We start from the raw sequence: 288,358 nt of genomic DNA on the forward strand, positions 1-288,358 counted from the left end.
TGGGGTGTAATATGCAAAATGACAATGCAATATGTAAAATGGCAATGCATTTCTGTATTTACATTTACATTTTCCAATACATTTGTGCAACGTTTGGTGCAAAATGAAAATGAAAATTAAATTACATAATTTTCATTTGCCATTTCCTACACCAGTTTTAATATGTAAAATGAATATTAATTTTAACGCTTTATAAGTTGCAAAATGAAAATGAAAATGTATTACAGAAACGATTAGATATGTCTAACATGTTCAAACAAAAACTGTGGCAAAATGATCATTTAAATGCTATTTTTCTTAAATGCATTAACACTCACAGTCAAGACACTTGCGATTGCATTTTCATTCAATGACCCGCAATGAATGTAGCAAAATTCAATGTGCACATTGAAAATGCATTCCGAGACGATCACATCTCCGCCCCCTCCCGCCCTGTCAATCACTGCGTGAACAAGGCGGGGCTTACAGAAGGTCAAGAGACTCAAGTGAGAGAACATGGACAAGACAGTGGCCCGTGTACGTTTTGATCATTTCGGTTTATGGCTTCAATATTTCATTCACACTTGTGGGCGGAGCTGAAATGCAGCTTTCATCTGATTGGTCGAATCGCTCCGCTTTCAGCTAGGTCTTTTTATTCTTTCAGGCAGAATAAGAGTCAGTGCGAGTGAAGCACTGTAATGTCTGAAACCACCGCTCACTGTTAATTAGCATAATATTTGAATCAGATATAGTAGCTGGGCACATAATTTAACTGCTTGGGGCATATATCTACCTGGCTACAGTTCCCAAGCCTCCACCTACTCAGCAACGAGCCAAAGTAGCTCTTCTGATTGGCTGAAATTCTCTAATCTCTAAACAGTCCCGCCCACTACCTCTACAGATGCACAAAACACTTTTGAACCAAATATCTCGGTGCAAAAGGGAGAGCGCGAAACTTGTCACTTGAAAGCGAAGAACAGTGTTTGAGATTCATCGCAGCAGATTCAAGCAGCTGTAGTTATGTAATTTGTGTTAGAAAAATATACAAGACATTTCTGAGAAAACATTCTACAAGTGTGCAACTCTCATTTGATGAATTCACGTACTGATTTGCGGATGTTCAACATTTCTCCACGACTTCACATTTCTTGATGCGGGTGTGTAAATGCGTTTTGCACCACATTCACTGCAGCAATTGTTTCATAAATGTGAGCGTACGAGTTTATAAATGTGTGATTTGTAGAATAGGATTTGTGCACCTGCAATGAAGAATTTGAGAAGGTGTAACTGTTGTGTTGTGTTTGTGGGAGAGAAAAAAAGTCTACAGGTTTGCAACTCTTAAAACATTTATCTCTGTGACTTCAAATTTACTGATACACATGTGTGGCTTTTCTGTACAACTACAAATCGCACTGCCACAGGTGTTCAGTTGTTTTGAATCAAAAATTACTTCATACTCATCTCTCACGTGTCTGGTCTCGTGAGTCTCTACCTGGCGACTAGACTGGTGACATTTGAGTTTCACTTGAAGCTATGGGTTTCTTGTGTCTACCTGGCCCTTCCTCTGGAGCTGCTTACTCTGTGCTTGGGCCCGTGGTCATCTTGGACCATCTCAGTGGTCATCCCTCCTGACCGTATTGTTGTCCGCCCTGCCCATCTCTTTGAACTGTTTCACTGCAAATTCCCCCAGCTGTTCCAGTCTACATTTTGTTAATAAAATACCCTTGTCTGCTCATTCTGCATTTAGGCCCCATTTCTTGCAGATCCCTGACAATACTGCTGATGCACTAAAGCAATTTGCCCTTTCCATGTAATTGTGTACCTCCTCCCCAAACTTACAGACTCCCAGAACAGGCATTAGGAGAGGAGTGTGGAAAAGAAACCGGAGTCATTCACGACTAAAAGTTACTTTATGGTTTTTAATCTGACAGCGTATTTCAAAGTTAAACAGAAACAAATGTATACAGCTAACTTATACTTAACTCCTATGGTTAATTCAATATTGATTTTTAATTAATTAGACAAAACAATCATTCTGTTTCAAACTACTCAAAATCTGCAATAAAAGAATGTAAATGCTTAATTTATTATCATGTTATTTTTTCATTGACAGGGGACCTGCATGGCTTTCAAAGCACAGCGCTGACCTGTAACTCCAGCTCCACTGATCCTCTGTTACTGTTCTTAACAGATTGAGCATTGACCACTATGTTATTCTAACTGGGCTGAAAACTAGGCTAACTCCAAGACGACTTCCTCAACCCCCCTGGAGGCTCACAGCAAGTCCATTTCTGAAATTTTTTTTTTTTCAGTCTGAGAGTTGACGACTGCTTGCAAAGGGATTCACGTTACTACTACAAGCGTTTACTCTAATTTTAACACCTGCAAATGAGATCTGTCCTTTATTGGAGGGCCAAAAGGCGCTGTACTAAAATGATCTGCGGGGACAAACCTGAGTCCTTTTTTCTCTTACTAAACATTTATCTCTTTTACATCCCCTCGCTAAAACCTTCCCAGCGACCAGACTTCAACATGTGCGCTGAATTATTCAAAGCTCACACTCAATTATTTATCAGTCTGGTATATTTGGATCGTTTGTTAAGAGTCTGCCGGATGGAATAGTGGGACATCCATGAACACTATGCAGAAGATACATGTCCATAGCTCTTCAGACCAGCATTGTCCATGAAACTGTCCATGAAAGCAGGCACAATCTACATATAATCTGCTGACACAGGACTTCCTTGAAAGCTCTGCTATCGTTAACAAAGTAATAGCTTTAGCCCCCAATAAGAGTGTAGTATGCTCCGTTCAATCTATTCTGCAGATTTTTCCCAGATTGCATCTGCTGGCAAACAGAGTGTGCAATACTGTCGATTTTAGCTGCAAGTCAGACAGAACTGTGACCGTGCATATCCATGAGCAATAATGCAAGCTTTTACCTCTTCGTCTTCGATGCAACTGTAATGAATCCATTAATGGAGTCCTCATTAATAAGTAAAGCTTGTTTATTAGACAATGTAAAAGCAGTAAATGCTGGGGTTTCTCTCGTACTGTCCACATATTTACAGAGTTCTCTCTGGCCTCCCAGAAGGACTGAGTATGTCCACAAAAGCGAAGGATTCTTTAGGTCAACAAGGTCTCTCTGCTCTCCACAGCCAATTACCTCCTGTAAATGTCAGTGCAAAGTAGAAGACCACTGAATACTCATAAGGCCACAAGCATTGTTATTAAACTCCATAACACACATATTATTCTTACTCCTTACTTATACTTCTTACAGTATACTGTAAGAAAATTTTCTGTATAAAACTGATAATAACTGGAATCTTTTCTGGGAGCGTCCTAGGCTGTTTCGCGCACGTCCTGATTTTGCCAAGTCCGATGTGTTCCTAGGTCAACATATTTTGTTGACCCTGGAACAACATTTTACTCCAAAAATATATTCTTAACCATATCCCTACACCTAAACCTAACCTTAACCATGAGTAATCCCTAAAATCAGAGGAAATGATAGATGAATGACACTGATGTGCAAGCACCAAACACTGATTTTAAGCATAAACTTCACAAAATCTATAAACTGGTTCTTCAAATCTGATTGGTTAATCACAATGTTGTTCCAGGGTCAACAACGATGTTGTCCCAGGAACATGTCTCACTTGGTAAAATCAGGTTAGGCGCTGTTTCGCGCTGCTGGATTACACCCCAGCAAAATCGGAGCGGAGCTGCTTTCTGACAATATCTCCAGGACACTTCGCTCCATGTGACTAGTAAGACAATTCTCAGATAACTATTATGATGAGTCTTGTTCCACCCGCTTAAATGATAAAAGTACTTGCGCTGTAAAAACTAGACTGTGTCTGTTCCCCGAATAGTGAGGTCAAAATATAAATATAAAAAATCTTATCGTAATTAAACCAGAAACATGTAAAGTAAATGAACAAAAACAACTTTTAAAGTTTGGGCTCATAAATATTAGATCACTCACACCAAAAGCAGTTATTGTAAATGAAATGATCACAGATAATAGTTTTGATGTACTCTGCTTGACTGAAACCTGTCTAAAACCAAATGATTATTTTGGTCTAAATGAGTCTACTCCACCAAACTACTGTTATAAGCATGAGCCCCGTCAGACTGGTCGTGGCGGAGGTGTTGCAACAATATATAGTGATATTCTCAATGTTACCCAGAAAACAGGATACAGGTTCAACTCTTTTGAAATACTTCTGCTAAATGTTACACTGTCAGACATGCAAAAGAAATCTAATGTATCTCTTGCTCTGGCTACTGTGTATAGACCACCAGGGCCGTATACAGAATTCCTAAAAGAATTTGCAGATTTCCTCTCAGACCTTCTAGTTACAGTTGATAAGGCGCTAATCATGGGAGATTTTAATATTCACGTTGATAATGCAAATGATGCATTAGGACTTGCGTTTACTGACCTAATAAACTCCTTTGGAGTCAAGCAAAATGTCACCGGGCCCACTCATCGTTTTAATCATACACTAGATTTAATAATATCGCATGGAATCGATCTTACTGCTATATATATTGTACCTCAAAGTGATGATGTTACAGACCATTTCCTTGTATCGTGCATGCTGCGTATCACTGATATTAACTATATGTCGCAGCGATACCGTCTGGGCAGAACTATTGTTCCAGCCACCAAAGAAAGATTCGCAAATAACCTGCCTGATCTATCTCAACTGCTAATTGTACCCAAAAATACACATGAATTAGACAAAATTACTGACAACATGGGCACTTTTTTCTCTTATACATTAGAAGCTGTTGCCCCGATCAAATTGAAAAAGGTTAGAGAAAAAGGTACTGTGCCATTGTATAACAGTAATACTCACTCTCTCAAGAAAGTAACTCGTAGTCTTGAACGCAAATGGAGAAAAACTAACTTGGAAGTTTTTAGAATTGCATGGAAAAACAGTATGTCCAGCTATAGACAGGTTCTAAAAACTACTAGGGCATAGCATATACACAAACTCATTGAAAATAACCAAAACAATCCAAGGTTTTTATTTAGCACAGTGGCTAAGTTAACAAATTACCAGACGACACCTGATTCAAATATTCCACCAACGTTAAATAGTAATGACTTTATGAATTTCTTCACTGATAAAATAGATAACATTAGAAATACAATAGTGAATGTACAGTATTGTTCAAAATAATAGCAGTACAATGTGACTAACCAGAATAATCAAGGTTTTTAATATATTTTTTATTGCTACGTGGCAAACAAGTTACCAGTAGGTTCAGTAGATTGTCAGAAAACAAACAAGACCCAGCATTCATGATATGCACGCTCTTAAGGCTGTGCAATTGGGCAATTAGTTGAAAGGGGTGTGTTCAAAAAAATAGCAGTGTCTACCTTTGACTGTACAAACTCAAAACTATTTTGTACAAACATTTTTTTTTTCTGGGATTTAGCAATCCTGTGAATCACTAAACTAATATTTAGTTGTATGACCACAGTTTTTTAAAACTGCTTGACATCTGTGTGGCATGGAGTCAACCAACTTGTGGCACCTCTCAGCTGTTATTCCACTCCATGATTCTTTAACAACATTCCACAATTCATTCACATTTCTTGGTTTTGCTCCAGAAACAGCATTTTTGATATCACCCCACAAGTTCTCAATTGGATTAAGGTCTGGAGATTGGGCTGGCCACTCCATAACATTAATTTTGTTGGTTTGGAACCAAGACTTTGCCCGTTTACTAGTGTGTTTTGGGTCATTGTCTTGTTGAAACAACCATTTCAAGGGCATGTCCTCTTCAGCATAGGGCAACATGACCTCTTCAAGTATTTTAATATATGCAAACTGATCCATGATCCCTGGTATGCGATAAATAGGCCCAACACCATAGTATAGGAGAAACATGCCCATATCATGATGCTTGCACCTCCATGCTTCACTGTCTTCACTGTGTACTGTGGCTTGAATTCAGAGTTTGGGGGTCGTCTCACAAACTGCATGTGGCCCTTGGACCCAAAAAGAACAATTTTACTCTCATCAGTCCACAAAATGTTCCTCCATTTCTCTTTAGGCCAGTTGATGTGTTCTTTGGCAAATTGTAACCTCTTCTGCACATGCCTTTTTTTTAACAGAGGGACTTTGCGGGGGATTCTTGAAAATAGATTAGCTTCACACAGACGTCTTCTAACTGTCACAGTACTTACAGGTAACTCCAGACTGTCTTTGATCATCCTGGAGGTGATCATTGGCTGAGCCTTTGCCATTCTGGTTATTCTTCTATCCATTTTGATGGTTGTCTTCCGTTTTCTTCCACGTCTCTCTGGTTTTGCTCTCCATTTTAAGGCATTGGAGATCATTTTGGCTGAACAGCCTATCATTTTTTGCACCTCTTTATAGGTTTTCCCCTCTCTAATCAACTTTTTAATCAAAGTACGCTGTTCTTCTGAACAATGTCTTGAACGACCCATTTTCCTCAGCTTTCAAATGCATGTTCAACAAGTGTTGGCTTCATCCTTAAATAGGGGCCACCTGATTCACACCTGTTTCTTCACAAAATTGATGACCTCAGTGATTGAATGCCACACTGCTATTTTTTTGAACACACCCCTTTCAACTAATTCAACTAATTGCCCAATTGCACAGCCTTAAGAGCGTGCATATCATGAATGCTGGGTCTCATTCGTTTTCTGAGAATCTACTGAACCTACTGGTAACTTGTTTGCCACGTAGCAATAAAAAAATATACGAAAAACCTTGATTATTCTGGTTAGTCACATTGTACTGCTATTATTTTGAACAATACTGTAGATTCTACAGCGTCTAACACTTCAGTTTCATCCATCGCACCCAAAGATAAACTGCAGTGCTTTACAACCATAGGACAGGAAGAGCTAAATAAACTTATCACTGTAACTAAACCAACAACATGTTTATTAGATCCTGTACCCACTAAATTACTGAAAGAGTTGTTACCTGTAGCCGAAGAACCGCTTCTCAATATCATTAACTCGTCTTTATCTTTAGGTCATATCCCAAAACCATTCAAGCTGGCGGTTATCAAGCCTCTTATTAAGAAATCAAAACTAGATCGCAAACTAAAAACGCATATCTTTCGCCAAGCATTTGAATAATGGATCTCTTAAATTGTGAGTGTAGTTGCATCTGATCAAATGTGCATTTTTATTCATTAGCTTGGGTTAAACTAATTTTACTTTGTTGGATCAGCAGCTATGCTAATGATGTCTCTATTTTGTTTCTATGTTTTGCCACGGGATGGATTTACACAAGCTCCAGTCTGGATCCAGAACACCTGAGAAGAGATGATGCTGACCCTCAGAGGACCCCAGATGACGCTAACCTTGAATCAACAAACAGAACTAACAATTATTGATACATGTGTGACTGCATCATATAATAACTATTAATTAATAATATTGATAGTTCATCGTCTAGCTGACTACGTCTAGTATTATTATTATTATTTATTTTTTCTAAAATCCTGTCAAACGTGCACAAACTACTAGCTACTACTAAATATTGTAGAAACATAATTTTCTGTAAAGTTGCTTTGTAACTATTTGTTTTGTAAAAAGCGCTATACAAATATACTTGAATTAAATTGAAAACTTTATAATGTCCTGACCTTTTCTGCTAAGTTTATGGACCTTTCCTTTAACCCAAAAACACAACGCAATGAAAAGCGTAATTAAATTACATGTAAAACCTATGTGAAAAATCATTACAGAAACATTCCTTCACATTAAAACAGCACATTGTGCTTTATTTTTATAGACATTTCTCAGAGAGTAAAACTTAATTAAGTCAAAAATATTTGGTAAATAAAGCAGAAAAAATTTTTGAGAAAAAAATAGAAAGATTAGTTAAAAAACAATAATAATAATAATGATAATAATAAAACATATTAACTGAAGGTTTGGCCACTAACAGAAATATATATAAATTGAAGGATTAAAATTACTAAAACTGAAAAGAAGAAAATTAATTTTAATAAATTAATTTAAATTAAGCTAATAAAAATGGGGGAAAAATTACATGACAAAATAATTCATTAGAATTTTAATTAAAACTGAAAAGATAAAAATAAAACCTCCCTCAAAAAAATATAATAGTATATAAATAATACATTCTTAGATTATCTTGTCTGTGAAGGACACGTGATGATGCATTAGTTTCAGTCAAAATCCAGTATGTTAAACTTTTAGAAAACCCGTCGCTTCTGGAACTTTGCCCTAAAAATAATGTCTAGACAGCTCAGTAGCTTTTGAAACAGAGCTTATGTACTGTGTTGTAAGCAGTAAGTTAGTATTCCAGTCGATCACTACGACTGTTTTCATGGACTCAACAGGGGTATGATTCATGTCCCTACATTGAAAGGCCGGACAAAAGGCCTGACGATTTAGCTTATTGCATCAAACACAACACCCCAACCCCATGGCCCTTTTGCGAGCATTTCTACTCACTCACCGTAATTATTTCACTTATTTCAAAAGACTGCTTCTGGCCTCCATCGCCATTCATACCACAACAGGGAAAGTGCCAACTGCCATTAACTGCTGTGATTCAGCCTCAGATTCATTTAAAACTCCATTTAAAAAGCAGTGAGTGGAATTCTGAAGAACAGATAGGGACCAGAAAAAAAGAGAAAGCTTTTCAATGCACAAAACTCTCTCACTAAAACCATTGTGCTGCCCAACCAGCTTGCATTTCTCCAAACATCCTTTGAAGACCACCATTTTAAAGACTATTTTTGCGTATTAAAAGCCTTTTAAATGCCTTGCATTGGTAAATAAATGTGAAATGATAAAGAAAAAACATAAGGGTTCAGTGGCTTGTGCAGCTCTGTGAGTAACCTTAGATTTTAATAAACTGCTCTGAGAACCGAAACATTATAAACTGAGAAATTCTGTTTTGTTTTGAAGTTACAGCACCTTGGACTTTGATTTAGGCAAGAAGTCAAAGTCAAGAGACGATCATTAGTATAGACAGTGCCAAAGAGTGCTAAACCAAATTCTCAATAGTCCCAAAATCTCCTTGAGGAAAATACACTAGTGACCTCTGGTGGCTATACTTAGTCAAGCAAAGACCAACACCAGATACTAAAACCCAGATCAAGAGCAAGGCAGTAGCCCAAAGCTCAGGCTTAGTGCTCTCAAAGTCTAAAGACAATTCAAGACCCCAAAATTAAGATCCAAGGACCAGACTGTCATTTTTTTTATAAAATCCTTTTAAATATATTAAATAAACACCAGATTAAAAACACAAGGAAATGAGCCCTACAGTATATCTAGACCATACTTGAATCATACTTAAACAGTCTTAACCGGTTTTAAGACCCATACTGCCGCATCAGCAAGTGGATCTGCATGAATCTGTCTATAATCTATAATCTGTCTGAATCTATAGTTTAATAGACTATTTTCTTTCTGCATGATGTGTAATTATAAGAAGGTTCATTAAATGGCTTCACAATAAGTAGTCATTTATTTCAGTGTTTTAAACGGATTGTTCACATCAAAATTATGTCATTAATAACTCACCCTCATGTCGTTCCAAACCCGTAAGGCCTCCTTTTATCTTCAGAACACAGTTTAAGATATTTTAGATTTAGTCCGAGAGCTCTCAGTCCCTCCATTGAAGCTGTGTGTATAGGGTCTACTGTCCATGTCCAGAAAGGTAAGAAAAATATCATCAAAGTAGTCCATGTGACATCAGAGGGTCAGTTAGAATATTTTGAAGCATCGAAAATACATATTTTCGATGCTTTAAAAAATCTTAACAACCTGCACACTTTGCCTATATCTGCTAATACATTACTGTATGTATGTACCCCTGGAAGAGGTGGAGGTACTGGTCTGCTCATCTCTAATGATTGGACATTTAATCCTTTACCATCTTTACCATCTCAACAGCTCCTTTGAATCTCATTCAGTTACTACTACCTATCCTCTTGAAATCCATTTTGTAGTTGTTTATTGACCCCCAGGAATCTTTTCTGAGGATGGTACTTCGCTAGTTATGCTTGGAGACTTCAACATCCACCAGATAAACCCCTATCTGCAGACTTCTACACTCTGCTTGCCTCTGTTGATCTCAACCGAGAGTCAACTACTGCTACTCACAAATCAGGCAACTAACTGGACCTAATGTAACCACGACACTGCTTCACTGATCATGTACGGGTTACTCCACTGCACACCCCGGCTCTGGCTTCTTCTAGTTAATATGGCCAATGTTTTTCTTTCTCCCTGCATTACTAGAACCTCAAGTTCAGTAAAACACTACACATCGACATAAACCGGCACTTATCTCGGTCCATCACAGAATTGTGTTTGCATCCTTCATCTGATGATCTGTTTCCACTGTAGTCCACAGTAAATCTCATTCAGAGTCCTTAGCTCATGGCTCTTCAGTGCAGACAGTAACAAGACCTGTCTGTCTCTCCCGTATCTCGCTCATGCATTAAATAAGCATGTGAACTGATAAGAATTTGAAACTAAGGCAAAACTAATGTGTGATTACGTTTTCTTCTCCTCAGAGAAAATAAAAACATTTAATAAAAAAAAAACTTGTGTACTTGGGCAACATTTTATTTATCCGTCATAGGTTTCAGCTGCAAGGGTCTGAAAGGAGACAAATGCTTTGAATCAATTAGCCTTTCATCAATGCTCAGTTATAAAGTATACAAAACTTTAGCCGTTTATTTCCTCTGGACATCTTAATCATTATTATACTGGTCAAAGTGCAGTTGTCCAATTCAATTTCTTCTGCTTTCAACTGCACACACACACACACACACACTATTCAGCAATACCAGCTACATCCATTTAATAGATGCCGTGCATATATCAAGACAGACATCCATGCAACATGTGTGCCGATCTTCTATTAAAAGTGAATATACAGCGCAACCAGTCAAAATGTAATAATGTCAGTCTTTCATTATTTCCTTCAGTCCATCAGGCTCCATTCAGTTTGAGCGTATATTTCAAGCACACAGGGGGAACAGTATGCCCAGATGAGGGGCATGTTAGCTGGGACAGGGCCTGAGGTGACAAAGTAACTTGGAAATTCAGATTCATTTGGCAGTTTTTTGAGCTTTCTGGGCAGATTTAGTCACTTTCCCGCTTCCGCCAATCTTCTTCTCCACACTTTTGATGACACCGACTGCAACAGTCTGTCTCATATCTCTGACAGCAAACCGTCCTGGGAAAACACATAAAAACACATATTTATTTAAATATGAAAATTGCTCGATGAAAGGACTAGTACCATTTTCTGTTGTGTTTGTGGGAGCTGACTGAAGACTTGAACCCAACCACAGTGATCTATCAGGATTGTGTCTGACAAAAACAAGATTGTCTTGGTAATGTAGTGTTTGGACCAATCAGACACACCATTTTTCATTTGATTTAACTAATCAATTATTCATTAGACCTACAAATGATCACAGACCCCTCAGCCAATAAACATAGGTGTCAGGATGTCTGCGAATGACTCCAGACCCCTGGTTATCAGGGCAACCATGACGCCTCAGCAAGACAAGATCCCCACAACCGGCGCAGCGTCATAGAACGTCTATGAACAGAGTCACGCCCACTTTTAGGGGAAAACAAACCGCCATACAGTATTGGATCGAGGAAGTGGACTAACCTTACTACATGCCAAAGAGTTCTTGTGTGGTTGGGTGCACCATTAATGTTTGTAAAACCCCAAATTTGAAATTCATGGCTATCAATATCTTGCTGTTATGGAAATATCATGAATTAGGTATGATGCTAATCGAAAACTAAGACAGGCTAGTTGTACGGCTGGACAGAAAAGTGCACTCAGTACTCTAAATATAAAGATATAATATATACATTTAAAGATGTTTACTTTCAAATACGAAGTAAAATCATTCACTGGCTTACTTGCTGACTCGATGAGGTACGAGTAAATGTCCCGGTAAGACACTTCTTGTTACACCAGTTTGACACTGGGAGAATGAATGGACTGGACATATGTGTTTTTAAATGTACTTTTCACGCTCTGTGGCAGGCAGGGTGGACGTAATTACTTGACATGTTTAGTCAGGGATTTCTTAAGTTATTCACGCCTGCCAGCTGTGTACGGACGTTGCTTTTTGCCGCTATTTTGTATAGAAGTCTATGGGAAATCTAGTTTCTTTTCCCCTAAAAAGGGGAGGTGACAAAATTGACCGTTACGTTCCCCGATGTGCTGGTTGTGCGTATAACTTTTGCGACATAAAAGTATGAGGAGAGGATCTCTCTGAAACATACCGCTATAATGTGTATGTTGTTACTGTTCTTCTATATTGTCTTTTTGTCTTGTATACTGTTTTATGCATGCTTGTGACAGAACTACTCACTCGTGTAATTTTACCTTTATGTAATCTTACCATGTTTAGTATCTATGAATTCATCTTCAGATGATCTAAACAAGAGTGTATATTATATGTTGATACCTATTCAACATATTAGTGTTCTAAGAATCCTTACTAGTTTGTATATCAACTTCTGATCCAGTCACATATGCAAATTACCAGGCTTTCACACAAAGGGTTGTATAACTCCCCAGTATTTCCAAACTCCCACTTGGAATTTCGGCCTTTCTCATTGGACAAGCCTATCCTAAGAGGCGTGAACCATTTTAGACTTTAAAAAGGCCCACACACAGTTCTGCCTCCTCTCTTCGAGCTCTTTCCTTTCTTGTGCTAAGAGTTTGTGAGCTAGAACTCTCTTGGACCCCTATGTTTGTGCCAGGCCTCGTGCCTTGACATACCTTCACCAAATATCTTAGAAAAGATATTTTAGCTCTTGGCACTTTCCACTTGGAAGAAACTCTCAAGTCACCATTGAGTCAGGGAACCTTTGGAATTCATCACTCTTTAAAACCTGAAGAATGTGATCGTGACTCCTACACCTCCGAACCTCCGAACCATCAAGACTTTGCATCCAGACGCTCATTCCAGGCCAAGGAAATGCAAGTATTGTACATTTAACTAAACAAAACAGAGGTTTAGTATAAGCTGTAGACCCCGTTATAAACGGCACTGATGGTTTTACTCAGGTGGTTAACTGAATCTTTTCATAGCTTCATTCTTTAGTTTTCCTGATGGTATCATGCATCAAATCTCAATTGCCCTTTCCCCTGTATGAGTGACTGTATGTTTGTTTATTCGTTTGTTAGACTAGTTTGCGTTAGTGTTTAGTTAATAAAACTCTTGTGCACAAACTACATGAGTTACTGATTCTGCCTTACAAATCAATGTCCCTTTACCGTTCCGATTTTGCTACATGCTCTAATGCATTAATACTGTATGAAAGTATTTTCTGTGGCCACGACAATATCCTTTCTTAGAGTTTATATGAAATTATGCTAAATGTTCGCTGGAATTTATTTCTGCTACAGTTACTACTGGCAGCTCATATAAATCATTTTAATTAATCATAATTAATTAATCATAATTAATTTATATACATTTCCCCTCGTGAGCTTAATTTATTACAGTGAACACTACTTTTAATGGAGAGTTTAGGGGAAAAAAATAATAAGCACAAGATGCAATAAAAATGACACGTCGCACTGAAAACAGCAGGTCAAAAGTAATGAGAGACTGTTTAAAGAAACAGGCCTAATAATCAGTTTTACTGGAGAAAAACATGAAATCATGAGCTCATGTTTCAAAAGGATGGTGTGGAGGCTCACATTACTGATGAATCAGACCTTTAACCTGACAATGACTGCAGTGAGTCTCATTAATCATGAGACCGAGTGACCAACAGTGAGCCTGAGACGTCAATTCAAATAAGTATGACAAACCTAACCACAGGATGCTGGGTTGCTTGGTTCTTGTAATTTGAGAAGAACATACATGAATAATCATCTTTTTATAAAGCCTCTAAAACCTTTTTCTAAATAGGGATTATTTCACAGGACATGAAGAAGCTATTTAGAAGAGCCTTGCACAAGGTTTTATTATATTTCATCTTGATTATGCATGGATTTGAAATCAACTATGTTCTGTGATTTAAAAAATTTTTTTTAATTATTTATCTTAATCCCTTTTTAATGGCCTTTTTTTTTTTGGAGCTTTCTTTTATTAGTTTCATTTCTATGAATATTTTCCACCCCATGTATGTTACCATAAATAAACTGCAAAAGGAAAATAAATATTCATATTGATAGAAATGATAAAAGAAAACAATATAATGAACAAATAAATAGATACAGCAGAAAATAAAATTTAAAAAAGCAATGCCAAAAAACCAAAAGGAAAACAAATTAAAAGAAAACATTAAATAAAGCACAGGCAAACAAAATAAAAGAAAGCAAAACTTAAAAGAAAAGAAAAACAAAACACAATGCAAAAGAATGCAAAAATAAAAACTAAAATGAAAATGTGTTCCTGTAGCTCAATTGGTAGAGCACTGTGTCATCAAGCGCAAGGTTGGGGGTTTGATTCCCTGGGAACACATGATAGGTAAAAATTGATAGCCTGAATGCACTGTAAGTTGCTTTGGATAAAAAGTGTCTGCTAAACGCATAAATTAAATTTGTAATTGAATTTTTAATTTAAAATAAATTGATTCAGAAGCATTTACTGTAAGTGGACACATACAGTACCTAGTGGAGGGTACTGAGAGAAGCTCTCCACACACATTGGTTTTCCTGGGATCATTTCCACAATAGCAGCGTCTCCAGACTTCAGGCTTTTGGGGTTGTCTTCCAGCTTCTTGCCTGAACGGCGATCAATCTTCTCCTTAAGCTCGGCAAACTTACAGGCAATGTGAGCTGTGTGGCAGTCTATGACAGGAGAGTAACCTGCACAGATCTGTCCTGGGTGATTCAAAATGATGACCTAATAAAAAGAGAGAGAAAGAATAGAAATCCAGAAAAATATCAAGACAAGATATTAAGAAGATTATCCCACCTGTGCTGTAAACCCTGATGCTTCCTGAGGCGGGTCTGACTTACTGTCCCCACAAACGTTACCTCTTCTAATGTCTTTTACAGACACATTCTTCACATTGAAGCCTACGTTATCTCCTGGCAGAGCTTCAGTCAGAGACTCGTGATGCATCTCCACCGACTTCACCTCTGTAGTGATGTTGGCTGGGGCAAAGGTCACCACCATACTGGGCCGCAGGATACCGGTCTCCACCCTGCCCACCGGCACAGTCCCTATACCTGAGAAGAAAGACATGGCATCTCTGAATAACCATGTTCTGTATACATACTGATGTAGTAGCTTTCTGAACTCAAAATATAACTGCAAGCTGATCCTAAAAATACCATCACCCCATAAAATGTTCATGATTTGAGTGGGTTAATCCCACCTCCGATCTTGTAGACGTCTTGTAGGGGCAGACGTAAGGGTTTGTCAGTGGGGCGTTTTGGAGGCATAATGGTATCGAGAGCTTCCAGTAGAGTCACCCCACTGGCATGCTGCTCCTTCCTGTCCAGCTTCCAGCCTTTAAACCAGGGCATCTGCACAGCACAAATGAGATGATTTTATTAATCAAACCACTAGCATTCTGCCAACAGTTTAAGCAATGTTATGAGATCATGGCTAAACTGTACACAAACGCACACGCCAAGGAAACTCACATTAGAAGAAGGTTCTAGCATGTTGTCACCATGCCAACCTGAAATTGGGACGAAGGGCACCGAGGCGGGGCTATAACCGATCTTTTTGATGTAGGTGCTCACTTCTTTAACGATCTCATCATAGCGTTTCTCGCTGTAGGACGGCTCCGTGGAGTCCATCTTGTTGACAGCTACAATCAGCTGCTTGACGCCCAGCGTGTAGGCCAGCAGGGCGTGTTCCCTTGTTTGCCCATTTTTAGAGATGCCCGCCTCAAATTCACCCACTCCAGCTGCCACAATTAGAACAGCACAATCCGCCTGGGAGAGAAAGAATGAGAGGCGCATTGTTTAAAGATAAAAGTACTAAAATTCATCTATAGGTAGGTACTAGGGATCTTCTCACTTATCAAAATCAACTGCGGGCGGCAGATCCTTTTCCTATTTGGCGCCTAAACTCTGGAATAACCTACCTATCATTATTCGGGAGGCAGAAAACCTGGCTTACACATAACATACTAATATGCTTATCCAAATCCGTTAAAGGATTTTTAGGTTGCATTAATTAGGTAAACCGGAACCGGGAACACTTCACATACCACCCGATGTACTTGCTACATCATTAGAAGAATGGCATCTACGCTAATATTAGTCTGTTTCTCTCTTATCGAGGTCACCGTAGCCACCAGATCCAGTCTGTATCCAGATCAGAGGGTCACTGCAGTCTCCCGGATCCAGTACGTATCCAGACCAGATGGTGGTTCAGCACCTAGAAAGGTCCTCTACAGCCCTGAAAGACAGCGGAGACCAGGACAACTAGAGCCCCAGATACAGATCCCCTGTAAAGACCTTGTCTCAGAGGAGCACCAGGACAAGACCACAGGAAACAGATGATTCTTCTGCACAATCTGACTTTGCTGCAGCCTGGAATTGAACTACTGGTTTCGTCTGGTCAGAGGAGAACTGGCCCCCCAACTGAGCCTGGTTTCTCCCAAGGTTTTTTTCTCCATTCTGTCACCGATGGAGTTTCGGTTCCTTGCCGCTGTCGCCTCTGGCTTGCTTAGTTGGGGTCACTTCATCTACAGCGATATCGTTGACATGATTGCAAATAAATGCACAGACACTATTTAACTGAACAGAGATGACATCACTGAAGTCAATGATGAACTGCCTTTAACTGTCAATCTGCATTATTGACACATTGTTTTGCTAATGAATGTTGTTCAGTTGCTTTGACGCAATGTATTTCGTTTAAAGCGCTATATAAATAAAGGTGACTTGACTCAACTTGACCAAGCATTGATATGCCACCAGTTCTCGTAAATAGTTGTAGCTGAGCTGGTACTGTCTTACCTGAGACGTTCCAGTGATCATGTTCTTGATGAAGTCTCTGTGTCCTGGAGCATCTATTATAGTTATGTAGTACTTGGTGGTCTCAAACTTCCAGAGTGAAATGTCTATGGTAATCCCTCTCTCCCTCTCGGCCTTCAGCTTGTCCAGAACCCAGGCGTACTTAAAGGAACCTTTTCCCATCTGCCAAAACAAAAGTATTTGAGCATACAGGAAAAACATGCCTTCACAGAGGAAAAAAATTAAGTTGTGTGGACACACAAAAGCAATCATCTTAAAAGATTATGACAGTACATGTGCTATTTTAGCAGAAACTAACACCTATATTGTAATGACTTCTCAAACATTGATTTTTTGCCTGAATTGTATAGTGATGTTCCAGAGGTAGATTTCTCTAATCATTGTAAAGCCAGGGTTTAGTAGGGTTAACTCTGCATTGCAGTGCCTAATTTGTATAGCGCAAATGCAGTGTTAAAAAACACTTGTCAACCCTGATCTCAGAATTTGGACTGTTTTAGGTTCAAATCATCCAAAAGTTCATACTTAAGTTCATACAAGTTATGGCTCAACATTTTGCCCTTGAGCTTGGCACTTGCTCCAGAGAACTTTTCACAAATGGAAGGTTTAAATCCTGTAAGGAATACATTATGCCTCAATATTGTGCCATTGAGATTAATAATTTGCCCCAGCGGACTCTCTTTGTTACAGATATTTAGATATTTATGTATTTAGCAGACACTTTTATCCAAAGTGACCTGGTGCATTCAGGCTAACATTTTTACCTAACGTGTTCCCTGGGAATCAAACCCACAACCTTTTGAGCTGCTAAGGCTGCCTAACGCAATGCTATACCACTGAGCCACAGGAACATCATAATAAAGCTCTTAACAATTTTCACAGATGGAAGGTTGTGAGTTCATATCCGACAAGGTCCATACATTATCCTTCAACATTTTGACATTTTGAGAAATTCCCTTACCCCCACCGATTGAACATAAGAATTTTATAACAATCTTCACAATTGGTATGTTGTAGGTACAAGTCCAATACCGTTTTTTTTGTCCTTAACCAAACACACCTGCCATTTTCTAGCAATCCTGAAGACAAAGGTTAGATTTTCTGGTTTGTTTAATAAGGATTGGAGCCAAAATCTGCAGGACAGTGGTTGTCCAGGACCAGAGTTGTCCATCCCTGTTGTAGGTAAAAACCCCTAATGTACCTAATCTTTAGTAAACCTGTAACACAAATCCAACAGGCTTATTTGTGCACACACAATGTTTTACTACCTACATCTTGCTGCTTGAATAACAAGTTACCCTCAAAGACAGAGGTGAGGTGTCAGACCCACTGGGATTGCACCCATTTACTCAAGTCTCATTCTCTCAGTCTAATGTGCATCAAGACTACAGAAGCACAGGGCCTGTATCTTATCTTTTCCTTTGATCTCCAATGGCATCTTCCAAAGAGTAAATGTCTCAATGTAATTACACACCAGTTCTCCCTCTGCTCTGCAGTGCACAAGAGGAGAGGAAGGCATGGTGTGATGCATGATGAGATTCTTATATAATTACCCTACAGAGTAAGTGGGTTGGAGTTACCCATCATTCAGCACAGAGACCACAGTTCTCACAGTGCATAAGGGATTTGGCTATTTAAATGGAAGGTGCAACTGTAGTCCTTTATTACAAGTCTGACTTCAAACTCAGCAATCTGATTCCACTTGAACACCAAAGCTAAATTCCTATGATTTTTTTAAAGATCCTGTTCACCTACCTCAGCAGCCTCTTTTTCAAACTTCTCAATGGTTCTTTTATCAATTCCTCCACATTTATAGATGAGATGGCCAGTGGTGGTGGATTTCCCAGAATCAACATGGCCGATGACCACAATGTTGATGTGGATCTTCTCTTTCCCCATGACGGCACAGGACAGGAAGACAGGATGGGAATGGATGGAGCTTTCTTCTGTCTACGGCCATCGCAGACAAAGAACATTTGAACACATAGACACGCCGTTCATCCTAAATGTTTAATTATGATATTTACTGATCATAGTTCAGTAAACAGTATTCAGAGCACAGCAGAACTAAGCTATTCAAGATCATTTCTGAACAACATAAAATAGGAGATAAATATTTCAGATAAGTTATACTACATAAATAAATAATACAATGATTATATTATATATTATATACAAAATATATTAAATATTATTTGAAATGTCTGAACATTTGTCACGAACAGTACATAAAAAAGATAACCGTTTGAAATCATTAATCATTCATTCAGTTTGGTAAACATTAGCAGCATAACAAAAGGCTTGCACAATTACAATCTCAAAACATTATTATTAATAATATTATTATTATAAATGTAAATATTTTTTTCAAAACTAGGTTTTTACAAGTTTACATATCGCTTGCAGTATCTGTGAGATAACTATGATTTTCTTTTTTTTTAGTACTACCTGACAAAGTTGCATAACATATTTGAATATATCAGAAAAGACAAAATTATAATTTACACAAGCAATTCTGTAAAAAAAAAAAAGCTGGATGTTAAAATCATACCTCAACTGTGGGAAAACTCAAATGTGTAGAATATGCAAAGAATATGCAAAGAACTTACAAGACCTGGAGGCTTTTTGTCAAATACATTGGGTAGCTTTACTGTACGGGACAAACCAGGAACTCATGCACAACTATCACAAGAGCTTACGAACAGTATTTGACGCAGGAGAAAACAAGACATGCTTTTGAACAGGATGTGTAAATTCTGCTATAAATTGATATATCAAATAACAAGTAATATAGAATAGTTTCATCAGGACAGTACTAAATAAAAACACAATAGGAAAAGAAGCTGTTGACTGTTATGAGTATAGTTAAAGTCTATCAGCATTAGGATGATTGTGGCCTCTTACCTGCAGCGGACAGGCGGACCCCGTTCTCCCCTCAGCAAACACACACTGTGCTCCTGCACGGTGCAAGTCTGTGTGTGTAATATACTCACCCCACTTTGATACAGCAATGCGGCACTCGGAGCGGGGGGAGGCTGGCGGTGAGGGACTGCAGTGAGACAGCTGCAACAGAAACGAGCCGAGAGGAAGAGTACGAGAGATGGAGGAGGAACACACTGCAATAGAGCAGCATCCAGTGACTCAGCATCTTACCCTCCATTAACTCCTGCTGGCTAAGAATCAACCTGGTTCCCTGTCTGGGTCTGAAATATAACACCAGACTCATAATAATAAAAAGAAAAATTATTTAATTTTTTTTTTTTACAAAGTTATTCCAGAGGTAACTATTTCTATGTATTTGGTACATCTAAAATTACATACATATATTATAGTGGTCTGATCAGTTTTCTGGCCTGATCTTTGAAAAAATAATCAATCAATTATATTTTGACCATCATTCTTCTGCTTATTTCATACAGATATTTTTATTTAATGTTTATTTTGCAGAACATACTGCATTTGCTACTTACACAGGCCAAAATACTTATTTTAGTAGTTGTAATATCTACAAAAAAGTGCTAGTAATGCCTTTGTATGAGCAAGAAAAACTTATTACCCAACTAAAGAATCTTAAAATTATCTGATTCTGTATTAACAATACATTACATAAGGACCTCAAATTGACTCTAGACTTCCTTGGGAAAAAACTCTTAATTTGAAGATCTACAGTACACTGTGAGTGTGTGTACAACGTTAGAATTAGCAGAGGGCCTGAAGACAAAAAAAAAAAAATTATGCTCACCAAAGCTATTTTCATTATTTAGATTTTTATATTCCTTTTATTAGTCATTTATTTCTGTTACGGAAAAAATGAATTTTCAGCAGCCATTACTCCAGTCTTCAGTGTCACATGATTTTTCAGAAAAACATTATCAATGTTGAAAACATTTGTGCTGTGTAAACACCTTAATCACCAAATTAAAAATTTTAAATCTCTCTCTGGATCATTTATGTTTAGACCAGGGAAAGATCAAAGGGAGGCTAACATATTAAATATTGTTCAATGGCAGATTAGGAATTAAGAAGTCAAATCAGACCAATATAGTTCATTATCATTTTTTTAATCAGGGACATCCTCCTGATGTGTTTAACATGTTCGGTCAGAAATGTAAAACAAGCATGACTCAAAAACCAAATACCATCACTACTCACGATGCATTTGATCAATGACCATCTCATCGGCTAATACAATCAGGTTATTTCAAACAGTTACGTAATAACATGTCTAGCTCAGCTTATTTGCAGTGTAAGCCCTAATAAATCACACAACAAACTAGTTGATACTCTGGTCCGTCTCGAGAACCGACAAAAATAAAATAAAGCTACCACTTAAAATTCCCACAAATCTTAAAAAAAAGAAAAAGGTTTTTCCAAACTCAGCAGAGGAAAGCTTATTAGTTGATCATACTTTCCCCATCAGTCTAGTCATATCCTACACAGCCACCAGACTTTCCTTTCTCTGTATGTCCACCGTCTGTCTGTGAACAGCACAGGAACGCCTCTCGCAGTGAACCTCTGGACTGCAGATCACACACACGAACATCACATCCCCTGCTCTCCATCTAATTTCACTTCCACATTGGCTCTAGCACGACCAATATTAGCTACACCTTTCTCCGTCAGTTCTTTTCAAATGTCTGATGTCCCAAGTCGTCCTGCTGCATGCTGCGTCTACGTCCTGCGGCGCTTGGCTCCTCCGGGGCTGGAGGGGTTGCTGGAGTTCATCACCTTCTCCACGGCTCGACTCCTCTTCCTCTTTTCCCCGGATGATTCTTTCGACCCGCTGCCCGTCTCACCTGAGCCCCCCCTCTCGGCCCGCTCTTTCTCTTTCTCGCGCCCGCTGCCCGACCTCTCCGACATCTTCACCGAGGAATTGCTGCCTGACGAAGGGAAAAGGGAAATGGGAAATGGGAAATAAGGGTCGGATATGGGAACACAAAGAACAAAACAGATGAAAAACCAATACAAAAGAAATGAAAAAAACATATGCACCAAAATTATTTATTTCTATCATAATTAAAAAGTGGCAGGTAATTTCTGTGCTAAATGAAGCCCGATATTAGCTTGCAAAATGTGCTGCGATTATGACAAAGCTGCTTGTTTTTACACCTTTTTATCAACAGAAATTGGGAGTATATTACATGAATAATATAATAAGCTCCCAAGATACAAATAAATTAAACTATTAATTTTGTGAATGCATAATCCCCACATTTTAGCCAAATATTAAGACAGCATTGTGGAAAAGAAATCCCAGAGTACACTGCAATGAGCAGTGCAAAGTCCTAGATAGGCAAAGCAAGAGAAATGGTTTTAACTTTCCATTCAGTATTTTAACCTATATTTGTGTACTGTTTATTTTTGTGTTCACGTCATGTTGTAATTAACGTTAATTACTAGATGGCAACCCAATACCTTATTTCTAGTTGCACGTTTTCATTTGATGTTAAGCAGGTTGTACAAATTTGAGCTTTCAGAAAATTACAAATTTACAAATTGTTGAAGACATGAATGCTTTTTAAGCATAATCTCATAATTACGAAAAATTCCAACATGATGCGAACACACCTTATGCTTATTATCTTATTGTGTTGTTAGCAAAATGCTAATACAACATTCTACATGAAATAAGTGGAGTGTATTTGTGCTAATTGTATGCAGCTGCCTAGGCAGAGGGTTACAAATCAGTCACTTACAAATAGGGCTAATAAAGGGGAAAAAAAAATTCCGTAAAATTCCAGAAACTTTCCGGAACTTTTCTGAAATCTAATTACTTGAAAATATTTTAATTTTCCACTAGTTCCCAAAATTACTGCCCAATTTCCTGAAATTTACCTGCAACTCTACTTACAAAATTGTGTGTTTTAACCAAAGAAATGCAATATTGTTGCTGTTCCTCAAGTGCCACCTGCTGTCAGAGAGTGAATTTGCGTCTCATTGAGCCCGTCTGCTGCTGCTCTTTCCTGCTGATGTTTTAAGCGGTATAGTTTCACAAATCTAAAGTCCGACCGTTCTGTTTTTGCTTCAAATTTCAAAATCATACAATCTAATTTAGATTAAAAACAGCTCAAGCTTCATCAATGAAACATATTTGTTTGTAATCAGATTAAAATGTAGTGGTTTCCTCTCATTTAAAAAGGAAAGAGCACCTGCAAGATCAAAGTTTATTTATATTAAGAAATTTATTATGTTATTTATTTGATCAGGGGTTTGTTTTAAAAATTTGTACATTTGACATTTACATTTCAAAAAGAAATGCACATCATTTTGTCCAATCAATATAAAAGGACACCTTTGTCAAAAAATGTATAAAGTTGATACGCTATCTATGTAGGCAACAAGCATGGGGCAAAACACCAGGGATCTCTGATGGTTTTAAAGCCTATAATTATATTTTTGAGATTTTAATTACCAAATTTTCCTGTCTGCTTTAACGACTAACAATTTTCAAATTAAAGGATAAATCAGTGTGTATTATTTCTTCAACCTAGTTACTGTTAATTTGTGAAAAACTGGTGAATGTGCAAGGGATCTTAAAAGCATACAAAGCTGCAGCTGTTCAACAAGCAAACCCCCTTAACATGCCATGCTTCATACACACAGAGAATAATAACATAAGCTAGGGTGCACAGAACACACAAAAAAAGACAAAAGAGAAAGAAGGACAGCGAGAGAAAGACGGAGAGAAAGACGCACATGGTCAGAGGTCTCTGAAGGTTGTCTACAGAGGCCTCTGGTAATGAGCTGGTCTGTACTGAGCTCAAGCTGGAGCTTTGGAACAGAGCGAAACGTTTTCTTCTGTCCATACCTCGCAAAATCCTGGCCAGCCATACTGGGACCCAGACCTTTGAAAATGAGACACAAATGACCAGTGTGAGCCACGCTGAGCTTCACGCCAACGGGAGAACGATCCAGAACAAAAAAAAAGTGATGCAATGACGCAGGATTTAATAGACGGTGTTCGTCAAAAGGAAAGAGAAAGAGAGAGAGAGAGGGAGGGAAAGGAAAAAGAAGGGGTGAGTAGATGAGATAAATAAAGAGTGGAGAAGAGAACCTTCTTCGTGGGTTGCAGGTGGGTCACTCTCTTCTTTGAACTCTTCTTTTACTTCGTCTTCAGATCCTACTTTACCTGTACGAAGACAATAAGAGCTTTTAAGTAAATCAGTCAAATCAAACGGATCAGCAGTAAATCACAAGACTACAAGGTGCTCACCTTCCTTGACTTCCTGTATGATCTCTTCAGGCAGCACAAAGCTCTTCTCCGAGTTTGGAAACGGGAGTATTTCTGATTCATGCTGCCGGAATAAAAAGAAATGTACTGATTAGATTTGAGAGCTATTGTAGAATCAACTTTATTTATCCCTGCTGGAAACTGCAGCAATAAAAGAAAAAAAAATATTCAATGGTGTGATATCTAGGGCTCATGATGGTGTCCTGATCACCCTAACAGTGTTTAATTTGGGATAATAAAAGTGTTAATATAAATTTGTAAATATTGTAAATATATATATATTATATTTATATATTATTTTAGTATAACTGAAATACTATTATGGATTTTTATTCATACGTTTAATTTGTTTATTTTTTATTTGTTTATGTTTTTAGTTTTCATTCAATTTTAGTTCAAGTTTGAATTATTTTCTTGTGTTTTAGTCATACATATATATATATATATATATATATATATATATATATATATATATATGTGTGTGTGTGTGTGTGTGTGTGTGTGTGTGTGTGTGTGTGTGTGGTTTTTAAGTTAAACTAAATTAAAATGAGAAATGTTACCTTGTAAACTAGCTGGAAATTAAGTACTTATTTTAGTTGATGTTTATTTTATTTCAAGCAAAAAAAATTTTTTATGGTTTTCATTTTAGTTAACTATAATGACCCTGGTTCCATCACAATATTTGGGTCAGAAAGTCTAAGAACATGAGTGAAAATGCTTTTATTTAGCATTTACCTGATTTTAAAAACTTAAATTTGTATTTTAATTATCTGAATAACAATGAGAGGCTGGACTGAAAAGTAACATACTGTAAATACAGTCTTAGTATTGAACATATTACTGTCATTTGAACATTATCACAAATTAGCTTACTTATTACTGAGTGGAGAATCTTAAATGTATTAATTATACATCATAACGTTCAAATTGTTTGGAAAACACTAAAACTTAAATAATATCCAGGGTTTAAAATGATGCAATATTTTAATTTTAAATACCACATTTTCAATCTGAACCTTTGGATCCCACATATACTAGATAGCATTAAATTGTTGTGATGTCTAATGCATGCGGTGAATGAATCTCAGAAAATAAACCTCCCAATCGCAAGAAAGCACGAGTTGAGTTGTCTCACCAGCGCCTGCATGTCGTACATGGTGCTCAGGTGATCCCAGATGACTTTAGAGGACACCTGCCTGCCGATGTTCTGACTGAACTTATCACGAATACAGATCATGTGGAAATGACGATTCACTCCTGAAAATATGAGACATATACACAGAGACACGCTCCTTACAGCACAGAAAAAAACAGTGTTGCTGTAACTTAGCCTAGCCGTGATGCTATCATGCTAGTTAGCAGCCGCGCTAATGTTTGCTAAAGTCAACACACATTAACTGCTTTAAGTTACTACATCCTTAAACACAATATGAGTTATTAAAATAGACATATTCAACAATAGTCTACAATAGAAAATCACATTTGTATCACTATATTCAAATGTATTTTAACAAATAGCAACTGGACTCGATAACGCTCGCTAAAGTATCACTAAAAACGCTTAAATTAACTTAAAAATCTTTATCAGTATTTAAAAATCTGATTGGTATGATTAAATAACTGTATTATTACTTGATTTCAGATACTTAAAGGGTAAAAAATGAGCTCATTGTCTTATTCATGATGTTACATCGTTGCGCATGTAGAGATCAGGGCCTGTTAATCACGATCAAATCCAAATGAATTCATCTTACCGACGGGTTTATGCCCCAGCATTGCGTGAAAAAGACACACTTCTACTTCTTGACTCCATACGATGGACTCCTCGGCGGTGCAGATGCCGGTTTCTGCTTGCTTGTCGTCGGATGGCAGAGTCTCCGCTTCCCCCATGTTTCTCCAGAGACACACTGCTGCAGTCAGAGTCGGATCACCGCAGGACTCAACAACACGACCAGACACTTATTAGATCATTAGAGATTTACCATCTGGTTTCGTCTGTTTTTAGACAGTCTATGGGTTTCATAAAAAACAACAACAAATATATAAACTTAATATTTATCATATTTTCAAAGTTTACTTTTTTATTTATTTATTAGAATGGCACTCTTTTGCTCACAGGGGGGTTTGTTATTAATGTAGTTTTCTGTGCAAATTCGTTTAATAGATGGACCATAAGAAATAGATAATAAACCGGACAATTTGCCCATTTTGTTTAGCCAAATTTAGGCTACCAAAACTCTTGTCAATGTATAATGCTTAATTTAACTTTAAAAAAAAAACAAAAAACAGTATTAATTATTTTTATATGCACAGAGACTTGTAGAACGTTTTATAATTAAATAATATGTAGTTTTAAATGCAATAAATTTGTAGCTTTAATATTAAATTAATAAATGAATATTTAGAAATTGTTAGTGAAATGTTACGTTATATGTATGGTGGATAAAACTGTTTATTGAGTACTACTTGAGACAATTCACAGTTAGAAGTTAAACAAAACACACACACACACACAAAAACACAAAATTATATATAAATTGAATAATTAAGATTGCCTCAATTAATTACACTCCATTGCTCTATCTCTTTATTTGCACATGGAAATGATTTAGAAGAGCTGATCATATGTAGTTTAAGGGTCTGTTACTCAGGCCACCGAAAAGCTGAGTTCGTATAAAATATGAAAGCTTTATTGAAAATTCACACGTTTTTGGATGAATTCAGAAGTGGGAAGTTGTTCTGCAATATTTATTATTTAAAAAATACAATTGACATGACCTCAAAAAATAAAAGGTAGAGAAAAAAGCAGTTTGTGAATGGTTTCAGACACAGGCATGAATCACGCTGTCAGCAGGACCGTTCCACTGCTCGTCACCCAGCGGCTCATGCATACGTCTGCACTGCACATCTCCAGACGCAGCGTCAGTGAAGGAGCTCTTAGAGAAGTTCACCCAGTCTCCGGTCACGTTTACTCCATGCACCTGACACAGCTCTGCAGCCAGCGTGTCCTTCAGAAAGAGCAGGCGTGCCAGTCTCTGGAGCGGGTAGCGGCAGTTTCGGCTGCTGTGTCCGTGGCTGTAGAGCAGGAGCAGGTCTCTCCTGCAGCGCAGCAGGTGTCTGTGGACGGCACAGACCTGGATGAAGTCCAGTCTCTGGGCTAGACGGAGCAGCCGGACTGGATTGCGCTCCATATGTGCTCTGCTTACGGCCAGAGCCAGCTGAACAGCCGAAGAGCTGCGGATTCTCTCGGGCAGCTCAAGAACATGTTGAATGGCCTCAGCTGAACCTGAAAGCATGAAGAAAATATATCGGTTTATCTCTGATGGTACTTCATTTGTGTTTTTTACACTGAAAACTGTGGAATGTGTGGGGAAGCATTAATGAAACTGAGAAAAAAAAACTGAAAACACAGTGTTATTTTTATGTTATTTAAGCAATATGCCAATAAGTCATGGTTTAGTATTTTTACATCATGCTGTTACAACTAGAAGCTGTTCTAAATTCAATGTTAACCATGCTGCCAATCGTTACAATGCTTAACAAGGAAAATTTCTTTGGTAAATACTGATAGCAGAATGTTTGCCAAGTAACAAACAGTCACAGTAGGGGAACAGGTCACAATTTACAGTATTTATTAGATACCATATAAACATTTTATAGAAACAAATGTGCGCCTAAGTATACATGCCACCCCCCACTCTCATACAGGTTCAAATCTGCTAATAAACTGAAAAAATCATGTAAAAAAACGTATTAGCTTTTACTGGAAAATGAAACAACATTTTATTAAACTTTACAACTGCCTTAATCTTTTAAACAACTGAAAAGATAAGATAAAGATAAAAATCCACTGTCAGTTTCAGCGAGTGAAGAACAAATGTGTTCTCATGTATGTTCTTCATTAGGTAGTCTCTGACAAACAGCATGTTAATGATATTTAGGAAATGCGTGTAGACCTCTGCAGTCCTCCCAATAATACGGCCCTGTATTGTGCAGGTGTTTTAGACAAAGTGTGAAATTTTTTGTTGTTTCTATGAAAGAAGTGGTTGTTTTTATTGTCTCATAAAACAAAATCTTTTATTTGAATCCAGTAAAAATCACTTAAATAAAACCTGTTATTCCATTATAGCAGATTTGGACTTAGCTAATGTATAAGATTTTAGTCATAAGTTGAAAAATGGAGCAAAAAGTCTAAGTTGAAAGAATCAAGGGGGGAAAGAACTGTAAAGAATGACAACAGTTGATCAATATCCTGACAGTGAGAGCTCTAGCAGGTGTGGCTCACTCACCCAAGTTATAGAGAAGACTCAGAGCCTGATACTCCTCCTGATGCTGGTGCTTCCCATCTCTGTAGCTCTCCAGCAACCAGCTCAAGCATTCCTGCAGGTGAGTGTCATTTATGCGTGGGTCGAAATACTGAAGCTGCTGCCCGCAGAGTCTGTAGGAGGAGTAGAGAAGGAAACGCACGCTTTTCTCCAGCACGGCCACACAGTCCGGCCCTGACACACGCTGGATAATCATGTCCTGACGGACGCTACGCAGACGGTCAAACACAAAACTATACACCTGAGGATCATTAATAAGACAGGATTGAAATGGCCATCATATTACAGATAAAGGAATAACAAGATGCCATTTCCATACCTCCGTCCATGGCTGAAATGTAGAGGAAGCTGCAATCTCATCGACTAGATAACACACAGTGTTTAAAAGCACAGATGGAGGTCGAAGGTCGCTGGCTCTTGTGGAGTCTTTCCCTGCTGCAGGTCTCGAATACTCTTTGACGGCACGTGAGGCATCAGCACGCGGCAAACGATCCCGCTCTGTGCCGGTCACCATCTCAAACCTGTGCAGTCGATTCTGTGCTTCCCGCTGGCGTAACTCACAGACAGGACACATAGTCATACAGGTGCCACAAGGCACAGAGTCCTCAGCTTTCTGCTCCTCCAGCTGATCTCTGTTCGCTCGACCCGGTTCCTTCTGCCTGTGTCCTCGGCCCCTCCTAGACTGATGCCTCCTGGACATCAAACAAGACCGAAAGCATACTGAGAGCTTAAACTGATCAAAAGTTTGAAATAATTCAATTTTAATGTTTTTGAAATAAGTCACTGATTCTCACAGAGACTCCTGAAGAAACAAAAACGTGGTTTTTACAAAAATATTAAGTAGCATAACAGTAGTTTTCAACATTGATAATAAAAAGAACCATATAGGCCTCAATAATTGATCAAATCTGCAGCAAATTATTAAAGTTTTAACTGCTGAAAATTCAGTTATGCTACACAGGAATAAATTAGTTTACAATGTACTACGCCTATTTAAAATTGCAATATAGCCTCGGTAAACACAAAAGACTTAAAAAAAAAGGTTTTGACAGGTGGTGTGTGTTTAAGTGTGTGTGAAAGAGAGTTAAGTTTTTATTGTTGCAGAGGTCTGTAAGATGCTCACTGCATTCTTCTTCATTGCTGACACTGACTGAAAAAGAATTATTTCCAAACTACATTGCCAAAACACATTTTATTCATCAACAATCGGACTTGTGCATGCAGTAACCTGTATGTGCTGCTTTATACTGTAATGACATGCGCTTTGTCACAACGAACGCAATCTGTTTCTGTCTGCGGAGTGCGCTGACTCCTTGTATCAAATGGCAACAGTTAAGCTTTTTGATCGGTATCTATATATATGTGTTCATCGAAATAAAAACAAGCTTTAGGGAGGAAGACTCACGCGTTGCTCATGGCTGTTTTGTTCATTGGTCGGGTCGAGAGCGACTGCACAGACGTCACGTGCCATGAAGACAGCTCTGATTGGTCGCCAGTTGTCATACAGTTGTACGTCATATCCGATAAGTGCTACGTAATATTTATTATTCTTTTACTGTCTATGCTTGAAACACACACAAAAAGCACAAAATAAAAGTATTTAAAATTCGAGTTAAAAACGCGTTTTATTTATTTTTATGAGCATGAAATTATGCAATATTACAGATTTTTATTATTATTATTTAAACAAGTTACAAATAGATTTGATTACGGTTTTTGTAGGAAAATTGGACTGTATATCTGACCATTGAAAGCAACCAGAGTACTTTTCTATATAATTACTAAGTCAAATCAGTTATTATTGTAATCTGTAAAGGACTTTAGGTTATTAATAAAATATAAGTATGGCATCACATATTTCTCTATCTACATACATGAACTGCACTGTTACATACATAAACCTACAGTTTAGGTTGTTGATCTCAGTTTTAAAACCGTTTAAACCATAAAAAGAATTTAAACAGAAAAGTATTACTTAACATTTCTTAAATAAAAAGTGTAATTAAGTTATAATACACATATGCTTAAAAAAATCACTCCATCACCAGTCTGATTAAACACATGACAAATTCCCTTAATCATTCTGTAGCAATGTATGAAATGAGCACCTCCAATTAATTATTTTTACATACTTTATTAATTTAATTGTAAACAGATGTGATATTCACACAAGGTATAATGATAACGTGGAGGGACAGAAGAGAGTCTGGGCTGTGCTTGGTCCGATCCGGTCTTCCTCCAGTGATTGCTGGATCACAACTGGCAGAACCTGATTTTACCAAGTGAGACATGTTCCTGGAACAACATCGTTGTTGACCCTGGAACAACATTGTGATTAACCAATCAGATTGGAAGAACCAGTTTATAGATTTTGTGAAGTTTACGCTTAAAATCAGTGTTTGGTGCTTGTACATCAGTGTCATTCATCTATCATATCCTCTGATTTTAGGGATTACTCATGGTTAAGGTTAGGTTTAGGTGTAGGGATATGGTTAAGAATATATTTTTGGAGTAAAATGTTGTTCCAGGGTCAACAAAATATGTCGACCTAGGAACACATCGAACTTGGCAAAATCAGGACGTGCTCACAACTGTCTTTCGGCTTACTAACGAAGACACCTCCAGAAGATCCCAAACAGTCCTAAAATGAAGATAAAACCAAACAAAGACAGAATCAGTAAAAGATTAGATAAAGAATGGCACAGGTGGGAGTCCTTCATATATGGAGACTCACGTGCCTTGTCAACTGCTGGCTGACTTTATCAGCAGTATTTTTCATCTCTCGAAGACACTCCGTTGAAGCCTCAGAGTCAGTGGGAATGTCCTTAGTATAGTGGAGCAGGACTTGTGCACTCTGATTCAGACATTCAACAGCTTTGTCTGTGTAAGAGAAACATTATTCAATAAATCAGGTTGGAATCATTAGAAAATCTAAAATCCTTATTTTAATTGCAGATAGAAAGTACATCATATTATATAATAGTATCACCACACAATAAAGTTTTTTTTTTTCTTCTCCAGGTTAAGCAAATCAGAACGAGTCAATGTATTGTTTGTTATCTGGCTCGGCTCTGTGTTCATCTTCAGTTCTCTCTTCACAGCAGTTCAGTCAGTGTACTGTTTGAGTAAATGAATTTCTCCAGGATATTGGTTTGTTTGAACTCAGAGGGAGTGTCAGCCACATTAAAAAAGTTAACAGCTTAAGTCATTTTTGGATTAATGCGTATTGGAGATGCGAACCGTTTAAAACGATTCAGTTCGATTTGGTGAACTGGTTCAAAAAGATCCGGTTACATCGAATGATTTGTTTGTGAACCGGATATCACAAACTGCTTTGTTTTAAACTATCACACAACAGACAAAGAAGAGAAGACAATGCTGAATAAAGTCATAGTTTTTGCTATTTTTGGACCAAAATGTATTTTCGATGCTTCAACAAATTCTAACGGACCCTCTGATTTCACATGGACTACTTTGATGATGTTTTTCTCACCTTTCTGGACATGGACAGTATACCGTACACACAGCTTCAATGGAGGGACTGAGAGCTCTCGGACTAAATCTGAAATATCTTAAACTGTTTTCCCAAGATAAACTGACGTCTCACGGGTTTGGAACGACATGAGGGTGAGTCATTAATTACATAATTTTAATATTTGTGAGAACTAACCCTTTAAAGGGTGTGTACATTTTCAGCAAATAGTCATTTTTGGCTGAACTATTCCTTTAAATGGAGAGGTCACCTCAAAATAAACACTGCACTTTCTCTAACTCTTTACTGCCATTTTTGGATCTTGACAACCCTGGTCATTTTTTTTTATCGTACAGGCATTTGGCAAAATGTTGTGTTCTGTAGATGAAAGAGTCATATGTGTTTGGAACGACATGCGGGTGAGTAAATGTAACAAAATGTATTTTCGATGCTTCAAAAATATTCTAACTGATCCTCTGATGTCACATGGACTACTTTGATAATGTTTTTCTTACTTTTCTGGACAGTATACTGTACACACATCTTCAATGGAGGGACTGAGAGCTCTCAGACTAAATCTAAAATATCTTAAACTGTGTTTTGAAGATGAACGGAGGTCTTACGGGTTTGAAACAACATGAGGGTGAGTTATTAATGACATCATTTTGATTTTTGGGGTGAACTTTCCCTTTAAGTAACAGATGCAGATATTTCATTACTTTTAGCTGTTAGTAGTCCAAACAATTATTCAGGCGTAATAACGTCAATGTCAAATTCATAAATTACTTTACTTTCCACAGTGTTTCATTTTTAAAGCAAGTTGTGTTGGTTTACTCCGATGTCAATTCCGAACTATGTGTCATGGTGAGGAAATATTTAAACATTTAAATATATTTTTTAATTTAAAGGGGGGGTGAAATGCTATTTCATGCATACTGAGTTTTTTACACTGTTAAAGAGTTGGATTCTCATGCTAAACATGGACAAAGTTTCAAAAATTAAGTTGTACGTTTGAAGGAGTATTTTTGTTCCAAAAAAACCTCTTCCGGTTTGTCACAAGTTTCGGAAAGTTTTTTTTGAGTATGGCTCTGTGTGACGTTAGATGGAGCGGAATTTCCTTATATGGGTCATAAGTGCGCGCTCTTCTGCCGGAAGAGCGCGCGCTCCCGTATAGCAGAGCAGAGAGAGGCTGTGCACAGCCTGATCAGAGCGAGAGCGTCGCGAAAAGTCACAAAAGAAGTGTGTTTTTGGTTGCCAGGGCAAGACAACCCTGCACAGATTACCAAAAGAGAAACAGCATTAAGGGACCAGTGGATGGAGTTTATTTTTACAGAGCATCAACGGAGTTGTGCAAGTGTTTTTGTTTGTCCCTGCATTTCGGATTGCACATCGTTTATTTCTTAAGGATAATGCAGTCCCAACGGAAAAGGGTCACGATTGTGTGTTGGAACCACATGCGGTGAGTAAAACTGCTTCAAATATCTCTGTGTTGTTAACTTAGCTATCAGCGCATAAGCACATCAAGTAAACAACATGTGATGTTGTCATCAAACTGCACTTTCCACATGTAAGTTACAGCTTAAAAAAAAAAAAAAAAGACAACATAAAGTGGAACTTAGTCATTTTCCAAAACCGCTAAGCAAATATATACAGTTTCAGTACATACCACATAGCATACCGCCTTTGCTGATGCTTCTCTTGTTAAATTTCAGCCTCTGGATCTGTGTCACAGCTTCCAGACGCGCTCAACCATAGACATCATATAAGTAGACGCCCTATTGGCCGCTGGGCGACGAGATTTGCGGCCGCCATCTTGAACCGGTCGTACTCCTAGTTTCGTTGCGTAGCAGCAGTTAAGATGCCAGAGCACTGTGCAGCATTTTCCTGTTCTTATCGGCGGAGCATCGCAAGTACGGCTCGGGATTATTTTTCACAAGTAAGATTTAACATTACTATTGTACTATTGGTTGTAGTTTGTCCTGAAATCCAGAGAATTGAGAAGGAGCAAGGATCTTTGATAGTACTGTACTGAAAGCGTAGCTAGCTAACATTAGTTAGACTATGTATCTCAACTCAAGTGTTTCTCACATAACTTACTATTACTATTCAGATCGGAAAGAAGTTCGAAAAAACACTTGTTAGATGCACGAAACTTACTTTTAGCGTTAGGTAACGTTAAGTGCCTAATACCAACACAATCCAATCTGAGTACATACATTGTTCGACAGAACATAATAACTGTTATTTGGGTTTGCGCACGGGATATCAGCAAGTAATGTATATTAAGGTTTCTTTGTTCATATTTTCTCTGTTCTGTATAGTGTATTTGAGTACTGTGTAAAGCGCTAATAAATATGCATGATTTGTATTCTTATTATAAGGTGCTGAGAGCTGCAGAGAGGGTGATCCGCCAAGCTTCAGCAATACAAGCTCCCCAGGTGTCAACAGTCACAGAAGAGAGAGAGAGAGTGTGTGTGTGTGTGTGTGTGTGTGTGTGTGTGTGATGGAGAGGGAGGGAGAAGAGTGTGTGTGTGTGTGTGTGTGTGTGTGTGAGAGAGAGAGAGAGAGAGAGAGAGAGAACCAGAGTGTATATGTCACAAATTATAATAAATTGTTTCTTCAACTTATTAAATATCTTATTTTACTGCAACTATCTGTTTCTGCTTCTTTATTATATATTTATAGTGTGTGATTTATAAATATTTTACCTCACATATTTATATTTTGGGCGTCTGGTCATTTATATCTTCTATCAGAATAGAATATGTAACTGAAAAGCCTATTATGAATATTAAAATACGCCGAATCGTGTGTCCTATATCATAACTGCATGAATGACCTTTGCAGCAAAAAAATCCGCGTCAAAATCAGTTAGGAATTCAGTGAGATATGATTAATTTAATGCGCTGACAGCTCATTGCACCTGGCAAACAAGTTAAACTGAGTGGAGCTGGCGACCGGTCCAAGATGGCGGCTCCACGGCTCGTTCGTGCCAATAGGCAGTAGCGTTCGATGGGGCGTCTACCTATATGATGTCTATGCGCTCAACTCAAAAGCCTACTCGCGCTCGTGATTCTTTAGCTCCGCCCACACGTCACGCCTCTAGGCGCTCGTGTTTTTCCGGGAAAAATCGGTACAGACTATCTTTCTCTTATAAATATAATAAAAATAAAGACTTTTTGGAGTTATGAAGGATGCAGTACTACTCTATAGGTACTCAAGATTAACAGGATATTGAGTGAAAACGAGCATTTCACCCCCCCTTTAAATATTCAGCTTTACAATACCAGCATTAGCACAAGTGCTTTCACAAGAGGTAATGAATACTTTATAGAAAATTATGTAAAAACAAGTGTATGGAGTGAGATTCATGCCAAAACCTCACACACACACAAAATGTGTTTTACTCACACCCAACGATTCACAAACAAACTCAGTGTGGTTTGCAAATACAAAACATCACTCAAAAACTAATGCATTTTGTTCTGCAAATAAAAAACGTAGCTATCAAACAAATACAGTATGTTTTAGATGAACAAAGAAACGTATGTCTTCAATGACAAAAATATCTTCCAAGTACAAACTAAAATCTTTCAAGTACAAAACAAAATCTTTCAAATATAAAACAAAATCCTTCAAGTACAAAACAAAATCCTTCAAGTACAAAACAAAATCCTTCAAGTACAAAACAAAATTCTACAAGTACGAAAAACTGTCACGTGACTTTTGGCACAAAGTTTTCGCCTTGCTGATCCACACGCAAATGCCTTCAGATCCGAGACACCCGTCGCTGCAGACTGTAGCGCGGTGACGTACGTCACGTATGTGTTTACTGCGCATGCGCAATGTGACATAAGGTATATGTTTAACACGCATGCGCGTCGTACATATTGGCGTTACCAAGGAGTATAGAAGCGCTATATACCTAGGGTTACTGCGCATGTACAGGTTCATTCACTTCCGGATGTATGGTGGATTCGAGATTCGTTGGCAGTAAGTCAAAAAAATATTAACTTACTTATGTTTTCTTAAAAACAATGTGTGTTTGTGTTAACGGCTTTTAATTGCAACGATGCTTTGGTCATAATCGTATATTGCAATTGCGATTTCAGACATTTATGACATGTGTTATGATATATGTTAGGATTCAAAGTGACAGGGATTCTGCTGCTGGTCTGTTAAAGGGTCTTTAAAAGTATTTTTTCGCCGACAAATTAGCCTTTAGAGATGTATTTAAATAGAGCAGAAAGACTTGCATTAATAAAGTAGGCTAATGTCACTGATTGTTGCATGTGTTGTTTTTGTATTTGTCATCCTTTTCATTAACTAACATTATCAAAGATTAATAGATACTGTAACATTTATTGTTCATTGTTAACTAATATTAACCATTGACAGCTTATTGTAAAGTGTTACCTCTTCAATTTACCTTTGTGTGACTGACAGAGTTCATTTAAATCTGACATATAGAAACCTTAACTTGACTGTAAATGTTCTTTTGTTTAGATGCATACTACAGTCCTCAGAAAAGGAGAAAAGATAACAATAGAACAGTGCATCTCATGCTGTGATAAATATCACTGCCCATTTTGTGAGACCTGGGTCTACAAACCAGTGGACTTGTACAGTGTCACGAAGCATGTGCAGGATTATGGGGTCAGAATTGTTGCATTATTCCAAATAAATAGATTATGATCCACAAATAAATGTAACGAGATTCACAAAAATATATCAAATTCACAAATAAATGTAAAGAGTTTCACAAAAAAATATAAAACTCACAAATAAATAAAATGAGATTTGCAAATAAAAAAAAATATATTTACAAATGTGTTTAATGTCACAAACACAACTCTACCTGGCATTTATTTGTGAACCGCTGTCTGTGCATTTGTAAATCACTGCACGCATTTGTGGATCGGTTCCTGTGCATTTGCGGATTTGAAACACTTCTAGCGTCGACGTGCAGATAAATCCACAAATAAGTGGACTCCACCCACCGTTTACTCAAGCCAATCAAATAACGGCCACATTGCGCTGACCAATCGTAGCACGTTATCGCTTCAACCAATCACGTTTTGGCTTACAGCCACGGAGAACGGCGGGAACAGACACCGAACTTGAGACCAACAGACTTCAACATGGCCGATCAGGAGGCAAGATAGGTGAGTGATGCTAATCACAGCATCATTGTAATAATACCCGAAAGAAAAATTACAACGTTATGTGTGTGCGCGCGCTTGTGTGTGTGTGTGTGAGAGAGAGACATTTACGTTCTCTCTCGCTCTCATGTTATGATGTAGCATGCTACGTTTTAAAATATTTTTGGTATATAATTAGCCATCAACTGTTCACTTAGTTTTTTCAAAATATAAGAATATAAATTCTATACTGTGCAGTATGTACCAATCATTAGACTAATATTTCATTATGAACAAGGTTTATTGCATTGACCAAATGTTTTGTTTATGTGGTAATGCATTATAGAACACAGTGAGGCAACAAGTCCTTCATAGACTACTTTCCAGGGTGACTTATGCTCTGGAACACCCTCCTCTGGACATTGAATACTTGCAATTTATTTGCCGTCAAGAAATGACTTTGATTAATGCCATGTCAGCAAACATTGGAATTTCACAGGACTTGGTCAGAGGTTTAATGGACTTGGATTCACTTATTCAGCAGCACAAGGAAGGTCAGCAGGTGGCAACTTTAGTGGAGATGGAAAGATCACAAGGATGTGGACGTCCTACAATCCATTTATCAAGAGAAAGACTAATCCACTTTCTGAAGCTTGGTTTACCCCAGGAAACCATTAGTAAAATTTTAGGTGTCTCTCGTACAACCATCTATCGTCGGATGAGAGAATGTGATTTGTCAGTCACTTCCCTCTACAGCAGCTGCACAGATGAAGAACTTGATTCATTGGTGTCTGAAATCAAAAGCACAATGCCAAACATAGGGTACAGGGTTGTCAGAGGAGCGCTCCTTGCCAAAGGACATAGAGTACAGTGGGACAGAATTTGTGCATCTATGCATCGTGTTGATGGTCTCGGTGTTCTCTCACGGATGTCCCAGCTTGGTTGTGTTGCTCGGCGAACCTATTCTGTACCATACCCCAAGTATCTTGTACATATAGATACAAACCATAAGCTCATAAGGTAATGTAAATATTTTTTTTTAAGAATGTATATTTTTATGTTAAATCAAATGTGATGTGTATGCAAATATTATTAACATTCAGTTACCAAAATATGTTACATGCAGTTTTTAGACACAAGTCTGTATAAGAGATATACAGCTGTCTATTTTAGGGCTAAAGGGAAAGCTAATATGATGACACATACTTCAGTAATATTATTATTCTTTTGTCATGCAACATGTTTTTGCTCTGATGTTTTCTCCATTAAATTACCGTAGATACAGCATGGTTATCTTTGGGGGTGTGGATGGATATTCAAGAAAGGTAAGACATTTAAACCTACTTTGTGTAGAATCCGTTTGTAAGAAGAACTGTAATATAAATTAACTGTATTTTAAAAATATACATTTTATATTCTTTCAAAAAATAATGTTTGCCCCAATGGGTGATTTTTGTTTTTCAGATCATGTATTTACGCATTGCAGACAACAACCGCTCTGAAACAACTCTTAGATTTTTCGAAGAGGCAGTAGAGGAGTTTGGTTTTCCCTTAAGGTAATGTTTTATAACCCACAAATTTAACAAAGAATAAATTGTAAGTCTTATCAGTAACACTGTACAGTTTTGCCCCTTAGAAATGCTCTTATTTGTTATACCAATCATGTAAAAAGCCTGTGCAATTTCATTGATGTTTGGGGTTTCTTGAATGGAATGTTACAAAATAGACAATTTTACTTCTTTATGATTTACTAATTAATTTACTTTGGTTGATTGTGTCATCATTTAATTTGAACCTGTTTGCAATTTCTAAGAGTCCATTTTTAAAATGTATTTACAGAGTACGAGGAGATCATGGAGGAGAAAATGTAGGAGTGGCGCGACTGATGTTTCTAATGCGAGGAACAGAGAATGCAAGCTTCATTGCTGGCAAGAGTGTGCACAATCAAAGGTAAATGTTACACATTCCTACTCGGTATCATTTATTGGGATGATGGTTAGAGGATTAGTTCACTTTCAAAAAATTTTTTGCTGATAATTTACTCACCCCGATGTCATCCAAGAGATCCATGTCTTTCTTTCTTCAGTCGAAAAGAAATTAAGGTTTTTGAGGAAATTATTCCAGGCTTTTTCTACAATGTTCAAAGAAGGTTCAAATGTCCGTCTCAATGCAGCTTCAAAGTCTCTACACGATCCCAGTCGAGAAATAAGGGTCTTATCCAACAAAACTGTCATTTTCTTTAAAAAAAAAAAAAAAAAAGTAAATTGAGACACTTTTAGCCCAGCACAAAACGAACAATTGTGGTTAAAAAGTATATAAAAAAAAAAATGAAGATAGTTTTGCTGGATAAGACCCTTATTTCTCGACTGGGATCATGTAGAGACTTTGAAGCTGCATTGAGACGGACATTTGAACCTTGGGATATTTGGTTGCCATTTAAAGTCCATTCTGTGTAGAAAAAGCCTGGAATAATTTCCTCAAAAACCTTAATTTCTTTTCGACTGAAGAAGAAAGTGAACTAATCCTTTAAACTCAACATCAATTTCAGTGTGCGTGTGAATTTTTCACCATGTAGCTAATAATGTAATCAGTACACATTATGTAATAAGTATTGTTATTGTAATAAACTGTTCATAATTTTCTCAAAACATAAAATCTTGACATTACATTATGAGTTAGTACACACCATGTCAGTCATTTTTATACATGCTGTTTTATCAGGATTGAACGCCTCTGGCGGGATGTTCGAATGTGTGTCACCACTGTGTACTACAACATTTTACATCATCTTGAGGATTGTGGCCTTCTTGATCTAAGCAGCTTCACCCACCTCTTCTGCTGTCATTATGGTTTTTTACCTCGCATACAAGCCAGCCTTGATGCTTTCAGGGATGCATGGGATAACCATTCCATGAGGACAGAGAGCAACCTAACCCCAAATCAGCTATGGGAGACTGGCCAGTATCAGAATCCAATAAGTAACCCTGAGGTAATTATTTCCTCTTACAGTACATTGTTGGTTTTGATTTCTTAATCTTTTGAAACCCTACAATTGTGTCTGTTACTGATTTCTTGTGGTAGAAATGTTTTAGTTTAAAGGATCATTTTAACTTAATAAAACTGTCTAGAAATCATTTGGATGGTTAAACAACCTGTTCTGGTGACATTGGTGACTTTCCCCGCTCCCCCCAGCGTTCCCAGGCAGAAAACCAACCTTGCAACTTGAGCACTACCATCCCGGCAAGATAGAAATTGGAAGTCTCGTGAGAAGCGAGAACTAGAACGAGAGCGAAACACGAAATGCTTTAAGGCAATTTGACAAACACACACACATGTATGATGTATTACCAGATTACCCACCTCGCTAGACATAGCTCCACACGATACAGTTGGCTTGCTCCGATCAAAACAAACACACACGAGCAGCGGTAGTGAGGGGGAGGAGTTTTTTTACGACCATGTTGTGATATATACGCCCCCCCGCCCCCCACAGCTGTAGGGGGAGCTTGTGGGGAAAACATGCGACAACAAAAAGGAAAATAGCAAAGAAGTGACTAGAGTTCGCTAGAGTAGCAGAGTTCTTCTTTAAAACAAAGGTGCCCAATCCTGTTCTTGGAGATTTACCTTCCTGCAAAGTTCCATCCCTAATCAAACACACCTGAACCAGCTAAAAAATATCTTCAGGAACATTCAGTTACAGACAAGTGTGTTACTGCAAGATTGTGCCCCCCTGGTTTAAAATGACCAGAACCACAGTGATGATTTTTCTGTTTACCTTTAGATGCAGTATTCTGATTCTGCTGCAGTTGAACAAGAGAGTGGAGGAGACACTGAAGAAATTCACTTTGGGGTCAATGTGCCTGCAATTCAGAGGCCTCAACTTACAAATGAGCAACTTGAGCAGCTTGTGTCACAAATTGATCCACTGCAGGAGTCCGAGTCATTTGGAGTTGACATTTACCTCCAGACTCTCACATATGTGCAGACATTGATTGGAGAAAGGGTCATTTGAAGGGTCTTTTTCTGCAGTTGTAATTTTTGTTGTCATCATGAATGTAAAAGCTGTGTCTTTGAGTCCTTTGGCCAGAGGACAGATTTACCAGATGACAGCAAGGTTGTAAACGCTCTAGACACCCCATTGTATTTTAATACATTTGTAAATGTATATGTAGTTGGATATAAAATACAATCTATCCAGAGACTTACTGATGTAAAGAATTTCTATATGTAAAATAAAGACAAAGACTTTGGAATAACGGGATTTATTGTAAAATTTTATTTCTTGAGGTAGTTTATTTAAAATAACTAATGGTAGACAATGAAAATCTCAAATGTAAATGAGTCAAATTAACTACTTCTCTATGTGCAAGGCAACATTTCTAACAGGTGCCTACAAAAAGAACTAGATATGTAATAAATGAAGTGCGTAAGAATGTGTCAAGACTTAACTGAGTCCAAATCCAGTATATGCTGTATTTGCACAGGATTTTAAATTTCAAACTGTGTAAAAAGCAAAAACCTAAATTAAACAAGTTGGTTGATAAATCCCATATCTACAAGGAAGCAACAGTTGTATACAAGAACTAGATATGTGAATTAATGAATACAAACCACATATTCTGAAAGTGCCTGTGTATATGCTGTGTTTGCACAGGATTTTAAATTGCTTGTGTAGAAAGCAAAAACCTAAATTAAACAAGTTGGTTGATAAATCCCATATCTGCAAGGAAGCAACAGTTGTATACAAGAACTGTAGATATGTGAATTAATGAATACAAACCACATATTCTGAAAGTGTCTGGATTTAAACAAGTCCAAATCCAGTCGATGCTGTGTTTACACAAGCATGTAAAGTAGAAGTGAAATCACCCATTGTAAGTATGTCAGCAGGAAGCATTAGGGTCCTGCTGCAGGTGGAAGCCTTGAAAAACCTCCCTCTCCAAACTTTAACCTGCAGGCTCTTGGATGGCACCTCCCATCCAGTCCAAAATGTCAAGAGCTTTTGCAGCTGGTCTGTGGTAGCTGTGTGGACAAAATCACAAGATACATACAAACAACTCAACACTTTTTGTAAGGTTGTACACACTAACATTTAACTTTTTCAAACAGCAAACAACATTAAAGGGATTGTTGACCCAAAAATCTAATTCTGTCATTAATTACTAACCCTCACGTCGTTCCAAACCCAGTAAGATCTTCATTCTTTGGAACAAAAATTTTTGTGATTTTGTTTAATAAAATCTGAGAACTTTCTAAACCCTCCATAGACAGCAACATGATTATCACTGTCAAGGTCCAAAAAGATAGAATTATCCATGTGACTACAGTGGTACAACCTTAATATTATGAAGCGACGAGAATACTTTTTGTGCGCAAAAAACAAACAAAGAAACAACATTCAACTGTCCGTGTAGTAAACAGTGCAGCGTTTCCGCATTGTACGTCAGAACACCAGCTCACCATCCTGGTGCTCATGTGAACAGCCACGGACAATAAAGAATCTCCGTTCCGGAAGTGCTGTCTTTACAATGTAAACTTTGTATGAGACTGACGCAGACTAGAAGAAATTGTTGAAAAAAAGTTGTTATTTTTGAGAACTTCATAACATTAAGGATGAACCACTGTAGTCACATGGACTGTTTGAAACGATGTCTTTACTACCTTTCTGGGCCTTGAAATTGGTTGTTGTGTTGCCGTCTATGGAGGGATCGGCAAGCTCTCAGATTTCATCAAAAATATCTTAATATGTGTTCCGAAGATGAAGGAAGGTCTTACTGGTTTTGAACGGCATGAGGGTAAGTAAATGACAGAAATTAAATTTTTTGGGTGAACTAACCCTTTAAAAGAAGTCTTACAATGAACAGTTTGAACAATACTTTTACAGAATTAATGTAATTAAACAATCAATTTATGATAAAGCTAAAAAAAAAAAAAATGAATAATGATTGTTGCCAATTTGACTTTCAAAGTATTCAGTAACAGGAGCTCAAATATTTTTTGACAAATATGTGAAAAAGGACATATTACCTTTCTGAATGTATTCACGTAGAAACTGTATTTGGCGTGTGACAACTTCAGGGCGCAATCTGTCGTCGTCGTCGTCATCTGATTCAGCAACAGGCCAAACAATGTGCTGAAGAATTACCTACAATTAAAATGTAACAAATCACCAAATCAAACTGCACAAGGACGAATTTGCATCTATTCATCTGAAGGATATACCTCTGGGCCATACTCAGCATCACTTGCCCTTGGGAAGAGCACTTTGACAGCATCTTCTCTTTCAGCGATAAATGGCCAAATCTTTGTCTCTTTGATTCCACACCTCAGCTGCTTTACTTGACATTTAGTCCTATACAAAACCTAGGGAAATCATGTACAGTAATACAACTATTTCAAGGAAGTGTTTTCTTTACACATCTCTGGGAATTAATGGATCTGAGGGACTCTTATTAGTCACTAAACACCTGCAGTGCAACAATCAGTGTGTCCAACATCAGTAAAGTCAAAATGAACAAGGTAATAAATAAGATTAGATATTAAAAGATTAACACTCACAGCATGTTGCAGCATCCTGTTAAAGAGCCATTTCCGGTGGTCTTCAGAAAACCCAGGAAGATCCCACATAACAGAAAGTCTCGTTATTTCCTCCCTTTCCTCCTCAGAAATGGGACGATTACCTTCCAGCTGATAATTTTTTTTATTACAAGCTTGCAATTACAATACTTCATTTTTATTACAATCAAATCTTAGTATCAGATAATGATATATTCAGTATATGAGTTTACCACAGACTGGTATAAAGTATGCAGGGAAATAATTTATCCTATTTTCATTTCAGTATGATGATAGAAATGTTTTGTACCTACCAATTGGATAGTATGCCTCTGATCCAAATCAGGACATTCCTTCAGATGAATCTCTGCAGTCTCAATGGCACCACCCACCAACACATGGATTATGGCAGGGCTAATCCCAGGAAGCAGAGGGCCACCTTGAAGAAATGAGTGGCCAATCATGCGACCAGCAACAACAAATAAGTCGCTATCGAGCAGAGTTTGACTGCAGCATGGAACAAGGTGATCCTGTTCACCCTCAAACAGGAGTGTTATATCTGCTACACCTGAAAAATAATTTAATGGTATGGTACACTATTAATAATCATGAATTTTTTTATATAAATTAGGATGATAGACACAAAATTGCAATTATATAATGAATACCAAAATTGAGAGAAAAACCAGTCCTCAACTTCTCAATAGTCAAACTCAGGAGGTGTCTATTGACCCCATCACCAATTGCAGCATCTCCTATAGAACATAAGTTATGTAAGAGAAATGCTATGAAGTAGGGCTGTGCAAAAAATCGAATGCGATTTTCATGCACATCTCATCAGTAAAGACGCTCCTGTAATTAGAAGTATATCTCCAGCACGTGTATTCAGATCTTGGTTGCCAGGTTTTCACAACAAATCCTGCCCAGTTGCTTCTCAAAACTAGTCCAAAATTAGCCCAATCGCGTTTCCAGGAGGTTCCCCGATAAAAAATTGCTTTCCGGGGTTAAAATGTAAGTTTTATGGCATGGTTGCCTTGGTAAAATTCGCATTTTAGGGGCTAAATATCATGTTATTGGTATTGTCGCTTCGACCCACGGACATTAAAAACAACCACAGACTTGGCAACACTGGTTGGCATTTACTACACAGAGCCGTAATTCACTGACAATCTACACAAAATCGATTTAAAAATCGGTGGCGATTCTTTGTCGATTTTGAAAGCTATTTTGTGTTAGTTGTCGGTAGACTACGGCTCTGTGTAGTAACTGCCGCTCCACCTGAACCAGTGTTGCCAAGTCTGAGATTGTTTTTCATGTCCACGGTTTGAAGCAACCCCAATACCAATAACGTGATATTTAGCCCCTAAAATGCGAATTTTACCAAGACAACCATGCCAAAAAAAACGTATATTTTAACCCCGGGTAGCAATTTTTTTATCCGGGAACCTCCTGGAATCGCGATTAGTTTTGGACTAGTTTTAAGAAGCAACTAGCAGGATTTGTTGTGAAAACCTGGCAACCCTGAGCTGAACAAACGTGCTGGAGATAATACTTCTAATTACAGGAGCGTCTTTACTGATGAGATGTGCATGAAAATCGCATTCGTTTTTTTGTACAGCCCTACTATGAAGACTTTGTTAATACATATTAAAGAATATATTAAAAAAAAAATTTCAACACATTAAAAAAAGGAAAGACCTGAGAAAGGCTTCGACTAAAATATTCATAAATCTGCTAACAGTTACCTTCTAATATGCACTTTAGTGGAGCAGCCCAGTTCACTCCCTTTGCCTTGTAAAAAGACAAAATGGATCTTTCTTGGTCCTCAGGACTGTCTTTTAAATCCAGGTGGAAACGCAGTGGCATTGACTGGCTCTGTTCCCTCAGCAGAGTCCTGCAGAACAATACAGACGCCATGCCTGGATCTAAAATCTTCATCCATTCTGTGATCATAATAAAAAACAATCAACCATTCTCTCATGAACATGAATAAATAAATAAGCTCCCTACCTTGTTCCATTATACTTGGTATACTATAATAAATTATACTTCATAAAAGGTTACCGTTTGAATTAGCTCCTGCTTGTACAGATGAGTCCACAGCTGAAGAAGGTCCAGGAAGTTCCTCTATCTGATGGGGACTGTTACTGGTGGCATCCCTGGGACTATTTCTTCTTTCAAAAACGAAGTGAATTTCAGGTTTTGAAGATGTCAAATTTAACATTTTTAGAAAGTTTTGCAAAAATACAAGTGATACAACCTGTCAATGCAGAAATTTGCATGGGTTGGGAGTAAATCAGTTGGTATCACTGTCTGGCAAATGGGGCAAGTCTGTAAGTAAAACAAACATTTAAGAGATTAAAACAATTGAAGCGACAATTTTAAATATTTAGCTATATAAAAATATAGTTTACCCCAAATGAATCCTCAGTGTCTGTAACCTGAAATTCTTCAGTATCATCCTCCAGATCTTGCTCAGATTCAGCTTTCTCTTTCACAATTCGCATTCATTATTTTAATGCTCTCGACTAGATGAAATTAGTGAATAAACATTAACAAAATCAGCGAAAGAATATATAAAATAACTTACTGAACATTCCTCTACATGTAAAGCCAGCATCTGAAGGGGCATTTTCTGGCCACATGACACACAGTTTGCTTTGGGCATTTTACAAAATTCAGGAGCATCGTAGGGTAGGGGTTCTGTTGAAAGTTTCTCTTGAATTGGAACCACATAAAGAACATTTTTGCCATTGTTGGATGCAGATTTTAGTGCACGCAAAGAGTAGCCCTCAGCATCGGTTAAAATCATGGAGAGTTTTCGGCGCCCACTTCCACCTTATTGAATAGAAATGTAAATATTTGAGTATTGTCAGTTCCAACACTCTTCTTTTACATGTACAGCACATCACAAGAACCCAGCAATCAAGTTGAATTATTTACATGAATTTATCACCCTGACAAGTCATTTGAATTATGTAGGCTATAGCATTTTTTACAATAATCGTTTCAAAATAGATTTACATAAAGTCATACTGGTATGTCTATAATGTCTCAATGCTTTATCATATGGCAAGATACAGTAAATTGTCGCAAGTGGAAAAAACCCGCCTGTCAAAAAATTCTGATGCTCAGGCACATGCCTTAGAACATAACCTATCAATATTTCAATTTCTTGCTTTCAAACGCTTAGTGAAAGTAAGCAAGTCTCAAAGTAAGATGCAATCGAAAGATATTAACATTTTTCGAATTTAATTAGCAGACTTTTAAGCAAGATGTTGAGTGAAAATTGGGTACGGCTTTAATTTCAATTACTAACATCTCCAACTTCAGACATAAATATGTTCATATAGCCCCTCTGTAAGAAATTTAAACAGGGAGCTAATAGAAAGTATGTAATGCTTTGGGAACATACCCATGTTCCCAGGGTCCTATGTTCCCCAGATTTATATAGCACATAAGAAATCCATGAAAATGTGGGACCTATGTTACCCAGTAAAATGGTAGCCGATGTTAACACACAAAGTAAACTTTTTAAACCCTAACAATAACCCCACAATAAAATAAGTCAAATTTAACACTAGCTCGACTGAACAACACTGAGAGAGATCCCTCTATTAATTCACTTGCTTGACTTGAGATTGATTGGTGGAGAAGGTATAGAGTATGAGTATGAGTATAGGTATGAGTGGAGTACTGTCTGTGATTATATCCAAATGAAATTTGGAAAGTTGTTAGAAGTACAGAAAAAGTTCAGTTCAGCATATGAGAATTGAATCTGTGATTAGAACATACTTTATAGCATGGGGAACATAGTTATGTGCTCTTTGTGTGCCATATAAATATGGGGAACATAGGACACTGGGAACATAGGAATGAGAGGCAAAACTGTGGCAAAAGAATGAAAAAATTCCATATTGATGGTAGCAGGGTAAGATAAAACTTCATACTACATACAGAATTTAAACTGCATAGGGGGAGACAATTATCTACTGGCATCTTGTAATAATATGTACTAATAATATATCAAATGCAGGATAAAATGTACAAATAAAATCATTACCAGTGGCTTTGTAAAACATCCAGCTTCTATTAAGGCATCTTAATTTTGGAAACTCATTCTCCAGTTGCTCAAAAATCTAATGAAGATATAATCAATTGTCATTTGTCATACGGTTAGTCATATCAATATATGTGACACGTGCTGGCAAAATGAGTGGGAATGCGCACAGGCTTATTACAAGCTACAACGAGGTAAAGTTGTAGCTAGAAAAAAAAATTCCAGTGCTCCAAATAGCAAAAAAAAACATCTAAAAGTATCTTTGTTTGTGTCTTTTCTGAGAGGAGCACCTAGTTTTCTCTACTCGCTTCTGGACGACTGGCACTTCCTGTCAGAACTCAATACAAGTTTGGTATTTTTTAAAGCGCAGTGTTACAACTTTGTGAATATTCATAGTGAATTCTTGATGGCATGAGTCTGAACCAATGAAATGTGATTTTCAAACTCATGCTGATGTAAACAAACAAAACGATCTTATTCGCGCTGACTGACGCATTCGAAAAAGTGTGTGCACAAAGATTCTATAGATATATACATAGAATTACAGTATTTCAAAATATGTATTCTGGCCAGTATTCATACAAACATTAGGCCTATCTGTTATGTCTAAAGTGAATGTTTGGTTAACTGTTAGGGAAAATCATCTGATGTGTAACATTAGGCCTATAATAAATCTGTGCGGTACAGTAGTTCTTATATCGGTGCTGGTATTGCTAGATCTCAGTGCTGCGTTTGACACTGCCGATCATAACATACTACTAGAGAGACTGGAAAACTGGGTCGGGCTTTCTGGGATGGTACTCAAATGGTTCAGGTCATACTTAGAAGGGAGAGGCTATTATGTGAGTCTAGGAGAGCATAAGTCTAAGTGGACGTCCATGACATGCGGAGTCCCACAAGGGTCAATTCTTGCACCTCTCTTGTTTAGCCTGTATATGCTTCCACTGAGTCAAATAATGAGAAATAACCAAATTGCCTATCACAGCTATGCTGATGATACCCAGATTTACCTAGCCTTATCTCCAAATGACTACAGCCCCATTGACTCCCTCTGCCAATGCATTGAAGAAATTAATAGTTGGATGTGCCAGAACTTTCTTCAGTTAAACAAGGAAAAAACTGAAGTCATTGCATTTGGAAACAAAGATGAAGTTTTCAAGGTGAATGCATACCTTGACTCTAGGGGTCAAACAACTAAAAATCAAGTCAGGAATCTTGGTGTGATCTCTGGAGACAGACCTTAGTTTCAGTAGTCATGTCAAAGCAATAACTAAATCAGCATACTATCATCTAAAAAACATTGCAAGAATTAGATGTTTTGTTTCCAATCAAAACTTGAAGAAACTAGTTCATGCCTTTATCACCAGCAGGGTGGACTATTGTAATGGGCTCCTCACCGGCCTTCACAAAAAGACCATTAGACAGCTGCAGCTCATCCAGAACGCTGCTGCCAGGATTCTGACTAGAACCAGAAGATCTGAGCATATCACACCAGTCCTCAGGTCCTTACACTGGCTTCCAGTTACATTTAGGATTGATTTTAAAGTACTTTTACTCGTATATAAGTCACTAAATGACCTAGGACCGAAATATATTGCAGATATGCTCACTGAATATAAGCCTAACAGAGCACTCAGATCATTACAGGGTATCTTCACATTTTTTAACAGCAAATTTAATGACTTTTAAGACCTTTTTAAGTCCTCTAAAAGGAAAATTTAAGACTTTATCTAAACAAAAAAAAAAGGGAAGTGTTCAGTCCGACAACACAGATTGATGTGGCGAAGCATTAGTGTGGCACAACTCATCACAACCACGCTCAAGACAGGTCAAAGGGGCGCGAAAACTTTTATACCAAGTGCTGATTGACCTTACAACCCTGACATGGTTGACTATGTATAAACTATCAGCCTTTAAGGTACTTCAGGTAATTTCTAAATTAAAGACAGCCCCAGGACATTACAAAAGCCCATTTCATCATACTTGATCTAAATTATGGTTAAATGTTGCTGCCTAATAGCCTTGAGCTGGGTTTGGGGGTTCTCCCCCAAGAAAATGTTGTTCAGGGTCTGATTAGTGTTTTCTATGTCATTTCAGACACAGATAAATGCAAGCACATTCAATAATCTATGCATAGACCTAATGAATGACAGACAATTGTAGGAAAGATCAGGATCAGAAATTTATTGCATGTTCCAGTTGTAGGAGATCCATGACTTTCCAATTTACTGTGGATACATCCATTGACAAAGAAAGCATGTTCCTTAAATTAAGTTCCTTGGTGCCCTCCTGAAATTATAAAAAAATAAAATCAAAACAAAGTCCACCTCAAGAATGATAACATTTTCATTCATGTTCACTCAGATTAAATTTATGCATTTAGCAGACACTTTTATCCAAAGCGACTTACAGTGCATTCAGGCTATCAATTTTTACATATCATGTGTTCCCGGGGAATTGAACCCCCAAACTTGCTTGCTTGCTAGATCAGTGCTCTACCAGTTGAGCTACAGGAACACTAGATTAGATGGTTTGTCTAAAGTAGTGATTCTCAAACTGTGGTCTGGGGACCACTGGACGTATGCCAGATTACCAAGGAGGGTCTGTGAGCAAAAGTCATCAACCAAAATGACTGACATGGACTGTGACACCGTTGAACATTTCCAATTCACTTCTCATGACTTGTTTTCTAATCATGCACATTATTAGCAGGTGAAGTTAGCCATGGTTTCAGAAGACTAAAATGGCCTACATTTTTACATGCATTAGGGATGATCATTAAGCCAAATATGTCAAGTTTTTTTTTATTTTTTTTTATTGGCTAAGTGGTCCTTGATTTGAAAGAAAAAATGTTTGAGAAACAAGTTAAGCCATAATAGTGAATGCTCACAAATTGGGCCTATGTGATAGGGTTCAGTGTCAACGTTGTTAACCTAAAGCACAAAACAGATATTTGGAGTCTAACTATGAACTGGGCTACATTATTTAATTCAATTCAATTTTACTTTTCACATAAAAAAAATGCAAGAAGCATAATGCATATTGAATGTTTTATATAATAAAGTTATTTACAGCACTGCCTTCCATCCATAATGCAGTAGTCCTATGCCTAGATGTCACCCACCCACAACATTTTTTTAACTGATTGGCTGGAACAATATATCGATGCATTTTGAATCGAGAAATTATTCTGGATCGATTCCAATTTTTCTGAATGCATCGCGATTCTCTCTCGAATCAATTCTTAGTTTAGTTTTTAACAGCAGATGCCACTGCATGATTTATATGCCTTACACACACCACTTGAACCTACTATAAAATAATAATTAATAAAGTTCGAAAAGGTTGAAGCGAAGTACAAGGGTGTTTGCAGTGGGGCATTTACATTAATCTCGCGTCATAAAAGCAATATATCAATTACATAATCAGACTCAGCAGAACGCACGAGCGCTCTTCGTTGTGAGCATTTGAGTGTTCGGTTAAAAACTAGCCTAGAGCGCAATGTGCAAAAACTAAGCTCAGAATCAATTCACAATGCATTCGGAAAAATTTAAATCAATCCAAGAATTGTGACGCATCGATATATTGTCCCAAATATTCATTAGGAAATACAAAAACACATGAAGCATTTTAACATATTCAAATAATTTTAAATGTTACTTTTAGAGTCTTACCTTAAAGTGCTACAGCAAGTCTTCTGCCGTTGAGGGGCTCAAAAACTGAGAACCAAGATAGCGAGACCTGACAATCGTGGTCTTGTCCACAGCTTTATCGTCTTTGCCCATGCTTGCGATTTCGCAAACTGCCGTGGTGGCGAACCATCAACGCAACGCGTTCATCAATCACTTACTCGTATGTCACCTATGGAATGATGCAGGTTGCACCCACGAAGTGCTGCCCCCAAATGTTACGCTGGTCAAATTGCGGTTGAAAAAATAAATAAAAATGACGAGTCGGACATGAAATTTAAGATCCCACATGAAATTTAAGACATTCATATGGAAAATTCCAGGATTCAAGACATTTTCAGACCTTAAAAATCGAAAATTGTATTTAAGACATTTCAAGACTTTTTAAGGACCCGCGGGGACCCTGTCATTAGGATCAAGTCAGTTAGAAATACCAAGGGTTCACACAAAACAAGGGGAGTCCGCCTTTAGTTACTATGCTGCCCGCAGTTGGAATCAGCTTCCAGAAGAGATCAGATGTGCTAAAACACTAGTCACATTTAAATCTAGACTTAAAACTCATCTGTTTAGCTGTGCATTTATTGAATGAGCACTGTGCAATGTCCGAACTGATTGCACTATATTTTCACTGTTTTTTTTATTTTATTTTATGTAAAATCATTTTCTGTTTTAAATTCATTTTAAATAAGTAAATTTTTTATAATTGTAAAAGTTTTAAAATTGCTTGTTTAATTCTTGTTATTATTTTTCTTCAATATTATTTTACTTTCTTTTATGTAAAGCACTTTGAATAACCATTGTGTACGAAACGTGCTAAAAAATAAATAAACTTGCCTTGCCTTATATAGGCTGTCTGTTTCATTAATGTAACTCAAACAATTGTGGTGTCATGGGGAAAAAAGTTGAATATATACTTTTCCAATAGATATTTGGTTTTATTACAAAAGGACTTTAAGGTATGGTTGCTCTGTGATTTTGGAACTTTCAGAAAACTGTAGCTCAATCATTTTTTTTGTCTGATTCCAACAAATCATACATCATTTTGAAGGTTTTCTTGAGTACAGAATGTGAACAAGAACTCATTTTTGAAAATTTGCTAATTGCAACTCATTTTTCCAGCACGGGTCACAAATACAATAGGGTGTAAATAAGATTGGGCACAATACACAAGGGCTAATTCTAAAATATTTAAGCTAATTTTGTATTCTTATACATTCAAAATAAAAAATGTGCGCATCTTATGTTTTTTTCTAAAAGACACAATCATCTTACCTCATCATGTTTGGCAATCTCATTGAAAGTGATAAGTCTTTTGCCAAGTCCCGCATGAGCTAAAATAAGCTCTTCTGAACTGCTCGGAGTGAGCTTTGGTGTGTTCGGAGCAGCAGGTTCAGATAAAACATATATTTGGAGCTCAGTTGTTTTAATTGATGAAATTGTTTGCCTTGGATGTGCCACAAAGCGCTTTTTTCCTCTGGCTTGGTCAGCTTGGGAACTAAACATTGCAGGAAATTGCCTAAAATGCATAAGCCAAAACAGGAATTAGTAAGTTATGAAATGATTTGTCAAATGAAATCATCAATGAAAGCTGGGTTTAGGTGGAATTAAGTGCATTTCAAGATCAAACAGAACAAAAATGCTTGCATATAAGCCAAACCTTTTCAGAGCCTGGGACACTCTAGCATCAGAAGGGAGAGAGGGTGAGGGCAAAGATACAGAGGGAAAGGGCATGCGTGTCTGTGGGGGGTTTGATGTGGAGTGGCCAGGCCCTGGTGTCAGATCCCTGGTGATTATCTGCACTAATGCCCGAGCAGCACTCTCAACTTGTGCAGAAAGGCCCTGCACAAACAGTCATTTTTAACACAAACTACACCTATAGCCTAATATTTAACTGGACAAACTGTAGGTAAATGTTGAATCGAGTAAACATTTTATTTGAATACAAGGAATAATAATAATTAGGGCTGCCAACCTTTCACTAGTAATGGGAATACAGATTCTTTTCCGAGAACTGTTTTTTTCTGACAGTTCATTTATTTCAAGGCTCATCCATGCATTAAAAATTCCAATGTCCATACAATCCATCCAAAAATAATATGCAAGAATAGAATAAGTGTGCCCCAAAGCATAGTATGTTGAAAGAACTATGTCAAAAGTCCCCGGATGGTCTACTATTCCCGGTAGATTTACGTGTGGATCCGTGCACACTTAAGGCAAATATTGCCCACACAACCTACTCTTTTGCTACACACTCAAAATTATATTTTTTTCTTCATAAAAATTGTAACAGTTACATACTTTTAAGGCGTAACGTTAGTAGAAGTAACTTTTAGGCGAATTGGGCTGCAGCACGTCATTTAATAACTCACATTGCATTACAAATAACGACTTGCATTTTTCCTGATTCATTGCGGGAAAAAAACGCGTCTCACATGCAGTGTAAAACGTTATGACCTGACCCTCTAACCAACGTTACACACGGGATGACTGTATAATATGTGGAAGTTGGCAGCCTCACACATTTCTTCAGAATTGGCTGGCAAAACCATCTACAATCAATCTTGTTAACGTAAAAGTTTATTTATAAGCTAATTCTAAATGTAAAATAAATATCGATTATTTATGACCAATATTGACATAACAGGAACCTTGCTTAACTTCAGTTAATTTATTGTGGTAATTTAGCATCACTCACCTGTCTTGCCTCCTGATCGGCCATGTTGAAGTCTGTTGGTCTCAAGTTCGGTGTCTGTTCCCGCCGTTCTCCGTGGCTGTAAGCCAAAACGTGATTGGTTGAAGCGATAACGTGCTACGATTGGTCAGCGCAATGTGGCCGTTATTTGATTGGCTTGAGTAAACGGTGGGTGGAGTCCACTTATTTGTGGATTTATCTGCACGTCGACGCTAGAAGTGTTTCAAATCCGCAAATGCACAGGAACCGATCCACAAATGCGTGCAGTGATTTACAAATGCACAGACAGCGGTTCACAAATAAATGCCAGGTAGAGTTGTGTTTGTGACATTAAACACATTTGTAAATATATATTTTTTTATTTGCAAATCTCATTTTATTTATTTGTGAGTTTTATATTTTTTTGTGAAACTCTTTACATTTATTTGTGAATATGATATATTTTTGTGAATCTCGTTACATTTATTTTTGGATCATAATCTATTTATTTGGAATAATGCAACAATTCTGACCCCATAGTTTACTAGCATGTGTGTGGATCTGAAGGCATTTGCGTGCGGATCAGCAAGGCGAAAACTTTGTGCCAAAAGTCACGTGACAGTTTTTCGTACTTGTAGAATTTTGTTTTGTACTTGAAGGATTTTGTTTTGTACTTGAAGGATTTTGTTTTGTACTTGAAGGATTTTAATTTGTACTTGGAAGATATTTTTGTCATTGAAGACATACGTTTCTTTGTATATGTAAAACGTACTGTATTTGTTTGATAACTACGTTTTTTATTTGCAGAACAAAATGCATTAGTTTGTGAGTGATGTTTTGTATTTGCAAACCACACTGAGTTTGTTTGTGAATCGTTGGGCGTGAGTAAAACACATTTTGTGTGTGTGTGAGGTTTTGGCATGAATCTCACTCGATACAAGTGAGTCATACTGCTGTTTACATTATACAAGCAACAACTTATTTTTATTACGTTATATACAGTGGGGCTCGAAAGTTTGGGCACCCCTTGCAGAATCTGTGAAAATATGAGCAATTTTCAAAAAATAAGAGAGATCATACTAAATGCATGTTATTTTTTATTTAGTACTGTCCCGAGAAAGATATTGTACATAAAAGATATTAACATTTAGTCCACAAGACAAAAAAAAAATGCTCCATAAGAATCAGAATCAGAATCAGAATGAGCTTTATTGCCAGGTATGTTTACACATACGAGGAATTTGTTTTCGTGACAGAAGCTCCGCAGTACAACAGAATGACAGCGACAGAACATAAAACACATAATAAAAGAATAAAAAATACAAATATGTAGACAGTGAATGACAATATACAAATGACAATTGTAGGCAGGTATATTACAAAATGAAGTTATGTATGTACATATATATTGTGTGCAAAATTTAAGTGTATACTAAGTATGTGTGTTAGATAAATAAAGTGTGTGTGTATATAAATATAAAGTGTAGTGTGTTCGCCATTATTGTCAGCTGTTCATAAGATGGATTGCCTGAGGGAAGAAACTGGTCCTGTGTCTGGTCGTTCTAGTGCTCAGTGCTCTGTAGCGTCGACCAGATGGCAACAGTTCAAAGAGGGAGTGTGCTGGATGTGCTGGATAAGGAAACAAGATGCATTATGAGCTATTGGAATTTGAAGATCAAGGTAAATTGTACTTAATTTGTGTACCAGGAAACATACAAGTATCTTATGATGCTTACGATGGGAAGAACTAAATGGAAAAAAAATTATATTTCAACAAAATAAGACAAATTTGGCCATCTTCATCGTGTTCAAAAGTTCTTAATGCATCTTGTTTCCTTCTGGAGCATTAGTGAATGTTTGAATCTTTTTAAATAGTTGTGTTTGAGTCCCTCCATTGTCCTCAGTGTGATAAGATGTATCTCAAAATCATAAAGTCACTGCTGGAAAGGGTTCAAATATGCAAAGATGCTGGAAAACTGAAGAATCTGCAGGACCTTAAAGATTTTTCTGAAGAACGCTGCTCAGTTTAACTGTTCAGAACAAACAAGGGACTCATGCACAACCTTCACAAAACAGAAAGACAGTCGAGGATCATCAGGTAACAGAACACAGTACCAAGAACCAAGGGTTCCCAAACTTTTGAGTGGGGTTATTTTAATATTTTTTTTTTGTCTTGTGGACTAAATGTCAATATCTTTTATGTACAATATCTTACTCAGGACAGTACTAAATAAAATAAAATATAACATGCATTTAGTATGATCTCTCTCTTTTTTTTTAATTACTCGCATTTTCACAGATTCTGCAAAGGGTGCCCAAACTTTCGAGCCCCACTGTATATATGAGTGTTTATAAACAAATCAACTTAAATTAAGAATTAAACTTTAATTTAAGATGTGAAATCTTACTTTGAGTCACTTGAAAGGGATTTTCTCTACTTTCCGTGTGTTTAACGGCTTTTTGAATGCCATTACATTGCACAGACCCAAATATGAGGACTGTTACAGTTTTTCTCAATTGCTAAGACACATTTCTTGAAAGCTGCTCTCCTTTTCTCTAAACTGTGAACACAAAACCCAATTTTCAAGCTACATTAACAAAACCTCAGACTCTTCTTGCAAAACCAAACTTTCACCTCAAAACAGTTCAATCTGTGCTCAAAACAACTATGTTGTCAAATCGTGCCCAGAGTCAATCAAAAAAACACTACTGAACAGTCACTAAACACTAAGTAGAAAAATAAAAACAATGCTCAGGACATGAAGCTGGAGAAATAAATGTTTATTGTTAACTGTAGGCTAAATACATGTTGCAATGCAAAAAAAAAAAAAAAAAAACCTGTGCATTTAGCACTTGTACAAAAAGACAAAACAGAAATATTATGTGTTTGCCACTTGTGTACAATAAGCCCAAATAAAGTACAAAAATATACAAATAAGAGCATTACTCAGCCACAGCATCATGTCTCCATACTGGGTCAGGCCACAGGACTTCATCCACATCACAGGCCACATTTTGTCTGGCCAGGCAACGGGGGGAAAAACCCCTGGCATGCGTATCCAGGCTTGGCATGCCTCCACACCTATGTCACCACAGGCAAATGCCATGGCTTGCAGGAGATTTACCCTGGCGTAAGGTTGGCGTACATATACCTTCCACCGCCATGAGGAGAAGAAATCCTCAATGGGGTTTAGGAAAGGAGTACGGTGGAAGGCAAAGATTGATAAAAACTTGGTTCATATTGAACCACTCTCTAACCTGGAGGGCTTTGTGAAAACTCACATTTTCCCAAACAACAACAGATGTGATGCTCATCCTGCTGCCCTAACAGAGCATCTCGCATGTGACGGAGGAAAATGAGGAGCTGGTGAGTGTTGTAGAGCCCCAGGTTGCCATGATGGTGGACAACCCCATGATTAATGATGGCAGCACATAATGTGACATTGACACCATGCTCCCCAGGAACACCAACAATGGCCCAATGGCCAATCACAATACGGCCTCTCCTTCTCCTTTTGGTGAGATTAAACCCAGCTTCATCCATGTAGATGTATTCATGGGGTCTTTCCATTGCATCTAGTTGAAAATAAAAACTCTGTAGAAATAGATATAGTTTTGGAAGTGATACGGAAAAAGTGACTTAGGCCACTACAGTAAATCACTACTTAGAGTAATCAACATTGAATGTGTCTGGATATATGCCAACCTGTACATACTGGAATCTTTGCTCTTTGAGGGCACTCTGTATAGCTGTTTCATGCACAGTCTGTTGCGCTTGAGGACACGATCAACAGTAGAGATGCTGACACTGTTGATACCCTCAAAATTTACATGGTCCTCAATGATCTTCTAAAGAATTTCACTCAGTTTAATGGCATTGTTCTCACGGACCATATCAACAATTAGGGCCTCTTGGTGTGGGGAGAACATACATGTCCTCCCAGCCCCACGTGACAGTCTTTCAATTCTACAAAAAGAGAACATGGAGTTACAAAAAATATTCATGGAATACTAGGCCTTCAAACAGTTAGACCGATCCTCCATTACAATACTACAGTATATTGGTACAGTGATGTACTGAAACATATATTTACTTACAGTATACTGTGGTACAGTATATAGTATGTCATACAGTAATTGCTGTCAACTAGGGCCGGGACTCGATTAAAAAAATTAATCTAATTAATTAGAGGCTTTGTAATTAATTAATTGAAATTAATCGCATTTTAATCGCATATAAATATTTGATCTGAGAACAGTGAGAAGTAATTTTTTTTCACATGGATTTATAGTATACCATTGAATAATGACTGAATACATAAGCTTAAGCAACAAAATATTGTTTATTTTTGTTCAACAGAGTCTAGCCAGACCAGTGCAATTTTTGCCATGAAGTATAGCAATAGCATATTTAGAAACAATTTAGAAATAGTACATTTCAGAAATTCAAGAAGCTTATAGGTGCTGGAACCTTCTGTAAAGTGTTTTTTAAGTAAAACACAATACTGTCAATTCCATTCAGAATATTAGAAACACTGACTATTAGAAAACATCTCTCTGTTGCTTCAGAGGCCATAACATACTAAGTCCAACTCTCAATAACCTTGGCCAAAACATTAAAGAGTTCAACATAAACTGTTGCACCAACAAAATAATACATAGTTCAACATAAAATGTAAAGTCCACGCTAGCTGCTATATGTTTTGCGTTGAGGTGATACTTGAGGCTCGATGTGCTGCAGTGATATGCGAAGCGAACGCTAGTTGGTGCTTCAGTATAATCGGTCCCGCCGAAACTCATCCAGTGAGAAACGTTCCGCGGTGCAAAAATAAGTTATTAAAAATTCGGGATTTTTTTTCTGTAATTAATTAATCTTAGTTAACGCGTTATTTTTTGTGTAATTAATTAATCTCAATGAACGCGTTAAAGTCCCGGCTCTACTGTCAACATTTACATACTGTACTATAATGTCAAAAAAAGGTAATTACCGAGACTTAAGTCTCTGCAGAGCAACTTGTAATTACCTGTTCTCTTCTCTAAATCTTCGGATTATGGTGGACACAGTGAATCTACTGATGTTTGGTTGTGCCCTTTGTCCAGCCTCCCTCATGCTCATACCATGGACAATAACATGGTCAATCACAGTAGCTCTGATTTCATCAGATATTACTGTTTTTTGTCTTCGCTGACCACCTAGACCAACCTCAACCTCCTCTCACACAAACTTTTCCTCTCAGATTTCTATCCATTGTAGGGCCTCAAAACTAGTGATCTCTGAACTGGCTTACTGTAGATGTTCCCGCACATCTTTAGCCACAAGTGTGATCAATTTTGAGTTGTTGTGTTCAAGTGGTGACGTCTGTGCTTTAATTGTGTTTGACTTTTGTCTCCTGTGCTTACCATTATGCAGCATGGGTGCATCACATTGAAAATGTGTTGGCAAATTGTGTCATAGACTGAAAAAAACAGGTCTAAACAGGTGAAAAGTGATTGATTCAATCAGTGGGTTCAGGCAACTGAGCATTTGGTTCAGACAATAGGGTTTAATGTTTTAGCAAATGAGAAAAACTGTAAGATCGCTTCTTTAAATGCTTTCTGCTGGTGTTCTTCCTCTGTGCTCGTCGCGCTGATACGAGCAGCGTTCTGCGCCATAGATCGCCACCTGTCGGACCGGCGTCTAACTGAACGAAATAAAGTAATCCAACGTGCGAACAGTTTCACAATTTTCCTCTACATTGCAAAATGTATTTTTTATTTTTTCATTGTAATGAATCACTTAGGAGTAATTGGCTTCCTGTTTTATAGGCATTTTAATAAAAAAATACGTAGTTTTGACCTGCAATGTAGATTATGCACAGAATATGCACATTCTCTTAGTGAAATGTTACGTCATATGTATGACAGATAAATTATTTAAAAGAAAAACAAATACTGGAACAATTTCCTTTTTAAAAGATTTCTGTGATAAACTAAATCATTCTTAGTTAAAAGTTAAGAGCGCATTTGAAATGTTTGTCCTGTCGATCAGTTGTCAGGAGTGTCCGCCCACTGGTGGTCAGGATTAATCCCTGCGTGTTTACAGCGCGCTGTGTCTTCATTGCTCATGAGGAAGACTCCAGCAGCATGAAGAGCTGATCAAATCTGGTTTAGAGGTCTGTAATTCGGTAAGTGCATCAGATGTCCCGGGGTTCATGTTTCTTCATCCCTTTGGAGTCGAAATGTAAGGATTAGCCATAGTTAGCCAGAAAAGTTGGCCGAGTTAAGATCGAACTCTGCGTTTGCGTCTTTTTAGCGCTTCTTATCAGAGATCTGATGGATTTAAGTGATGGATTTGTTTAATTAATGTCTAATTTCTTCTAATCGTAATCTTTGAAAGCGCTGCTGCTTCAGCTCGACGTTATTATTATTAGCAAGCACATAGCAAAGCTAAAACTCCCAGACGCTCCCATTCTCTCTCAGGGATGTTTTCAAAAGTTTCTAACTTACATGTGGAAATAATGAAAAATGATCAGCATAAATTGGTTATGGGGATTATTAGGAGAACCTAAAATCTGGGCTTGAAATCTGCTGTATGTTAAGTGTCAATGAAACTTTGCTTGACGTGCTCACTTGGTGATAAATATTAGTTACGGCATCTGCTCTTACTCAGACTTCTTCCATGGAAATTGCAGAAATCCTATCCTGTTGCTGGGCTCTTTTCATCACACCCCATCGATAAATAATAAATATGTCCTTGTCGGATCAGTTTCACAGCTCAGTGAAAGTTCACGAGAGGTCTGAAGCTTCAGTGTTTCCATACTGACTCACTCTGTAAGCTCAGGAAGACACAGTTGATAGTCAGTAGTTTTTGCGGATCTGCTATAAGTGATATATCATGATTTGAACACATATTGTTGCATTCAGGAATGTTTCTCAGGGTGGTGTGTTGGGATCATGTGTTGTTTGTGCTCTTCAGGGTTGGAGGAGAGCTGGGATGGCCTCTAAACTGTTCGACAGACTTCGCCGTACGCTGTTTAAAGAAGGGGAGCTTCCTCCGGAGACGGACGGACACGGAGCAGATGACTTCCCAGAGAGCTCTGAGCTGGAGGACGATACAGACTGTGTGTCAGCACGACTCGGAGGAACCCTGTGCTTCGAGGGTGAAGGGGTCCTGGACTCTGAGGATGCAGGAGACGCGTCGGGGCCAGACAGTGACTCTGACTTCTTTGGGGAGTCCATAGATAATGCATGTAGCAGCACAGGTAGTCATCAATAACATGCGTGTTTTATGAAGCTGGAAGACTATATTATATATAGATGAGTAGAAGAAATGAATTCGTATAGGTGAATTGAAGACCAGGATTCACGTTCAGAAACTGTTACAGGGATAGTTCACCCAAAAATGAAAATTAATTTACTTGCTCCAAAAGTTATATTATTCTTCAAACGTTTAGGGTTTAGTTTAGATTTTGTAATGTTTTTTAAAGAAGATTTCTATGCTTACCAAGACTGCATTTATTTGATTCAAATACAGTAAAAACATAAATATTGTGCAATATTGGTGCAGTTTAAAAGAGCATTTTTGTGTGCGTTAATATATTTTAAAAAGTAGTTTAAATCCTGTGAATCAAAGCTGAATTTTCAGCATCATTATACTCCAGTCTTCAGTGTCACATGATCCTTCAGATATCATTCTACAATAACATTTACAATAATGTTTTATGCAGCTGGGAAGCACTAAACCAATGTTTATACAGTCTTACTGGCTCCAAACTTTCAACTTTACAGTATGCAATTATTATTGAGCAGAGCTCAGCCCTTATAGTTCTTGAATCACATTCTCCATTCTGTGTATTCAAATTGATGTGTGGCCAAACAGACTGAAAAGCAGTGGTTTTTGGTTATTGGGAACTTTCCATATTAACTCTTTTCCAAACAAATGGCAAAGACTTCTTTTAAAAGCAGCATGTAGTTTGGAGCAAGCTCTTCCTTTAAGCACACTCCGAACATATTTGATATGGTTCTTGTGAATTTACAATAATGTATTTTTAGGCAGATTTCACTTCTTCTTTTTCGTTCTCTTGATTCTTCAGAGTTGCAGTTAATCTTGTCTTTGGTTTATAGAGACCAGCCCAATAGGGCCTTCCCCAAAAACCTCAAACATGATCACCAGACAACTACAAGAAAACTGGAGGAGCTCAAGAACTCGTTGCATTCCTGAAAAACTCATTTTTGAGGTGACTGATGCCAGTGTTGTGCATGAAACTAATTCCAAGTATGTGGTAAGTACACTAACCCCAACTGTGAACCATTTCGGTCAAGTTTCAGTTTTTATACCAACAGTCAAACAAGCATTTCATATTTGGGAAAAGGACAAATTCAAGTGTTCACACTAAAGAATAGGAAAAGTCTTGTAAAAATCTAAGTTGTAAGATGTAAGAAAATTAAGAATTTGTACTCTTTGTATAAATACTCTAAAACTTTCCATATATATATATATATATTTTGTTTTTTTTTCTTTTTTTTTTTAAATTTCTTAAATTTATATTATTATTATTAATATTATTATAAATTGTATTTATCATCGCCTTTCACGACACTCAAGGACACCATGCATCAGTAAACAAAATCATCAAACAATCGGGCATCACAGCCTACCTGCAACTAAACATTACACAGAAGCCTGCCGCAATAAATAAGTTTTAAGTTTAGATTTAAAAACAACAAGACTTGGACTATTACGAATATCCACCGGTAGTGAATTCCTTGGATACGGAGCAGCATCACCAAAAGCTCATGACCCCATAGAAGTAGTCCGAGTGCGTGGAAGTACACAGTGGTGTATAAAGTAAACTGAAAGTGATACTCAAGTAAAAGTACAGTTATCTTACCAGAAAATGACTTTGGTAGAAGTTGAAGTCTCCGTTTGGAATATTAGTATGTGATATTTATTGTACTTAAGTACAATTTTTTTTTTTATCTTAAACATACTTAAGTATTGAAAGTAAAAGTACAAGTAAATGGAAAAGAAACAAAAATAAAGCTCCGAGGGGATATTGATGCATTTAAACTGCAGATACAGTTGTATAAATAGGCCTAATGTTTTGTTTTTAACATAAAACGTTGAATACTGATATTTGAAATAATTTAAAACATGAAAAACAAAAAAATAGTCGAAATGTGAAATTAAAACCGCCTGTAGGTGACAGCAAGTGAATGTTACTGAGTGAATCACTGAATCATTTATTCAACCGATTCGTTCAAAAAGCTGATTCGTTCAGTAAATAAACACCGTCCATTGCTCAGAGATGCAAAACAGTGCTGTGATTTTTGTTTGTAACTATTTCCATTGGCAAAATTGAGCAAAAATAAGCAATATTATGTCTAAAATAGAAGTCACTTATTGCTTAAATGGATTGCACATCATTACAACAACATTTACCATATCATTGCAGAGGGTGCTGCATATCGGCCTTGACTTGAGTGGAAAAGTTAAATCATCCGCGGCTTGTTGTCACCTGATCAAAGGTGTTTTAGGAGTCTAACTTGCAAACGCCAGACCACTGATTCAAACCTGCTTTACTGCAGTCTGTGTTCTTCTGACTATTTTGTAGTAAGTAACGAATATGCTTAGGGGAAATATATCTGAGTAAAAGTATACATTTTAATTAGGAAATGTAGTAGAGTAAAAGTTAGCTGAAATATAAGAACTCAAGTAAAGAGCCACAGATATTACCCAAAAATACTTGAGGACTGTATCGGAAGTATTTTTACTTTGTTACGTTACAATACTGGAAGTACAAGAGTGAGTGATGGTACGTCTCAGATCAGGCTTACACTCCGGTAAACAAACGTCAAATGTGAATGTGAGGCATTTTTTTTATTATTATTATTACGATATCAGGACATTTGTATCACCCTGACAATCTAGGCTTCATGCCCCCCAAAAATATAAAAATTCATTTTAATTCAGAAAATTAAAAACCTGCTCATCGTTTAAAAAAAAAAAATGTATATTTAGGTCAATGCATGTGTGAAATGTATGTATTTTTGAATAAACTATTACATCTGGACAAAAAAATCAAATATAAATGTCAGCGTCATGTCAAGCACCCATCTAACAGTTGCAGGTTATTTGTTTTTCTGATTTCACTCTTGTGGTCTTTCTCATCAGCTCTACACGATTCACGTCATCCATTCTGGGACGTTTGACAGAACTCCTGCTGTCATCACGCGGCGCTACACTGACTTCGAACGGCTGCACAGGCGCTTGCGTCGCCGTCACGGAGATGAAATGGATGGCGTGTTCTTCCCTCGCAAGAAGGTGCGCAAAAACTTCGCCGCCGAGACCATTGCTAAGCGCAGCCGGGCGTTCGAGCAGTACCTGACCCACCTCCGCTCCCTTCCTGAACTACGGAGCACACCTACGTTCCTAGAGTTCTTCTACCTGGGGGATCTGCGCGCGGGCCAGATGCTGATGCGAGTGGGCCGCTACCAGGACGCCCTGGGCTCTCTCCTCAATGCTCTGCGACTCCAGGAGAAGTTAGGATGCCATCAGCTCCTGCAGCTCAACCAGCTCCAGCGGGTTCATTGGTTCTTCACGCTCTCCGCCTTGGTCACCTGCTTTCAAGAGCTAGACCAGCTCAGTGAGGCTCAGGAACACTGCGACCGAGCCCTGCAGGACCTAGCGCCTTCCCAGGAGGCTTTGCAGCAGCACCAGTTGCACCCTCTGCTCATCCCGCTCCTCCAATCCAACGTCAGGCTGTCCTGGAAGATCTCGAAGGACAAGAGGCGCTGGGAGGCTCTTCTGCGGGAGATCCAGGAGCAGGGGATTGATGTCGGGAATCAGCTAAACCTGAAGGAGTGTCTGATCAAAGAGAGCATCGAGGACAGCGAGGGGCTGGTCAGGGCTAAGAGCAAAAGTGAAGATGTCCCGTAAGCATTCAGGAGTAATTTTTTTTGCAGTTTTGAGGGATGTTTCTGAAATATGTGTGATATTACTAAGGAAACCTGTGGAATTAATTCAAACTATTATAATGCACAACACACCTATCACTTTGAAACATGCATGCATTTCATTGGCACATTTCAGTAGCGTATATTATAGCCTTATTTTTATTTTTTTGGTAACACTTTACTATATAATTCAATTTGTTTACATTACTTAAAGGAATAAATACTCAAAAATACTCTACTCGCCCTCAGGCCATCAGAGATGTAGATGAGTTTGTTTCTTCATCAGAACTGATCTGTAGCATCACTTGTTCACCGGTGGATGCTCTGTAGTGAATGGGTGCCGTCAGAATGAGAGTCTAAACAGCTGATACATACATCACAATAATCCACACAATTCCAGTATATCGATTAATGTCTTGTGAAGGTATTTTAACATTACAAACATGCAGCTTTTTGCTTCATAAGACGTTTATTGAAGTCATGTGGATTTGGACTCTCATAGTGACGGACGCATTCACTGCTAAATAATGTTACATTTCTCTCATCTTGAATGGCCCAACAGTAATTCAGTTTTGATATTTGGGTGAACTATTCCTTTAATGCATTACAAATTAATACTTTCAGCCAGCAATAATAGTGTAATATATGAAAATAACATTCAACTAGATTAGAAAATGCTATAAAAAGAATTATGGTTTATTATAAGTTCATGATAGCTCTAGTGAATTAATTAATGTTTAAAGATTGAACTTTATTTTTGTATTCTATAAAATAGTGAACTGGGTTTTGGTGTGACACAGAACTATTTGAACCACTTCATTCCTCATTGTCAGCTGTCCTGAGTTCCAGCCCATGTTTAGATTGAGTAACCTTGAGCTACAGACACCTCTCCACCTTCATTCCCTCTAGTGGACATTGGTAAGAATTAAGCGAGGCAGTATAAACTCTTAACTGTGCTGTTTACACTCTGCTTTCTTGGACTGATTTGCCATTTCAGTGAAGAATGCAATTTGAATTTTTAAAGTAAAGGGAATTTCATCTTTTGGCGTAAATTATGAATGAAATTGTCAAAGCCTTCAGATATTAATCTGTTTTTGTGATGGTGTAAACCACAGTTTTAATTTTTATTTTGTTACAGTGCTTTTTTGGAGTACTTTTAAAACTTATGGTCACAGCAGTTTATTTAGCCAGTAAAAAAAAAAAAAAAACTCTAACCGGCTTTTTAGGCCTTTTTTTTTTTTTTTTTTGTCTAGCATTTTTATTGAATGATTTTGAATACAGAGATACAGAAAACACTATCATTCCACCAATACTCTATAGTTGTTCATTTTAAAAATTTAAATGTTAAAATCTGAGCCTATATTTTTATACAATCTTCATATATATATATATATAATATATTTATATTTACATACACACAGAGAGAGAGAGATGGATATAGATTTTTTTTTTTAACAAATTGTTGTCCCTTGCATGCAAATTCAGATAATTTTGTATACTGGTTAAACGGATAACTGTTTTCCCCTCTGTTACCTACTAAAGTTGAACTTCAATATATTTATTTATGTTTATTTATTATGGCTGGGCATAGTTGAATCATCAAAGTAATATACACTTCACAAAGCCAATTTCACAAATATTGTCATTTTATACTGTAGGTGCATTTTGGCAAACTAAAAGGCCTTTTACATTAAACGGTTTTAATTCAGGTTTTGTATTTCAAATGATGTTATGCACTGAAAGTGTTTTCAGTAGGTCAATAAACTATTTTACATAACTCTAAGATGTACTGAATTTGTACTGCACTTTGCTAATGCAAAAGGTATTGTGTAATGTTCTCTCTTTTCCTGTTCCTCAGTAAGTTTGGGTCAAAGACAAGAGCCACCTGGCTATGAATTGTATTATTTATTTATTTTAGTAATTTATTATTTAGTCGTTTAGTTTAATGTATATATTTAAAGAACCAGTCTCCGCTTCCAGGGGCTGATTGCATACACTGCTTAGACTAGTCTTATTAGTTACTTATTACTTTTTGTCTGGTCCTAACTTGTATTAGTCAGTTATATAAAAACAGATTGATCTAATTTGAATCCCTAAAGTAAGACACATTAATATCTCTTGCCATCTAGTGGTCACATGAAACTACAGGATTTCCTCGAGAAGCACATCAGCACATTTGTATATTCTATACAGAGGGTCTAGTTCTCTTTAAATCTTACTGCGCTGCAAACATGCATGACTTCTGACAAATATTTCTATGTGCCTCATCCACAGAGGAAATGCCACTTCTTTTTTTCCTGTGCAACTGCTTCCATGGAGAAACGGAGGGGTTTCCATTTGAGGTTTCTTCGGGTAAAATGAGTCAGATCAGCCCACACTCTGCCATAAAAGACTTGAAAGTTTAAACCATGTCTGGCATGATCGTACTGTAACTGTACATAATTAAAATCAAACTATCATGTGGCAAATAAAGTATCTTAGTTCATCCAAACTTAAGCAGCATACATTTCAAATGTATTTGCATGGCTCTACCGCAGTCACGTGGCTTTTACAGATCAAGAGATTTAAAAATGCACACACTTCTGGAACTGAGTGGCCATTAAGTAAAAATAGCATGCTCCTGAATGGGGTAACGCATGTGCCAGCTGAGCAACTACCTTTATGATGCTAACATGTACAGAGCTCTCTGCGGGATTACATTCACCTCCTTGGATAAAAACTGTTCATTACCCGATGGGACACACAGGCATCGTCAGATTGACAGTACTCTAGCCCAGTTTTGCAGGGAAATCTAGTGGGGACAGACAGTCGTATTTCAGGGTGGCCGTGCCACTCTTTATAACAACTCTGCTAAAACTAGCTCCAGATGTGCTCTTATCGGCGCTCCTCCTGCTGGTGTCGACCGCTTTGCCTGTGTATATAAGGCCGATGACACACTGGATGCGTGGCGCAAGCGTCTCAGCCGCGTGGCGTGTCGGTTTTTAATTCGGCTCCCATGTCAACAGGTTAGAGCATACAGACCGCCTGCGTGAGACGCTTGCTTGCTAGAAATAGAACCGACGCCTATTTTTACCGCGACACGCGCGCGTGTTGGAAGCTTTTCCAGGCAAAATATAATAGGAAAATATGTTCAAATGTCATTTTGTACACAAATACATATGAATTCCTGATATTTTGATATTTGAAAGTCTATAGGTTGACATAAATTCAGATATAAATGTAATAAAATAATAATAATAATAATTATCGATTTTCAAATATTGCACCTGTCAAACATAATCTATTTCGCCGTCAATACTTTTGAAGGTGTCCTTTATCAGTAGGCGTAGGTGTAGCTGTGTAGAAAAAAGTATATATTGTTGTAATGAAGACATGAGCCTGGTCTGTCAACGGTCTTCCTCTACAGCAGCAGCGCGCCAGCGCCGCGTCAGGCACGCTTCTGGTGTGTAAAGACACAGAATCCGCCACGCTTCTGGGACGCTTCTGGGACGCTTCAGACACGCGGCGCTCACGCCACGCAGCCAGTGTGTCACCGGCCTAACGGTCTGTGATGATGATGATGATGATGATGATGATGATGATGATGAAGTATTCTAAAGGATTAAGCAGAACTGAATAGACTATTTTCTGTTGGGGAGTTCAGCAGATGTTTTGATCCAGCAACACTTTTTTTTGTTTCGTTTGAAGTTTTGTGCCTCGCGCCTCTCTCCGCCCCTCCGGACCGGACTCGGCTCGCTCGTTCACGCGCCTCCAGCAGCAGACTCGAGTCTCGAGCTCATCATCGTGTGGTCGCAGGTCGAGAGGATGTCGGCTCGGTGCTGCTCGGTCAGTGTGCTGTTTCTGTGTCTGTCTGGATGTTTGACCACCACAGACGCGGCTCCAGGTGAGAAGATCCGTGTTTCTGTAGCTTCATTACGCCGCCCGAGGACAGGCATAAACTTACCTGACAAAACATCTCGGCATATTACAGTTTACAAACCTACAGTATAAAAGACGTCCAGTGTAAGGTGAACCGTGTACATTAGTTCAGATTAAATAGATACATTCTCAGAAAAAAATATATTTATGACTATTGTGTGTGTGTATATATATATATATATATATATATATATATATATATATAATACTGTAGAACAATAATATTAATATTAACATGGTAACGATTTTTTTTTTTACTAGGCATGTATGTCATAATTCCTGGAAACAAATTCTTCGAAATGTTTTGTATTTTAACTCCCTTATAATTAACTATAAGGGAGTTAATTGTAACTTGTAACTTTTTCAATAACTACTACAGACCATTTGTTCTTTAATAAAAGTCTGAAGCTTTTATTGTATTCAGTCCATTAACTCAAAATAAGTGTAAATGTAGAAATATATATATATATATATATATATTAGTTTGTTGATTTGAATCAAAATGCTTAAATAGTTTATAAATCTACTATTTATACCTAAACTGTGTCAGCTAGCTTCAAATACAAGGTGCTTTTACAACATACCTGTTTAAAAAAAAAACTGAAGCAGATAAATATGTGAAAATGTTAGTAAAGTTTGAGACACGTAATGGAGAACCACTGACTTACAGATGCTGAGTCAAACTCTTGCATCACTCCCTGATCTCTCCTGTAATGCTGCTCTTCTGTAGAGGAGGGTCACTGTCCAGCGAAGCTGACGGTCGTGCCGTCCAGTCGGGGATGTGTTTCTGATAAAGACTGCTCTGAAGAACACAAATGCTGTGTCTTTGACTGCGGGGCTGTGTGTGTGCCGCCTGCTTTCAGTAAGAAACAGCAAATAACACATTGGTTTAAACTTACATTTCACTGAAAGGCTGAAATAGTTTATATTCAAGGCACTCAGCATGCAGTGCTATGGTCCCTCTGTCATGTGTCTGTATTACAGCAAAGCCGGGAGTGTGTCCACGCAGGAAATTTGGAGCAGGAATGTGTGCAGAGTTCTGTGTCAATGACAGTGACTGTCCAAACAGTGAGAAATGCTGCAGCAATGGATGTGGACATCTATGTATGGCTCCATATACAGGTGTGAATATTATATTATATTATATTATATTATATTATATTATATTATATTATATTATATTATATTATATTATATTATTGAGCTTTCTCATGGCATTTTATAACAATAATTTTATATATATATATATATATATATATATATATATATATATATATATATATATATATATATATGTGTGTGTGTGTGTGTGTGTGTGTGTGTGTGTATGTGTGTGCCCCTGTCTTAAGTCGCTGGGGAATATTTTAATCAATAGCCTAAAAAACAAATTATAGATTTTTCTTTTATGCCAAAAATCATTAGGATATTGAGAAAAGATCATGTTGCATGAATATATTTTGTAAATTTCCTAGCGTAAATATATCAAAACTTAATTTTTGATTAGTAATATGCATTGCTAAGAATTCATTTGGGCAACTTTAAAGGTGATTTTCTCAGTATTTTGATTTTTTTTGCACCCTTAGATTCCAGATTGGAAAATATTGTCTGATCCTAATAAACCATACATCAATGAAAATATTATTTATTCAGCTTTCAGATGATACATAAATCTCAATTTAAAAAAAAAAGTACACTTAAGACTGGTTTTGTGGTTCAGGGTAGCACACATATATATTCTTTCTGCCTCTTTTTGTTTTATATTATAATAATACATATTATTTAATGTTATTACGTTGTTATACAGGTAGGACATTTTATTATTATTATTTTTGTTTTTTTGAGGGTAGCTTTTGCATTGCCTTTCAGTTTGTGTTTTATTTTATTTAATAATTTTTACATATTATATATAATCCAGTACTATTCCAGACAAAGAGTGGCTTTACAAAACAAATAAACACTTAATAAAACTTATAGTACAATTCCCTCTGTAAGTAAAATGCTGTTGCTTTGAGTGTTTGGTGCAGTGTATCTGAGACTGAGCACTGTTTGTGTCCATGCAGTGAAGCCGGGTCGATGTGCTCTCCCGAAGGGGACTCCAATGTGTGCAGAATACTGTTACCATGATGGCCAGTGTCCTGCTGAACAGAAGTGTTGCCCAACCACCTGCGGTCATGCATGCAGTGAACCGTGCTGATTTAACCTAATGAAGGAGTCTTTGGTGGATTGATTTTGCATAATCATGCATACTTGATTTATTTAGCCATTTAGTGCTTTATTCATAGAGGTTGTTTTCCTCATTTCTAACCATCAACTAAACCTCATAGTTTCAGTAAACCTTCCAGTGGTTGTGTTTTCTTGGCCACAAAATAACAAAGAAAATTGCTTCATTGAAGAGTTGGTATTTTTGGTATGCCAGTGTTCGTTTGGCTGTTCTCTTCTCACATAACAGCTCATTGGCATCAGTGCTTAGGAATGTACAAGTTCCCCTCCCCGAGACCCAAACACAGGCACGTCTTGTAATGAAAGAGACCTCCGTTTCCATCCTCTCCAGGAGCCTGGCAGTAAAAAGGTCAAAGTATTTGTCAGCAAAAACATGACAGTGATGGAAAAGCTTTGAACTTAAGTACTAACCTACCAGAAATTAAACAGTCAGAGGATGCTGGGTAATGCTGCACTTTTAGCAATTTAGTCATGTAAATAGAGAAGAAGAAAGTGCAAATATGAAGAGAATTAGTGCTAAACCGAGGTTCATTGTGCATCAGCTTCCAAGAATGTTAAAACTCAAAAGACATTTATAATAAATGTTGTTCATTTGAACTTTCAGAAATATTTAAGAAATGTTTCTTGAGCATCACATATTAGAAGTATTTTAAAATCTCTTTAAAAAAAGATTTAAGGCTCCAAACTTTTGAATGATAAATAAATATATTTTGTCAGTTGCTTGGCTTCCTTTCCTATGGCATGATGTTGTGTAGCACCATCAGCTACAAATCCCATCTACTGCAAAATCCTTTGAGGCACGAACCCAAAAAATGTTGCACTAAAGAGTCAAACTGTTCTTAAAACGTTTCCAGTCGGTTTATTATAGGAAAGTTAACCAGTGTTAAAGGTAACACCCAATCTGGAGGCCATTATGAGGTGAGGCAAATGCAAAAAACAATTAAAGCAGTCCAATCTTTCAAAACAACACATTTAAATATCAGTGCATTACAGAATATGGAAAATATTTGCCACATTCTTAAGACATCCATTTTGAGTATTTGGATTGTAGTGTCTGTGTTTCTGAGGCTTGGTCACGCTCTCAAAAGGGTGGAGTAGACTGAAACGACTTAACATCATGCATGTATATTTCTCCCAGATGCCGGAACCATGTAGATCCTTTGAAAAATGTTCATGTGACAGCGAGCTATCGTTTTTTTAAAACAATACTGCAAAAATGTATTTGCTTATGTGACAAAAAATAAAACAAAAAAACAAGATAAAAAACAAAACAGTGACTCAGAAAGCACTCAAAACAAAAATAAAATGGAGGCTAATCTTTTGCTTAAGTGACTAACAAAAAAACAACAACAAGATAAAACAAAACAGTGACTCAGAAAGCACTCAAAACAAAAACAAAAATAAAAACAAAAGAGGTGGTTAATCTTTTGCTTCTGTGACTCAGAAAACAAAACAAAAAACAAGATAAAACATAAAACAAAACAAATCAGTGACTCAGAAAGCAAAAAAATAAAAACAAAACGGTGGTTAATCTTTCGCATATGTTACTCACAAAACAAAAAACAAAGTAAAACAACAACAAAAAAAGTGGCTAATCTTTGCATGTGTGACAAAAACAACACCAATGTGACAAATCTTTGCTTGTGTGACTCACAAAAGAAAACCTTAAAAGGAGGATAATCCATTTTGGCAGGTCATTTGTTCAACAGAAGTTCAGAGCATTTACTTGGCATCGAGTCGATCCAGGGCTGACAAGCATCTTAAAACTTCAGCAGCTGCCGTTTAAGCATCACGTCCTAATATGGACATTTATGCTCTCAGTAGTTTAGGCCAGCAGTGGCACTCCCCTCATGCGACGGATGAGGTTGGCCAATCGTTTCGACAGCGGTGGACTCGGTTCATCCACCTGGAAGGTGCGGGTCAGCAAGTTGTAGAAGGAGCCGTAGCCCACCGCGACCACCGTGCAGGTGAGGCAGATGACATTGTAGGGCATGCTGAAGTCAGGCGTGGGTAGATTTACCAGCAGTGGTTCGGTGTACACTCGCACAAAGTAGCTTGATTCTTCTTTGACTGGGACACTGGAAGTCAGAGGTGAAAGGTTATATACAAAGAAAACAAATAAGGTACACTTATTTACTATTTAAGAAATAGTTCACCCAAAAATGCCAAGATGTAGATGAGTTTGTTTCCTCATGTGAACATATTTGGAGAAATGTATGACTACATCACTTGCTCACCAATTGATCCTCTGCAGTGAATGGGTGCCGTCAGAATGAGAGTCCAAACAAATATTAAAAACATCACAATAATCCACACGTAATCCACACTGGGTGAAAGAAACAAATCCATCAAGATGTTTTTAAACTTCATAATCCATAATAAAGCTTCCTCCAGTGATAAAGTCCATCCTGTTCTCCTCTCATATCAAAATCCACACACATATTTGCTTAGAAATGTTTTGGACTGTTTTTACTTATAAACAGAGCTTGAACGGTGTATATTTCGCTACTTATTCAGACTAAATGATTTTTTTTAACTGGAGAAATACTATGGATTAAAGATTCATATTTTAGCTGGAAGAAATGGTTCAAAGTTAAAACACCTGAAAAATGGATTTGTTTCTTACAAAAGCGCAGCTTTCCACTTCACAAGATGTTAACTGGTGGACTGGAGTGATTTGGATTACGTGTGGATTATTGTGATGTTTTTATCAACTGTTTGGACTCTCATTCTGACGGCACCCATTCACTGCAGAGCATCCATTGGTGAGCAAATAACAGTCATATATCTCCAAATCTGTTCTGATGAAGAAACAAACTCATCTACATCTTGGTTTGCCTGAAGGTGAGTACATTTCCAGAAAAAGTTAATTTTTGGATGAACTACTCTTTTAACACCAAGGCCGCTTCATACTTACAAACTGCTGAACAATGGTTGATCTTGTGTGAAGTTGGTGCTCATTGCAACCATACTTGGCACAAGGGCACTGACGACAGAGGACCTGCAAGAACATATTGATGGTACATCAGTCAGACATAGGGAGTGGCACACGGGATGTGCAACAAATCCTTCAACAACAATTATTTTTCAGTCAAGAATTGCAAGAGAACACAAAATCCTAACATGCAAAAGAACCTGGAGGTGAGCGCTTTCAAAACCCTCAAGTGTCTTACCCAACGTAGAAGCCGTGGTTGGGATCAGGTGTGTACTCAGTCCATTTGAGCAGGGCCCTTTCAAACTGTACAGTGACCTCGGTCATGGAGTGAGGGGGTAACTGGATCAGCATCTCCAGCAGATGAGGACGGTGGCGGTCTTTAGCAGGCTGGTACTGAATGTAACCTACAGGAGAAAGCACAAACTTTATGAAGTATGTATTCTCTCTGCTCCTAAGCACAGGACTGGTTCTGCCCACTAAGGATGATTTATAAAAAAAAAAAATTATTGTGCGCATTTTAAAGAGTGTTGAAACATAACTTTTGCCAGCAATTTTCTGTTTTGGGCTTGTTCCTTCCCCAGATGTTTTAACTTCCCCTCTACAACTGATTAATAAAACTGTAAAATCAAGAAAGTCCTGATCGGAATTTCACATTTTGGATTTGTTTAATACATCTGGCATTTCAGTGCATAAAAATGTGTAATTATGTATACATCTAATCCTGAGAGTAACTATATATTATAGCAAATATAGTACATTTAAAGATGATTCAAGTACTGGTAGTCAAAAATGACTTAAATTGAAGAATTGCCCTAAAACAAGTGATAAATGTATAGAAAGCATACATAAAGGTTGAAGTACACAATATATTTTGCACCAGTGCTAGTGTGAGTCTGTGTCTACTCACTAGGTTTGTTATCACGAGATTTGCTGGTGACTGTCAGGGTGTGAATGTACAGCTGCAGGTACCAGGGCACTGAATCCATCAGCAGCACAGGAAAAGCTCGATATGGGTGATTATTATAGATGACAGTGTGGATTTCCCCTGTCTGCAGCCCAAAACCAGCCACGTAGCGCTCTGCATGCAGCAGAGGACGCAGCATATCGCCTAAAGCACAAAGTGAAAGAACCATAGAAGAAGTTGGTGTGACTGGTCTATTAACACAGACGGAAGCTCATTAAGATTGTCACCTTGTAACAATAACATATATAGTTGATCAGAATAATGACCATGCATAAAACATAGCAAGCATCAGATAGTCTCCAGCTATTAAATGCATTCATACCACTGTCTCCTTTCCAGCGCAGAAGGAGATTGAGTGAACGTAACTGGCCAAACGTCTCCGCTCGGCTCAGGTCAAACACGGAGTATGTCCTGCGATCCCCCAGCACCACAGCTTGGCTGAGCAGAGGAGTCGCAGGACTCAACTCGAACAGCTCCCCCTGGTGGACAAACAGCACAACACTCACACTGACTGAAGACAGCAGCTCACTCATGTGGAAAATTATTCATGGATTTTAGGATTTAAAAAGCTTCTTTTTCCCCAGCAGAAAGTATTTTATTGTTTCTGTTTCTGTTTCACCTCAGGGTTGTCTGTGATGTCCACATAGACTTTACTAGACGAAGCAAGAGGACAAGCCTCTGTCAGAGTTCGAGAAAACATCTTAAACAGGGACCATTCTGTGAAAAGAGGAATATAATGATTAATATACAGATGGACTGAGCATAGCATCAACTTTCTATATTATTAGAAACACCACACTGCACCAAATCTTTTGCAAAGTCAATGCCATTTTTATGCTTTTTTTTTTTTTTGATTTCACTTTTTCATCTTTCAAATGGTTTCATTGTCTTTTTCAAAACAGGTGAGCAGTGTTTCGAACGCCGCACAGTTTTTCCACACTTGAGGTAAATCAAGCTACAAATGCCTAGTTGGCACGCTGAACAAAAGGAGGAAGTCTTCTAACATCAAACGTTCATTATTACTCACCCTTTTTGCCTTGGCCTGAAGTGTAGAGATCAAACACAACATTGAGAGTTTGTCTCAGCTCCCACGCTTTACTTGTGCATCGCTCATCCTAAGAGAGAAAATCTGAGGAGTCATCAGGAATGCAAAGACATTTCCAGACAGAGTACAACCTGTGCCAGAATCTCTCTCTGTTATTTTGTTAAAGAAACGTTTGAAGAGAAGCTCACCTGACAGACGGGTCTGATGTGAACAGCCTGGGAGTGGAAACTGCTGTGAAACAGCTTCTCTGACTTCAGGAGAACCGCCAGACCTGCCTGGAGGAAAAAAAAATGTAAAAAGCAAAACCATAAATTTAATTAGTTACTGCCTTTTTTTAAATTTCCTGTTATTAAATTGCAGCTAATGACGTGAACCTTAGAACCACAAGGGAGAAGCTTCTTCCAGGGTGTGAGATTCTCAGTGCAGACGATTTCACGTGGCAATGTGGCGTAGCGTAAAAAACGGTGATCTGTAGCTGTGTGGAGAGAAAGATATCAGTCACATGTCAAAAAGAGATTACATTTTACTTTGTTGCTTTAAAAGTATAGCGTGAACTAATTGGGTGAATTTAAATAAAGAACAGCACTACAACCAATCATCTGCTGATGTGACATTAACTGAACCCTAAAGGTAAGTTCACACTGCCAACGATTAAAGCTGCGATTCAGTTCCTCAGCGTGAATGCATGATATGATTAATGGTTGGGGGTAACACATTACAAGTAACGGGAATTATGTTATCAGATTCCTTTTTTAAGTAACTTGGAAAGTAACACATTACTTTTTAATTAACAAGAGAATATCAGAGTTTCTTTTGTAACACCAGTTACTTTGTTTTCCCATTTATTGACTGACAGGTCTCCGGTTCCCATATTGGGAAAAATCAGAGTACAGATGAGTCGTGTGTGCTGTGTGAACATGACGTAGTGCTAGACTAAATGTGAATGTGCATTAATTCATCCCACTCACAAAAAAGCAACAGATTTTTAATTCATCAAAATGAATTAAAACAGTGAAATGTAAACTCAGAATATGACACAAACCTGCAATAATTAAATATATTAAATAACACGAAATGCATCTAATCCCATTTTATCAACCAATGTCTTTACTGCTGACCTTTGATGATACGTTGAAATAATAAGCAAATAAGCAAAATGCTAATAAGCAAAAATGACTTTAGATAAACTAACAATTGAGCTTCATTGTTTTTTTGTTTGTTTTTTTATTGCTGAAGAGTGTTGAACCTTCGTCTCCTGCGTTCTACTCTACAGACATGGATTTACTTTTCCTTCAGGTTTATTCATTCTACTTTTTGGTGTGAAAGGGCTTTTACATTTGCAATAAATAGAACTTGATATATTAAAAACAATCAAGCCCTGCTCATATTTAAAAAGTAATGCAAAAGTAACGTAATGCATTACTAAAAAAAAAAAAGTAACTAAGTAACGTAATTAGTTCGCTTTTTAAGGAGTAACGCAATACTGAAATGGATTACTTTTAAAAGTAACTTTCCCCAAAACTGGATACAATGAGCGGGAAGAGCCGTACCATTCCCCAGACCCAGCGGTTTAAAAGAAGCACTGGGCTGTACAGTGTTGGTCAGGTCAATGAAGTTCAGAGATGCACAGAAGATCCCAGAGAGGACGTTGGTAAGTTCCTTCCAGTTTCCATCCACACTGAGAATTGAACAAAATTCAGTGGACAGTTAGTTCATTACGGAGTCGCAATTTATTCAGTCCAAATTTCAGAATCATACAAACGTGCTTATAAATCAAGGTCTCTTGAGTTTTCTCAGTTAATTTAAGGACACGTAGGTGCTCACTCGCTCACGGTGTCGTGGAACCACACCCACAGCTCTGCTCCCGGGGGAGAGGGGATGAAGGGCTGCCCCCACTGCATGGTCCTCCAGAAGCCCTGCGTGAACGAGATGTGCAGCTCTCGCACCGAGAACTTGGACAGCACTTGACCGAGGGATTTGGGGAACAGCCGGTAATGAGAAACTGTGGGCAAAAAAGACGAATCATGCAAACAAATGTTAAGACTTGAGGTGATATTTGCAAGGATCAGCTCTTCATGCAAACTTTTACTTCTGTGGCAAGCATAATCACAACAGTGTACAGACTAAAACCTGTTCATTTCATTCATATTTTAAATAGTACCCCAGACTTAATTTTAATAACCAAGTCTGTTAATTTCATTCCTATTTGAAATACTGTACCACATTTAATTGTATTCTTTAGACCTTTTCTTTTTTTAAATACTACACCATATTTAGTTTAATTCACTAATCGATTCATTTGATCCATGATATAAAATACTACACTGAATTTGATTAGTTTCGACTACAAGGAATCACACTTGATGAGTAAAATGTATACTTTGTTCATAAAATTAAGTTCAAAAATTGGAAGGAAATAAAAGTCTATTAATAGAATTCATAAACACCACATTCTACTGCTTATTATCATAAACTTTTTGATCTGAAGGCTTATGTTTAAATGCTTGAAACTAGTTTTTGTGAACAAATATAAACAGTCTACGCATTATTTATTTTTCAGTTTCTATTCATTCCGACAGACAGAGAAATAAATGCAGCTAATAGTTGTCCAGTAAACATGTGAACTCCTTCATGCCGTGTAAAAGGCATGCCATGATACATCTCATGAAGGAGCCCCAGTGCTACACTGACATTTAACAATGAAACTTGTTTCCTATTTCTCCATCTCTATTATTTGATCATTTTGACGTCGTTACAATTGTTATTATTTAATGTGGGAGACAGAGAAGGGAGTAAAGGTGTTAATTTGGATGTTGTTGTACAGAGACTATTTCTGAGTGTGATGATTGACAGCTCACCCTTCTGTCCCTCGCGCAGGAAGTCAGTGTCCCACAGTGTGCGGAACTGAAAGCTGGCATAAATGTCTCCGGAGTGCAGGGGCCGGATGACCAGCTCCTCCTGAAACTGATCTTTCGCTGGTGCTGGTGTTAAAGTCTCGCTGTTTTTGGAGCCGTCGCTTTTATCCACCTCAACATCCGTCGACAGCCATTGCCTTTCATTCAGATCCTCTCCAGCGACACCGCCATTAGTATTAACCTCTGAAATGCTCAGTTTTTCTGCTTTATTATCGTTTGCTTTTTCAAGCGTGTCACAATTACTGGGGTGAGCTAAACTAGAAAAAAATAAAATGCATACTAAAGACAAACCGCTCCTGTGCGCAGCCATTTTTGCCGCAGCTTCCTGTACTGTACACACTTCCTGAATGTCGTTGACAGCTTTGACCAATCAGAGAAGGGCATGTAGAAATATGACCAATGGGAGACGGGAATCTACAATTTTTTGTCAACAAGAGATCTAAATTTTATTGTAAATTCTGCGCTGCAGAACAAATAATAAAGAGTAAATAATAATAATAACAATAATATGAAATTATCAGCATTTATGTTAAACAGCAAATGATTCAGTTTATTGTTCATGTAAACTCATTACATTTGGACTGCAGTAGCCTATCCAAAGATTCATATTCATTCAGTGTTCCTGTGGCAGCTATTAATAATAATTAATAAGTAATTATGAATTAATTTGAATAAGAAAGCTGCTTGGTTAATTTTACAGTAACTAAACAACTCTGTCTGACTCTTGGCAGCCTATCAGTGTTTCAAATCCTTTTATTTGGCTTTGTTCAGCTTTGTTTGTGGCCCTTTCTGCAGAGTTAATGTTTGTTCATACAAAGTTTTCATAATTTTTTCCTCCAGCTAATAAACAATAAAAACACTGAGGCTGATCAAAATCCACCCAAATTCAAAGAGGTCAAGCATTCTTTCTTTCTTTTAGAAATATAATTTCTGGTGTGAAGAGGTCTTTATACTATTGGCTTGTGTGAGTGCCTTGTGGTGAGTCTCTTGTAAAATTCACTTCACAGAGCCCTCTGAAATCAGTTCTTTTCATTTATTGTGTATGGTCATCAGTCATTTCATTAGAATTATACTGAACTCTCTTTCTTTAAGGGGTGGGTGAAATGCTATTTCCTGCATACTGAGTTTTTTACACTGTTAAAGAGTTGGATTCCCATGCTAAACATGGACAAAGTTTCAAAAATTAAGTTGTACGTTTGAAGGAGTATTTCTGATCGAAAAATACTCCTTCCGGTTTGTCACAAGTTTCGTAAAGTTTTTTTCGAGTATGGCTCTGTGTGACGTTAGATTGAGCGGAATTTCCTTATATGGGTCCTGAGGCACTTCTGCCGGAAGAGCGCGCGCTCCCGTATAGCAGAGCACTGAGAGCACAACAGACATTCACTGATCAGAGCGAGAGCGTCGCGAAATGTCACAAAAGGAGTGTGTTTTTGGTTGCCAGGGCAAGACAACCCTGCACAGATTACCAAAGAAAAAACAGCGTTAAGGGACCAGTGGATGGAGTTTATTTTTACACAGCATCAACGGAGTTGTGCAAGTGTTTGTTCCCTGCATTTCGAAGATGCTTGTTTTACAAACAAGGCCCAGTTTGATGATGGATTTGCCTATAGTTTATTTCTTAAGGATGATGCAATCCCAACGAAAAAGGGTCACGATCGTGTGTTGGAACCGCAGGCGGTGAGTAAAACTGCTTAAAATATCTCTGCCTCCTTGTTAGTGCGTCCGCCTCCCATGCCGGAGACCCGGGTTCGAGCCCCGCTCGGAGCGAGTTGTTGCTGCTGCTGCTCTCGTTCAGTTTCAGCCTTCACAGCTGTCACAGCTTCCAAATAGCCTGACTATGTCAGACTTCCTACTTCCGCTCAATTTCATTTCGCTTCTATACTCAGTCTGATACAGCGTCAGAGCTTTCTGTTTGCCACCGGTCTGGAAACAGCCGGGCCAATCAACGAACAGAGGGCGGGCTGAGAGCCGTGACGTAGATGCTAAGCACCGAGTTTTACATTGTAGGTTAGAGAAATCGAAAACCGAAACGACCGCGGAAATGGGAAACGAGACACGGGATGCAATTCGCTCTGTTATGGAGAACATTCAACTCTTTTTCAAACTGCAAAAGTCGTTTACAGCCATGTTCACTCCGGTATTTCGCTCGCATCATCATGTGTTTACAACAGGTTTACAGTGGAAGTTCAATCATCGATTTGAGTTCAATGCATGATGTCTATGCTTCGATGCGGCTGTACAGGGGCGGAACATACGTCATAACTAAACGTATCTGATTGGCTTACGGGTAACCAATGATTTTAAACTTCAGACAAGCGCCCCCTAGCGAGAGAGAAAACACTTCTCTATTATGCCATTCAAGACTCTGTCTACGAAGCAAAGTGAAGTAGCAGAGTCTGGTATTACCAGACTAGCTTCCAAACGCTCTCAACGCAAAAGCCTACTCGCGCTTGTGATTCTTTAGCTCCGCCCACACGTCACGCCTCCAGCCGGTCGTGTTTTTCCGGGAAAAATCGGTACAGACTATCTTTCTCTTATGAATATAATAAAACTAAAGACTTTTTGGAGTTATGAAGGATGCAGTACTACTCTATAGGTACTCAAGATTAACAGGATATTGAGTGAAAACGAGCATTTCACCCCCCCTTTAAATGAACCAATTACTAAGTTTATTTGGTTTGTTTATGAATAAGATGTCCAAATTCATTCAGTTCCCAGAGAGCACACATATGTGCTAGATGTCTGTTAAAGATTGTTTCATCTGGAAAGCATCTGCTGTGTACAAACATCTGATAGACATCTTTAAGATGTCAGTTTTACCTACATTCTATTTGACATCTGACAGGAAACGTCCTATAGACGTATTGGAGATGAGCAAACACTCTGTGCCTTCACCCCTCATATCACATGTTCATCACAGAGGTGTCTGCACAATCTGACGTGTGTTGCAGCCTGGAATGAAACCATGCCATGCTGGTTTTGTCTCACTTTTGGCTTGCTCAGTTGTGGATGCTGGACTGACTGCACAGACACTATTCGAAGAGTGCTGAACTGGATGATGACTTCACTGAATCATCAATGAACTGACTTTAGCTGGAAAAATTATTTTGTTGTTGTCTTGCATTACTGACAAATAATTTCCCTGTTTGACACTGTAAAGCTGCTTTGACACAATCAGCATTGTATAAAGCGTGCACTATACAAATAAAGGTGACTTGACTTGACGTCTGCACTTCAAATGCAAGACCTGCCCAGTAGGCACACAACGTCATTAGACGTTGACAGTTGTCATGAAGGGCAAAATTACCTATATAGAAATAATTTTTTGAACCAGGCGGTAAACATGTTTTATTCTGCTGTAACATTGGGAATTTTAACATGGGGAGTCTATGGGATTGACTACCTTTTGCAGCCAGTTGATGAATTACAGTCACAGTCACTTCCGTATGGGCTTCACGAGGGAGAGCGGGAGGTTGCCTAAAAATCACATTCTTACTGTAAATAGGCCTACACATTTTCTGGTGGGGTTCCTCGGATAAAAGTTGCATTCCAGTATCTAAATAACATGTTATTTTGGTCGCTTCAAATGAAAACATTCCACTGCAACAGTGTAAAAGTAGCCCAATTCTGCGGGAAACCCACAGACTTGGCAACACTGGACTTACATTTACAGGTGCATCTTAATAAATTAGAATGTAGTGGAAAAGTTCATTTATTTCAGTAATTCAACTTAAACTGTGAAACTCATGTATTAAATAAATTCATTGCACAACGACTGAAGTTTAAGTATTTGATTCTTTTAATTGTGATGATTTTGGCTCACATTTAACAAAATCTAAACAAATTAGAATATGATGACATGTCAATCAGCTAATCAACTCAAAACACCTGAATAGGTTTCCTGAGCCTTCAAAATGGTCTCTCAGTTTGGTTCACTAGGCTACACAATCATGAGGAAGACTGCTGATCTGACAGTTGTTAAGAAGACAATCATTGACACACTTCACAAGGAGGGTAAGCCACAAACATTCATTGCCAAAGAAGCTGACTGTGCACAGAGTGCTGTATCCAAGCATGTTAACAGAAAGTTGAGTGGAAGGGAAAAGTGTGGAAAAAAAGATACACAACCAACCGAGAGAACCGTAGCCTTATGAGGATTGTCAAGCAAAATCAATTCAAGAAATTGAGTGAACTTCACCAGGAATGGACTGAGGCTGAGGTCAAGGCATCAAGGGCCACCACACACAGACCGGTCGAGGAATTTGCTGAACCACATACAACGTCAGAGGCGTCTTACCTGGGCTAAGGAGAAGAAGAACTGGACTGTTGCCCAGTGGTCCAAAGTCCTCTTTTCAGATGAGAGCAAGTTTTGTATTTCATTTGGAAACCAAGGTCCTAGAGTCTGGAGGAAGGCTGGAGAAGCTCATAGCCCAAGTTGCTTGAAGTCCAGTGTTAAGTTTCCACAGTCTGTGATGATTTGGGGTGCAATGTTATCTGCTGGTGTTGGTCCATTGTGTTTTGTGTTTTGTCCATTCTAATTTATTGAGATGCACCTGTATACCTCAGACACTTTTATCCAAAGCGATTTACAAATGAGTACAATGCAAGCAGTCAAAATCAACAAAATAGCAATGATATAAAAGTGCTATAACAAGTCTCAGTTAGCTTAATAGGAAGTTTTTTAAATAATATAATAATTAAAAAGAAAACAGATAGAAAAGAAAAAGATTAGACTGTTTTTTTATTATTATTAATTAAGACTTAGGCTAAATAAGCGAGCGAAATAATTCGTTCACCTCAAATCTCAAATACACTGATTCACCGCAACAAGGTCTGTAAAAATTAAAAATAAATAATTGTATTGTCAGTGGGTCATAGTGAAGCGCGTACACACACAAATACCCCAACCCTCATGACAGACACACTCGGTTTCCTACCCCTTGCACACACACACACACACACACACAGTCACTGTAGAGGGCTCTAATTCAGCATGCCTGCTGCTGGATGCTCTTAGACCGAGACGCATCCTCCTCACCGTCGGGTTTGACTGCCTCTGAAAGGGATTTCAATATTTTATTCACAGCTCTCCTCATGGCTTCATCGGACGGAATAGACAAATGTCTCCTGCACAGAGGCAGATCTCAAAGTGACCCGAACATCCTCAGCGAGTCTTGCATTGATCTCTCGCACAGCGCAGGTAAGACGGTGCATTTATTGTCTGGAGATATCATTAGAGTACGCGCTTTTCATTTCCACACGCGATGGAGGTGAAAGTGGCTCCATAATCTGCATTAACAACCCCCACTTTCATTTCAGTGTTGTGCGCTTCACGAATGAGATCAGTCAAATTACGCCGCATTTGATGCTCCGTCTGTGTCCCGATGAAATGCATCTGGCTACCATAGTAATATTTCCCTATGGATCTGCGTTATGGTAGCTATAACATAAAACCGTATAGCAGACAGTCTAGAGATTATGTGCCAACTGTGGCTTATGCTACCGTTCAAAATGAACAGACAAAAAGATTTAGATCCCAATTTTCACTGAGGGAGGGTCCTCGGTGTCTTTTGTCTCTTGTGCACCTCTGTGATCATTTAATGCATGTTTGCTTTTGAGGACCTGATGAAATGAGATGCATTTTTTGCTGCTTTGGCAACATTGGCTGGTGTGTCAGAAACCTTCGTTCCGCACTGAGACTGCGCATTCACTGCTCCTGCCTATATTCAACAGAGCAGGTCAATGGTGTCTCCTGGAGAAACGGATGTAGTGAGGTTTCTTGAAGGCAGCTTTTTTTGATGGTGGACAAAAAGCACATCTCATTGGAGTCGGATTTGGAGTATTCAGTGTGGTCTGAAATGTATGCTTTGTGTTCATTGTCAATTATAGAACAGGCGAATCTCATCAAACCTGTCAAGAATGTCCGGGTCATATGTGACCCTACCCTACCCTACCCCTACCCCCTTTTTTATTTTTATTTTTTTTTTATTTACTGTTTTATACATTAAATCATCCTTCATAAAGATGTAGAACATTCTGTTAAAATATAACCTTTATATTTTTAATGTTGGCCATGTCAAAGATCATATAGTGAAAATCATATAGTGAAATTAATGGTTGAAATCAAACTTTGGTGTTTGTCTCTCATAATTAGATTTTAAGACTTTAACATGGATTTCACAAACAGGGTCACATATTACACCCTAAATTCAGAGGAAAGAAGTACAAGACTGTGCTATAATAAGAAACCAGGAAGAGATAATCCCAGTTTTAGAAATCATATTTTTTTCCATTGTTTATTTTTTCATAGCAATTAAGCACTTTCTGCTCTCAGTTCATTACATACACTATATAATAAGAATAAGCAAAAAATAATGTCTCTGAATTTTAATAAGTTTTAATAAAATTTTGTAATAAGTGTGTGTGTGTGTGTGTGTGTGTATATATATAATATAATATATAAGATATAAGAATATATTATAAGAATACACACACACACACACGCATAAATACACTATTTATAATATATACAAATACAATGAAATTATTGCAGCATATTTGGACATTTCACTTTATAATTGAGTTGCAATGTTTTTTGGGGGGCAAATTAAGTGCTTAATTGCTATTAAAATAATGTAAATAATAATTCTAATAGTCCTGAAACTGTATATTCTGAATGTATTGTGAAATATGTTTAACGGGATTTACCTTTGAACATGAGGTCCAGCGTATAAGTGGAGTGGAAATAATGCACAATGACCAAGCAATCCTCTTCTGACTTGGGAAAGAATAAGAACAAATACCAGTTGATCTTTTTCCATCTGAACGTGAAATCTATTGCGATAAAGATAACTTCTTTGAATCCCCCGCAGTGTCACCTTTAGCTTTATTGGTTTATTCTGCAGGGACCACTATTTCATCATGGCTGCGCTACCAATCAATGAGGCCAAGAGTCATGTTAACCTTTTCTCTTTTTAGTGATGGAAAAAATCTGATGTAACATGACATCTGCAGGTAGGCTACTTCCATTCCACTCTGACAGTGTGGGAGCAGCACCATGTTACAAAAGACTGTTCACTGTCAAGTGCAGCTATCTTTAGGCCTTTAAATACAGAGGAAATAGATTTCTAGATTAATTCAGATGCTCAACAGTAAGAGCTGCTTTGACGTTTATCTTAAAAAAATAATGCATTAAAAGAATGACTTTTGCATTGAAATGTCGGTATTGGGGAGCAATGGGAAGACCGATGGAGCTCAGAAAGATATGTGAGCTGTAAGAGAGCGTGTGATTGAGACAGGAGTAGTCGAGAGAGTCTGTGTGCTTTAGTGCTATCTGTTACTCATCGACAGTGCCGGTGGTAGATGTCTTCTCGAGCTCAGTGTTCATTAATTAAATGGCTGAACGATATGTGGCCATTCTCTGTAATGCAGGCCTGGAGAAGACTGCTGCATCACGATTTAACAATGAGGAAGTTCACACTGCTCACAGATGCCTGTTAACACTTCAGTTTGTCATGGTGCCGTTTTAGCACTTTCTTCCTTCATAAGAATATCTGTCATTGCATCAGCATCCTACTCCAAACCTTCATGGAAATATCAAATTTAGCCCTCCGATGCATCCGGTGCATGCGTTTGTGTGTGTGTGTTGTGTTGAAAAGTTTGGGGTCGGTAAGATTAAAAACAAAAATCTAAAATATTGCAAAAACAAATACTGTATGATTACAGTATTCAAAGTACAGTATGATTATAATAAAAATAGCTGTTGTTTATGTTAATATCTTTTCAAATGTAAATTATTCCTGTATTTTCAGGAGTCATTAGTTTTCAGTATCGCATGATCCTTCAAAAATCATTCAGATATGCTGATTTTCTGCTTAAGAAATATTTCTCATTATTATCAATGTGGAAAATAGTTAATATTTTTGTAGAAACTGTGATATATTTTTTCTTTTTCATTGATGTATAGGAAATTCAAAAGATCAACATTTATTTGACATTATTAAATATGTTATAAATGTCTTTACCGTCACTTTTGATCAATTTAAAGCATATTTTTAAGTATTATTACATTATTTTACATCAGTCTTTTTTGTGGTATTTTCCATAATCACTTCAATAAAACAAATATTTTCATTTTATGTAGACGTATAATGATATGCAGTGACACAAAAAAGTCCTAAATGATGGATAATCTGAATGTTTATGAATGCAGCACTCTGATTGGTTAAAGACTGACTGCTTTAGAGGATGTCGTGCATAAAAAGGGCTAAACTGTCTATACTTCTAGCACAGCATTCTCTTGCTCATAGCTCTCAGAGGTGTGTTAACCTTTTAAACTGTGCCCAGTAGTCAAAGAAGGAGGTTGAACAGGAAGACAGAGAGACATCATGATTGAGATCTGATTAGTTTCAGTAGATTTGAGGCATCGTCCCATAAGATGATCATCAGGTTGATTAAAAGAGTCTTACTGTACATTTCCATTCTGTGATGGACCCCATGCCCTGCTCACTTCACACCTCTTTACACATTAATAGTGTTTTCACAGTTTGGTGAACTTCTTGCACCTGAACAATGAGATGAAAATTTGTATTTTGTAACTAAGATAAAGTGAACATTTTGGGCTGTTCAAGACACAGATAAATAATTTCTAAAGAAACTAAAAACTGATTTAAAGTATTTTTTTGAGTCTCAGTGATCTTTTTCAGTTTTTCTTTATGTCCTGTGGACAAGGCAATATGTACTGAATATTTCAATAGGAAAAATGAGAAATCATCGTTAATATATTAATATTTATGCTCACTTTTAAAAACTCAGTCTCTTCCTCTTACTTGGCTTTGTAACAGTATTTTAAAGTTCCTTGTGAATAACAAATATCATTACATTGGGGTTTGTGCAAAGGCCAGTGTTCTGAGATGGGCTGTGACTCATCAGCTTCCCTTGTGCTGGCCGGTGCGAGCGCTTGTTCACCAGGGTGTGTGTAGCGTCTGATGAAAACGTCTGGCCCAGAAAGTCCTTGATATTTCTTTCCTTGCATCTTTCACTTCTTCGGTTCTAAAACAATGCATAAAACAGCATTGTTTTAGACTGACTATGATTGCGTCCTTAAAGGGACACTCCACCCCAAAATGACAGTTTTGTCACCAATCACTTACCCCCATGTCATTCCAAACCCGTAAAAGCTTTGTTCTTCTTCAGAACACAATGTAAGATATTTTGGATGAAAACAGGGAGTCGCATTGACTGCCAAGTAAGTTACACTGTCAATGTCTAGGAAAGTATGAAAGACACCGTCAGAATAGTCCATCTGCCATCAGTGATTCAACCGTAACATTATGAGGTGACGAGAATACTTTTTGTATGCAAATAAACCGTAGCACCATTTTTGAGAATATCTGTGGGCGCAAGCATCGTACGATTTCTGTGTCAGCCGCACCACAAGGATGTGCTGTTTTCTTTCAAATCAAAGTGTAAATACACATAGAAAACATATCCTTGTGGTGCGTAACAGAAGAGCGTAAACTGCTTGCATTCAGCTCATATTCTCCAAAATGGCGCTATGCTGATGTGTAGAGACATTGAGACAAATTGTTGAATAAAGTCATTATTTTTGTTTTCTTCGTATACATACAGTATTTTCATCGCTTCATAACGTTACGGTTAAATCACTGATGGCAGAATAACTATTCTGACGATGTCTTTCATACTTTTCTGGACCTTGACAGTGTGACTTACTTTGCAGTCTATGGGACAGTCTCAATCCTCCCGGTTTTCATCCAAAATATCTTAAATTGTGTTCCAAAGATAAAACAAAGCTTTTATGGGTCTGGAACGACATGGGGGTAAGTGATTAATGACAACATTTTCATTTTTGGGTGGAGTATCCCTTTAAGAAGATGAATTCTCATATGTTTGGTTTTGCAGTGGCTTAAAGGCCGGATCAGTATTTCACTAAAGCTACTTTCATCTGTTCTGCTGTCATTGTTGATTTGAGCAGTTGTATTTTAAGGGTAAGAGCCCTCAGTAGAAGGTACAAGGCAAACACAAGCTCAGAGTTTAGCCTAGCTGACAGATCTTGATCATGACTGCTTGTATGTATCTGTATGATGTATTTTTTGTTGCTCATCCACACAAGACATTGACATCAGCTGTGTGTTATTCTATCTTGAGAGTGCACTAACTCTTCATAGACAGCATCATGCTGTAGATCAGCACAGCAATCATGTGATTAGGAATTTTGACAGGACAAGGTTTGTTTTCCTTTCCTCAAGTACTTCTGTACAAATATGCGGACAAACAATCCAACCTGGATTTTATGGGGCAATTTATTTTTTATTTATTTATTTTTTTTTGCCTTAAATGAATTAACTCACTGCAGCTTGCAACAATATTTATGGCAATTTTGTGTTGTTGTGCAGTGAAAACCCAGCAATAATCATGATGTTCTTATGCAGTTAATGTTAGTGATGGTACCTGTAAGAGTACAATTACCTGTAAATACTGAAAGCACAGTATTGTGTTAGACACAGTACCCTGGTTTCACAGACAAGGCTTAAGACTAAAATGTAGATCTGAGCAGTTTCAACTGAAAGAAAATTGCACTGATTGATCTTAAAATATGTCAGTGCCTTTGTTTTGTCTCAAGATGCACACCACTGATGTTTTTTTTCTAAGGCACGTTCATGAAAATGTCCTAATTAAACTATTGCCTAATCCTGGTTTAACCTAAGCCCTTTCTGTGAAACCAGGCCAGTGTCTAAAACAACTTTATCATTGTCTCATCTTGTGATACGGTTTTTTGTTTTACAGTTTATAGTAGTATTATCAATGATTGCATTCCTTTGAAATATTGAAAAGGTTTTTGGAAGTGAAAAGGAATGTAATATACAGTGAAAAATCTTTAAGGGGGGGGTGAAATGCTCGTTTTCACTCAATATCCTGTTAATCTTGAGTACCTATAGAGTAGTACTGCATCCTTCATAACTCCAAAAAGTCTTTAGTTTTATTATATTCACAAGAGAAAGATAGTCTGTGCCGATTTTTTCCGGAAAAACACGACCGTCTGGAGGCGTGATGTGTTGGCGGAGCTAAAGAATCACAAGCGCAAGTAGGCTTTTGCGTTGAGAGGGTCCAAAACAAACCATGGCTAAAAGTCAGATTAAGCGTATATTTATGATCCCGAATCAGATCCAGAGGCTGAAATTTAACAAGAGCAGCATCAGCAATCAGTCTCTATGTGGTATGTACTGAGACTGTATATATTTGCTTAGCGGTTTTGGAAAATGACTAAGTTCCACTTTGTCGTCTTTTTTTTTTTTTTTTAAGCTGTAAGTTACATGTGGAAAGTGCAGTTTGATGACAACATCGCATGTTGTTTACTTGATGTGCTTACGCGCTGATAGCTAAGTTAACAACACAGAGATATTTGAAGCAGTTTTACTCACCGCATGCGGTTCCAACACATGATCATGACCCTTTTTCGTTGGGACTGCATTATCCTTAAGAAATAAACGATATGCAAATCCATTGTCAAACTGGGCCTTGTTTGTAAAACAAGCATCTTCGAAATGCAGGGAACAAACAAAAACACTTGCACAACTCCGTTGATGCTCTGTAAAAATAAACTCCATCCACTGGTCCCTTAATGCTGTTTCTCTTTTGGTAATCTGTGCAGGGTTGTCTTGCCCTGGCAACCAAAAACACACTCCTTTTGTGACATTTCGCGACGCTCTCGCTCTGATCAGTGAATGTCTGTGCTCTCAGTGCTGTGCTATACGGGAGCGCGCGCTCTTCCGGCAGACGTGCCTTAGGACCCATATAAGGAAATTCCGCTCCATCCAACGTCACACAGAGCCATACTCGGAAAAAACTTTCCGAAACTTGTGACAAACCGGAAGGAGTATTTTTGGAACAGAAATACTCCTTCAAACGTACAACTTAATTTTTGAAACTTTGTCCATGTTTAGCATGGGAATCCAACTCTTTAACAGTGTAAAAAACTCAGTATGCATGAAATAGCATTTCACCCCCCCCCCCCCCCCCCTTTAACTGACATTCCCAGAATTCCCTGCTTTACATTTCACATTTGATGTTTTTCACTGAACTTACTATTTTTTAAGTAGCTAAGTTTTCTTATCAGTTATGCTCATTAGGCTTGTGTTACATCTGATGTTGTTAAATGAATGTTTATGTGCATTACATTAGTGTCGTGTGTTACCATGATGGAGTTGAGTATTTGTGTGAATGACATTGTGCACCTTCACCTGCTCAGCTTATGAAAAAGCTGCTTATGATGAGCTTTGGTTCATCATGTGACGTTCTCATCACCGCCTGCTTTTATGGTTATTAATGTATTGCAAGGGTACTAAATGGATTTCAGAATTTCAGTAGTTTGTTATATTTAAATTATAATCAGTTAATAAAATGTGGTATTTAAATGTAAATTTAAATTAAATCTGTAAAACCAAAAATGTCACTACTGTATTTTTCTTTTTTTAATGGTAAAATTCTGGCAACCGCACCTTCCAGTGTTTGTTTTTAAATTAACTTAACTGATTTTTTTTTTTTTTTTTTTTTTTACAGATAGTATCATTAAACCTCTTGAAACTTTCATATTATGCTACATATAGGCACTGGATAATACACTGTTGGAAAGACAATAAACAACTGTAGATTGTGAATGAATGATTTAATGAGATCACGTGAAAATAATCAGTGGTGTATAAAGTACCTGAAAGTCAAGTAAAAGCACAGATATCTTACCAGAAAATGACTTTGGTAGAAGTTGAAGGCACCGTCTAGAATATCACTTGAATAATATATATATAAATGATCATACACAGCTTGAGTAGCAAGTTTCTGTTCAGTTTTAACTATTCCTTCCATTTAGTATTTTAGGGTAAGAATAAGAAGCACTTCTTCTGGTATAAAAAAACATTTCATTCTGCATCTGAAATAGCATGTATTTACACAGTTTATGTATCTCAGAGGGGATTTAAACTGCAGATACAGTTGTATAAATAGGCCTAATGTTTTTTGTTTGTTTTTTTACATAAAACATTGAATACTGATATTTGAAATAATTTAAATGTTCATGTTCATGATTGAGTCATTGAGTCATTTATTCAACTGATTCGTTCAAAAAGCTGATTAATTCAGTAAATAAACACCGTCCATTGCTCAGAGACGCAAAACAGTGCTGTGATTTTGTTTCGAACTATTTTCGTCTGCAAAATTGAGCAGAAACAAGCAATATTATGTCTATAATAGAAGTCACTTATTCCTTTAATGAACTTGTATAAATGTATTATTTAATGTGTTCATGCGTCTGTAGAAAAAACGGTACTCTTTGTGTGATATAGCTTAAGTTAACTAGGCCTATATTAAATTATATCAATATAAAAAGCATACAGAAGCATTTTTTGCAATCAACAATTTAGAATGCCTAGACTTTTGAGTTTTAATAGACTTTAATACACTCTGTGTGTGATTTGGTGATATAGACTACTTCATAACATCAGATTGCACATCATTACAGCAACACTTACCATATTATCGCAGACGATGCTGAATATCGCACACCCCAGCCTCGACGCAAATCACCCACGGCTGTGCACACATCAGGTTTTGCAGGTTTTGGTTTTGTGTTTTAGGAGTCTAACTTGCAAACGCCAGACCACTGATTCAAACCTGCTTTCCTGCAGTCTGTGTTCTTCTGACTATTTTGTAGTAAGTAACGCATATACTTAGGGGAAATGTATCTGAGTAAAAGTATACATTTTAATTAGGAAATGTAGTAGATTAAAGGTAAAAGTTTTTTTTTACTTTGTTACATTACACCACTGAAAACAAATATTCCTCTCTTTGTCGCCTGAATGGGCCTCATTTCTGAACTTTCCTTTCAAGACCCTTGCATATAAACCTGAATGAGCCAAAGTCCCATTGCTTTGAAAGCAAGTCTGGGCTCCCAAATATGGATTCTGATTAGCTAATATGGCCCCCCAGTTTAATTATTATTTAATTTTTTTTAATGTGGAAATAAAATGCAAGCTGTGTAGTTGATTAGAGTTAAATTCTGTGGTTGCAAAATCAGAAATTCCTGTATGAACTGTACAAAGAAAGAGAAATAATTAATATCACACCTTTCCACAACAAACCACATAATAAGGTGTCCGTTGCTGAAATGTGCTGAAGTTCAGGCATTAGAGGGCAATCCCTAACCCGAAGAATAAATGTTTGTGTTTAAAAGAAAAAGTAAAAAGATGCTAATAAGCAAAAACAAGACCGTTGCCATATCTCTGTCATGTGTACGTCAGTGGCTTTTGCCTTTAAAAATCCTAAGGTGTTGTTCCAGCTTGGGATTGTCTTTCCACGATGCAGACTAAGTTATATGCACTGCATAGTGTACAAGAGGAGACAAGACTTGACCTTGTCAAGCACAGTTCAGCGGCTCACAGCTCTCCTCAGGCGTGAAAACTGAACACAACAACAAGCTCAGCGACCTCCCCAGAGATACAACACAGAGCAGATAAGGCATATGACAGGCTCGTCTTTTCAGCTGTATATATATCTGAAGCAAAAAGTTGTATATTTTTGAGGTTATGTGTGTAAAAAAAGTTTTATGGTTTCCACAAAAAAAAAACTGTACACTGTAAAAAAAAAATTGATTGTAATCACTGTTCTTCACAGTCAACAGATCTGAGATCTGTTCATTTGCTTCATCAGATCTCATTTGCTCTTGTCTAGTTAATACTGAATGCAATGCTGTTGGAAAGAGCAGGTCTCACTCTCAGCACCTGAACCACCTAAAATATTTCATAAGCTCATTTCTCATTCATAAGCTCGAGCGGAGCTGCCTTGGATGGATGGCGCAGTTTATTGTGCTGTTCGTGATTCAATGAATTCCAGAGCTGCCCGGTGAGACAAAGTTCCCAAAGTGTCTGTTTGTGTTGAACGGTAAGTGAAGCCATGACTGTAATGCAGTTTAAAGGCAATTGGATGGAGTCAGGGGAAAGATAGAGAAAGAGAGAGACTGAGTGGGTGTGAGCGAAGGGGAAACGGGCAAAAAAACAATGAAGAGACGCAGAAGGATGAAAATGACTTCAAGTGACTCACCAGAGAGTCAATTAGGACCTTTAATAAGCAAATATGTACATCTGGCAATACACACAGAGAACATTAGGGCATATTTCTATTCTGAACCATCACACGCCCACGTCAGAGTCAGAAGTGCTTTTCGAGATGCGCTTGTCAGTGTGACATTCTGTGATTATCTTGACGTATGCAATCATTTTTAGCATAATATTAGATGACTGTCTTACACCTTTTACATCAGTGCTTCTCTATATTTTCTGTGCCAGTGCCCCCCTACCCATTATTCAGGTCCCTCACCACCCCCATCAAATGAAATGTAGTCAACTTCACTTAATATTTAAGTTGATTATTATCTTCTCAAGTCAAGTCACCTTTATTTATATAGCGCTTTATACAATACAGATTGTGTCAAAGCAGATTTACTAGACAATTATTAGACATAATTTAACAATTTTGTCTTAAGAAGTCAAAAAAAAAAAAAAAAAAAAAAAAAAAAAAACACACACAAAAGAAACGATATAAACTAAAATACCAACAATAAAAGCTATAGCAATTATATAGTCTTTCAAACTACTATATGAGAAAAACTCTCAAATTATTTCAGGAGAAACCTTTTTTAAAATGTCCATTATTGTGTTTTCGGAATAAAAACGTCTGTCATTTAAAAATGGACATTTTATTAAAATATGTTTTATACTTTTTTAAATTAGTAAATAAATCACAAATTGGTTTATCTTCCCCTTTCAATAAAAATGAATGAATGAGTCTTGTGTGATCTATTCGACATAACTTCAGCTCTGGTTTCACATATTATTTGTTAAGTATATATATATATATGCAATCATTCCATTCTATTTGCAATTTATCATAAATGTATAGATCCAACATAGGTTTGATGCTTTTAATTAGCTTTTAGTGAAAAAATTATACAAAATTTTCCTTACAAATTTAGAGGACAAGGGAATATTGTTGCGCTCAGATGAAGGGTAGTTGTAAGTCCAGGTGCGTGAAAACCAGTAAAATGTACAAGAGACTGTTGATGGCTCGCACTCTGAAAAACTAGAAAAACCTTACAAATTTAGAAAATACCTTGTTTTAAGAATATATCTTATTATATATTGTTTTCTGAATGAACATGGTTATTTTGGTGGGTTGGGTAAATATTACATTTACACATGTGAATGGAAGAAATGTAAACCCTCCTTTAGTACATTTCTTAGAATTTATGAAAATTATTGAAAGTTTGGTTTCAAACATTTAAAAGAAAAGTAGAAAGATGGGAAACACATGCTCCTCATTGTAAAAATACTATATGAATGCTGTCCTGATGTGTATCTTTGTTATAGACATGAGTCCATTACATGTTTTGTATGTCAATGTGGCCTGCCTTACGATTACGATGTTGATATGTCCTCCGTCTTGCATTGTACATGGCTACATTTAAAAAGATAAATGTGCAATATGCAATTTTAAATGACAGTATAAAATTAGTTATTTAAATAGTTAAAAGATTTCTATTTAAAATTGTGTATATATATATATATATATATATATATATATATATATATATATATATATATATATATATATTTCAATCTTTCTGTTCAACAAATAATGAAAACACCTCCACACAATTTCTGAACAGCATAACCACTTTCAGCTATATAACCGCTATAATAATAGAAATGTTTCTTGAGCAGCGATCAGCATAATTTCTGAAGAATCCTGTGACACTGAGAAATGGAGTAATGGAGCTTTTGCATGACAGGAAAAAAAAAAAATTAAAAAATATATTAAAATAGAAAGCAGTTCTTCCAAATGGTAGATTTAATATATAACAGCCCTTATATATATAATATATATTTATATATATATAAACATGTTATTGAATGCTACATGACATTCATGATATTTCATTTGACTGGATGTCAAAATTCATTATCTTTAGTTTCCCAAAGAACAAAAAAGTGAAAGTAAATTATATTTATGAGTGTTCAGAAATTTTCCATTTAAACCAAGCGCAGCCAGTCAGCGCACTAGAAGCATTTATATTCATTTTTCCAAACAAGAACAAGAGAAAAGTATATGTGTCTGAATGCTGGCTGTTGTTTTGACTTGATATTCGGCAGCTGTGCTACAGAAAGCTGAGTGAACACTAAAGGCACGAGTCATTGCTATGGAAATGATTCACCATCTACAGTAGTTTAGTAGCATTGGTGTATACTGACAGGTCACACTACTACACTGGACATGAAGGGCATCAAAGTCCATTATAATCAGTGTTTCTGTCACTGAATGCACGCTAATTTGCCCACAGTAAACTGATTCTCTGTTATCTTGGACAAATAGATATAGGGCAAGCTTGCTTTGATGCATCCAGTGTAGACACAGAGTTAAGACATTGCATACCATTTTCTTTTACAAGTTTCAGCTCATACATAAACTCACTTAACATTCCCCAAGAACAGAAATATTACATCCAGCGCCCCCCGATGCTCTCCAAATGCCCCTGTTGAGAAACACCATTTTACATTGAAAGCTGTACATGCAGCAGGACTGGATGTCCATTATGGGTAATGTGGGTCGACGAGAAGCTCGTTCTAAATGGCAGGGTAAGCAGCCAGGGCTTCAGCACCATATCGACCCGGGCCAGAGGACTGCCACAAATACTGTGCTCACAGAGGCTCAGCAGCTGGGAAAGATAATACACTCTCAACAATGACCATCTAGCACAGAGAGCCTTTGCTTCTCTCTTGTGACTTCTGTGCCCTTAATGCCGTCAGTTGCCATTCTTTTCTGTGTCTGAATCTATTATGTGCTAATAATAAGAGTGAGTGAGTCACCATTTAAGAGTTTTAGTTGTGATACAGGCAAAACATGAATTAAGTAAATCTGACTTTTTTATTTATTTTTATTTCCAGTGCAGTGTCTGGCAGTGCAGTGTCTTCATTCACTATGTTTATATATAGAATTATGTTTGGTATGAGACATAAACTACATTGGCTTCCATAATACTTTATTCCATACTATGGAAGTCAATGGCTACCAGCCACTGTTTGGCTACCAGCATTTTTCTTTTTTATGTTCAACAGAAGACAGAAACTGATACAACATGAGGCTGATTAAATTATGACAGAAGTTTCAGTTTTGGCTGGACTATCTCTTAAATATGCCTTAAAATAGCTTGAATATAGATTTACACCAATACCTCATTGAAAATGTACATGAACCCAGGAATATGCAAATTAGTCCCCGCCTCCACTCAATCACACCAGCTCGGACCTGCTCCACTTGGTTAACTGAAGTGGTACATTTTTAGTGCAGTTTTCAGGAGAATGCTCAACATATATAAACTATGTAGAGCCCCTTTATAAATAATTTCACACAATATATTATCCAGATGTGTAGACTACCTGTTCATAGCTGAAAATTATTTGAAAAGACAGATTTTTACAGATTAAAGATTTTCTTGATAAATTGGTCATGAGGGTGAGCAGCGACGGTCATTATATGAATATAAATGGATTATGAATATAAATGGAAAATCTCAAAACATTAACCTGTCTGATTTGTCAGGGTTTGCTGCCTAAGGTGCATGAAGCTTATGGTGTTCTGTCTTAAAAAATTCAATGGTATAAGGCATGGTTAGCCGGGTGACCTGAACCTGACCTGTTACTGTCATACATAAATCATGACCCAGAAATTGTTATCAAAATCGATTTCTTTAGAAATTTTGGGAAAAAAATAAAATAAAAGAACATTGATTGGGGACATATTCATTCTCTTGCTTTACTACAAGTGTTAGATACGGACAGATATCCAGAGTTAAAAGCTGGATAGAATAAGTAATGTAATGGAGAATGTAAGTCAGATAAGGAAGTAAATTAAGCTGCATAAATCAATCTTGAGAAACAGTTATAGTTCTTCTGCATAGCAAGAATAGGATTCAGTACAGGGGCAAGATTTGGCTGGTTAGGATAGGCCAGTTAAAGGCATCGTTCGCCAACAAAGATGATTCTGTCATTATTTACATGCTCTTATTTTTTCTCAAACCTACTGGACTTATTATTTCTTCCGTGGATACTTTTTTTTTTTAAATGTCTACAGTGATGTCCAGTGTTGTTTTAGACCCAGATTCACTGAATGGACAAAAACAGTTGAAATGTTCTGGAACGACGTGAGTGAGTGTAAATAATGACCGAATTTTCATTTTTGGGTGAACCTTCCCTTTAACGTTGGAGGCTCTTAAAAGCGTGAAATTGACTTTATGCTCGTCTGCTGTCTGAGCATTTGACCATGAGGCCTTGAAATTTTTATATTTCTTAGGATAGTTCTTTGAGTAAATTTAACACCTTCAGCTCTATATTACAGAGAAAAAAGAAAAATGAAAGTCTACACAACTGACTTATATTCAGAGGACAATGTCCATGGTCTCATACCCAGCATGCATTTTTTTCTTTTTTCTTTCTTTTTTTTCAATTTTGAGTTTTCTTTTCCACTCAGCATTTTTTTTTTACAGAGACTGCATCATCAGCTTGGTCCTGGAAGTCAGTGGAGCTGTCTCGAGTCGAGTCCCTGTAAGCCGCGTCAGAGACTCGTTATTTAGTCCCTTCCACTTTTAGCATCTTGAGGAGGCTACACTGCAGGCCGTTGTCTTCTGACAGATGGCTGCACAGTTGTTGAGCCAGTGGGTAAACTAACATTGTTTATCGTCGTTTCTAACATTGGAGGACCAGAACTGCTCATTTCTCACACTACCTACTCCTATGATTTCTGAAAATTGACTGCTTGTATTTTCATACTGATAAGACTAATATGTACCTGGTTATGTGTCTGGTTTAATAAAAATGTACTGTGACTCTCTGTCCAAATGACTGAACCATTATATAAATCATATTTTTTCTTTCTCTATTATCTGTTTTTCCTCAGTAAATCATTTCAAAGTAGTTGAAAAACTTTGATTGTCTGCACCACTCTGATTGTGCTTAAACATTTAGACACTTAAGAATAATAATGAAGCTATTTTTATTTTTATTGCAAATAATTAATAAACGATTAAAAGTACTGTTCAAAAGTTGCTTTTATTCTGCAAGGATGCATTAAATTAACCAAAAGTGAAAGTCAAGTCTTTTACATTGTTACAAAGACCTATATTTTTAAATGCTGTCTTATAATTCATCAATCCTGAAAAAAAAAAAAAAATCTTGATTTTCACAAAAATATATTAAGCAACACAACAGTTTTCAACATTGAAAATAATAATAAATGTTTCTTGAGCAGTAAATAAGCATATTAAAATGATTTCTGAACGATCATGTGACACTAAAGAATAAGACTAAAATTTGTCTTTCATTCTGTCAAAAAAAAAAAAAAATGTGGGTAATGATTCACATCTATATATATATATATATATATATATATATATATATATATATATATATATATATATATATATATATATATATATATATATATATATATATATATATATATATATATATATATGATTTTGTAGTGCTGGAGTAATGATAAAAAATTAATAATCAACTTTGAATCACAGGAATAAATTAAAATGTATTGACATAGAAAACAGTTATTTTAAATTCAAATAATATTCTACAACATTACTGTTTTTACTGATCAAATAAATGCAGCCTTAGTGAGCAAAAGAGACTCCTTTCAAAAACATTTCAATAAAATTATAACATTATATAAAAAGCATAAGCCAAAGGTCTCCCTGGACAGATCAAAGACCAAATTCCCTTAATTAAAGAACAATAAAATTCAGATCTGATTCCATATCTTTGTATAGGACATCTTTATTCAACAGAATATTGTGTCTGTTTGTAAAAAACTGGCCTCAGATCAGCAAAACTATCCCCTATGTGGAGGTCCCTCTGCCCCAACCACTTACAATGAGGCCCACGTTCATGTGTCTGCTATGATTACATCTTTAGTCATTGATGAATCGAATAATATTCTTAATCTATCACTTTCATCTCTGGGGTGACATTACAATAACTGCTCGCAGTATCTATCTACTGCAGACAAATGGGTTTATACGGCCAGCATCTCCAAAACCAGCCTCAGAGGACAGACCATAAGCAACTCCATTACATTTACATACATTTACTTAAAGCCTCTCCCAATGCCAAAGAGCTTTATTAAATAAGGCATCCATCACATCTGAGTGGAGAGGTTCAAACTGAATTTCAACTCCAAATTGTTTGTTTGGTATAAAAGGTTTATAGTATTTTGCCTGAGCTGGAAATATATGAGTTGAGATGTACAGTATGTATTCAAAACAGTCATATTTGAAGTATTAATGATAATTTAAGGATGTTCTTGGGATAGAGGTACACATGTTTTCTTTGATGCATAATTCCTCTCATATATTTAATACAGAATGGCATTTATATACAGTATGCTGCTCAGAATCTGCAAAGGGATAATTAAATGTACCGAATCATGTAAAAATATACAATCTTTTATTGGAAAATTAAACAGCATTTTTTCAAACTTTGCCTAATTTTTTATAGAAGTTTTATAGAATTATTTGTCAATTTCAGTGAGTGAGGAACAAATTTACACTGATGTGCGTTATGTGTTATGTACGTTACGCTATATCTGCATGTTGAAGCTGCTCAGGCTGCCAGTTTCTCTTTCTTCATGACATAGTCAAAGTCAAAACATCTGCTAGTGTGGATTTTCCAAGTAATAGTTGTGCTAACATGTATTGTGCACGTTATTTTTCCACAGACATTGGTGCTGTGATATTCAAATGATGCGGATTTCAAAACAGATGGATCATAATCTAATGTGAAGTACATATTTATATCCGGTGTAAATGTGGCTGAAGACTAAAGGAGTGTAAATTTGCTGACAAAGCCATAAGCAGTATTTGCCAGTTTGTTAATAAAACAGGTATCCACCTCTTTAAAATCATGTTTGAAGTGTTTTGTAATGAGCTGTGACAGAGATAAAAAGGATATGAACTTCTAAAGCAGCCTAAATCAAAGCAGACATGATCTACCTTTTATTTATTTATTTAATTTTATTATCATCATTTATGTATCGGGATGTGTTCTGCAATAGGAATACCTGGAACTACTTTAAGACAACTTGAGTCTCAGTGTTATTTTAGTATTGCTGATGTACTACTTATAATTAATTATATTAAATTTTTATATTTTCCCTCTCATTTTAGTTAAAGGTTTAATTTTTTTTTTCAATTACATTTTTTTTCTTCATATTAATATGTCTATATAGTTTTTGTTTTAATATAATTTTTTATTTATTAGCTTATTTAGTTTTAGTTATTTTGTCCAAACTAAACAAAAATGAGAAATGCTGCCTTGGCCAACAGCTGAAATAAAATACGTTTTGTTTTATTTCAGAAAATAGTATTTTATTTCAATAAATTTTGTTGTTATGTTTTTTTTTGGTGTTTTAGTTTTTACTCTACGATAATAACCCTGGAATACAGTACTATTTCAGGTTTGCTATTACAATAAAAGAGATAATTTTGTCATGCATTGTATTATAATGATTACAGGATTAATACACCCTGTATGCGTAACATATATGTTTACTGGAGTCTTATATCAGTGGTTTTGGCAGGTGTTTTTGAGATATTTGTAACGTGGGCATCAGTGGCACACAGCCAGCATGCAGGTCTTTGTGCTGACTGGCTCTCTGTTCATAAAACGCTGTGCTTTGCTCTCCTGTCACTTACTTAATGAATAACTGTGCAGATGTTCATTCAGATATTGTCAGATGTACTGGATAATATTTACTACTCCTTTTAAAAATTCATAACCGTGCTTCTTAGTAGCACACATTGTCTAACAGATCAACATCCACTCTTACTGTAGCTACCGATAGGTTAATATTAGCTAATTAGTTAATATTTCCATTCCAACAGATTGTCCAGCGTGCCAACAGCCCCTTGTACCACACCTCCCTGCTTTGAAGAAAGGACTACTGTGCTTGATATTATATGTTATGAAAGGCTGGGCCCTGATTGGCTGCTTGAGGTCTTCTGCAAGCGCTTCCGTATAGCAACAGACCCCAGTTCCCCCCTCCCCTGCCCGTTTCCCCATCTTCCTTTCCGTAAGACAGTGGCAGCCCCTCATACGGTGGCTCGGATTCTGCATCCGAGGGGGCTTTGCTCTGCTGCCGCTGCATCTGGAGGAGCAGTAACCATAGTAACAGCTAGGCTTTGCTGACCCTGGCTTTGTTGACTCGCTGCGCCGCACAGTTTTCAGGCTTGACCTGGATTGCTTATACTACTGGTTACTTGGGCAGAGATGCTCAGTCGATTGACCTGCTTCTTTTCTTGAATGGTCAATGATCAGAGGACTTCTTTGCAGCGCCTCTGGGTTTGTGACGGCACTCTGTCGATGCCCCTGCCCACACTATTTCAGTAACAGAGTGTTTCGCAGAGCACTGACTCATTTGCTCTATGAATGGAGCTTTTCCTGCCGGTGAATATTTAAAAGGATTACCTCTAGTTTGCTGAAGGATTTGATGCTGCTGTTGGTCTTGTAGATTGTTCTTTGACGATAAACCATTGCTGACTTATTCACAGCCGCATCGCATGTGTGTGTGTGTGTGTGTTTATGTAGGCAGATGTATTTGTGCTAAAGCTCAAAACTGAAAGACTATAATCAGAAATTTCGTATAGACATATAATAGAAAAGTTTTAAGTGGTACATGCTATGTAATTGCCTTCATTTGAGCAGGAAATGGCATAATTTCTGGTTTGTTTTCCATGACAAGAACCACTTCATATTTTAAATCTGTACACAAGCATATAAATAGCCTCATAACTAAAATATATGACTAAAAGACAAAAAACAAAACTACTAACATTTGTTTATCCCATCCTTATTCAAATATGAAAGTTTATGAATATATATATATATATATATATATATATATATATATATATATATATGAAACACCAACCTTGCTATGTGTTCTGTACTAGACTAACTGAGACTTGTCATGGCACTTGTATACTGTTGTTGTTGTCTTGCTGATCTGATTGTTTCTATTGTTCTCATTTGTAAGTCGCTTTGAATAAAAGCGTCTGCTAAATGATTAAATGTAAATGTAATGGTATCATGACAATTGTATGTCACTATTTGCAATGATGTTAATAATGATGTCAAGCTTTAGAATTGCATATATAATACATTTTCCCAACGTTGTTAAATGATTTTTTTCCCTGTGATGGACTGACCATCATTCAGGGTGTTTCCCTGTCGTTGACCTGAGAAATTGGGAAAGGCCTTACATCCCCACAATTTAATATAGGACAAGCGGTGACAACACACAACAGTAATGTCTACATTTAATGAATAGCCCATAATTTACCTTGAAATTGTAATAAAATAAAAAAAATATATAAAATGATTCTAAAGTATTAATATGTATTTAATGCTTATAAACATTCTAAAAAACAAAACATTCTCTCCATAGGTTGATTAGTGTGTGACAGTCTGTTTTTAATCTGCTCTGTAGTTTTAAATGAGAAGAATGGACTTTAGACAAATAAATCCACTGAAACATGGCTCCAATCAGATTAGGTGCTTTTTTAAATGAAGCAGCCAGTTTCAGTCTCATGGATCTTCCCTTAACCTCTGTATACATGTTCATGTCACCGATAGATGCTGATGGTTGCTGTCTGTCTTGTGTGTTACAGATGTGATGGAGCAGGAGAAGGTGCTGCGCTCCAGCTGTTTGGTGAGTGGAGTCCACACCCCTCCCATCCGGCGCCACAGCAAGCTGGCAACACTGGGGCGTATTTTCAGGCCGTGGAAATGGAGGAAAAAGAAAAACGAGAAGCTGAAGCAGAGCTCTACAGGTAAGACAAGCTGGGCTTTGTTTCCCCTTTTATTTGAATTTAGTCTATTACTGAAAACATGGCTGAGTTGATAATACAAATGAACTTGCAAAGATGTGTTTGAGGAAATATTTTGAGTGTTGAATAATGTAAAAGTACCTTTTATAAAATGTTAATAAAAAATATTGTGTTATTGCCAATTCATAACAAAGACACTTAACAGAGATTTATGAATAGGGAAATATTCACTGATGTGGGATATTGTTTTCACAATATCAAAATTATTGTTTCGATACCGATACCTAGTAAAGAATTGCGATATTTTGTAACTTATTCTGTCAGTTGTGCAACCTTTTCTTTCAGAGGAGAAAACTCAGCCAGTGAGCTTTGTTGAGCATCATATTTTTCTACCAGTCGTGGACCGGCGGCCACAATATCACTTCTGCTCGGACATGCAGCCTAGTGATGCGCGGGTCTGGGTTTTGTCCAACCCACGGGTCCCGCTTTTATGAATAAAGTTACATTTCTTTGAAAATGAAATATGAAAATATATATTCCAAATATTTAATATAAGCTATATGAAATTGCACTAATGATGTTTCGTCTGTGAATGAATCTTTTAGGTGAACGAATCATTCTCGTTCTAGTAAACCACTGACTCATATTTCTCATTCCTCCCTCCACAGCAGCGCGCGAGCACGGCACTATTAGCAGCGCATGCGCAGCTCATAAACAGCTCTGTGAACTGTTTCATCCTGTCAACTGTTTTATGAGTTTCATGAGTTATTTGTTGAATGTAGAGTAGTGGTGGAAATTATGATTCTTTCAAGAGATTCAATCATTTTCAGTTCATTCACCAAAATTATTCGTTCAGAATTGTTCACTGATTCGTTCAGTGATTATTTCTTTGTATTACACAAAATATGCCAGCAGGTGGCAAAAAAGTGTATTACAGTATGTGTTACGACTTAAATCAACAAACGCATTTACTTGTTACAAAAACTGATCTGGCTTTATTAAAATGTGTGCATAATCACATTCAATATATAAAGTCTAATTAAGTTGTTCAGATGAACAAAGCACAAGGTTTTCTTGCCTAATTAGCATTTTAATTGTTTGGTCAGACAGTTTGTATTATATTCACATTCATAAATCGGGGATTAAACGTGGAGTTCTGTATGCTAAATATCAAAAGCGTATGTGCACAGTACCTGTACCTGTGCTTTGCATTTTGCGAAATTGACATGCTAAATGGCAGACTAACCCAGTTTACTTTCATTAATTTCGTTCATGAACGAGATAAGCTATGTACCAGTTCAGTCATTTCATCCACGAACAAGATGTACTAAATAATTCAACTCATTCACGAACGACATGGGTACCAGTTCAGTCATTTCGTTCACGAACGATAAGATCCCTAGATGTATTCAGACTCATGAAACTCGTTCACTGAAGGGCGTATTTGTTCACTACATTCAACAAATCACATGCTCTGTCACATCTCATACTCAAAGGCTATTGGCTCGAGGTTGAGTAATTCTTTGACAGGATGAAATGGTTCAGTTACCCAGTTCATTGAGCTGTGCATGTGCTGCTAATAGCGCCACGCTGCTGTAGAGGGAGGAACTTCAGTGAATGAGAAATATAAATCAGTGGATTGCGTGAACGAGAACGATTCATTCACCTAAAAGATTCGTTCAAAAAGAACGATACGTTCACGAACAACACATCACTAATGTAGAGAACCCATACGCCCTTCACTGAATGAGACCGAGAGATCTTCTCATTCGTGAACGAGTTGAATTAAAGGTCCCATTTTACGCACTTTTTTCAAGCTTTGAATGTATTCACAGTGTGCAATATAACATGTGTTCTTGTTTCGCGTGTAAAAAAACACAGTATTTTTTACACAATTCACCTATCTGTATACCGCTGTTTTCACTGTCATAAAAACGGGCTGATGACTTCCTTGTTCTATAAAGTCCCTCCTTCAGAAATACGTAATGAGTTCTGATTGGGCCAGCGGTTCCTGTGTTGTGATTCGACAGCAGTTGAGCGAGTAGTTTTGAGAAGCAAGTGGGCAGGAGCGTGTGCAGGAGATGTATTTATAGTCGCAGGAGATGTATTTATAGTCACAGGAGCGTTTTTACTGACGAGATGCGCATTAAAATCGCATTTCGTTTTTTTGCACAGCCCTACTGTAATGGTTTAGTTTAATAATAAGGAAAGTTTGGTTTGTTTATATGTTGACCTTTAAGCGCCCTCTTGTGGCGAGGACTGTGTATGGTAACCTTCATATGACTTGTTGCATTGAGTTCATTGTGAAGTGTCATGGCTGAAGTGCGGCTCGTACGGTGAGGTCGTGGCCCACATAAGGCTGTAAGTCGCTATTATTTATTATATAAATATGATGTTTATTAGGTTTAAGATGTTTAAAAGTTAATTCATTAATCTAGAGATGCAAATGTTGCTAAAAACGAAATGTGAAGTGACGTGCAAAGCGAGAGTATTAACAGTTAGTCAGTCCTGTATGCTAGCGATCTTTTGTTATGGTTAATAGGCTTATGTGAATTCCGTGATTACAAGAAATTACCTAAAACAAGGAATATAATTAACAAATGCACGAAAATGTAACGTTTAATGTTTTGATTTAATGTTTCATTTGAATGCTTTAGTTAGTCAGTAAATACTGTTCAGTCAACTGCATTTTGAATATGTACAATTCTCCTATGTCTGTTTACAGTTTTACAATATTAAAGTTAAACGAGAAAACATTCATGAAACCTAATGGAGGATTAAAAGCCATGAATCAACATCTCGCCTGTTCGCTGTCTGTCTAGCTGGATAGAGAAGTGACACGTCTAGTGAGGACAGAACAGTAAAAAGCCTTATAAACAGCAGACAACGCCTTTCAAAAGCCCTTAACTTCAGTCATCAAGTCATCATGTGGCAGCCATTGGACCCGCAACCCCAACAACAGCCAGGTGGTCACATGCTGAAAGTACAAGAAGAGGTGCTGGAAACGAGATCCCGGTGCTCTGCTTCTTCAACTCGGTCAACCAGGTCATCTGCAAGCGTAGCAGCTCTCAAAGCGCGAGCTAAAGCTGAGGCTGTTCAAGCGCAGTTGGTCTATGCAGAAGAGGAAGCTGAAGTAATGAAACAACAAGCTCAAATGCAGGCTCAGCTACATATCTTAAAGATAAAGAAAGAAGCAGCAGCTGCTGCAGCAGAAGCAGAGATACTAGAAGCAGCCGCACAGTTTGAAGAACAACAGTCTTACAGTAAAGAACATCTGTGTGACAACCCTGTGGACTCCAAGGAAAAGGTTCAAAATTTCATTGACAGTCAAGCATTCTTGGAAAACAACCAAGTGTTGTCACAGCCTCAAATCTCAATCTCAAACACCTTCTACCAACATAACACAGGTGCAGAACCATCACCAACCCTCTACAATACTCCTGTAACCAAGCAAGAAACCCCGCAGCACCGACAACAACGGCTTTCCATATACACGTCAACACCACATCCTAACATATTGCATCCAGTTCTCAACCATCAACACCAGTCATTTAGCTCAATGCCCCCAAATCTTCAACAGATTATTTTCAGACAGGTAAATGATATGGCTAAATATCTAATGAGACGTGAACTGGTGTCAGCCACTTTGCAAACTTTTGATGATGATCCACAAAATTATCGTAGCTGAAAATCGTCATTTCTGAATGTCACTAAAGACTTGTCTCTGTCCCCTAAAGAAGAATTAGATCTACTTGTAAAATGGCTTGGACCAAAGTCAAACCATCAAGCTAAAAGAATCAGTGCGGCTCAAATCAATGATGCCTCTGAAGCTTTAAAAATGATCTGGCAGCGCTTGGAAGAAACCTACAGAGCACCTAAGGTAATTGAACATGCACTCTTTCTAAAGGTTGAAAACTTTCCTAAGATTACAGCTAGAGACTCAAGTAAACTAAGGGAGCTAGGAGACCTCTTACTTGAACTACAACTAGCTAAAGCAGAGGGTTATTCACCTGGGCTAGCCTTTCTGGATACAGCCCGTGGTGTTAATCCCATAGTGGAAAAACTCCCTTACTCCCTACAAGAAAGATGGATCTCACATGCATCCAAATACAAGGTAGATTTCGATGTCACTTTTCCACCATTTTCTACCTTTTCTAACTTTGTACGGGAGCAAGCATGTATAAGAAATGATCCTAGCTTCGCCTTTATTTCAGCATCTCAGTCCAAGTTTGACAGACCCGTTAAAAACAGTACTCGCACTATGATTTCAGTGAAAAAGACAGAAATAGCACAGAGTAATGAAACAATAGATGTTAGTAAGGATCCAGACAAACAATGTCCTTTGCATAAAAAGCCACATCCTCTCAGAAAATGTCGCAGTTTCCGCAGTAAGTCCCTAGAAGAGAGAAAAACATATCTGAAGGATAAAAACATATGCTTCAAGTGTTGTGCATCAACCAAACACCAAGCCAAAAACTGTCAGATCAAACTCACCTGCAAAGAATGTGGGAGTGAAAGACACAATACAGTGCTACATCCAGGTCCACCCCCCCCTAACAGCATCACACCGCCGACAGAGGTGAAACAGCATGGCGGGGAGCCTGAGACCAGCACACCATCAGTCTCAGCTACTGCAATGTGCACAGAGGTATGTGGCGAACAGCACGGCTCAAGGTCTTGTGCTAAAATATGCCTGGCCAAAGTAATCAGTCTCTTGCCCGCTCAGATTTTTTTGACCTCTTTAGTGTTAAAGGGGGCACAGAGGTGTATACCTTAAAGACATGTTCAGGAATCATACAAGTAAGAGGGAGAAAGGCTAAAGACTTTATTGTTGAGTCTATAGATGGTAACATAAAGGTGCAACTGCCTGCAATGCTTGAATGTGACATGATCCCAGAGGATCGTTCAGAGATTCCCTCGCCTGAAGTCGCCAATTACCACTCACACTTAAAGGAGCTCTCGCACAAGATACATCCCATAGACTCAAATGCAAAAATCCTGTTGCTCTTGGGTAGAGACATCCTGTGTTTGCACAAAGTGAGAGAGCAGCGCAATGGTCCCCATAATGCACCATTCGCCCAGCGCCTTGACCTCGGCTGGGTTATTGTGGGAGATGTCTGTTTGAATGGTGCACACAAATCAAGATCTGTCGCAGCATACAAAACTAACACACTGCTCAACGGACGTCCATCGTACCTCACACCATGTACCAGTGTCCTGCAAATAAAAGACAAATCTGTAAGTCAATTAAAAGAAACTCAAATCTGCACAGATACTTACCAGGCAATACAAACAGACAATCTCGGGGACACTATCTTCATCAGGAGGGTGGATGATGAAGAGTTAGCACCTTCACAACATGATGCACAATTTCTCACAATAATGCAGAACGAAATGTATCAGGATGAGAAAAACAATTGGGTTGCACCCCTTCCTTTTGTTACACCCAGACAACGTCTACCAAATAACCGAGACCAGGCTTTAAAAAGACTCATCACTCTAAAACGAAGTCTCGACAAAAAACCCGAAATGAGAGAGCACTTTGTACAGTTTATGCAAAAAGTCATAGACAACAAGCAACCAGAAGTCGCACCCCCCTTACAGCTGAATGAAGAGTGTTGGTATCTCCCCATCTTTGGGGTGTACCACCCGAAGAAGCCCCAGCAAATCCGTGTGGTTTTTGATTCAAGTGCCAAACATGAGGGTGTAGCACTCAACGACATTCTTTTAAGTGGCCCAGATCTCAACAACACCTTGCTTGGTGTTCTTATCAGATTTCGCAGAGAGCCCATTGCAATAACAGTAGATGTGGAACAAATGTTCTACTGTTTCACAGTAAGGGAAGATCATCGCAATTTCCTACGATTTCTCTGGTTTAAAGACAATGACATCACAAAAGAGATCATTGAGTATCGTATGAAAGTCCATGTTTTTGGAAATTGTCCGTCTCCCTCAGTTGCAATCTACGGGCTCCGCAAGGCAGCTGAAGCCAGTTTCAAGGAATATGGCAAGGACGCAGAGCATTTTGTCACCAGAAACTTTTACGTAGATGACGGTCTAACGTCACTCCCAACTGAATTTGAAGCAATTGCTCTCCTGCAAAAAACACAGAAAATGTTAGCTGAGTCAAATCTGCGTTTGCACAAAATTGCCTCAAACAGCAGCAAGATCATGGAGGCGTTCCCAGCAAATGACTTAGCAAAAGACATCAAAAGCCTTGACTTAGGCACTGACCCATTACCTGTGCAAAGAAGTTTAGGCATCAGCTGGAGTCTTGAATCGGATACGTTCACATTTCAAGTCTCTAAAGAAAAAAAACCATTCACCAAAAGAGGTGTGCTATCCACTGTTAATAGTTTGTATGATCCCTTAGGTTTTGTTGCACCTATAACTGTACAGGGAAAAGCACTCATAAGAGAACTAACCTCCGAACCATGCGACTGGGACGACCCCCTATCGCTAGCCAAAGAAAGACTATGGTCTGTATGGAGAGACTCTCTTCTCGAGTTAGAGCACCTACACATTCCCAGACCGTACGTACCTTTGTCTCTTTCCTCAACAAAGCACAGAGAGCTTTGTGTCTTCAGTGACGCCTCATCCACAGCAATAGCAGCTGTCGCCTACTTGTGAGTTGTCAATGAGCAGGGACAGCACCTCACAGGATTTATCATGGGCAAAGCTAAATTAGCACCAAAAACAGCTCACACAATTCCACGGCTGGAGCTATGTGCCGCTGTCCTTGCTACAGAAATGGCAGAGCTTATATGCCAAGAAATTGACCTGGAGCTTCATGCTGTAAAGTACTACACGGATAGTAAGATTGTACTTGGTTACATCTACAACATGTCAAGAAGATTTTACGTCTATGTATCAAACAGAGTCTCTAGAATCAGAAAATCTTCAGTACCAAACCAGTGGCATCATGTCTCATCAGAAAACAACTCAGCAGACATTGCTACTCGCCCAATAGCAGCACTTCTACTGCCACAAACATATGGGTTCACCGGACCCCCATTCTTGTTGAAGGAACTGCCCCCGTGTTCATCTACAGCTGATACAAACGAGTTTGAGCTAATAGAACCAGAGCATGATTCAGAGATTCGACCAGATGTGAATGCCTATGCAACCAAAGCCAACATCGAATCCCTCAGACCTCACCGGTTCGAACGTTTCTCAACATGGAAACATCTCATACGAGGTGTAGCAAAACTCATTACTCTAGCTAGAAACAAGTCCAAAACTTCAGGCGAAAACAGTACAAATCCTCAAACTCAAGCTAAACTTACAGTCATCTCAAGTGTCCAAAATTATGCATTCAAAGAGGACATTAAGAAACTGCATAAAGGGGAACGAATCCCAAAAACAAGCCCCTTGTGGACTCTAAACCCTTTCATAGACTCAGATGGACTATTAAGGGTGGCAGGTCGGACGTCTCTAGCTGACTTTACGTATGACGAAAAGCACCCACTGATACTTCCTACAAAACATCATGTGTCAACTCTGCTTGTGAGACATTACCATCAAGGTAATGTCTCACAATGTCTCCTGCAGAGAGGAAATGGCAGAAATCAAAAAACTCTACGGACCTCAGTGTGTATCAATCTCTCCTCTCTTCCTTCTCTGCAAATGTCTTCACAGCTAAAACATCCTACTACCACAACAAAATTAACAGCTGCTGTGACGCTCGGACACTATTCAAGACTTTCTCTTCTCTTCTTAATCCGCCGCCTCCACCTCCTCCATCGACTCTTACAGCGGACGACTTTTCAGCTTTCTTCACAAATAAGACGAAATCCATCAGTGAACAATTCTCCACACCACAGACTGAGGAAAACTTCACAATGACTGATGCACACTCTTTATCCTCCTTCTCCCCACTCTCAGAGATGGACGTCTCCAAAATTCTCCTGTCCAATCATCCTACTACTTGTCCACTTGATCCTATCCCCACTCACCTCCTTCAAGCGATCTCTTCTTCAGTCATACCTTCACTTACTCACATTATCAACTCCTCTCTTCAATCTGGAACATTTCCCTTAGCATTCAAGCAGGCTCGGGTAAGCCCACTGCTCAAGAAACCATCTCTAAATCCAGCGCTTCTTGAAAACTACAGACCGGTATCCCTTCTTCCATTCATTGCAAAGACACTTGAGCGGGCTGTGTTCAACGAGCTTTCTATGTTCCTTGGACAGAACAACCTCCTGGACAGCAACCAATCTGGCTTCAAAAGTGGCCACTCAGCTGAGACTGCTCTGCTCTCGGTTACTTTTGACACTGTTAATCACCAGATTCTCCTGTCCACCCTCAGAAAGATGGGAATCTCTGGAACTGCTCTCCTGTGGGTTAAGTCCTACCTCTCTGACAGATCCTTCAGTGTGTCTTGGAGGGGTGATGTTTCTAAGTCACACCACCTTGCTACTGGGGTTCCTCAAGGCTCAGTACTTGGACCACTTCTCTTCTCCATCTACATGACATCTTTAGGATCTGTCATTCAGAAGCATGGCTTTTCTTATCACTGCTATGCTGATGACACCCAACTCTACTTCTCATTCCAGCCTGATGACCCGACGGTAGCTGCTCGCATTTCAGCCTGTCTGAGTGACATTTCTAGCTGGATGAATGACCATCACCTTCAGCTTAACATTACAAAGACTGAACTACTGGTGATTCCAGCTAACCCACTGATTAATCACAACTTCTCTATACAGCTGGGCTCGTCAACCATAACTCATTCGAGGACAGCCAGAAACCTAGGAGTTGTGATGGATCATCAATTAAGCTTCACTGACCACATTGCTACAAGGACCCGGTCCTGCAGGTTTGCCTTATACAACATTAGGAAGATTAGACCCTTCCTGTCAGAGCAAGCAACCCAACTTCTTGTCCAAGCTCTTGTTCTCTCCAGACTGGACTATTGTAATGCTCTCCTGGCGGGCCTTCCTGCATGTACTGTCAAGCCTCTGCAAATGATCCAGAATGCAGCAGCGAGGGTTGTCTTCAATGAGCCAAAAAAAGCTCATGTTACTCCTCTCCTCATCAGGTTACACTGGCTACCAGTAGCTGCTCGCATCAAATTCAAGGTACTGATGCTTGCCTACAAGACGACCACTGGCACGGCACCAACTTACCTAAACTCACTGGTTAAATCCTATGTGCCCTCCAGAAGTTTGCGCTCTGCAAGTGAACAACGCCTTGTGGTGCCATCCCAAAGAAATTCAAAATCACTCTCAAGGACCTTTTCCTGGACTGTGCCCAGCTGGTGGAATGACCTCCCAATCTCAATTCGTACAGCTGAGTCTTTACTCATTTTCAAGAAACATCTAAAGACTCATCTTTTTCGCCTGCACTTAACCTACTAACACCAGTACCTTTTCTTGTCTTTTTCATAAACAAAAAAATAATAATTTATATACACCTGGCAATGCGTTCTATACTAGACTAACTGAGACTTGTCATGGCACTTGTATTTTGTTGTTGTTCTCTTGTTGACCTGACTGCTTCTATTGTTCTCATTTGTAAGTCGCTTTGGATAAAAGCGTCTGCTAAATGATTAAATGTAAATGTAAATGTAAGGTGTCGCACATCAAGGTCCTCACCTCACTGAGGGAGCGTTGCGATCTGCTGGTGTTTCGATAATTGGAGGCAGGAAACTAGTCTCAAGTGTAGTCTACCAGTGTGTCACTTGTCGTAGGCTTAGAGGGAAACCTGTTGAACAGAAAATGGCCAACCTCCCAGAAGATCGACTCACCATGGAGCCCCCGTTCACTAGGGTCGGCTTAGATGTTTTTGGACCCTGGAGTGTAGTCACTCGCAAGACTAGGGGTGGGGTCACAGAAAGTAAACGCTGGGCAGTTTTATTTAGTTGCTTAGGGACTCGTGCAGTGCACATAGAAGTAATTGAATCTATGTCTACCTCATGCTTTATTAATGCACTGAGAAGGTTTTTCGCAGTTAGAGGTCCTTCCAAAGTTCTCAGATCAGACCGCGGAACCAACTTTATTGGAGCCTGTAAGGAGCTAAAAATCAGTACAGATCACCCTGAGATCCAAGACTACCTCAGCAACGAAGGTTGCACATGGACATTCAACACGCCTCACTCATCACATATGGTTGGCTCATGGGAGAGAATGATTGGCATCGCTCGCCGCATTCTAGACGCCAGGTTTCTGCAGTCAGGTCCAACTCGTCTTACCCATGAGGTCCTCACAACACTAATGGCAGAAGTTATGGCAATCATTAATGCTCGCCCATTGGTTCCCATAAGTACTGATTCAGACTCACCAATTATTTTGACACCGTCTATGCTTCTAACTCCTAAGGCAGGAGTTGCTCCCACTCCTGAAGGGACATTTGACATGAAAGACATGTATAAAAAGCAATGGCAACATGTTCAAGTTCTTGCAGATACCTTTTGGAAGCGCTGGAGACAAGAATATCTGTCAGTGCTTCAGCCAAGAAGGAAATGGACTCATGACAAAGATGACATTCAAGAAGGGGATGTAGTCTTGTTGAAAGATGAACAAGTTAAACGTAATGAATGGCCCATTGGATTCATTACTAAAATCTTCCCAAGCGAAGACAAGAAGGTCAGAAAAGTGGAAGTCAAAGTTGTGAAGCAAGGGACTTCTCGTGTATACTTTCGACCAGTGACTCAACTTATTCTCCTGCTTTCCCAAAGTAGTGATACAAAGACTGATAAGTGTTAAATCGTGGTATAAAAGTTTTTATACCAGGCGGGGAGTGTAATGGTTTAGTTTAATAATAAGGAAAGTTTGGTTTGTTTATATGTTGACCTTTAAGCGCCCTCTTGTGGCGAGGACTGTGTATGGTAACCTTCATATGACTTGTTGCATTGAGTTCATTGTGAAGTGTCATGGCTGAAGTGCGGCTCGTACGGTGAGGTCGTGGCCCACATAAGGCTGTAAGTCGCTATTATTTATTATATAAATATGATGTTTAGTAGGTTTAAGATGTTTAAAAGTTAATTCATTAATCTAGAGATGCAAATGTTGCTAAAAACGAAATGTGAAGTGACATGCAAAGCGAGAGTATTAACAGTTAGTCAGTCCTGTATGCTAGCGATCTTTTGTTATGGTTAATAGGCTTATGTGAATTCCGTGATTACAAGAAATTACCTAAAACAAGGAATATAATTAACAAATGCACGAAAATGTAACGTTTAATGTTTTGATTTAATGTTTCATTTGAATGCTTTAATTAGTCAGTAAATACTGTTCAGTCAACTTCATTTTGAATATGTACAATTCTGATTGCTGTATTTCCTATGTCTGTTTACAGTTTTACAATATTAAAGTTAAACGAGAAAACATTCATGAAACCTAATGGAGGATTAAAAGCCATGAATCAACATCTTGCCTGTTCACTGTCTGTCTAGCTGGATAGAGAAGTGACACGTCTAGTGAGGACAGAACACCTACCATCTAGTTAACAAAGCTAAACAGCGTCGCCCTTTGTGTAATAAGTTACAGAAACTGTTTAACGCACCACACCTGCTGCACATAGTTTTATATGTGGATTATAATTTTCCGGAACTGAGTTAAACATAAATTGTAACCATTAATCTCCAAGTACAGCGTCCCTGGGAAGCCCAAACAAAGATGATTGGACTCAGAGATGAAAATAACAGTGTTTCAACGACATGGCGAACACAAACACAGCTCTTCCTTCTTCTCCGTCGGAGCACAACAAGGCCACGCCCCCTGTTTGTGAATTCATGTGGGCAGAGGTTAGTCAAAAAACTGTTTTAGTGACGTCATTACTGCAGGAACTAGAGGGCTGTAGTCCAAACGGGTCGTTCGTTGTAGGCGAATTCTGTTAAATCAAATATCTCGCTTGGCATTGAACTTTGAGCTTTAGAATTTTACAGATATTATTTATACTCTAACAACAACATTACACACTAACTAAAGTTTAAAACATGGAATCACGAAGAAGTGGACCTTTAGTCCAGTAATCATGATACTTTTGAAGTATCTGTGCACTGTGCAACACTAGTTTCTGGTGATTTAATTTTAATTTATTTAGACAATAAAGTATTGAATTTTAATATTGAAGATTTATTGGTTATTGGCCATAACATTAAAATAACTATAGGCTTATCAGTATTGGCCAGAACTGTAATATTGGTGCACCTTTACCTTGCACTTTACTAATATATATAGACATTAACTTGGGCTAAAAGAAAGAGGACCTAAAACAGAACCCTGTGGGACACTGCAGATAACAGGAGTGATGGAGGATGGAGAAACTGCTGTTTGTCAAGTCAAGTCACCTTTATTTATATAGCGATTTAAACTAAATACATTGCGTCAAAGCAACTGAACAATATTCATTAGGAAAAAAGTGTGTCAATAATGCAAAGTGACAGTAAAAGGCAGTTCATCATTGAATGGGCTAGTTGCATATCTCCGCCATCTTGGATTTCCAGTCTTACGAGTGTGTGCGTAGATATTTCCGGTTGTGCTAAACGTCAGTGCAGAGAACCGGAGAAGTCCAAATATTACCTTCTATATGTTTACAGGATTTATAATATCACTTCAAATCCAAATAAGATATACACTGGTATTATTACTATACTATAAATGTTACCTGAGCCAGTGGATTTGAAACTTGCTTATGTTTGGGTCCGGTGAATGAATTAAATACACTAATGTTCCCTACTGTTCACAAAATGAAAGTTGAACTCATGGTGTGTATACACAGCTACATAATGTATTTTTATCTTACCAAATATGTGAATGTACAAATTACTTATTTCTCGATTTCTCTATTTCTCATTATTTATTTTATTTTTTTCTATTATTTTATAATATTTACCTCGTGAGACGTGGGCTGCGATTTATCTTTAGAAGTATCCATTTCTCAATAGTACACGTACATCAGTCATCTGTCATGCTGTCAGTCTCTGTTTTCCTGGGTGTTCCCTAGTGAGCTCACTTCTCCTTAGGCACTTCACCATAGTCACTTTAATTCCTCTAGTCTGGTCCTGTCTTCACAGTAATTGCACTCCAATTAAATCGCACAGGTGCTGCCAATCCTTTGTCATTAGTCTCCCTATATATTGCTGTCCTTCTCTGTTGTCTCTATGGAGTCCTTACCCTATGTGTACCTATGTTCTCATCTCCCGAGACTTCCTCTTGCCTTCTCGTTCCTCCGAGTTCCCGTTTCATCTGGTTCCCTCTCTTGTTTTGTTTGGTTTGTCATCCTGGACTGTTTATTTTGTATTTACCCTTTTTGTTTATTAAACATACCTTTGCAATTGGATCCTACCCTCTCCTTGTGTTTTCTAAAACCCAACCGTCACAGAAGGACTCCATCCACAAGGATCCAGCGGTATGCCTGCTGTCATTTCCTCCCCAGCCAGCAAGCGGGAGAAGGGTGGCTTTGAGGACTCTCGCCTAGTGGTGTTCCGGGGGACCAGGGGAGGTCGCTCCGGAGCAAACAGTCGGGAGGAGATCCGGCAGCGATCTCCACTGTGGGCTCCCATCGACCCGGGATTCGGTTGGGGGCCGCCATTTCCCCAGTATGTTCCGAGAGGAGAAGGGAGACGCAGATCGGCCGAGCCAGCGCCGTGGTACCAGATGGCCGCCAGTCCTGTGCTGCTGCACAAAATGGCCGCCAACCCAACGCCGCTGCACTGCATTGCCGTCAACCCAGCACTACAGCACAAGATGGCCGCCAGCCCAGCGCCACAGCACAAGATGGCCACCAGCCCAGCGCCACAGCACAAGATGGCCGCCAGCCCAGCGCCACAGCACAAGATGGCCACCAGCCCAGCGCCACAGCACAAGATGGCCACCAGCCCAGCGCCACAGCACAAGATGGCCGCCAACCCAGCACCACGAGGCAAGATGGCAGCCAGCACAGCGCCAAAGTACAGAGTGCCAACCATTCCAGCGCAACAGCACAAGATGGCCGCCAGCCAAGTGCCACAGCACAAGATGGCCGACTCAACGCCTGAGTCTCCAGACAAGGTGCTACCAACTCGCCATCATGGAGGGCGGAAGAGGAGGAGAAAAGCGTCTACTGTTCCTCAAAGCCCGGAGAACATTCCAGAGTGGGCCGCTGCTGTCCAGGAGGACGTTCCCGAGCGGGCCGCTGCCGGCCATGAGGCCGTTCCAGAGGCCGAGGCGGTGCCCGAGGCTGTTCCCGATGCAGTGCCCGATGGTGTTCTGGAGGCCGAGGCGGTGCCCGATGCTGTTCCGGAGGCCAAGGCAGTGCCCGAAGGTTCCCGTGAACTCTCCAGAGTCGAGTCAGGTTCCCGTGAACTCACCAGAGTCGAGTCAGGTTCCAGTGAACCCTCCAGAGTCAGGGCTAGTCCCTGATGACCTTCCAGAGTCAGGACTAGGTACCATGGACTTTCCAGTGACAAGGCTAGTCACCGGTGATCTTCGAGGACTGAGTCAAGTCACCGGTGATCTTCGTCCTCCCATTGGGCCGACCACAAAGACGTGGTGGTCTTCCGCTCCGCCCTGGGGGACTTCGGCCTCGACCGCGAGGACGTGGTGGTCTTCCGCCCCACCCTGGGGAACTCCGGCCTTGACCGCGAGGACGTGGTGGTCTTCCACTCCGCCCTGGGGGGGCTTCTGCCTTGACCACTTGGGTGTGATGGCCCTCTGTTCCGCCGGGTGGGCATCACTTAATGTCCTCTATGGACCCATGTTTTTGTGTTTTTGTTTTCATTTGTTTTTCTATTTTTCTCCTACTTTGGACCTGGCCCTCCGTCCCTCCCCTTTATCCTCCGCCGGTCCACCACCCTCCTGGACTCCTTGTTTTGTGTTACACCTCTCCTGCCTCTGCCTTTCCATTCCATCTGGTTGTTCCGTCTCTGTTTTTTCCATTTTACCTGGTTGTCCTGTCTTTGTCTCTCCATTCCACCTGGTTGTCTCTGTCTGTCCATTCTATCTGGTTCTCCTGTCTCTGTTTTCTGACCCTCCATCCCTCCCCTTAGTCCGCCGCCGCTCCACCTCCCTCCTACCTCCTTTTCCGTTGGGTTTTCCTGGGTTTCAGGTGGAGCATCTGGCAGCTGCTCCATAGGGGAGGGGGTAATGTCACGCTGTCAGTCTCTGTTTTCCTGGGTGTTCCCTAGTGAGCTCACTTCTCCTTAGGCACTTCACCATAGGCACTTTAATTCCTCTAGTATGGTCCTGTCTTCACAGTAATTGCACTCCAATTAAATCGCACAGGTGCTGACAATCCTTTGTCATTAGTCTCCCTATATATTGCTGTCCTCCTCTGTTGTCTGTATGGAGTCCTTACCCTATGTGTACCTATGTTCTCGTCTCCCGAGACTTCCTCTTACCTTCTCGTTCCTCCAAGTTCCCGTTTCATCCGGTTCCCTCTCTTGTTTTGTTTGGTTTGTCATCCTGGACTGTTTATTTTGTATTTACCCTTTTTGTTTTATTAAACATACCTTTGCAATTGGATCCTACCCTCTCCTTTCTAAAACCCAACCGTAACATCTTCTTTCACAACATATTTTATTATTATATACAGTAAAAAATATGTGACTAATTTTAATATCTGTTTAATCTGATAATTAATGCAAACGAATAACAATATACATGGCTGCTCATATAGACAGATAATGATTTATGCTGCAGATCTTTCACAAAACAAATAAACACAAACACACATGAATGCAAAAAGCAATCTTTTATTTAAGGCAAACCTACCATAATTATATTACGTTTAATTGTACAGTTAGTTATAAATTATGTAATCAAATAAAGTTAATAAAACATGCTTTATCAGAAATCTCTGTGCGTCTTGTTTGACAGTAAGAAACATTGATCTTACATAACAGTCAGAACAAAACCAGCTCTTCGAAAATGAAAAGTATTGCATATTTGAGTGGTTTGTGTTTGAAAAAAGAAATCCCTGTGGACCTGACCTGACGCTGATCCGCATAATCAACAGAAGAATAAAGCAATCTCGGCAATGTATCTTGATGAATTTCCACAAAGAGGTACGCAAAATGTAGGGATGTTTCCCCATGTTTTTGATATACCACTATCGGCTGTTAAATTTGAAAATCATTAATTATATACATCTAGTCAAGTTTCGTATGTAATTTTCCCTTACTGTCAATGCGATCATTGCAAGACCGGAAATAAGTATGCACACATTTGCGCCGCTGAAGCTCACCGGCGCCATCTTGTGCACCTAGCCCATTTAGTGATGTCATCTCTGTTCAGTTTAAATAGTGTCTGTGCATTTATTTGCAATCAAGTCAACCGCTGATACCGCTGTAGATGAAGTGTCCCCAACTAAGCAAGTCAGAGGCGACAGCGGCAAGGAACCGAAACTCTATTAATTGAAAAAATTGGGAGAAACCAGGCTCAGTTGGGGGGGGCAGTTCTCCTCTGACCAGACGAAACCAGTAGTTCAATTCCAGGCTGCAGCAAAGTCAGATTGTGCAGAGGAATCATCTGTTTCCTGTGGTCTTGTCCTGGTGGTCATCTGAGACAGGGGATCTGTATCTGGGGCTCTAGTTGTCCTGGTCTCCGCTGTCTTTCAGGGATGTAGAGGTCCTTTCTAGGTGCTAATCCACCATCTGGTCTCGATACGTACTGGATCCGGGTGACTGCAGTGACCCTCTGATCTGGATACAGACTGGATCTGGTGGCTACGGTGACCTCAGAATAAGAGAGAAACAGACTAATATTAGCCTAGATGCCATTCTTCTAATGATGTAGCAAGTACATCGGGTGGTATGGGAAGTGTTCCCGGTTCCGGTTTACATAATAAATGCAGCCTAAAAAATCATTTAACGGATTTGGATATTAAAAGCATATGGACCCACTTTAAATTAAGTGGCCTTAACTACTATGTACTTACATTTTAATTAATAATTTAGTACAGTGTACTTATTGTGTTCATACATGTTTTTACATTGTACTTGTATTAAAAAAAACTACATGTAATTACATCTGTATTTAATTTCTGTAATTACATTTATAATTACACTGTTGACTCATACTTTAAACCTTAACCCACCCTTAAACTTACCCATACCTCCAACCCTCTCCCTAACCTTACACCTATCCCACCTCAATAGCAGCAAAAGTGTTTTACAATACAATATGAACACAATAAGTACATTGTACTTATTTTTTATGTAAGTACATAGTAGTTAAGGCCACCTAATATAAAGTGGGACCAAGCATGTTAGTATGTTATGTGTAAGCCAGGTTAAAGAGATGGGTCTTTAATCTAGATTTAAACTGCAAGAGTGTGTTTGCCTCCCGAACAATGTTAGGTAGGTTATTCCAGAGTTTATGCACCAAATAGGGAAAGGATCTGCTGCCCGCAGTTGATTTTGATATTCTAGGTATTATCAAATTGAGTTTTGAGAACGTATTGGATGTAGAGGATTATAATGTAAAAGGAGCTCATTCAAATACTGTGGTGCTAATCCATTCAGGGCTTTATAAGTAATAAGCAATATTTTAAAATCTATACGATGTTTGATAGGGAGCCAGTGCAGTGTGGACAGGACCGGGCTAAAATGGTCATACTTCCTGGTTCTAGTAAGAACTCTTGCTGCTGCATTTTGGACTAGCTGTAGTTTGTTTACTAAGCGTGCAGAACAACCACCCAATAAAGCACTACAATAATCTAACCTTGATGTCATAAATGCATGGATTAACATTCCTGCATTTGACATTGAGAGCGTAGGGCGTAATTTAGATATATTTTTTAAGATGGAAAAATGCAGTTTTACAAATGCTAGAAACATGGCTTTCTAAGGAAAGATTGCAATCAAATAGCACACCTAGGATTTCTAACTGATGACGAAGAATTGACAGAGCAGCCATCAAGTCTTAGAGAGTGTTCTAGGTTATTACATGCAGAGTTTTTAGGTCCTATAATTAACACCTCTGTTTTTTCAGAATTTAGCAGTAAGAAATTACTCGTCATGCAGTTTTTTTTATATCGACTATGCATTCTATTCGTTTTTCAAATTGGTGGGTTTCAACAGGCCGCGGAAAAATATAGAGCTGGGTATCATCAGCATAACAGAGAAAGCTAACACCATGTTTCCTGATGATATCTCCCAAGGGTAACATATAAAGCGTGAAGAGTAGCGGCCCTAGTACTGAGCCTTGAGGTACTCCATACTGCACTTGTGATCTATATGATACATCTTAATTCACTGCTACAAACTGATGGTGGTCATATAAGTAGGATTTAAACTATGATAATGCACTTCCTTTAATGCCAACAAAGTGTTCAAGTCTATGCAAAAGAATGTTGTGGTCAATTGTGTCAAATGCAGCACTAAGATCCAATAAAACGAATAGAGAGGTACAACCACGATCAGATGATAAGAGCAGATCATTTGTAACTCTAAGGAGAGCAGTCTCAGTACTATGATACGGTCTAAATCCTGACTGGAAATCCTCACATATACCATTTTTCTCTAAGAAGGAATGTAATTGTGAGGATACCACCTTTTCTAGTATCTTGGACAGAAAAGGGAGATTCGAGATTGGTCTATATTGGTTTGTCATTGAAGGACAGAACCAGGGGAGAGTTTCCAGAGAGTCAGTGATGCCTACATCTAAATGACAGAATACAATAAAGACTTGAGGTGCAGAAGGAGTTGAATATTAAACCCCCCTGATTCAGCAAAAAGGCGGAGGTCAGTTATGGCCCCGCAGAGATCTGTCCCTGCTACTGTATGTAAAGGAAAGTTGTGGCCTAATTGTTAGAGAGTTGGACTTGCAATCGAAGGGTTGTGAATTTGAGTCTCGGGCCGGCAGGAATTGTAGGTGGGGGGAGTGCATGTACGTGACTGAGGTGCCCTTGAGAAAGGCACTGAACCCCCGACTGCTTCCCTGGGCGTCGCAGCATAAATGAATGCCCACTGCTCCGGGTGTGTGTTCACTGCTGTGTGAGTGCACTTTGGGTGGGTTAAAAAGCAGAGTATGAATTCCAAATATGGGTCACCATACTTGGCTGTATGTCATTTCACTTTTTTTTTTTTAAAGGACAATTTACTGCCCGGTAAGGCTTGTACAGAGATTAAGAAACTTGGTGCAGCTGTAGTTGAGAGGGAACAGCTCTTTTCAGCTGAGGTTTATGATGGGTCTATAATTATTTAATACAGAAGGACCTAGACAATGTTTGCTGAGAATTAGGGTCTCAGCAGCAGTTTTTAGTTCTAATGGAACAGTGCCAGAAGCAAGAGATCTGTTAATCAAGTGTGAAATGAGTGTACTGATAGCAGGCAGCATTAGAAAGTTTAGTTACATAATGAGACAATATTATCATCATCCAGTCAAAGTTAGAGGAGGAAGTGATACACAAATGATAGTAGATGCATGCAGAGAATGAGGGAGGATGTCTGATAATTTTGAGATTGGGAAAGAGCAGGCAAATTCATTCCTTTGAAAACAAACCGCAGAGGTGTAATCATTTTTTGAGAGGGAAACCAGTTACTTTTCACTTCAAAGTAATTCTTCTTTCAAAATGATAGTTCCCCCCAAAATGAAAATGCCATCATTTACTCATCATCATGTCATTCAAAACACATACTGTATGACTTTCTTTATTTTGTAGGACATAAAACAATATATTTTGAAAAATGTTTAAACTGTTTTTGTCCATACAATGAAAGTTAGTGGCTACTAATGAGGTATTAGACCCAACTGACCCGCACTCTTCTTTTGTGCTCCACAGAAGAAAAAAAAATCATACAGGTCTGGATGAGCATGAGTAAAACATCTTTAAGTGTATAATGATATATATCTAGTGTTTATGGGACCCCAGGTTCAAATTTACCAATCCAAATAGCAAATGAAGTGATCAGCATGCATTTTTATTGTATAAGTATCTTTTCCATTGTGTTCTTTTGGGAAAACATGGCAGCTGTTCATGATCTGTCATTGAACTCGAAGTAAAGTTGGAACTACACATTAAAAATATTGACATATGATAGATAAATATGCATCACTTTTTAGTTTGCTTATGTTAAAACGAATCCAAATAGATGTCAATTTTATATGCAATTCCAATACAAAAATTTTCAATTTAGGTCTGCATCTGTTTTGAACAGAACACTTGACTGGAGAGATAATTTGGAGAAGTCAAGAGCCATAGGTTTACAATCAGCAAAATGTATAGCTGTTAATTTTCTAGCACCCCATGGAGATCTCAAATATCATCCCCAAATGACCAAGTCTCAAAGTCAAAATCAGAAACAACTACCCACATCATGTCATCTGGAAGATGGCACAGATGGAGCTTGTGTGAAGGTAGTCTCAGCTTCAGACATCACGCCCACTGTTGGCTAAACATCTGATGCATATGGCACACAGAAGTGGAAACATTTTCAGTCGTCATCGTATTGGTTGAAAGATACAAGATTTACGTGAGATGTGTGTCGCATTCTTTAATGTTCTGCCTGGAAACAAAGACAAAGACAACTGTGATGACGACCGCTTATTAAGATCAACTAAACGCTGGATTTTCAAAAGCATGTGAAGTATTTAAAATTCGTGGCATAGAATCTTTAAAATATGTCCAAGAGTTTTACACAGTTTTGTTGTGGTGAAATCTCCACGAGAAGTAGTAAATCCAAGAGACTAGTGTGAATGAAACTGGTCATGCTTATGTATATGTTGCATAACGTGTTTGTTAACACTGTTCCTCTGTGTGCAGATGTGGCCTTGGCCTGCGGACTTCACTCTCCAGACCTCAGCTCTCACATCCAGGGCATCTCCGATGCTGAGATCCGGCTACCTGGCTCCCAGGGGCCCATTCTTAGCATCAGTAGCATGGAGTACCTCAGCTCAGAGCAAGACATATTCCCTACTGGTGAGGGCTCTTTAGCATTTTATATATATAATTTTATATATATATATATATATATATATATATATATATATATATATATATATATATATATATATATATATATATATATATATATATATATACATACACTACCATTCGAAAATTAGGAATAATAGAGAATTTTTTATGTTTTGTATTAAGTTTCTTATTCTCAGCGAGGCTGTATTCATTTAATATGTATTCATTTGAATATATTTAAAAAAAGCTTTTTTTTTATGCCGGAGATGAATTTTCAGCAACAATGTAGAAAACAATTGTCTTAAAGTGTAATAATATTTCACAATAATAATAAAAAACAACTATTCAAAACTTTTGAGTCCTGCTATTTGCTCAGCCAATAGCAGAAGTTTGAGGCGGGCCTAACTGTTTGACCCACCAATAGAGTAGAGGGGGAGTTTTCGGGAAACCTGTCTGGAAACGGTCAATATTTTTTTTGCAAATATAATCCTTGACTAAAAAACATTACCAATTAACCACATCTTTGAATTCTGTTCCTAATAGTTTAAACCAGGGGTGCCCAACCCTCCTCCTGCCGATCAACTGTCCTGCAAAGTTTGGCTCCTACCCTAATCAATCACACCTGGATTGGAGCTAAACTCTGCAGGACAGTCGATCGCCAGGAGCAGGGTTGGGCACCCCTGGTTTAAACTATGATTTTTTTGCTTTCTATCAGTGGTAGATTTTGTAGAGGACAATGAGACGATGGAAGAGCCAAATTCAAATGAGGAAGAGGAGGAAGATGAAGAGGCGGGTCCCTCTGTAAATGAGAATAAAGACGTTGAGGAAGATGAAGATGAAGACGACAGAGAGGAAGATGAGGAAGATGAACTGCAGGAACAGTCTCCTACGAGAGGTCATGGCAATCTCATTTCTCAGTTAAGCACGGAGGAAGGTGTGTTTATTTTCACATAATGAATTATAAGATAGTATTTCAGTATACGAATGCATTTTTTTTTATTTCCACAGACCCAAGTAAAGTCATCATCGCATCAGTGCCTCAGTCAAACTCTTTTCTGCAAAAAGAACTTCCTAGAGTCCCTGACGGCCCTACTCCTGTGGTTTTAAGAGGGCCCTTTACTAATACTGTGGGCTCGCCACATATAGGTAGCATACACCCTCCACTGACCCCTAGCTGTATTATAGAAGAACTGCACCGAGCACTGGCAACAAAGCTCAGACAGGACAGGTGAGGATGTTACCCTCTTATTATTATTGCTCGATTACAAAAATACTTTTTATAAAAGGTTTGAGAATCATTTTCTATCGTTATTACTAATGTATCACATTAAGATGTGTCTCTTTTATTTTTCTTTCTTTAGCATTGAGCGAGAGCCAAGTGGAGATTGTGAGAGCAGAAAGGAAGCAGAGGAAAACAAGGAAAATGTTCGACAGGACAACTGCTTTACTGACGCTTCAGGAATTATCTACGATGTTGACAGCTGGAACGACTCTGTCATTTCTGGTGGGTTTACCACATAACTTTTATTACTTGTAACATTTTTACACCTAATATGTCATTGTGATTTAGGCGATCAGGTAGAATTTGAATCTTTGCCATGATTGTATCATTGTGTTTTCTCATGTTGCATAATAAAAGTAGCAAAAGAGATCAATCATTTGGTCATTTTTGTCTGGAAATCTGAATTTCTTTGGGTTGTTCTGTCAGTAAGTTATGAATTATATGGCAAACGTGTGCAGGCACATTGCCAAGGAGGATGAGGAAGGAGCTGCTGGCTGTGAAGCTTCGGAATCGTCCCAGCAAACAGGAGCTGGAGGACAAGAACATTTTTCCTACACGGAGCGACCAGGAGAGACAGGAGATCCGTCAACAGATTGAAATGAAGCTTGCCAAGTGAGTCATAAATATATGTTCACTGTACTGTACATGCAATTATATAAAATATTACACTGCCCTCTTCAGGACGTTTTCAGAAATGCATAAAGATGTCATCTTTAGGGTGTTGAAGACTGCTTAATACTTTTTTTGACGAACAAACCTGTTATAACCAGCATGCACTGTCAACCTTAATTTTATTATTCATTTAGCTACTAATTTTCATCTGTTAATTACACAGGGAATCTTAATGCTTAATGCTCAATCTCCTTTGTTACGGACATTATCTGTTTACCTATATAATATATCACTTAAGGATTATATGAACAAGTGAACTTGTGAAACAGATTATGAAAACAGGTTTTGTGCAGTGGTAGTGTTAGTATGTGATGTAAGGTACATAGCAGAAACTGGGATTACAGTTGATTGATGAGTGGAGTTAATCTGAGTGAATCAATCCACTACAGCTTCAATTTGATTATATTTGATTATATCACCTGCCTTTGACTTCAGAAGTTCAGTTCAGTACATGATGCTCATGTTTGGTGCAGTGATTCAAGCGATGGAGAAGCTTCCACAGACTGCAACACTAATGCTTTGCTTTTGCTGTTTTCTGCTTTGCTATTGTTGGTCTTGCTTGAGTTTTGTTTTGTTTGTTTTGCCTAGCTGTATTGTTTTTGTGTTATGTTTTTTATTTCAATTCGTTTTGTCAGTTTTTTTGGTTTTGCTTTGCATTGTTTTGTTTTGCTTTTTGTGTTGTGGATTGTTTTGCTTTGGTGTGCTGTTTGGTTCGGTTTTGTTTTGTGTTATGTTTAGATTTGTGTTTTGTGGTTTGTTAAACTTTGTGTTTTGATTCATTTTGTATTTTGTTTTGCTTTCTTTTCTGTTTTGTGTTTTGCTTTTTTCTTTTATTAGCTTTGTTGTATTTTGTTTTGCTTGGTCATGTTTTTTTTTTCTTTGTGTTATATGTTTTGCTATTTGTTTTACTTTTCTTTGCTGTTTTGTGGTTTGTTTTGCTTGCTTTGGATTCTCAGCAAACATTAACTGTGACATCTACTACTTCATCCTTCTGATAGAAGCAATGTAGTGTCTGATCCTTTCAACTAGGTGTAAGGGGAAGAACAGCTGAGGAAGGCCTGCCGTGCCTCACTCAATTATAGGTCTTGTCAGGATAAGTCTTATGTAATCAGCTGTGGTATTTATCACCTTTGTGGATGTTCAGAAGAAACAGTGATTATTTCCAGGGTAATTCAGGCTATAATAGAGCTTTGTTAAGACTGCAGTGACACACACAGTGCTAAAATGTCATGAAAAATTATGGTAAGTGACCATCCTAAGTAATGTAATATAAGAGCCATGACTGGTTTTGTAGCAAAGATGTGATTCAGATATGAGGAGAAAGCAGACACTGTGCTGATGCAGGTGTTTACATTAGATTAACTTTAGGCACAGCAACACATTCAACAGATTCATACATATGATGCACATTTACACTAAATTACTTTTAAATCTGTAATAGTTCTGGATGCTTAACAATGATTATTTGCACTTAATAAACCAAAATAACTGTTGTACTTCTAAGGATTTTGCAAACACATGTTCATAGCTGGATGTGTTTGATGCTTAGCAGATATTTCCCAAGAGAGTAAGGTCCTGTTAGAACTTCTAATTGGAATCATAGGGTTCACATATGTTTGTGTGTCATACTCTTTATAAGTTACTACATTTTACAGTGGGAAGTCTGGTTAAATTTAGCAAAGCTGAAAATCCAGCCAGGTGCCGCCTTGGTTTTCCCTAGAAACAAGGTTGATGATTTTACATAACACAAAATTCATAAAGTATATCGATGTTAAATCTGTATTGATCTGTCATATTCCAGGGAAATTGATTTTAACAGTAACTGATAAACCTTCAAAGTCAGACCTGTTGATAATCAATTGTCGAAACCATCTCAATTGATTGACAGATACAAGTGACTGAACTTTAAAAAAAATATATATTAATGTTAAATAGTGGAATTTGTGGTGAAAAACTACATTACTCGTGATGCTGATGCATGAAAATTACACCAATTACAGTCACAGAGAGACATAATCGAGTCTTCCTTCACTCTCAAAATTATTTTTTGTGTGTGTGTGTGTGTACATATATATATATATATATATATATATATATATATATATATATACACACACACACACACACACATATATATATATATATATATATATATATATATATATAGATACAAATGCTACTGTTAAATTAATAGTTTTATATTTCACCATTGTTTTTAAATTGGATTAATGTCATTTGCAATGCTTCATGGGACGTGTTGTATTAGAACTGACATAAATGATTTACAGTAAATACATACACAATTAATATTTTAAAGACAATAGGCATAATTATGAAATCGTATTTAAAGATGTACTTAAATCCTACATAAATCATTCAAAAAGCACTTCAATTTAATATACATAAATGTATAAACTATAATACCTTTAATTACATGTAACATGCAATTAATTGTACGAAAACATGACATTCAGCTGCACTTTTAGAGTTTCCACAAGTACTCCTTGTAAAGCCTTCAGTGCAAGACTTCATTTTTGCCATTTTGGTATTGACAGTATCAAGTAGAACGGATGCAATAAAAATGAGAAGGATCAGGACAGTTCAGGCCAGAAAACGTGCAGTATTAAGACAATAGGGTCAGTTATGAATTCAAGTTCAGGTCTGACAGTGATAGTCAGTGTGAATGTGTACCATACACTTGAAGTAGGCCAGCGGTGAAGTGTGACGGTCGATGCACCTGCAGGACAGGCTGAAGTCTGAGCTTAACACACAATGACACTTTTCCAGCGCCATCTCATGACCTTCCTATCTTTGGCTTGCCATGCACCACTGAAGAAAGACACGGCTGGAGCCATTTTTAGAGCTCAGACTGGTGAATAATAGACGCTAGTGCATGTTCCCCTCCTCCATCTCTACCTGCACGCCATAGTGAATACCAAATACAGTGGTAGTTTACAATAGTACTCATTGCAGCTTCTTCTTATTGATGGAAAGAGATTGGGATAAAGTGCACTGCCATCTGTCTGTTAATTAAATGAGTCTGATTAATGATTGGTGCATAATGCAGACCAATGGCATGAGCTTCCAGCATTGCTCGGGTAGATCTCTGTTTCTGTATTCACGTGCAAGCTACAGTTGCTAGCCAACCCCTGATACAGGACAATAATATCCACCAGCTTCCAAAGGGGTTTTGGGAGTAGTTCTCCATTTCAGTTCATGAAATATTAACACTGCCACATCTGCTGGAATCCCGCCGTCTTACTCAGCTTATACGAGTGACAGCAGCGATGCAACGGCTGGAATGCAAAATAATGCCGTAAAATGCCTTATAATTAATCAGATCTCTACATATAGCTTTGGATAGCAAAGTATTTTGAATAAATGTTTGAAAGCAGCCGCACAGTAATTTCTATGAGACAATATGCCATTAAAACACATGTATATAACTTATATATATATATTTAATGTTTATATAAAATCTAAATAAATATTTCCTAGAATGACACCACAAACAATAAATATATATATATATATGGTATTTATTTAAAAGAGTATAGCAAACCTGTTGATATTGTTGAAATTATTACTAACATTAATACTAATATTATATCAAACTGAATAGTGTTCTAGTGAGACAAAGCAATAATTATAACTGATAATAATTTAGCAATTAATTAAGAAATGGCTCAAAAACATCACCGAATTTATACAATTCAATTCTTTAACAAAAAAAAAAAAAAAAAATGTCACTTCCAGGAAGATTGGCTTATAATTTGAAATATTAAATAGACAAAGAGGATAAAATGTAAGATTAGGGAAAGGAACGTTACACCCCTAAGTTTACGTAGTTATGAAATGTGATCGAATATAGCTCACTTTATGATTTCTGCCTTTAAAAAGTGAGTTAAATATTTAGGAGTATATTAAGACGATGACGGCATTTGACCCAGTTGCTTTGATCTATACTTTCTACTTTTCATTTTCTAGAAAATTATATTAATTTCTCAAACAACAACAAAAAAATTAATTAGTGCGCTACTACAAAGGCTAGTGGAGATGGAGCGCGCGCTCGCCCGCCCACATACAAACCACAACAAGGAGCACGAGGTCTCTCGCGCGCGCGCGGTTAAATGCATCGACTGCACTTTCTCACTCAGTTGAGTCTCATCAGAACAGCATCTTAATAGTTGGTGCCTATTTAGGAAATGTGCTCAAAAACCCAGTGTTTTGCATCCAGATGAGGAGTAATAGCTGCCAGGCTTGAGCACAAAGGACGGAGAGACTTTGAGCGTCCTCTCAGGATCTGCCTCCTCAGCTCTGGATCTCAGTGAGCCGCTTCAGCGCGGGACAGTATGGTTCAGAACCTGATTCTCATCTTTCTCCACAGGAGACTCAGTCAACGGCCGGCCGTTGAAGAGCTGGAGAGCAGAAATATTTTAAAACGTGAGTAATAGGCGAAAAAAAAAATTTATCAACATAAATCTAAATAATAAATGTACTGTATGTTTCAGAAATTGTTGTTTCTTAGTAATAATTATCATAATGTTATTAATGAATATTGTTTATAGTATTGCAGAGTAATAATAAAACTTTTGCAACTTCATTGTAATAATTGTATTTGTTAAATAAATCATATTTTATTATTATTGTTGTATTGTATGTATATCAGTAATAATAATAGCAATACAATATATATATATATATATATATATATATATATATATATATATATATATATATATATATATATATATATATATAGGCCTAGTACAAATATATATTTTTTATATTTTATAAATATTTGTAAAAATAATATATTTTATTTATAATTAAAAATGAAAATATTACAATACTAAAAAGTCTTTTTTATATTAAAAAAAGTTTTCATATTGCTAATCATCTTTAATCAGCACTTAATAATTTAACCAGTACTAACTGCTACTTCAATGTATTGATGTATATTTTTGGTAAATATAAGTAATGTTTTTAGATTTTATATGGCTATCAATAATATACATTAAATAAACATTAAATTATTAAGTAAATATGAATATAGTTTTTGATATTGCACAGTAATAATATCACTGTTGCAACTTCTTTGTAATAACATCTACATCTGTTAAATATATATATATATATATATATATATATATATATATATATATATATATATAATTTAAATACCAACTACAACGTTTTTTTATCATATATTTAATCAGCACTTTAATTAAATCAGATATTTAATCTTCAAATTTTTGCATGCATATCAATAATAATAAAAATAACAATAATAATAATAATTAAAATAGTAAATAAGGTTTTTGGTGCTTGCTAAGGTGAAAATTTAATCTTTACGTCAGACAAAATACTTAAATGTGCCAACATGCTTTTTGAGGTCTTCCATTGCTTTGTAGTCCACAGAATCTCTACAGACTACTTTTAAAGTAGATTAAAGTAATCTTTCTGTAAGATATGATGCATTGCTCAAGCAGGTATGTTGAATGACCCTGCGACCGCATAGATCACCCTCTCTGAGTGTCTCTTTCAGAGAGGAATGATCAGACGGAGCAGGAGGAAAGAAGAGAGATCAAACAGAGATTGAACAGAAAGGTAAACAGCCTCTCTCACATGAACCTCATGTTCAAATCCCTTGCAGCATGCTTTATTTTTCCGGCTTATTTATTGCTACTTGCCGTAAACCATTATAAAACATTGTGGTGCTAAATAAAGATGCATCAGTCAAGGACATGCATTGGTTTTCAGAGGGGTAAAGCAATTTTGTGGACCAATAATGTTCAGAATTAGTTGCATCAGATTGAGAGAACCTCCATTAAAGTGTTCGGACAATAGAGTTTGATGAGAAGAAAAGAGGTGATTTTACTGACATGCCAGAAATGACTTGAGATCTGTAAGCAAATTTATTTATTTTTTAATGTGAACATGTGAACTTATACATTTATTTAAACATCCCCATGTGTGCACACTACTACACCTCTGTGTGATGGTAAATGACTCAAGAGTTTTGTTACCGTTCTGTGCTCATCATCCGCTATTTCCACCACTTAACCAAGCCACTCTTCTTTAAAACATGATGACATTTTATTTCCCATGTCATTACATTTGGGTTGGCTCTCGTGTTGAGTTGTTTCGTCCGCAACCATTAAAGGTACAGGTTGTAGGACCTGCCAGGAGAGGGTACACTATCAAAACAATAATAATTGCGTGGTTTGATGACACTAAGAAGGAGCGTGGAATGATGGGATGTGTTGTCTTCTATCCAACCGCTGACGGCCATCAATCAGACAGAAAGATAAATCATGGATTTAATGCGAGTTCAACGATTTGCGCGAGTAGATTAAATACAAAGTCTATGCAAAGACGCGATCAGACGATGGATCAGACGCGTCCTCACACAGGCATAGAGATGTGATGCCCCGCATTTGGCGTGTATGACCCATAATACGTAATAATAGCATACGTTTTCTATATAGATAAGAATCAAAACAACTCACCTGTCGAGTAAAACACAAGCAAGATCGGCATCTCTTTCTAGTTGAAGTTTGTTGCGAAGCTACTTCCGCATTTGTCCACGACACTGTTGTCATGTGGTTTCTACGTCAGTAAAGGCGGTAACAAAGGGTCACTAACGTCATTGACAGGCGACTGCACTGCCCCTTGCCACTGTTTATAATGGAAATTCTCTCATGATTTACAAGTAGTTGAAAACATTAGAGATATTGTTAATAATCAGCTGGAAAAAATATATAACACTAGCCTAGTGTTTTTGGGATATTTTACTGCAAATATCTTACATATTGTACCTTTAAAGTATTCAGTTTTTAGTGCGACTCATTTTGCACACATAATTTTCTGTCCATGACACCTGTAAACCACATTCACCGGTTCTAACTCTATAATGGTTTGCCTGAGGATTGCAAGTATTACCCATTTACTTGAATCAAATTAAATGGGTTTCACAACTCAAAACAAAGTTTTGTGTGTGTGTGCTTGCACAGGGTGTGTGTGATGCGTCAAGTGCAGTAGTGCGTAGAAGTACTTGTTGTCAGTGCATGTTGCATGTTGTGTGCTGCATGTTGCTCCTGCCTGCTACTCTCTGCTTTCAGCTACTGCCACCGGCTAGCCCCCCTAGTGGAGGTGAATAAGAGGAGCCGAGTGCGTAAGCCTCCTCCTGCCGGTACACAGCCTCTCTACCACCAAGACTCCTGCAGTGCCTCCACGTGGCCACACACGGATACTCGGTGCCGCGAGGCCCCAGGCTAATCTGCAGGGGATCTCGGAGCAGCAGTGGGCCCCAGAGGAACGACGTGCAGGCCCACCGGCGTGTGGATACGCCCTGGCATCTGCCAACCACTGCCCCCAGCTAGGGGTCAAATAGCATGGGCAGATGGGGCTCATAGCCTTGGATGGAAACCTGTCTAAGAGAAGGTCACTCTGAAATAAATTCGGGACTGTGAGGAGTTGCGCCCCACAGTCCACTATCAGCATAGTAAAGCCAACCATGGAGCACATAGACTTCCCAAATCCTATACTATACGGGACCTTAAACCCTGGGATTGTCCCGGGGAGGGTCCTGTCGGACTACATCACCCCATCCAATGCAATCATGCGCTGTCGGAAACCAGTTGTTATGGGAACCTTCAACGCATGCACAGTGAGAGAAGAAGCGAGGTTGAAAGAACTTGCACATTGTGCAGAGGAACGGGGAGTGGAGATCCTGGGGGTCCAAGAACATAGGAGAGTGATGACCTGATGACCTAATACTGTACCGCAGAGTGGAGAGATGCACGTTTATTTCCACATCAGCATGGAGGAACGATGCTCAAGCCGCAACAGGCGGTGTAGGGTTAATGCTGGGCCCACGGGCACGTAAGGCTCTACGTCGGGTTTACCACCACACCGACAGGATCATGTGTGCAGAGTTCTCGGGTAACCCAGTAACAACAGTCATAGTCGTGTACTCACCCACCAACGTGGCGCCATCTGACGAGGTGGAGAAGTTCTTTGAGGACCTTGTAAGAGCGGTCCTGGCAATTCTTGGGGACTTCAATGCGAGACTTGGACCAGAGGACGTACCCTTCCCCTACCACGACTCTACCAACCGCAATGGCACTTACCTCACTGCCTTCCTCACAGAGCACGAGTTACTGGCGGCAAATACCATCTTCCGGAAGAGAATAGGAAAGAGGTGGACCTTCCGGGACCGAGCCTCAGGAACGCTACGGCAGCTAGATTACATCCTAGTGAGGAAGAAGTGGAGGAACTCCATTATGAATGCTGAGCCATACAGCACTTTTAGTTCTGTGGGCTCAGACCACCACGTGGTCTCAATGAGAGTTCGCCTGAGCCTCAGGGTTCCCAAACCAAGTCCCAAAATACGGTATAACTGGAAAGCTTTCTCAAGTGACCCTGGCCTTCTAACCAGATACACAGAGGAGGTGAGGAGACGATTCCAGCAGCTGGACAGGGGAGCGGAGGCAAGCGACGAATACAGGAGATTCGTCACAGTAAACAAGGAGGCGACTAGACTGTGCGTGCCTAAGATGGAGAAAGTCAGAACCTCCCTGCGATCAAAACATCCAGAGGTCATAGCAGCACGTGGGATGGTGGAGGAAGCCCACCTCAACTTCGAGCGGGAACCAACTGTGGAGAGGCACAGCAAGCTGAACGAAGCCATACAGTTTCTTTTCAGAACCTATGATGCCATCAAAGGGGAAGAACTGATGGAAAGAGTGCGGAGGGTGCAGGCGGCGCAAGGGGAACAGCAGTATGGGGAGGCCTGAAGGGTCATCAATGAAATGACGGGGCGGAAGAGGACAAAGGAGGGACAGGTGAAGGGACACAGCCCAGAGGAGAGGGTGATGACCTGGTCAAGCCACTTCAAAAGGCTGCTGGGGGAAACAACAGACGCAGCTGAGGAAGAGGAAATACCATCAGACCTCCCAAACCTGAACATCAACGATGGTCCCTTCACACTCTGTGAGCTCGTCAGGGCAAAAGCCACAGTAAGAGTGGGAAAAAGTGCTGGTCCGGATGGCATACCCCCAGAGGTGCTGAAGAACTGTGACTTTGATCACATCATTCTAGAGTTCTGCAACCTTGCTCTGCTGCACAATCGGCTGCCTGATATGTGGTCTCTATCAAACGTCGTGCCTGTGCCCAAATCCGGAGACCTCTCGAAGCCGGACAACTACCGAGGCATCAGCCTGACCTGTAGTATTGCGAAAATCTACAACCGCATGATTCTGAACAGGGTCCGGCAAGCAATCGACTCTCACCTGAGAGTAAATCAGAACGGCTTTCGAGAAGGGCGAACTGCTACAGCCCAGATCTTGGCACTCAGAAGATTGATAGAGGAGGTGAGGAAGGACAACCTGACTGCAGTCCTATGTTTCATAGACTTCAAAAAGGCATTTGATTCGATTCACCGAGGTACGATGGTGAAGATCCTGAAGGCATACAGAATTCCTCCGAACCTACTCCGGGCAATAGAGTCCATGTACTCAGGAACAAGGGCCAGGGTGGTGACCCCAGATGGCAACAGCAAGGAGTTTGACATCCTGGCTGGAGTTATGCAAGGGGACACACTAGCCCCTTCCTCTTTATCATAGTCCTTGATTATGCGCTCAAGAAGGCAATCAGTGGGCGAGAGCAGGAACTTGGCTTCACGCTGACACCAAGGAAGTCAAGCCGACACCCGGCAGTAGTCTTGACAGACCCTGACTATGCAGATGACATCAGTCTGCTCTCCGACAACATGGAACAAGCACAGGAACTACTACACAGGGTAGAGCTAGAGTGCAACAAGGTTGGCCTTAGGATAAATGCAAATAAAACTGAGGTCATGACCTACAACGTTCCACCAGAATATCAACCTCTGATAACAGCAGGAGACACTGTGCTGAAAGAAGTTGAGGACTTCAAATACCTGGGCGCATGGGTCAACTCAACTGAGCAAGATCTAAAAGTGAGGAAGGCACTTGCATGGAGGGCCCTGAACGGCATGAATAGTGTATGGAACTCCAACCTTTCCCGCCAAATCAAGCTCAGCTTCTTCTACGCGACTGTACGGACTGAGTCCGTTCTCCTCTATGGCAGTGAATGCTGGACCCTGAATCCAACCTTAGAGAAGTCCCTGGACCGATGCTACACCAGGATGCTGCGTGCAGTGCTTAACATCAGCAAGAGTGAGCATGTAACCAACAAAACCCTGTATGAGGGAGTACCAAGAGTGAGCAATAAGATTGCTGTGAGGAGAATGAGACTTGCAGGACATTGCCGAAGGCATCGAGAGCTGCCAGCCAGCAAGCTGGTGCTATGGGAACCAACACATGGCCATCGGTCAAGAGGACGTCCCACGCTAACTTACGTGGACATACTCAAGAGGGATGCAGGAGCCCAGAGCACCAATGAACTGGCCAGATGCATGGAGAATCGGGATGACTGGAGGCAACGATGGAAGGCTCGTCTGAGGACGACCTAGATGATGTATCCATCCTGTGCGCCGCTTATTGTTTCTTCTGCACGGTCACGATATAAGACACTTACCATTACCATTTATCTAGCATGACTTTATTATTTGACCAGTTTATTTTATCTTAAAATTGCAAAATAATATGTTGTATAAAGTAAAACATGGATCTTGAGTGAATCTGAATGCATTCAATTATTATTATCATTACAGGTGCTGGTCATATAATTAGAATGTCATCAAGAAGTTGATTTATTTCACTAATTCCATTCAAAAAGTGAAACAGACTGATATATTTCAAATGTTTATTTCTTTTAATTTTAATGATTAGAACTGACAACTAATGAAAATCCAAAATTCAGTTCTCAGAAATTTGAATATTAATAAGGATCTTGACCAACTGAAAAGTATGAACATAAAAAGTATGAGCATGTACAGCACTCAATACTTAGTTGAGGCTCCTTTTGCCTGAATTACTGCAGCAATGCGGCGTGGCATGGAGTCGATCAGTCTGTGGCAATGTTCAGGTGTTATGAGAGCCCAGGTTGCTCTGATAGTAGCCTTCAGCTCTTCTTCATTGTTGGGTCTGGCATATCGCATCTTCTTCCTCACAATACCCCATAGATTTTCTATGGGGTTAAGGTCAGGCAAGTTTGCTGGCCAATTAAGAACAGGGATACCATGGTCCTTAAACCAGGCACTGGTAGCTTTAGCACTGTGTGCAGGTGCCAAGTCCTGTTGGGAAACGAAATCTGCATCTCCATAAAGATGGTCAGCAGCAGGCAGCATGAAGTGCTCTTAAACTTCATGGTATACGTCTGCGTTGACCTTGGACCTCAGAAAACACAGTGGACCAACACCAGCAGATGACATGGCAATGCAAACCATCACTGACTGTGGAAACTTTACACTGGACCTCAAGCAACGTGGATTGTTTGCCTCTCCTCTCTTCCTCCAGACTCTGGGACCCTGATTTCCAAAGGAAATGTAAAATTTACTTTCATCAGAGAACATAACTTTGGACCACTCAGCAGCAGTCCAGTCTTTTTTGAAGCGAGACACTTCTGACGCTGTCTGTTGTTCAAGAGTGGCTTGACACAAGGAATGCGAGAGCTGAAACCCATGTCTGGCATACGTCTGTGCATAGTGGTTCTTGAAGCACTGAATCCAGCTGCAGTCCACTCTTTGTGAATCTCCCCCACATTTTTGAATGGGTTTTGTTTCACAATCCTCTCCAGGGTGCGGTTATCCCTATTGCTTGTACACTTTTTTTCTACCACATCTTTTCCTTCCCTTCGCCTCTCTATTAATGTGCTTGGACACAGAGCTCTGTGAACAGCCAGCCTCTTTTGCAATGACCTTTTTGTGTCTTGTCCTCCTTATGCAAGGTGTCAATGGTCGTCTTTTGGACAATTGTCAAGTCAGAAGTCTTCCCCATGATTGTGTAGCCTGCAGAACTAGACCGAGAGACCATTTAAAGGCCATTTAAAGGTGTTTTGAGTTAATTAACTGATTAGAGTGTGGCACCAGGTGTCTTCAATATTGAACCTTTTCACAATATAAACATTTTCTGAGATACTGAATTTGGGATTTTCCACAGTTGTCAGTTATAATCATCAAAATTAAAATAAACATTTGAAATATATCAGTCTGTTTGTAATGAATGAATATAATATACAAGTTTCACCTTTTGAATGGAATTAGTGAAATTAATCAACTTTTTGATGATATTCTAATTATATGACCAGCACCTGTATTATATTTTCAAGCCATGTTGATTTTTTTTTTCCTGTGTCCAATTAACTACAGACAAAATGACACATAATTGTTGATATTATTATTAGTTGATGATGATTGAACCTTGGGACATGGTTGTCATAAAAACCACCAAGTTTGTACAAAATTGTGGGATATACTAGATGTAAAACATGATAGTTCAAATTTCTTACAAACCTCTAGGGCCATGTGTCAAACGGGAAAACAGAGTTTCGTTCTGATCGGCCTCTGTTATCTTGTGTAATAGGTGCTCATTTTAAAGTTTTTTTCTTCTCCAATTTTTGTCATTTGTCCAAAGATTGAGTTCATTCATATTTGTTCTGAGCTTGGTGAAAATAGCTCATTCAATTCAAGTGTAATAGCCGTTTTAATAAAAGTGGCTCCACTCACTTTGAACTTTTTGTGTGCTGTTCCGACCAACAATGGAACTTCAGCTTGGTTTCTGAGACTTGAGGTTTGGTTCTGATTGGGCAAAAAACCTAGGACTTTTTTGCTAAATTATTTTTGCTAAATTCTCATGATGGAAATGAAATCAAAGACTTACTTTTTGTTTGGTTTGAGCCAAGGATTCGAATGATATAAAACACTTGAGTCTACGACAGGTGTAGGAATAATTGTTTTTATTTTTTTTCCAAAATCATCAATTTACCTCAAATTAGAGGCGTGACATATAGAGTAAAATGAATATAATTTTTTTATTATTATTGCTATATTTTTTACCACATTTTTCAGTTTGCTATAATTACACGGTGTTGTTATTTTTTTGTTAATAATGATGCTAAAAACAAAAATAATAATAAAACAATAGAACAACAACAACAATAACAATTATTGTAGTCATATCCTTTTTTGGCATACTTTTCCAGTGTATATTAATTTCATTGGTCAATAGTGATTTCAGTCCCTGGAGAAAATGCAACATGGACAATTATTTTTATATTCATTTTTTTATGCTGGCCTATTAACAACATTTTTTTTTTTTTTTTTCACAGCTCAACCAGAGGCCAACAGTAGATGAACTAAGAGAAAGAAAGATTCTGATCCGCTTCAGTGACTACGTGGAGGTGGCCAAAGCCCAGGACTATGACAGGAGAGCTGACAAACCCTGGACAAGACTGTCTGCAGCTGACAAGGTATGAGACAAAGACAGGGCTCTTACACCTTTACCCTCTGCCAGTAGGGGGCGCTTTTGGAGCAGCAGATATATATCGGTTTCCCTGGTAACAACTGTACACAAAGCTGCCATAAATGCTGCTGATTAGTAGAATACATTAAGGAATGTTTAAAAACTAAAGTGTATGTGGGGAAATGACACGAATGGCACATTCTTCAGATTGTTTATTTTAGTATCATGAAAAACTACTTCATTCATTGGGCACATGCAATGAACAATGAAGTGTACGAATGCGTTTTCAGCATTAGTACTTGATCATCTGCTTGCCCCTCTGTTCCATCATAGGGTGCACATCAAAAAAGACTGGTAGATCACACTACAGCCACACATGCAGACTCCAGTGCATTTTTTATTTAAATGTTTTATGAAAAAGTAAAAAATTATTTCTCATTTTATCATATCTAAAAAGTTAACTATTTAGTAAAATAGCAAATTATTATGAAACCAATGCAACTTTATAAAAAAACCAAGCACTTTTCAGACCTTGAAAACACTACATTAAAATTCAAGCATTTTCTAGGATTTCAAGCACCCATTCGAACCCTGAAAAGAGCTGATGTCAGCAAATCTTTGCTATCTAATTTGTGTCAGTAGTCTTCCTGCTCTCGGACTCGGTTGACTAATTATGGGGCGCGCACATTTACAGGAGGATGCGCTTAAGTGGCTTTTATTTGCGATTCCACAGGCAGCCATCCGTAAAGAGCTAAACGAGTTCAAAAGTACTGAGATGGAGGTCCATGCTTCAAGCAAACACTTAACAAGGTCAGTATCCATGTACAGGACTCACAGATGTGCCTGCACTATTTTTAGATCCAAAAAATCCAAACAGCCTGGTCAAAAAAGACAGGGACACAAATGTGTTTGCATTTAAAAAGCATATGTGTCACCTTGACATGAGTGGTTTTGGATAACAGGTCCCTCTCGATATAATCATGACATTAGAGGCCATTAGAGCTCTTATGCAAGATCTTACTAAAAATAACTGATTGATGCAACAGCCTTGTCCTATTCATAACGTGGTTGTGATTGCGAAAGTCACCTTTGTTGATTTCTTTCCTCTCCATCAGGTTTCACAGGCCCTAAGAGGTGGTTTTCTTCTGTGAAGAAAATGCTGAAAGCGGCGTTCATGATAAAATCCTGGAGGTGCCTCTTCCAGAGCCGTGGCTTCATTCATGGGATTCACTTATTCTTCCAGCGCCCTGGGGACGAGTGGTGGCCGAGAGGCTGCGTCTCCACCGCAGACGGCCACTGGAGAAACCTGAAGAACAGCTGCAGATATATTTAACCTGAGGCTGACAGAGTGTAGCAGCAGCGGACTTTTTGATATTTTTAGAACTGGGCTGCATTTCAATGACCCCTAAGAAAAGATGAATCAGGTCTGGGTAAATGTTTGGGTACATGTAACCAGCTCTACTCTGAAAAGAAAGTAAAAAAAAAAAAAGACTTGAGTGTTAATAAGCCTGCTATAAATGAATTTCATATTTACTGTACAAAAGTCAGTTTGAACAGGGTTGTTCATTTCATCACTTGAAAAAAAAAAAAAAAAAACCTTTATAAGCACTACTTGTCTTCAAAATACAATTTTGGAAATACTTCTGAGTTGTTTTTTATATACACACTACAGTTCAAAAGTTTCTCTCCAAGGCTGCATTTATCGAAATTAAAAATCAGTCATATATAAAAGCTGAATTTTCAGCCTGTTTTTGTGAAAAATCAATCATAAAAAAAAATAGCATTTATTTGAAATAAAAATATGTATTATAAATTACATTATAAATGTCTTTACTGTTACATTTGATCAATTCTATGCGTTCTTCTTTTCTAAAATAAATAAATAAATGAAAAAACCTGACCCCAAACTTATGAACAATAGATAACTGCAGAGAATCTGTCTCAACTATGAAACAATAAGTAAATGGTGTAAGCAAAGACAAAAAACCTGAATTCAGTCCTGCAGAATTTTGTGACTTTATGTACAAAATATCTGTTCCATTCGGCCTCTCACCATTTCTTTGAAGAAACGCTCCTGAACTGACTTCATGTTCTTCTTCATTAAAGACGTCTGCAACAGAGCAAAAAGGTCTCTATTCAAGACAATCAAAGGTTAAAATGGCTTGAAGTGTAAACATAACCAAATACAACTATTGAACCATGCTGGAGCACACTCAAAAAAGGTTCAATTCCTCACCTCCACAAAGAAGATTTGTTTCTCATATTCTAGACTTTCACACATGTCAGTCTGAATGGTGCTTTTTAACTGCTGTAATCTGAGACAAAACAACAAGACTGAGAAAGACAAGCGCTTACATTACAAATCCTTTGTAAACAGAACTATTCAAAGCAATCAATCAGTTACTTTGTTTGAATCTAGAGAGATAGATACATTCTCTGAAACATGACTTACAATGCCCTTTTTTTTAAAGCTCTGAAGAAATCAAAAGATTCTTTGCATAATATCATTACAGGGTGAAGAAATAACCAGGATTGCATAAACCTTTCTGTTTTTCCCCATGTTAGATCTTGTTAGGTTGGCAGGAAAATCCTGTTTGTTACTACAACCCAGCGCAACCCATGGATTGTTTTATAGTCATAAACAGGTCGTGATTACATATTATGCGAACAGAGCAGTTATCAAGGGAAGATAAGTTTACAATTACATTTGAGCTGGGAAATCTATGGCATTCATCTCATGTTTGTGCAGCAGCTTATATATTTTCACCTCTTGTTTCCTTTCTCCTGATAAGCGTCTACTTTTTGCTATTTCATGCACTAGGACTTGTTTAACTTTCTCCAGCCTCTAAATACTCGACAAAATACTCGACAAAAGGGCTAAGTATCAGACCTGTTATAGGGTGGAAACATGACCTCTTCTGAGTCAAGGGTCATGCCTGACCTGTGCTGGTGTACTTGGACACTGACAGAGTATGTAGAGTAGAGTATTTAGAGCATCCTGGGTCAGGTCAGGTCCTTGTCTGCCTCCACACTGGTATGCCTGTAACTGGACCTCGTACAAGATGACAGTGTCTCCACTTCCTCAGCTAGAGGGAACACACACACACACCCATGAGTCACTAGTCAGGACATTCAAGCTCAATAGTTTGAGTGAACTTAGAGGTAAAGGACAGCTAAGCTTCCGAATCATTAAATGTTTTATATTTACATTAAAGTAAAAAAAAATTCAGCTAGAATGCATGAAACTTTTCAAAAGTGACATAATTGTTAAATGCAAAAAAGCTCTATTAATCAAAGTAGGCTATCCTGAAAAAAAAGATGTATCATGGTTTTCACAAAAATATTAAAAAGCACAACTGTTTTCAACATTGATAAGAATAAGATTTTTTTAAAAGTTTTTTTCCTTCTGTTTTTTTCATGCAGACCCTGAAACTTTTGAACATTAAACATTACTTGTGTACATTGATCAACAGTGTGTTCTTAGCTTTATTTTTGTGCACAGAAACACTTTCTCTCTCATCATTACTTGATATTATTGTTTCCTTGGCCCTTTTATTCAGGCCTTTCTGGTAACTTCTCTTTGTTCTCCTGTTCTCTGTGACTATGTCCTTCTCTTCTTCCTCTGAGCTGCTCTGATCCTTCATCAGCAGTTTAATACTGGAGCCTGAGGCACAGCAACACCATATCAATCACAGAATCACATGCAATCTAGTTTCTTAATCAGGAAATGGAGAAAAAAAGATTTTCCCATCAGAATCAACAATATCGAGTCAGGATTAGGATTCATTTGTGTCTGAGAAAGTTAATGAGATGCACATTCAGTTAAACTAAACTTAAAATCTAAATATTCAGTAATGTGCTATATGTTATATAGAGACTTGCCTTATATACGATAAAAAAGCATCAAATGATAAATCACATTTCTCTAAATTGTGCTGCATCATGCTTAGTTGCTCCGCCCAGAGTGAAATCTCATTGGTCTACAATCTAGCTTTACATGGATGTATATCAAATATGTTCTGAATGGCTGGTATTACCACAAGGGATTTTTTTTGTAAGCTGGTACCCTCGCACCATGCCTAGCTGATGCATAAATGTGAACTTTAGCCTAAGAGTGAACTGGACTCAGCTCAACCTGCAGGCGTGGGACAGAGGACAAGGGCGGACTTATAAACTTGCTGATCTTTAGATCAGAGAGGTAATGACAAAGACAAAGATGTATCTACAAGAAAGTAGAATGTACAAGCAGTTGCTTTTGCTAAATGAACACATCAGTAATTCTCTCAAGGCACAATATTATTAGTACATTCAGTGGCCCCTTAAAGTATCTGGACACTTAAGCCACACTTAAAATGACAGAATGTATTGTATTTCAACATAAAATATAAAACCATGTCGGTTGTCAAAGACGGAACGATAAAACAAATAAATTAAGTGTGATTCAGTGCCAGTAATTAACACAATTATTAATGCCCCCTGACATATACATATACATTTTGCAAATAAACATTTTAATTGACAGCCATACATTTATAAAAAAAAATACAAATAACTAATTTAATGCTGTTTAATTCTTACATCTCATCTTCTCAACAGAGGGATCTCGCAGTCCAAGATTCCTGGTCTGCTGGGCGACTCCTGAGCAGATGACGACTTCTTCACTGGAAGATGATCTGGACTAGACTTCTTCTTGCCTTTATCATTCCTCTGATCTCGCAGAATCTTCGCCTTTTTCTGTACATTCTTCTCACTTTGTTGTTTCGCTGTGTCTACAGGGGTTTTCTCTCTCTTTTCTCCTTGTTCTGTGGCTTGAGCTGGGACATTCTGCTGAAGTGTGGCCCAATTGCTTTTTTCTATTAGGAAAAGACGGAGACATAATGATCATCAGGATTTTTATCATTAGTCTGTCTAGACCCTGAAAGTCTTAAAGGATTAGTTCTCTTCCAGAATAAAAACTTCCTGAAAATTTACTCACACCGATGGCATCCAAAATGTTCATGACTTTCTTTCTTCAGTTGCAAAGAAATTTTTTGAGGATTTTTGATTTTAATAGAAAAGGAAAGATTGTTTTGGAAGACAAGACCCTTATTCCTCGGTTGGGATTGTTTGACGCTGCACTAAAACTGCAATTTGGACCTTAAGTACATTGGGTCCCATTGAAGTCCATTATGTGAAGAAAAACCATGGAATGTTTTTCTCAAAAACCTTAATTTCTTTGTGATTGAAGATGAAGACATAAACATCTCGAATGCCATCATGGAGATTAAATGATCACAACATTTTTATTCTGGAAGTGAATTTATGTGAAACTTTAAATAAAGGCATTTAGAATTAATGATGATCCCAGTGATCTGACTGTGCTGAAAACCACATTCCTTAGGGGGTGGTGCTCTTTCACTTTCTGAAAGGCTGGACTGGTTGTCCGAGTCAGACGACTCTCTGTAGGTTCTGGTCAAGGCTGTAGCTCTTTGAGGTCGTCCTGTGGCTTTCTTATTATTGATGCTTGGCTGCCATTTATTCTCCTGTTCTGAGGTTTTCTTCTGCTTTGTCTATTATTGAACCAATCCAAGAGAAAAGTGAATCATTACTATCAATATTAGTGCAGAAAATAAAATACTGCTAATTCAAAAAAAGTGTAATAAACCTAAGTACAAAGGCATATATACATTAAAATTTGGTTGCTCTTTAAAAAAAAAAAAAGAGTTAATTTACTATGTACACGCACTCTGATATTATATTATAAAAGTGACAAAAAAAAGCTAAAAAGTGTAGAATATAATCCCTTTAATTCATCCTCTGGGAAATTATGGAGCATTTGTCCTTACCTGCTTTGGCTTGATTTCTTTCACTGGTTGTGGTGAAGGCAAAGGTGTATGGCGACTTAACTGAGAAAAAAAAGGATAAGAGACTTACTGGTACAAGAGGATATGAAAGGGAGAGAAAATAGTTAGCACCCATCATCACTGTTGAGTTAACCTCTGCAGATGACAAATAAGAGACATCTCTAAAATACAGAGACTGATGTAGCATACATGCAGAGTCAGCTGGTGGAAAGATGGGCTTAACCGGCTGCCTGCTGTAGTCGGCCACTTTGGGCTTGGGTTTCCTCATGGCTGGGTTTAACCAGCTAATCTCCATCATGTTGTCTGTGTCCGTATCACTGAACAGGTTTTTGTTCACATTTGCTTTGACAGCCTAGGTTGTAACACAAACAAGCATAAAAATTGAGGCTTCTGAACTGATCTTTAGTCCGGATGACATGGCGTCCCAGTTTTCCAAAAAGAACTTCACATTTTGATTCGTCTGACCACAGAACAGTTTTCAACTTTGCCACAGTCCATTTTAAATGAGCCTTGTCCCAGAGAAAACGCCTGTGCTTCTGGATCATGTTTAGATATGGCTTCTTTTTTGACCTATAGAGTTTTAGCCGGCAGCGGCGAATGGCACGGTGGATTGTGTTCACCGACAATGTTCTCTGGTAGTATTCCTGAGCCCATGTTGTGATTTCCATTACAGTAGCATTTCTGTAAGTGATGCAGTGCCGTCTAAGGGCCTGAAGATCACAGGCATCCAGTATGGTTTTCCGGCCTTGACCCTTACGCACAGAGATTGTTCCAGATTTTCTGAATCTTTGGATGATATTATGCACTGTAGACGGTGATAACTTCAAACTCTTTACAATTTTTCTCTGAGAAACTCCTTTCTGATATTGCTTCACAATTTTTCGCCGCAGCATTGGGGGAATTGGTGATTTGTGAATAAAATATAAGTTTATGAGATTTGTAAATAATTCCATTTCTTTTTTACTCACAATTTGTACAGTGTCCCAACTTTTTGGGAATCGGGTGTGTATAGTGCATTCACATGTTCACAGATATGCAGGATTTCTTTGGAGAGATTTTAACTGTCAGAATGATTGAACTGAACTCTGCTTTTAGGTTCACTTGTTAAACACATATATTTTTAATATTATAGTGTTTATTTAGTTTGCATTCAGAGCTATTAATGTCCATACCACACTAATGTTATGCCTGCCTTCCGTAAATACAGAAATATCCCTGAGGAGACAGTAAATTCAGTGAAATATAAAAGCAATTTTAAACGAAATATCCCTAGTTATTCAGTGAGTGAAGGGAAAAAAAATGCAATACTCAAGCTGCTGGAACTCCTTCTTGGATATGTCATGTGCTTTGTGAAAGCTTGAACTCTTGACTTTTCTTCTGTAACACAATGTGCAGAAAAAAACCCCCATCACATTTTAAACTACAGTAGATGTATTGTTTTGACATTGCAAATGCTTCTTTCTTTCTAAATAACTTACAGTGGAGGATGGACAGCAGCTCTTATTGAGCAGGTTTCTGAAAGTGAAGGTAACACTGTGATTGCATGGGAGGACAGAGGAAAATGTGGGCAATGAATGAAAGGTAAGTCTGTGTCGACTGTTTATACAGTAGATGCAATATTAAACTAGGCAACGGGTTCATGGTATGATGCTTTGCAGGACTCTTATAATGACTTGATATCATATTCACCATAACATCTGCAGCACGTGCCATCTTCAGAACATCAACAAAAAACACAGTTCTATATAATAAACCGTGCTTTGTTTTCTTTTATTTACAGGCCAGTAAATAACTGTATTTTAATAACAGCATAGTAGAGATAGAACAGATAATCATGGGGAGAAAGGAATGAAATTGGGACATCCCCTGTGAAAAAGAAGTACTCTTTAGCATACTTAAAAAGAAAAGAGTGATTATTAGTGAAATAATGCATTAAAAAAATACTAAGAATATATATATATATATATATATAAAACTAAAAAAGTGAATTGAATGTAATGTTTTCTAACACTTAATTGTGTTATTTCTAATAAAGCTTTGTGAGCTTTAGAGTGCTTTTTTTTACCCAATTAAGTAGGCCTTAAGTACTTCTTGATATGTAATTCCATAATTACTTTAAAATATGGTTCAAAATATAACGTTGAATGAACTGACAAGCATTTTAACTAATTTCTATTGAAACTGGCACGTCATATATTTAAAAATATTTGTAATTATACATTTGTAACAATGAACCAATTTAGTTATATATTAACTATCAAATAGTTAAAAAAGTTAAATTATAATCAAGTCTTTACAAGTAATTAAGCATGTTCGTTAACATGTCAAAAGAAGTGCACTTTACAGCAGATAACTTTCGATTTTACATTTTTACAAATGGTCACTTATTTAAAAAGTGTAATGTTTATTAAGAGACCTAGTCATGAGTGCACTCTATTTAAATACTCTCAACACGCTATTTATTATAAGTTCTGAAGTACACTACAAGTGCAATTAAGCACACTTCTTTTTCACAAAGCAAAGTCTGATTCAAAACTGCATCAGCCACATACTCTCCTAGTGCTACATCTCAATATGCCTAGAACAAATTGACTCCAAGTTCAAGTAATAGTAATGCCTGCCTTTGCAAACACTAATATTTGCTCTTCTTTATAACATTAAGACATCTATTCCTACTTAGAGTCTCACATTTTCATGGTCAGATGCGTCACCCTGAACTTCACTACTCTTCCTTCTCTGTTGTGCAGGTCTAGCATCAATGGACTTCACTGATTTCTCTACAATTCATTTCTGTTGACCTGCAGTCCTGGGCTCCAGTGAGGAGCCTCTCTGGTCTGTATGGCCATCTGTACCTTGCTGTGTGTGCAGCTGCTTCTGGGTCAGGGCACTGTGCCGGGGAAAGACTCTGAGGAGGGGGATGAGAACTACCATCTGGAGATAATTACACAGAAAGCCAGGTTACACAAAGCCACCTGATTCATATAGTGACATCATATCAGGAACAGTGTTTCCTATAAAATACTGGTTTTGAAGTAGGAACATTCAGGGTAAATTCAGTAAACAATCACACAGATTTGCTGAGTAATTAATTAGACTGATTCAGCTTTAAAAGATTCAGGATCTAATGAACTGACTCATTCTTGCCTCCCTGTATAGTAGTGCAAAAAAGGGATGGAGGAGTAATAATGAGGCTTAATTATTATATTTTATTATGTGAGAATGAGACTGCACAGTCAAAAGTGACATGAGACTAGCACAGATATGTAGGAAATAGGTTCAAACAGTCAATTATAGTATAGGGGTCATAATAATACAACAACAACAACAACAACAACAAAAACCACAGAATGTAGTGATTGACCAATCACAGTTAAGTTTTCAGGAGTCATGTATTGTAGTTTAATATCTCTGCCGATAACTCACCTGATATAGTGTTGTTTTAAGAGTAGTCTTTTTGCCAAGTCAGCAGTGATCCAGATTTTCCTTTTACTAGACTTCAAGCTCCAGGGAGCTGCTGAACTGATCAGTTACTCATAAAACATAGACAAACAAGCAAACATTATGTTGTGAGCACTGAGCAGACAGAATCATCTCTACAATGGACACAATGTAAAACAGTTGAGAAACTGTACGTGAAATGTCAGTAAAAAAACACTCACTATGAGCTTCTCTTTCTCACTGGTTGGGAGTCTGGGACAATCCTGTCATCTTGTACACAAATAAATAAAATAAAGTTAAAATCATTCAAATATGTTCACATCAGCAATGGCATTTCCTTAGTATGCTTCATAACATACAAGGGCTCGACATTAAGCTTCGACATGAGCTTTTCCTTGTCAATTGTCCAAGTAAAAAAGTTACTTGTCAGGGGGAAAAAGTGTTTTTTGGTCATTTTTTTGGCACAAATGTCATTTATTCTGAAGCAGTCGCATCAGTGCTCTATCAGGTATAACTTTAATCAGCATATTTTTGACATTTGTCTTAAATTGATTGCTTTTTAACTATTTAACTTTATGAAGGACAATATTTAAACTGATTAAATGTACATGCATCCATTTACCTCTTACATTTACATTCAATTCTTACATTTGATCAACAAATTAAGTTAGAATTATAAGACACTATATGGTTATTACTATTCAAATTAAGTCGGTATCAACAAACTCCATCTGTCCACTGCAGAGGAAACACAGAAGCTGCATCTAAGGTGCAATTTAGATGTATTCACTCAGACTTTTTAATGAAGATAGGTACCATAAATTCATTTACTCAAAATTGCAAATGCATAAATAATATTATTAGATTAAAGTTTTACTTTTTTTTACATACAAATTTGATAAGTTGGTAAAATGCAATGACACTTTCAAACATGAAATTAAACCCCCAGTAGGTGGTGGCAAGTCACTGTCTTAATGAATGAATCATTGATCTAAACAATTCGTAGAAAAGGCTGATTCATTCAATAAATGAAGCAAGTAACTGTTTTTATAAATGGCTCACTGAAACAATGACTCATTCAAAAACACTGAATCATTTAGTAACTAAAGACTATTGTGTGTTGCTCGGAGATGAAATGGATCAAAACCTTTCTTCAATGCTGTCCTAAAACCAAAATAGACAGCATTAGTCCTATTTTGCAAACCTTCTTTGCAAGTTTGAAACCCTCACAAGACACTTTCCATACGAAATAGCAAGAGATTAACACCTTTATTTTTCAACCCCCACAAGCTAAACAGAACTACCACCCATGTCATGCTACTAGTTGAAATGCTGTCTGCACTCACAGCAGCCCTACACTTTCTATTCATTATTTTCTTGCAGCCCATATTATTATTTTCACAAGACCATAATAAAAAAAAAATTGATAATTCATCTTTTTTTTTTTTTTTAAGAAAATCATTGTTATTTGTGTACATAGACTTTCGAGGAAGGCTTTAAGACCAAGTGGAATCCTCAGCAGCTGCTCCCGCTTCACAATCACTCCACCGGCCTCGCTCCTGTTCCCATGGCTCTCGGCCCCGCTCGTCATATACCCCCATCGCCCCTCGCAGGCCGGGGGTACCCTCGAGACTGCGCTCATACTATCAGTCACAGGTTTTTGGTTTTTTTCAGTATATTAAAATAAAGAAAATAGGGGGTTTAATCTGATTAATCGAAAATCGGCCAACTAATCGATTATCAGAATAATCATTAGCTTTAGCCCTAGTCTTCATATCGCCTTTGTGGCTGATAACAGAAAATCAGTAAAATAATAACATGCACTACAAAACATCTCCATGATTAACCTGTTTTCAAGCTTCCTGATTTTTAATTTCTGGTTGACTTGCAAAAAGGGCAGTGTGAAAACGAACCACACTAAACAAAATAAATCTAAAAAATGTTTGGTCCGGACCAAATCAAGTGAACTAGGGGAATTTCCTGGTGTGAATAGACCCTAAGTATACTCATGACAATGTATTTTAACACTAACCTTCACCTCTGAGGATTTGCCTGGCCACTGCATTCCTTATAAAAACACAAAACACTGAATATTTAAAATACAAGCATATTCACACCCCTACATGTACTTTCCAGATTAAATGTATCTATAGGTGCAAGAAGGGGACTTTTAAATGTATGGTTAAATTCTTAAGGCAAAGGAGAGTGATAATGCACCATCATTCAACATACATCATAGGTGACGCCTCCTGAGTTGACAAGAGCTTCTTTTTCTTTTTCAGCTTCATTGGAATCTTTTCCAGAATAGCATTTGAAGTTCCTTGCTGCCTGTCAATAAGAGTAAATAATAATCCTTCATACATCCCAGGGCTCAACATTAACGATTGTCCGCTTGCGCGGGACAAGTGGATTTTGTGAAGGGGCAAGTGAAAGAAAATTTTACTTGACTGACCGGACAAGTAACCAAATTTGTTATAATAAACAGACAATAACTTGGGCAGCACCGAAACTTTGGCGAGAATGATTCTGATTTTATTACTTTCCGTGTAAACGGTGACTAATAACGGACAATGTATTGACAGTATCAGAGTCTTCGCCATTTGAATGAATTGGTTGAATTAAATTACCACCTACTGGTAATTTAATATCATATTTTAAAGTATCAGTGTATTTTTCCAACACTTCATATATGTCAAAAAAAGTTAAACATTAATTTAATAACATTATTTATGCATTTGGACAGATGGAGTTTGTTGATACTGATTTCATTTGAATAGTAACAATCATAAAGTGTCTTATTTTTTACTTATACTTAATGTATTGATCACATGTAAGAATCTGACGTACATTTAATCAGTTTAGGAAAATATTGTCCTTCATAAAGTAAAAAAATGTAACAGCAATCAATTTAAGCCAGATATATATAAAAAATGTGCTGATTAAAGTAATACCTGATTAAGCACTGATAAGATTGCTTCAGAATAATTTACATTTGTGCCAAAAAACAAACAAAAAACACTTTTTCCCCCTGGACAAGTAACTTTTCCACTCGGACAAGTGAATGATTGATTTACTTGTCCGAAAGGACAAGCTCACGTCAAAGCTTAATGTCGAGCCCTGAGTCCTGTAATTCAGTGTTCTATTTCTGGAAAAGTCTGGGTAAGCACAGATCAAGTGACATGTAATTACTAATTTTTGGATTACTTCCATGCATACTGATGGTGTAACTTCGTACCTGAGGGAATACACAGGTTTTTTGCACTTTTTTGATTGTGTTCTCTTTGCCTTGCATTTACATCTGCCAATTCAGATAGCACCAATAGGTGGTGACATTTGAGTGCTGCCAATAGGTATGTTAACATCCAATCCAGTCTGATTTCAGATTCTGAAATCTGTTTATATGAACCAGTGTTTACATCAAACATAGCAAATGGTTGTTGCATTTCAATTTACCCCAAAAATGTGCCATTACAAACCATCAGTATATTAAAGAAGCCTTCAGCCAGCTTTATCGTAGCCTCATTTCTTGATGACCATTCCTTCGCCCACATCTTTCTGGCCTTCTCGAACCACTGCACCATGTAAACATACATTTGAAGCAAAAAAAAATTATTCTCCTTCACCAAAACAGACATAGAACAGAAACATTGAATATACACTTATCTTTTTGACAAATCCCTGGGCAATCATTACAGATATTCCTCCACCACCTGGAAACACAAGCATCTCACCATATTTTTGTTAAACAGTAAGCACCAGACAAGCATTGTCCACATTTCCGAGATCAATTTCCTGCAAGAACATATAATCAAAGACACTACATATAAATCCAGTGAAGAGGTTTATTCAGTTAAGTCATGCATGCAATGTCAAATACATAACTAACCCTGATGAAAAGCTTATCCAGCTTGTTCATGAATTGTCTGGGACATTTTATTGTGGTTTCCTCCTCGCTTTAATTTTGTACGACTTTTTCTAGATCTTGAAAAATGTTGTGTTTGAAAGCCACATCCACGACTTGTTTTAGATGCTGAAGGCATTAAATATGAGCTCATAAACATGAATCTTATAAGATGCAGATAATTCAAGGAAAACAGGAAAGACGAGGACTCATATGCATTTAAATGTTAGTCCCCATATTTCTCTGAATTTAATTAAAATGAATTAAAGTAACAAAACGATGTTTATGCAATGTATTAAGTTCATCAAATTCAATATATTAACTTGCTCAAATTATGCTGTTAGTGGATTAGTAAATTTAGTTAATAAGGCTCTAAACTAACGTTACAGCATAGAAAGCAAAATTACTGTTGCACAAAATAACAGACATAACCATACAAATGAATGTTGAAGGCGATCATATTTCATTTAATTATTATATTAAATCGTATCTATGGCTAAGTGCTAAGTGTTCAGATCTTACCTCAGATTATGACAGACGCAAAATTATATTATTAACAAATAATGAGAAATTAACGACGCTAAGATAAAAGCACGAGACGGAAATGGTCAACTTTCTCTCAAAATAATTTGTCAGAGAGATTAGCTTCGTTTTTGACGGTTTAAATGGGGTGTGGTTTGATAATGCGGGAAAAAGATGACGTGTGCGTGCTTGAGCAAAAATCGATGCTGGCTACGTCTGACTGGAGAAAAATTTTCTTTTAATGTTTTAATTTTATTTGTAATATATTTTCTCTCTATCTCTCCTGAATTGTAATTGCTGTGTATAGTTTGCCCATCCTTGAACCTTGAACTTGCACTTTTCCTTGGCATATTTTTTTTTTCACTTTTGTATTCCGTATCAGCAAGTGTATATTTTTATTAATAATAATAATAAAAGTCAGATCTGTTCAGTGAATCGATTGAACCGCTTCTCAATTAACAATACACAGTGTAAAAAAGCATTTCTTCAATACCAAAAAGTCACAGATCTTACAAAATAAAACGCACTGGAAATATTTTAATGATTTGTGCATTATGAAAATTAACCATGGCTTTATTACAAATAAAAACAAAAGACGATTATTGTAGTTAATCATGGCCATGACTACACTTTTATTCCATATGGGTACACATTTGAGACAGCAGTCGGTATAATAAACAGAATTTTATTAAAACATGCAAGACATGACTTTTACAAAAAACTGTCACCTCTGCAACACTTTATACAGAGCAATTTCTGTGTTAACAGTAATATGGCTTTATTGGAAGGCTTTATGTGAATGACAATGCGATGCAAAAAAGAATGGCTGAATATTTTTTATCAGTTCTTTAATGCAAGTGGGATTACCCATCCTTAGTTACTTGTATCAACATCTGTGTCTACAATATCCACAAGTATTATGAAAATTACCATACTGACAATAGGTAAGTGCAAGTAAGTGCAAACTTGAAATGTTACAAATATATAGTAAAGGCACTTTTTAAAACTACAATACGTTTTCAAATCAACCCAGAGTAATACTGTCAGTCCAGTTAAACAGTCAGCACTTAAAGTAAAAAATCCCATATTTCATATTGCTTCAAGTTATTATTTACAAATTAATTATCAAGACATTCAGAAGGTTAGCACTGTATATCATATAGTGAAAATGCTGGTGGTTGCAAGCAAAATATAAAAGTGAAACTTAGTGAAAAATAGTTTGATCTAACTCTCTGTGTCTTCAGATAAAGTGTATCACGCTGTCTTCACATTCCTTTGGCACAGGCAGGTTATAACTGTTACAGGTTAACTTGTAATTATGCCCACCATTGTTATCCCAAAACTGCATGCCCATTACTTTATAACAAACGGCAAACTCCAGCACTGCTCCAGGGTGAAGGATATATGGAGGAGCGGGTAGATTAAATTGAAAAGTGTCACAGCAGGGCCCATTTGAAATGGATGTGCTTGCAACCCAGTAAGCTTTGGTTTCTGAGAAACTCTTCCAGCTTGTAAAAGAGTAGCGCACACTCACTTCCTTCTCAAATGCCAAGTTTACAACTTGAACTATGCCTATTATGCCAGGCTCATAGCACAATACCCGCTCCAGACACACTTGTTGGCAATGCAGACGCTCGGTGTAGTATGTACAGTCACCTGGCTGGACTGAGAACATGGGTTTCAGGTAAGAAAGGGAAATCTCCATCCCCTTACTTTTTTTGGCTAACTCTGCGCTCACTAACAGTCGAAAGAGAACATGCTCTGGAACAAACGGGTCCTCCCCACTTTTAAAAACCTTGACAGTTTCTAGTTCCAACCCCAAAGAGTCCACAAACCGGACTCTGGGTCGGCACCTGAACACCCTTTTCTCTGATGGAGATGGAAAGGAGTGTGTGCGCCTCTGGATGATGGATTTGATGATTGGTTCACATGACAGACTGCGACCTGCTGTTGCCCATGGGGTAGTCTTCGGGCTTGGTAGACAAATTTGATCTGCCCTCTTTCCAGTGTCTGTTTTTGATTGGGACATGTCTTGCAAAATCCTGCAATGTCTTCTGATACTGTTGAAAAAAATATGTCAGCGTTCGTCTCTTCAAAGGGGTGTTTCTTTTTTGCAACATCCTAAAGACCAGGCCATGTTTACTGGAAAGTGGTACCACACAAGAACTGAAAAAGAGAAAACATTATTGGTTATGCATTTTTGTAAATATTTTAGAGTTTTAACGTTCTAGTAAGCAATATCAGGTAATATTGTGCAGATGTGCAAATAGGTTCACTGGCTATTCCAATCTCAGCTGGTCAGCTGAACACTTCCAGGCAAAGTAATGGCAACTTAGCCTACATTTAATGTCTTTCAAAATGCACACCGTGAGTACAAACATTTATGAGTCAATGACCTCGCCTCTATACCAAACTAAAAGGAAGAAGTTCAAGTTCGCGTTTTATTGCCTCACCAGGAAAATCCAACGTGTATCAGTTTACTACGCATCTGAAGATCATCCGTTGCTATTGTTATAAACTAGTCATTTAATGACCAACACGACCAACACTGTTTAAAAGAGAATTATACTACTTGACACAACACACATACGACGCATTTCAAGCAAACTGCGCAGTAAAGCCAGGGGCGTGATATTAAACAAAGGGGGCGTGGCTCGGGAAGTGTTGTTGGTCGCACGGTTGCCATATCTTCCTATTATAACTGCTTTATTGTTGAATCACTTACAGACAGTCGCAGGCTGTTGTTTTTGGACGTACGTCCACAATCCATGCACTATTTATAAGGTGCTTGCGGTCTTTTCTCTTGACTTCTTGTCTATTTATTATGTATTTCTTGTATTTTTAAGTGTTCAAGTTTGCATCAAGACTGCATGTGTGTAGAAGTTTTGTTTACCTGAAGGGACACTCTTACAACAAATGAACTTGTCTGTTCAGTAGTGCCTATATAACACACAATATAACAGGTGCTTCTAAGTCTGTGCTAAAAAGCAGTAATTTTTTTTTATAAAACATAAACATGCGAATATCCCTCTCTCTCTCTCTCTCTCTCTCTCACTCTCCTTGTGTGTGTGTGTTTATTTATTTATTTTTTGAACTTTCAAAATTACAGAATTAATCCTTTTGAGGCCAGCCTAAAAGGACGCTCATGTATGTGTATATGTGTGTGTGTGTGTGTGTGTGTGTGTATGTATATATATATAATCATAAGGATCCTGATTAAAAATCTTTATCCCGAAAAACGAAATCCTACGATCTGGCAACCTTGCTGAACAGTTTTAATAAAACAGTGATCTTGCGAACTTACTCAAACTCAGTATCCACCCCCACACATTCATTTCCTATTTAGGAAACACAATAAATGGAAAATGGCTCGTTTATTCGTTTTTCCGTTTAGTTTAACAAACGGGGAATGTGACTTTGGCTCGGTTTTTAGTTTGAGGTTTACGAATCTGTTTACGGTTTCAGTATTTCATTCGCACTTGTGGGCGGCCCTGAAACGCTCGTTTTATCTGATTGGTCGGATCGCACCGGCCCTCATTCTTTCAGGCAGAATAAGAGTCAGTAGGAGTGCGGCACTATAATGTCTGAAAACACCACTTACTGTTAATTAGAATAATATTTGAATCAGAGGTTGCTGGGCACAGAATTCGTGCTGCTGCGACTTGCAAGTGACCTCTTTAAACTATTTCTGGGTTATAGGATTGTATGAATATTGTCCCATTGAAAAATAGGCTACAGTGCAAAACGTTCTGTCTCCTTGGATAAAAGTGAAGTGGAAATAAAAATGAATAATAGACTGAACAGTTCCACGATGTCTGTAAAATTTACCAATCTCGTCTTTTAAGTCTAAAGGCACTAGGTATGTGTGTGACATTAATAAATAATTGTGAAAATTAATAAAGTTAAATTTATGAAATAAAATAGAAATCATTTTTAAATTTATGAATGCAAGCATGTGTAGCCAACTCAGTTCACATGAAATGAATGAGATTAAAAAGAGAGAAGGTAGAATCAGTGAACGCACCATACTGACAAATATTAACTGGGTTTAGGTCAAATAAAATCCCTATTTTTCATGCCTTACAGTTTTGTTACATACTAAAATGGTTGATGTTTCTCTTCTCAGTCTTATTTGTTGGGCTTGAGAAAGCCAATATATTTTTAAACATTATATTTATTTATTAAGAGAGTAATTGACACCGACTAGAACTTTAATGTTTCACCAAATTCAGCTCAGACCTTCAGACTCGTCTGACTCGTGTTGGCTGAGTTGGCTACACATGCTTACATTCATAAATTTAAACGTTATTTTCTAATATATTTCATAAATATAACTTTATTAATCTTCACAAATATTTATTAATGTCACACACACATACCTAGTGTCTTTAGACTTAAAAGACGAGATTGGTAAATGTTACAGACATCATGGAACTGTTCAGACTGTTATTAATTTTTATTTCCACTTTACTTTTATCCGAGGAGACTTTTTCCACTGTATTCATCAATGGGACAATATTCATATATTACTATAACCTAGAAATAATTTATAGGGTTCACTTGCAAGTCGCAGCACCGCAAATTATGTGCCCAGCAACATCTGATTCAAATATTATGCTAATTAACAGTGAGTGGTGTTTACAGACATTATAGTGCCGCACTCCTACACTGACTCTTATTCTGCCTAAAAGAGTGAAAGGGCCGGAGCGAGTCGACCAATCAGATGAAAGGAGCGTTTCAGCGCCGCCCACATGCATTAGGTAAACAAGTCTGCGAGCTGCTGCAAGTAGGGTGTGCCAAAAGGTAACGCAAAAGCTGGCTGTTAAAAAAAAGATAGCGAGCCAAAAGGAAGCCATAACTTCAACACAATCCTATAAAACCAAATGTAACTCTTCCAAGGTAAAAACAGCGTTAATGATATTAAGAAATTAATTTTAAATTACTTTGAAAACTTCATGGCGCGGGTTACTGACGTCATCAACGCCGCTAGTTTCGGTATTGATTTATCAGTAATCAAAAACAAATTACAATTATTTTTCGAGAATACAAACTTCTCTTAACACGGTTAGTCGCACTAGCTGTTCTTAAGTTAAAGTTAAAAGTTGTATTTGTTAACATTAGTTAATGCACTAGCTGTGAAGTGAACTAACAACAACAAACAACGAACGGTTGTATTTTTATTAAATAAAAAACTTTAATAAAAACTGTATCAAATGTATTGCTCATAGTTAATGATAGTTAATACATCAGTCAGCAAATGAAACCTTATTGTAAGTGTTACCCTTTGCCTGATAGAGAAAAATAAATATTTGACAATACCACTAAATTATCAAATTTAAAAATTAGTCAGACGAGTTTAGTAACATTATTTTAAGTGACATTAACCAATTAAGCAAACAGACACAGCTTTATCCACTAAACATTTATTTACCTTTCAGTTTCAGTCGCCAATTCAAGTAAAAAAAAAAAAAGATAGATAGATAAACCACTCATTTATTCATTCTGTAGAAGCAGTCCATAGAAAAGAATCCATTAAACTCTTTGTCTGAATAGAAAGCTGTGACGACCCCCTTCTTTCCAAGACCACAGTATTTACAGCCATCACACCTGCTGATCTCCAGCTCCACTCTGTATGTCCTCCTCACATCTGGACTGACAGACTTCCAGTCAACGATACCTACACAAGAGAAAAACAAATGTTGAGGGATTCAAACAAAAAGAAACCAATAAGTAGAATAAAATATAAAAAAAAAAAGACTGCAAGTGTTGTCACTAGTGGAAGCGCAAGTGTCCGAGAGTGCAAGTCTGCAGCCAGACGCTTCTCCATTATATTATAATAAGACTCTGCACTGAGTACCAAAAGTACATATGCTTCCTGTACACGTTTATTAACAGTATCAAATCACAAAAAAAGTTGACTGTCTGGCACTCATCTAGACCACAGGTTATACTAATATTTAGTTCTTGGAAAATTTACAACTCCAACATGTTGGATTAACTTCAAAAGAGTGAATGTCCTTATATTCCCCATCTTCACACAGATCTTCAACAGATCGCTGGAGCTGTGCGAAGTCCCTTCATGCCTCAAACGTTCCACCATCATACCCATCCCTAAGAAACCCAAAATTACAGGACTAAATGACTACAGGCCTGTGGCTCTAACGTCTGTAGTCATGAAGTCATTTGAAAAACTGGTGCTGGCCCACCTGAAGGACATCACTGGGCCCTTGCTAGATCCTCTTCAGTTTGCCTACAGAGCAAACAGGTCTGTGGACGATGCAGTAAACATTGGACTGCATTATGTTCTGCAACACCTAGACAGACCGGGGACTTATGTGAGGATCCTGTTTGTGGACTTCAGCTCGGCCTTCAACACGATCATCCCAAACCTCCTCCTGCCCAAACTAAATCAGCTCTCCGTGCCCACCTCCGTCTGTCAGTGGATCAACAGCTTCCTGACAGACAGGCAGCAGCTAGTGAGGCTGGGAAAATACACATCCAGCACCCGTACAATCAGCACCGGAGCTCCCCAGGGCTGTGTTCTCTCCCCACTGCTCTTCTCCCTGTACACCAACGATTGCACATCTAAGGACCCCTCTGTCAAGCTCCTGAAGTTTGCAGACGACACCACACTCATCGGCCTCATTCAGGACGGTGACGAGTCTGCTTACAGACAGGAGGTAAAAGAGCTGGCTGTCTGGTGCACTCTCAACAACCTGGAGCTTAACACCCTCAAAACAGTGGAGATGATAGTGGACTTCAGGAGAAACCCCCCTGCACTCCCCCCACTCACCATCATGAACAGCACTGTGACTGCAGTGGAGTCATTCAGGTTCCTGGGTACCACCATCTCTCAGGACCTGAAGTGGGACATTCACATTGACTCCATCGTAAAAAAGGCCCAGCAGAGGTTGTACTTTCTCCGCCAGCTGAGGAAGTTTAACCTGCCACAGGAGCTGCTGAAACAGTTCTACTCCACCATCATTGAATCCATCCTCTGCACTTCAGTAACTGTCTGGTTCAGCTCAGCTTCTAAATCTGACCTCAGAAGACTACAAAGGGGAGTCCGGACTGCTGAGCGAATCATCGGTTCAACTCTCCCATCTATTCAAGAACTGTACTTATCCAGAGTGAGAAAAAGGGCTGTCAAAATCACTCTGGACCCCTCACATCCAGCACACTCCCTCTTTGAACTGTTGCCATCTGGTCGACGCTACAGAGCACTGAGCACTAGAACTACCAGACACAGGACCAGTTTCTTCCCTCAGGCAATCCATCTTATGAACAGCTGACAATAATGGCGAACACACTACACTTTATATTTATATACACACACACTTTATTTATCTAACACACGTACTTAGTATACACTTAAATTTTGCACACAATATATATGTACATACATAACTTCACTTTGTAATATACCTGCCTACAATTGTCATTTGTATATTGTTATTCACTGTCTACATATTTGTATTTTTTATTCTTTTATTATGTGTTTTATGTTCTGTCGCTGTCATTCTGTTGTACTGCGGAGCTTCTGTCACGAAAACAAATTCCTCGTATGTGTAAACATACCTGGCAATAAAGCTCATTCTGATTCTGATTCTGATATGCAATTTGGGCAAAGGTACAGTTAAGGCATGAGGATCTAATACAAAAGACTAATCATTCAGAGTAATGTAACTGGCAGTGCTTGTCTCTATCTTCTGACAATGTGCCTCTGAAGGAAAGTCAGTGTCTTTCTCAGGTGTGTTGGATATGCAATGTTGAAAGCAGTATACATCCAGAAGGCTGTTATGAAGGCTTCATGGTGCACTGGCATGTCTATTCCATCTTCTGTCAACACACTGAGCCCTCCTACTATGAATGCCATTTTACAGTCCGTATTCATCAGCTGTATGGTAGGAAAGGGTGTACCAGGGTCTCCCTACATAAAAAAAGAAAAATAATAATAATAAAAAAAGAGATGAAAAAAATGAAAACACTTTTCAAATTCCGTTCCATTCTCTTTGGCTCAGACAGTGTAGCTACATACAGTGCCGAACTGCAAAAACAATTAGAAGTTAATGTATAAGGTTCACAATATACGATGCATTTCACGTTCTTTTATACACTGATAAATCTTACATTGTTTTCTAAAACTTTTGTTTTACATTTTTAACAGATGCGCTTAAAGGGTACATAAGAATAAAATATTACTTGAAAAGATTTGAAACAAGATATTTTACAGTTGATGATTTTTTTTAACTACTCAGGTGTCCTTAAGTATGGGTATTTTTTGAGTACATCCTCCACAGACATTCCTTCCATGCTTTCTCAACGTCTCCGGGAAAATGTTCCTGCTGTGTGGTCTTTGACAGTCCAGGTGTCTGGTTGTGTTTTCCGATACTCTCTTTGTACATTCACATGTATGGAGCTTTTATTTTGACAAAATGATTTGAATTTGAATTGTGTAAATTTGAATTATTTGCAAGTGTAATCTAATAAAATTGAATTTCAGGTGGTAGTTTAAATAGTTCTGAATTTGATTTTTTTAAACTAATATTGAACATTTGAAATTTAACAAACTGAAATGTTTTTATGGCTGAATTTTATAGACATGTATTTTCAAACAGTTAGTTTTTTTTGTTCTGAATTCTTATACTGCAAATATTCAGTTTAAAAAAATTCAGATTTAAGTTTTCAAGATGAAGAAATTCGGAACATCAAATTCAGTTTTCTAAAATTCAATGTCAAAAATTCAAACTCAAAAAATCAGATCTTACAGAAAGTAGGTCACAGGTCATCCACAGGGAAGAGTAGATGATCTCAGAAAAGTTTTCCAGCGCGAACGTGGTGGTGGTTCAAGAGGTTGCCACTCTCTGACTCTGATCATGAATCGCCCGGGGGTAAGTGTTAGATTAGCTTTCTCAGCACGAGAAACATTTTGTCTAAGCGATCTCTGGTGTTTGTTAGTAATATTTTGTATAAAATTGATTAGAACAGACAGGACGCAAGCGGCGCGACGCAACTCTGTGCTTGAAGCGACTGTTGCAAAGAGCTGGGACTAGGTCAGAAATAGGAGGGGAATCCGTGTGCAGTTGGGGATTTCACGGGTCGCGTCGCACCGTTCGCGTCCGGTGTTGTGTAATATTCGGTTCCCGTGAAAAACTGTTCCCGTGGGTGGAGTTTACATGAACATGCATTAGTTCCCTGATTAGTGCACGCTTCTCAAAACGCTATTTGGATTATTTTGAAAAGGTAACGAAGTGTCTATCTTAAGCACTTAAGCATTGTAACCGTGTCAAAACAATGCAGTTTGTGTAATATTAATCGTCTGTAAGCTGATTTGCTTGCTTGATTGAAGGCACACAGAAAAACAATAAGCGAATAACCTGTGCTAACCTTGGGATATATAGTTTCTTAATCAATTTTTTTTTTGTTTTGTTTTTTTTGTTTAGCTTTTTATACATTTCATTTGTGGGGCATTAATTGCTGTTTGAATAGTATGATTAGCTAAGTTAGGCTACTGGTGACTATTACTACTATTAATGTATTCATGACGATGCTTGAAACAAATATATATGCCGTCTACTAAATATATTTATATAGGCTAGCTATCCTGTGTCATTTATAAAAACTTTAGTTTGTATGTAGCCAGTGTTTCTGTTACCTAAATAAATCACATACATAGGCTACTGAAAACACTTTTCTTGCAGTGAAAATGTCAATATTGTAATCAATCTAACTTATATTATATATTATGTTATATAAAACGGTGCATAAACCTTAAAGTAGTGTTCTGATGCAGTCTTCTTGGACATAGGTCAGCAGGTACTCCAAGAATATTATTTTTAAATTTGGATAAGAAATCATGCGTCTCATCATCACCAATGTTATAATATGGCTTTGATTTGCTTTTGTGATGTTTCCACATATATTGATCATCATGTAAAGTTCCTGTCTGTTTCAGACTTGATGAGAGAGCTGAAGTCACTGGTACAGTAGCTGATCATTGTATGAACTGGATATACATGGAGGCTGTTCTCATCCAGAGACAATACATATTTCAGACACTCACCTCATTTTGCATTGCTTCATTCCATGCTTACTTTGACACAACTTTCCTTGTCTTTTCTATTTGTGTTAAATTCATAAAGCAATTACTTCTGTACTTGTCATAGTAACATTTAATGAATGTAATATTTGTTTTCTACAATATTGTTTTTTGAGTATAATTTTAAGCAGTAAACATACTTAAAGATAACATGTTATTTGTTAACCTGCATGCCATGTTACTATTAATACACATCAGAGAACTGTCAACATTAAAGAGTGTTGTTAAATTAGTGAAATATTAACTTTAATGAATCTCAGAGAATATTAATTTCGGTAAGTGACAGGAGAACAGAGTTTGGCTGACAAAGAAACATTTGGGTTTCATTGTATGTAATAGTTGTAAAATGTGAAAAAAAAATTTTGAATAAGATTTTCAAATGTTAAACATTATTTACACAATGAATCACTATTCATTATTCTTAGACATGACATGATGAGGTTGTTGTTCAGTGCCTATGGTCAAAGAACAGAGATAATGTATGCTTATGATATTCATAATTATTATATTTATTATTAGTAGTTCTTTCTCAGATTGTCTAAACCGTTTAGCTCTGTATTTGACTGTTAACTCAATGCAATAAAGAAAAAGGTGTCCATTTTAAAAACTGTTAATTTAAATATAAAAATTAACTCGCGTTTCAATGTTGCATGACTTTAAAATCTTAGTAATAGGATAAAATATGTGACAGAATAAATTTGCATTTATAATAATAAATACACTGATGGGTCTGTGAAGGCTGGTAAAAACTGGTTATAAAAGAAAGCATGACACAGGATGCTCACACCGATTTTATTAAGACACAGATACATTTGTAGTGGTTTGTTTCAGGTTTTGTATACAAATTGTACTAGTCTCTCTCCAATGACAACTAGGTAGTCTAATCAAAGCAAACTATTATAAAAAAAAGCCCCACAAATGAAATATATAAAAAGCGAAATACACCAACAAGTAAAAATTAGGTAAGATAGGTTAAATTATCTTATTGGTTGTTTTTCTGTGTGCCCGTAATCAATCAAGCAAAACATGAAAGACAGTTTATCATATTACACAAACTATCCTTTGTTTTGGTACTGTTGCTCTTAATGCTAATTAACACTTAACATTGACACTTCGTTACCTGTTCAAAACAATCCATTAAATCAAATAGAGATTTGACGAGCGTGCACATTTTCAGTTCCATTCGTTTGCACGTTGTTTCAAGGATACGCCCGCAATAAGGGAACTAATGAATATTCATGTTACCCACGGGAACAGTTTTTCACGGAACCGAAATGTAACACACAACACCGGGCGATTCGTGATCAGAGTCAGAGAGTGGCAACCTCTTGAACCACCACCACGTTCGCGCGCGCAGGAAAACTTCCGCAGTCCCCAATTGGCCAAAATGCTCTGTTCGACTTTTCTGAGATCATCTACTCTTCCCTGTGGATGACCTGTGACCTACTTTCTGTAAGATCTGAATTTTTGAGTTTGAATTTTTGACATTGAATTTTAGAAAACTGAATTTTAAGTTCCGAATTTCTTCATCTTGAAAACTTGAATCTGATTTTTTTTTTAAATGAATATTTGCAGTATAAGAATTCAGAACAAAAAAAACTAACGGTTTGAAAATACATGTCTATAAAATTCAGCCATAAAAACATTTCAGTTTGTTAAATTTCAAATGTTCAATATTCGTTTAAAAAAATCAAATTCAGAACTATTTAAACTACCACCTGAAATTCAATTTTATTAGATTACACTTGCAAATAATTCAAATTTACACAATTCAAATTCAAATCATTTTGTCAAAATAAAAGCTCCATACACATGGTTCTCAACAGACATTGAATCCGCCCCAACACAAGTTTCCTTCATCAGAACAACAGAAACAGATCATGCTTAGACAGTCACAGATATGAGAAACATCTAAATACTTATTGAACAAGGTGCTTTAGATATAAAAAATAATAAAAACACTGAACTGCATAAACATTAAGATGGTCAGGCAATGAAAAAAGTGGAGTACATACAAAAATGATTTAAATATCTGTAGTATCTTCCTTACATTGACCTGCAGTAAGTGAAAATGTAAAGTTGATTAACGGTGCAAAATTAAATTATGCATATGGCAGTGTGCTTACATATGCTACAATAACCTGCAAGTGGTGCACGTTCTGCTTTTAATTTCCGGTTTAGTGTTGTGTCAGTTGTGCTTTAAACACAAATTTGACTGATTGTCATTTTCCAGCACATAGATTACAATATATTGTTTCTACAATATTGTGTGTGATTATGTTGATAGAGATAAATCAATGGATTAAAAACAATGTAATTTACAGTCATTTATAACGCAAAGGGAAAGTATGATCGTATTGCAACTAACTTATCTTAATATACATATTTTTATTGTCTAAGGAAACTACGTAAATGTATATTTACCGCTGATTGGCCAACATAGTAAAACTCCTTTCACCAATGGCACGCCCCCACCTTTTGTCACGCCCATTGCTCCAGGCTGCATCTAACGGAGCTAACCCTGTCTCCGTCTTATTTTATTTTTATTTTATATATATATTTTTTATTAAACATTCATTCAAAAATATAAGTATGTTAGAACATATGCCAAGTAAAAGAGCCAGGGGTTCAAGGATGACCGAACAATTACAAATCAAAAAAGAAAGAGTAGAAAAAAAAAATAAGAAAAAAAATACAATAAGCTAAAATAAAAAAAAAGAAAACAGATTACACAACCAAAACCTTCCTCTTCCTTCAAAATATAAGATGATAGTCAAATAGAAATTATACAAAAACACCAGAAAGTGAGCAATACATTCAAAGTTTTAGTTGCCTTTTTGTTACAGGAGGTAGACAAAGATTTTATATAAATTTTAATATCTTCTAGAAAGTAAGAGAAGTGGGGCGTGACTTTCATAATGTCTCCGTCACTGCCACCTTGTCTAAGGAAATTACGTAAATGTATATTTACTGCTGATTGGCCAGCACAGTAAAACTCCTATCGGCACGCCCATTGCTCCAGGCTGCAGCTACCCCTGTCTTACAATTTTAACGAAACGGAGATTCTTGCGAACTAACTCAAGCCCAGTATCAGCCCCCTGATACATATTCATACGCGTGTTTTCTTTCTGTTTTATCGATACGAGCAGCGGTGAAATAAACGCGTTTCTCGTATTCGTATGAGTTAAACTTCCCATCATGACAATCGCCGGATCACGACGACAACGATGCTTGAACATACGAAGCAGCAGGTAAACAAGTCTGTCGAGCTGCTGTAGTGATGCTCGGTAACCGTGATTTCAAAGCGTTTCGCTCATTGCAGGATGATGGAGGTTTCATAATCAAGACGCGAAGGTGATTATTGCCCTCTTTATGTTTTAACGTTAAAGATAGTTTGTTCGACGCTGTTCAATGGTTTGCTCCAATTCTTGGCAAACTAGAAAATATATTGACTGTGACGCTGATAATATGCTGCATTTCTGCAATAGTGCTCTTCAGTCGCAAGCTGCGTGTACGCACTCACAAATGGGACAATTTGGGCACAGCTGAGAGCTTAAAAACTGCGTCTGTACACTTCATAGTGTTTAATGCGATGGGACCCATCCTGCAAGAACAAACTGCGTCTGCGACACTGAGGAAGGTGCCAGACAAGGAGAAGGTTAGAACGAAAAGTGCCGAAAACACTGGGATTGTTGCCAGGTATGCTTGAATGGAGCAAATTATTAAAATCGCAGAAATAACAAAAACGGTGTCACTAACAACATGTGCTTTATTTGCAGCAATAATAAGAGAGGTGGAAATGTGTATCAGAATAAGAAACATCTTGAAAAAACAGTGCCCTTGCGTCCTGGGCAAGAGAAGGATCCACCGCCCAAAGCGAAAATTGTAAGTTACATATGCAACTAATGCAATATAAATACATCAAACATCCTGTTTGGGCAGCTATTTGAATATGTTTTTATGATCTTTCCAAGGTCCAAACTGCCATTAAAGCAAAGAAAGCTAAGAGTCCGACTGGGGGCACTTGCAAGTTGCGTGGGTGAGTGTTGCTTAACATATGCAATTCGATGTATAAGTAACAACAAATAGTAATAATAAAAGAACAAAATTAAATAAAACAAATGGATATAAATATTTAGTTTCAGGAAGCAATGATTCACCAATCAGAAAAAAAGTATTCCAGAGTGCCATGTGATAAATATCAGGGCTGGGTATTGACAGATTTTATAATTCTGATTCACAACTCCTGATTATTGATCCATTTTTTTATATTAGGTGTTTTTATGTGAACTTCTTGGTGATAAAATTGTTTCTACTCCAATTCGTTGCTTAAATTTTAAGGGTGACTGTCATGGCACAGATTTATTCAAACATGCATTCAATAAGACATCACTAATAGGTAAACATGAAATGTATATATGCTCCTCTCTAGAGTTACCTACAACATACCTTATGATGGTCATTCCTCTAGCTTGTCTTCCACCTTTACCATAAAAAAACCTGTTAAATGACTAAATGTAAAAAAAAAAATATATATATTTTTTTATACTGTTGTGAATATATGATTATAAATTCATAGGCTGTACTCGTGACAGAGATCTGCTTCATCACTGATAAATGATAAGATATCTCTAAGTTTTGTTCCACTAAATGGTTTGTAGGTAAACATCCACCTCATCCAGCAGTCTTTTTTATCTTATTTTCTTATCCAGCACTCTCTTCTGTCTTGTAAAGTATTCTGTTACTGTTCTGATGTTGAAACAATTCAGTGAATGAGGGAACTGTCCAAATAGGTCAAACTGAATCACAAACATTTCCAGACCTTTCTGTAAACTGGTTTGACTAATTAGTTCAGAAACTAGTGATTAATTTGCGAATGTGGCATCATTAAAAAGAGTCTAGGGACACCCCTGTCTAAAATTTTTAGGAAAGAGGAAAATTGGTTCACAAGCTGCTTGAAGTGAGTCAGATAAGATACAGTGATCTTTTACACCACATTAAAGATAAAAATTGCATTTTACTTCTCAAATTCTGATACAATTGTATTAACAACAATAATTGGATGTGATGCATACTATAAATTAACTTTAGTGATGGTTTTGTTCATGCATCAACAGAATTAATCTTGGAATTTAAGTACGGTATCAGTTCATCAAAATGAAAGTCAAGTAGTCAATATTGTTGTCAACCAAGCCCTAATAAATATATTGATAAAACATCTCACTTGAACTACTGCTGCAGCACACAGGGTGAATCAGATCTGAGGCCTCCACGTCCCAAACTCTCTTGTCAAGAAGGGGGACAGGAGAGGCAGAAAATCCAGCTGGAGCCTCAGTGCTGTAAAGAGATGCTACAGAGCCGCGTGGCCTTGGAGAAGAGTCGTCGTGCTCTATCATTGCCCTTGGCTCCTCAACCAGTGCTGCAGCAGTTCCCCTCGCAGAAACAACTCTCAGACCTGGACTCACTCCACCTCCTGGAGCACAAGGAGGACGACACGGACAGTGCCAGTGACCTGTCCGACTCTGAGCGGCTCCCTGTGCTGCCTTCCCCCTGCACTCCTCCTCAGCTCAACCTCCGAGCCGAGGTCTTCAACTCCATGGAGCTGCATCCTCACATACCTGGACCCAGGACGGTGGAGAACAATGAAGTCAGCTATATCTACCCAGACTTCCTGCCGCCTCCATTCAATGCTTGGAGCTTGAGGGAGCTCGCCATCTTCCTCAACACGGAGGGTAAGCGGGCTCCCCGGCCAAAACCCGTAGGGCAGCTAGAGAATTATTTAGAGCGCCTCCTCCAGCTGGAGTGGCACCAGATCCAAACCATTCAGGCAGAGAACGGACGGCACATCGTGCCCATCATCCGAACAAGAGCTCAGGCCGCCAGTGTCCTAGTGAACGGCAACCGGCCTAGGCCTCATACTGCTCCTCCAACACGCCTCAGCTCCCCGAAAAGCTTTCAGCAGGGTCAGAAGGCCTTCTTCTCTTCAGTGGTCAGCCCATCGCACACCCAGGTTTCTCGTCCTGTCTGCCCCTACTGCCACATCCGCTATCCGCTCTGCAACGGCACCTGCTCTCCGTATGCCTACCAGCGACATTCCCGCCTCAGCCCCCTGCTAGAGCGCAAAGCTCCCCCTGCCAACTTCCAAAAGAGGAGCAGCAGCGAAAGCCGGGCTTCCATCTCCGAAAACCGTGATGCATTGAAAAACCAGCATCCAGTCAGTCCTCAGGCAGCAAAGGCTCATCAGAAACACATACAAGCCGCAGGAAATATGCGCAGGGCATCTCATGAACTTAACACAAATGGAAAATCCCATTCTTCTGTCAGGAAAGAAAAGACTGGAAGGTCAAACGAAGTAGAAAAACAGAAAGATCCACTTGGAGCAAAATGTGGATGGGTTGATAGGCATGATCCTGTTGGAATGAAACGTGAAGGTGGTGGTCTTAGGAAAAAAATGGTAAAGGATGGTCCGAGAGTCGAAACGGGTGAAGTACGACTAAGATCTGGCATTAAAAGAACGGTCACTGATGGCTGCGATGCAAAGGTAGCGACGGCTACCAAGACTACTGGCAAAATAAAACATTCTCAATACGCCAAGTAGTTAGTGCACCTTGCACGCAATTTTCAGTTGCCTCCTAAACAATTACACTTTGCATACTGTAAAGAAGAGCTAATTAAAACATTATCCCTGCAGTTAACTGTAGTAGTTTGTAAAAAAGGATACAAGTGCGGTCACATTTTTGCAAAATTAGTAGCAAAATTTAGCAGGAAAAAATGTTTATTGTCTTTTGTCAATAACTCACGCAGAATTCACTTTGAGCTTTCTGACGGTCGACAGGGACCAACTCGAGCCCGTTCTGAAATGTGCATGGGATTGCATGGATTCCTGTTGAAATGCTTGGATTTTACCCATCTAAATTTGCCGGATAACTACAAATGTGACCGCACCTTAAAAAAAAAAAAAAAAGCATCCTTCTCTTTAGAAATCACGCCTTTTCATCATCATTGTTACAGCAGAACTTCAAAGTGCGTTTCTTGAATAAGATATATTTATTTTATCTGCCTAAGTACACAAAAGCAGGCTATCTTTACTTACTGTACGCGAAAATCCTCTATAAAATGAAATGTACTTAAATCTAGTGTGCATGTGCAGTACATATCTCTGGCTGAGAATGTCAGATTGTCAGGCTCTTTGTCAAGTAAGCACTATGGGTCAAAGAATGTATATTTTTGAGATGAATAATGAATGTTTTATAACGACTGTATTTTTGTAAATGGCTCTTTACAAGGACTTCTTTTCTTGTTATTTATTAAATCATTCATCTGTTTTATTACAATGAGTTGACACTTAAGTTAAATAAGAATGTGTTTATCTTTGAATGTTTAGGAGCTCATTACTTAGGTTTCCAGTAAGTTAAATGTCATTGAATTGTGAATTGTAAGGATTGGTTATGGTGGTTCTGTGGTGAGGTTTGTGTTGATGGAGATGGACCTACTGTAAGCTATAAAATGTCAAGATATTATGGTCAAGGTTATCTCTTTTTCTTTACTTTTGGAGAACTTTTCAGGTGATTACATTGACCTTCATGTCTCTAAATATAGCATGTGTAGTTTATTTTTACAGAAACAATGATGGTAGTGGTTTTGTAGTTTTATATGTACTGTAATGCATTGTCAAAATACTTGAATATGACTTGAAAGTTGGTACAGGTTGAAGCTATACAGTACATGGTACAACATTTCCATAATTGATGTACTGTATCTACTGTAGCATCATTTCATTTCGGATGTTATGTACTGTGTGAAGTCCCTTATCAGGCAAAAAACACACACAAAAATCTACTTTTGTCTTATTGTCAGATGTGCTTTTATTTTGAAGAGTTGAATGCAGCTATTTTTATGAGATCCAGAATAAAGAGTTTTCATTACCTCATCAAAGCCTCTGTCTACAGTCTTTAATGCAGGAATTGATACGGCCATTGTATTCTCATTAAAACAGTGAACAAGGACAGACAATGTTATTTTCAGGATGTGAATGAATTTTTTTTACACCTATCTGAATCCTTAGGTGCATATTGTAACAATTGTGGGTATTTGTGGTTTTGTCATATGTAGTTTGTCACACTAATTTGATGTCATTTGCATGTTTTCATGTCCTCTTCTGTCCTGGAAAAAGATTTAAAAGCTTTTGAAGCCATTTTTGGCGGTCATTCACACAGCCTGTGTAAATACAAAGCAAACAAAAAGCTTCTTTACTTATTGCAGGAGACGTTAGAAAATGCTTAGGTGTTCCATTATTATTAGAAAATAAATTGTATTCCTGTAGCTCAATTGGTAGAGCATTGCCTTATCAAGCGCCCAAGGTTGGGGGTTCGATTCCCTGGGAACACAGGATAGGTAAAAATTGTTAGCCTGAATGCACTGTAAGTCACTTTGGATAAAAGCGTCTGCTAAATGCATTTTTTTTTTATATATATACATTTTAATTAGTATATTTACTTCAAAAAATAAAATTAGTTTTACTCACCCTCAGGCCATCCATAATTTAGTTTGTTTGTCGGAACAGCATTACATTGCTTACTCACCAATGGACCTTCTTCAGTGAATGGGTGCCGTCAGAATGAGAGTCAATGCAAATGAGAATCTCATCTGAATCAAAAGAGAAATATGCACAGACCAAGCACCGTTAACCAACCAAAGCAGTTCTAAACAAAAAGTATATTTTAATATGAAAGGACAACAGGGGATGGACTTTTTTTACTGGAGGAAGAGTTATTTATTATTATTATTATTATTATTATTATTTTTATCAGAAGCGATGGTTTAAATTCTCGAAACCATGCTTAGCGGTCAGATACTGCCATAGCCGCTGCATCTGCCACTTACAACCCTGAGAGAGAGGAAGACAGATTACTGCTCTTTAATAAAACATATTTTCATGGACATAATAGTACTGTATGTCCAGTTACTTCCAACATACCTTTTCAGGATCATAATTAGTAGCTGTTTTTTGCACTGCAACATTGGTGAGATGAACGTCTGTGTACATCAAGGTTAAAGGGGGAAAAACAAGTTAATTACTCTACTATGGGGCGTAATATAAATAACATGTATTTCAGAAACGTATGAAAAGGATAAACTGATCCTCTATGCTGCTGAGAGAGAACCATAATTACAAAACAACAAACTGGATGTTCTCCAGTTTACAGAATGAGTTTCAACAAGGACATGAAAACTTTTTACAAATCAAAATCGCATAATTGAACTAATTACGACATGGTGTAAATGTACCTTAATTTCTGAAAAAGTTGCAAAAGTAATGACTTTTTCAAACAAGTTTCCTACTGCAGCATTAGAAAGTACTTTAACAATGAAAAATAGCAATGCATATTTATGAAAAACATTTTCATAAAAAATAAATAAATAGCTTACTTACTGATGTTACAAGAACATAGACTCTCAAGTAAAATTTCTCCCTGGTGAGATATATAATAAACATACATGACATAACAAACATCAAGTGATATATTTAGCAATAGTAATAAAGGTTGAGTAAAATCAAATAAAGAAAATATACTCAAGCTAAAAGTAGTAGATGTACCAGCTGTGAGGTACGGATTCTCAATGTAACGCTGAGCGACATAGATCTCAACTTGAGCCTCGTCTTTCTGTTCTTCAGAGCGGGACCCATCCTAAAACCAACAACAGCATACAGGTTTAGACAAGATAGGGTGAGTAAAAAAAAACAACAAAAAAAAACACAATATTTACATTTTTGTGAGAATTGTCCCCTTAAGGTTCATTGTGTATTATCTTCCTCCAGTCTATGATATCTCTGAGTTTTCGAAACAGAAAAATTGTGCCACCTGTGTTGGGAAAGTATGTAATCCAGGTGCTCCCTGGGCTTCTCTTAAACTCTGGTCTCTGGTTTAGGACGTCCTGTATGGTGTTGGTCAGGCCACATCTGTACCGTACCCAACTCCTTCCCTCCCTAAGAAGGAAGCCATTTTATCCTTTTATACAGTCATGCATTCATATGTAAATACAGACAACAGTTTAACATTTAAACTTCAGAGAAACTATAAAATGATTTTAAAAATGCAGTTTCAAAAGTTTGGGGTCTGTAGGACTTTTTTATGCATTTGAAATAAATCTCTAATGGTTACAAAGGCAGCACTTATTTAATCGAAATACTGTAAAACATATTTTTAATTTATTTTAAAATGTAATTTATTCATAAAATCAAGAATGTTATTTGTTCATAACCTTTATTTAACTGACTAAAGCACAAAAAAATCCATTGTTTTCACTGACAAACTTTCTATAAACAAATTCAAATTGTGATTTTGATGGCTGCAACACACTTCAAAAAAGTTGGGACAAAGGCATGTTTAACTCTGTGTCACATCAACTTTCCTTTTATTTACAATGTTTAATTGTTTGGGAATTGAGGATAATACGTTTTTTGTCCAATCTCGCTTGATACAAGACTTCAGCTGCTCAGTCTGTGATCATCTTTGTCCGATTCTCCTTTTCATGACCGATCATACATTTTCAATTAGAGACAGATCTGGACTGATCTAGTACATTCACTCCGTGTCTAAGAAACCATGCTGTTGTAGCACATGCAGAATGAGACTGGCATTGTCTTGATCTAATACCCAAGCACTCGTCATTAAAGACATCATCTTGATACCTGTCCCAATATATGCATCCATATTAACGGTGCCTTCGCACATATGCTAGTGACCCATGCTGTCTGCTCTTCTGCAGCTTCATACCACGACAGATGTTTGCTCTTGCCTCTGTAACTGATGAAAGTCTGGATTGTCCCTTTGGTCTTTGGGACTGTGACCTTTCATCCATTTTCCTCAGAAACCAATTGAAATGTGGACTCATCTGACCACAGCACACATTTCCACTGTCTTTTTGTCTGTCTGAGATGAGATCGGTCACAGAGAATCCCGCGGTATCACTGCAGAGAACTGATGTTTAGCTTTTTTCCAGAGTTACAGAGATTCAAGTTGAATTTATTGATGCAGCAGCAGACTGTGTTAAGTGACAGTGGTTTACTGAAGTACTCCTGAGCCCATGTGACTATATTTAACACTACAGCATGAAGGTTTCTTATGCAATGCCATATATAATGGGGTTCAAAGGTCATCATGTACATTCAACTGCTGTTTTCTGCCTTGCCCTACACAGACTGATTTCTCTCTGGATTCCCTAAATCTTTTCACAATATTACGTATGGTAGCTGGTGAAAGACCTACTTTCTTTGCGATTTTGCATTGAGAAATGTGATTTTGATCGATTTGTTTGATACTTTTCTCATGAAATTTGGCACAAAGTGTTGAAGCCATGATCAAGCTTTGCTTGTAAAGACTAAGATGCTCCTTTCATACCATAACATGATACCCTCACCTACCAATTCACCCGCTTTCAAAAGAGTTTCATTTGGATATTCTTTTCACTTTTATTTTGCCCCGTCCCAACTTTTTTGTAGTGTGCTGCAGCAATCAAAATCAAAGTCGGTTTATATTTACAAAATACATTTACGAAGACTTTGGAAATGTTTTCTTTACACTTTTGTCAATGAAATATAAGTTAAAGAGAATTAACAAATAACAGGATCTTGATTTTATTGCATTTTACAAAACGACCCAACTTTTCTGGAATTGGGGTGGTAACATTATAGCTGAATAATAACAATCAACTTAATCTCTTTAAAAGATATAATAACATTTTACAGACCCCAGATTGTACAACCACAGTGTTCAGCTCTTGATTGAATGAATGTCATGGTATTAAAAATTGTTAGCCTGAATGCACTGTAAGTTGCTTTGGATAAAAGTGTCTGCTAAATGCATTAATTTAATTTTAATTTATTAAACAGCAGCAGCTAATAGACTTACCCTTCTTTTTTTCTCCGTGAACTGTAGGCCCCTTTATGTCCAGCTGTCTGCTGATTTAGGTAACGTTAAGTTTGTTACAGCAAACCTGATTAAAGCTGAAGCCTCACACATAACTCTGTGCTAAAGCTAATTTTAGGTAATTATATCAGCAGTCAAGCGCAGGTCTCAGATAAAGCACATAATATAATCTTTGTTTCAGAAGCCACCCTCTTACCTTATTTTTATGTCGCGTGACACTACAACTGTGGGCTATATGTTGCCACAGCAACCACCGAGCCATTCAGTAGTGACGCGTTGACCAGCGCTCTGCTCTGTCTCCACTACATTCACACATATTATCTTCAGTTTGCTTTTTGTGGAGAAACAAGATAATCATTATTTTCCCCAGTATATATTATTTAGTATATATTATTTAGGATGCTCCAAGGTGGAAACAGCATGAATATGTACACTAGATGGCAGCATTATTTAAATAATATGATCCCCAAGGAAACAAAAGATCCATCTTCACGTGCACAGAAGCATGGAGCTTATTACTAGGCCTTCATAAATGTGTCCAAACCACTGATCTGTATATTACTATATATGTTCTCTAATATAGATCAGTGGTCCAAACCAACGGAATCTGAAAACACTCCTTTTCAAGAGTGATTTTTTGATGATACACATTAAGCACACAGACATCAAGCAGAATAAAGGCAGCAGATCATCTGTCAGTGGTCCCTCATTATTCCATATTTTCGAACAGTAATCTCGATTTAATTAAGATCATTTTATATATATATATATATATATATATATATATATATTTGAATATTAAAATACTTAATATAATAAATTATTTTATATTATTTTAAGCCTTCTTTCAAGCAACTTGAAAAAAAGTCCCCTAGTGGGCCCTGATCCCTACACAAGATCCAAAAGTTTTTCGGATTTGTATTAAAAATAATAATCTAACAAAGATTCATACCACAGCTACTGTTCATGCCAGTAACCCATAAACCCATTTCATACCAAAAAAAGAAAAAAAAGAAAGATTTGTTTTATATATATATATATTATTGAAATACTATCATAGTCTTTATTAATGTGTATAATTTACATTTTTAATTGTATAGTTTGCATTTTCCATTTTTTTATTTATTTTTTTTGTCATTTCTATAAGCACATATATATATATATATTTATTTATTTATTTATTTTTTTTGTCGATAAAGTTTTTATTTTAGTGCATCAAACTAAATGAAAATGAGATATGTTGGGAAAAAATAGCTGAATTCTTTTTAAAAAGATAGCTGAAAGTTTTTAATATATTATTTTATTATTACTTTGTTTCATTTCATATTCTTTAATTTCAGTTAACTATAATATCCATGCATTTTTTCCTCAAGATATGTTTTTGTAAAAAAACAACAACAAAAAAAGCTCCCCATTTTCACCCAAAACCCTTTAATTATTTTATTCTCAGTCCAAATTAATCTTTAATTACATATTAGTAATAATAATAAAAATATATATAGCCTGAATGCACTGTAAGTCACTTTGGATAAAAGCGTCTGCTAAATGCAAAATCGTAATTGTATCATAACTCCCATATATCTTCCAATAATGCAAGAACTGGATTATTTGATCTCACATGAAACACATTTTATTAAAGAAATATATGAAACATGTGATATCATTTGCAAATGTTTAATAATTAAGAATTTCACCCCAAGTCCCCAAGTCACAATATTTGTTTTGGGTTTTGCAGTTCTTAATCAAACATCGCTTGACCATGATGAGCATGGACTGTGTGAGTGAGTGATTGACTGTGTAGCCGTATCTCCAGGGCAGGACATGTCGACCACAGCAGGCTGATAATGTACTGCAGCTGTTCAACAGATTCAACCTCTCAGCTCATAAAATCCTACATCAAAACACTCTTTCTCCAGATGGACAATTATCTATAAAAACCAATCTGCCATCTCTTCAAAGCAAAGTAAAGCTCAGGGGTCATGTACTTCACTGTGGATCAGCAGAATCCTTAACCACATAGAGAAAGGATTACCTGTACGAGTCCAACCATGGCCACTGGTACGCTTTTCCTCCTCCATCTCTCCTCGGGAGTTATGTGAAGCAAACACACAAAGCATCTTGTGAAAAACCTCCTTGTTCTGTGGCGGTGGTCCAGAGTCCTCAAGCACAGAGCTTCGCTAAGCATTGTTGGATTTAAAGAGGAATGTTGGCGTGGAGGGTAATTGTCTCTGAGTGGGACAGCAGTGTTATGGCCAGGATATGGCGTGCTGTCTTTATCCTGACAGCTCAGCCCCAAACAGGGCAAGATCCCAGCAGGGATGAACTTCTCATGCTGTCCCGTCCAGGTTTGAGGTTGTGGTTTTGGTGCTCTGGTCAGGGAAAATGTGAGAAAAACAACCTGCGTGTTTTCTGGAACTCCGAAAGAAACAATTTTCAGCTTTGGGATATTGAGTCAACCTCCGAATGCTCCTACGAAATGCTGTGACTGATTTTTTCCCCCAATTACTACTGCAGTGTTATCAAACGCTGAGACATGGCTCCAGACACTGGTATGTGTGGCCAAAACCCTCTAACCAACCTTAATGCAATTTGACTCTCTCCTTAGTGGTTTGAAGGGACATCTTTATACGTTTGGAGCCAGACTCTCTCCTTGAGGCAGCTGTCGAACAGTTGCCAATTAATAACCAAAATGAACTGAAAAGCAGAACTTTCAACAGGCCTTATGAGCATGAAAGTGGAACATGAATTTTATACCAGTATACAAACTATTATTTCAGTTTTAGAATAAAGCATAGTTGACTTATAAAAGATCAATTACAAAACGGGGACCAATCTGACCAAAAAATGAAGACAGATATTTATGTTGGGTTGTTGGCATTCTTAATATCATGAACAACGACTCCCTTTCAATTCAAGAGAGTGAATTTAAATTGAATTTCCACGTCTCACAACTGTTTAAAAGTTTGGGGTCAGTAAGATTTATTTTTATTCATTTTTTTTTGTGGCCATGAATTAAGAACACGTTCATAGACTTTTATTTTAATTATGGCCACAGTTCACTTATTTGTTCCCTTGTTTTAGTTCAGTCAAAATGAGGGAACAAATTAGTACAACGTGGACACAATTTACTACAACAAGGGAGCAAATTAACAAATTGTGACCACGGAAATACATGTTGTGGAAATGAAAAGTTAATTCATGGCCACAATAGATATTTTTAAATAAAATGAGGGGACAAATTAGTAAATCGTGGCCACAAATAAACATGTTGTGGGAATGAGTCCTAAACCATGTGACACTGAAGATTGGGGTTATGATGCTGAAAATTCTTAATTTTATAATATTAGTATTTTATACCTTTTTATACCACTACTGTGTGTGTGTGTGTGCATATAAATATATATCAACCTCCATATATATATATATATATATATATATATATATATATATATATATATATATATATATATATATATATATATATATATATATATATATATGTATAAAATATGCATAAAAGACTATTTACATTTTACCAACCCCAAACCACAACCTATCATTTTCTATGTCTGTAATGCCTATCACTAAATGCCTATATATTATTTTGTTCATGCCAGTATTTAAAGTTTGCCTTATGAGCTGTATTTCCCGTTCTGTCAGTCATGTCAACGGGGATCTTGCTAGAGAGATGAATCACCTACGAGTGTTAACAAAACGAGCAAATGTACATTGGCGTGCGAGTTTTGCATCGCGCATCCTGTTCTTGGCGGTACCGAACGCCGATTGTCGGCAGCCACCTCCGGTTCCATTCTTCCCGGAAGTGCATGAAGAGATCACTAGGTCCTGTTTTCTGCCCGAAACAGATCTAGTGCCTCCTCACTACCCTCGACGGCGGGGCGTCTAATGGGTATGTGGAGATCCCCCCAGTTGAGCGTGCTATTACGATGCAGCTTTGCTCGCCAAGCACTGCCGCCTGTTTGGGTAATCCATGCCTCCCATCCAGGACCGGTAAGTTCTTGTCCGCACTGACAGCCAAGGCTTACAGAGCTGCTGGACAGGCCGCCTCTGCCCTGCACACCATGGCCCTCCTGCAGGTCTACCAGGGCAAGGCGTTAAAGCAGCTGCACGAGGGTAGTTCTGACGATGTCCACCTTGGTGGTCCAGGAACACCACCTTTGGCTAACCCTGGCGGAAGCACCGCTTCTTGGACTCTCCAATCGCCCAGGCTGGCCTCTTCGGCGACGCGGTGGAGAGCTTTGCCCAACAGTTCTCCGCTGCACAGAAGCAGACGGAGGTAATCAGACACATCCTGCCCCGGCGGCCCGCTGCTGCCATCACCCAGCTGCCGGTTGCAGCTCCTTCACCTGCTCGTCGCCGAGGGTGCCCTCCTGCTGCCTCCGGGTGACCTGGAGTATCAGGATCCTGCTCTTCAGGAGATGGTCAAGGCACCACTCCTTCCCCTGGAGGAGGGCCGGGCGGAGAATCCTTTTGTTTCCCCAGCCAGTGGTACCCAAACATTCAACAAAACAGCAGTTTCCGGTTTCTCTGGGTCTCAAGAGGGCCAGGATGAAGGTGCATGAGGCGCAGCATCTCGCAGGCTTACGAAAGTCATCAGACTCGGCTATGCGATTCAGTTCGCCCAGCATCCCCCCAAGTTCAGGGGCATACGGTTCACCTCTGTGCTGGACAAAGATGCTCCCATCTTGCGAGCGGAAATTGCTGTCCTGCTGGCAAAGGATGCAATAGAGCCGGTCCCTCCAGCCGATATGAAGTCAGGGTTTTACAGCCCGTACTTCATTGTACCCAAGAAAGGTGGTGGGTTATGGCCAATCCTGGACCTGCATGTCCTGAACCAGGCCCTTCACAAGCTCCCATTCAGGATGTTAATGCAGACATGTATCCTTCAATGTGTTCGTCCATGAGATTGATTCGCAATGATCGACCAGAAAGAAGTGTAATTTCATGTCTCATTCTCCCCCGACACACGCCGTTTCTCTGCTTTGCGTTCGAGGGGCGGGCATATCAGTACAAGGTCCTCCCCTTTGGGCTTTCCCTGTAGCCTCATGTCTTCACAAAGGTTGTGAAGGCAGAATGACGGCGCGTCTCTCGACAGAGTGTGCTCAGTCAATGCTGAACTGCCTGGAGTCATTTCGAGACAGGAAGACGGTTCCACTGAAACAGTTTCAGAGGCTGCTGGGGCAAATGGCTTCCGCTGCCGCGGTCAAGCCGCTCGGGTTGCTTCATATGAGAGCACAGTTGGACCTTGCTTTTCTATGGGCAGGGGTTCCCCTAGTGCAAGTGTCCAGGCATGTTGTTGTTTCAACAGATGCCTATGCCATCGGCTCGGGTACCATGTGCAACGGGCATGCAGCGTCAGGCACCTGGACAGGGCCTCGCCTGCAGTGGCATATCAATTGCCTCGAGTTGCTGGCAGTGTTGCTTGCTCTGTGCCGCTTCAGATCGAGGCTACGCAACAAGCACATACTGGTCCATACGGACAACACTGCGACCATTGCGTACATCAACCACCAAGGTGGTCTGCACTCCCGTTGCATGTCGCAACTCACCCACCATCTCCTCCTTTGGAGTCAGAAGCATCTGAGGTCGGTACCTGCAAGGTCAGGGAGGACGAGGAGCAGGTCCTCTTAGTGGCGCCATACTGGCCCAATCGAACTTGGTTTCCAGAACTAATGCTCTACGTGACAGCCCCTCCTTGACGTATTCCCCTGAGGAAGGATCTCCTTTCTCAGAGAGGGGGCACCCTCTGGCACCTGCGCCCAGACCTGTGTAATCTCCATGTGTGGTCTCTGGCCGGAAGCGGAGTACCTCCAGCGGTAGTAAACACCATCACTTCAGCTAGAGTGCCCTCTACTAGGCATGCCTACTCGCTGAAGTGGAACCTGTTCGTCGATTGGTGTACTTCCTGCCAGGAAGACCCTCGTAGATGCCCGATCGCGGTTGTGCTCTCCTTTCTGCAAGATGGGCTGGAGCGAAGGCTGTCTCCCTCCACTCTCAAAGTGTATGTTGCCTCTATTGCTGCACATCACGATGCAGTAGATGGCAAGTCCTTTGGGAAGCATGACCTGGTCATCAGTTTCCTTAGGGGGCAAGGAGGCTGAACCCTATGCGCCCTCATCTGGTACCCTCTAGGGATCTCCCCATGGTCCTGACGGCCTTGAAGAAGGAACCCTTCAAGCCTCTGCAGTCAGTAGAGTTTAGGTTTCTGTCGCTGAAGACAGCACTCCTCACTGCATTGGCTTCGGTCAAGAGGGTTGGGGACCTGCAGGTGTTCAAATTCATGCATCTGAGGACCGATGACTTGTTATAAAATTACTCCAGTCAGCTGCTTCTGGAATGAATTTGATAGCTCCAGCCGCAGAGACTGTCAATCATCAAGACAACATGCTTAATTGTCTGTGAAAGATTGCCACAAGGAGATCAAAAAATTCCCTTTATGCCAAAAAGCAATTACTTTGCTCTTGTTTTAAAATGATCCATTTGTGCACCGGTGCATGCATGAAAACAAGAGGCATGCTGGAACAGCAACTGCAAAAGGACTGTGATTGAGCTCTGTTGAATTAATCCATATATTAGTCAGGTCCCTATATGTGAAATTTTACCATAGACATTAATAGTTGATGAGTATGCAAAAAAGACTACAGGTGTTAAATGTATTCTCTGTAATGCTATTACTGCATCCTCTTTGAACTTATTGATCTAAGAAACAGTTCTTTAAAAATTCAAATACAGAACAGGTGTGCTATTGTGATATAAACCGTCTTTAATGATTAATCCATTTAAAAACATCGAAAGTTGCAAGACATGTTACAAAATTATAGGACTGCCTTTCTTCTAGAGGCTTCTAGGTATAGGAAATATTTAAACACAACTGTTCAAAAGTTTGGGGTCAGTAATTGTTTTGAAGAAATTAATAAATATGCTACTTTAATACATGAGTGCATTAAATCAAAAGTGATAGTAAAGACATTTATAATTTTACTAAATAATTTTATTTCAAATAAATGATGATCTTTAAAATTTTTGATTCATCAAAGAATCCAATTTATACATAAAATAATTTAGTTAATTATATTTTACTTGGAATTGTTTATATTTATAAGGATTCTTTAAGTACATATCAAAGTTATGATCCCTTATTTCCCATCACGCACTGGGGCATGAATAATTAAAAGGTTAAATTTTTCACTGTTTTTGAGTTGTATTTACACTGTTTTATGGTTGTTTTTGTTGTTAGGTTTAGCAGCCTACTGTTTTGTGACATCTGGAGTTAATTTTCTACTCTAAATGATCCATTTATATATAAACACTACCCACTGATTGTTACCGTCATTGTGTTTGGTGTACCACGTATTGAGGTCTCTGCGTTATAATTTTAATGAGTGGAAATATTATCTCTGAAAGATAACAAGCTGTCTGCTTGCTTACTTGCATGTATGCAAGTGAATCATATGCATTTATAGCATGGGTGATTTCGAGTGTTATAAATTTATCGAGTAATAAATGTTTCCTGCATTAAATCAGCACACTAGAATGATTTCGGAAGAATCATGTGACTGAAGACTGGAATAATGATACTGAAAATACAGCTTTGGCATCACAATAAAACACATTTTTAAATAAACTACAATACATATTTCAATAAAACCAACATTTGAATTAATAAAATGTAAGGTTTTTTAAAGCATTGTTTAGCTTTACATTTTTATTGTAAGTGCATTATTGAACAATTGTTTGTCTTTATTTTTACAAACTGAAGGACATGCATGCTGTCAATATTTTAATTTAACCCAGATTTAACCCCCTTTAAGCCACAGCAGCAGCACATAGCAACTGCACTGATTTTACAATATTCAGTGCATTTACAATATTCAAAAACAAAGATGAAATGTTCTTATGCACAATCCTACTATATGCCACTTCTCACAAAATCAGATGTTTTTGTTCACGAATGGAATGTCATAAAAAACAGAATACCATCAGCACATTCTTTGCTATAATTGCAATTTCTCAGGCAAAACAATTTTTCATCCAACATCTCAAACAGTTATAGTTGTTGAAACATCCTAGTTTTTGTAGGATGTTGTAAAAACTTCTTTGGGCCTTCCATATCTGACACACATGAGGGGTTCTGATATGATGTTTGTGCTAAGAATTTTATGCATAATGCAAAACACACAATTTCTACTGCCTAAGCTAAACGCTCAAGTTTCAAGAAAAGCAAGGGGACATACTGAGAATGTTTTAGATCAGAAAGTCCTATGTAAACTATGTACAAAAGTCATTAAAAACTGGCATATGAAAAACATTAAAGAGTGGCAGATGAAATTTCCAGTTGATGTCAACAAGAACTCTGAACAAGCACAGCGCTGAAACAGCATTAAATAAAAATAAATATATATTTAAATAAAAAAGCGATGTGTGTGTGTATATATATATATATATATATATATATATATATATATATATATATATATATATATTCAAAAAAATTGTAATCTTCTGAAAATAAACATACAGGCTGGGTCATATGCTATGTTATCATGTCATGTCATATATACCTTAAAAACTAGGCTGGCATTAAAAGATGACACAAAGACTATTGTGTCAATAAACAGAAATAAACTCTATCTTCTTTGTACTTTACAACATTTACGTCTGCCAAATATTTTCATTAGCATTCATGTTTCTGCAAACACTATTCATTTGAGGATGGCTCACAGTAATTTATGAACATAATGAACATACTATAAAATTAATGTACTGTGAAATAATATTAGGTTTTGTAATAAAGCAGAAAAAAACCCTATATTTAAAATATGTATAGGGGTGTAGACTTTTGATCTACAGATCGTACTTCCTCATTTTTGTATCCCTCGATTATCACGAATAGTCAAATTGAGCCCAGTGCATTATGGGTGTAATAGTTTTCCTAACATTTTCTTCACAGCCCGTTTTCTAGCCTTATAGAACTGGTTTTAAAAGACTGTCTTTGTGCTTCATAGGCAGCCAGCTTTTATCAAAACACTATCTTGTCAGCAATGATTTACATCTTTAAAGGAAAACTGACCAAGGCAACTTGCAGTTAGTTTGAAAGCTAAACATGGTTAAGGAAACACCTTAGATGATACAGAACTGGTAAAACGCAAGATTAAAAGCTAAGATAAATCAAGCTTGTCATTAATAACATTGTAAAATGACCAAAAGCATTTATAAATATGAAAATATTTGTTTACAAAGTGAAACGTAGTGAAACTACAACAAATTATTATTACTGATAAGCTATCCAAAGGTGCTTAATGTAGTTTTTTTTTATGTTTTGGTACCTGGCATATTTGGTATATAGCATATTTGTGACCGTAGACCACAAAACCAGTTGATGGGGTATATTTGTAGCAATAGCCAAAAAAAATATTGTATGGGTCAAAATTATCGATTTTTATTTTATGCCAAAAATCATTAGGATATAAAGTAAAAATCATGTTCAACTAAGATATTTTGTAAATGTCTTACTGTAAATATATCAAAACTTAATTTTTGATTAATAATATGAATTGCTAAGAATAAATGTGGAAAACATTAAAGGTGTTTTTCGCAATATTTAGATTTTTTTTTTTTTTTGTCCAAAGAAAAACCATACATCAATGAGAAAGCTTATATATTCAGTTTTCATATGATGTTTAAATCTCAATTTTGAAAAATGTAAACTTAAGACTGGTTTTGTGGTTCAGGGTCACAAACACACACACACACACACACACACACAAACAAACACACATACATATATACATATATACATAACTTCATGCGTGAATAATAACATTTGAGCTCAAAACTATCTTAGGTATATAAAATGTCATGTCTAGTTGTGGAGAGGGGATACATTTTGTTGGAGTGAGCAAAAATGTAGAGGATGATTTCAGGAGGTTGAAAATTGCGGCGGTTAATGTAGGAATCTTTTTCTCTGGAGACTTAGAGCTCCTATCAGTTCCTCCACAACAACGGTGTTACAATGTTTCATTTTCTGCTATCAAGCAAAGTGTAGGAGCCTCAGTGCATGTTCTCTGAAAATCAGCCCACAAGGTGGAGATAATACAGAGTGTAGTTTACAGGTCAATTTACAAGCCTCCTAATTTCAAGGACACCCACTGAATATTAGACATAAAGTCAAACTGAAACAAGTGGACATAACCCTTGAAGCAAAGACGCGGGTCCAGATACGCTTCCGAAATCTGCAAAGAGTTTTCTAAAGAATTCACTTGTTACCGTGGACCAGATGAATCAAGGGCGTTCCAGGAAACATAACACGGTGAGGAATGTGGGGGCGATTTTGAGCCAAGTCAGTAAAAATCCAAAACCACCTAGTTAGGTGCCCAGTTTGATGGTGATCATCAGTCCTGATCTCAGAGGCTCACGCGGTGACCTGTTTTTACCCAGGTGAACGTCCTATCAATCTTCTGTATGGCACATTCTGTGTTCTTTAAAATAAAAATAAAAATAACCATTAAACATGATCACACATAATGATGGAATCAGAAATATAGAAAAGGATACAGCTGTCTTTAGAATCTGAGAATTTATCAACACGGAAAAAATTCACTATTATATCTTCCCCTGTGATATAAATGAGTTATTATTGACTACATTCAGCTTCGTTTTTGCTGCTTAATTATGTAGATGATGAAACAAATAAATAAATAAAATAAATAATTTTGCTTATGAACTAGTTCTGTGTACCTTGCATCACAGAAGTTGAAGCACTGGGCATCACTGTGTTCTGCACATGTGCAGCGATGAAGCACCATCGCTCCTGTCCCACTGGAGCGTCTCAGTCGCTGAGGGCTGCGGTAGCTGGACATGCCATACGGGACTGTGCGCCTGCAGACAGACAAAACACGCTCTTATTTTGGGCATTTCACGATTTTTTATAATAATAATAATAATAAAAAAAAGTAAATTCTGTCATAATGCACTAACCCTTGTGTTGTTTGAAACCTATATGACTTGGTTAAAATGAACTAATACCAAATAAGTTTAAAAGCTGTCCATAATCAATATAAACAGTTTCATCCAGCTTTATATGATGAACAGATTTATTTAAGCTTTAATTCACATATACTGTAAACACACAGCATAAATTGAATCACATATGTGATTAGTCTTACTCTCGCTGTAATAAGTCACTGGGGTATATTTGTAGCAATAGCCAAAAAATGATTTGTATCGGTCAAAATTATAGATTTTTTCTTTAAAGGCAAAAATCATTAGGATATTAAGTAAACATCATGTTCCATGGATATATTTTGTAATTTTCCTACCATAAATACATAAAAACTGAATTTTTGATTAGTAATTTGCATTGGTCAAGGGTCACGTATGTTAAATACAAAAGCTCATGCTTGTGTCACATGCTAGAACAAACCTCATTGCTTTTTGTACGTCACATCTTTGGGTTTCTGTGTTTATCATATTTGATGAGCTCTATGCATGTGTCAATCATTGTATATATGAAGGTAAATAATGCTATTTTGGTTACCTAGACTTTCAGAAACTAAGGGACAGAAACTACTCTGTTTTTTGTTTTTTTTAAATCTTAATTTGTGTTTTGACGATTAACCAAAGTCTTATAGGGTTGGAATGACATCAAACTAACCCTTTGAGAACCATTTCCCCCAAAAGAGAAAATTAATTCAAGTGTTTCTTTGCACAGTTAGTTTTGGAAAGACAAAATGAAAGAATAATAATAAACAATCGGTCAAACATATCTGATACTAAATGCATAAAACTGCTGCCATCCACATGTCACTAGAGCTCAAAATTGCTTTGGAAACACAACGGCAATCATAACAAATTCAAGACTGACTCTGGAATGATTTAAGGGATTCATTAATTGCATTTAAATGTGGTTGTCGTTCCTGATACTTTCCAGCACTCATCTGGCCTTTTTGTTCAGTATTTTTCACAAGAAATGTGCCGTAGTTGTCTTTCATGCCAACTTAAGTTTGCATATGACTAACATATTAAGTTGCTGTTCCCTTTTCTCCCGTGCACAAATATTCAGTAGTGAAACTGAAGAGGTATGGCATTGCTTTTGTGACAACAGGTGGGCTGGTAAATCATGCTAAAACATAGCTTTGATTGTGTATAAGCATCACAGACAACAAAGCCATAAAAGACGAGCCAGATCTTCACAATCATGCCAAACAGCTTATTAAAATTTAAATCACTCCACATATGGCACACGTTTGGGCTGAACTCACTCTGGCATAAGAAACAGATGAACACTGTCCAGTCAGATATAACAATTCTGTTATGAATCTGTTGATGGATTTCAGACATAAACTAGCAAAAACACAAACGACCAAACCAGATTCAGGAGATCATACACTACTGTTCAAGGTTTGGAGCGGTGAGGTTGTTTATGCGCACCATTTATTTGATAATAAATACAGTAAAAAGTGTAATATTGTGAAATTAAATTAGAATTGAAAAAACTGCTTTGTATTTGAATATATTTTAAAATGTAATTTATTCCTGTGATGCAATTTTCAGCAACATCACTCAAGTCTTCAGAAATAATTTGAATGTGCTGATTAGCTGCTCAAGAAACATTTTGTATATTATTTAATAAGATTTATTATTATTATTTTTATGCTGAAAACAGTTGTGTTGCTTAATATTACTGTATATATATATATATATATATATATATATATATATATATATATATATATATATATATATATATATATATATTATAAACTTACTCTACTGTCACTTTTCATACATTTAATGCATCCATGCTGAATAAAAGTATTAATTTATTCATCTCAAAAAATGTTGAAGCCAAAACCTTTAAAGCCAGTGTACTTTAAATAGCTTAAAAATAGTTTCAAATACTGTCGTCATCTATGTTCATGTTATTCCAAACTTGCATGACTTTCTTTCTACTGCTGAACACAAAAGAAGATATTTGGAAGAATGTTGGTAACCAAACAGATTTAGTTACTATTGACTTACATTGCATGGTCAAAAAAACTAAAGACGAAAAAACAACAACATTGAAACAACTTCTCAAAATTTCTTCCTTTATGTTCCACAGAAGAAAGAAAGTCACACAGGTGGGAAATCCCTTTAACACCTGAAACTTTGTAAAGTATGGTGTGCTTTTATTATTGTAGAAGCTCTAAAAGAGGAAAGAAATCTGTTATATTTAAAACACAGCTGGAATTGCATTAACACTTGGAGATAAACCACAAGAGGCTGTCTCTAGTGATGGGTTGGAACAAGGGCCAAAAATCTTTCTGCAGACTCATCTGGGAAGGCTTCCACGCACTTTATATGAGCTTCTCTCTGATCTCCAGCCACTTTCTTCAGAACGCATGCCTCTCATCTCACATCACAACTGTTTGCTCTCATGTTGACCATTTAAGTCAGGGGTCTGAGCTGAATTCCTGAAGGATCGCCTGTCAATATCAATGGTGAGTGATGTGCCACAACACATTGTAAGTCATAGTTTAAATAGCTCAGCGTCAGTCTGAATCACTCTACTAAAAGTCCTGTGGCGATCTCTCATGTTTTTAACTAAATAGTGATAACTCATTCATAGCTGCATGTTGTTGAACAATTTAATATATTTTAATATATTTTAATCATATGTTTGCTGGCTGTGGAATCATATTGAATACAGAGTGTATTTAGTATTTTTTTTCTGGCGAGCCATTTTTTTATTATTTTTTATTGTACATATACTGTTTGTGCTGGCTGTGAGAAAAAGTGTTTTCATTCAAACTCTAATTTTTGCGAATCCTCTGCTTCTATTGCATCAGCACCATGGACAGTAACTGTTACCATGGAAACACAGTCGTGTCAAACTATGCCTGTGGTAAGTATTGCAGAAACTCAAGTTGGACAGTCGTTGTACAATTTAAAGAGCAGACACCATTAAATCAATGACAATCCTTCAGTCAAAATACTAACATTTATTTAAGTCACGGTTGAATTGTAAAATTCCATATATATACTAAATATAATATTTTACAATTCAACCATTAGTTAAATAGGTAGAATTATGATGTGCATATTATTATAGTATACTGCAGTTCAACATTTTAGAAGATCAGTACGATTTTTTACATTTTATACAGCAAAAACAGTAATATTGAGAAATATATATATATATATTTTACAATTTAAACTATATATATATATATATATATATATATATATATATATATATATATATATATATATATATATATATATATACATATATATTTGAAAATGTAATTTACTCCAGTCTTCAGTGTCACGTGATCCTTCAGAAATCCTTCTTATATGCTGATTTGGTACTCAAGAAACATTTCTGATGATTATTAATGTTGTTAACAGCTGTGTAAATTTTTTTAATAAATTAAAACTTTTATTAAGCAAAGATGCATTAAATTGTTCAAAAGTGACAGTAAAGACATTTATAATTTTACAAAAGATTTGAAGATAAAAATAAATAAATAAATATTTAAATATATTATTTAAAAATATATTTATGAATTGAATTTAATATAATTTACTCAAATGCAAATATAAAAAAGTGTAATGTAAATATTAGTGTTTTATATTTTTTATTAAATTATATGTTTTAGCATACCTAATAATAAAATGCATAATTTTACAGGCTGTACTGTATTATTTGTTTTTCCTTATTCCACTTTTTAATCCAAGCTAAACTATAACTACTTAGCGTTCTATGAGTCTTAATGGAAAACAATATTGGTCCAATAGAATGAAAAAGAAAAACGGACAGAACAACCATATCCAATAACTCTCAGTGCTTCTGTCCTGAAAATAAGGGTCACAGGGTTGATCATTCATCCAGCCACAGGCCTGAACATGAAACTATGAAAACAGATTGTTCAGGATGACTGAGAGACCTTGCCCTGATCTCATGCATGGAATGTGCGTTCCCAGGGGATCATTTTGTTCACCTCTCTCGAGACCAAACCAACAATACCACATTCAGAGGAGGGAATGTCTGTTTCTACGGAATGTTTTACTTTTAAAGTACACACTTTATGTATATTGTGACCAAATATGTTTGCCTAAAGTGACTATTAAAAAAAAAAGTCATGCACTCACTGTGGGGTGTTGATCCAGATGATGCCCAGGTGACAGTAATAAACACATTCCCTGTCCTTAAAGGAGTAGCAAGTACAGCGCTTGGCTCTTGTGTGGGTGCGTGATGCTGAAATGAGCTCTGCTTCTGTCTGCTGATGTACGACACTGTTCGGATCATCAGAGGAGACTGGAGATGAGTGCAGGTCTCCTGTCCGGGATAATGATGCACCTTTAATTCGATTGATAACCAATCATCATCAGAGGACATAGCTAATGTCCAAGCACACTTAAATGTGTCTGTGTGCAAATTATGTCTATTTAAGACAATGATTATATTTGTGACTTTTGGTTTTGTGTAAATACTGTTATTCTGATTAGATTATAATTAATGACAACGTAATACAAGTTTATTGTTTCAATGCACAATAATAATAATAATAATAATAATAATAATACATGTAGATTAATTAAATATATATATACTTTCCTCATTATTATAATTGCATTACACTATTGCATTACACTATTGAGCAAAGGCAAAGGCATTACACTATTGAGCAAAGAAAATTAATATGTGCTTAATATTCATGACAATGCATATTAAGCGTATTTAAATTAAATTCAAATTAAAGCCAGCATGTTACAATGTCTTGTGATCTGGTCATGTTGAGATGCACCCGCCAATTAGCCATATAACAGTCGATAATGAGGAAAGTCATAAGGACTTAATGACACACAGTACAGGATTGACAGAACTTAAAACTAGTCAAATAACAAACTGGTAATTGCTCGTATAAATTTTAAACCCACTTTACTCATGTAAAACTCACAAGAAAACAGAGGTTCAGTATAGTTGGAACACTTACCCACGGTGAAAATGTTTAACAAGCTCACAATTAACAAAAGAGCAGCAGGAAACCGTTTTGCCATTTTGCCAGAGTCCTCACTGAGCGCGCGACCGAGATGTGAACAAGTTGTCAGACGCGGTATCCGAGTTTCTAAATTAAAAATATCTTCCAAAACATTTTCACTTCAGTCCACAAACCACTTCTGAGCATCCCCTTCTTCATCTCTGAAAAAGCCTCAAGTGAAAAGAAAAAAAAAGCTTTTTTTAACGGTCAGGCAAAATGTATAGCCTATTTATAGCGCGTGTTGACACCACCCACTAGTGACCGCGCGCACACAGTTCAGAGGAGCGACTGATGCTCTGAAACATGACAGATCATGTCAGCATGATATTACAAAAATAACACGCTTAAGAATTTGGATACATCTCTTCGCTGTCCATCTTTTGTGTATAGATATCCTAAAACAGTCGGTTATTTACACTCCATTGTCTCTGTGCACTTCAAGAACTTCAGCACTAATCATTCTCAGCTTTGAGGAATTCGCTCGCGCTTATAAAGCTAGCTACCTAGTCCATTGTTTATTATTTTACCTTCATAGCTGGAGGACATTAAGGTTGGCCTCTTGAAAACCAATCATATTGTTTCTGGTCTAACTCAGGTTACAACACTGCAAAATAAAAAACTGTGGCATCTAGCAACCCTCACTTTTATTGCAACGATCTTGTGTGCTCAGTGACTTTTTCCTTTTGGGAATGTTAATTATAATGTGGCACTATAAGGCATTTTATAAGGGTTTAGGAGGTAGTAAAAGAGGAGCTCCCAGAATCCAGTTTTCTTCATATACTTAGTCAAAAGGAATAGTTTACCCAAAAATGAAAATTAGTTGACCTCAGCCCAGACGAGTTTGTTTCTTCATCAGAACAGATTTGTAGAAATGTAGCACTGCATCACTTGTTCACCAATGGAACCTCTGCAGTGAATGGGTGCCGTCAGAATTAGAGTGAGCAAGCTTTCATTCTGGGGTGAACTACTCTTTTCAGTGGGTTCACACACCATAATCTGTAAGTGTTTTCTTAAATGAAATGTTTCAATATTTTATTCTATTTTACTTTTTTACATAAACAAATTTGTACATGTCTTACATCAGTGGTTTCTATGCAGGATGCTAATGAGTGACCATCAGTGGTGTCAAAAGTACTGGCATTCATTACTCAAGTAGAAGTATAGATACTAGGGTTTAAAAAGACTTTTGTAGAAGTTGAAGTATCAACTCAAGCTTTTTACTCAAGTAAAAGTGTAAAAGTACTGGTTTAAAAAACTACTTAAAGTATAAAAGTAAAAGTAATGTAAGGGGGAAAAAAATGCCATTAAGAACAAAAGCTTAGGCCGCACCACAGGGGCCTATTGTGTACTACCCCACCGCCTCAAAAAACATTTTTCTAAAGGCCATAGGCCATAATGACTATAATGTTGTATTAAAATGTTCATGTTGAAAAATTTGGGATGCACTAGGCTTCCTGTTTCAGCCGCATATATGAAAATACAAAAATGGTGTGCACATCCCAAACATCCAATTAGGACGCAGGTGCAAGACAACTAAATGATATAGACAAATAAAGAAGTGAAGTCTGAACACTGAAAACTACTGCTCCAGAGGAATTTAATCAAGCAACGTTTCGACCTTCAGGTCTTCCTCAGCCGCATATGTGCCCATTTAAAATGAACGCACTTTAGTACAATGCAAATACATTAAAGGACTAGAGATATGATGACTAGTTGCCAATAAGTATTGTTATGGTGCAAAAAGTCAAACTTCAGAGGCTTGTCATCAATAACTTGTGATTAATCAAAAACTAAAAGAAATTGAAGAAATCATAATCCTGATACTTTCTTGATTGATAGCTTCTTGTATTTGGTACATACGGCTGCTATGTCCAGTGTTCGGGGGGGAACAAGTTACAAAGTTGGTATAGCCTACTTATCACAACATTGTCAATCACATCGTCAATCGAAAACGCTAATTTATTAAAACGTCTCGCTACCGAACTACCTACAGTAGCTTAAATTTGTGGAGGACGAAGAAAAAGCACTCATTTGGTAAATGAGCCAGTGAGAAATAATAAGTTTTAAGTAGGGTCCAGTGCCTTTTCAATACTTTTAAAACGGTACCGGCTCCTAAACGGTGCCTGAACCGATACTTAAAAAAAAAGAACCAAAAAAAACTATGGATAACTTTAAAGAACATTACAAATATTTAAAATAAATCCATAGCTTGTTGTGCAAGTTGTGCTTCCCTTAATCTAAGGCTAATAAATGTATTTCACAATCTGGGTCATTATTTAATACAAAACCACACATAATGTTTCTACTGTATCTCTGTCACTCACTCTGATATTTAGTTAAGATGAGTGCTGTCTGTCACTGTCTTAAATCAGTTCTGTGAATTACTGTATGCTCATTCTTTATGAAGTAGCAACAATGTCCTTTTTAAAATACACTACTGTGCAAAAGTCTTATGGAAAAATTAGTATTTTCTCCCCAAAAAGGGTTTTAAGCCAGTTATTTATATCTTTTGCTGTAGTGTGTCAGTAGGAAATATCAGTTTGCCATTAATTTTAATAATAATCTAGTGCGATTTTGAATGCACAAGCAGTTTGACAACGGCAAAATGAATGTTTGGAAATGTAAACTGATATTTTATACTGACACACTACAGCAAAATATATAAATAACTGTCCGAACACCATTCTTTTAAGTGAAAATACTAACGTGTCTAAGACTTTTGCACAGTAGTGTATGTATTAAGTACGTATGATTAAATTAAGTATATTTAAGTAAGTGTAATTAAAGTATGTGTTCGTTCATATGTGTTAAGGGCTAGATTTTCGCTGGAGGAAACGGCTGTGGTGTGATGAGCGAAACCTTTACAGATGAGAAACCGACTGCTACCTCGTGACCTTTTGTAAACTGTATTTATGACAAAGAACTGCACAGATATGGATATTCTAACAATCTACCAATAAACACATACCTTGTGTCCTCTGTTTGTTTAAGTGCGCATGCGCTGCTCCGTTCGCGGTCTGCGCCTCTGCGGATTGAAGAAAGACGGGAGGAGACTGGTCTGACGCTGGTTTCATGTGAAATTTAAGCGGACTGACTCTGAGGCGATCGGATACCGGTTCCATACCCAACCCTACTTTTAAGAAATATATTTTTTGACAAACGAACCCAAAACTGTCTATGTCCTGGCTGGACTGTGATGTGATTTGTGTCACGTGCAAGTGCGATGGATCGCGTACAGACCAATAGGGTGTCGGAATGGTATATGTTTATACTTCTCATCCAACCACAATCAAATTCACTCCATCCGGATGGCGCGATTTATCTGGATAGGTTTTTTTTTTTTTTTTTTTTTTTTTTGAATGATGACAAGCCGGAATGAAAACAAGCCGGAATGAAATAGCAGTAACGAAGCTATTTTTAAAATGTAAGGAGTAGAAAGTACAGATACTTGCCTGAAAATGTAAGGAGTAGAAGTAAAAAGTCGGCTGAAAAATAATCACTCAAGTAAAGTATAGATACCCCAAATTTTTACTTAAGTAACGAAGTATTTGTACTTCGTTACTTGACACCTCTGGTGACCATTAAGTCATTTCAAAGCAAATAAACATTTTTGCCCGCTGACCTGGTGACCTCAGTTTCCTCGTCAGTGTTAAGTTTGACAGCTAGTCTCCCTCAGAGGATTTCAAGCCCTTTATAAATCTCTTCAGGGGTCTGCCAGTGTTGTTTATCACCTAAACGTTTCTATTTTAGGTCACATTATTAAAATGTAAGACACTTCTGTGATATTTAGTTCACAGTGTACCCAGAGTTGAAAAAAAAAATGTATTTTTTTTTTATTCTGTGTTGTATCTAATGTTCTATTCCTGACAGATAAAATAGCCTATTAGACAGACATGCTATTATTTGAATGCAAAAGGATGTATTTACTTATCTGAATTTCATGAGGGTCTTGGCAGAAGCTGTATTTGGGCATGGGACATGCTTATCCCTATCCCTAAATCAAACCCACAAACATCAGGAAGTTTTCCCATCCAGCGCCCTGGTTAACTGCAGCGGTGAAAGAGGAATTCCACACCAATTACATGTGAAAAAAAAAACAAGAACAGAAACAATTCACTCACAAGAATCTCTCATTTTTGTGGAAAGTGGGAAATAAGGATTTTTCATATCAGCTACTGTAATTTAGCAATTATTTCAAATTGATTGTAATTCAGAAATACCCATAGTCTGACTGCGCATTCATTCAGATAAAATGTATATACAATTTTATATAACCACTTCACACTGTACCCATTAAAAGATGGATATTTGATAAATTGCTATATCCTTTGCAGATATAATTTCCAAAGGTGTTTATCTAACAACAAATAATGTTTTTATAAGCACTGAGAGTTATTATGATGAAAAACATTTTTGGAGCCAGACTCATGGGGACATTTATGTATGTGCTGCCTGGACGTTTGAATATTTAAGTAGCTCTACCTCAAAAGCCACTAAGTACATACAAGGGAATATATGTTACACCAGTATTCAAACATACTGTGCACAAAGCAAACACAGTTTGATTGCAGCCAAGTAAAACACCATGCACTTGAAGCTTTGCCCAGTCCCAGCTGTGAAACTATACTGAAAGTCGACTTTAATCACTTCCCTGACCCTACCGTGACTTGAAATTAATATAGGCCAGTAAAAGTGCCCTTTCCACTTGAAGAAAAAAAAAAAAGTTTGTAGAAAACCTGACACCTCATTGAGAAATGCCATATTTTACAGAGGTTTGTTGCTGTAGTGTAGAGAGATTATAAAATATAATTCATTTTGGAGAGAAACTCGAGAAAAACTAAAATCTCCAATAAATATACTGGATATAATTCCCCAGATTCATCTATTTTTCAAATAAATTTCACAAAAAAAAAGGAATGAATATGTTTACTACAAAAACTATACTAACAGTAACCGAACAAAATGTAGAATACAAAAAACACAGAATCTGTGTTTTTACAAAAGAGGTTCCCACGGAGTGGACTGTTGCGTTGAAGAAAGCTTGTGTGCTTCTAATGTGGTCATTTTCTGTGAGAGGTCTGAATGTCATTGAGTTGTTGGTGGCAATTTAAACAACTAGATGCCTTTTGTTTGCATAATGCATTGTACTACAACCTCCATGATATGAGCTTTCAGGGTGAGTGTTTGGAAAATGGCAGTGCTTTTCTTGCTATATTAAGCTTGAATGAAGCAGGCATCTGGGGGACCCTCACTAAGTTCTGCATCAATTCATTAAAAAGAAATACATCAATGTTGACTTGAAATTGCATCCAGGACACTGGAGAGCACTCGGGATGGAGATTCAAGGCATTGGCAGACAATAGTGAGACCTGATTACTTCATTATGTTGGGCGCCTTCATTCCCAGATGGTTCACAGACCAGGGCCTTTTGGACATACTCATTTTATTTTAAGGTTTACAATTTTTTCAGGAGGAAGTGTCATTGAATTTTGCCACTCAGTTTGAATTTAATTTCAAACATCCATTAAACAGAGTAATACAATCCATTACTCTTAAACACACTATGCACTGATCTAATATCGGAATGCTCCTGTCTGATCATAACACCTTTAAATAAAATTGAAATTGAATTGCTCTGAAGCATTACACAAGCTCAGCTACAAGAACGCCCGCTCCTCTGCCAGTACACACATACCGAGATGATACAGCTTTAATACATCAAACTTATCTACTGCAGGTCTTGCTTGATGACCCTGACCTTCATATCCTACATTCCTCCTAAACTGACCTGTGTAATACTTGCCAAGCCCAGGTTAATGAAACACAAACCTGAGGGATTTTTCCCCCACCAAAAAAAAAAAAACACATTCAATGTGTGCATGATAAACACATGTATGCATGAAAACATTTGCACATTCACACCTTTCAATTAATGGAGGCTATCCACTGAGCCATACTAGAGATGTGGCAATATCTGGTTTCACCGTGTGAAATGTCCTGAAATGACCTGAAATGTCACCTTAGGGGCTCTGTAGTATTAAAACACGCTACACTCTCAGAAAAAAAAGGTACAAAAGCTTTCACTGGGGCAGTAGCTTTTCAAAAGGCACACCTTTGTACCTAAACAGTCCATACTGGTTACTTAAAGGTACATATTTTTACCTAAGTGTACATATTAGTACCTAAAAGGTTCAAAAGCGTACCTTTTGAAAAGATACTGCCCTACTGACTTTTTGTACCTTTTTTCTGAGAGTGTACAATAAGTAGTGTGATGAATATTCATGTAATAAACTCAACTATATTTTGGATAAAAAATGGTAATTGTTACAGTTTTGTCAGATAAAGTCAAGCAATATTTTTTCTTGCAGTATTAATTAAGTGAATGTAACTTAAAAAAACAAAACAAAAACAAACAAAAAAACATGAAAACTTTTCATTTTTGCTAAATTCAGTGAAAATCCCCATTTATTTTTAATCATACTGATCAAGCATGATATTCTCAAGAGGAAAAATTGCAATATCATTTGAACACAGCAATAATAATGCATCCTCTCCCTCAGATAAATGTGTAGGGGGAGAAAATGAAACAGAATCTCATTCCTGAAACAACTCAAGGACTCAATCCTGTCCACATCTGATTGGTTGTTACATTCGTCCTCCCTTTAAAGTTAGCTCTGACAAATTCTCCCGTTTTCTTACGATATGTACAATGAGTAAGATGAACTGAGGAAGTATTTATGTTTGTATGGGACACACCTTCCTCCTTCAATCTATTCCTCAAACCACTTCATCAGTTATTGTGACCCTCCACAATCCAGATCACAAGATTTGTTGTAGGTGTTGAATCAGATGATCTGGTTTTCCATCAAGCCACACTGTAAAAAAAATTAAGTCAGTACAACAATAAAAAACTTGGTACTAATTCCCCTAAGCTTTTTCTTGTTCACTCAACTTTTGTAAAAAAACAGTTATACTGACTGAAATTAAGTTGTCAGTCATACAAAAAATATTTAATTGGGTTAACTTAAGATTGTTAGTTTTGTGGAGAGGTGCAACTGTTTTTTTAACAAACCTTTTTTAAGTTGAGCCAATTCAACATTTTTGGTCTGTAGAACTCAATGTCTGAAGTTGAGTGAACAAAAAAATACTATTGGAAATTGGTACCATTACTGTAAAATCTAATAAGTTGGGCTTACTTAAAAAAAAGCATCCAAACCGATTGCCTTGAAAAAACTAAGTAAAGTGAAATAGGAATAGTATGTTGTACTGACAAATGCTTAGTTAGTATAGTTAACTTACACAAGAGTTCTAGTAACTAAAAAAGAACTGTAGGGGGTACTTGATCCTTTCATTTAGGTTTACTCATGACTTAGTATAGATACTCACTGACTCCCAGAATGCATTGCGCAGAATAAATTATGCAGTTGCTTTGTTTTAAAGTTGTTGTTTTTATTTGCCAATTTTATTTGCTGTTTTGTGTCAGCAGTAGCACAACAAAAAGAGGAAATACAATGGCTATAGTTACAATTAATGAATATAAATTTAATTTAATTGTTACCATTGTTGTGATTCACGTGATGAATGTTTAAGTCTGTGTGTGACTTCAGCATATTACCACTCACTATTTAAGGATTATATAAAAAGCATATCAAGTTATATATGAAAAGTAAAATCTAAAAAAGGTCATTATTAAACACACACAAAAAAAATGCTTTAATTAAAATATAGGTCATTTTATGAAAGCAACCAATTTATTACTTTTAGTTGAAATCAAATAACTCTGATTTCATGATGCATTTCTCCATTAATAGAGAGAAAAGTTTAGTAACATAAATAAAGTTTCAAGTGCCGAACCAAAGGGAAAGCTTATCACTATAATGGTGAGATAAAAAAAAAAAAAAAAACGGCAATTATCAACATATTAGTGCACTGCTGCCTCTCACTGGTTTATTAATGTCATTGGTTCCTTTGTGGCTACTTGAATATTTTAAGTAAGTGTCACTCAAAACAGTAAGTAAATTGTTTTATTTGCCTTGAAAGTAGCTGAAACTTAATAAAACCTAGCAAGTATAACAACTAAGTAAAGATAACTAATTTAATCTAAGTAAGGTAAATTATTGGATTTTACAGTGTACAGTAAGTAGCTTATTCTTCAGGGACTGAACTCTGCTGGTGCACTTTTCTCCCAATCCCCAATCAAAAACATGCTTCTAATTCTTTTTAAATGTATGTTTTATTTAAATGTAACACTTCAATAAAAAATAACTCTTCCCTAGGCTAATTGAGTTCTGTTTTGTCTGTACAGCTTATTATGCAAACTAGTGAGATGAGAGCATTGGCGCCCACACCTGTTGTTAAGGAACTTCACAGTAAAAGTCTTCCTCCAACAAATTAATGCTGCCTTCACGTGCTTTACCAATTTTCCTCCCGCTTTTGAAATCGTGATTTTCACTTGAGAGGGCGTTCATTTTTTTTTTTTTTTTTTTTTTTTTTTAATAAACTAGTATTTATCAGAATTCATCAGATTTCAATATTCATCATTACAATATACTGCTGTGCACAATATACTACTACTACTACTACTACTACTACTACTACTACTAATAATATAATAATAATAATAATCATACATTATTATTGTACATTATCTGTACAATATATTATTATTCATACAGTGGCCATGATTTAATTGATAATAATACTATTATTCAATTCAATTCAACTTTATTTCCAGACTCAAGGTAAAAAAAAAAAAATATATAATATAATAATAATAATTATTATTATTACCTTTTACAGTTAAACATTAGGTTCATTTAAGTTATTTAAAAAAAAGTGGGAGGGAAGTTTCTAACTTAAATAAATTGGCAGACGTTTTTTAGGATGAACTTGCAAAATCTTGTTCACAAAACTAAACTTTTTAAGTTTATGGAAAGAAACTTGGTTTAGGTTGAATAAATGTATTAAACATAGTTATACTGACTTTTCCATAGATTTTTGCTGAGCCAACACAACAAAACCAGTAATTTGAACCTTTTTCAAGTTGGGTTTTTTACAGTGCACAGATTTTACACTGGACATTTTAATGTATTAATATTACCACCATTCAGCTCCCAACAATATGCACAATTATTAACCTGACACTGGCTGAAAGGAGCAAAGACAATATTTTTATTTTAATGTCTTGAACTGTTTTTCATACAGTAGTTTCAAGCTCTCATTATTTAAAGCAAACCACATTTATCTTGTAAGTGAATCCATATTAAATGAAGTCTTGGTTGTATTTTTTTTATTTAACTTTGCATGTTTTTGTTCATAGCATGAGAGGATGAGGTCATCTCACGCAACTTGTCCATGTTGGCATCTACCTCATTTAGCAATAACTTCTATAAAATGTCAAATTAATTTGTGTCAAAATACCATTGGACTCTTTTTGACATCTACAGCAAAAGATATGGTGAGTTCTTTCTCCTGTAATTTGAATGCTGTATTTATGCACATGGTTAGCTGAATGTTATTATTTGCATTTAGCATAATTTTTCCCCCTGCTGTGCACAAAACAGTGGCTTATATTTATTTTGAGATTTACCATTTTAGGTGGCCTACCATCTGTGTTTCATAATCCCCATCTCTAGTCCCCAAGTATCTGATTTGATCTTTTACATGACATTTGAACTTTTCTTGACATTCCCTCCAAACCCACAAAGGACTGAAAACAAGGGTGTTGTTTCCTAGTAAAATATGCATAATGATGGTAATTACTCGAAAGATCGCCCTCATCGCCGACAATGATTTTCCCACATATTCTGTTCATATGGGAGCAGCGAGTTTCACACCAGGCCACACTGACTGTGTACACAACACAAAGGCCTGTGAATGGACCACTACATGCTCAGAAAAAAATAATGCTGCCATCCTCTGGTTGAAATATTAATAGCAACAGTTCCAGCTGTACCAAACACCAAACAGTTTATTATTATTCCACTCGATAGGTTTATTATTCCATAAATGTTATGCTCTTTAATAGCCTCACACATGACCATTTACATTCTTGTGTATATAAGGACTGTCATCTGTACACTCTGCTGTAATTTTCTCAGCATGCACACTTATTTCCTGCACTGTAATTACAAATTCACTCCCACTACAGAGCACATTTCCTATCAGGCAACAACCTCACTATTTAATAGGGCTGAATACGCAATAATGGACCATAAACAATTAATAAAAATAAATAAATAGAAATAAGCATGATGGTGATTGAATGAACATTTAATAACCCTGTGATTACATTCTGTTTCATCAGCAGGGCTTTTCAGTTCTCTTGATTCAGAAGTGAGGGATTTCTATCAGCAGCTGTCTGCAGGCAGAAGGGCTGTCTCTTAACCAGTTGTTTGTGTGGAGTCGGGATTCTTTCTACACACTGTATTTCAATTTCTGGAGGAGGATATAGATTCCAAGTGCTGAAGTGCTGAACTAAGGTTAAAGCTGTCCTCTTTCTCCTCGTTTTTGATTCACATACATTATTATAGATTTTTATTTTTATTTTATTTATTTAACTTTATTTATTTATTTATTTTTAGATTTGGTTTTGAGTTATTAATTTTCAGGTTTATTGTAGTATTCCTTTGAGACTAACTTATCTCAAATTTAGCTCATTAATTTCAGAAATGAAAAAATCTTTCATCATTTACTCACCCTCATGTTGTCCCAAACCTGTGGAAGTAGATGGCAACTAAAACTGTATGGGAACCAACATTCTTCATCATATCCTCTTTTATGTTCAAATAAAGCAAATAAATGCATTAAATAAATCAATACAAATAAACTATCAAAGAAATACATAAATACATGAATAATAATATTCAATACAATGCATAATAATAAATAAATGAATGAAGGGAGGAAGGAAAGAAATAACTTTGTTTTGTGGAACAAAAATATATTTTAAGAAAAGTGTTGTGTTTTTGTCCATACAAAGAAAGTCAATGGTCACCAAAACTGTTTGGTTACTGATCATGTTCAAAATATTGTATTGTATGTATGTTCTAAAAATATAATTTATCTATTTGTTTGTTGGCTTTTCACTGTTTTTTAATGATGCAAAATATTATTATTTTTATTTATTTCTTTATTTATTTATTTTTTTACATTTGTTTAATTTTATTAATGAGGTACCTAAGAGACCTCTAAGTGTATAATTAAATAATAATAATAATAATAATAAATAAATAACAACATAATGCATCCAACAGAGAGTTAATACACTTATATAAAATCAGTAAAAAATATTACCACATGGAGCATATTTTTAGCTACCTGACAATTTATTTTTTTTTTTTTACCTCTCATTGGTAAATTGTATTTGTCTGTATATGCACAAAAAATTATTCAGTTCTATACTGGTGTATTTTTTATTATGGTTACTCGCGCTCTAACGCAATAGGTAGGCTATATATATATATATATATATATATATATATATATATATATATATATATATATATATATATATATATATATATATATATATCCTTACGGTACAATTTACCTTAACATTTCATTTGTTGACTGACTTAGGAATGCGGTAGAGGAGCCTAATTGGACGGGTATAAAGGCTCGAAGCGCATTCGTGATGATGAAATCTGTGCGTGTTCAGTTGAGCGCGGCTCTCTCAGCGGTGAGGAAGGAGTTTGGTGTATTCCAGCACGCATACGCCCCCTACCCTCCTCTCCTCCTCCTCCTCCTCCTCTTCTTCTCTTCTCCTCTCCTCTCCTCTCATCCACCCGAGAGAGCTGCTCTCCCCCCTCCGCTCATTCATCCTCTCGGACAGGCTCCATCCTTTGACGGGGAGCAGAAGCAGCAGGGCGGTGGCAATCGCAAGCCCTCAATGCTCGGCATTTGGACGGAAATCCGCGAGTCAAACCTGGAGAGACAGGTAGGGCTCTTTGTTGCGATGTCATCCCGTGTACGCTCACTATCCGTGAAGTGTGCACTATAAACAGGCTGAATGTGCCTATTTGAACGAATCAGCCTATGTGCCCTTGTGATGAGCCTAACATTTTGCGTTATTCTGGCATTTGACATTTTGCACGGCAGGCCGGTCTATTAACAAGGCTTTGCTACCGCTTTTGGTCATGTGCTCATTTAGCATAAAAAATGGGTTTAATAAAGAGGACAGTGAAAGGATGCCGTTGTTATACTGAACAATTTGTGTAAAAGAGCTGCTCTTGCCTGTCAGTGCAGGAATCTATTTGACTCACAAGAGGAGAATAGCGCTGAAACTGAACCCTTATACATATATATATATATATATATATATATATATATATATATATATATATATATATCTATCTATCTATCTATCTATCTATCTATCTATCTATCTATCTATCTATCTATCTATCTATCTATCTATCTATATATATATATATTGCATAAAGTGAACTATCAGATTTTCGGGCGCTGTGTTTCTTCCCGTGGTGTGCATTGTATCACGTGCAGAATAACGTTTCGCCGTCCGAATAGGCTACCGGGAGCTCCACTGTAATTTAAATGTGGCTCATTGTTGACTCGGATGTAAGTGGGGTGTCAAGGCTGTTTAATGAAAAGAGGGTGTGGCACCGGGGGCAGTCGCGCGCGCATCTTGTGGCTGGAGCAGCCAATTAGCTGAGAGCGGTTGAGATTTATTGAGAGAGCGCGAGTATTTACGCACCATGTTAGTTTGCTATAATAGAGCTGAAGGAGCATGCTGGGAGAAAAATGAACATTTGCCAACGCGTTTCAGAAAACAACTGGACGTGTTATGTGTTTGTTTGACTATTTGTATTGTGTGGCTTGTTTATATACTACAGCACCCATGTGGTTCATGCCATATTTTTCTGCTGTGTTTTGTTTGAATAGGCTCAGATGAGAACCCATTACAAAAGTCTCCAGCAATTGGATTGCAAAGTCATGTTGCTTTTTAAGCCATGAAATATTGGGGAGATTTAAAATTTTGTGTTTTTAGACCTGGAAAATAATGGAAATGAATATACTCTAGGACAAACATCACCTACACTCCTACACACCTACACAATAAAGGTTCTTTATTGGCATCTGTGGTTTCTTTGAGAATCTTTAACACCCATGAAACCTTTTAATAAAACTCTCTTAAAAATAAACATTTTATTGTTAGAATTGGTGGTTCCATTAAGAACCTTTAACATCCATCCATGCACTTTTAACAATAATGGTTTATAATTGGTATCTGTAGATCTACAAAGAACCTTTAACATCCATGGAACCACAAAAGTTATTTGTATTGAAATATTGTTTGTGTGATTATTAAAATGTTCTTCACACAATGAAAAAAAAAAGAAAAAAAAAAGAAATTGATGACCAAAAATGGGGAACTAAAAAATATTGTTCTCCTAATGGCATCCTGCAAAAAAAAAAAAAAAAAAAAACTACAACCTTGCGGAACATTCAGTTGCACAAAACACTAAAGGTTCTTTATTGGAATTGTTGGTTCCATAAAGAACCTTTAACATCCATGGAATCTTTCCACTGCACAAAGGTTCTTTAGATTGTTAAAATGTTCTTCAGACTAAATAAAATGGTTCTTTTAAGAAATGTCCACTGAAAGGTATTTTGGGTAACCCATAGTGGTTCTTCTATAGCAATAACTGTACCCCCCCCCCCACCAGAACCTTTATTATTAAGAGTGTATGTCTATTTCAAGAGTACTTTTCATCTGCAAAATTTGTTTTTAGAGAATTTGCACATCTGTAAAAAATTTCTAAAACATCCCCTGCCAAATGTTAAAAAAGACACGTAGATGCATGTATTAGAGACATTTATAATTTAGTATGCGAGTCGCTACTCTTTTAAAGATGCCTATTAGATGTTGTACTCAATAATTAGATGTTTTCCAGATGTTCAGAGCTCTTGGAGATGTACAGCATTGCATGCTTACTGGGAAGTCATGGGAATTTCTATAATCATTGTGCACATTCTCTTAAATTTAGCTCATATTTAAACATTTCAGCGGCTAAATACTGCTTTGGGAAAATCAGACTTGCTTAGTGATTTCTGATTTGAATCATTACTTAAAATTTCTTATTCAGTAATTGCAAATGGAAAAGGTTTAGAAATCAAAGGGGATGACTAAAAACCACGATACGATAAGAAAACCATAAAAATAAATTTTATAACCAATACAACCAAACAACCAAACAATAACCAATCATTCCTGTCAGTATAGTGGATCTGTTGCCGGACCACAGAAGTGCATTGGTCTGGATGACCATTTCATTTATCACATGTGAATTTTGGCATTGTTCCTGCACGATTAGAGTTATTAATAAATAAAAAATACCTTTGTTTTGAACCTTTTTGAACAATTTCAATTGGGCGTCTTACTGCTTTCGAATTTCCTACATTTTAGCATATTCTGAAGAAAATGTGCGTGCTAATGCTACAAGCTCCTCATAGGTTAGAGCTTTGTTACTATACAGGTATGTGGTTGCTGGGGTTTTCCAAAATCCCACCCACAAGTCTCTGATCCCTCTTTTAATGTAAGTTAGTGGGATTTTATTGTCCGCCAGGCAAAAATAGTCAGTCTTATCACTCAACCCTTGTTCGCACATTCACACTGGTTTTATTACAACGTTCAGTGCATCACATGATCAACAGATCTATTCCAATCTGCTTTCATGCATTGGCGATGAACCATAGAGAGCCCAGGGAGAGCTCATCGCTTGTCATATATCACAGATGTTCAGTCTTTTCCACCACATAATATTTATTTCACATTTCAGACATTTAATACACATAAGTACTAGGGGAAAAAAGCATTTAATGTTTGTGAAATACCTATGATGTCTATGGGAATCTTTTTTTTCTCACATCAGAAACACCTTGTGTAGGTAACAACAGAGTGTATTCTTCGCACACTTACCTAAACATCTTTGAGAACAAGAATGCGGGATATTGCACAGTATAAAGCTATTAAATATTCTGAATTAAAAGGAACAAAGCCATGTAACCAATACATTTGTCATATAGCTCTAGTGTGTCATGTGACAAGCTTGAAGTGGCACCAAAGAAACAATATGGTGATGCATTTTAAAATAAAAGCTCTGCTTGAATATTTGAAACTTACATGTAAAAGGGTAAATAGGTAACCGCACACCTCTTCAACAAGCCACATGGTTTGAGAGGTGTCTTTTTTAGCAGAATCTGTGGATGAGTAATGCGTCGAAGTGTAATACTTCAGTTTTAGGTTTGTTAAAGTCTGAAAAAAAAATAGACTGAGCAATAGTAAAAGTAGGCACTGTTAATTAGCCTGAAAACTAACTGTTTAATTCATGTCAAGGCTGTACCAACACCAAGTGGCAAAGATTCTGCAAGCTATTCCTGTAGCACGTTGTTTTTGGACTAATTGAGCACAGTGTGCTATTAATGGCAAACTGCAACTGTCCCGTCCTACACACGCCTCCAACATGCTCTCAGCGTTCCTATATAACGTCCCATGAGTTCCCCTCATAACAGTATATGGACATGCACTGTGCTCTGTGCAGGATTTGGCAGTTTTGTAAGAATGTGACTAAGTTGATGTTTTCACAAACCTTTATGCAATTATTGCCTTTGCAACTAGCTGAAATAAAACAAAGGTAGTATATATATATATTGTATATTTCCCGTTTTTTGTGTGTGTCCAAAAGGAGAGTCTGTGTGCCTTAGAGTCAGGGTTGGGAAGGTTTTGATGCTCACAGAAGGAGAGCAGCCTCCCACGGGAGCTTATTTGTCTGTATATGAGTCAGTTGTATGAAGTTCTGCCCTGATCGTACAGAAGAATGTAAATTATTCAGAAGGCAGTTAAGCTTTGTGGTCTTGTGGGTGACAGCATGACTCGGTCTGATTGCTGTGAGTCAGCGCAATTTTCTCTTGCCGCTTCATCAGACCCCCTTTTCACATTCATTGGATTCACTGACATCTTTTAAATGGACGCGAGGCGAAAAATGAAGGGGTAGGTGGTGATGCCTTCCAGGAGGCACTGATACCATGAAGCTGAAAGCTGTTTTGCTTCCCTCAGTATTGAATCTGGCTTTGCCTTTGCTTATTTCCTAGGAGACTGTTTTATATTTTTTTCTATTGTGGTGTTTTATTGTGGAGTCATAGACCTCTCAAAAAAGGGTCATTGCTGTTGTTGTATTGTTCTAATCCTCTTCTTAACTATAATTAGCAGTTCTTGCTAAAGCAATCACTGTTATTATTGCTTATACTTTGTTCTAAGCTGTAAGTAATACACTTTGGGACGTAACACATGCTGTTTGTGCTACATACCACAAATCACATGATTTTGTAATTTTATGTATTATTTTAACCTTTGTCACAATTAGCCTACCTTTGTTTAATTTTCTGGCACAAATGGTCTTCCATTGGAAGCCAAGCAATATCTAGAAAACAGATTATCAAGATTTGGTGCAGTGCTGTTATTGTTAAACTAACACTATTGAATATCATTTTTGTTCATTTAAATAATGCTGAAATAAAATTTTTATAATAGAGAGAAAATAAAAAACAATTCGAAATGTTGTCTAAAATAGTACTAAAATTGCTAAAGCTAAAATAAAAATGCTAATAAATTAAAATGGGAAGAATGTTTTTATAAAAAATAAATACAGTTATTATGATAAATGAAAAATTAAAATTAAAATGAAAGTTAATTCAAAATATTATATTAAATATTTATTACAAGAGGAAAAAGTTTACTTAAAAAAGTGAAATGTTGCTTTTTGCACCTTACCAAAACAAAATAAGTTGAAGTAGTAAAATGATTTAAACAAAATAAAAATAAAAATAAATGAAAGCTAAATATATATATTTTTTCAAAAATGACAAAAGAAATGAAGAAAATTACAATTTAAACTTAAAATAAAATGATGAACAAAATATAAAAATAAGGGCTAATTCAATACAGTAACAAAATGCTAAAATAACTCTGATTAATGCAGTCACCTAACCACACAAAACACATTAGCATTTGCACATCAGTGGCATGACTGTGAGTTTGCGAGCACCTCTGACATTTGTTCTGAAAAGATTTAGGAGCTTTGTTAAATTTAAACTAACGTTTTGGTGTAAATGTAAAGATGAACAAAGCTACATTTTTCTCAGACAGAGATAGAAAATCTGTCTCTCTCTGTGTCACTGTCAGTGTGGACAGGTGTGTTTGTTTGAAACCGAAAAAACGAATTTGCATAACCCTAATGAGTCTGTCTGCCTATACGCTCATTACAAAGTCCATTTGATCTCCCAGTCCAGCAATACATCTCAGCCATTGCTGAGACCGCTGGATCGGTGAGGTAAGAGGGAAGGATGTATTGATAAGTGAATGCGGCTGGCCAAAAGAAAGGCTCAATCATTTGTGAATTAAGTTGGCTACATTGACTGCCATTTTAAGAAATTAGTTTAATCAGTAAATGAGTATTTCCCTACTCCAGGCTTTCTGCCAATGCGTCTAGCAGGGACTGACAAGGGCTAATCTATGAGCTTTCATTTAACAAATCATACAGTTGCTATTCGCTCTAAGCAGACGTCATTCTAGATACGGCTTATTAACTTCAAACCCTTCCTGCTTTGAAAATCATAGATTTATCTGTAAAATTCCAGAGTTAGATGTATTAAGTGCTTTGAAATTCACCCCCACACGTCTATTTCAAGTTCCTCTTTGTTAGCCATCTTCTGTGGTTTAAAAGCTGCAGTGCCACACAGTGGGTTAGGTCTTTACATTTAGGCCTCCATAGATTATATATGATTCCCTTGTCACCAGCAATGCTAATATCTGAAGCTCGTTTCAGATTACTGCGAGAATTAAAAAAATGACCCAACTGATTACCGTTTAATATCAGTCATCAAGAGGATACCCTCTGGCTGAACTCACATTTCATTTTTTATTCTGTGGTCACTTTCTATGGTGGTCACTTTTTCTGTATAGACATGATGTGTTTGTATCACCGTGGCAACAGAACTTTATAAAGTGCACCCGTTTTAGTAGAAGATCTCTTTACTTCAACGTTGCATAGCTTTTTGCTGTCATTTTCCTGACTTTAGAGAAGGGTTTATAAAACAGGCATCAATCAGTTTATCAGACTGAGAGCTTGTCATTGTGTCGCAGTGGATGTTTTAAAGGAGCTTTATAACAGTGACAGTTGTGGAGGTAGTAAACACATTTGGGCTACATCGCAGTGAAGGCATACGCAAAATGAATTCGTAGCCCAGATATACTCAACTGGTGACTAAAAGAGTCACATTCAACCCACAATTTTACAATTGTTGTGAATTTTATAATTTGGTAGTAGTCAAATTTGCTTACGCTTATGCTTAAATTATGGCAAGTACCAATTCACTTGTATTTGTGTTTGAGCTCTGAGGAACGTCAAAGTTTTTTATTACATAGTGGTTTTGCAACATTGATCAATGTACACATAAACTAGTTCTGGATTTTGAGTGCTTAGAAAATAGAAAATATGAATATCTATTATTTATCATACTTACAGGTTGTACATCTTAAAAAAAAAAAAAAAAAAAAAAACTAAATTACTTTCAGAGTGTAGTGTCTTCTTTACATGATGTTAACCAGACAAACTAGTCACTGTGTTCACGGCCGGTCAACATAGAATATAGGCGGGCATTATGCAAATGAGTTACCCTTCAATGTGTAGCTGTCCGTCGCGGAAGTGAAATTCAAATTTCTGACGACTCGTTTAGACTGGTCAGAGTTGACTCTTTCTTTTTTCTTTATTAGGATTTGTTTTGCCATTTTATGCCTTTTATTTAAAGAGGACAGTAGGTTGACAGGAAGCAAAGTGGGTGAGAGAGAGGGGGGTTTTCAAAATGGCATAATAGGGGCACTTTAAAAACGAATTTTCCAAATTTAAAATTTTTCAAATCTTCAGAACATAGTCGTGCTGAACTGAAGTGATCGTCAGCTTCAGAGATGATAAAGTGAGCGCTCATTTTACGTGCAGATTATAATAAATATAAGTTCACATGGCAATACCGATTTGAGTGCCAGTAATTTGTAACATGGCTAAATTATAAAAAAATAATTCTCACCTTCTGATTATTTGTCTCCTTATCTGTTTGCGAGTGCCATAAAGAGCCGCATTTCATTAGAAATTTATGGCATGTCCTTGAAAGAGAATCTATGTCTAATTCAATATGCAGTTATCTGCATGCCCTTGAACTGCTCAGTGATGCGAGATGGCACGTTCTTAAAGGATGATGTCTGCATCTGTGGACCCTTACTTTTCCCCTGTGGATTTCTCTAATAGGAAATGGCCACATTCCTTCTTGTGTTAACATATTTATCTACGTTACGGCTAAAGGCAGATGTTGTAACACAACAAAGGCTGTTTCACAGGATTTTTCAGGCACGGCCTTTCCTCAACTTGCTGTGATGCTCCTGTGGCTAGAGATGTTTGTTCGCAGTTTCACTGTACTGTGTTTTTATCGCAACCGAGCAGTTAAAGGCCTCTCTGGTTTGAGGTTTTACACTCTCACTGAGAACCGTACATGCTTGGCCACCTTTCAATTGAACTCCTGATGCTTCATAGGATGCCTTTCAGAAACTCGGACAACATCCTCCAAGTCAATTTGAATGGATTTTAGCTTTAAACTGTGGACATATAAGTGTCATTCTTGAGAAAAGGATGTTTCCGTGCTGAACTGAACTCCACTCCATTGCATCAGCCAAATTTCACCCAGGACAGGTTGATGGATTGGAGGTAAACAGCATTAATATGAATGCTACAATTAATTTGAGAGGGGCCGTGTATGATGTGCATGCTAACTAGTTGCCCTGAAGAAAACCTGCTTGCCTTTCTTCATCACGCTCCTCCTCTCTGCCTGTACGCCGCTCTCGCAGACTGATTGCACCAGTGATGTCATGACTTCCTTCTGTATGCCACCATTTGAAGACGCATTGGCTTGGGGGTACAAATGAATCTTGGCTTGATTTGTTTTGTAGCACATGAGCACCCGTGTTATTGTATTTGTTTATTTGAAGGTTGTTCTATGCCTCACAATATTATGGCAGTGCCGTTTGAAAAGATTTGTTCCAAGATGGTAAGTATATCTTGCAAAACTGAGCTGTCAGTTTTATCATGAACTTACTCGGTTGATATAAGACTCAGCTGGCGTTTGGTTGTTTTTTACAGTGGAGCGCTTTCATGCGTTGAACAAGGGGGGTTTTGTGTCTTCTGAAAGGGCACCACAGCTCCCTCAAAAAGAAGTCCTGCCATCATTGTAGCTCTGCTCCAAAATGTAGTCAGCTGCCTCTACATTTTTGCCATTAAATACGCTTCTGATGCAAAGGCTGTTCCAAACAGTAGTCAACTTAATGATGCTGCCGACTCTTGGCCAAATTCAAATAAAGCATCATATGTGTCTTTAGTAGAGATAATGCAATGCAATGCCACAAGCTTTTCGAGAGATAGATAATGGGATAAGTTGAGAGAAATGTTGATTATGAATATAATTCATTCAATAGTGAATATTTCTGCAAGTTAAAGGAGTAATTCACCCAAAAATGAACAGTCAATCATAATTCACTTACTCTCATGTTATTTCAGAATTGTATTAGTTTCTCCATTGCGACACGTGATAAAAGTAAATGAAAGTGGATGGGAACTAGGGACAGTTGTGGTCACCATTCACATTCATTGTGGACATTCTACAATCAGCACTCCCAGATTCTGTAATCAAAAAGGTTTCAAAACAAAGAGCATTGTCATAAACAGTAGAAATACCAGAAGAAATATCTTTTGTGTCGGACAATGGTAAGCCTATGAGTCAAAAAGGTTTCTCCTATACTAAAATTAATCAATGACAAAGAGTTCCTGCAAATGTAGAGCATTCTGAATCAGTCCCTAATGAGGTTTCATTGTTAGGATGCAACCCAGGATACTCTGTATGTAGGCAGTAGGCAGCTTGCCAGGTTATGGACCATAGCTTCTATCTTCGTGCATGAGAAAATATGGAGAGGCTTTCCCTCATTGCTTTTTCCTCATGCACATTTTGTCATCTCCCTGAAATCGTTTTGTGTGAACTGTTGACATGTTTGTCTTGAGTTACTAGAGCCTCTGCCCCGTGCCTTTCTTCTGCTAGCATGCGTTATGCCATGAATGATGGATTCCTTTAACAGATTGCACTACAGATGAGTGATTGTGCTTGGAGCTACGGAGAACTGGTTGCCAAGTGTAGATATATTTTCCAACAGCAAGGCTACAGGGAGTGAACGAAGGGGAAGATACTCGATGACAAATGGCATAGTACAGCCGTCATTTTGCAGGAAATTATTTCCCATCATTTTGCTGGCTTTGGGAGCATTTATTTAAACAGGCCGGTGCGCTGAACTATACTGCAAACATTTTACAAATGAAAATGTATAGCTGGGGGTTCTTGACATTAAAAAGAAAAGAAAAAAAGAAAATAAAACCTTTTAAGTGATTGCTAGGGCGTAGATGGTTACTTATTGGTCCAGAACAAGAGAACTGCCAGGAATATATGATATCCCCATATAAGACATTCAGACTCAAAAACTCCTTTTCTACCTCAAAAATCCTCTCGTCAAAGGCTTGTCTGCTTTTACAGCCAAGGTCAATGTATAATATAATACATTTTGGGCTTACAGTACAGTACATGCTTCAGGATTATCTGGTTGTCCTTGAGCATAATTACACAGCTATCAATAGCAACTGCTTTGGTAATGCTTTAGAATAGTGAACACTTATTCACTATAAACTACTGTACAACTTTTCACTCAATAAATTCCAAATTTGCTGTTTATTAATACTGCACATGTTAGTTGTTAAATATAGGAATTGGGTAGGATTAGGGATTTAAAATAAGCCGTTAATATGTGCTTAATTAGTACTAATAAATGGTTAAAAGTCTAGTAATATGCATGCTAATAAGCAACAAGTTAAGAGACCCTAAAATAAAGTGTTACTGTACGATTGCTTTTACTACGCTGTCCACCTTTTTGTTTACCCATCAGAAGATACTGAGTTCTGTAGAATCCATGTTCATTTATGAAATAAGTTATCTCCTGTTATTTGTGTGTTAAATATATATTTTAGATTGCTTTCAGCTAGCAATGAGTGTAGTTCAATTCACATTTCCATTTTAACCCTGCAAAACCTTGACATAAAAAAAAATATATATCCAAAATCGGATCTTTTTAAAAAAAAATTGTTTATTGAATCTTTTGAAAAAACATATAGATAAAAAGACAGATAGATAGATAGATTATAAAAAATGCATGTAGTAGTTTGTGTACAACAGGTTTTAATCATGTTGATCATTTACAGCAGGCCTGATACAGTAGGCTTCATAGGGTTATGATTCTTTCCACAGAGTTCTTCATATTTCCCCCAAATCATTACAGATCATTACAAAGGTCCGTCCAATTTATATGTATTCATCAACATATTCCTGAGTTGTTTGTTATGTTTACAGCTCAAGGAGGTTACTTTTCTGATAGCAAGTGTACGGCTTGTCACTGGTTAGATCAGGTTCACTTCTCCATATGTCCATATGGCCTGGGGCAGTGCCAGCTCTCTACTGCGCTCCCAGTGGGCATCATGGCAGAACTGGGAAATTTAACCAATGAGACGACAGTCTTATTCCATAATTTCGGTGCTCAATAATCTCATGATCACTGCAGAGGTTTTTACTACATTTGAGCAAACACACATAAACACACACTCTCATTAACTGCTAATATACTGTATGAGTCCAAGTCTACAGCATCACTTAGCCATTCGGATTATCACTGATCAAACTTGACCTCTGACTTGATTATAAACATATGTACAGCTTTAATTCCAAGTGCAACACGATAAAGCTGCTTGATCTCTGTTTGGGCATTTTTATTATCCATCATCGCCTGTATCAAATGCAGTTTTGATCATGGTGAGCGCTTTAGTCACAGGAACCACTTCACTTGAAAGCTACTACACAAAGGTCAAAATGTGCGTGATGCATCTAATCACTGCTGTTTATTAAGAGCCTCAAGCAATTAACTATTTAACTTTTAATTTCAGAGTTGATGTTTTCAAAATGCAACTTGTTTTAATTTAAGAAGATGTTTAGCAGAAGGTTAACTCTGCTCTTTTCAATGTCATGAGAATGAAAAGGCGGGGTGCCAAGCAGCAATCATAATCAGTCCATATGCAATGTATTTCAAGAAGGCATACAAAAACTTCCCCTGCAGCTCTCAAATCTTATTTGGGTTCAACTGTGTAATAAATAAATATGCATATTAGAGATGTAATGGTTCACAAAAATGACAGTTCTCTATGTACCACGGTCACAGTTCGGTATCTTTTTGGTAGAGCAGGGGAAAAACATAAATTAGCTTCTCTTTTTCTTTCTAATTAAATAGTACTTTACTGAACAAACAGTAACACTTTACAATAAGGTTCCATTAGTTAATGATAGCTAATGTATTAATTCTTGTTAATTCACAGTGCATTAACTAATGTTAACAAGCACATCTTTTGATTTTAACAATGCATTAGTAAATGTTGAAATTAACATGGACTAAGAAGACTAAATACTGTAGAAGTGTTGTTCATGCTTAGTTCACGTGAACTAAAGCAGTTAACTAATGCTAACTAATGAACCTTATTGTAAAGTTACCAATATGATTATTTCATTAAGTCTGTCATTAATCATTGCAATCAGCTGAAAAACACTCTTTACAGTTCATGATTTTGTTGTAAATGGTTGGAGGAATATGGAGTGCTTCTGCTTTTGGATGCAAAATATTTTAGTAAAATGTTATATTTTAGTAAGAACTATTGTACATCATTTTATTGTGCTCCATGTGTTTGACCTGTATTCACATGCTGGTGCTGATTTCAAGTCACGCCTTTTAACAGAGATTCATTTTGCATGTTGAAAAATGGAAAAACGTGAACTGAAATCTTTTACAGATACGACCATATGATGTAAATTGTGTGCTTAAAACAGCTTAGAACAATTTACTCAAAATTCATAGTCTCATATTTTAACAAAAGGAATTGGAAACCATTTTTGAAAACAAGCACTATTGCAGTTCCATTTGGTGCCACTAGACATGCAGAAATGTAGAAATTACTTTGTAGCATGTCCCAAGTTACGGTTTGGTAAAGTTATTGTTTATGCTAAGATAAAGGCTCTGACATTTTTCTGTACTGGATGAGAAAAGTGTAATATATTTCCAACAATGTTGTCAATTAGACACTTACAATCATTTAATTCAAAAGATGAGAGAAATTATGTAAGCATCTTTAAGCGTAAACAAATCTCCACTGCCATTACTCTGCCAAGTACTGACTAAATCATTATCTTGCGATACTTGTCAAAAAAGCATTTTAACATTTAACACAAATCTAAAATGCCATTGATCTTTACAGCATCTGAAATCGTGCAAATTTGAACTTGTTTAGCATCAACAAGGATATGAATAAAACCCCTTGAGGATAAACAACTAGACAGAAAAAAAGAGAGGAGCAGAACCACCCCATGTTGAATTCCTTATTATCTCTCCCGGCCTGCTGATTAGGTGTGTATTGACCAGAACAGTCCTTCATGTATAATGATCAGGGGGTGAAACAGATGACATTAGAGAAACGAATCTCATGCATGCTGTTTCATTAACTGAGAGGCCCGATCTCTGACAAAGCAATGCATTTTATCTTGCCTTTTAATCCTTTACTCATTATTCTTCAGTGAAAAGCCCTCACTTTGACTTTGTATTTGACTGCCCATGTTTACAAGATCATGAAGGAAGGATTCTCCATAAACCTACAGTACAATGACATGGCACGATTTTGTCCATATTCTGTTTAAGGTAACTGGATTTGCTCAAGTTTGCCAGGTTAGTGATACTGAAGGTTATGGTTAATTTCGGTTCCAGATGTTAAGGAACACATACTTGGAAAAATCATGATTGCCATTTCTTTATTGAACCTTGCTTATGATATTTCTGGCTTGATATCATACTTTTTCCTTAGTAATGACACCAAAAGTAAACCCCATATTTGAATGAATGAATAAATGAGGCATTTATATGAGGCGTTTTTTTTCCACCTCAGAATAATAGTAGTACAATCAGTATAATATGCTATATGATGAAGGTTAGGGGCATCAAATAATGGAAAGATATTATTATTATTTATTTATTTTTTTGAAGCTCTTAGGGGGGGGGAAGTAAACTAAGTAGAATTGTATATTTTGAGTTATCTGTTAATATATATATATATATATATATATATATATATATATATATATATATATATATATATATCTGTGTGTGTGTGTGTGTGTGTGTGTGTGTGTGTGTGTGTTCACTTTAAACCTCAGATTTCTTATTAACCATTATTAATTATTTATTTTGATGATAGGGGTAGGTTATAGTTTGGAAAAGGTTAAAGTTAAATGACTAAGTGTTAAAGAACACTTAATTGGAAAAAAGCACAATTGCCATTTCTTTATAAAACTTACATTTATCAGACGCTTTTATCCAAAGTGACTTAACGTGCATTCAGACTATACTTTTTTTTTTTTTATCAGTATGTGTGTTCCCTGGAAATTGAACACACAACCTTTTTCACTACTAATGCAATGGTCTACCACAGAGCCACAGGAACTTTTATTAAAATGTTAATAACTGAGTCTCATACCTTTGCCTTAAAGTACATCTTTATCTCAGAATAATGGTAGTTCAATCAGTACAATTTGCTAACCCCATTATCAAAAAGGCTGCATATCACAATTGTGCGTCATTCTTTGAACTGAAGTGTATAAAGATCTCAGACGGCGCTTTACAGTGAGTCGGTTTTTTCCCAGAACTCTTCCAGGTGTATGAACTCAAAAGAGACCTATTACAGTCGAGATGTGTCGGCATTTGCATAGCATTTGAGCTGAGGAGGATCAGTAGCTCTCTGAATGTTAGGAACAAGGGACGGTGGGCCAGATGTTCTGCAATTCATCTTGTGCTCTTTCCAAGAGCCGCAGTTTCCTGAATATTTATCTCTGGGAGGTTTTAATGCTCATATAGATCCACACACTGTCATTTTCTGAAGTGCTTAGTTGTTGGTCTTTTTAATCTCCTCAGATACGTTTCTTGTAGTGCATATTGGCATGTGTGTGGTTTGAAACACGACAGCATTAAATCCTAATACAAGCATCTGGATGTAAAATGTTAATCTCTGCTTTTCAATACTACGGTTACTAATGCCACATTATCCGTCATCTGTTCACAAGAAAGATGTAATTATACAGAGGAATTAAAGTGTCAGTTATCAGGTAGCAATAATTTGGTTGGCATTTTTAAGCAAGTGTTCTCTCCTTGTCTCTTTGAACTGCACCTCTGTCTCCTCTCCACCTGTCTAGTATTTATTCAGAAGCTTCCCATATGTTAGAAGGGGAATACATGATCTATGTCTTCATAGATCATGAGAATCATTTTTTTACATTATTTTAAGCAAAGTGCAGACCTGTGGCAAGTGTAACAAATCTATGGCATCTTTTGGTAAAATAAACATTTATATGTACCAAAAGTACAAATAAACTAACAAAATTTTGGGTTGCAATCTAAAGAATGGATGTAAACATACAAAAATATTTTAAAGAGAACCGAGACTGTTAAATTCTTATTACACTTTTGCGAAATTCTAATCTAAATGAAAAAAGTTAAAATAACATGCCAGTCAGTCATTTCGTCTGCTTATCTATCTAAGATTTGGAAAATGCTTTATCGGAATAAATACTTTAACCATGAAGTTTATTAGTATTCATAGGCTGAAATGATGATGTCCTTCTACTAGTATGTCTCAGTATTTCTGCAACAAAAAAGAAATCAATTCCTTTAGACTCAAAAAGGCTCACATTTCATTACATTAGCTCTGGGTGAATTGTGTCTATTAATTATGTTCTCCATTTAATTTAGTTGGATTTCGTTGTAGTGTGTTTTGTTGTGTCATTTATTCATAGTGGTTTTCTTCAGGCTGTTGTGCTATGGACACAGTGAAATGTTTTTTTCTTTTTAGCTTTGGCAAGGTTGACTGAGATGTCAGCAGAGATGGGCTTGTTTCATTAAAGGGACAGTAAGTAGGAATTACTCCCATCTAGTGGTGAAATTGTATTTTGCATTCAAACTAACTTTGCTCTCCAGCGCCTCGCTTTTTCAAATGCGCGTTGCATCTACGGTAGGCGATATGTACCAAAAAGCTTTGACAGGATGTCTTCTAATAGCACTTCGTCGAGTTTTCCTTCAGGTGAACAGGTGTGTTATTTCAAACAAACTGCAACATGACAACTAACAAACGAATGTTACAGTATGAATTACTGACTGTGGAAAACATGAAATATTGTAATTAGTAGTTATGTCTAATTTATTCGTTATATTTTCTGAATTATGTGCATTGTTAGATGTCATCATCAAACACTGACTTACCTGTCGAGAAGAAAACTGGCCACTTCAGCGTCTCTTTTGAAATCTTTATCCAGCATTAGCTCTTTCCACCTAGAAAAAGCTTCCCCGACATTAACTCTTGTTTTCTGTAATCTACGGTCACATTTCCTTTTACGTTCTATTTTTGACTGTTTTGGCGACAATGTTTTCTTCTCCTGTGGCGCGGCATATGTATGGTCCATAATAAGAATGCAATCCAGACTTTTAAACTTGCCGGTGCAGTTTCAAATGCCTCTCACTGCTCTGCACCTGCGTTTCTGGCTCTGACCGAAAATGCGCTGGGGAAACGCGTTGGCTTAGTACTTTTTGTCCCTCTCTGCTATTATAGTTTTGCAAGATGGCGGAACTACATGGAAGCCTCCGTCAACCTACCCGTCCCATGTATATAAAGATAATAAATTCTTCATTTACAAGGATTAGTTTAAACATTGGCACAGGTATTTGTACACCATTGAGGGCATATTTATGAATAAAAATATTGATTTTAGATAATAAAATACCTAAAAAGTTACTTATTGTCCCTTTAAATGCAGTTTAGGTGAAGTTTAGTTTAATTTTAATTGTAATGTTTTATCTCGCAATTCAAATTATGACTGAATTTCAGAATTGCGAGATAAAACATTGCAATTAGCATTTTTAACAAAACAAGCTCCCATATGTCACTGCTACTCTGTGATCATTTTGTGGTAATTTTCATCATAACTTGGCCCTTTTGAAGTGGCTTGACGAGTAAAGTTTTGTATTTTGAGTTAACCCATGTTTCCTGTTGAAACAGGAAGTGTGGGTGGGGCATATCAAAAGGCTTGTCCCAGTGTTTTTTAAATACCAATAGGCTTTATTTATATCATAACTATGACTCATGTTACTTTAGTAGCTGGCAACAAATAGTTTTAGGGGTAGGGGCCTGCTTTTTCTAGAGAGCATTTGATTGGACAAAATTCTGTGCAGTGCAGGATGAGTCATCAATATTTTTAATCCATTTTTTGTCCAGATGTGAACGCCGGTTGTTTAGATCTGACATGTGATGTTTCCCGATCCTGATCTTCTCCCCATCATTTCTTGTCCTCTGTTCCATGAATAAAATCATCAAGAAAGCTCAGACCCTCAAGACCGTAACAGTTCAGCTAAAATAATTAAAGCATTAAGTCCTCCATTACGGCAAAATGCAGAGCTTCAGTTAAAACCGGTTAATTGGTAAAAGAGATAAGTCAGCGACCAGAGATAAATGTATAGATTAGCCGTTTAATGGACTGGCTGTTTGTCTTCTGACTGAATCACGTGTGCATCTTTGGATAGCACTTAAAGAGAGAATTATGAACATTTGCATGGCCAAATGGCGAGGTTTGTTTGTTTGAACTGTGATCCTTATATTGAGTGATATTTGGAGAATTTCTACGGGGGAGATATTTGGGGCTTTTAGTAGCACAGCGTGGTGCAAATGAATGAGATGGAAATGAAGGCAATTAGCATATTCACAGTGGTATCAAACTGTCAGGCTACGACACCTAAACACCATTAAACACCGAAAACTTTTTTACTTTCTATATCCATCTTTCTCACTTTAACAGAGATCGCAAAGATCTCTATTCTGGAGAAAGCAAAATAGCTTAGTTAATAAATAAAATGCTTTCATTGTACTCATTTCATTAAGTGCTTCATTTTAAGATAGTAAATCTGTTTACACAAACTGTATCACAGCTTGTTGATTTATTAATACGAGATCATCGCTAGCTAATTATACTTATGGTGCAGACACGTAATGTTTTCGTTGTTTCTCATGACCATGTGCCAATGAACACATTCCCTGCACTGTAATTCACCAAATGTCCTCTTCCAGGAGCTTCAGTAGCTTGAAGAAACAGTCAAACAGACCCCATCCTGGTCATTTGGTGACTAACTATGAAACATTTGGTCTGCAGATCACATAAACATGTCGCATTACAGCTCTTTAGATAAACCAGCAGATGTTTTTGTTGGTTTTTCATCTATCGAATCATATTAAAGGCGTAGCCTAGTTCACATAAAAATTTAAATGTCAAATTATTTAATAACCTCATGTTGTTCCAAACCCGTATGGCTTATTTTATGGAATGCAAAATATTTTTTAAGAATAAATAACTCCTCATTGCAATCAAAGTGATTAAGAGACTTGAAAGAAAGTATCACTGTTGTGTTGCCAGCAGTCAAATATACAGCATTTATATGTTCATTAGACCTGTTAGGCCTATAAAGAAATTAATACAAAATGAATATGGTTGGGCAAGAGGAAAGTTTAATCTGTTTAACAAATTTGTTTTAATCTGTTTTTATTGCTTTAGGACTGCAAGTGATTGCTATGTCAGAGAAAAGTTCAGCCGCAAAGAATACAGCAGACGGAGGTTATACGGTAAGCCTAAGATCTATCATTTATTAAATATTGTTCCTTATAATATGTTTGACTATGCCATGCAACTTTATATAATTCGGAATTCAAGAAACATCTTTTCATTGCTATTGAACACTTAACCATTTTTTAAACGATACTCTTTGATCACTTCTATCCAGGATCACGATTCAAAGATGTCGGATGAGCACAGAGACACGGATGACTCGTCGGAAAAAACGCCTAGTAGGATGTCCAGATCCCCGCAGAAATCCTCCAAAAGACCAAAGACTGCACCTGTGAAAGTCACACTGCTTGATGGATCTGCCTATGAGACTGGGGTGGAGGTACAGAAGTTGCTTGCGTGCGCTAAAACTAATTTGTGTTGTTCTGTAGAAACATGGTGCCAGACCTCTAGGGCTCTCAGCTATTTCACATACTGTTCTCCAGTAGTGCTGTATTCCCCCCTGCATAGACAGATAGATTAGCTGAGATTCTTCCAGTAGAGCCAGGCAGTTTTGCTGAACAAAAAAAAAAATGATATCCTGATTTTATGTATTTGTCATTGTGTTTATTTTCAATCACAAGAAACGATCATTTGAATGCATATTGGGAAGAAATGACTTGTTTTCAACACTGATGATAAAAACAAGAAAATTTTCTTGCAGAAAATCAGCATATTAGACTGATTTCTGAAGGATCGTGTGACACTGAAGACTGAGTAATGATGCTGAAAATTCAGCTTTAACATCACAATAGCATAGATACTACAATAATGTCAGTATGTCTAGAACAAAAAAATTACTGTCCAGATCCCTGGACCTCACATTTCAGACCCTCATTGGAATTTCACAGCCCTGCTCTGCAGCTCCATGTTGCCTACCGCAGTGCTTCTGGGAATTACAGCACATGAGATATGACTGCTAGTGTGGGCTGATGGGGTGGGGGTGTTCATTGATAGGTGAAAAGCCCTCCCACACTAGTAGCTCTCCAGGGAGTACCACATACTGTTCTGAGATCAGTGCCATGTCTGCCTGTGTGCCCCAGGGGTCTGCCGGCTGATGGATTTCCTGGGAGTTTTCAGACATGACTGGGGTCTTATTCGCGGCTCTCTGGTAGCTTCTCCCCTCCATTTGCCATTACTGATGCTGCAGCACCTGCCGAGAGAAACAGACTGTTCATTCCAAAGGTCAAAGGCCGCCAATACTTCCAGTCTTCTACGCTTGGCTGAAGGGGGGGGGGGGGGATGGGAAATCTATAATGGTGACATGTTAGTGCTCCCATGGAGTAAATAATACTACAGCCTTTCTGAGAAGATTATACCAGGCTTCTGTGTTAGTCACCCTTGGCTAAATTTCACACTGATTAAAAATCAAACAAACAAACAAACCAAAAAAACATTTACTCACCCTCAGCTTTGCTCTGGTTTAGTTTCAAACGTGTATGACTTTATTTCCTCCACAGAACACAAAAGGAGGCACAATGTCCACTCTGCTCTTTTGGATAAAAAAATTGGATCAGTACTACCAAACACCTAAAGGACAAAAAACACAGTTACAGTAGGCAGTATAACAAGTGGCTGATTCTGAAGGCTCACAATCGTGTTTGCAGTCATGTTTTGTGAGCATGTGAACAATCAAATGCATTTAAGCTTAAATGTCAAAATATTGGATCATAATGTCATTGTCTAGCACAGTTTTTATTAAAGGGGATATTGGAAGCTCTTTTTCCACAAGATGGTATGATTCTTCAGGGTCTTCATGAAATGTCTGCATATTACTTTGGTTAAAATTCCTCAGTGATTGTGCAAAACAACATCTTTTTACCTTGTCAAAAACAGCTCTGATCACAGTGATCCGTTTCAGTCAGTGTTGTGCCTGAATGCGTTCATTGAACGATAGTTCATGAACTTGTTCATATTTTGGGCGAACGTGAACTGAACGTGCTGTATTAATGCCTGATGAACGTTACTGTGAACTCGTTCATTCTGGTGTCTGTGAACGGCATGCTCTATCCGGTAAACTTCGTTCAATAGGGTGTCAGATTTCTATAGAGCCTTCCAGGCGAAAACCCGACTAAAACACACAGTAAACAGGTCTTAATATGTAGCGGAAAAACACCCAATCTGGCAACACCACCCATGTCGCACCGCCGTCCGCTGCATGCGTAACGCGTCATCAAAAAAACTAAACAAAAAAAAGCATGGAGGCGACAGCAGCATGTTGCAAGAAGGCGTATGGTCATTTAAAAGAATTTCATGATGTTTATGACAAGGTCGGTGAGAATGGGAGACAAAGCATTAAAGCAACAATGGGGAAATGCTGTCCCCTCAATGCTAATGTAAACCCTGGTTGGATAAGGATTCAAAATTGGATATGAAGATGAAATCTGACGCATAGCTTCATTGTTAAAACTGATAAAATAATTGATGTCTCTGATTCTATATGGGCTGTGGCAATAATTTAGAACAAAATTTTGTGGTTTGAACTATGAACTGAACTAGTTCATTTTAAAATTTGTGAATTGAACTTTGAACTAGTTCATGTAGAAAGTGAACTTTCCCAACACTGGTTTCAGTGCATGTCTCTTTTAAATGTTCAAGAAAATCACATAATAAACCATCTAATACCAAATCAACACAAAATTAAGCTTAAAAATCTTTTTTTACTGTTTACTTATTTTTTTTCTACCTATGTCAGCTTTTTTCTATTATTTATATGCTGTTTGCTCTACTTCTTTTTAAATTGTTTAGTAGTACTTAATGAGTGAACTGTCCCTTTAAATATCTGATGTCATTGCTGGAGCAACTGCTTATTCTTGAGTCGATCAAAAGACAGAGAGATGCAGAGAGATCTCTCTGTGAACATTTCATGCATTCTTTTATGTCACATCATCAATATTAAATATCTTTGCCCTCAGAAATCCCTAGATAAACACAGCAGAGAACTTCTCATTACAAGCTTTGCTGAAGGAAGCAAACTGTGAACATACAGTACTGCCTAACATCACTAATGCCAACAAGTACAGTACTATTGTTTGTCAAAGCTCAGAGTACATTTTGCACCTTGGGAAACATAAAAAGTGAGACCCTGAAGTGCATTGTATTTTACTATAAAATAAAAACCATGACATTTCCTTAACATAACAATATAATGTGCTGGTGTAATTGAAGGCCTCCCTGTCTAACTTAAGAAGCCTTTTTATGGTAGAACACCCACTCTCTCTTTTTCTCCCCATCTTAAAAAAAAACCTTTTGCTTCAGCCATGAGAGGCCAGGGAACGACACACACACACACACACACACATACACACACACACACACACATTCACGCACGCACACACACACACACACACACACACACATGCAGAGTCTCACACACATAAAAGCTCACCAATTCTGTTGCCATGGAAACAGCTGCGATGTATCCCTGTCGCCGCGGGAAACGGGCTCCCTGGGCGTCGAGTGCTCAGTGTTTCTGTAGAAAGGCAAAGCCAGAGCTGGTGTCTCAAGCATGTTGCATATGCCACTCTGTTGTGCAGAATAACAGGGTGTGGTCAGAAAGACACACAGATGCTTAGCCGTGACTGAAAATTCTATGAAGTTTTTGTAGAAACGGCATGTAAGTGTTCATTTCTTAAGTGTTTAATGTAACAAAGGATTATTTTCTTAGTTTAATTATTTATCTTCATGACTATTACCTAAACATCTTTATATATGTATTTATATTTTTTATGTACATATATTATCACCAAACTCTTTATATAAAGGTGGATATTGAAGAATAAATAGAATTATAACTTTATCTGCATATATAAATTAAAAATGTAATAATATTTATGCATTTAGCAGACACTTTTATCCAAAGCGACTTACATGGCATTCAGGCTAACAATTTTCTCCTAACATGTGTTCTCTCGGATTCAAAACCCCAACCACTTACAGCTTAGTAAAATAAAAATTCTGTATTTTTGAGCTTGATTAGTTTGATAATTAAACAATCATCTACAACCTCCACAAGGAAGGTAAGCCACAGAAGGTCATCGCTGAAATGGCTGGCTGTTCACAGAGTGCTATATCAAAATATATTCATAGAAAGTTGACTGGAAGGAAAAAGTGTGGTAGGAAAAGGTGCATAAGCAACAGGGGTGGCCACAGCCTTGGGAAGATTGTCAGGAAAAGCAGATTCAAGAACTTGGTAGCGCTTTACAAGGAGTGGACTGAAGCCAGAGTTAGCACATCAAGAGTCACCACACTCAGACGTCTTCAGGAAAAGAGCTACAGCTGTCACATTCCTAGAACCAAGCCACTCCTGAACCTGAAAAAAAAAAAAACGTTAAATGCATCTCACCTGGGGTAAGGAGAAAAATAACTAGACTGTTGTTCAGTGATCAAAAGTCCTCTTTTCAGATGAAAGTAAATTTAGCATTTCATTTGGAATTCAAGGTCTGGAGTCTGGAGGAAGACTGGAGAGGCACATAATCCAAGCTGCCTGAAGTCAGGTGTGAAGTTTCTGAAGTCAGAAAGGATTTGGGGTGCCGTGATGTCTACTGGTGTTGGTCCATTGTGTTTTATCAATTCCAAAATCAGTGCAGCCATCTACTGTACCAGGAGATGTTGGAGCACTTTATGCTTCCATCGGCTGACAAGCTTTATGGAGATGCTGATTTCCTTTTCTTCCTTTCATTTTAGTTTTCCTAAGCTATAAGTTATAACCATCAGAATTAAAACAAACTCTTGAAATATTTTTTTGCAGTGAATATAGAATATAAGAAAGTATTTTTTTTTTATTAAATTATACAAAATAAATAACTTTTCCATGATACTGTAATTTGTTTAGATGCACATATATATATATATGTATGTATCTTGTATCATTGTAAAATGAAAACTATATTATTGTTCTCCTCTAATCTGTTAAACGTGACTGTAAGACATGAACATATTAAGATATTATAAACATCAGCATCATGATTTTCCTGTAAAGCTGCTTTAAAACTTTGCTGATGGACTCGACTTGACTTGATTTATGTGCTAATGTTATCATTGACCCAGCAAATGGATAGAAACCAAACTGATTATTTACATTATAGCCTAAATATTAATGTCTTGCTTGTGTACAGCGTATTTGGGGACTCTCAGCCTCCTAAACGTTACAAATATTGCATTTATTGCATTACAATCTTAAAAACATCTTTGCTTTAACTCAGGTATTCTAATTTACTCAAGGGTAATCAAGGATAATTTGTCCCAGTCAAGAGAATTGAGGCACTCCTGACTTTGATTATAATTGGAAGGGGCAACATTTTCTACAATGACGAACACTAAAACAATCTCTTTTCTCTTGTGCTCTTTCTCTGTACTTGCTCATCTGTCTATACAGAAGCTCTGTAAAGGACAGGTGTTACTGGATATGGTGTGTGAACATCTCAACCTCCTGGAGAAGGACTACTTTGGCCTAACTTTCAGTGACACGGAGAGCCAAAAGGTCAGAGTTCACCTCTTATATCCTCCCATCATACTATTTCGCTTGTAACTTAACAAAGCACATATTGGTGACACTATTATTATTATTATTATTATTCCTGCTATGTGTAACTTGAGAAAGTCTTCCACTGTCATGATGTTATGGTGCTTGCAAACTTGCATTTCTTAAGGCAGAAACTTTAAATAATGCTAGGAACATAATCATGAAAAACATCACGCTAGAAACATGCTAGCACCATGTTAAAACACGGAAAAATGGTAAAGCATATTAGCATGTTAACAACAACAAATGTTAGAAACATGCTAGATACATGGGAACAAAATGTTTAAACATACTACAGTAGCAATGAGTTGAAACATGTTAGCAACATGTTAAAACATGCTATCATTGTGCTAAAACATGATAGCAACCTGCTACGACTATAGACATGTTTAGTTTACGAATGTAAAACTACTACTTGGCATTTTTGAACTTAAAGCTTTTTAAACTACACTTCATAATTTCAAGTCAAAGTCTACAAATTTTAGTTTCTAGATTTATTTTATCACAATCATAGAAACACAATTGCATATAGCTTTACCGTTTACTGCACTTTGTTATTCGTCTAGCTATTTACCTATAGAGCAAAAAAATAAATCAAGTCTCAATCATTCACAGAAAACAGTTCACTTCCATGTTGCAGAATAAAGATAACTGCTACTACCTCGTGAGGTAGTATTTTTTCAAAGGTCCAGAATGTTTCGGGGTTGGGACTTGGGCACTGAACATGCTAGCGCCTCCGTCCAGGACTGGGAGAAGCAGTGACATGCAGTCCTACATCACCAGACTATTTGCCTAATCTTCACAGTATTTTATGCCACAATGGAAACACAGACACCAACAGATCTGGGGAAAAATGTTCCTAGGACAAATTGTTCCAGGTATTTGTGGTGGAAAAGCAGCTTAGGAAACAGGGGATGTTGCCCAGTACAAGTGATCTCATTTTAACAAGAGCATCCTTTTGCTTTTCTTCTATTCCCAATACCACAACCTCTCTATATAAAAATACACATAAATGAGTTGAGATAATAGGGCTCTGAGTCCTTGTGACTAGGACTGTTGGGGTAGGGTTTGATTGATGGAAATGCTCTGAGGAACTTCCCAGTCCTAGTTTAGCCATAAGGACCCTGCCTGCACCACCTCAGCTGTTCCAGTCTAGTTCCACTTATCTCTTTTTCCCAGCTGAGGCTCTTGTGCCTGCTGCTATGGTCAGCGGGATTGTTCCTGGGTCAACAAATCAGCTCAAACTGCAGTTTGAAAGGTAAATGATTTCCATTTGAAAACCACATGATTCAAGCATGGGAAGTGAGACCTGAGGAGAGCACAAGGTTTGTTAGAGACTCTTGTAAAGGCAGTAATGGATCCGGAAACAGAAATGAGCCATTTTTCAAATCTAATGGAGAAGATTAATATTAAAGTATGAAGACATCTGCAGGCAGGGTGGACAGATTAAAATAACTAGGCTTTAAGAGGAAATATCTTGGGTTTGACTTGTCTGTACAGCAAAGGAAAATTCAACCCTGCTTCTACTTGTATCATTGTTAATTTTTTACATGTATCAGTGTTCATTTATGAATACTGGTACTGTAAGATGTGAATGAGAATGTGCTTTTCATCTTCTCTGGACTGAGTTGAGCTGGCATTAAACATTTTCGTGTGTCCCCAGGCTTTGGGTGACCTTACTGGAGTGCGGTCTGCCAGAGATGACATTTATCTACTCTTTTAGTGCTCCTGTGGCTGCAGAATATTAATGCACTGACCATTTTACAGAATATGTATGAGGTGATTGCTCCTGCTGTGGAGGAGACGGGGCTGAAACTGCCGCATTTGCTTATCAATGTGCCCTGCCTGATAGAGGAATTTTTGTTCTCTCTTTCAGAATTGGCTGGATCCTTCAAAAGAAATCAAGAAACAAATCCGCAGTAAGTGTAGAAAAATAAGATACTACGACTTGGTAACCTTGGTTGCTTGAATATGATGAAAGTGTGTATGTCTGATTGTTTTTAGTGGGTCCGTGGCATTTCTCCTTTGCTGTCAAATTCTACCCTCCAGATCCATCTCAGCTGATTGAAGACATCACACGGTGAGTGTGTTGTTCAAATATCTTAAAGCTGAAATTAATAATTTCTGTGCAAAAATAAAGTTTATGAAACACTCTCACTGTCTGGCATTGGTCAGCAAAACAGTCCCACTCCAAATGAATGCTATTGGTTGAGACAGTGCCGGTCATAATGATCTGGACCCAGGAAATGGACCCAGAAATTATAGCTGTAAACTGCATATTTTTTCAGAGAAAAAAAAAAAAATTATAAAAAGGTTTTTGAAGGAGAGAAGGGTGGAAACTTGATGGATGTCTTGAAGTCCATTCCACAACTTTGGAGCCACAACTCTGAAATATCTGGCTCCCATAGTCACCAGACTAAACTTAGGAGTGACCAACAATCCCCCACTAGAAGATCATAAGGAGCGAACAGGTGCATAAGGCTGAAGTAAGTCAGATAAATATGTAGGACTAACGTTATGGAGAGCTTTGTAAGAATTAGTACGTTGAAGTTTAAACGCAGTGAGACCGGAAGCCAGAGAGGGTGATAGAGGATTTGAGTAATGTGCTCGCTCTTTCTGGTGTGAGCGGGCTGCAGAGTTTTGAGCATACTATAATCGTTTTATATTTTTAGCTGAGAGGCCATAAAGAAGTGAGTTACAGTAATCTAGTTGAAATGTGACGAAGGCATGAATTACAGTTTCAGCGTCCTGCTGTCTGAGAGAGATATGAGAGTTATTATGTAGGTGGAAAAAAGCTGTCTTTACCACTTTACCAACGTGATCATTAAAGATTTCAAACTGTCATAGAGGGCATGATCAAATAGTTCACTCTCACCCTCCACTTGTTCCAAACCTGTGTGACTCTCTTTCAGCTGTTGAATGCAAGAAAATGTAGCTTTTGAAGAATGTTAGTAACCAGACAGCTGACAGTAGCCTTTGACTTCCATAGTATGAAAAAAAAAATACTACAGAAGTCAATGGCTATCCTCAACTGTCTGGGTACTAACTTTCTTTGAAATATCTGATTTTGTGTTCCGCAGAAAAATAAACTCATACAGGTTTAGAACAACATGTGGGTGAGACATTTTCATTTTTGGATGAACTATCATTTAGCTAAATTTAAACAATAAATTAAATACAATTATTCCTGTGACTCTACATAGGGCAAGCAGTTTTGAGAACCAAGGGATTATTATTTATAACAATTGAATAGTTCGTATAGATTTTTATATTAAAGATACAAGATTGAATCTTGAATCTTAATAACAGTTTGTATAGATTTTTACATTAAAGATATATAAAAGCTAAAAATGTGATTACAAAAATGATCATATTATAGAATAATTTATAAGTTGTCCTTTGTGGAATTTAAAAATATGAAATTAATATTTAATTTCCATGGTTAATTATTTATACGCATTGCATATTAGACTTCCAAGACTACTACAGATGAATCACTTAGCATTTCTGTTATATACAAATAAAGTACATTTTAACGCCCCGTTATGCATGTCACAGCTATATATCGGCATCTTGAGACCTGGCCTGCGTTCTATATATACAGTATATGGACTGCCTGGTAATCTAAATAAATCATGAAAGGTATAATCCAAGTTATCAAACTTGTGCTTATGAAAAGATTGCACAATGCAGTTTAAATGTACTAACTCTGGCTATGATGTGATTGTGTGTTTGTGTGGACAGGTATTACCTGTGTCTGCAGCTGAGGGAGGACATACTGTCAGGTCGTCTGCCCTGCTCGTTCGTCACTCATGCTCTGCTGGGCTCGTATGCTGTTCAGGCCGAGCTGGGAGACTATGACCCAGAGGAACACGGGCCAGACTACATCAGCGAGTTCCGCTTCGCCCCCAATCAGACCCGTGAGCTGGAGGAGAGGGTGATGGAGCTGCACCGCACCTACAGGTGACCTGCAGAGGGAGCAGCGATTACCAGGGCTGTCCATTCATTAAAACATTTAGTCTGTTAATTACATTACATGCTGATTAATTAAGTGAATCCTAATTTATCAGTGTTTGCTGAGCAAGTCCCCCAAATGAAGATAACCTAAATTCATTACATTATTATGGCAGACGATAAAAGCTTTGAATAGATTTTAGAATCTTTATGTTCATGCATTGTTTATGTCCTGACACAGTTCAGTCATTTTTGCAGTACGTTTGTCAGTTTGTCCAAGTCTGGGCTCACATAAAATATCACATTTAAATTGCTCTGACAGTAAGAAAAATTCCTTGATGCGTTATTTACTTAGTGTCTTCATTTTATTTTTATAATAATATATAATAATAAATGTACACTAAATGATAATTTAAACTAAATTAACACATTCAGTTGATAGCTCTAGTAAACAAGCAGCATGACGATAAAATATCTCAAATATATTGCAACATATATTTTTATACAAACTGTTTATTTAATTATTCTCCAAATGATGATCTGTTACCAGGGGCATGAGTCCTGCAGAGGCTGAAATCAACTTCCTGGAGAATGCTAAGAAACTCTCCATGTATGGCGTTGATCTTCATCATGCTAAGGTATGATGCTGTTATTGATTTATTTTTTAAGATGTGTCTACGTTGTATATGGAACATTATTAACTGTATGTTTGTTGCACAGGCGATTCTAGTTTAGGAGGACTTCTGCCCACTGTATTTCACTGTATTAAAAGTTAATTAAATTCATTCTTCTTACCTTTAAAAGGTCTTAAATCTGAACAGAAAGTCTTAAATTGATAAAGTCATGGCATGGAAATTTGCATGCATTTTAAAAAATGAATAACTATATTAAAGAGCCACACAGATGGGAAATCAAAAATTACCTGTATTACATTGTATGAGGTAGCTGTCCATCAGTGTAAACAATGTGCAAAGTAATTAAACCAGAAAGTACATGATTTATAAAGTTATTGGCCTCTAAAGTAAGGAGTCGACTCTGAATCGCTGAAACTAGTCGTTATAGATTTCAAATCTTTTGCCCATCTCTATGTACGTCACTAGAACATTTTGCATAATAATCTCCGCCTACCGTCTTGGGAGAAACAAAACTACTCTGAGCTGCCCCACCTCCCACACAGACGCTCTGGTTAGCAGTTGGTGTTATAGCATCGTGTCGAGGAGACAGTTGATATGAATCATTTTCCCCTGATAACCCCAAAAAGAACTTAAATTACACTTTCAGTTTTAATCGTACAGATAAGAGCAATACATCAATCGAATCTGTAAAGGGTCTACTTTTTTTGGATACAGACATAACTTTGTGCACTTATAAAATAAAGATAACAAACAAGATGCGCTGTCTGCAGCCTTTGTCTGTGCTGATCGTCATGTACAAACACGTCATTAAAATAAAGTGTAACTCCGTGAATATTCAACGAAGAGACATGAGAGAGATATCTATAGAAAGCTTGACATGTCTACTAAGATGCGCTGTCTGCAGCCTGTCTGCGCTGATCGTCATGTACAAACACGTCATTAAAATGAAGTGTAACTCCGTGAATATTCAACGAAGAGACATGAGAGAGATATCTATAGAAAGCTTGACATGTCTACTTTAAAACTAAACAACTGCCGAAAACAGATATTCTGTGATAAAGTAATCCATATGAAAACAACGCGATGTCCGTTTTTCACGTCTCCCTTCATTATATCTAATGTGACCACGCCCCCGCGCTGAACGCGCTATTCAGATTCAAACTGAAGCGCGCGGCTTGAATACACCCACACAGAAGAAAAAGCAGCGAGACTGTTATTCAAGTGTTTTATTTTACTGTTTGCTTCGCGATGAGAAGAATAAGACATAATTCACCCCAAAAAGATGCTAACGCATTGTTTACTGTGAAGTTGTGTGCGGAACAACCAGTCAAAACTGACAATGTCAGTTGACCAATCAGAACACAGTATTCTACCGAAAGGTGTGGTTTAAGGAAACTGAATCTTTTGAACAGCAGGTAATTTTAAAATGATATTTTGACAAAATTACAATGTTTTTTAACCTTGGATGGATTTAAACCTGTTGAACAGGATTTATAAACAGTGATAGGAAGCTTAGAATTTTCATCTTACTGGCTCTTTAAGGTTTTTTTTTTTTTTTATCAAATCAGGATACATTGAAATATTAAGAAATTGAGCAAAATTAAGTTAAGAGTTATGTTCAGTTATGTAAATTAAGAGTTAATAGTTAAAACAATTACAAATACAGTATCTATCTTGTAAGTGGGGTATGAAAACTTTTCCTTTATTTTAGTGTTTTTGATTTTTGTGAAATGAATTAAAAAATGTTAGATACTGGTTGGAAGTTGTATTTTCAAATTCTGAAGTTTTGCTAATACAACATATTGACACAGAACATACACAAAATATATATTGATGCACTGTGGTTCCTTTTGTGTACTTGGTCTTAAAAGTCTTGCATGTATCTTCATAAAACCTGCAGAAACCCTGATAATGTAACTGTTTTTGCACATTTAAAAAAAAAAATTAAATAGGACAATTGACTGGATACATGTATTAACAAAAACAATGAGAAAAAGGTGATTCACCAGCCTAACACTTCAAACAAACACTGGGCCAGAAATTGCATTTATATTAGTTCTATTAACAAGTAAAATGAATTTGCACCAGGATGCCTTAACTTTAGATGTACACACGCCCTTTGCAAGATACTGATGTCAAAAAGTATTTTCTCCTGCCTTTTGAAAGTAGATTATTTATTTTGCCTCACCAGCTGTGCAGGATTACATGGTTATTTGTATTTTATTATTTGGATTTAACAGTGTTTTCCCTGCGGTGCACCGCCCCATTAGAACATACCTCTGATCCAATTGTGCAATTTTACAGCCTCAGACCCCTTAGGATGAAATTCTGGAATCAGCCCTGGTTCAAAAGTCTGAAACTGAAATAAAACCTGAGCATCTGAATGTGTCTGTGTGTGTACTGTATGTGTTTTAAAGGACTCTGAAGGCATTGACATCATGTTGGGGGTGTGTGCCAGTGGCCTCTTGATCTATAGAGACCGGCTGCGTATCAACCGATTCGCCTGGCCCAAGATCCTTAAAATATCCTACAAGAGAAGCAACTTCTACATCAAAATCCGACCTGGAGAGGTAGAGAAAAAGGTCTTTTGAGATTTTCCAGGTTTTTCTTGTTAGATGCATGTTGAAGCATTAGCTAGATAAGGATGCCGTACAGAGACTTAAGCTGGGGGCGAGAAAATGGGCGGATAATCAAGATGATGTGGTTTTATTAGAAAAGAATGAGACGTTTTTTTTGAGTGTTTGAAATCACTATTCAGGCTTGCAAATTACCCAGTTCCCTGAAGACTGATGTGGGTGTTCTTCCACTGTTTCGCACAAAGAAATGAAATAATTTTAAGTGCATTTCTAATTATGCCACTTAAAAAAATGCCTTTAATTATGTCTCAAGAAACACTGGTTATATTGTTTGAGGTTCCGCTCTTTAGTGGTTGTTAGCTTGCTGGGTGCGGAAAGGATGAGAGTTTTAAAACATTGGGCTGAGCTGTGAAATTTTTTTGCCTGGTGGGCACAAAGACAGAAAGAGAAGCAGAAAATGAGTAGAGATGGGGTGAGGAGAGAATTCAATCCGGAGAGAGGCTAGAAAGAAAGCAAAGTAAGTTGCAGAGGTCTTTATTAAATGCTAAGGATTCTGCAGTCTGCATTTAGAGGCTTATCATCTTTTATTTCCCTCTCACAATGGGATTCTTGCCTTTGTTTAGCACAAAAGCATGACGTTTCTTTGACTCTGCCCGTTATGTATAAGGGTCAGATATGAATGTAACAGTAAGCAATATCTCAATGGCTTTATTCGGGATGCCTCACTGTTCTGCATCTTATCAACACAACAGGCTCCATTCTGTGGACTTTAAGCTTTTAGATATTAATATTTACTCTCATTCTTATGCTTTTTCTCTGCAGTATTCTTTAGAAATTCTGGTTATGTTTTGTTTGGATAAATGAAGGCTTGCAGAACTGTGCCCTGTTGGTTGATTTGAGCTGTAGCAGCACACGTTTTACACCTTGTCAAATCTCCTGTCAAGTAACACGTTACCACTCTGCTTTCCCTTCACACCCCCCACTTCCTCCCCATCACATGCCCACACTCCCCTGCACCCCCAGTATGAGCAGTTTGAGAGCACCATTGGCTTCAAGCTGCCCAACCACCGTGCCTCTAAGCGCTTGTGGAAAGTCTGCATTGAACATCACACATTTTTCAGGTAGGCGCTCACTGTCCTAGTGGCACAACACAGAGCACAGTCTTTTTTAAATGTGAGAATGCAGGTGTTTTGGTCTCGTTTTTTTTCTTTATGCCTTGGTTTATTGTCTCAGACAAGACTATTCTTTTTAAACTTTTTTCGTTCTTGTTCAGTTCCAGTTAATCAAAATGAACAACTTATGTCTTGGACCAACAGATCTTAGTCCCGATCTATGCCTTAAAGGGTCTAGTTTTATTCTTAGGGAGTCTGGATTTGATTTTGGGTATAAGGGGATCTAATGTTTGTCTTGGAGTCTTTTGACTCCAGTTCAAAAATGACATTTAAAAGTGCTGACAGACTTGACTTTTATAATGTTCAATACACTTTCATTCTATAATTCTACATGTTTTCTTCTGACATCATTTCTTACTTTTTTCCTCTTGTAGGTTGGTCTCTCCTGAGCCTCCTCCCAAAGGCTTTCTTGTGATTGGCTCAAAATTCCGCTACAGTGGGCGGACCCAAGCCCAGTCTCGCCAGGCCAGTGCTTTGATTGACAGGCCAGCTCCTCAATTTGAACGATCAATTAGTAGGAGGTACCTGCTGTCCCGCAGCATAGATGGAGGTAAGTATTTCCTACTTCAGTTAGCACCTCTATATTAGTTTTGATTAAGCAGCATCAATCCCATAGACTCCCCATGTTAAAATGCCCAAATTTACAGCAGATAAAACATGTAAAAAAAACATTTTGGCATAATTAAGGGCGTGGCCACTTGAGTAGTAGGTGGACTGCCACTTCTGCCACTGCCTTCGGGCTAGGTGGGTGTGGCTTCAGCAACCAGCTCCTGCCTTTTTGCCCTTTTTCGATGATCCAGGAGTGACGCGCTGCCAAGATGGTGATGTCCAGCTTCAAAAACACTCTTCAGAAAACTAGGGGTGATGTCACGGACACAACGTCAATGTTTTTATACAGTCCATGGGGGTGACCATCTAATTGTACATTTCTATTTTGCATTTTTATTTCTATTTCCAATTGCAGTTATATTTAATACAGACTTTTCATTACAAATTATAAACATAAAAGTTGGAGTGAAGCACTGAATTGAAAAAATAAACAATAATTGCAGAACGTGTCAAGATTTGATTTGTCTCCCTTTTGCTTTGATAGCAGCTGTACTCAAACTCCATGAACTGAACACAGGGAAGTCGTGGCCTAGTAGAGGGAAGTCGTGGCCTAGTGGAGGCCTAGTGGAGGGAAGTCGTGGCCTAGTGGAGGGAAGTTGTGGCCTAGTGGTTAGAGAATTGGACTCACAATCGAAGGGTTGTGAGTTTGAGTCTCGGGCTGGCAGGAATTGTGGGTGGGAGGAGTGCATGAACAGTGCTCTCTCCACCCTCAATACCATGACTTAGATGCCCTTCAGCAAGGCATCGAACCCCCAACTGCTCCACCCACTGCTCCGAGTGTGTGTTCACAGTGGGTGTGGGCGCCGCAGCATAAATGGCTGCCCACTGCTCCGGGTGTGTGTTCACAGTGGGTGTGTGTTCACTGCTCTGTGTGTGTGCACTTCGGATGGGTTAAATGCAGAGCACAGATTCTGAGTATGGGTCACCATACTTGGCTGAATGTCATGTCACTTTCACTGTCACTTTCACATTTGAGAATGATTCAAACAATATCTAGTGCTTCAAAGGAAAATAAGAACGTGGAAAAGAAACAGGACAAGAAACTTTTATTTCCTAGATTGCCCTAAATTCTAGATTTGTGGACTTTATTTCATTTAGCATTACTACATTAAAATACTGCTTTATTTCAATAGGATTCCGTCATGAGTTTCCTGTGAGAGTGAAACAGTTCCCCTTTCAAATTTCGCTCATGCTCGAGTTCACCCAAATTCACTGTTCTTCATGCATTGCTACACTATTGTCAGCGGACACTGGATCTTTTTTTGCCTGTGAAATTTTTATTTTTATTTTTGGACCCCACTGTATATATGTAAGGTCATCTACTTGAGACTCTCCTTTTAGATTTGAAGTGGACAGTGAAGGAATAGGCTACTACACCTGAGATGTCCACCCTGATTGGGTTTCTTACCCTACATGATTTGTTTTTCTTCTGTTTCAGAGTCTGCATTAGGGGACACTTTGGACCGACTCTCCCAGCACACCTCCAGTGAGCCTGTGCATAGCCTTCCCAGAGATGAGCTGGACCAGGACTACCTTGAGCCCAGTCTGGATCAGGACCTGGACCAAGATCAAGAACAACCTGAAGACCAGCGACTTGAAAGTGACTCCACTCCATCTAAGACTATGGAGCTCAAGGTTCGGTGCACACAACAGTGTTTAGTACCAGCTTCATTTCGTTATCTAATATGTTACTCAAGTATTCAATGGGAAAGAGGCAGATTTAAGTTCATACCGTCTTTGCGTTATGTGACAATATGTAAATGTTCTTCTGAGCAGATTCGAACAACTAGCTGCAAGAATTCAAATCATTGTTTAACTAACTCTTCCCTTGCAGTCCCTTTTGATTAAAACTGTCTCCCAATCCAAAACCTTTTCCTACCTTTGCTTTTCTTCTCCTCCTCTGACTTGATCTTAAATATATTTCAATGCCTGCCTGTTTTGTTGACATCTCTTCAGAATTTAACTTTCCAACCTCTCTACAAATGTGGCTGTACACTCACCTTCCTCTCCGTTTGCTAATTTCCTCAGTTTAATTCAGATTCTGCACTGTTCTCCCTGCTTCTAACCCTTCACTGCTGTCCTCTAACTATCGCTTCTTTCTTCATCTTCTCGTGGACAGAGGGAGGAGGCAGGCTCTCCTGTAGACTCTAAGACAGAGGTATTTTTAGAGTGATTTATCTATCTGTGTGTCAAATTGTCTGTCTGTCATTGTCTCAATTGCACTCTAAAGCTGCATACACACTGCTAGCATGGCTTTAGATAACCTCGAAAAATAGCAACGTGATTGCTGTGTTGTTAGCCACATGGCAGATCATATAATTTTCCAGCCTTCCAGCCTTCGTGGCTTTTCTTGAGATCCAGATGACACCGTTATTCGATGCTGGATCATATTATAGTTATTTGTTACGTATGTAAAGGAGAACTGTGATGTATAACATGCTTTGATAGGCTTAGTTTTTTGTCCCGCTTAAAATCAGTATGAAATCACTGCTGATACTGTATTTATAAACTGCTAATACACATTCCTGGTCTTATTGTGTGCGATTCATCAGTTTTTTTTCATCAGTGTTATGTCAAAATGTAAAATGTAACTTCATCAGTCTCTAAAATTACTTTATCCTTTTTGTCACCCACGCTGTATACTATCACAGAAAATAGCTGTTTAGGCATTGTTTAGGCTATTGTTGTGCAGAATGGAACCTTTCTAAAATCTAAAGAGTAGTTAATGCAATAATGTAATGCATCTAACATTAATATAAAATAATATAGGTTATAGCAGTAAGAATTAGAAACAAATAATGCTTATGTTTACAAATAACTCTTAAAAAGATCAATTCTGGGACAAATTTGCATCCTCTCCACAATCCAATGAATAATCACACACCCTACCGTTTTTCTTGTTGGATATAGTGTTGTGTTCACAGATATACAGAACATAACAGAAGTAAAAACGGGTGTGATTGCCATTTCATGTTGACTTTAAGAAATATATTGGGTCTTGTTCACTAACTGTAAACACAGGGAAAAAAGGTATTATGCATAATATTAGAAACGGATTAAGTGATTGTACTAAGTACTATTTATTGTTTTAAGTATTAAAACTGCATACAGTGCATGTGTATAGTATACTGTATACTGTAAAATGGTTTGTGTTTTAGAATCGAACACTAGAGTTGAAGGTATTTATGCATGCTTGCACCTGTTGTGAATTTGGCTGAATTTTTCGCACTGTCAGCAACAGAGCTGATGTTTTGCCAAACTACTGCCCGATTAGTCTGGTCTTAGCACCATGTTGACTTAAAATACTTGCAGAACAGTCCATGTATTGATTTGTTCTGGAAAGGTTTTGAGGAGATTAAGGATGTCATTGGTGTATAGTTTATCTATGCCCACAGATATGCCAGTCTGCAACTCATAAGACATGTGTGATGAAAAGAAAGCTCAGGAGATTTGTGTCATTGAATTTGATACAGTATGTTTCTCAATGTTTATGTGTCTAAGACAACTCTAAACCTGTGTATCTGAGGCAGTGACACAACCTCTTTCACTCTCTGTACTTCCATGGCTGATATCAAAATTTGTATGAGATTTCCTCTCTCTGTTTGGCTGCCCGCTTTATGAATTCAACCATGCTCTGCCTCTCTGTCTTCACTACCGCACTTTTCCTCTGCCTCCGTTCCTTGGCTTGCACCACCATCCCCCTCCCCCACCACCCCTTTATCCCAGTTGGACCAGGACTTGCCCCTACGTCCTAAACAGGAGGTACTATTTCACATCGCTCAACTGCCTTAGATGTCACTCTCTGTAACTACACGTGTTTTAGTTTCTCTTTCTTTTTGTAATTTCTTTCAAGTGGAAGTAGCACAACACTGAGCTGAGATGGCAGTCCATTTGACATCTGTTACCAACACCAGCATGTTCCATGTTTTATGTGCTGCTTTGTTGTCTTAAATGTTGAAGATGTACTGTAGTGATTCATAAAGAAGTGGGCTCAAATCATTTAGACAGATTTTTGCTATGATCTGTAGGCATTCCGATATTTACTGTACACAGCATGTTAGAGTGTTGACTAAAATTATGTTGCGTCTAAAATAGAGTGTCTAAGTGATAAAACAGATCATTTTATTCACACTTTGTGCACTTCAGTTGCATTTCGTATTGATTTATTGGAGTCTTCTATTATTTCAATGTGCATTTCTAACTGGGAGGCTTATACATCTGTTACAAGAATAGAACATGTGCCTGATGTTTGCATTTGCGTACTTATTATGCACTTACCCCAGTTAGATAAACATTTGTAAACAGCTGTGCTGGTTTCCAGAAAGCCCTCACTTAAGTAATTGCTGAAGGTAAGTGGTTCTACCGATTGACCTGTTTGTTTTATAGCAGTTCCTGGATAAACCAGAGGATGTGTTGCAGAAACATCAAGCCAGCATCAATGAACTGAAAAGAGCGCTGAGAGAGCCCAACAGCAAACTGGTCCACAGAGAGAAACGTCTCTCTGGAGCCTCATTTGGTAGCACTCCGGAGAAAAAATCTGTGAGTAATTGGTACCTGCAAGGGATTGTATGGCGTGGTGACTTTTTAAAAAGCAAGATGCTATATAATTAGTGTTATTTTGGTCTGATACTAGTTTAAGATTACTGTTGAGGATTATTCAGATTTATGTCAGTATCGGTCTCGGATTTAGTGTGCCTAATGCTTGATTCGTTATTCATGCACTCTTTTTTATGTAACTAATCTCTCTTTAAGTGGATGCTATTGAACCATTTCATGTCATGCCCCTGGTCAAGTGCTAGCAGCAATTTTGAACTGTAATAGAATTTGGCTGGAGTGGTTCATTTGAACACAGCATGAACGCATTTTCTTTAATTAGTGTTATTAAGACAATGGTATTGATCAATAAAAACAGCAAATGGCATTTTATGTACTTATGTAGACCAATGTCTCCCTTTTGTGTTTAACTTCAAAACATCCATCCAACATTTTACATAAAATGTAACTTGATTACATTATTTTTTCCTCCTCAGATCAATGAATTTTTATCTTGCATCATAAGATTTTCTTTTTATTATTCATTTTGCAAATATTTGCGCTATACAAATTACAGAAGAGGGTGTTGTTGGCATTGACAGGCCATTGAAACTGTTCACTCTATTGATATATAGGCCTCAGAGGATTCCGTATTGATTGAGAAGCAAGAAGGTTGTCAAAGAAACCTGCCCCTCACTAAAAACGATGAAAAGAGCAGGAGTCCTAGGGTAGCTTCATTAGCCACTGGATTCGACAAAGAGACAGAAGGCGAAACGAGAGAGAAAACCATCGCCACACACAGTGACATAAGAATAAAACAAAGTGTAGCAAAAAGGAACTCAACAGAAACCATCCTATCACCAGAGAAGCCCCTGAGAAATCGCGCTAAAAGCCCTGGTTTAAGGTACAACCATTTCCAGGGTGCCAGTTCTTTGGAGGAGAAACCATTTGATAATGGGCACCCTCGGGACAGATCCTTGTCAGAGAATGTCATTCATACAAATGGATGCAATGAATATGAAACAGAGAGAATTTGGTGCAATAAAAAGTACATGGGAGTAACCAATAGAGAAGACAACACCACAAATCAAGACTTGCCAAGGTATGTAGTGAGAAGCTTCAGAGAGGCTTCTCCCAATGCAGCCATAGATAAATATATGAGAGATCAATATAATGAAAACCGGTGTGGTATATATATGAGAGATCAATATAATGAAAACCGGTGGGAGAGACAATCCTGTGAAACAGAAGCAAAATACACCAGAGCTACCTTACAGAAGCAAACATCTAATCCGGATTCCAAGAGTAAAAGCTCAATAATCCAGAGACATGATTCTACTGCAAGCGACTCATCACAGTCTGAGGTGAAACGAATTGTTCCACTGAAGCCTGAGAGGTCAAAGAAGTTGAAAGGCAGTAAAGGAGCCAAGCTGCAAGGACAACCAAATGAAAAAAGCATTTCAGGATCATTTGATCAAAGTGAAGATACCAAGTCTAAGGTAGAGCAAGTTGGGTTTGAGAATGCCCTGGACAGCTTGTCACAGCTCAAAAACTCTGCAGTTGTAGAAGGCACTGGAACTTTTGCCAAGCACGACTGGGCAAGTAATTGTCACAATAGGGAAGTCCGAGAATATAGCCGTCAGTCTCTTCAAGACAGGCCCCAATTAAGGGATCTCAAGAACAATGCAGACCACAGACTTAGTATAGAACAAGATCAGTTTCTTTTTGAAGATCCACTGTTTATGTTTGACTTTCCAACCAATTCAGCATTTCCAGCTTTTGACCAGATTCCCCCTTTATACCCACCTGTAAAATCCCAGTGGGCAAGAGATACACGTACCAAACCGATCACCAAAAGTGATTCTGGCAACAGTCTTCACAAGAGCTCCACAATGGAATCTTCCAAGAGGAAACCAGTGGTAACAACTGCTTGATAATCTGCTTGTCACTCACAGGAACTAAGGCATCGCATGAAACGGCACTTCCATATCTATAGTTTTGCACATGCACATAATGCACATGCCAGTATACATTACCAACCTGTTTCTGAGGAGAGATGAGTAGAATAGTCAGTTTTTGTGTAATCGTAGCATTGGCTAATAGAAGAATGAGGTACTGTATCCGCTGTCTGATTGGTTGAGAACGTGCCACTTCCTTTTCCTCTCCTTCCTCTGCACAGCTCAACATTTGCTTGCGCATTTGAGAAACACTTAGGATCCTCCACATAATCTCCATTGCTTAATCTCCAGGCTTCCGTTCCACTAACTTTTCACCTGATGTGCGGTCTTTCCTTCCAACATTCTTTCTCTGATTCCCTCTTACCAGGCATGAAGGGAATGGTTGTTGCAAGGAATCAAAGGCCTGTGCACCATATTGTAATGCTAAAATGCCATTTTTGCAAACAAAAGGGCTTCGGCAAGACTTTCAAAAATGGCCATTTTGTTGTTTACAAGGAGGGTTCTGAAAGTTGATTTAACAAGGAACGGTTTTATCTGTCATTTAGAAGATAATATGCCCAGCTTCATGATTAAGGATTTTGAATTTGCTCTTTGATTCGGCTAAAAAAAAAAAAAATAACTTGGTCAATAATTTATTTTGCAACAAACTGCAGGGAACCTTGAGGGCTTTCTCTTTTTTATGTTAAAGCCCACTGAGCTGCAATTTCAGTATATAGCAGTTGTTTTCAAAGTCAATGCTTCCTTATTTCACTCAACATTGAGACTTGAAAGAAATAAAAAGAAATAAAAAATAAAAAACTGACAAAATCTATTGTCAACAGACCGATTTTGGACCAGAAGAGCCTGATGAATAACCATGCAAAATGATGTTTAAAATAGATATAATGTTCTGATTGATTAAAAGTTTGCACTTAGTGCAAAATTGCACCAGCTGCCATAATATATTTAAACTTTTAATTGTTGTGGTGCAATATGTTGTACGCTCTAGTTTAAACTGTTTAAGACTTGCTGTCTATACATTTGTATCTGTGTCAGTGTATCCGGTCAGTTATATAAATGTCTGGTTTTTGGTTCAGAGCCTAGTCTGGGCTCCTTCCCTGTTATCTCAAATTTCAGTGCACTAACTTTGCATTGCTCTTCCTATTATTTCATCTCATATTCCAGGAGTCCCTTCCCACTCCAGCAATTCATGCGGAGCCTCAGGAGGAAGCCCAGGTGCCTCATTTTTTCCACTCATCTTAGCTACCGCTGCCTTCTTGCTAATCCAAATGCTTTGACTTTCACATTTTGATACACATAAGCACTAGAATGTGTCTTCTGTCTTCTGCTCTCATATTCACAGCATGAATTAATTGCATGATCAAAACCATCCTACTCAACAGTCCTACACAGAAATGCCATCGAATGCATCCACCACATGCATTGATTCCTTGGCACTGCTTAAGAAGTAATAGACTTGCCACACTTAGCATAAATTTAAAGGAACACTACACTTTTTTTCAAAATAGGCTCATTTTCCAACTCCCGTAAACAGTTAAGTTTCACCCTTTTGAATCCATTCAGCTGATCTCCGGTGGTAGCACAAATAATTGAATCTGATTAGACCGTTAGCATCTCGCTCAAAAATGAGCAAAGAGTTTCTATATTTTTCCTATTTAAAACTTGACTCCTCTGTAGTTACATCGTACTGTAGTTACATCGTACTTGTATACAAGACTGACGGAAAATGAAAAGTTGTGATTTTCTAGGCTGATATAGTTAGGAACTATACTCTTTTTCCGGCTTAATAATCAAGGAACTTTAATTCCATATTATGGGTGCGTGCAGGCGCAATGATGTTACGCAACACCTGAAAATAGTCCCCAGCAACTCTGCTATTGCGCCAACTATACAAACTAGCTGGAGACTATTTTCAGGCACTGAGTAATATCACTGCGCCTGCTGCAACTCTAGGGGAGTTGGAAAATTAGCCTATTTTTTTTTTAAAGTGGAGTGTACCTTAAACATGAAGTTATAACAATGTCTAGAAACTCTGAAATTGCTGTGGAGGAATAAACGTATAGATTTGCAGTACTCTACCCTAGGGTGAAAATGTTATATCAGTATATTATTGTCTCAGTTGTTCCTCAGAAACATGTAACACTTCTGACATTTCAGTTAGTCTTTTTTGAACTAACTCCTGCATCCCTACTAGACTCTTTAACCATCAGTCACCACAATGTTGTCTCATTCTTGTCTTGTGAAGATGATGTAACATCCATTACACTGCCTTGTTTTACCTGTTTGTCAATCAACATTTGCTCTTGTAGCATAGCTGGTTCCTTGCACCAAGACCTATTTTTCTGCTTCTTCAGAGAGATCTCTGGGAGAGGCACTTGGGATCGTTGTCGGAAGATGATCCTGATCCTGACACTCTGTACCTGAAGGAGACCCACCTGGGCATTGAGCGCAAATGCTCGAGTATCACTGTTAGCTCAACGTCCAGTCTGGAGGCTGAGGTGGACTTCACTGTGCTCATGGACTTCCAAACGGGTATCGAGGAATTTTCTAGAGGCATGACTGAGCTGGGGGAGAAAGACTTCTCACCTGAGTTTGGCCTCTCTGACCGTACCACCCATCCAGCCTTTATACTGGGAGCAGATCCTATCTACTTTCCAGAGGAGAGACCCGAAGAAGTACAGAGGCCCATAGAGAAACCAAAGCCTGTTGTAGAACACAAGGCACAGGAGGAACGTAAACCGGAGGTAGACAAGTGTCCTACAGTTTCTCTTTCAGCAAAGTGGTTGGCTTGCCCAATCACTGGTCAGAGCAAATGTGTAAATGTGCTGATGGATGCAGTCACATCCCATTTTTTTCTCACATTCTACAGGGCATCAGAGCAAAGCATAAAATTACATTGGAAATTGAGTTCATGATTGATGCTAATTCCATTCCATTTGATGCTGCCCTCCATAGTTCAGTCATTCAGTTCAGGTTTGGTTTCTTTGATTTCAGAATTTTGTTATGTTTTTCATTGCTTCTTATTCTTTTCTTTTTAACCATAACTCAACGTATGCTGCCAAGATCATTTGATTGGCACTGTGTTTCTTAAATCTCATGATTACTTCCAGGTTTGAACTCAATCTGTTTCATTTCTTTCCCAAGCCTTTTGTACCTAAGAAAGCTCCGCGGTCGGTGAAAGCTGCCCAAGCCCTGAGGAAAGACTCTACAGACCAAGCTAATACCCAGTTGATGAGACGGGAGAGCTTGGAGTCACCCCCATTCCATCCTCTCAGCAGAGAGAGCAGTGAAATCATTGCCTCCCAAGCTCTTAGGAAGACCGAGGTCAAGATCGAGACGCAGCCCAATGGCTCTGAGGTCACCACAACCATAATGGAGATTGCAGACCCGGTAAAGACCTTTTAGCTCATCATATGTACTTTACTGGTGATATGTCACTGTACCATAGAGGAACATGGTCTGAAGACTGTAATTATGTCAATTATCATCAATTACATAAGTAAGTGTTATTATGTTCTTTTAATACTTACATGCACCGTGGTGGTTCTCATATAGATTGTAAGTTCTGTGTTTGCTGTCTTAGGACCATGGTATCAGCAGTTTGCGAGAGGCCACATACTCTATGACGGAGAGAATCTCTCCTGTGAGTATTTTCATCTGTTGAGCTTGACTGTCCAAACCTCCTTGTGTCTTTGCTTCTGCTTTGTCATTTTGTCTGTTGCTTTTATTTCCAACTTTAGTTCTAGAGTTTGCTTCAGATGGCTTGCCTTATTTGTGAGGTATAACACTACCTTATAGCTTTCTGGCTTTGACAAGTGTTTATTCATTATATTCTTGAACAGGTGAACCTGGGATCATTAGCTAGAGATGGCTCTCCTCTAATGGTAACCGAGAACGTAACGTCAGCCACTACAACTCATGTTACTAAGGTATCTGAAAAAAAGTATCTCCTGGTAGCATCTTTTTAGAAAAAGTTTTCTTGGAGGATTGAAAATGTACATATATGTTTTTTAGACGGTGAAGGGAGGCTACTCGGAGACAAGAATTGAAAAGAGGATCATCATTACTGGTGATGATGATGTTGATCAAGATCAGGTAGGTGCAGAAGGAATTAGGGCTGGCTATTTTGTAAAGCATCTTAGTGAACTATGATTTATGTCAGCTCTAGAAGGAATAATTCAATAAATAATTAATATCTTTTCACCATTTACTCACATTCAGATAATTCCAAACCCATAAACTTTCATTTATTTTTAGGACACAAATAAAAATACATAAAAAAACCCCCAATATATTTTTGTCCATCCTCTGAAAGTGGAATAACCTCTTCCAGTGCTTCCGTGACCAGTTGCATCGCGAGATAGTCTGCTCTTGTGTGAACAGCCATGCAGTGAGATTCTCCTGTGATAAAATATTTTGTGAATAAATAACTAATGGGTTAATTCATTTAAAAAGCTAAAAGCAATCACATTGCGTCATCAAATCAGGATTAACCCTCTGGAGTCATATGGATTTCTTGTATGACACTTTTTAGAGCTTGAAATTTTTAAATTACTTACACTAATTGCATAGATGGACAGAAATCTCGGTCACACTTCAGTTTGGTGACCATTATCATTAACTAACTAACTAACTAACTATCAAATACGACCTTTGCATCAATAAACTCCTAATTTATTGCTTATTAATGGTTAAGGTAGTTGTTATGTTTAGGTATAGGGTAGGAATCATCTAAAATATGGTAATGCAGAATAAGACATTGATATGTGCTTTATACTGATATTCAGCCAATATGCATGTAGAGAACTGTTAAAGGTATACTCACCACAAAATTACAATTTTGTCATTAATCACTTACCTCCATGTTGTTCGCAACCTGTAAAAGCTTTGTTTGTCTTCGGAACACAATTTTAGATATTTTGGATGGAAACCGGTAGGCTTGAGACTGTCCCATAGACTGCCAAGTTAATAACAGTGTCAAGGTCCAGAAAAGTATGAAATGCATAGTCAGAATAGTAATATTCTCATCGCTTCATAACGTTACGGTTGAACCACTGCTGGCAGATGGACTATCCTGACGATGCTTTTCATAACTTTTCTGGACCTTGACACTGTTATTAACTTGGCAGTCTATGGGACAGTCTCAAGCCTACCGGTTTTCATCCAAAATATCTAAAATTGTGTTCCGAAGACAAACAAATCGTTTAAGGGTTTGAAACGACCTGGGGGAAAGTGATTAATCACAAAATTTTCATTTTGGGGATGAGTATCCCTTCAATAGACAATTGGTCTTACAGGTTTGGAATGACATTAGGCTCTCGGTAACTGATGACAGAATTTTAATTTTTAAACTCACCATGAAGTGAAAATTGACAGTTGTTATATTTTATGGAATATTGCAGTTATTGTAATTATTATAATTTATTAATCTAGTCACATCATGTTTTTAGTAAAAATACCCTCATAATGCCCTTTTAATCTTTAATCAAAATCATTACCTTTACCTACCATTGCAACAAAATCTCTTGAAAATCTCTGATGACCGTGTGAGGGCTGGGCATTGATTCCTCCCATCCAGAAATTTGTCACTCAAATGAGACGTCAGCAACTAGCAAACATTCAACCAATTCTTGATGGACAAAATCAACAATTTTCTTCCTAAAAGAAGCGATTTCACAACATCACATTAGGAAAGAAAAAAGCTATTTCTCTTTCATGATGACTTTAGAGCACAAATTAATTAGAAAGCATATTACTAATTCAATAGCTGCATGTTCCTCTCATTAAGCTTGAGAAATAAATGACTTTTTCACAGGCGCTTGCCATGGCAATAAAAGAAGCCAAGCAACAGCACCCTGACATGTTGGTTACCAAGGCGGTGGTTGTCAGGGAAACAGAATCTTCCACTCAAGATCCACATGAGGAATCGAAGGTATTTGTCACCGCTAGCCTCTGCATGCCCAATTAATCCATCCATTTCGAAAATGCATATTATGGTTTCACTTCAGTGTTTATCTGTCATATTGAGCCTGCTGGTGTACAGCAGTTAGACAAGGGTGTAATGACATGTCAAAACCAGTTCAGTCAGCGCCGTGTGTTAACTCTAAACACATGCTTTCATTCCACTGCAAACCATGCAGTTATTAAAAATCTATTGCAAGCCTTAAGTTTTTCATCTTACAACAGCAATAACTTATTGGCAATGAAGTGGATCTTCTAAATGTTCTTTAATAAATAATTGTGTTACGTGATCTATTTGTTTTTCTCTCCATTAGTCCTGATCTCCTCAGGTCTCAGGATTTCAACAGGACGCAAGTGTTCCTCAACGACTGCCAGTGGGTCGCCAACATCTACAGACCTCTTATTCTAAGCTTCTAGCTTCCACTTACATACACCACACTAACACTTACACATGCACACAAACACATGCTGCCTCCCAGATGTCGGAACCTATTCCTTCTCATGTAATTTCTATTTTGTGTCTACATTCGCTGTGGTAACATGGACATACTGGTTGAGGAGGCACACGGTCTCCTTGGCGGAGGACTGCTAAGGAAGGACAGACTCATCACATCAATCAGACGATTTAGCCGCCATTGTAGTCTCTTGCTTTTTCTTCACGAATGTGAAAACTAACCAAGCGTACTATCGACAGCCCGATGCTAACATCAAGCATGAGGCATGGGGCTTTTGGATGAACATTGCTGAAGATTTAGCGTAGTGGAGTGACAGTAGTATCTATTGAGTAGTTTTTCTAGGGTTCATTGAGATATAACACAGATCTTTTTGCAAATACTGAACTGTAGGGAAAAGCCTAGCTAGCGTACATACAGTATGTCGTGCTTCTCTGATCAACAAATGTTATGTTGCTGAATGTTAAATTCTGAATCTCATCTGCATGTGGCAAAGCAGGGTTTAAAATGTTTTCATATACAACAACTGGTTCAGTGTCGTTACAAACCAGAGAGGAAAATGAGAGACTGTATTACTGTATGATTGTCAAACCTTTTGACAGTCCTCTGAAAAGTATTAATTTCCATATTATACATAATATGGAGATAGTGGGCTTTTTCCCCCTGATTTTATTATTATTATTATTATTTTAATTATTCTAGAAAGTTGTGTTTGTTTTATTTAAGGAGCCCTTACATATGCTCATTAGATTTCACTAAAAGAGGCAAATCAAAAGCGCAAATTTACAGTACAAACTTTTCAGGGAACCAATTGTAATCAAACTTTAAATTTTAGATTCGAAATATCCCCAAGTATGACATAAAAAATGCACGACACAAAAAGTCAAACGTTCGCTTGTTGAATGCTCTATTTCATGTCCTAAACATATTGTTAAACTGTGAAAACGTCCAAAGAAACCAAACCTAATTTGAGTTCAGTACATACTGACACACTTGCATAATCAAGCAATGTGTTATGTGCATGTATATTTAAAATTTAAGCATTTGAAGAAAATTCTATTCAGAAACTAGAATTATTTTCCAAGCCAATATTTAACAAAATCCTGCTCTATATGTTTGAAACTTTTGTGATTTAAAAAAAAAAAAAAACTGTTACTTCCCACACAATGCTGTGCCAATGAACTAATGATTTTGAAACGCTGTTGAAATGGTTCTGATTTGTTAGATATGAGACGTTTTTATGTGTAAATGTCATGAGCCTGTGGTTTTCAGTGAAGCGTGACCCTTGAGCCATGATTCTCTTTACAAACGTTCCTCTGTGAAAGCAGTAGAAATCCTGGATGACACAGGACATATATGTGTTCTAGTATTGAACGGACGAATGAGCTTCGAATTGTGTGTATTGCCAAATTTAAAAGTTTACAGGATGAAAGAAGATCAGGACAGCTCTTAACAACCTTTGCTAACACGGTGAAGGCTTGTTGTTGTGTAACTAATGCATTTGTTCAGGACTGTGCACTATGTGAAAATAATAACACTTTACACAACCTGCAGATATCAGAAGGGGAATCTGTATACGTCATACTTCCAACATGATCAGTCACTGATTTTTGAGGATATGTGAGCTCTTTTTGAATATAAAGAAGTGCCATGCAAAGGTTGATAGTTGGATTCCTAATCAACCGCAGCATTCTTACGCCAGCCCATTTGCTAAGCCAATGACAAAGTTTTGTCTCTTTACAAGGCAATGCTCTTGTTTAAACGCTGTATGTTGCACTTAAGATTTGGAGGAAAACAAGATAAGCTTAGAAAAGTACTCTTAGCATCAATTCCCCTGAGATTCCACCTGCAGACACTTATGTTTACAATGCTATCCTCTACTTTCTACTGCTTGGTTTTGTGTGTTTGCTGTACAGTGTTCGAAATAAATCAGATCCATCCATGTGGTCAAGTTTGCTATTTGCTGCATCTGAGTTAAATAAAAACAGATAATTGTAAATTCTGTATAAGGTTTAGGTACAAATATTTCCCATTTTGTTCACGAAATGGTTGCATTAGTTCTGTTGCACTGCCCTCTTGTGCTTTACTGAAGAATATAGCCTACATCAAATCGTGAATAGGTCTCCATGTACAGTATCATATCTCTGTAATTACATACACAAGAGAACACTTCTGACTTTAAGCACAAGGGAGAGTATAATTGTACCTCAAATTAACATTATATTATTATTTATCTTGATTCATCAACACCATTAAGTTTAACATTATATCACTTATAAGAATTGACTAGCAAAAACGAAGCAAAAGTAGTTTTTAAGGTGCAAGAAACAGCTAAACAAAATGGACACCGAACAAATTCTACTCAACTTACGTGAATAATGTGATCGATGAGTTCTTCTGGGGGATAGTTGTCCAGTTTCACGTTAGGGTTAATATACATTTTCGTGGAATGCTATCAACTAAAAATGCTTGCAGATTCGCGGCTTTTTCCCCCGCTTTCGATTCGCGCTTTTTAAACTTACATAACGAAATATCATTAGCCTAACCAAAAGGATACATAGCCTACATCTAGGTCGGAACCACTTTCTGTTTTAACTGAAAGCATGCCATAAATTACGTCTCTAAAAGTTCCAAATAACTTGGAATATTAATTTAAAGGCTAATAGACTCAAAACTTTCTCAGTCAGTTTATGCAACAATAAAATATAATATAAAAGACAATGTGTTGGTAATATAAAAGTTGTGATGAAAGGGAAGTAGCAGCAGATCTTGTACAATATTGTGATGTACAGTATGTGATGATCTAAGTGAAACAGATTATATAAAAGTAAACAAAAAAGTTTAAGCAGACTATATATATATATATATATATATATATATATATATATATATATATATATATATATATATATATATATATATAAGACATAATGACAGGTTAAATAAATATGTAAAAAATATTTTTTTTACAAAAGTTCCCTACAGCACCTTTAAGCATGTCAAACTCGTCAGGAGACCCTCTGACCTTCTCACCTTTTCCACAACTCGCGAATTTGCATCCCTGAAGGTATACATTTTGCATTCTATGACAGTATAAATGATTACGACTAACTCACAAATATCTTAAAGAACATTACTTGTGTTCCTTCATTTATTAAAAGCAGACAGTCCATTCAAATACTGTATTTCAAGCCACTACAGAGCCAGTTCATGCTAAACAGCTTGAAAATGGAACATAGGCATTGTGTTCTAGGTACTTCAATGATCACAGCTATAACCTATAGAAAGCACCTTAACGGAAAAAAACAAAAAGCTGGTCTTTTACAATCAAAATATCTATTGTACATCATCAAATAACGGAATTGTAAATGAACATACTAAGCCAGAAAAGATAGCAAGACAACTGTTTAAGGCTGTTCTGGTCCTGAGGATATTTAACATACTGTTTCTCATTAAAGAGTCACACACACTAGCAAAACAAAGATCTCAGTGCATGACTGAAGGAACAACCAGCTCGAGCTCTTTCACTGTATAAGTAAGGCCAGCAGCATTAGCTTTGTCTTTCAAACAGATGGGTGGGCATGTCAACACCGGGGGACTGTAAACTGTTTAATTTGAGGACAGCGGATTAAATGGGTTGATGGATTTATAATCAATGTGTCTGTTTGGTATGGCAGTAGAGATTATCTTCAAAGAAGTATTCCCACCTTCCTATGGAAAAGGCATATGTGTGTTTCTCCACTGCCAACTGTCTAATGGATGAATATGGAGTCATCTTATTCAAACAGATGTCCTTGTATGTGAACAGTATGTCATTTTATGCCCTTGAATATCCCATTCCTGGTTGGAAACCATGTGGGTAACATCTGTCGACACGTTTATCCCCTCAAAAATGCGATAGATCCTACTCCACTGTCTCGACAGCTTTGGTGTCAGTGATCAAAACCAGATTAGCAAACTTCCTCCTTTAAAAAGCGAGAGGAAAACTTTCCTTCTGAAGAGTCTCATTTGTAAAACACACTGGAAAAAGACAAGTGGTTCCACTTGTAGATGTTTGTACTGTTCTCTCCGCTGTAGAGTTCAGTTCATCTGTCATAAGAAAGTCCTGACTGTACAGTAGAGTGATAGTGTTACGAGCACTGATAGTGCTTTCCTCTCTGGGGCAAATCCAACCACATGTGCAACTGCAAAATATAAGTAGGAAAAATGTAAAAATATCACATTTCAGACAACTTAAAACAATAACAATAGGTATTCTGGTTCTCCTTCAATATAAGCCAAAGAGATTTTAACTCATTTTATGTTATTTATATAATTACCAAAAATGACATTATTGATGTGATAGCCTAAGAAAACAACAAGCACGTGTCCAGCATACTGAAGGGTAAGGGCCCTTACATAGTCAACGCGAGAAACGCGAGCAAGCAACGCGAGTGACGCGAGCGACATGCTCCCTTTCATAATCTAAACAGTGAACGCAAGGGTCACGGGCTATGCGTGTATGCAATACACCGCTCACGCAACAGGGGGTAGTAGAGTCGGGGTGATATTAGTAGAGTCGGGTCGCGTGATATTCAGATCACAATGGCATTGCAGAGATAAATGTGGATGAATACGTATAAGTTCGCATAATTTTTCCTCTTCGCCCGCCATTGTATTCAAACCTTCTTCTTCTGTAAACACAATATACTTGAATTAATGTACAATACTTGCAATATCGCCCCCCACCGACAACGCATAGTATTGCGTGCATCGGCGCGTCGCGTATCAAAAACTAGGACGACACATTTGGCTATGCACCGACGCATAATGGCGACCGAAGCGTAACGATGCGTAGCCTCGGGGACGTGCATGTGTACAGATGCGTTGACTATGAAACGGCCCTAACAGTTATAAATTCCATAAGGGCTATAAGTTCAGACCTGCTATCCTGGGGATGGTGATCTGTTTGCTGCTGCTCCCCTCTCCACCTTCACTGACTGGTTTAATCTGGATGATGTAATCTTCATCAACAGGCAGAGAGAGCTCAAGAGATGTGCTGTTAGTCTCCACCACACTGGGCCGACTCTGTCTGCTTTGCTTGTACATTACCTTGAAAACAAGACAGCTGCTTTAAATCTCAATTTATATGAAACAGACCATTAGCCGTTCAATTCATGGTGTGCATTATTCAATATACAGAACTGTAATCTGTCAACCAGAATCAGAATCAAACATTCAACAATGTTGCGGTATAGACATCAGATGTGTTTATACCAGAGGCAGTGATGGTTGTGTGTTCATACCTTGTAGCCCATAACTTCGGACTCATTTTCCAGAGCCTTGACGTGATCCCACTTGAGGATGAGTTTAGAGTCTGTAGCATTCCATATGACTTTCACTGGAGACTGACTCGGTGCTGATAAAATACATTTAAAGAGCTAAACGTCACATTTCAGAGCAGTTTAAAACCACTTTGCTGTTAAGAGCTGAGGCTACATTTATAAAATGTTGCGTAGATACCATCCTACGTTTGACATACAATAATTTCTCAAATGTGCGTATGTGGTAATTGCTAAATAAATTCATTTGAATCTCAACAACTTGATAATCACTTGGTAAACTTGGTAATCATATTGATTACTTAAAAAAAACTATTATATGCTTTTTGAATGTTTTTGGTGAACAGGAATTCATGTTGTGTGAACTAACTTTCCTTAATAGGACTATAAACTGTCAAAAACAAATGCAAAATCTTTTGCAGATACTCTGTCTAAATTTTAAACTAATGATAAAATGGAAACAATAACATGGTTATGGTTATATACAATAACACACAAATGCCAGGGGCCATGTTACACTTACGGGGCCTTTTAGTGGTGACATTCACCACAACACTATCAGGTCCAACCCCGGCACTGTTGTAGGCTTTGAGTTTGATGTAGTATGTACTGCTGGGGTCCAGTCCACGAATGACCACAAATGTCCTGTTTCCCACAGTCCTCATCACACTGGCTGTGTCCGGTCTGTCCCTTGTACTCCAGTACCTCAGCTGAAAATCACAGTCAACTAGCAGTCATAATCAGCATCACAAAGTGTCGTTCATTGATTAAACTTTATTGGAGCTGTGGTGCAGTAGTCAGCACACTGAGCTCAGGTGCTCATGTGTGAGTCATTGTGTGAATATACAGTATTTAAGTCCTCACCTCATAGCCCATTATGCGTGTCCTACTGGTGCTCCATGGTAAAAGCTTCCAGCTGACCTCCACTTCTGAGGCTGACAGGCTCTTGGCACGGACGCGACTGGGGGCACGACTGGGCTCTGTGGTCAGAATCATTACTGTAATGGTTCGGCATCTTTAGCCTCATGATAATAGCAGTGATGCACTAGCAAATATTTAGCACATTCAATTTACCCTAACCAAACAAAGCAACTCTGCAGCAACATAATATTCTGAGCATTTCAGATACCTGTTTATACCTAAAGGTCATTTCTGCTCCACTTGCACTATCTTCGATTGTAAAAACAAAACAAATGTCACTGATTGAGCCAGTAGACCTTAGGGTAGTGGTAGACCTCAGGGTAGCACCAAAAATTTCATTTTTGAAAGGGATAAAAACAAGGCTGTGAGGGACAGAAGTACAGTGTGTTCAGTAGAGTCTACAGTAATGAATGGTTCATCTTTCCTGAGCTGGCAGATATTCCAAAAACCCAACTAAATGCAAAAAAGCCAAGAAAATTTCATCTGGTGTCCCCTTTAAACATTTTGAGGAACTGGACTTGTGAATGGCTTATTTATAAATGTCTCTGCATATTAAATTAAGATTGTTAAATTGGTTTACCCTCTTCTGCTGAGTATATAGTGGTCGCAGATCCAAAAGGACCTTCCCCTTTGTTGTTGTAAACTCCCACTTTCACATGAAACGGAGAGAATGGAGGGATGCTCTCGTTTTTGAAGATGTATCGGGATGCATCAGGAGACGTCACGGCCGCCTGCATCCAGCTTTGACCACCAAGAGGGCGAAAAGCAACCACATAGCCGAACCCTGGACCGCACTGGAGCTCTTCTGGGACTGGCTGGAAAGCCCCACAAGTATCCACAGACACAAGATGAAAAAGGGTGAGAGAGTGAGCAAGGGAAAGACTGATTTATCTTTATATCACAACAGTATCTGCCTTTTTGTATATATATAAATATATACAATATATATACTGTTTTTTGAAACAGGCCAGTGGTCGGTCCACCACTGACCGCTACATTTTGTGCACTTAAATGTGCAAGTGAGAGCTTTGTTACCTCCCAAGTGATGACAAGCTCCGAGCGACTGCCACCTCCTCTACTGACTCTGGCTGGGGTCGTCCTTGGCACTGCAGCATTAAAAGAAAAATACTTTTACAAGAAGAGAAACCCCAGAAGTGCAGACAGGGCATTTTTCACCTCCATTTGTTGAGTATGATACCACAGAGACGGCTTCCTGGTTCTGAGCGAAAGGGTTTAATAAACAGTATGGTTGGAAGAGAACTCTAATCAAATCTTGTAGAAGTGCCTTGTTTTATTTGAACAATTCTGTTAACTTTCCCAAAACTTATGAAGTCTCCAGTATACTCACAGCAAAGCTATTTTTTTTTTTTGGAAATATCTTTGCAGAGGTATACTGTTATCAAATATCATTTCAATGAATATGTTAATATGTTCTGCAAACTTTCCTCTCAATAACAAAATATAGAAAGCAGTTATCTGATCATGCATCTGATCATTGCTGTGTGGATGTTTGCATGAGCTTTGCAATTCAGCACTCCAGTCACGTCACATTTATTTATAACACTTAATAAAATAGATTGCTTTAAAGCAAGCAGCTTATAATATTAAACATGAAAAACTAACCAACTTCAAATTTTTCTATAAAGCAGCTTTCCAGTTGAATGTTACTTGCGTCTGACCTTGAGGTGTTGTATTTAATGTGTAATTAGTGTTTAGGATTTGCCTTTTATGGTTGGTAATCACAGTAAACATATAACTATATACATACATGTGTCCTTGGTCCTGATTTTTTGTGAGGGTTTGCTGGGTTCCCCGGGGCCTACAGAGTTAGTGGCCAGCACTCTGAACTCATATTCAACCCATGGACTCAACTCAACCACACGGGCTGTCAACTGCTGCCCTCCCAGAGACGCTGGCACTGAGACAAGAAGAGATATTTCAATAAATATCTATTTCCAGAAACAAAACAATCACTTGGAAAATGAGCTAGAGACTGGAGAGACAGGGTCTGGTCTGGTCCAGTATGCAGCTTTTTCGGAACCACACATGGACAGTCAGGATGTGACCAAGTGATTGGCATTAAAGGCAACCAAAACCTTTTGTTTTTACCTGCTTGTACCCTTGTGAAAAAGAATGAATGCAAACTTTTAGTGAACTTCTAATCTTAAATGCATATTTAACTGTTGTTAACTATTAATGAAATAAAAGACCAATTCAGTGTACGTAAAGAGAGTATATTTTCTTGCACTTTGTAATAATATCAAAGTAAAAGTTTTAAAGTTAATTTAAATCATTGTTTAACCTTTTTTTGTGTGTGCTTAAAAAGGAACAAATATCTTGATGTGTTTCCTTAAATGGGTCAAAAAGTTAACAAGCAATTACCAAGCAGCTAACTATTAGAAAACATTACACCTGGGTAAATCTGACAACAATGATTCTTAAATTATACAGTGTGGAAATCATGCATGGACATGCAATGCTTATCTCCTTAAGATTGTACAGAAATTTCGCAATAAATGAGCAGAAAATGTGTTTATACACTGTGGCCAGAAAACAAAGTTTACTACTTAACACTGAGTATTTCTGAAACTTTTGATTGGACCAGCTTGCAAACTTCAACAAATGTTGCAGTGAACTGATAGTTGGTGTTCAGTTTCCTGACATGAGAGGTCTGAACATAGGATAAAGATCTGTTTATGAAATACTGGTATCATAAAAGCAATGCACACCTGTTTTGGCTGCCTGCCATCCGAGGGAGAAAGGGCTTCGGATCTGAATGTTGTAAGCAAAGACAGGACTGTGGTTATCAGGGCCTGGACTCCAGGACACAAACGACGTTGTCTCTGTCACTTCATCAACTTTGATGTCTAGTGGTGGGTCAGGGGGACCTGTGAGGAAATAATGATACAACTTTATCAAGATATATATATATATGTTTGAACATATTTTTAGGTTTCAACCTAGTGGGGTTTTGTGTTTGGAAAAACATTACCTCGTACCACAACATCTGTCGCTATAGACGCACTGTCCACTTTAGTCTGGACGGCACATGTGTATCTTCCCGCATGCCTTAGCTGAATGTTACGAATCATAATGTCACCAGCAGATGTCTGTGAGCAAAAACACCAATGATATTTACAGATTCATGTACAGATTCTGTTAGATTTTCAAATCCACAAACATGAATATCAGGAAGCAGTGCTAAAAGAACGACACGTACCCCACCAACTTTTTCAAAATATCCCCCATGGCTTCCAAAATTGATCAGCTGCTCGTTGAAAAACCAGGTGAACCTCACGTCCAGGGTAGGGTCACGAGATACCTGGCATGGAATCACAACGCTCTCTCCCACTGTAACATCCAGCTGGGTGGCTTTAGATGTGATGATGGTTGGCTCTGAAATAAGAATGAGGTTGTCAGTAGCAAATACTTTTATAACTGTACATTACTAGTCATCAGTAGCTTGGTGCATAAAACAGCACTTGGATATACGTGTGCACATTATGACCAGGATCTGCCAGTAGCTTAAGATGAGACATGTTGACCTTTAGTTAGCCTGGTACATTTTTTATTTATATTAATTCAAAACCAGAATGTCATTTTTCCATCTGTATTTCTGAGATTAAGATATGGATGTCTAATCATTTTCTGTTTAAATATTTGTGAAGTCTCCTCACCTCTCCACATCAACTGTGTACTACTGGCTCTAACTTTGTCATTTGATGGTGTTGTGTTGGAGTCATCTTTAAAGCCAACCTGTCATTCAAGCCTTTTTTACAGGACACTGTCAAGACCTCCTTCTTTAATCTTTTACTGAAAAGCTGATTTACTGTTTTGTTTTCTTGTGTATTGACTACTGTAATGCTCTCCTTGTTGGAGTTTGTGAGTCCTCCTAACAAACCACAATATGTGCAAAATTTGGCATCTAGAATCCTATATGGGGGCAGGGTTGGTGATCATATAACCCCTATGTTGGAGTCTTTGCTCCCTGTCAGGTACAGGTATTTAAAAAATACTTTTGCTAATGTATAAGGCTTTGCATTATTTGGCTCCACAGTATTTGGCTGAACGAGATTGCTTTTACTTGATTATCTGTTCTATATGTGATTATTTAATAATTAAGTTAATATTCCTAGCAGTCATTGTAGTTTTTCTTGTATTTTTTTTATTCTTTAAGAAAACATTTGTTAAAGGCCCTACACAGAACATTGTATTATATTATTATTAACAATATTACATTTGAGCTGAGGCATGAGTGGTTTGAGCATTACACTTCTATCACCACTAGATGTCAATATGCTGTTAGATTTTCATCTGAAACAAGTCTTGCAGAAATAAATTCTCTATTTCTCCTAAAAATCTCCGTTATATTCAATCCTTTCAAAATGTCTTCATTTCAACGAGTCAGTAAGCACGTAAAACATCTATCTATCTATCTATCTATCTATCTATCTATCTATCTATCTATCTATCTATCTATCTATCTATCTATCTATCTATCTATCTATCTATCTATCTATCTATCTATCTATCTATCTATCAAAATATAATGTAATTATCAGCCACCTCTTTTTCGTTGTTTCTTGACAAAAATAAATAAATAAAAACGACACAATAAAATAATTGCAAAATAATCACATCTATTTGATATTCCTTAGATGAGGTTGAAATAGGGGGTGTCAGAGAAGAGGGTCAAGATGAAAAAAAAAAACCCTTGCTATATTTCATATTAATTAAACAGCTGGTTCAGCTTTAATTTACGGGATGAATCATTACTGATTAGTAATCTCTGGATTCCCCTGTGCTGAATTATTCATGCTTTATCACGCACTTCTTGCAGAGATGTCTCTTTAATACAGCAAACACGTCAGTTTTGCTGGAGCAATTTTATTTAAACTGTATGCAAATGAACATGTCAAATGAACATGTATTCAGGATCCAGGCTTTCATGTGAAAATGAGAACAGGAGAAGAAACCAGAGAGTTTCTATAGAAACCAGTTTTAAAAACAAGGACCACCGAACTATCTAAGGACCATCTGTTGTAACAGAGCGCTGGTATTGTCCATGTCGCCTTGTCAAACAGGTGAAGAATTCACAGAGTTGCAAAAAAGGTTGTTTTAGATTAATTTAAGCCCTGATGAAACACAGCATGGTTATTTCCACACATATCATGCATCGCTAATGCTTAGGAAATCAATAAATTCTCCATGAACCACAAGCACAGTTATTCTAGACAGTGTGGAGATAAGGAGCTTGTGCTTTACTCTTACACTGGCAAAGACTGTAGGTTGATAGTAAATAGTTATTTATATCATACAAAATATTGTTTTGCAACACATTATGTTATATACAGGACACATTTTTAAAACATTTGTGATCTGTACTTTTCTTTTTGTCTCACCAAGGCTGAATTTCATTGATCAAAAACACAGTAAAGACAGGAATATTGAGAAATTTTCTTTAAACAACTTTTCTATTTGAATACATATCAAAAATGAAATTCATTCCTGTGATTTAAGCTTAATTTTCAGTATCATTACAGTCTTTAGTGTCACATTATGCTTCAAAATCATTAGAATGTAACATTTCATATTCTTATCAATTCTGTTTTGTAACATTATAAATGTCTTTACTATCACTTTTGATTAATTTTATTTATCATCGACTAGACAGAAGTAGAATTTTCTTTACAAATCTAATTTTATTAATATATTTAACGCATTTAGTGATTATAAATGAAAAATATTTTCATCATCATGTTACATGCATGCATGTACAGAAGTGTCCAAGAGTATAATTCATGTACTAAATACAAAAATGTCCCAGCATACCTTTCACCACTAGTGTGCCTGCACTGCTGGCCACTCCGAACTGGTTTCTGGCGACACAGGTGTAAAGACCTGCGTCTAGTTTGGAGATATTGGATATCCGGAGACTGCCATTATCCAGAACGGAGACTCTAGACAACAAAGTGAAATGATGAAAGCCTTGCAACACCATTCATCCAGATAAACAAGCTTGAAAACGAGTTATTACATTACACTGAAGATCAATGAACCTCAGTCTGGCCACAGAGATCGATAGGCAAAGGGACTAAAATAATAAGACATCAATAAGCAATTATAAAGAACAAAATCAGATCACATTTTTATATGATACCATAATCTACAGTTAAACACTGTTTTTCATTATTGTATTTCAGATTATTGCATATTTGGTGTCTTTTATATACATGTGAAAATAAAACATTTAAAAGCCAAACACACAGAAATGAAACCCTTCTTTGAACTTTTCCTTGCTGTTAAACCAGCTCTTATATATTCACTTTCAATAGATGATATAAGCTCTCTATTTAAAGTTTTCTTTTTATCCTTTTTTTTAAAAGTAGTAGTCTTCTGCAACTATTCCTAGGAAGACTTTCCACATCACAAAACAACAACATTTTGGCCATGGTTTCTGGTTTTCAACAGTTCATCTGAAAATAAAATGTTCTGTCATTATTTAATCACCTTCTTGTCTTCTAAACCCGTAAGGCTTTCTTTATTCTGTGAAACACAAAAGCTGATTTTCTTTGTCTTGTAAAATAAACGGGAACTGGAACTGTCAAGCTCCAAAATGACAGAAAGCACCATAAAAGAATAATAAAACTGAGAGTTTGAGGGAGAAGAAGAAAGAAAATACCTGCTTTGAGATTTTGGAGAGAGATTTTGATGGCATGGGGTAAATTAGGTGAAGCAACAATTCAAGGTTAATGTTTTACACTTTTAAAGTTGCACTTTTTATAGACTTAAGAAACAATTTTCAATTACACATGCTGTTTTAAGTAATACAGATGGTTTAAAATCACTTAACCAGCGTTTTGTGTCTGAAATTACATTTTAAGCTTAAACAAAAAAACTACATTTTCATGTTCCACTACAAGTGCAGAAGAAAAAGAGGAAATTAGTCGCATGCTGCTTTTATTAATTGTAGTGCAGGGGCCCCAGCAATGAAAAACGTTGAAGAGCAGTGCGCAGGATGTGCTTCATTTACACCGTGACCTTTCAGTATGCAGTGGTCTTCATCACAGAACTGAGAAGAGAAAAAGATCTGCTCCCACCACCAAGGCAAACAGCCCTTTTTTTATAGATATGCCAATGTTTGCAAGAATTTAGTAAGTGGGATTTTAAGAAATGAAGGGATGCTGATATGAGAGCTTTCAGCAGGCATGTCATCCTCAAGTCTTGTGGAATTATCGTCAATGGTTCTACTCTAGCTGAGGCCAAAACTACACTTCCATCGGGTGGATGATAGTGAGTGGGGGAATAAGTCAAAGAGAACACATTCAGTATAACTCACTTTGCCTAGTGCGTTGAGTTGAGTTTTGTGGATTTTCGTTTACTTCTGTTAGCATACATTTGCCAATACTTTTTTATTTTTACATATATATTTTTAGGGGATTTACATTCTAACTCTTCTGGAAAAAAATATTGAATGCTATGCCCAACATTTAAAGCAAATACTTGACACAGGGAGGAAAACTGAGCTGGTCAAGCTATTTTTGTAACACATTACATTAAGCTTCTACCGTATTTTTCGGACTATAAGTCGCACCTGAGTATAAGTCGCATCAGTCGAAAAATACGTCATGATGAGGAAAAAAAAAACATATAAGTCGAACTGGACTATAAGTCGCATTTATTTAGACCCAAGCACCAAGAGAAAACATTACCGTCTACAGCCGCGAGAGGGCGCTCTATGTTTTCAGTGTAGCAGCACAGGAGCACTGAGCAGCATAGAGCGCCCTCTCTCGGCTGGAGACGGTAATGTTTTCTCTTGGTTCACTTCTCTCGGTTCATTTCTCTTGGTTCATGTCAAATTAATTTTGATAAATAAGTTGCACCTAAAAAAATAAGTCGCAGGACCAGCCAAACTATGAAAAAAGTGCGACTTATAGTCCGGAAAATACGGTATAAATTCTATCACCATTTGCAATATGCGATAGCTTACATGAAATAACAATAAATAATACCTTTTCGTGTTATGAATTATGAATGAACATTTATAAAATGCGGTAATAATTGTTGTTGATTGTCTCTATTGTAATACGTTACCAGCAACTTCCCTATGTCTTGAACACATTTTACAAAATCTGTCAGCTGTATAATTATGCATGAATACATCTGTGCAACTTTTACTTATTTGTGCACAAACATGGAAAAGCTGGAAACTTTATTCGCATAGTACAGTCAACACATTTCCAACAAGCACTACATTGTTAATGCAAAATTGGACATAAAGAAGTGAAAGCAACCTTTTTTCCCTTCCCACATGATCATTATAGAAGTCTGAAAAGCTGGTCTTTGGTTTTCTTCTTCTCTGGCTCTCATAAACACATTCCCAGCAGTGCAGCAGTGTTTAATGAGAGACCCTCTCCCTCTCCAAACCTCCAGCTCGAGGTTGTGGGTGGATGTTAGCACAAGGTTGATAGACAGTGATGGCTACTAATGATTTTCTTACAGCAGCTTCAGACTGGAGAGTTCAGTGGTACTCTCTCCTTAGAGGCACAGTGCCATTCTGCTTAATTCCTCCATGGATTTATCTAAAGTGTAAGCTAATGAGAAATCTGTGATGCACTGCCTTATATGCACTATAAAAACCTATTCAAACATGAGTCCTTGGTCTGGAGGCTGGTTAAGAGCTGTCTTCAGGTTCAGGCTTACAAACAGACCTGATTTTGAATCACTTAGATGCTTGCTGAATTTAGACAAGCTAGAAATTCTATATGCAAATATTAATTATAGTCAATCTGAATGCATTTTTATGCATAATCCTTAAATCTAATGTGACTGGATTTCTTTGATGTTAATTTTCTTTCTTATTCTGTACTAAGTCATACTTAATTCTCCGATGGATGCTGTCCATGTCAGGGGAGGTGACCTTTAAGCCATTTTAATCATTCAGATGGTATATCCAGAACTATATATGATGGTCTGCTTAATATAATATCAATCAAAAGTTTGGGGTTGTAAGATTGTTTTGTTGTTTTATAAAGAAGTTTCTTATGATCACCAATGCTTCATTTATTTGATTATAAGTACAGTAAATAACTGCAATAATGTTAAATAAAAATATTCTTAGAATTGAAATTAACTATTTTCTATTTGAATATACTGTTGTATAAAATGTAATTTATTCCTGTAATGGCAAAGCAGAATTGTTAGCACCATAACAGTTACTGTCTTTTGATTCTTTGATGAACAGAAAGTTTAAAAGAACAATGTTTATTTGAAACATGTATTTTATTTATTGTCATTTTTGATCTATTTCATCATTGCTAGATAACAGTGTTCATTTCTTTAAAAAAATCTATCTAATTCTAGTCTTTTGTTTATACAGTATATATAAATTCATACATACATGACTGACGAAAATATTTCTAAGAATATTTAAAATAAAGATGCAGTTTCTACATTTTAAATAATAATTGTTATTCAGAATTTTAAGACAATTTTAAGAATTTTTCAACATGCAACCTTAAAAGTAAAATTGAGTATTATAAACGAATAATGTCCGTTCTAAAATTATGATCTTTGTAGTGAGAGATCAACATTATTTCTGTTATTTTATTAAATTTATTATAGGATAATGACTTAAAGGATTAGATTACTTCGACCTACTTCATCCCTGAGCTTTTCAATGAGCTCGTCCAAGATGTGCATTTGTGGTAAAAAGCATATAATTTTATTTATTTTAAAAAAATGACGCTAGATAAGACCCTTATTCCACAGATGGGATCATGTAGAGCCCTTTAAAGCTGCACTGAAACTGCAATATTGACCTTCAGCCCATTGGCCACCATTAAAGTCCATTATATGGAAAAAAATCATGAAGTGTTTTCTTCAAATACCTACATTTCTTTGTGACTGAAGACAGAAAGACATGAACATCTTGGATGACTGATTTATATTATGAGCCTAAACACAGTAGTGGACAGAATATTTTAAAATAAATAAATAAATTTGAATGCTTATATACTTATTTTCTGTAAAATACATTAATCTATTTGTGATTTGATCATTTTGTATCAAACACATTTAAACCAACCACCTAAATGTACTGTATACATAAATATGAAAATGAATGTGCTAGTCAACAAAAGAAAAACTTTTACAATGCTAGATTTTACATTATTACAAAATAAAAATCGTTTATGGAACTACAGATTCAGTAATCAGTGATTGGCTGATTGTTCAAGTGCTGCTGATGCTATTCTGTGACCTGGAAGAGTTTTTATTTTTCTAGATCCAGTAAATGCAAATGCAGCGGCTGTTGTTGTTGAGACGTTTTGATGTGAATAATCAGGGCTTTGATCAGTAAAAACCCTCTGCCTGACCTGAACCATATTGCTCTGTCTGTATAACAAACAGGTTCTTGGCAGACAAAGGGAAATGGGTTGGTAAAAATACCTGTGGCTCTCTCGCAGGGCTTCTTTGCCCTTCCTCCAGGAGATCATCCCGCGCGGGGACATACGGGGCCTGCACTCAATCAAAACATCTCCACCCTGCCGAGCCAGTGTCTGTGCCTTTAGCACACTGTTGGAGAAATCAGGTGCCACTGCTGATGTGAAGAGAAAAACAAGCATCTTACAAAACTGACAGAAGAATAGACCGACTGACTCTTAAAAGTATCTGAGAAGTCCTTAAAACACAAACAAATGTCATTGCTTTAGAAAGCAGTGTATCAAAAAGTGTCAATTGTTTTGAAGAAAAAGGACATTTTACAAATCATTTTATGCTTTCTACACAATAGGCATATAATACAAAATGTGGAATAAATACAAATGTAAATGTAAACAATAAAACATAAATAAAAGATTACAGCTAATGATTTAATAAGATTTACTTATCAAAAACTCTGTCCTTCTAACATCAGGACATTTGCATTCACATTTGACATTTGAGCTTTCATGCCCCAAATAACATAACATTTTAATTCAGAAAAGTAAAACGTTCTTCTTTGAAGAGGCTTATTCAAGTAACTGATGTATGAATTGCATTTTTCATATACAATACCATTCCAAAAATTAGTTAATTAGTTAATGTTTTAGAAAAAAAGTATCTTACGCTCACCTAGGCTGCATGCATTTGATCAGAAATACAATTCCAACATTAATATTGTGAGATTATGTGCATGTTATGAGATTATGATTTCTATTTGAATATATTTTAAAATGTAGTTTATTCATGTGATGCATTATTCATGTCAGCATCATTACTCCACAATCTTCAGTGTCACATGATCCTTCAGAAATCATTCTAATACGATCATTTGAAATATTTCTTATTATTAGCAATGTTGAGAATAGTTGGGCTGATTATATATATATATATATATATATATATATATATATATATATATATATATATATATATATATATATATATATATTTTTTTTTTTTTTTTTTTTTTTTTTTTTTTTTTTGTGTGTGTTAACTATGATTAAATACACTTTCAGGATTCTTTTATTCATAGAAATTTTAAATAGAATTGTTTTGTAACAATGTATGTCTTTACTGTCACTTTTGAGCGAAAAAAAAGACCCCAAGATGCTGTATAAAAAAATTCAAATATTATCATATGAAATGAATTTTAATAAATTAATGGATAAGACTGAACAATCAGTGTTAAATCCATTTTCTTCCACACAACCTGTCAACCTGCTACATATTTATCTGGTCCCCTCTTCGCTAAATCACTTCACTGTGTCGTTTTCCAGAGGCATGCGAGGAGGATGTTTTTAATGCGATATCCTCACTTAAGAGCACACTCAAGAGCTCATGCTATCCCCCGCACAAAACTAAGTCAAACCGAGTCAAGCCAGCCAGCACAAATCTAAAGGCTCTTAAGTGCGAAGACTGTCTACCTCACATCTCCCCCAGGCAGCAATTTCAGCATACTAGACTTCCCTGCCTGTTTGGCATCCATCTGCACTCAGCACTGACAGCATCAAAGCACCCATTGTGCTGACAAATGACAGGACTGGGGAACAGAGCACTTTTCTCATCTGTCGCATGATAAAATGGCCTTGAACGTCAACTCCTTTAATCTTCAGCGCGAGATGGGTTTGATCACTGATCCCGTCGAAAGTTATTCTCCTCCTCATAATAGCAGGTCAACTGTTTTTAAATGCAGCGTAAATGGGTGTAGTAAGACTGATGAGTGCTAGCGTTTGCTGACAATGTGGTTAGAATGAGCTTATGAGGAAAACAAAAGCTAAGTGCTGCTAAATAGCACTGCTGCACCAAAACACAAAAGAATTCATATCTTAGACGAATTTGTAAACATGAACTGCATCTTATAACTGCACCCTAACCCTAACCTTATCTTTAGTAACTGTGAATTGAAGGATTCCTTACCAATGACTCTGAGTTCAGCGTTGGCAAACACTCGGCCGTGCCGGTTCTCAGCGATACACTGGTACATCCCAGTATCTGACAGGGTCAGACTGCTGATGGATAACGCCCCGTTTACCACCTGGATTCTGTCCTGGAAACATAACAACAATCCCACAGTATTATTTTACATATTAAACACATTCTCCATAGAAAACCATGTCAAATCCATGTAATGTAATGTATTCCTCTTTTCTGTCCTTGCATAAGGGTTACACATATTTAAGCATTAAATATGCAACTTGTCCAAAAAATAGCAAAATCATACTCATACTGTTTTGATAGCTTTGATCAGTGGAAATGAGAAAGCTACTGAAACTTTCGATGAATAAGACTTTTTTTCTGGTCTTTTTCAACAAAGAGTCAATGAAAAAAGAAGGGCTGCCCTCTTAATTGTCGATTAAACTCTAGCTGATAAAAAAGAGGCTTGGGCTTAGCTATCACAAAAAGAAAACAAATGGAGTGCACTTTCTGCCATCTCAGTCTCCGTGAACTAGAGCGCTTCACCAAGAGGAATGAATCTCAGTTTACAGGCTTCTTGTCTCACATATATGAGAAATCAATTCAAAACCAATTCAAATCAAAAACAAATACTCTCTGATTATGTAATCCGTATGAAAGCATTGCTCTAAAGGCACGTCCATGTGGAGATGGCGAGTCAGTATCTTTACAGCAGACACTGACTAAATTATAAAAATGTCTCCATGATATTTTTTCCAGACACATTCAAAGTTACTTTTGCTTTATATGTGCCCTTGAGCGCAGCTTTATATTAATTATATTATGTCATCATCATTATGAACAGTTGTCACACACATTTCATGTGTTAAAATGACATAGAATTTACATTTATTGCTAGTGGCAAAAACAGAAATCTCTAAAACCATTTTTCAAGATTGTTTCAATAATTAAATGAACAATAAAATTTGACAGCTATGGTATCTTAAGATTTGCTTCGTTAACTTAAATTCCCCAGAACTAAAACATAAGAAAATAAAACAATAACAACAACAAAACTATGATGAATTGCATGGATTTCTGGCAAGAGTGATAACTCACTCAAATGGAAATGAACCATCCATACAAAGTGATTTACAAAAAATATGCATACTTCTCAGTGCTACCTGTTAGATAACGTTAGGTTATATTTTATTTGAGATAAAACTATCACAAAAACAGAACATGGGATTTGTGAAAGCAATGGGACACCGCTAAAGTATTAGGCCTACCATATTCACGGAAAGTGCCTGCTATAAAATAATAAAATGACAGATGTGAAGGGAGCAGAACGGAGGATGAATCTAATCCCACAGTAGCAGTGGATTGCTGCTGATGGGCGGTCTATAATTCTTTTTTTTTTTATCCTGGCCAAACACTTACTCGTAAAGCCCCTGTTATGCTGCCATTGCACTCACTTGAGTGTGAAAAATTTGAATGGTGCATTCAGGTTGAATGAACATGAGATTTAAAGGGGTCAGATATCTGCACCCGCTCTCTGTATGCGGGCTCTTCAGAGTCTGGTGGCATTAGCTTTATGCCACTTGAATTTCATTGTTCCAATACAGCAGGAAAACGGTGTAACCCTCTGGCCACATGACCCGCCCTGACATGGAGCATCACAGTCTAACTGATATCATTACCAGACCGCTTCATGTGTGCCGTGTTGACTGGGGTACACTAGAGAAATCAGGACAGCCACTAGCAGCAAAGACAAATGGTGGCATACATCAGCTTTATGGGGGTAATTAATTAGGGGTGACATTCTACTGAAATCAGCACTTTCCCCCTCGACGGGAGAGCGCCGTTTGAGTGGGCTGTGCTGCACCAGACTGATTAAGTTGCCCACCTGAATAGACATCGCAAAGATTGCCCCGCCATTATGGGTATTGGCTTGACATGTGTGATATTGTTGCTGAGGTAAACATTTACACAAGCAGATGAATATTTGGTGTGGACCAGGAAGAAAATCTAAACAAAACGTAGGAGAGCTTTAATCTTTTAAATAGATCATTTAAAAGTACATCAAATAAATATAGATTATACAACCGTTAGTGTACTCATGTGATTGAATAAGAATGACATTGATGATATTTCGTATAGTAGTACTGAACATTTCACTGTTTGTGTCACTTTGTCAGTTTGATACATACACTTTCACTTCTGTCTTTTGCACTATTGTGACTGAACTATTTTGTTGGTGGAGCGAAACTTGAAAATATAATACCTGCCTATATTTTGTCTGAAATGTCTATTTGGCCTCATGCCCAGAACAACTAAAGTGCCTTTAAGACAAGTTATTTCACTCAACGGCAATTCTGCTAACCCCCCTGATCTATAATAGAGAACGGGATTACTCATGACGTCATAAAAGTGAAGCCACCGCACTGCCATATTGGTTTTCCCATAAATTATATTGAATTGATATGAAATCATAAAATTTGTATGCTAAAACATTACCTAACAAGTCAGTGTTTTAATATCTGAAGTATCCCTGTTACATTCTTACAATGAAATGTCCTTTGTATGAAAGCGGTTATTTGCTTAATGTGGCGAATTTGCCCTGCATATTAAAAAGTTAGGCTACATTCATATACATTACAGTAGTGAATATCAGATGAATATTATAAACCTCGAACGCTCAACATATGTGTAACAAATGACAAAGTACTCATTCTGAAATCTGAATAAAAATGTATGCTTTGTATACAGATATACCTTAATTTGCCATGTACAGTTACTTACTGTTTATGTAATTTTATGTTTTTATTCATACTGTAGGCTAACAGCAATTTTTTCAATGATTATGTTAACTGCATGCATTCTAAAGCAGTTAATGATTTAAATGTGGGTTCAATTAATAATTAATTTTACATACAGTATACATAACATTTTACTCCTAGTAAAATGCTAATACTAAAACGGCATAGAATTTGCTAAATCTTTCTCCTTCTATCCTAACAAGAGCTCCAGTCCCTCCTGCAGAGAAACACCCCATAACAGTACATAACCACCTCCATGCTTTACTGGAGGAATGCTGTTATTTGGATGGTGACCTGGATTCGATTTCTGCCTGACAATTTTTTCAATTTTAATCTCATCTGCCTCAAAATCTTCAATGTGTTTTGGCAAAGCAAGGTGTTTTGGTGATGCATATGGCCTTTCTTGAAGAGTTGCTTTTTTTCTTGCAACCCTCCCATACCAAAAATAAATAAATACATAAAAATATATTGTTGTCACATGCACACAATGGCCATCTTTTTCATAAATTCCTTCAGCTGCTTCAGAGTTGCTGTAGGCCTCTTGGTCACCTCTCTGACCAGATTTCATTTCATTTTCACAAACTGTTTTACTACAATGAATCAGGCTTCTCAGTGCTGCTTTAGGGACAGATATTTAAACCTAGAAGGGCATATTTGATTTCTGCTGCAGCTCACTTATGTGGAACACAATGTGACATAATTCTGTCATTCTACACCACTGAGAAAAATTAACGTATTACTGTATTTTGAAAAATAGAAATACTGAAAACTATTATTAAATTACTAAGCTCTACTGCTTAAGGTTACTCCCTAACAGTGATGATATATGGAGCTTCATCAAATAACAAACGACACTCTTCTTCTCGCCCTCTGACTACATGGATGACCTTTGGTCTGGAGATTGATCAAATGCTGAGGTAGCCAATGGTGACATTTACAAAATGGTAACACCTCAGCTCATTAAGAGTGCAGCCTCACACGCTGAGATTGTGTTCACTATCTCTCGGAGTGATGAAACAAGCGCTGTTATACATGACACCAGGGACGGACTGGGAGTAAAAAACAACACTGGCTTTTCTCCCAGATTGGCCCACCACAACTACAAACAGTCGCTAATATCTCACATTATTGAGCAAATTAACACTATTGTATTTATGGCAAATAACATCACAAAACCCATGTTGACTCTGCTGACAAAAAACAATAGAACCATCACAGAAATGTGAATGATTTCCACTACAAATACCATTACAAACCATCAACTTAACCCTTAAAAAATTTAAAATAATGGTTTCCTGTAGTTAGTTTTGGGACACTATACATTATATTATGATTTAGTGGCTTTAACAAAAGCCACCAATGGAAGGTGACTAATTACCAGTAGAGCCCAACAGGCGCCATTACAGTTTTCATTAAAACCAATACTTTACTCCAATCATTTTCATTACAACCAGTAAAAACCATTACAAATTTATGGTTTCCTTTTTTTAAAAACAGAGGATTTAAATAAATATATAATTTTATTAACTAAAATACTTGAAATCTACATAAAAAGAGCAGAATGCAAAACACAATGACAAATATAAACCTGGAATCTAGAAACCCAAAACAACAGAAGTCTTCTATTTGAGTATTCATGTGTCTCTCTGTCTCTTTCTCTGTATGTGTCATGTTAATCAGACGAATCACCTTAGGCTACTTCATTTACTCTATTTTCTAACTCAATGGCTCTCAAATGTAACCCAGAATCACTGCTGTCTCTTTATGAATTAATGGATATTCATGCCAGATGATGTGGAATGATAAATAGCAGTGGATAATCGGACCTGGGATTTTACTATATTGCTATAGGCTTCATGCTCTGTATAGTAAGAGGTAACCTGGTCTATTTGTTTGCTTATTTTTTCCTTTTAGCTTCTTCCAACCGCCATTATCTTCATGTCTTTTGCTTGCCATCAGCCCACTCTCCTTCACGTCAGTTTCGGTTTCTCATAAGCAAAAATAGATTACATTAGCACCGCTTTTGCTGGCTGTCAATGTCACTTAATCTGACACTTTTTTCTTTGATGATGAACCAGCCAGGCCAACGGCTGTCGGATGGACTTCTCCAGAACCTCCAGATGGCTAGTCCGCCCCTGACACTAACACAGCACAGAGCTGCTCTGAGACAAACCTAAACCAGAGCTCTGGAAATACACATGCAGAATCACAACATAATCCTGAGAAAAGAAATAGAATGTCACTTTTTATTTTTATTCATGTCTTGTATTTAGAATTGTTGTAAACATATGATGTTGCCGTAATGTACCTCAACAGTCAGGTTGATGAAGTGCTGTTATTGTTGTTATATTATTATTATTATTTACTTTAAATAAGTCTGCAATAGTAGTATTTAGCAGAAAATATATAACAGTAAACATTAAGGTCTTTCAAAATATACCTGTCTTTATTTACCGTAAACTAAATTAAATATATAATTACTGTTTTCAGTGTTACCTAAAGTGAAAATTGTACTTCGCCTTTTTTTATGGTGAAATAAAGTTGTAAAAAGTTTTTTTTTCTTTTTTAAGTTCTATATTGACCTATATTGTGTAACATTTTGGCTTGTGTCCAAAGAAAATATACTAATTATTAGGGGTGGGAATCACCAGAGGCCTCATGGTACGATATTATCACAATACTTTTGTGTCATAATACGATATTATTGTGATTTTAAATATAGCTGGTTGAGATGTTCAATTATGAGGCCTTTGACACAATCACTTAGCACAGATTCCCGGGATTGAAAAATTTCAGATAAAAGAGGAAAGCACTCGGTGGAGTTTGTATTTATCCAGTTGGCCCAGAAAACAAGCTTTTTAATAAGTGCTTCAACTTTGTCCTGGGTGTTGAAAACGGTGGTACTAAGACCCTGCAGACTTAAATTAAGTTCATTTAGAGTAGAAAATATGTCTGCCAGGTATGCCAGCCTCTGAAGCCAGATGTCGTCTTGCAAGCATGAAGACAAGTAAAACGGGTTGTGAACAAAAAATTCCTCAACTTCACATCTGAGCTCAAAAATCCTTGCTAAAACCTTTCCACGCGATAACCAGCGAACTTCTGTGTGCAGTAGAAGTGTTTCATGCTCGCTGCCCATTTCGTTGCATATAGTGCGAAAAATACGCGAATTTAACGGACAAGCCTTGATGAAGTTGACAATTTTCACGACGTCATGAAGTACAGTCAAAAGTTCACCTGGCATGTTTTTCGTCGCTAGGGCTTCCCGGTGGATGCTGCAGTGGACCCAGGAAACTGCTGGTGCAATTTTTTCGGATGAGAGCCACTGCTCCTTTGTGCCTCCCCGTCATTGCTTTCGCACCGTCTGTACAAATTCCAACGCAGCGCGCCCAGTCAACTTCGTGTACTCGGAAAAAGCTATCCATCAAATTAAAAATATCTTCCCCTGTTGAATGTGTGACAAGGGGACGGCAAAACAAAAAATCTTCATGAACTGTGTTTTCAAATAAATAACGGACATACACAAGAAGATTAGCTAGATTCGCTACGTCAGTAGACTCATCGATTTGAAGTGAGAAGAATTCACTGTTTTTTATTCTGCTTATTAGCTGGTTGAAGATGTCAGTAGATATCGAATCAATGCGACGAGAAACAGTATTGTCAGAGAGAGGGATTTTGTCCAGCGTCTTTGCTGCTTTCTCCCCGAGCATACAGTTTACCATGTCTTTGGCAACAGGTAAGCAGAGATTTTCTCCAATTGTGTGGGGCATACCTTTTTTAGCTATGTGGTAGCTCGCCAGATATGAAGCTTTCTGTGCATTTTTGGAAGTCCCTAAGCCTGAATGGGAGTGGATAATTTTTTTCTTCTTCTGCAGTTCTGCCAATTTTCCTTGGAAAAAACTTGCAGGCATGTCTTGTAATTGACTATGTCTTGTTTGTAAGTGCCGGACCATATATGAGGGCTTGAGACTGCTATTAGCTAAAACTTCACCACAGACTACACATTGCGGGTTCGGACTTTCTGCATCACCAATCCATGTAAACCCGAAAGCAATGTAACTGTCACTGTATTTGCGTTTCTTACTTGACATTTTCTCCCTTTGGCATGCAGGCCTATTTCTCTTGACAAATACATCTCTGTTAGGTTTCTCTGTTCCCGCCTCTTCACTTCGTTCATTATCATCTGAGTCTGTTTGATCGGGTTTTTCAATATATTCAGCGCCATGGTCGGTGCACATCTCCACACAAGAGGCCGATGTAGATGGCTCATTCCTGTCCCTTGAGTTCTTTAAAGTGCCCGTTTTTAACCAGGTGTCCATTTTGATGAATGTAGTAAGTGAAAAAAATAAATGAACGAATTATCAGTTAGCTATTGTGACAGACGTGCTTGTAAAATGAAATTAAATCATGAGTAATTTATAGCTTGTAATGTGAAATTTTATTTCTTAATAAAACTTTCGCATGTAAAGTTTACCTCAGTTAAATACGTAAAAATAATAAAGAGACCATCTTTTTCCCCGCCATTACAAACATTCTCTGGCGCACCCCCGGTGGTCAGTCTGCGCACCACTAGGGGTGCGCGCACCCCAGTTTGGGAACCACTGATCTAAACAATATTATGTTTGTCTGCTTAACTTGATTTATTTGCTTTTGATTACGTGATCCAATCAAGAACTCTAAAATTATTTGTGACGTTGAAATAATTGAAACTGTAATTATCAGCATGCCTTGCATGAGACTTAACGGGGAGAAGAAAAATTCAGAAATTAAGTATATATTTTTTTAAGAAATATATTCTGTTCTGTTGGGATTTCCTTCTAAGCTTCCCGAATCTGCTAACTTGCTCTTCAGCTCCACTAAAGATAAAGCAAACTGCATCTCCCACCTCAAAGGACTCAAGCGGCTCTCCGTTCTTCAGCCACCTGTAGGAAGGTTTGGGTTTGGCGCTCGCCTTACACTCCCACAGTAGAGCTTCATCAATGGCTTTCTGCACGTCCTGAGGCTTCTCCACCAGATGAGGGGGCGCTGAGATCCATCAATAAACACAATCACACACAGCGAGATATCATAACCTCACAAAGAGCTGCTGATAAAAATGAGTTTTCAACAGCTCCCACAATCCCAGACACACTTAGAGTTGGTTATTGATTAGCCACTGGTAGGAATCAGTAAACCAACCAAGTAGTTTATGAGCCAATTAAGGAACAAATCCAGTTATTCATCAATCAACATGGCATTAGAATGAGAGAAGACGCACAATACTGTATGAATAATTTACAAAGACATTTAGTAAACCGCAGTCACACTGAGCACATGGCTTTTGTTAAATGAGGGTCAGATTTGATGGATCTTTAGCCTGTATTTGGTATATTGCTTTCATTTGAATACTGCTTTGAGGAACATCACACACCCTTCCCAAACATGCACAAATTACTCAATGTGACTTATTCAGTGTGACTTGCCAAGGCTTAACTTGTCTTTTAAAATGAGAGAGAAAGGAGAATAAATCACATCATATAGTGCAAACGTGGACAAAATAGCATGCTTTATATGTATCAGTCACACTGCTGGAGCTCCAAGTTTTGACTTCGGCCATTATGTTATAAACAAGAGTGACCCACATTGATTATTCTATAGCTCCAGCAGCAGTGATAGATGGACAGTAAAATCCATGGGAGGTTATAGATTTTCACCTGTCAAATAATTGTAATGACAAATAATTACAACATACAGGGATACTCATGAAAATCTGACATACCGGTTATAAAACATCATGGGGATATAAATTAAACATACAGCATTGATCAGTGATAAACTCAAATATATAAGCAATCCCTAAAAGCATATTGATTGTGTATGTGTCTGATTATGGAAAGTGTGTAGAATCTAAAAGTGTTCACCATTCTATATCATTGAATATACAGTGTGTGTGTGTGTGTATGTGTGTATATATATATATATATAATATAAGTAATATATTGTGTTTGTACCATTTTTATGTATTCATGTTTTTATTTATTTTCTTATTTGTACATATTTTTTACGTTTGTAAAACGTACAAAAACATTGGAAAAAAATGTACTTGCTACTTTTTGTCTCACAATTCTGACTTTTACCCCCAAACAATTCTGAGTTCCCTTTTTGTCCGCCACGTAATAAAATATATATATAAAAAAATTCATACACTTTTCTTCTCAGAATTGAAAAAAATAAATTCACATCCTGCATCTTGCACTTCTAAAAAATGTTTTTGAAATGTATAAATCACAATTCTGATTCTGAAAAGATTACATTTTGAGAGAAAAAAATCTGAATTGTGAGATTAAAAAGTTTTTTGTTGTTAAGTGTTGTTTTTTTATCTGTGGCAGAAATAAGCTTCATTACAAAGCACACAAAATAAAACTGAAATGTAAAACTTATATTTTTAAGTTAAAACTTAATCTATAAAAACATCTCTAGGTTACGAATTTAACCCTAGTTCCTTGAAGGAACGAGACACTGCGTCAAGTGATTGAAGAGGAACTATATAGATTAAAAAAGGTCAAAAACACAACAAAATGACTAAAACTTTACTAAACTGAAAATCTAAAAAAATACTTGAATAGTAGTTGAGCAAGTATCTCTTTTTAATTACATGCAAATAAAAAAAAACAGGTTTTGAAGATTTTCAAACTGGCTAAACTGTTCCTTCAAAAGAAAAGTAAATTTATTTTATCCTTGAAACATTTCTGCCCTACCATAGAAGGAGAGTCGCCCCTTCACTGTGTTTTTGCCTCTGGAGTTCTCAGCCATGCATTCGAATGGCCCTGCGTCTTCCTGTTGGAAATAAGGGATCTCCAACACACCACTGGATTTGTTTACATCCACTTTTCTGGGAAAAGGAACTCCGTCTGGTCTTCTCCAAGTGATAGCAGGTACTGGACTGTAAGCAAAAGGTAAAGTTGATTGTTTAATGAGCTATATTTCTCTTTAAATAATAACTGCAAAAGAAACATAGTTTCTGTATCAGTGAGCTGCTTTTAGTATATTGTGTAAGCAGACTATTACAGAAAATATTAACTTTAATATTTACTTTCCCAAAGCAAAGCACTCCAGTTTGACTGTCAACCCTTTGGCAACAGCCAAAACTTCTGGAAACTGGATCTCAATTTTTGGCTCATATTCTCCCATAATGCCTTTAACACAAAAAAGGGTGATTATTTCCTATTAAAACATGTTTAAAAACAACATATGAGTCATTTTTATGAGCTGAATACATATGGTAAGACCATCACCATCACTGCGGAGTACAAGTGGCGTGGGAGGTCCCTGAACTCTGCTTTGGGTCACAGTGTTAGTCACGACACAGGTGTAGTTTCCCACGTCTGACGGCTCTACTTTAGCGATGTACAGGTTGCCTGTTTTCTGTGACACGAAGCGCCGCGTGTCTTGCTTCACGAATGAGGGGTATTCATTGAAGATCCAGGAAAAGGTCAACTCTGCAGGAAAGTCGAGAGATGAGACTTGCCTCTACTGCACTTTGAAGTGCACTTTGAAGTGAAAATAATACTATTCCATTTCAGATTTGAATAAACAATCACACAATCTTAAGCATGGCTTTCATTGTACGTGATAAATTGGTAACTCTTTACAATAAGGTTTCATTTATTAATACTTGTTAACTACTTTAGTTAACATTAACTTTTAAATGATTAATTAATCTCAGTAGTTAATGTTAAGTTCAATACTTAGAAGTACATTATTCAAACAAAAAGTTGTATCTGTCCATCCCCCTATCCATCCATCCATCCATCCATCCATCAGTCTAACCTTCCAATTTACATCTACCCATCCATTGGATCTTTCATCCATCTTACATATATGGATCCTGGCCAGGATGTGTCCGGTAAAAATGGAACGCATAGCCACTCTAATTTTCCATTCATCCATCCATCCATCCATCCATCCATCCAGTTAATCAAAAGTGAACCTTTTATCATAACTGTAATAATATATTACAGTTTTTCATGTTCTTGCATGGTCTTTTAACTCAGATCTATCCTTCCATTTTTCATCCATCATCTGTCAATCAGTCCGTCAATCCATCCACTCATCCATCCATCCAGTTAATCAAAAGTTAACTTTTATCAGAACTGTATTAATATATTATAATACATGTTATGGCATGGTCTTTTAACTCAAATCTACCTTTGTAATTCATTTACACAAGAAACTCAGGAAAACACTGGCTGTCTATGTTATGAGGTGTGAGCATCTTTAAACCAATAAAGAGACAGGAAAAATAAAACTTGAGTGCTTAAGTAAAAAAGTAACTGATCTTTATAGAATCCAGGTATAAGTCCTGTTTTTTCTTCTTTTTTTTCTGATTGATCCAGAAAAAAACAAGTGATTTTAGCCTTCGGTAAGTTTTAAAAGGTTTGGCTCCATTAAAGCAATAAGGTCTGATGTGTTTGTCAGCCCAACACTAAAAACAGTAATCAAGACTGCAGGGGACAGACGAGAACAACACTAATGTAGCACAGCTGTGCTATACTACTCATCTCAGGCAACCCTTACTGATGAGAAATGACAGAGCAGCTGAGAATAAACCACTTTTATACTTAAAGGAACTGCTGGTCCCCATTGACTTAGTATGGGGGAAAAAAATCACAATGCACATCAATGTAATAACCTTTCCTGTGGCCCTTTTTAAAAATGCCCTGTTTTTTCCAAGTTCAACATGTTCTGTTCTGAAAGTGTCAACAATCTAAGTGATGACAAAAAAGGTCTAGTAATCAGTCAATTCAGGGTTTCTTATGTGTGGCCACTCACTGAATTAACAGCAAAGAGCAAATACAAAAAGTTTGGTTCACATAACATTTAACTTGTGCTCTGTAGTAATCCACTTAAGGGAACTAACAACAGTGCAAAAAGGAGGTAATATGTATTTATGCTGTTATATGGGCAGTGAGGTTGAAAAGCCTTTATGCTTTAAGCTAATTACAGTGAACCATAATTGCTGGTTGAGAGGCGGTTAATAGGAACAAACAGCAGAAACTGCCTAGAGCAAAATCTCTCTGAACAGGTATCATCTGCACATATGATAACTTTGAATGCGACTCTCATAAGGCGCAACATTAAGTTTAGGAATAAGATTATTAATAAACATACTGAATTGTAATTGATCTTAATTTTTACTTTGCCACTCTAATAAAGACTATGGAATGCAATTCATCCATCATATCATAGACATGAAGGGTAATGTACAGTCAGGCAGTTATTATCACCAGACCTTATATAACCATGAAAGGTTATATAAGATTTAGCAATAATTACTGGCTGGATGTTCATTATCCTGCTATTACATGGCTACTTGCTAAATAAATAAATGAATGGACATATTTATTTGTTTTGAAATTATTTATTGTGTGAAAATAATTAGACAACCGAATGACAACTGTATAACAGTAGCACACAGACGATGAAAACGGGTTGCCTGTTGCAGTTTAGCGGTCATTCAAGAAAGAATGAAGTTTAGGCTAGGGGCATCACTAGGCCTTTTTTAGGGGAGCTTCAGCTTCTGTGAACGTCAGAGAGTACAGGGTCTGTGTGCATTTATTGATAGATTGCTATGATATTACATCTGCATCAGTGCAGTTCTTGTAATTGCAGTTTGCATAATGTTACTGGACCAATATACGGTTCGGTTTCTCATCCAATATCAATACTGTACATCTTCGCTGCGTTCACCTTCAGCCCTTATCACAGTGTGATAGCAGTTTTTTCATCCAACAAAAATGAAGCAATTAATACCCATGAAGACATACTTTAGAAAACGATCATGATTTATTTTAATTTACTTTTTAAGATTTAAAACATATTATTGTGTATTTCGGCATTACATTATGCAGCCATGCACGGAAATGAATAAAGACACACATTGTCTGAAAGCACTAAATGGCACAGACAGAGAAACATCATGTGGAGTTATTTTGTTTGTATTAAGTGATAATGAATCATTAGTGTATCATGATACATATGCTAGAGTAAGAGTAAAAGGATTTATGTTTTTTTTTTTTTAAGTAGTTGATTTATAGAACTGGCAAACTGATAATTCATGTTGTTATTTTTAATAAATATAAATAAATATAGAACAGATTAATCATATCGCCAATAGACAATTACATTGATACATGTTTTGTCGTTATTCTTAATGAATTTTAGCTGGTTAGTTAAATTATTTGAAATTAAATTTTCAGGCTGTGACTTGATGTATAACCAACCATATTGTTTAAAAAAAAAATGTTCAGTAAGGTGAGAATAGAACGTAGACAGCCTCACACACACAATATCACTGTGTTCCCAAGATTCATTGCATTCATTTAACCGTTATGTTGATTTAATCGTCTGCCAATGTCCACATACATATCATAAGAAGAAGTGGATTTGTCAAAGGATAAACATGAATGTCCTAAGAATGAATCAGGAAGTGTTCATTATAAAAATAATAAAATAAAATCTACATTCCCTATTTTGTAGTGACTGGTCAGTGGTCACATCAAAAAAAATTTTTTTTACAGTGTTGTATATGGCTCAGTCAGTACATATATGAAATACAGGGAATAAAATGGAATAGTGGATTGCAATAAGGTTAGTAGTATACAACCCTACCCTAATGGTCAAATCATATTTTTTTAATCATACCCTTATTGGAGGCTGAGCCCCGCTAAAATGGAAATCCTAGAATCGCCCCTGGTTTAGGCTGAAATATCTCACAACTTACAAATAAGAATCAGCTATTCCGAAGAGCCATGTAATATATTTTGTCATTTCATTTGCCATGTCCAACTTTTAGTTTCTCTCTCAGGATTGCCATTGACCACTGAAAAACTCATTAGTCAGCCAGAAAATAGACAATAAAATGCCTCACCTCCCATATGCGCTGGAGGGCCACAGAGAAGAACCACACCTTGCCCCTCTCTGACACTCACTGGACTTCTCCTCTGGGTTCTAAACTCCTCCAGATCTGTTGAAAAATGTCAAATATCAGAAAGAAAGACAGAAATGAGCAATCTTGGTAATACATAATTTTATCTTGAGTACTCTTTAATAACAGTTACATTGAATGACATTGTGTACTGTTTTAAACAAAAAGAGAATAATATATCATGGAGTCTAGACCCGACAAAAATAGTTCACACAAAAAAGATTTCATTGTTTGCTTGTCTTCATGATGTTCCAGACTTTCTTTCTTCTGCGGAAAACTAAAGGAAATGTTTAGCGGAATGTTCATGCTGCCCTTTTCCATACATTCCAATAAAGGTACATGTTGCTCAGGAGTTTCATAAATGCCCAAAAAGCACTATATAATTGGCCCATTGAACTGAAGAAATATGGTTTTTGGAAGACTTGGAAGACCCAGATGAAATACTTTTCTGATGCTGTTTTGTCATTGTGTGTGTGTGTGTGTGTTTTGGCAGTCCCATGGTCACCTTCATTTCACTTTCACTTTTCAATTTTTAATTTTGCGTAAACTATTAAATTCAGAATAAAAAGCTAAACTCAGTTTTTAAAAACCATGAGGATATAAAATAACGAGAAATAAACCAACAAATAAAATAAATTGCATACTTTCATTTGTGAATCATTAACCTTATTCTGTGACAGGAACAAACAGAGAATTGAAGTTGATGGAGGTTGCGTTTACCTCACCTGCACTGAATTCAGTGAGAGCGTTGTGTCTAGAGAATGGCAAATTCAAACAGAATATGCATGAACAACACACTCACTCAAAACACGACAATCCCCACACGCCTCCGTGATACAAACTATTTCGACACCATCCACAAAGCAGGGGTTTGATCAGGCTTTAAAGCATGTGTCTGCGAGAGGGGTACTTTTTGTGCTCTGCACGTAAGTTCCTCAGAACTACGCACATCAGGAAAAGTTTTCTTCCAGAATGTTCCATAGACACATTTTTCAGTTCACATAATATCTCATTACAGAGTCCTTACAAGACATTTCTATGAGGCCAAAATAAATAAACTGACAACTCTCTGCTACACATATGCAAAACAATCATCTGCTCTTCGATACTGTACATATAAAGCATTCATCAAGAGAAAGACACACTCCACTGCCTCTAATTGGCTTCTCGGTTATCAACTGTACGTTGTGTTTTGTTCATTGCTCTCGGCAAAGTAAACACCGTGAGCCCTTGTGAAGCTGCTGAGATTGAATACCGTATTGTATTGAAAGTAATGAATTTGTGACCTGTAAAAGATAGGGTGAAGGGAAATGCTTTTTCTAGCATCCCCATGGTTATATGTTAACAATGAATTTGATAAAACCAAGAGGTCAATGGTGCCACAATATTCCTCAACATTTCAAATAGGTTTAATAGAAAACAATTCAGCACAAATGAAAAACATATTTAAGTAAAGTTAAATCTTAAAGGGTTAGTTCACCCGAGAATGAAAATCCGTTCTACTCATCCTCGAAGCATCCCAGGTGTATGTGACTTTTTTCTTTCAGAATAATCGAATCGAAGTTACGTAAAAAATTGTCCTTGCTCTTCCAAGTCTTTCAATGGGGTTAAGCGGGTGTTTGGTGTCAACAGTTCAGAAGACGTGAAATAAAGTGCGTGCATTTGTAATACAACATCCCTCACACGACTCTGGGGTGTGAACAAAGGCCCTCTGTAGCGAATCCATGCGATTTTGTAATATAAAAATCCAGATTTCAAATGTAATAAACACTTTTTTCTCACTTCTGCTGACTGTTAAGAACCGGAAGACATGCAGGCAGATGTCATAGTTCGTTAGCTCTTCGTGGGTGACTAGCGCGGAGAGAGAACAAAATAAAATGCCAGTCACGAATTAGAAGCACAAAACAAGAATTTGTAAAGAAAAAAAGTCATAGAATTTCGAAATAAGCCAAGAGGAGACTTTGTTTCCTTTTTCTCCTACATTTCCCAGAGGCGCGTGAGTGATGCATACGTCTTCCATGTTCCGCCTGCACATCTTCCGGTTCCAAACAGTCAACAGAAGTGAAAAAAAAAGTGTTTATTACGTTTGAAATCTGGATATTTATCTTACAAAAACACATGGATTCATTACAGGGGGCCTTTATTAACCCCCCGGAGTCATGTGAGGGATGTTTTATTACAGATGCGTGCACTTTATTTCACGTCTTCTGAACTGTTGACAACCAACAACCGTTTACCCGCATTGAAAAACTGGGAAGACCAAGGACAATTTTTTTATGTAACTTTGATTGGATTATTCTGAAAGAAGAAAGTCACATACACCTGGGATGCTTTGAGGGTCAGTAGAAGATTGATGAATTTTCATTCTTAGGTGAACTTACCCTTTAAGATTATCTTTGCATGCTCCTGGAAATGCATTAAATCAACAGTACACAGACAAAGGCCAGTGCTGCTGATGGGATGTTTCTGTTACAGGTATCAGGATAAGAAATTATTTTTGGATAGTATAAAGAAATCTTCTAATAAATGTGCATGTGAGCAGTTACAAGTAAGATTAGTTAACTTTGAGGTTATATCTATTTTAAAACCTTACAAAATGATCTAAAAGCGTTCTAATGCATAAAAAAAAAAAAAAAAAAAAAAAATCTACTTATACCGCAATAAAATAAGCAAATTTGGGAACATAGTTCTTGGCCACTGGAAGCCATTTTTTGGTTTATACATTCATAGTCATTTATAAGAGCCATAATCTTCAGATTAAACCAGCCTTAGGCATACTGAAAAATATGCAGCAGGAGAAGTATCTCTTTTGATTATTATTCAGGCCTCTCATTCAATGCACTACTCGAAAAAAAAAAAAGCCAAATCTTTACTATAAATAGACTATGACTAAATCGGTTTCAAAGTAGAGAATGTGATTTCACAGGAACTCTAAAACATTCATTGGAAATGTTTCAAAGTTGTCTCTAAGGTTCCAGTGCACTGACATATGAAACATCTGAGGTAACTGAAGATGTACTGATATAAAAATTCTGGCCAATAACAGTAAGCCAATAATCTTAAATCACTTATCTTATGGATCACCACATTACTTGAACATTATGAAAAATAAATAAATAATAAGTAATTAAAACAAAGATTATCAATGTATGTTTTACAAGAGAATATACTATTTCAGTCTTTGTACTTCAAAATTTCAGTGTGCTACTGGCAGTTTATTTGTAATTATTTGTAATTAATAAGTTTATTACCAGTTTCCATTTTTTTTTCCAGTGTGAATAAGTAAATAAATAAATACAGAAAATACTATTCAGTATTTCACAGTGTTACTTTGTAAATTTTGTGAAATGTAAGTGTGACGAGTGGGGCGGGCGGTGGAGTGGAATGATTGGAAATGAGCGACACCTACTCCAGCCCACCGCCTCCAGCATCCCGGCCCCGCCCACTCGTCAAAGTTAGTAAATTGAAAATAAATATTAAGTAAACTATTAAGTAATATAATATGAATTAAATCTTACACTAAATATGTTTCAATGTATGTCACTCAAGTTGACACCATTTCCAAATTAAATTTAGTTATACTGAAGATTAGGGTTGCAAACAATATTTTGAAACCACCAGAATTTATATCTGCACACTGAAGAAGCTTTAGTCCTTCACAGATTGTCCTCTGCTGTTCCCACACACCAATATATATATATATATATATATATATATATATATATATATATATATATATTGAATCAATGAGCTTTGGTGGCCCATAAAGAATATTGTCTCTAGAGTAGTAGCTGTGGAAATGCAATGCATCTTAAATGACTTAACACTTTAGATTTAGATTTATCAGAGAGCAGTTGTAATGTACAAAGCATGGATCGCTGTGGCTCAAACGCCATAGCCTTGCATTTCCACCATAAACTTATAATGATTTAAAAATGGTCCATAAAACCATTTTCTACTGTACCATAAAACCTCCTCTCTCTTGCCTTGAGTTTTTCCTTAATCCATTCTCAGGTTGTGCACGAATGATCATGACAAAATGAATTATAAGAGTACTAGTGTACCATGATAAGATATGCAGATGCACACATTTGTGTCTCAAATTATTAAGCAGATTCACCAGGGAATCATCAGCTTGTGAAGCTTGCTAGCAACCATACAGTAGATACAGATGTCAAATCAAATGAAGCAGAAAACACAAAAGATCAACACGATTAGGCGAAATAAGAATGGCTACACTGCACCAAGTGTCTAAGAGCGCTTAAAATATCTAATTAAGATAATAATAATGGCTATTAGAACAATCTAGATTAGCACAAATACTGCATTTGGAGCATGTGCAAAGTAATCCAGCAAAAGGAAGCCAAAATCTGCACATCTATCTATCTATCTATATATCTATCTGAAATGTAAGATAGACATATCCAGTGTGGTTTATTATTATATTATATTATATTATATTATATTATATTATATTATATTATATTATATTATATTATATTATATTATATTATATTATATTATATTATATTATATTATATTATATTATATTATATTATATTATACTCCAGTGTGGTTACAGGCATTTTGACTACTTCTAAATGGGGTTTGATTTATCTGATCACAAAATGTTTTGAAACTGTTTAGAAAGTGGTAGAAGTTCAGAAAAATATCTTTAACTTCCATAAATGGTTATTTTAACTAAGAAGATAAAGACAAATGTGATTCATCATGATTTGAGCATTTTACCATAAGATACAGAACAAATGCTTTTTAATTCAAGAAATACAAACCCTTTAGTTTATGGTTAATTTGAGTCATCATTAATGAGTCATTTTTATGCAATATGGATCATCTGCTGTATGCAGTGCAGTCCGCAATATTAACTCAGAATACATTCTGAGCCAATGCACTGCATATGTATCCACTTTGAAGTACAAGTTCACAAAGGTGTCATGAAAAACAACTAAAACCACCTCAAATGATGTGGAAAAGACTAACCAAGCATCACTGATCTCAGGTTTAAATCTATAGACACTCATACTTGTGTATATGAGTTTTTCAGTTGAGAAATGACTTAACAGAGACTCACAAGCAATGTGAAGACTTGCTTCTCTGCTGAGAATAGTCCCGAAAGAGTTGGAGGCCAGACACTGGTAGATACCAGCATCCTCTTCCTTATTGAGCTGGCTGATTCGAAGGGTTCCTCCTGAGATGCTGTATCGAGAGCCAGGTTGAGGGGGAATGAAGCTGTCATTCATTTTCCACCTATAAAATACATGCATAGTTAGCAGAGAGTGAAAGGAGAGTCTGGAGTACTAGAAGATATTTTTATCTTCATTCAAAGTGAAACATAGTGAAATACATTTGTTTGTTATTTGCAAAAATAATACTATAGTTCTGAGCATGGACATACAGTGCCACATGACAAAAACACCAGTAACAACAAAGTAGAAAGGCATTAAGTAGAAAGACAGGACTTTAACAACAGATCAATGGCCCATACCAGTCACCCTATGATATCAGAAACCACAGAACCCCAGAGACGCACATAGAAAAGTCTCGTCTTTACGTCATCACACAATTAATCAATACAGTCAGGAAACGTAATCACTGTCTTATCTCATTATTAAATCGTAATCACTGAAAAAAACAGACCTCTCTGTCAATGTGGCATACAAATGAGAACAAATGAGTCTGCTGTGTGAATCCCTCAGCAAATAAGGACCATTTTAATTGACGGACTGGAGAAAACAGAGAAGGGCACAATAGTGGCCATCTGGTTTTAATGTGGACAAAGACATGATCCACATCAATTACCTGTCTGATTATATGCACAATGGAAATCAATATAACACACACAAAAAACGAAGATACTATGATGCCACGTTTCCCCGCAATACACTAAAGGCCACGTCTATGACCATATTCCATATTGATAGAAACCTGTACCTTGCTGCATAAGTTAATGCATGGTACTTGGGAGAGATACTATATTTGCATGCATAGCCCACTGTTAGCTCTGCCTGTCACACAAACTCAACGATGCACTTATAATAAATAAATAAATAAATAAATAAATAAACTGTCTTACTAGATCAAAATTCTTCCAGGGACTATATGTTGTAGACATACAGTGTTAAATCTGAATACATTGAGTATTTTTTCCAGTCTCCAGAGAAAAGCAAACAATGCAGTTAGAACCTTCCACTCTTTTCACATTCAAATGCTGAAAGAATTTCAGTTTTACAAAACTATCATCTGAACAGAATGACACAATTTTGACCTTAGTCTATTGAGGCCTTCAGCCCCTGAGCACAGTACAAAGATGACTTTAGTTGCAGAGTTTGCCCCAGAGTTCACTACAGTCCTTGAAACTGTCCAAGAGTTCACTCCTGTTCCCTTCAAGGTGGCAACTTCCATTGCAGAACCTCCTCTGACAAAAGCAGTTTTCGATCTCATGATGTTCCCTGTCACCTCTGACTCTTCAATGGACACTATCATCGAACTCTCCCTGTTACCTGATGCCTTCGTTATGGCCACGAATGCTGTTTCTGAACTATCTGTGTCTGTTGACGCTCATGGTGCTACTGATGCAGAACCCCCAGAGGAGGCAGCATCCCCTGAAGAAACTCCAGAGTTGGCCAGGGTGTTTGCTTCAGCTCCTCTTAAGACAGGGGTGCCCACTTATGAACTCTTTGTCTGTACTGACGAGGTCATGGAACCAAAAAATCTGGGTCGTGAAAAA

General features: G+C 37.3%; 13 protein-coding genes, 3 long non-coding RNA genes and 1 pseudogene across 51 annotated transcripts in view; 6 read left to right on the forward strand and 11 right to left on the reverse strand.

Annotated features, from left to right (window-relative positions):
• Positions 1-10,573: 10,573 nt before the first annotated feature.
• On the reverse strand, positions 10,574-20,112 carry LOC127945183 (elongation factor 1-alpha 2-like). Of its 2 annotated transcripts, XM_052541794.1 has the most exons (8): positions 19,866-20,112; positions 18,717-18,911; positions 16,947-17,126; positions 15,618-15,914; positions 15,347-15,497; positions 14,941-15,197; positions 14,634-14,868; positions 10,574-11,210 (listed from the first exon to the last, which is right to left on the reverse strand). In XM_052541794.1, the coding sequence occupies exons 2-8, from the start codon at positions 18,858-18,860 to the stop codon at positions 11,083-11,085; spliced, it is 1,392 nt and encodes a 463-aa protein (XP_052397754.1). In that variant the 5' UTR covers positions 18,861-18,911; positions 19,866-20,112; the 3' UTR covers positions 10,574-11,082. The 2 variants fall into 2 exon arrangements, with proteins under 2 accessions (XP_052397754.1, XP_052397755.1); XM_052541795.1 differs by lacking the exon at positions 19,866-20,112 and having other exon boundaries at positions 18,717-19,099.
• Positions 20,113-21,003: 891 nt separating this feature from the next.
• mrgbp (MRG/MORF4L binding protein) lies at positions 21,004-26,180 on the reverse strand. Of its 3 annotated transcripts, none has more exons than XM_052541798.1 (6): positions 25,947-26,148; positions 25,328-25,449; positions 24,175-24,256; positions 24,016-24,090; positions 23,770-23,806; positions 21,581-21,841 (listed from the first exon to the last, which is right to left on the reverse strand). In XM_052541798.1, exons 1-6 carry the CDS (start codon positions 26,080-26,082, stop codon positions 21,754-21,756), a joined length of 540 nt encoding a protein of 179 aa, XP_052397758.1. In that variant the 5' UTR covers positions 26,083-26,148; the 3' UTR covers positions 21,581-21,753. The 3 variants fall into 3 exon arrangements, with proteins under 3 accessions (XP_052397756.1, XP_052397758.1, XP_052397757.1); XM_052541797.1 differs by having other exon boundaries at positions 21,682-21,841; positions 23,658-23,806; positions 25,947-26,151; XM_052541796.1 differs by lacking the exon at positions 23,770-23,806 and having other exon boundaries at positions 21,004-21,841; positions 25,947-26,180.
• A 680-nt stretch (positions 26,181-26,860) lies between these two features.
• sac3d1 (SAC3 domain containing 1) lies at positions 26,861-30,060 on the reverse strand. Of its 2 annotated transcripts, none has more exons than XM_052540007.1 (4): positions 29,923-30,060; positions 28,837-29,209; positions 28,482-28,758; positions 26,861-27,478 (listed from the first exon to the last, which is right to left on the reverse strand). In XM_052540007.1, the coding sequence occupies exons 1-4, from the start codon at positions 30,033-30,035 to the stop codon at positions 27,015-27,017; spliced, it is 1,227 nt and encodes a 408-aa protein (XP_052395967.1). In that variant the 5' UTR covers positions 30,036-30,060; the 3' UTR covers positions 26,861-27,014. The 2 variants fall into 2 exon arrangements, with proteins under 2 accessions (XP_052395967.1, XP_052395968.1); XM_052540008.1 differs by lacking the exon at positions 29,923-30,060 and adding an exon at positions 29,746-29,891.
• Positions 30,061-37,553: 7,493 nt separating this feature from the next.
• On the forward strand, positions 37,554-41,142 carry LOC127944315 (uncharacterized). The gene is made up of 6 exons (XM_052540202.1): positions 37,554-38,150; positions 38,410-38,455; positions 38,595-38,686; positions 38,970-39,080; positions 39,852-40,119; positions 40,912-41,142. The coding sequence occupies exons 1-6, from the start codon at positions 37,585-37,587 to the stop codon at positions 41,140-41,142; spliced, it is 1,314 nt and encodes a 437-aa protein (XP_052396162.1). The 5' UTR covers positions 37,554-37,584.
• Positions 41,143-41,376: 234 nt separating this feature from the next.
• Positions 41,377-44,497, reverse strand: LOC127945179 (uncharacterized). Its single transcript, XM_052541787.1, has 6 exons — positions 44,354-44,497; positions 44,000-44,253; positions 43,689-43,817; positions 43,353-43,493; positions 43,158-43,275; positions 41,377-42,152 (listed from the first exon to the last, which is right to left on the reverse strand). Exons 2-6 carry the CDS (start codon positions 44,147-44,149, stop codon positions 41,935-41,937), a joined length of 756 nt encoding a protein of 251 aa, XP_052397747.1. The 5' UTR covers positions 44,150-44,253; positions 44,354-44,497; the 3' UTR covers positions 41,377-41,934.
• A 15,614-nt stretch (positions 44,498-60,111) lies between these two features.
• LOC127945201 (sorting nexin-21) lies at positions 60,112-67,475 on the forward strand. 3 transcript variants are annotated; one of them, XM_052541826.1, is made up of 5 exons: positions 60,112-60,269; positions 61,061-61,346; positions 62,209-62,321; positions 64,259-65,019; positions 67,315-67,475. In XM_052541826.1, the coding sequence occupies exons 2-5, from the start codon at positions 61,079-61,081 to the stop codon at positions 67,379-67,381; spliced, it is 1,209 nt and encodes a 402-aa protein (XP_052397786.1). In that variant the 5' UTR covers positions 60,112-60,269; positions 61,061-61,078; the 3' UTR covers positions 67,382-67,475. The 3 variants fall into 3 exon arrangements, with proteins under 3 accessions (XP_052397786.1, XP_052397785.1, XP_052397787.1); XM_052541825.1 differs by having other exon boundaries at positions 62,209-62,366; positions 67,315-67,470; XM_052541827.1 differs by lacking the exon at positions 67,315-67,475 and having other exon boundaries at positions 62,209-62,366; positions 64,259-66,823.
• Positions 67,476-68,602: 1,127 nt separating this feature from the next.
• On the forward strand, positions 68,603-71,292 carry LOC127944891 (perlwapin-like). The gene is made up of 4 exons (XM_052541297.1): positions 68,603-68,923; positions 69,689-69,820; positions 69,943-70,080; positions 71,019-71,292. The coding sequence occupies exons 1-4, from the start codon at positions 68,845-68,847 to the stop codon at positions 71,150-71,152; spliced, it is 483 nt and encodes a 160-aa protein (XP_052397257.1). The 5' UTR covers positions 68,603-68,844; the 3' UTR covers positions 71,153-71,292.
• Positions 71,293-72,012: 720 nt separating this feature from the next.
• On the reverse strand, positions 72,013-79,394 carry LOC127944890 (GPI transamidase component PIG-T). Its single transcript, XM_052541296.1, has 12 exons — positions 78,981-79,394; positions 77,947-78,124; positions 77,673-77,800; positions 76,497-76,597; positions 76,311-76,397; positions 76,105-76,192; positions 75,697-75,794; positions 75,400-75,556; positions 75,021-75,221; positions 74,352-74,517; positions 74,096-74,179; positions 72,013-73,256 (listed from the first exon to the last, which is right to left on the reverse strand). Exons 1-12 carry the CDS (start codon positions 79,345-79,347, stop codon positions 73,004-73,006), a joined length of 1,908 nt encoding a protein of 635 aa, XP_052397256.1. The 5' UTR covers positions 79,348-79,394; the 3' UTR covers positions 72,013-73,003.
• A 4,575-nt stretch (positions 79,395-83,969) lies between these two features.
• Positions 83,970-141,997, forward strand: LOC127944828 (phosphatase and actin regulator 3-like). 4 transcript variants are annotated; one of them, XM_052541133.1, is made up of 12 exons: positions 83,970-84,237; positions 103,837-103,998; positions 124,684-124,839; positions 125,552-125,731; positions 125,845-126,064; positions 126,198-126,340; positions 126,577-126,730; positions 131,178-131,233; positions 132,339-132,400; positions 140,048-140,188; positions 140,915-140,991; positions 141,297-141,997. In XM_052541133.1, exons 1-12 carry the CDS (start codon positions 84,045-84,047, stop codon positions 141,310-141,312), a joined length of 1,560 nt encoding a protein of 519 aa, XP_052397093.1. In that variant the 5' UTR covers positions 83,970-84,044; the 3' UTR covers positions 141,313-141,997. The 4 variants fall into 4 exon arrangements, with proteins under 4 accessions (XP_052397093.1, XP_052397094.1, XP_052397092.1 ...); XM_052541132.1 differs by having other exon boundaries at positions 83,971-84,237; positions 125,552-125,770; XM_052541135.1 differs by lacking the exon at positions 83,970-84,237 and adding an exon at positions 102,325-102,613 and having other exon boundaries at positions 125,552-125,770.
• Positions 116,270-153,116, reverse strand: LOC127944829 (uncharacterized). Of its 15 annotated transcripts, XR_008150454.1 has the most exons (15): positions 152,939-153,116; positions 151,695-151,790; positions 149,684-149,732; positions 149,448-149,554; positions 148,877-148,955; positions 147,503-147,539; positions 147,333-147,401; positions 146,007-146,066; positions 144,760-145,730; positions 143,708-143,845; positions 143,072-143,267; positions 142,418-142,496; positions 142,235-142,291; positions 141,269-141,644; positions 116,270-120,653 (listed from the first exon to the last, which is right to left on the reverse strand). It is a non-coding gene; the product is annotated as an uncharacterized LOC127944829 (long non-coding RNA). The 15 variants fall into 15 exon arrangements; XR_008150452.1 differs by lacking the exon at positions 151,695-151,790; XR_008150451.1 differs by having other exon boundaries at positions 149,448-149,732.
• An 8-nt stretch (positions 153,117-153,124) lies between these two features.
• LOC127944830 (uncharacterized) lies at positions 153,125-154,002 on the reverse strand. Its single transcript, XR_008150462.1, has 3 exons — positions 153,886-154,002; positions 153,349-153,492; positions 153,125-153,254 (listed from the first exon to the last, which is right to left on the reverse strand). It is a non-coding gene; the product is annotated as an uncharacterized LOC127944830 (long non-coding RNA).
• A 548-nt stretch (positions 154,003-154,550) lies between these two features.
• LOC127944189 (protein phosphatase 1 regulatory subunit 3D-like) lies at positions 154,551-156,037 on the reverse strand (annotated as a pseudogene).
• An 8,670-nt stretch (positions 156,038-164,707) lies between these two features.
• On the forward strand, positions 164,708-171,919 carry LOC127944844 (protein FAM217B). Of its 4 annotated transcripts, none has more exons than XM_052541163.1 (6): positions 166,667-167,235; positions 167,307-167,338; positions 167,566-167,683; positions 167,764-167,869; positions 167,959-168,023; positions 169,226-171,919. In XM_052541163.1, the coding sequence occupies exons 3-6, from the start codon at positions 167,577-167,579 to the stop codon at positions 170,580-170,582; spliced, it is 1,635 nt and encodes a 544-aa protein (XP_052397123.1). In that variant the 5' UTR covers positions 166,667-167,235; positions 167,307-167,338; positions 167,566-167,576; the 3' UTR covers positions 170,583-171,919. The 4 variants fall into 4 exon arrangements, with proteins under 4 accessions (XP_052397124.1, XP_052397123.1, XP_052397122.1 ...); XM_052541162.1 differs by having other exon boundaries at positions 166,669-167,235; positions 167,473-167,683; XM_052541164.1 differs by lacking the exons at positions 166,667-167,235; positions 167,307-167,338 and adding an exon at positions 164,708-165,436.
• Positions 171,920-184,440: 12,521 nt separating this feature from the next.
• Positions 184,441-194,658, reverse strand: LOC127944408 (endothelin-3-like). Of its 2 annotated transcripts, none has more exons than XM_052540309.1 (4): positions 191,913-194,658; positions 191,068-191,254; positions 186,670-186,810; positions 184,441-186,410 (listed from the first exon to the last, which is right to left on the reverse strand). In XM_052540309.1, exons 1-4 carry the CDS (start codon positions 191,974-191,976, stop codon positions 186,362-186,364), a joined length of 441 nt encoding a protein of 146 aa, XP_052396269.1. In that variant the 5' UTR covers positions 191,977-194,658; the 3' UTR covers positions 184,441-186,361. The 2 variants fall into 2 exon arrangements, with proteins under 2 accessions (XP_052396269.1, XP_052396268.1); XM_052540308.1 differs by having other exon boundaries at positions 191,068-191,275.
• An 8,999-nt stretch (positions 194,659-203,657) lies between these two features.
• Positions 203,658-251,153, forward strand: LOC127945017 (band 4.1-like protein 1). 8 transcript variants are annotated; one of them, XM_052541515.1, is made up of 23 exons: positions 203,658-203,895; positions 221,790-221,857; positions 222,016-222,180; positions 227,215-227,319; positions 229,238-229,280; positions 229,366-229,441; positions 231,106-231,324; positions 231,866-231,953; positions 234,368-234,532; positions 235,550-235,647; positions 236,073-236,248; positions 237,746-237,942; positions 238,427-238,465; positions 240,034-240,069; positions 240,694-240,846; positions 241,476-242,759; positions 245,153-245,542; positions 245,943-246,188; positions 246,382-246,441; positions 246,641-246,727; positions 246,813-246,893; positions 248,614-248,730; positions 249,074-251,153. In XM_052541515.1, exons 2-23 carry the CDS (start codon positions 221,807-221,809, stop codon positions 249,077-249,079), a joined length of 3,882 nt encoding a protein of 1,293 aa, XP_052397475.1. In that variant the 5' UTR covers positions 203,658-203,895; positions 221,790-221,806; the 3' UTR covers positions 249,080-251,153. The 8 variants fall into 8 exon arrangements, with proteins under 8 accessions (XP_052397475.1, XP_052397481.1, XP_052397476.1 ...); XM_052541521.1 differs by lacking the exon at positions 241,476-242,759 and adding an exon at positions 243,963-244,013; XM_052541516.1 differs by having other exon boundaries at positions 240,697-240,846.
• LOC127945019 (uncharacterized) lies at positions 222,105-225,348 on the reverse strand. 2 transcript variants are annotated; one of them, XR_008150495.1, is made up of 3 exons: positions 225,226-225,348; positions 223,243-223,367; positions 222,105-222,990 (listed from the first exon to the last, which is right to left on the reverse strand). It is a non-coding gene; the product is annotated as an uncharacterized LOC127945019 (long non-coding RNA). The 2 variants fall into 2 exon arrangements; XR_008150496.1 differs by having other exon boundaries at positions 223,243-223,324; positions 225,226-225,333.
• Positions 251,154-252,334: 1,181 nt separating the features above from the next.
• LOC127944359 (contactin-4-like) overlaps positions 252,335-288,358 on the reverse strand; it is a 48,915-nt gene continuing 12,891 nt past the window's right edge. The window contains exons 3-22 of the mRNA XM_052540236.1: positions 286,703-286,878; positions 281,554-281,649; positions 277,919-278,122; positions 277,717-277,819; positions 277,382-277,566; positions 275,530-275,669; positions 267,853-267,982; positions 265,903-266,053; positions 261,286-261,413; positions 258,674-258,849; positions 258,446-258,563; positions 258,183-258,341; positions 257,222-257,371; positions 256,489-256,559; positions 256,034-256,268; positions 255,397-255,512; positions 255,056-255,242; positions 254,497-254,609; positions 254,134-254,302; positions 252,335-253,395 (exon numbers count right to left, since the gene is read on the reverse strand). Coding sequence (XP_052396196.1) covers positions 253,304-253,395; positions 254,134-254,302; positions 254,497-254,609; positions 255,056-255,242; positions 255,397-255,512; positions 256,034-256,268; positions 256,489-256,559; positions 257,222-257,371; positions 258,183-258,341; positions 258,446-258,563; positions 258,674-258,849; positions 261,286-261,413; positions 265,903-266,053; positions 267,853-267,982; positions 275,530-275,669; positions 277,382-277,566; positions 277,717-277,819; positions 277,919-278,122; positions 281,554-281,649; positions 286,703-286,878 — 2,899 coding nt within the window. The 3' untranslated portion in view covers positions 252,335-253,303. The remainder of the gene's footprint in view (positions 253,396-254,133; positions 254,303-254,496; positions 254,610-255,055; positions 255,243-255,396; positions 255,513-256,033; positions 256,269-256,488; positions 256,560-257,221; positions 257,372-258,182; positions 258,342-258,445; positions 258,564-258,673; positions 258,850-261,285; positions 261,414-265,902; positions 266,054-267,852; positions 267,983-275,529; positions 275,670-277,381; positions 277,567-277,716; positions 277,820-277,918; positions 278,123-281,553; positions 281,650-286,702; positions 286,879-288,358) is intronic.

The sequence above is a fragment of the Carassius gibelio genome, chromosome A23 (assembly GCF_023724105.1).
Source record: "Carassius gibelio isolate Cgi1373 ecotype wild population from Czech Republic chromosome A23, carGib1.2-hapl.c, whole genome shotgun sequence".
Taxonomy (NCBI): domain Eukaryota; kingdom Metazoa; phylum Chordata; class Actinopteri; order Cypriniformes; family Cyprinidae; genus Carassius; species Carassius gibelio.

Bases quoted from the DNA above. Each gene is read 5' to 3' on its own strand.
- LOC127944844 (XM_052541164.1), top strand. From the start codon at position 167,577: ATGGGACCCATCCTGCAAGAACAAACTGCGTCTGCGACACTGAGGAAG. The intron at 167,684-167,763 runs GTATGCTTGAAT...CTTTATTTGCAG, and splicing joins AACACTGGGATTGTTGCCAG to CAATAATAAGAGAGGTGGAA. The intron at 167,870-167,958 runs GTAAGTTACATA...GATCTTTCCAAG, and splicing joins CACCGCCCAAAGCGAAAATT to GTCCAAACTGCCATTAAAGC.
- LOC127945179 (XM_052541787.1), bottom strand. From the start codon at position 44,149: ATGATTGGCCACTCATTTCTTCAAGGTGGCCCTCTGCTTCCTGGGATT. The intron at 43,818-43,999 runs GTAGGTACAAAA...AAAAATTATCAG, and splicing joins AGAGGCATACTATCCAATTG to CTGGAAGGTAATCGTCCCAT. The intron at 42,153-43,157 runs GTAATATGTCCT...TTGTCCACACAG, and splicing joins ACGTGAATACATTCAGAAAG to CTACCACAGACCAGCTGCAA.
- sac3d1 (XM_052540007.1), bottom strand. From the start codon at position 30,035: ATGACGTACAACTGTATGACAACTGGCGACCAATCAGAGCTGTCTTCA. The intron at 29,210-29,922 runs GTGAGTCTTCCT...TTTGATGTCCAG, and splicing joins AAAACAGCCATGAGCAACGC to GAGGCATCAGTCTAGGAGGG. The intron at 27,479-28,481 runs GTGAGTGAGCCA...TCATGCTTTCAG, and splicing joins GAGTCTTCTCTATAACTTGG to GTTCAGCTGAGGCCATTCAA.
- mrgbp (XM_052541796.1), bottom strand. From the start codon at position 26,082: ATGGGGGAAGCGGAGACTCTGCCATCCGACGACAAGCAAGCAGAAACC. The intron at 24,091-24,174 runs GTGAGCACCTTG...GTCTTCGTACAG, and splicing joins CATACAGGAAGTCAAGGAAG to GTAAAGTAGGATCTGAAGAC. The intron at 21,842-24,015 runs GTTCTCTTCTCC...TCCCTTCGTCAG, and splicing joins ACCTGCAACCCACGAAGAAG to GCAGCAATTCCTCGGTGAAG.
- LOC127944315 (XM_052540202.1), top strand. From the start codon at position 37,585: ATGACTTTGATTAATGCCATGTCAGCAAACATTGGAATTTCACAGGAC. The intron at 39,081-39,851 runs GTAAATGTTACA...CTGTTTTATCAG, and splicing joins AAGAGTGTGCACAATCAAAG to GATTGAACGCCTCTGGCGGG. The intron at 40,120-40,911 runs GTAATTATTTCC...GTTTACCTTTAG, and splicing joins ATCCAATAAGTAACCCTGAG to ATGCAGTATTCTGATTCTGC.
- LOC127945183 (XM_052541794.1), bottom strand. From the start codon at position 18,860: ATGGGGAAAGAGAAGATCCACATCAACATTGTGGTCATCGGCCATGTT. The intron at 17,127-18,716 runs GTAGGTGAACAG...TTGTTTTGGCAG, and splicing joins TTGAAAAAGAGGCTGCTGAG to ATGGGAAAAGGTTCCTTTAA. The intron at 15,498-15,617 runs GTGAGTTTCCTT...TGTGCTGTGCAG, and splicing joins TGCTAGAACCTTCTTCTAAT to ATGCCCTGGTTTAAAGGCTG.
- LOC127944408 (XM_052540308.1), bottom strand. From the start codon at position 191,976: ATGGCAAAACGGTTTCCTGCTGCTCTTTTGTTAATTGTGAGCTTGTTA. The intron at 191,276-191,912 runs GTAAGTGTTCCA...ATCGAATTAAAG, and splicing joins GTTAAACATTTTCACCGTGG to GTGCATCATTATCCCGGACA. The intron at 186,411-186,669 runs GTACACAGAACT...TTTATTTTAAAG, and splicing joins TTCAACTTCTGTGATGCAAG to AACACAGAATGTGCCATACA.
- LOC127944828 (XM_052541132.1), top strand. From the start codon at position 84,045: ATGCTCTTAGACCGAGACGCATCCTCCTCACCGTCGGGTTTGACTGCC. The intron at 126,065-126,197 runs GTGAGGATGTTA...TTCTTTCTTTAG, and splicing joins ACAAAGCTCAGACAGGACAG to CATTGAGCGAGAGCCAAGTG. The intron at 126,731-131,177 runs GTGAGTCATAAA...CTTTCTCCACAG, and splicing joins ATTGAAATGAAGCTTGCCAA to GAGACTCAGTCAACGGCCGG.
- LOC127944891 (XM_052541297.1), top strand. From the start codon at position 68,845: ATGTCGGCTCGGTGCTGCTCGGTCAGTGTGCTGTTTCTGTGTCTGTCT. The intron at 68,924-69,688 runs GTGAGAAGATCC...GCTCTTCTGTAG, and splicing joins CACCACAGACGCGGCTCCAG to AGGAGGGTCACTGTCCAGCG. The intron at 69,821-69,942 runs GTAAGAAACAGC...TCTGTATTACAG, and splicing joins GTGTGTGCCGCCTGCTTTCA to CAAAGCCGGGAGTGTGTCCA.
- LOC127944890 (XM_052541296.1), bottom strand. From the start codon at position 79,347: ATGGCTGCGCACAGGAGCGGTTTGTCTTTAGTATGCATTTTATTTTTT. The intron at 76,193-76,310 runs GTGAGCTTCTCT...TTTCTCTCTTAG, and splicing joins ACATCAGACCCGTCTGTCAG to GATGAGCGATGCACAAGTAA. The intron at 74,180-74,351 runs GTAAGACACTTG...ATGTTCTTGCAG, and splicing joins AACCACGGCTTCTACGTTGG to GTCCTCTGTCGTCAGTGCCC.
- LOC127945017 (XM_052541515.1), top strand. From the start codon at position 221,807: ATGTCAGAGAAAAGTTCAGCCGCAAAGAATACAGCAGACGGAGGTTAT. The intron at 221,858-222,015 runs GTAAGCCTAAGA...ACTTCTATCCAG, and splicing joins CAGCAGACGGAGGTTATACG to GATCACGATTCAAAGATGTC. The intron at 246,442-246,640 runs GTGAGTATTTTC...ATTCTTGAACAG, and splicing joins TGACGGAGAGAATCTCTCCT to GTGAACCTGGGATCATTAGC.
- LOC127945201 (XM_052541825.1), top strand. From the start codon at position 61,079: ATGGCCTCTAAACTGTTCGACAGACTTCGCCGTACGCTGTTTAAAGAA. The intron at 61,347-62,208 runs GTAGTCATCAAT...TTTGGTTTATAG, and splicing joins TAATGCATGTAGCAGCACAG to AGACCAGCCCAATAGGGCCT. The intron at 62,367-64,258 runs GTAAGTACACTA...CTTTCTCATCAG, and splicing joins AAACTAATTCCAAGTATGTG to CTCTACACGATTCACGTCAT.